We start from the raw sequence: 288,358 nt of genomic DNA, 5'->3' as shown, positions 1-288,358 counted from the left end.
CAATAAAACACACAAAAAATGCCCCCTCTCTCAGGTGGCCAGAAAATGGGTGCTCATTTTAAGTTAAATTTACATGGAAAAGTGATCACCTACTTTCCGAAAAAAGTAATTTCTTTATATCATGAAAACTATTTTTTTTTTTTTTTTTTTTTTTTGCGACGGAAACGGTTTGCAGATTTGTTTTTAGCACACCAAAATCTACAAAAAATATTTTGTTATGTACGAACGTGAGACGTGTGCGGCTGTGCGGACTGCGGAGATTTTGTTATGTACGCACGTGAGGCGAGGCGGAGGCGCCTGTGCGGAGGTACTTTAAAATTTTATAATATCGAAAATTGTCTCCCTCCGCACAGTGGATTGCAAAACAGCGCCTATTTAAAATAATCTTAAATTCATAGAAGTTAATTGCATTTACAAAAATGAAAAGTAAAACATAGAAAAATATTTTTTATGTTGAAATATTTTTGTTTCGAAGTTTTTTTAAATAAAATTAAAAAAAAAAAAAAAAAAAAGAATTCGGCTAATTTTGTTGCAAGGGACGTAATTTTGTGATTGACTACTCACAAAATTACGTCCCTTGAACCAAAATTAGCTGAATTATCTTCCATGTTGAAACAAACACGTGAAATCAAAGAACATTTACGATAATATCACGTAATATTTACACGATTATATTTTAAATTGTACCTATTTACTATGCCTCCCCACGGGACAGAGTTAGACACCAGTGGAGAATTTTAAATTGTAGCAAAGAAACTCGGGAGCGGGGTCGGTCGAAAGTGAAATAACATTAAGTTTTAACATTTAAGATCATTCTTTTTTATTTAATTCTGCATTTTTTTTTTTTTTTTTTTTTTTTTTTTACAAATGTCAAACTTACAAGTGTTTTTTTTTTATTGCGAATATATAAATGTATTATATAAATCTCACCTGTCTGTTTAAATGTATGTATGTATGTATGTATGTATGTATGTCTGCCTAAAACTTTCGACAGAGCCGACAGATTTTCACGAGATCGGTATCATTTTGAAGCTTGAGGTTTCAGATGACAAATATCGAAAAATTGGCTAAAAACATTAATTCCGTCACCCTCAACGGAGTAGTTTTCTACAAGGAGGGTTGTTTTTTGCGTCGTCATTTTTGCAAGTCATTGTATCGGTTGGAATGACTTTACATTTCAAGGTTCCGAACTTCCAGTCACATTATTGAGTAGGTGTAAGACGTCAGGTTTTCTTTCACTTTCTTTTTCGCCTTCGGGTCACGGGTTCGAGCCTACCTGCCTGACACCACTTTTTTTTTTTTTTTTGCTCAGTACACACAGCCGAACACCCGGGCAACGCCGAGCACCCAAGCTAGTCTATTATATAAATCTCACCTGTCTGTTTAAATGTATGTATGTTTATGTCTGCCTAAAACTTTCGACACAGGCGACGGATTTTCACAAGATCAGTATCCTTTTGAAGTCGACCCTTCAGACGACAAATATAAAAAACATTGGCTAAAAACATTAATTCCTTCACCCTCAACGTAGCACTTTTCTATAAGAAGGGGTCGATTTTTTCGCTGTGAGCGCATATCGATAAGACCGTTTGTTTGTTTTGGGGTTTTTTTTTTTTCACCTCTTTTTCCTCTGGCGTGTTATGGGTTCAAGGCTGCTTACTACTCCTAAGTTTTTTTTTTTGCAATCATAACGTTCCTTTTTTGTTTTGTTTTTTTGTTCCTTTTTTGTTTTTAGGTTCCTTTTTTTGTTTTTTTTTTTTGTTCCTTTTTTGTTTTGTTTTTTTGTTCTTTTTTGTTTTTTTGTTCCTTTTTTTTGTTTTTTTTGTTCCTTTTTTGTTTTTTTGTTCCTTTTTTTTGTTTTTTTGTTCCTTTTTTTTGTTTTTTTTGTTCCTTTTTTGTTTTGTTTTTTGTTCCTTTTTTTGTTCCTTTTTTGTTTTTTGTTGCTTTTTTGTTTTGTTTTTTTTGTTCCTTTTTTGTTTTTTGTTCCTTTTTTGTTTTGTTTTTTTTTTTTGTTCCTTTTTTGTTTTTTGTTTTTTTGTTCCTTTTTTGTTTTGTTTTTTTGTTCCTTTTTTGTTTTGTTTTTTTGTTCCTTTTTTGTTCCTTTTTTGTTTTTTTGTTCCTTTTTTGTTTTTTTGTTCCTTTTTTGTTTTTTGTTTTTTTTGTTCCTTTTTTGTTTTGTTTTTTTGTTCCTTTTTTGTTTTGTTTTTTGTTTCTTTTTTGGTTTTTGTTTTTTTGTTCCTTTTTTGTTTTTTGTTTTTTTTGTTCCTTTTTTGTTTTGTTTTTTGTTTCTTTTTTGGTTTTTGGTTTTTTGTTCCTTTTTTGTTTTTTGTTTTTTTGTTCCTTTTTTGTTTTTTGTTTTTTTGTTCCTTTTTTGTTTTGTTTTTTTGTTCCTTTTTTGTTTTGTTTTTTTGTTCCTTTTTTGTTTTGTATTTTTTTTGTTTCTTTTTTGTTTTTTGTTTTTTTGTTCCTTTTTGTTTTGTTTTTTTTGTTCCTTTTTTGTTTTGTTTTTTTTGTTCCTTTTTTGTTTTGTTTTTTTTTGTTCCTTTTTTGTTTTGTTTTTTTTTGTTCCTTTTTTGTTTTGTTTTTTTTGTTCCTTTTTTGTTTTGTTTTTTTTGTTCCTTTTTTGTTTTGTTTTTTTTGTTCCTTTTTTGTTTTGTTTTTTTTGTTCCTTTTTTGTTTTGTTTTTTTTTGTTCCTTTTTTGTTTTTTGTTTTTTTGTTCTTTTTTGTTTTGTTTTTTTTTTTTGTTCCTTTTTTGTTTTGTTTTTTGTTCCTTTTTTGTTTTTTTGTTCCTTTTTTGTTTTTTTGTTCCTTTTTTGTTTTTTTGTTCCTTTTTTGTTTTTTTGTTCCTTTTTTGTTTTTTTGTTCCTTTTTTGTTTTTTGTTTTTTTTGTTCCTTTTTTGTTTTGTTTTTTTGTTCCTTTTTTGTTTTGTTTTTTGTTTCTTTTTTGGTTTTTGTTTTTTTGTTCCTTTTTTGTTTTGTTTTTTGTTTCTTTTTTGGTTTTTGTTTTTTTGTTCCTTTTTTGTTTTTTGTTTTTTTTGTTCCTTTTTTGTTTTGTTTTTTGTTCCTTTTTTGGTTTTTGGTTTTTTGTTCCTTTTTTGTTTTTTGTTTTTTTGTTCCTTTTTTGTTTTTTGTTTTTTTGTTCCTTTTTTGTTTTTTGTTTTTTTGTTCCTTTTTTGTTTTGTTTTTTTGTTCCTTTTTTGTTTTGTTTTTTTTTTGTTCCTTTTTTGTTTTTTGTTTTTTTGTTCCTTTTTTGTTTTGTTTTTTTTTGTTCCTTTTTTGTTTTGTTTTTTTTGTTCCTTTTTTGTTTTGTTTTTTTTGTTCCTTTTTTGTTTTGTTTTTTTTTGTTCCTTTTTTGTTTTGTTTTTTTTGTTCCTTTTTTGTTTTGTTTTTTTTGTTCCTTTTTTGTTTTGTTTTTTTGTTCCTTTTTTGTTTTGTTTTTTTTGTTCCTTTTTTGTTTTTTGTTTTTTTGTTCCTTTTTTGTTTTGTTTTTTTGTTCCTTTTTTGTTTTGTTTTTTTGTTCCTTTTTTGTTTTGTTTTTTGTTCCTTTTTTGTTTTGTTTTTTTGTTCCTTTTTTGTTTTGTTTTTTGTTCCTTTTTTGTTTTTTTGTTCCTTTTTTGTTTTGTTTTTTGTTCCTTTTTTGTTTTGTTTTTTTTTTGTTCCTTTTTTGTTTTGTTTTTTTGTTCCTTTTTTGTTTTTTGTTTTTTTGTTCCTTTTTTGTTTTGTTTTTTTGTTCCTTTTTTGTTTTTTGTTTTTTTGTTCCTTTTTTGTTTTTTGTTTTTTTGTTCCTTTTTTGTTTTTTGTTTTTTTGCTTAATCAACACCCTTACACACCTCCACTTTCTTTTCCGCTGTCCTGTCACGGGTTCAAGCCTGGCTGTTTACTACGACTTTTTTTTTTTTTTTTTTTTCGCTCAACGCCGAGCACCCTGGCTAGTTTTATATCAAAATATTTGGTAAATTTCTAGATGGGTACATTAAGCTATCCTCACCCCTCCTCATAAAATAGAATTGTATTTATTTATTTTTTGCTAAAGCGATTCTGTTGAAAAAACGTATAGATAAATTTTGCATATAGATTTAACATAAAAGAATCATCCATTTTTATGGCATACTAGCAGGGAGATCCGACGTTGCTCCGGATAGAATGATGATCAACGAATGTGCCACACCATACTTTTATTGTCATCGAAACCAAATCGATTGATTGCCTGCTCTAGTATGGTGTACCGGGGAAAGTTTCACATGCCTTCCCAAAGTGACTTAGTTCATAATACATTATAGTATACATTGCACTGTAGAGAACCTAATGTTAATTTATTACAATATTTATTATAATGGCTTGAATTAAAGATTAAAATTCAAAAGTTATCATGTTTCAATTGTGTTTTTGTTTTGTTTTTTATTCAATTTTAACCCAACACAAGGTGTAATGCCACTTTGAAGTAGGGTGCTACTATTGGGGACATAAGCTGAAGGGCGATGAGTAGCAAGATGTCTGTTCACATTACACTTGAACTTCTACATGTCAGTACAGTTGGAAAAGCAGAATCCTGGAAGGGGGTTCCAAAGTCTAGCAGTTCTGGGGAAGACACTATTGGAGTAAAAGGCTTTCTTACATCTAGGGATCTCTACTGTGTAGGGGTGGGATTTAGCTGCTTGTTTGGCTTGTTGGGGATATTTACGTCGAGGGGGTACAAGTGCTTGTAGTTCAGAGAATTCACCATTAAAATACTTGTAGAACAGGCAGATAGATGCAACATTTCGTCGATGGGATAGAGGCTGAAGCCTAGATGACAGTTCAGGACCTATCAGGTTGGCGACTCTTGAATCCTGTCCAGGAGTGAGAGAATTGTAGCAGATGCACCAGCCAAATGTTACAACAATACTCTGTACATGGGCGAATGGTGGCCTTATAGAGGTACAGGATACTTTCAGGCATAAGTAGTTTTCTGGCATGGTAGAGAGAGCCCACCTTCTTTGCAGCAGCCTTGGCAATGCTTTCAATGTATCTATTCCAGTTCATGTTCCCTGTGAACATTAGGCCGAGGAGTTTAAAGGAAGTGCTTTTTCAGGTAATGTGTTCTTGGCCATTGCTATTGGTGGTAGAGAAGGTTTCTTGTAGTTATTGAAGGAAACAAGCTTCGTCTTGGCAGCATTGAATGTGACCATCCATTTTTGTCCCCATTCCACTACAGATTGGTGGTCTTCATCTAGTGTTTCTGCCATTTCCTTAGATATGTGTTCATTTGATTTCCCCTCGTGCCTGTTATAGAGAGTGGTGTCATCGGCAAATATACCCATCTCAGAAACAATTTTATCAGGGAGGTCATTTATGAATATCAGGAATAATAAAGGTCCTAGGATAGACCCCTAAGGTACTCCTGCATTTATATCATGGTTTATATGTATGACCGTCGAGGACAACTTGGATTTTTCTCTTAAGAAGGATTTAATTACTTTATGTATTCTTCCAGTGATACCATATGATCTGATTTTCCTTAGAAGACCATCGTTCCAAACCCTGTCAAAAGCCTTAGATATATCGAGGGCTACCACTCTACACCCCTCTGCTTTGTCTAATGAACGGTATATACATTCAGAGATTACAGTTAGGATATCTGCTGTGGAATATATGCTATATTGATTGTCGGTCAGAAGTTTAGCAGCTGTGAGGTGATAGACTAGAGCTTGATTAATTATGGACTCAAATATTTTGGCGAAAAGCAGGGGAAGGCTAATGAGGCGATAATTTGATAGGTCAGTTCTTTCGCCAGAATTCTTGAAAACTGGTACCACAGAAGCGGTTTTCCAGCAGTCAGGAAAGCAAGATTTGTGAAGGCTTTAGTTGTAAAGTTTGGAGAGAACTGGAGCAACCTCAGCGGAGCAGTTTTTTAATAGCACAGCTGGGATGAGATCGGGACCACATGCTTTTGAGGTGTTTAGGTTTTTTATGATACCATGCACCTAAACAGAAACATTCATTTTACATGTGCCTCTGTCTTATCAAAGAACCTCCTGTTGATTTTATACATCAGGCCCTTTTGCTTGTCCGGGGTTAGGCTTTATAAGGAGTTAATTTTGTTAAAAATTGGACTGTTTCTTTTAATTTTACAACACGATTTTATTTTCCATTTTGCATATGAAAGTGCGATATCATGGTAAGAATTTTTTATCATAAAAAAACGATTAAATTAAGATAGTAGGCAGTTTCGGGAAAAATTAATTTAGATTAAAGTTTACAAAAATATTCCTTCAAATTCTACGGAAAAAACACGAATTGCAGATAATTGAGTAAAAAAAAACAAAAACAAAAAAACATTGTGGACAGCAGACGATATCAAAACCAAACATGTTACATAAAATTAACTGCACAAATGGAGAGTAGACAATGCATTATGGATGCGTTATCAGCAGCTGCTGTAACTCTCGCTTCTCCTAATTTGTCCCTCAGTCCTCATTTTTCAATGAGTGATTTTTTTGACAAAGGGAGAAGAAAAAGCTGTATTCTAGGTTGGCAGTATTTTGCGTGAATAGTCGCTAGAGTTGTCAGAATTTTTCTGTTTCTATGTCTATCCTTGTGGCCATGTCACTAAGGGTGCTGTAGGTAAACGTTTTAACTGGGCTGATGTTATTCGCCACATAGTCAGGGACCTGAATCTTGGATTAACCATTAAGGAAGCTGTCCTATCAGCAGGTGCAAAGTACTGGGGCTGCTGTATTGCCAGTTGGTGAATGGATTGTGGATCATGCAATAGCTTTTGGTGGGACCTCTCAACACCATATTAGTGGATAATCGTTACCTTATGTGCTACAAAAAATATTTCTTCATTCCTTTTTCTCTCTTACTTTCCCCTCTCTGCCCTGCTCTAAGCAAGTCTGTCAATCTATTCCACAAATCCCAAATCACTATCATGCAAAGTTTCCAGAAAAAATACACGATTAAACCCTGATCTCCAATGTAGACCCCCATTACCATGTCTTCTCGAACATCAGGGATCTACGTTCTAACCTTCCAGAGGTTGAAACCCAATTACAGGAGACTAAACCTGACCTATCATTCCTGAGCTAAGCCGGCATTAGACCAACTATTTCCCAAGATGAGTTCATAGTTGAAGGATACTATAAATTAACTTCCAAATCTGACCCCCAAAATCGCTATGGGCATGGAATATGTGCCTACATTAAAGATGGCTTTCCATGTGATAAGGACATCTCTAGAGAAGATCCTAAATTATCCTTATATTTTTCCAGGTTGCATTTGCTCACACTACTGTATTTATATTTGCTCTTTATTGCCCCCACAACAGTGGAGTAATTATCTTTAAAAGCATATCTAAGAAAATTGAGCACATACTGTCTGCTCATCCTTTGGCTAACATTCTCGTCTGTGAAGACTTCAATGTTAAGAATTAACCCACTCAAACAAGACAGATGATGAAGATAGGTTCTATCACGATTTCTCGATTGCTTATGACCTCACTCAGATCGTTCATAAACCACCCATGTGCCCGACAATGATGGCCAGTTTGCAAGTTTCCTAGACCTTTTTCTTACAACTTGCCCCGAACTGTGTTCAGCTTCCGTTCTGCCTCAACTTGAATCTTCCGACCACTCTGTTGTATCAATTAAGATAAAATGAAATGAAAGTCCTCAGACGTACCTCTCCATCGTACAGTATATCGATATTCTATGGTTGACTGGGATAGTTTCTGTACATTTATATCTGATCTAGCTCTGCATTCCATGTTTAAAAAGGATGTGTCCTCTATAGCATCAGACCTGACAAAATGGTTAATTGTAGGTATAGACCGTTTCATACAATCAAAAAAGTTCCAGCAAAAACCTAACAGCCAACCATGGTTCTCTCCAGAATGTGCTGCTGCCATTGCGCACTAAAATCACCTTTCCATTGCTTCCAATGTGATAGATGTACTGAGATAAAAGCCGCTTTCAGGGTTGCCAGCAACTACTGTAAAAGAGTAATAAAGAATGCAAGAGAGTTGTATGCTCAGTCCGTAAAGTCCAAAGTAGCTGAGTAGCAGTTTGGTTCCCATTAGTTTTGGAAAATAGCAAACAGAGTCCTGAACAGAAGGGCTCTATCCCAACCATCATTAAACCTCATCAGTTTGCCCTGTATTTAAGAATTCAGGTGATAAGTCATCTCCCTCTCAGTACAGACCAATAAGTCTCCTGTGTGTCGTGAGTAAGTTGCTGGAATCCACAATAAATAGAGAAGTAGTCAACCACCTCAGCAGAAATAACATTCTTAGCAACACGCAATATGGTTTCCATTCTGCTAGATCTACAGCAGATGTGTTAACGGTTATATCTCATAGGATTAGCGAATCTCTCGACAAAGGCTTCCTTTCTAGGGCAATTGCTCTTGACATATCCAAGGCCTTCGATAAGGTTTGGCATAAAGGCCTACTACACAAAATTTCCAGCTACGGTATCACTGGAAATGTTTTCTCTATCATTAAATCATTTCTCTCTGATAGGCTCATAAGAATGGTGGTTGATGGGCAGAAATCAGAGGCCCACAGTATTAATGCTGGAGTCCCTCAGGGGTCCATACTGGGCCCAACTCTCTTCCTGATCTACATCAATGATCTCCCAAAACACATACTAAAATCTTTCGTTGACATCTATGCTGATGACACAACTATCTATGGCAACACATCAAAGGCTGTAAGTGATGATGTTCTCTGATTCTCTCTCCTCTGATCTTGAGCGCATGGTACAGTGGGGGAAGAGGTGGCTAGTTACCTTTAATGCATCTAAGACCAAGCTCCTATCTCTACATCATAAACGCTCTGATCCCCATCTGGCATCAATTGAAATGGATGGCTCTCGTCTAGGGGAGGCCCCATGTTTTGATAAACTTCTGGGTTTGACCTTTACTCCTGATCTTAAATGGAACACACATCAAGTCTGTGGCCAAGGTCGCTGGGAAAATGGTGGGATCCTTTTACCACTCCAGAAGATATCTCACTAATGATGCAATTCTCTATCTATATAAAAGCCAAGTATGTCCAAGGATGGAGTACTGCTGCCACATCTGGGCAGCAGCTGCTAAAACCAACCTATCCTGCCTTGACAGAATACAAAATAGACTTTGTGGCTTGGTGGGGGATGCCCTTTTCTCTTCCCTGCAACCTCTCCCACACAGAAGAGACATTGCGAGCCTGTCTCTGTTTTATCATTATTTCCATGGCAGGTGCTCGTCTGAGCTCCATTCTCTGGTCCCCCCTCGCCAATATTTTTCAAAAAACACCCGACTAGCTGAAACCACCGTCAATAATTTCCCCCACTCCTTATCTGTGCCTAAATCAAAACGTAGATTCCATGAACAAAGCTTCTTTCTTAGAATTGCATGCCTGTGGAACTGTTTCACTTGCCTGTTTCCCTCCTGACTTCAACCTGGATGTCTTCAAGTCCAACACAAACAAATTCCTGATGAACCGCCCCCTTAAGTAATGACACTTTATCAATTCTCCAATACTATTACTACACTATCCCATTGATTACTGTACACACAATAACCCTTATCCCCGAGTGGCCCTTGGGCCTTGATAAGTGGTGAACTCCATGTAAAAAAAAAAATAAATAAAAAAAATTTGCTATGCAGTAAAAAACAAGCACATCCTTACCATTAACAAATGCTTCGTAACAATAATCATTTTGGATATTATTTTATGTTCTGCATGTATGGTTAATTAAATGTATTTATTTAATATCTATCAAATGATCAAAAAAGTTTAAGAAGCCCTGATGTAAATTATGAATTCCTAAATAAAAAATGGATTGCAAAAACATTTGCTCAAATATATTTTACCAGAAAAAAAAGCATTTTAAAAATAAATGAATTGAAAACGTAAATAAATATCGATATCTTATGAAAATCTGATTATTCGTTGACTTTTCAAAAATGGTTTCAAAAACTGATAATCTATGCAGGTAAAACTGGGTAAAAGTTTATTCTAATGTTGACAAGGCGATTACGTAATCGGTGCCAGAAAAAAATATGAATGCTTAGTTTTACACATTAAAATAATGTCGGCTTATTCGTTAAGAACAGTTTGTAAGCATAAACCTTTTCTACCACTAATAGCAATGGCCAAGAACACACTGCCTGAAAGTACTTCCTTTAAACTCCTCGGCTTAACGTTTACAGGGAACGTGAGCTGGAATAGATACATTGAGAGCATTGCTAAGGCTGATGCGAAGAAGGTGGGCTCTTTCTACTGTGCCAGAAAATTACTTACGCCTGAAAGTAACCTGTACCTCTATAAAGCCACCATTCACCCATGTATGAAGTACTGTTGTCACATTTGGGCTGGTGCATCTGCTACTTGTCTCTCAGTTCTTGACAGTGTTCAAAAGAGAGTCGCCAACCTGATAAGTCCTGGACTGTCATCTAAGCTTCAGCCTTTGTCCCATCAACGAAATGTTGCATTCCTTTACCTGTTCTACAAATGCTTTAATGGTGAATGCTCTGACAAACTGCAAGCACTTGTACATCCTCGACGTGACGACCCCCGACGGACCCGACAAGCAGCTAAGTCCCACCCCTTTACAATAGAGATCCCTAGGTGTAAGAAAGCCTTTTACTCCAATAGTTTCTTCCCCAGAACTGCAGGCCTCTGGAACTCGCTTTTGGGATTCTGCTTTCCCAAGTGTACTGACATGCAGAAGTTCAAGTGTAATGTGAGCAGACATCTTGTCACTCATCTCCCTTCATAAGCCCCTACAACTTATGTCCCCGATAGTAGCCCCTACTTCAAAGTGGCACTTGCCTTGTTTGGGGCGAAGATTGAATAAAAAAAAAAAAAACAATATACTAATTAGATAATAGCATCCAGACTCAAACAATATTTGACTAAACGCTCAAAACATTGGGAGAGTGAAAACGTACGAGAGAATACGCACATAAATGGAGTATATTTGTGAATATTTATTCAGAAAATAATATGAAGATGTAGTTAATGTAATCAAACCATTCACAGTTTGTTATCTTTTATGTTTTTAAATATCATTAGAAAGAAAAGTTTGGGATAGTACGTAGGAATTAAGTTTGATATTAAGTACAAGATTCTATACTTAAGTGGTGATTTGTCCTTCTTCGCTTCATGGAACTCACTTTCCTCCTCACTTCTCAAAACAAGGAAGTTTTACCAGAAACGTGTGACCAAACCACTCTCAAAAAATAACACATCCAAAAAAAAGTAACACATCTAAAATACTAAGCCACTAATTTAGAAAATAAGTCAACAAAATCAGTTTACTCTAGACTTTATTAACTAAACCTGCACGGCCAAACCCCCAAGAACGTATTCTTTACAAACCATCCAATGCTCTTTAGGGTCGAGAGTGGGGGGACAAGAGAAAAAAACTCAATGACTCGCATACCAGCTTCTCTTCATCTTGCACACACATTCCTACACACTAACAAGAACCGAGCGAATAAAAACGAATTGAAAAAAGTTGTTTGTTTTTGTTTTCAGGTTATTTAATGCTGAATCCAGTGATTTTGAAGAAATTCTTTAATAGAATTTGTTTTCTTCAAGTCAGTTACTATTTAACCTGTGAAAAAAATTAATTTTCCCTTAAAATCCAATGACTGCTCAGTCGAGGAAAGGAAGCAATGCGCACCTACCTTAAGTTGCGGAAGAATTGCCCCCTTCCGCAACGTGACAGTCTGTTAACAATTGCTAGCAAGCACACCTTAGGTAATCAAAGAGTAGCTTTCCGGCACCAGCCACAAATGCATCTGAAAAAAAACTTAACCACTGGGCAGAATCTCCCTTTAAATAACCAAAAGGTCATGTGATTAACTATCATGTTACCTGGGAAAAAAAAAAACTTTAAAAAGGCAGAGAAGGCAAGACAACAGATGCAGGTATGGATCCATCTTGATCCTCTCCACTTAAGGATAATTCAAGGGGGAATAGGTTTTTTTAACGAGTGGATACACACCCCCCTCTTTTACCCTTGCTGACCTGACTACCCCATCATCTCCGTAAAACATCTCCAAAAATGATCCAAAGAACCCAAAACGGCCTAGGCTTATGTGGGCTTCTCACCAATACCACATCTCCAACCTTTAATCTGTTTTGGAAGAGCACTCTAGAACGCCCCTGGGGTTTCTCCCGGAGGCTCAACAGGTACTCATTATACCACAGAGTATGGAAACTCTCCAGGCACTGGTCCCGAAACTGCATGGTCCTGAGCAGCCTTTCTCGGCTGGGTGGGAGGTGGGAGGCAAAATCCTCATCGTTCAGATCTAAAAGCAACCCAGAACTCTTATTAGGCCGCAAAACCATGTTAGGAGTTACTGCTGCTAACTCTTTCTTTGTAGATTCTTGATAAGTCAGAGGGCGGTTATTGATAGCTCTTTGGATATCCGATATGATGGTAAGTAAAGAAAAATAATCCATCTCACCTCTACCAACCATCTTGTAAAGACAATTCTTAATTGTCTGGATACTCCTCTCCCAAACACCTCCCACCCAAGGTGAGTAAAGTGGGATGGGGCAGAACTTGATAGAACAGGAGCCAAACTTCTGTTAGTAATCATGGTTTAGCATCAACCTTTTAAACAATCGACCGCCTCCTAAGAAAGTTTTAGCATTATCACTGTAGATGGTAGACGGGATGCCATACAGGTTCGTGAACCACATCAATGCCTGCAAAAAAGCCAACACACTCATGTCAGGTACCACTTCAATGTGTATAGCTCTGACACTGAGACACGTGAAGATCAGTAGATACATTTTCACCTCCTTACCACCTTGCCTAACCCGAAGGTGACCGGTGAAATCCACTCCCGTATGCTTGAAGGGAACTTCCAGTTCAATACGGAATGCGGGCAGGTTAGCTACATTGGATGGCAAGACTTGTCTGGCATTGTACCTTCGGCACAGTGCACACGAAGTAAGGATCGTCTTCACTGCCTGTCTGCATTTTGGCACCCAGTAGCCACAACATCTGAGTTCCGCTAAAGTGGACGCAATCCCTAAGTGCTGGCACCTAGCATGCACATCCATTATGATAAGCTTGGTAATCGGATGACTCTTTACCAACAGAATAGGGTGTTTAACCTCCCTACTAAAGTGGAGAGATCTACCAATTCTGCCACCTGACCTGATTAGACCATCATCAATAAACAAATCAAGGTCCCACACCAACCGAGGGATCTAGCAAAAAATCCAGTTCCTCAGCATATACCTGGCATAAGCAAAACTGCTGCCAGTTTTTCACTGTCAACTTCTAACCGACGCAAGCGATTGATAAATTTAAGGACTAAGGAAGTCACTCTTAAGAGTTTATTAAATGAAGAGAACCTTTCCAGGGGCAGAACAGTAGATGTTTCCTCTCCATGGAGGATCGCAGCATTCCAAGACGCACGAGCTATACCTTGGCTGCGTTTGTTGAGGCACGGCAAGTCTTGAGTAGTCCATGGAGTGGTGCTGCCACTCAACCAACCTGGACAATAGCACCAGAATTGGAAGCAGGTTTTGAACCTTTCCAGCGTCGTTCCCCTTGTGATCAAATCAGCGGGGTTCTCTGCCGTTGGGATGTACCGAAATGAGGGATACAAGCTGAGAGTGGCTTCCAATTCAACGCTCATCTGCTGGATATCCTTTAGCCTATTTCGGGCAAACAGGTTCTTGCTCGCGATGGTTCCCGAGATAAGCCAAGAGAGGACCACTTGAGAATCTGTGGCCACGTGAATCTCAGAGGGAGTGAATCCTCCAAAGTTTCTTAGAATTGTAGGCAGGCACTTTATGGCCAGGAACACAGCCATGAGCTCCAGAGTAGGAAGTGTTTTCTTTTTTAAAGGAGCCACCCTAGCTTTGGCAAATACCAAACTGGATCGACACTTCTGAACCACATATGCTGCGAACCCATAGGCTTCCGGGGAGGCATCACAAAATAGGGAGAGTTCGCCAGGTTCAATCTCACTGAGTGCCTTACGGGGAAAGGAAATGGTCCCCAATCCAGAAAGATCTGAAGAAAGTTTCTTCCATAAGGAAAAAAATTCAGGTGTAACCAGCACATCCCACCCTAATCCTTTCTCCCAAAGCCTGCTTAGCAGAATTCGACCTCGCAATGAAACGGGTAAACACAACGATAAAGGATCATAGACTCTTGCGGTCTCCCCGAGAATTTGTCTTTTAGTAGAAGACTCAGGGTTGCACTTGACCGCAGCCAATCAAAGGGTGTCGGAGAGAGGACAGTACCGATAACCAAGTACCTTTTCCCAACTACTGCCATGAACACTCAGTGTACCATGCTCCTCCATCTTGCTTCGAATTCCTGCATGGTCAGAATTGCAAGACTGTAGTTCAAAGCCTCCTTGATGTAACCGCTCCCGAGAGAGAGTGTATAATCCACACAGCTCCTCTGGACTATGACTAGACATGAGATTATCCACATAAAAGCGATTTTCCATCATAAATCTGCAGTTATCTATAGGAAACTGTGCAGCATGATACCAGAGAACATAATTTAAGATAAAAGGACTGGAAGCAAACCCAAAAATGATTGTGTTGTACCTAAAACAACGTAGTCGTTCTCCATCCTTTAAAAAAAAAAAAAAAAAAACAGACCTGTTTTCATCCGTTTCCAATTTCAGGCGGATCATCAAAAAGGCCTTCTTGGTGTGTGCCAACACATGATTATTGGAGCGGAAAGTGAGTAGCAAATCCAACAGGTCGGTTGTTAAGTTTACTCCCTGGTAAGTAGGAGAGTCCCCAACCTTGAGGCTACAGTTGAATACTGGCCGAATTTTTGTGGTCGCAGTCGGGTCCGATTTCACAACCCGTCTATGCGGAATCCAAATAAATTTATTAAATCTCTGAGGAGGCACAAAAATCTCCCCTATTATACCCTCCCGTTCTTGCTGCTGAAAAACCTGCAGATATTCCTGGTAAAGCTGTTTCCTCTCCAGGTTTCGTGCTACATGTTCTAATATGCGCAAGGTGACAGCATGGTTGGATGGGACACGCGATATAGGGCAACTGGACATAATACTTGCTATCTTGAAACAGAATGGATTGTTGGAAGAGTGCAATCTTCCGCTCATCATAATCTGTTAATCTTCTGTTATTTCTAGCGACTCCAACCCGAACATTTTCTCTAACCCCCTTTGCACGTCACTGTCGGGGAAAAAAACTTAAGTTGCGGAAGAATTGCCCCCTTCCGCGACGTGACAGTCTTAACAATTGCTAGCAAGCACAGCTTAGGTAATCAAAGAGTAGCTTTCTGGCACCAGCCACAAATGCATCGGAAAAAAAAAACTTAACCACTGGGCAGAATCTCCTTTTAAATAACCAAAAGGTCATGTGATTAACTGTCACCTGACCTGGGAAAAAAAAACTTTAAAAAGGCAGAGAAGGCAAGGCAATCTCTTTTGGTTAGTAAGCAAGGTAAGTGCACACTGCTCTCCCTCTCTTGAGCAATCATTAATCCCCCCCCTTTTTTTTGTTAGTAAGCAAGGTAAGTGTACACTGCTCTCCCTCTCTTGAGCAATCATTCATCCCCACCATTTTTTTTGTTAGTAAGCAAGGTAAGTGCACACTGCTCTCCCTCTCTTGAGCAATCATTCATCCCCACACTTTTTTTGCGCACGTTCAACCAGCCATTTTTTTTACGTATGAAATCAATTGAATTTTATGAGTGAAATATTTTTCAATTTTTAAACTTTAAAAATCTATCAAAACTTTTCTATTGGTTCAATTTTTACGATATTTTCAGGGTCAATGTGAAATTTTATGCTCTTTCCAATAAACCGAATATAATATTTTAGACAAGCGTTTTTTTTTTTAATTCACCCCCCCACTTTGAAATGTCTATTAAAGTTTAAATAATTTACGTACCAAAGTTTTATATATCACAAATTGAAGGTAAAAGATCAATAAATAAAATATTCTAATTTAAAACAAAAAAGTGTTCTTTTGGAAATTTACCTACAAAGTCCAAAGTGTAAAACCTTTTTTTATTTTTAAACCACGTTGATTTTTTTTTTTTTTTTTTACATGAAAGCTCATGTTATGCTTATATCGTCAAATAAATACCGGATGCTGACGGCAATTTTTTCTATTTCATTCAATGTTTTCTTTTTTTAGATATTTAAAAAAACCATTCACTCGATAAATAGAAATAAGATATAATAATCATAAACTCGTGTATTTCATTAAGAGAATTAAAAAAAAAAATCTGTCAACTGGATTTTTTTGTTTAACAGAAAAAAGTAAATGTGTGCTTTTTTTCAGCTACGGAGGCCCCAAAATACTAATTTTGGTTAACAGCGCGCAATAAAAAGACATTAATTCTGACGTTTATAAATCACCGTAAGATAATCGCGAAAAAAATCAGATTTCTCTCCCTTTATTTGAACAGTCAATAAATCTGAGTTCGCGTTTTTTTTTTAATCCTTGTTTAAAAAAGTATTTTATTTAAAAAGGACATGGAATATAAGTATACATATGGATAAATTCTTAACAATGAACAATGGAAGCACACATTAAATAGAATTTTTTATAGGTAAGTGATTTTTTTGAATTTATATATATATTTTATAATCGAACGAAGTAAAATTTCGTTGATTTTCTTTAAATCTTTTTTAAAGAAAACCGATTAAAAAAACAAATATTGCATAATTTGCTATTAAACTTGTTATTTTTTTTTTTTAAATTTGGTCTTTGCTCCTTTAATTGAAAAAAAATTTAGGGTTTGAATTACATTTTTCAAGTAGTTATAAGCTTCGAAAGATAGTAAGTTGATTTATTTGAGTTCATATACGGCATTTTTAATGGCCGATTCTGATACACCTACTTATGGACTAGTTTTATAAATCCCTCAGGAATTTCTGTGAAAAATGGAACAGAAAATAACCATTCGCAGTAGTTAGTAACATGGCCCTTTTAACTTCATTCTATTACGTCAGCAGGTCATATGACTTATAACGGTCGTGGATTCATCCAATTTTTTTTTTTTTTTTTTTTTTTACACAGTGATCACCACTTATCAAGGCCCGGAAGCCACTCAGGGATAAGGGTTGTTTTATATAAGTCAAAACAAGACGTTTCAGTACTTACAATGAAGGCATTTCAGATAGTCAGTTTCGGCAGTGACCGAACCAGGCTACCATTTGAAAACCACCTTTTCTTATTGAATAGTGAGAAAAATAAGTTAAACAACTCACTTGAGGGGGTTGGAGATCGGAGGAGGGTCGGGTTCGTTTTGGACCGTGCAAACCTAGTGACGTTTTGATTCGAACTTACGTCTACTGCTGCTTCTGATGATGAAAGGATTGCTGTTACTGGTTATTTCAAGGATTTCTTCTATTGGGGCAGGGTGTTCAGATGACGGATATTTCAACCAAACATTATTTTGTTATCAATACTAGAATTCAGACGCACAGGTTTTGTTTTATAGCGGAGCTGGGGGGGGGGGTCACGATCTTGGAAAATTTCGCAAACGTTATACCAAGCTCAACTCTGATTTATCCACTATCTTTGGTGTCGGAGAATTTTCGACAAAACGTCCAAAACAATTATGCAAAATAAGAACGCGTGGTTTAAATGAGAAAAGTCTGCAACCCCCCCCCCCCGAAATGCAACCGGAAGATCTCACAAATAACTCGACATTTGCAATTAAAAATGGGGGGGGGGGTTCACTTTCCTTTTTCTTTTTTTCTTTGTTTTGACAAGTAAAAACAACCGCGGACATCATTCCATTTTTCGGCAATTTTTTTTAAAGTGAAGTTCGGATTAAAAAATTCACAATTTATTAAAACTCAAATTAATCACGCAGGAGGAAAGGCAACCATTTAAAATAGAACAGAACATTTTCAGAATAGAAAAAATATCTTTAACAAAACAAACAAAAAGGTAAATTTTTACCTGGTTTCCTCCTTAGCAGTTTCCTTTAAAAAGACGGGTTTTAAAAGTTTTCAAGTATGCTGAAAACGAATATAGCATTTAAATCTTCCGCAAATAAGTAGTTTTTCGGATACTAAGCAATGTCATTTCGGTGCTAATGCACTTACTGATCCGCGCTATATTTTAAATCGTATTTCCAAGTTTAATTAAAGTTTTATGAGTTTTTTTTTTATTATTATTCAATTGTAAGGTTAAAGTACAAAATAGGTACAAAACAACCTCCCCTCCCCATGTTAAGAATGGCTTTTTAGATAATGACATTATTTCAGCATGGATCAATAAGTGCATGGCATGAGTACCGTCATTTCTTATGTTATTGTTTACCATCTTAGCACGCGCGTAATTGCATGTGCGCGCTCGTGCATACCAAGATGGTCACCAGCAATAATGTAAGAAATGACATTGCTTAATATCCGGGAAACTACTTATTTGCGAAAATTTTAAATGCGATATTCATTTTCAGCATATAGGTCGTCTTTTTAAAGGAAAATGCTAAGGTGGAAACCAGATAAACATTTACCCCCCACCAAAAAAAAATAGTACTTATGCGGAATACGGACCAAGCTGAAACAATAACATTTAGAAAGCCATTCTTAACATCGAGAAAGAGAGGATTTGCTATTACTATTCTGTGCTTTCACGAACAATTTAATAAACAAAATATAACCCTACAAATTGAATTTAACTTGAAAATCTGATCTATAACTGCACAATCCGTATTCTACATAATTACTCCAACATTAAAATTGGAGTTAATTAGTGCGAGGCTTGAGAAAATAATTTTGCAAGATTATTCGTCTCAAAATCGGGTGTTTTTTTTTGGGGGGGGGGGCGATTTTGACATTAAAAAAAAATCACAAATATATAGTTTGGTTGCTATGCCACCACGGACATAAGCCAACCATAACCGGTTCGGAGACAATAATATAAAAATGCAGAAATTACTTTCTATTCGTCAATTTAAAACTTTCTCAAAAATATTTTTTAATAATCTATTCACCATGAGACTTGGAAATTCAAAGGGATTTTTTTTTCGCGTCATATAAAAAACCAACTAATTGTTGAAACAAAGCCGTAGAATATTTAATTCCGAAACGGTATTGTGCAAATTGTACTTACAGTTCAGGTGAGTTGAATGGTTTTACTGAAGACAAAGACGTCTGTTTGTAAGCTCCATTATTTACAACGCGTTAAATTCGATGAAAGAAAAAGAAAAGTATTAGATCAAATTTAGCGCCTATGTCACGTGATGTCGTACAAGGATTTTGATTGGTTTACAATTGATAGTGCCGAATTAGACTTTGCCAAAATTATGATTTGATTTGATTTGATTTATTTATTTTACTCACATTCACCCCAAACAAGGCATATCGCCACTTGGACGCAAGAGGCTACTATTTGGCACCATGCCTAGGAAAGCTTAACAAGACATTGGTTTATGTTACACTTGAAACTCCTGCATATCAGTATAGTCAGAGAAGCAAGTAGCATGAAGGAAATTCCAAAGGAAAATTTTTGTTTCTCCAATTTATGGAATTCATTATTATCAAAAATAAAGAAAGCCAAATAGAAAATAAAATAAAAACACGTTCTTTTATTCGGATTTAATTTTTATTCTTAGTTGTTTTAATACAATGAATTGATCATTTTTATTACTTAAAAGCCGTAATTAGAGTTTACTTTATTTTGGTTTGGTAAATGAAATCAAAATGACTAAATATTCTATTAAAATATTTAATTAACTAAAACGCACAATGCCGCTAATTTTTATTTTAGAGGCGCGATGCCAAAATATTATTTTACTATTTAGTAGGGGATAATTATTTTAGGGCGAAGCTCTGTGGAGAGAATATATACTCCACTTTTTTCTTTTTCTTTTTTGTTTTTTTTTTTGTTTTGTTTTTTTTTTGTTTTTGTTTTTCGTTTCTTTGGGTTTTTTTTTGGGGGGGGGGAGGTCCTTTCATATAAGAAAAAGTAAGCCTATAGTTTTACGATTTATATTTTTAATGGTCATACTTCATTCTGAATTAAAACATTCAATGGAAAGAAAAGTATGTAAGTTTCATTTTTTTTTTTTTAACGGCTTGAAATTTTTATCGAATCGCGTTTAAAATGTTTCAGGCAGACGATGTTTTTAACCATTTTCAAATGGCTATCCTCGGGCCATTATTTAATTGGTTGAGTTGAGTCACGTGCAAATTTTTAAAATAAACAAACGACCAGATGATAAATCTTAAAGATTATTTCTTCAGATGGGAAAGTAGTGTAGAATTATGGTGAATGAAAATGCGATTCTAATGAACACCAAAAAAAAGCGACTGGCTTGAATATAAAAAAAAAGTAGTTACCTCCCTTTGTTCAAACTAATTATATCGACCACTTCTCCTTTCTGAAAGCCCTATTTTGATTGGCTAGGATGAAGCTCCTTGGCCAATCGACAAACATTTAATATAAGCAGAATTCTGGAAAAACAGATTCGCCCTCTTTTTGAATCAATCGTCGGCCTATAGACAACTATGGAAAATCTCTCCTAAATTTGCCGCCGAATTTTGATTGAACTTTTTCAGGGAGCCGTCCAAGACTTTTGGACGATAAAGAACTTTTTATTGGACTTCTAAAGCCGCAAACACAATTAGTTTTGCAAGAACCTTTTCTTTGTAATATTTTCAATTTAATATACATAATTTTCTCCAATTCTTGTGTGAGTTCAGCAATCTTTATTTCTGTATTTCCCACTTCCTACTTCAACAAGACACCAGCTCCCAGCAATCGCCATATGAATAGCCATTCTTTTTCCGCGCTTCGTTGGGATACGCTCTTCTTTTCATTAACAAAAGCAAGTTAAAGTTTTCACAGGAACGCAAGATTTTTTCAACCAATGAAAATCATTGTAAACACAAAATCTAACAAGCCGATACGAAGCCCCTGTAAAAACAAGGTAAAGGAAATTAAACTCGGCCACATCAAAGGAATTGAGAACATATGCTCACAACCCTCTCTCCGTACCTTTGTTGGGGGGGGGCGATATGGAAAAGAATACTTTAAAACTTGTGTACAAGCTTAATTATCTTACACACGCATTTATATGTGCTAACAAGAGGTCAGAGGAACAAAAACAAGTTAACTATTTACATGCACTAACAGAACCAGGTAGGTCCACAGAGACATGGCGTCACACTAACAATTATCTATAGGCATATACATACTTAGCCCTGGTGTAGGATATTCAGTGAACATTTTCCTACCAAATCACGAGTTAGCATAAACTTTTTCAAGTGTACTTTTTGGATTAAAATCTCAGTTGTAAACTTATTATGCAAATGTGTTATTTAATAACGCTTTCCTTGATGTTTCATTTACAAAACACTGTTCATGTTAAGTTAGCACTTGCTAGTTGGCGACATTCTTCTCCCACAATGTTTCATTTATTTCCATTTTAATTTTGCACACGCAACCATTTAATCAGCTTCATTTTATTTGTTTGCTATAACGTAATTTTTATACACATTTTATATTAATTATCGGCGTGATTCTTGGCAATACCCAAAGATGCTATTATCGTCCAAAATGCCCCCACCAATACCAGGGAATATTCCATATAATCATCAGCAATTTTTACATCTCCGTGGATGAGACGTGACGATGATCTAGTTGTTCACAGTACGGATTGATGACCTGGATGTTTCAAATCTGAATCCAGTTCTTTTCATAAAAATCACTTTCACTTAGGATGTTGGCAACCTTAACGCATTCCTTTCTACAAGTATCCGATGTCTTTCTAGAAAGAATTTTGACTAGATAAATATCGGGGAAACCAATGCCCACTATAGAACTTTCGGATTCACAATGATGATGATGACTTCCGTTTTCATCTTTTATGAGAATTGTGTCTACATTAATTTTATTTTACTTCTTTTCATTGAAACTCGATGATGTCAAGAATAAATGTCAATATAATTTGAAAATATAGTTTGATATGTTTCATTTCACTCTGATGATGATGATCATGATGATAGCCGAATCGTCAACTGTGTTAAAGTATATTTAATTACAAAAATAACAATTATTTTGCTAATTTCTTTGACTTAGACAGTCGTTGGTGAAAATAAAAAAAACACACAGCTGGTTATAAAAATATGTCATCGTTTATTTAAGTTTTTAATGACAGATTGACAAATCTAAAGGTGGCGTGATGGGGTAGCATTGGTGGTGTGCACAAGACTGTGTTACTAGCACCCCTCCCATGTCGTTGTGTCAACTCCCTCTCTCCTCCTCTCCCTCCTCTTCCTCTGTCTCTCTTTTTATTTGGCCTAGATGACAACGACATTCTGACCTGCATTGTTTCACAAAAATGTGGTCACTAGCTGCCCAAAGAGTTTGCGTCCTAAAACATAACCTCGCTTTGACGTCATCTCTTGTGACCGACTTTTTGGTTTGTCATTATTTGATCACAGGAAAATTCAGCACGTGACTCTTGGTCACGTTTTCTGGCACAATTTATTGTTTAACCTCACTCAAGGGGATCTACTTATTTACGATGTGAATTTATTAACTGACTAGCATGGGTGCCCGATGTTGCCCGATTGTTTGGAGGTGTGTGTTGAGAGAAAAAAAAGAAGTGGTAGTAGGAAGGCAGGCTCGAACCCGTACCGCAAAAGAGGAAAAGAATGGGGAAAAAAGTTACGTCTTTGCTGTTACGACCATCGCCAAACTGGAAGTGACGTAGGTTTAAATTAAGGCTAGACAATCGAAAAGAGGGGATGACTTTCGAAAATATCGATGAAAAAAGCGACCCCTCGCTGTAGAAAAGTGCCCAGTTGAGAGTGAATAAATTAATGTTTTTAGCCAATTTTTCGGTATTTGGCGTCTGAAGGGTCATGCTTCAAAACGATACTGATCGTGTGGGTCCTGGATATGGCCTTAAACTATATCCGATGGTGAGGCCCCAGCTTGCAGGCCTTAGGGAGTGTGGAACCACCCTTTAATTGCCATTGCTCCCAGGTCCACTCTGACCCGGAGTGGTAGTACCTGTTAGGGTCCCAACTATGGGTTAAATAGAATACGACTTAAAAAAACAAATACACTATATTAAAAAATCGTTCTTCAAAATCACCAGACTCGGCATTAAATAACCTGAAAAGGGTTGATATGCCGTAAAACAAAACAACCAAACCAACCAAACTGATCTTGTGAAAATTCGTCGCCTCTGTCAAAAGTTTTAGGCAGACATGCAAACATACATACATACACATATATATTGGTAGCTCAAATTTTCGACCCAGCTTGCCCTATCTCTGAATACCCTTTATGTAAAATTTCAAATGTTTAGACCAGAAATTGTCTGAATAATTTGGTAGAAACCGCAGAGGTCAATTTTTTTAACTTTGACCCCTATTATGACCCCTTAACATTTATTATTTTGGGCTCAAATCAAGTTGTTAGATCCATGTCCAAGGAACCTATATCTAAAATTTCAATTTTTTAGACCCAAAATTGGCGGAGGAGTTTGATAGAGTTTTCAAAGGTGAAATCATTGAACTTTGACCCATTAACAGCCAAATTTTTGTCCGAAAATCGATTACAAAGATTTTCGCAAATCTCACTACCCTGTATATCAAATTTCACGTCTGTAGACTAAAAATTGACATGGCAGTAATTATGTAGGGAAATGTACACACACACACACACACACACACTTTTATAGATATATAGATTGAGTTTTTGATAATAATTTAAATTTTCTTAGAAAAGTTCGGAGAATTAAAAAACACGCATGACTGAAAAGGTATTTGTTTAAAGTTTTATTTGAAAGTCTTATGCAGTATAAGAACCGTGCTATTGTTGGAATCGTCTGGATCGTTTATAAAGAACATCGGAAAGTGCTGCAACACAAACTGCCTTAAAGCTAATTTAAAAAATGATAAAGAAAACAGTTGTTTGTTATCATTAGTTATTATTTTAAAAAATGTGTTTGCTATCAGTTGTTTGTTATTCTAAATCAAAAAAATGTATAGCAAACACATTTTTTGTTCAATTCAATACATTTTTTTAAATAATAACTAATGATAACAAACAACTATTTTCTTTATCATCTTTTAAATTAGCTCATAAAACCTACCTTACAATGAATGTTTTTTCTTGATTTAAATTTTAATTTTTTAAAATGTGTCGTAAAAAATGTCCAATTCAAGAATATTGTTTTCATTTTTCAGTTAAATTTTCATTGAATTAGTTTCGTACTGAGAGAAATAATATATTCTTGGCTAGCATTTGCAAGAAAAATATCTTGAAAATGTTCATTGAACACCTTCCAACGTTTTTGTAAATCACACAGACGATTCTGACGATAGTACAATCCTTATACTGAAAAGCGCTTATTTGAAAATTTCAAATATTAACCATCGTTTTGCAAAGAAACCTTATGACAAAAATGGGTTTGATGCATTTCGGCATGGCTGATTCAGTGTAGCCGATTTAGCGTGTGGCCGATTCAGTGGGAAGACAATTTGTCATCAAATTAGTACCTCATCGTGATAATCAAAGCTTTTTTATATTTTAAAAATTAATTCAGTAAATGAAGAGTTTTTTCTTTAAAGAAAATCGAAATAAAAATTGTAAAAAGGAAAAAATTATAATTGATTAAAAAAAGAACTTAAAAAATATTTATTTAAAACACAACACAAAATACTACTAATACATACTTAAATCATTCGTTAACATCTATGCTGATGACACGACCATCTACGGCAACACATCAAAGACTGTAAATGACAAAGTTCTCTCTGATTCTCTCTCCTCTGATCTCGAGCGCGTGGTTCAGTGGGGGAAGACGTGGCTGGTTACCTTTAATGCATCTAAAACCAAACTCCTATCTTTACATTATCAACGCTCTGATCTCCATCTGGCATCAATTGAAATGGATGGCTCTCGTCTAGGAGAAGCCCCATGTTTTGACAAGCTTCTAGGTTTGTCCTTTACTCCTGATCTGAAATGGAACACGTACATCAAGTCTGTTGCCAAGGTCGCTGGAAAGATGGTGGGATCCTTCTACTGCTCCAGAAGATATCTCACTATTGATGCAATTCTCTATCTATATAAAAGCCAAGTATGTCCAAGGATGGAATACTGTTGCCATATCTGGGCAGAAGCTGCTAAAAACAGCCTATCCTGCCGTAGCTTAGTGGGGGATGCCCTTTTCTCTACCCTGCAACCTCTCTCCCACAGAAGAGACGTTGCGAGCCTATCTTTGTTTTGTCGTTATTTCCATGGCAGGTGCTCGTCTGAACTCCAATCTCTGGTCCCCAATCGCCAATCTTTTACGAAAAACACCCGTCTAGCTGAATCCACTGTCAAAAATCTTCCCCACTCTTTATCTGTGCCTAAATCAAAACGTAAATTCCATGAACAAAGCTTCTTTCTTAGAACTGCACGCCTGTGGAACTCTGTTCCGTCTGTCTGCTTCCCACCTGACTACAACCTGGATCTCTTCAAGTCCAACGTAAACAAATTCCTGATGAACCGCCCCTTAAGTAAACACTTCATTACATCTCCACACTAACGTACTGTACTTGCAATAACCCTTATCCCTGAGTGGCTTCCGGGCCTTGATAAGTGGTGACCACTGTGTAAAAAAAAAAACAGACAACAACACTCAGTCGTCAACAACGAGATTATATTTTCATATCGTTTTTCTTAATTTAATAAAAGAACTAAGAATTTTTTAAAGTTTTTAATCCTTAAAAATTAATTAGATTTTCTCACCAAAAAGAGTTTTGCAAAAATATGATTTTTCTTTAAAATAGTTTAAGTGATATGTTATCATATTGTTTTTTTGATTTTTTTTAATTATAAAATCTTTCTAAAAATATGATTTGCATGGTCAATGCCGAATTGTCTCTCCACCGAATCAGTCATACAGTCAAATTGGCTGAGCCGAATCGGCTAAGCCAAAATGGCGACGCCAAATCGGTCACACCGAAAAATCCCATTTCTGAAAAAAAATATTAATGTTTGGTTATATTTGAAAAAGTGAATTCGAATATTAACAAAAAATTATTGAAAATATCGAAAAATATCGAAAAATATCGAAAAAGAATCTTGAAAAGTTTCTGCTTTAGTCAAAAGGACTAATTATTTTGACTATTTGTTTATCTGAGGGATAAATTAAAAAATTAATTGTTCATTTAATTTAAAGTATGCAGTTCAGAAATTCACATTTAATATTTCAAGGTATTAATTATTTCTTTCAAATATTTCAAATATTAATATCGATTATGTTGAGAGGTAACAATTATTTAATTTTCAAAATCAAAAGTGATATTTCAAAATGTATTCCTTCTGAGAGAGAAAAATTAGAAAGGCAGGAAACGTGTTTTTGCTCCAGCCTCCAAATAATTTTGTTTTACTCGAACTTTTTTCAATGAAATTTTGTTGTCTGCTGCTTCGTAATGAAAACATTGATAACCGAACTTTGAAAAAAAAAAAACACACACAAACACACACATACACACACAAACACATACATACATACACACACACAGAGAAAGTAAAAGATGAGGGCTCAAAGTTGAATAAAATAACATTTATTTAACCCATCAGATTTATAAAGAAGACAGAAAAGAAAGAACTTTTTATTTACAGGGTAAAGCTAAACGGTGCTCATCAGAAAAGAAACAAAAGATAGAATGTATCTAGGAGAAGAAAACTCTGCGATCTACTGTATACTCTATACTGTGGCAGTCGTCTGCACCGACAAAGGTTAGCAGTAATATATATATATATATATATATATATATATATATATATATATATATATATATATATATATATATATAGTCATCCACATACAGTACTGTTTCACTGTTTCACAGATCATCAGTGCGGCTAGACAGGCAACTGCCTCAAGCCAGGATCAAAACCCGACCGTCCAAATGGCAGTCAAGGCTTCTCACCATTACGCTATACGGCTGCTGCTGTGAGGATAATGATTAAACGATGTTTTGACATCGTCCACATGCCTCCGCTCAATTTGTTTACACAAAGAGCGTCGCTTAATACACTAATGGCAGTTTGTATATTACTTGCTAATATGCTCAACCCAAGATAGGAAGCATTATAGTCATCCACATACAGTACTGTTTCGGTGTTTCACAGCTCATTATATATATATATATATATATATATATATATATTCTTTTCATAATTTTACATTTTATATATATATATATTCTTTTCATAATTTTACATTTTATACATATATATATATTCTTTTCATAATTTTACATTTTATACATATATATACATATATATATATATATATATATATATATATATTCTTTTCATAATTTTACATTTTATATATATATATATATATTATTCTTTTCATAATTTTACATTATATATATATATATTCTTTCCATAATTTTACGTTTTATATATATATATATATATATATATATTCTTTTCATAATTTTACATTTTATACATATATATATATATATATATATATATATATATATATATATATATATATATAGTAAAAAAATATATATATATTCTTTTCATAATTTTACATTTTATATATATATATATTATTCTTTTCATAATTTTACATTTTATATATATATATTATTCTTTTCATAATTTTATATTTTATATATATATATATATACTAGCGGAGGTACCCGGCGTTGCCCGGGTGTTTGTAGGTGTGTTTGTGGTGTTAAATAAAAAAGAACTCGGGGGGGTGTAGGATCGAACCCGAAGCCCTGAGGCGAAATTTGAAAATAAAATCGGCCAGCCAGAATGAGTTAGTGAAAGATGTTTGAATTTATTTAAGTAAAAACCAAATTGACAGGTGCGCGCCCGGAAGTCGTCGAGCGTTATGACGACAACGACGATGACGACGTAGGTTTGTTTGTTTTACGCGAAGTAAAAAAAGAAAACAACGTTTTAATTAAGCGGGGGAGGGGTAATCAAAACATCGAAAAAAAAACTAACGTAAGGCAAATGAACGATGAAAACAGAAAAACGAACACGTGAAAAATGGCTTAAATAAGCCTGTTTCGATATTAAAATTTTAAAAATCGGTGGGTAGCCGGGTGTTTTTTGGTGTGTGGTCGGGGATGGATAAGCAAAGTAAAAAAAAAACAGAAAAACGAACGTTACATGAAAAATGGCTTAAATAACACTGGTTCAATATTTAAATTTAAAAAATCGAAAAAAAAAAGACATCTCACACCACGATTCAAACCCAAAACCTTTAGATAATGAACCAACGCGCTAATTGACTGACCTAACGCGACGTACATGAAATTTGTTCAGTTTTTCAACTATTTAAAGTAAATCAGGTCATGACAGCATCTGGCGCATGCGTAGAACCGCTCGTCGTCACGAGAAGACCGTTTTTGTTGACCCTCCTGTCGAAAATTGTCGATTTCGGGGTGAAAAAATGAACGTTTTTGGCCAATTTTTCGATATTTTTCGAGCGAAGGATGAGGCTTCGATATGATACCGAGTTTGTGAATTTTCGTCGTATCTGTCGAAAGTTTTTTGCAGACACACAAACATACATACATACATACATTTTCACTTTTATATATATAGACTAGCAGGGGGTACCCGGCGTTACCCGGGTGTTTGGAGGTAAATCAAAACTCCGGGGGGGGGGGGGTAAAATAAAAATAAGTTTTGGTAGGTGAGTATGAGGATCGAACCCGAACCCTTGAGGCAAAGTGTGGAAAAAACATGCGACGTTAACCATTGGGCCACCACGACATACAAATGAAAACACGTTTGAATTTATTTAATTACTTAGATTTGGCAGGTGCACGTTTTAATGACTTAATGAGGTCAACTTTGACTGTGGGGTTTTTTCATTTACTGCGAGAACGCTTTTTTTTATGTGCACGTTTTAATGAGGTCAACTTTGACTGCGGGGTTTTTATTTTTATTTTCCCAAGATGTGTGTTGGGGGGGGGGCAGCTCCCCTTGTCCAATTTGAATAGCAATTGTTTGATATGTTTCCACATTGATCAAAGCTGATTGCTTTTGGATATTTTCGGCGATCGCCACCGGAAAAATACCGCCAGAATAGGTGTCGCTTTTATTATAGGAAAAAATAGGCAATTATAATTTTTTGTGTGAAAATATTAAATAAACAATGCTTAATTCAATGGTAATATCGGTAGTTCGAGAAATTCATTTTTCTTCAGGTTATATCGAATTCATTAATACGGACTTTAGGGGTTTTTTTTGTAATATCCCAGTAAAAATTATTTTATTTTTATTGTTACAAATTACGATGCTTTATTTATATAAAAAAAAAGCAAAAGTAAATTCTTGCGTTTTTTATTTACTACTGAAAATCGTAACTTTAGTGAAGGTATTTTATGTTTAAACAAAATAATACATTTCCACTAATATTTAAATAAAAAATAATTAGTTCATTATATTCCGCGATAATTATTTGATAAATACTAAAAAATTCATTAAAATTAGTTAATTTCCTGATTTTTGGTGATTTTTTAAGTAAAGGGAGGAGTCAAAATGTTTATACATTTTGAGCATCGGCATTCATTTTGTCCGTACATACTAAAAATATTCAAGCATTATTTTTGGAATTAGTTTAAATAAAATAATTTCCGTGATTTCACAATTAACGTTGTGGTCCACTGGTCCAGTGAATTTGTATTTTAAAATAAACAAACAAACAATTCAATTCAACTACAATTCTTTATTTAAAACAAAACAAAAAAAAACTTTCATTTACGTTTTTTTACCAGTTTTTTTTTCTTCACATTTTTTTGACATCGTAACTAATTTTTTTTTTTCTTTTAATAACGCAATAAGTCAAAACTCATCATTTTTATAACGTAAACATTCGATTAACACAAATTCTACTTTGGAATTTTTTGAAACTTGATTATTTGCAGTTTGTTTTCGTTGCAACAGACCGTAAAGACAAAGACAGATTTAACATTGAATTTCTGGGTTTAACTTAATTTTTATATTGGTTAATTAATTTAATTTTTATATTGGTTAATTAATTTAATTTTTATATTTGTAAATTATGGGAAACAAATAATCAAGAGTTCACTTCTATTCTATTAGAAAACCCTTCGAAATGTTCAAATTCATTTTAGTAGTTTACTAGCGGGGGTACCCGGCGTTGCCCGAGTGTTTGTTTCCGGGACGGGGGGGGTTAAAAATGTTATGGTAGGTAAGTAGGAAGGATCAAACCCGGAGTCATGAGTAAAAGTAGGAAAATAAAGTGTGAAAAAAAAAAAAAAACATCTGCAACATTAACAGTTCGGCCACCAAGAAAAGTCCATTCCAGTTGTTTAGGAAAAAAAACAAAAAAAAAACGACTACGGTAGGTCGGCGCGAACGTGAAAATATAATGCGAATTGTCCAGCACGCTAACCACTACGCCACAGAGCACTGCAGCTTAGTTTAGTGATTTTAAATAACTTCAGATGAAAGAACTACGAAGCCAAACCAGTGTTCTCTTCTCAACTGTTCCTTGTGAACGATCCCCAAACGGTGTTAAGTGGTGGCAGGGGGAGGAGGAATTTATTAGAGAGAAAATATTTTACCACTTCCATTGATCTTTACCGATTTTGGCCGTGACTTCTCAGCAGAAAAAGTATAGAAATCTAAGATTATCGAGGAATTTGAGAAATAATAAGCCTATAACACACCTCAGATATTGTTCTGCTGTTTGTGCATATTATATTTGCATGAAATATCTTGATTTTTAATCCTATTAAGGTCAAAATCAGACGAGAAAAAATGAGTTCATTTTATTTATATAGATAGAAGAAGATATATGATACCTCACAAAGTTCACAGTTAATTATAAAAAGATTTAAAATATTCATGACAATTCATATGATTTGGACTCTTCAGATTACTGTTCTCATTTTGAGTGTTGTTTTCACAACATTTTAGTCGATGTAACCTTCGACCTTCTTCATGTGTATCTTATCAAACTCAAGAATGTTTTTGCTGAACTGTGGAATCTGGGCGGAATTTCGAACAGAATTCTTTATTTGCTTCATGGGAGTAGCATGCTCTCATTCCGTCAGCCATGACTGGATAGATGTCGTAAGTAATTTACAGTTGTGTTTTTAAGCCGTACTCATTGAGAATTGAATCTTCAACCTTCAGAAGACTATCACTTTTACAATTGATTTTTCCAAGCATTCTAACCACTGCGCTACAGGAATTTAGAACAGAATCGTCCCATCCCCCTCCTTTATGTTTTGCGTTGTCTCCGTTTTTTAACGGGGCATTTTTTTTTATTTATTAAATATTCAAATATTTATTTTATTTAAATACTAGCAGTTCAGTTTGCCTTTGTCCCTATGTACTGTTCATAACTTGCCTTATGTGTGAATACACTTTATGTAAAATTTCAAATGTTTAGACCAAAAATAGTTTGAGTAATTTGGGAGAAACCACAGAGGTAATTTTTTAAATTTTGACCCCAATTTTGACCCCTTAACATTTATTGTTTTAGTCTCAAATAAAAATAAAAAATTTGACCCATGTCCAAGTTACCTACATCTAAAATTTCAAGTCTTTAGCCCCAAAATTGGAGTTTGGTAGAATCTGAGAAGGTCACCTCTTTCAACTATGACCTTTTTTTGCCCAAAAACTGATTAAAATGCTTGCTGCATGTCTGAATACCCGTTATGTAAAATTTACAATGTTTAGATCAAAAATTAGCTGAGTAGTTAGCTAGAGACCACAAAGATCAAATCTTTTGAACTTTGACCGCTGTACAGCTCAAACCGATTAAAAAGCTTGCCCTATTTCTGAATACACTTTATGTAAAATTTCAAATGTTTAGACCAGAAATTGGCTGAGTAATTTGGTAGAGACCGCAGAGATCAATTTTTTTAAAAACTTTGACGCCTTAGTATTCATTTTTTTGGTCTTAAATCAAATTAAAAAGTTTGACCCATGTTCAAGTAACCTACATTTAAAATTTCAAGTGTTTAGGCCCAAAATTGGCGGAGGACTTTGATAGAGTTTTCAATGGTCAAATTGTTGAACTTTGACCCCTTGACAGAAAAATTTCTGGCCAAAAACTGATTAGAAGATTTTCCCAAATCTCAATACCCCTTATGTCAAATTTCGAGTCTGTAGACTGAAAATTGACAGAGTAGGAAAATGTACACACACAGACAAATACACACAATTTCACTTTTATAGATATATAGATTTTTAGTAATTATGGATTTATTAGATCCAACTGAAATAATAACATTATTATTTATAAAGCCATTCTTAAAATGGGAAGGGGAAGGTGTTTAATAACTATTCTGTACTTTCACCTAACAATTTAATAAACAAAATATATCGTAAAACTTGAATTGAACTTGAAAATACTTTTTTAAAGATAGTGCAGTACAATAAGTGCATAAGCACCTATTTTTTAATATATATATATGTGTGTGTGTGTGTGTGTGTGTGTGTGTGTGTGTGTGTGTGTGTGTGTGTGTGTAAATGAAATGATATCCAATCAAAAAACTGTGGAAATATGTATATATTGGATTGTTACCAGCTTCCTTAGATTACAATACGCGTTGGATCTTTTTACCTGCGAAATACCAAGAGCTTCAGTTACAGGATTTAGCTTGCACTTTCGATTTGAAGTTCAATATCCTTTTTTTGCTGCATCAATATCCAATTTCCATTATTCTATGTAGTTAAAATGATTTTAAAACTTTAAAAACATTTAATTTTCTATGTTTAATACCTTTAGCAAATTAGGTGCAAACCTTTTATAATATTTGCTAATATTTTTCCTGCGAGGAGATGTATAAACATCGGAAACTCATGGGTTAAGGGAATATATTTTATTATACTGTATTCTTTGTCTTGCATACAATAAAATTTAACATTTTCAAATCACAAATTTTAAATTCCTAAATTATGATATATATATATATATATATATATATATATATATATATATATATATATATATATATATATATATATATATATATATATATATATACACTGGTAGCCAAATTGTATCTTGAAATGCTCATATCTTTGGTTCCATGGGACGAAACTACATGAAAATTTACAGGCTTTTGAAGATAATATTATTCCATGTTTAAATTTTTATGAGAATTGGTAAACAACAAAAAAATATTTTCAAACCAATCAAATATGCCCAAATTTACTTACATTTGTATATACAGTGTCTTGCAGGCCAGCTTCAGTTTTACTGCTTCGCTTGTCTTCCTTGTGGAATTGCCAGGCCACTAATAGTATTATTTATATAAGGAACTTTGTGTGTGTGTGTGTGTGTGTGTGTGTGTGTGTGTGTGTGTGTGTGTGTGTGTGTGTGTGTGTTCATTCCCTATAGACTCAGAAACGGCTGGGCCAATGTTTATGAAATTTAATACGAAGGTACTTGATGTGTCCAGGAGTACTCTAATGTAGGTGTTGTATCAGAATGCATCTGATAAGTATCGAAAATCAAAAAAATCCAATTAATGGAGGAAGTCCGGTTTTGATTAAAGTTAACACTTTTATACAACCTAATATCACAAGTGCATTTGAGAAGTTTTATCACCGCTCAAGCAGAAACCTATAAAATCAACTGTAGTCTCTTTTATAAGACAAGGGTGCGTTTGAAATAAACTTTTAGAGCACAACTGAACCATGTTTCATGACTTTTGTACATTTAACTTTAATTCAAGTGATTATGTAAAAATAATTTTCATAAAATCAACAGTTGGTTCTTTGATAAAACAGAGGCGAGTTCGAAATGAATGTTTCTGTTATGGGCACAACTGAATCATAATACTTGACTTTTGCACGTTTAACTTTAATTCAAGCAATTATATAAAACAATATATAAAATCAACAGTAGATTCTCTACAGTGCAATGTAGACTACAATGTATTGTGGACTAAATCCCTGTGGGGAGGCAATTGAAGCTTCCCTCGGTATACTGCAGGAGATGGGGTCCCTAACCAGAGCAGGCAATCAATCGATTTGATTAAAAAATGGGTTATTTCACTGATTTTGATGACATTAAAATATTGAAAGGTGGAACATTTGTTGATCCTCATTCAATCCCAGACAACTACTATATATATATTACATTGACAGTCTGGTTCTCGCCAGATCACCGAAGTTAAGCAACGTTGAGCCTGGCCAGTACTAGATGGGTGACCATTTGAGGAGGCTAGGCACTGTATGTACTGCACCGATTTGTAATAATTTCCAGATTGGTATCTGATAGCGCATTAATTCACTGGGAGAGATGCTCTGCAGTGTTTGTTAAGGCATGCATCTAGGAGAAGGAAAACTCTGATGTATAAAACTGCGGTCTACTGTGTGCTCTGTCTTGTGGCAGTCTTGTGCACTGACAAAGATTAGCAGTAATACCAAGAAGTTTGGTTGGTTCTATACAAAGCCTTCACCACTATAAACAAATCATCTGTGTGGATTTTCGAACAACTTAGTTGTCGTGGCAGAACCTCATACGTCGAAATCGATGGGAGAGTCCATAAATATATATGGAAATTTTCTTATTTGTGTATTTGTTAACATTTTTCTTTTTATATTTCTTACCAAAAAATATGTATGTCAACCTTTATGCTTCGTTTATTTCAAATATTTTTTTGGATTCATTAATGTACAAGCACACATCTTAAAAATGAGTTTGATAGTTATGACAAAGATGTTCTTCAACGAACTTCTGGCTGAAACCCTTTATTAATGTCATTTTCTTCTGTAATTCTATAGGATGTCAACATAGCAGAGGTATGACCATTTTCGTAAGAGTCTTGAAAGAAAAAACTGCGAGTGTATTTTTTTTTTTTTTTTTTTTTTATATATAACTTCTAGCTGATGCTGATCGAGTCGATTTTTTTGTAGGACGAGAAAAGATTATCCCATTTTGAAAATAATACATTTTCTTTTATTTATTAGCGGAGTGGGGGGTTTCATCTGTTTATTAAATCCAAAAGATTATAATCAAAAACTAATCGCTCATATTCTCTTTGTCTCCTCACGACGACAAAGTTAGACACATGTCGGTTTTTAATGTCAGGGAAATCCAGCTCCCAAAAAGGGATACTCTGGGTTGAAACAAAAATTTAAATTGCCTCGATCTAGAAGGATTTCTCATTAACTGATCGAGGACAGAATCGACTTAAATGTAGCATTGGAACAGATACTTCACTTTTTTCCTTGCTAAAAATCTATTGTTGGTTATTGACAATTAAGTGCAAAGGAACAAATCCAGATTAACTGAGAACAAGATTACGAGTTATTCCCCTTGTATTAATGACTATATGAATCGTCTCCCTTTTAAAATATTTCCCTATCGACTAATTAAATTTATTTTTGCCAACAGTTTTATTGTAGGTTTGTGAAGGGGGACTAGCAAGGAAGATAAGATGAAAAAAATCATAATGTGTTGTATGAAAAGGATACAACTGGGAGCTCATTGCAATCTCAACGCATGCTGAAAGGAAAAGGTCGTAGTGAGATTAGCCAAGCTGGTTAAAACAAGAAATAAGTGAGATACAAATAGACTTTGCCTCACTTCTCCCTTAATGTAATTATATTGTGCTTACTTATGTGTAGCTTCCTCTTTATAATAAAGACCTACTTGTGCGTATATATATATATATATATATATATATATATATATATATATATATATATATATATATATATATATATATATATTCAGAATGTGAGAGATTATATAATTATTTCCACAACCAAACAATGTCATAGCACACAAGAGATATGACAGTCAACAAACCGTAAGTCCAAGTTTGTTGGCTGTCATGACTCTTGTGAGCTGTGATACTGTTTGGCTGCGGAAATAATTATATATATATTGAAATTCAAAATGGCGTAATGGAAACATATTAAAGGTATTTGCAGCTTCTCTTCCAATTCTCAGATTTTAATCATGTTAAATCACACTTTATTTCCTTTTGACAGATTGATTGTTGCTATTTCTTCTAATGAGTTATGGGCATAATAGATTCACTGATTGATGTAATAATTAAGCCATTGATTTTGTGCTACAAAACAGATACTGTCAAGAATTGTAAATGTCAACTGAATTAAAGGAATAAATTATAAGATGGTCAACATGATTTTTTTAACATAGTTTTTTGTAATTTATTCACTATGTGTGTGTGTGTGTGTGTGTGTGTGTGTGTGTGTGTGTGTGTGTGTGTGTGTGTGTGTGTGTGTGTGTGTGTGTGTGTGTGTGTGTGTGTTTGCAAAATCAAGATGACAAAATATAAAATAAGAACACTGTATGGTGTGTTTCTTTATGTGTTACAATTGTTTCCATTTGAACAAAATTAAACATATTATTGAAAAATATTCCCAAAATAGCTATTCTTTTGATACATTTTGTACATCTGTCATATACATGTATGAATATACTCATAATCCCTATTTTAAGGGAACAGGCAGTTTGGACTCACCTCATTCATCCTCATTTTATTTTATTTATTTATTTTTTTTATTTCTTCAAACTGAGTAAGTATGCCACTTTTGTATTTCTCATTTTTAAATGATATTTCTACAACTTTTTATTTTTATATTGCATTAATTTTTTAATGTTTTTTCCTATTTTTATATTCAACCAATTTTTAATGTTTTTTCTATTTTATATTCAATCAATTTTTAATGTTTTTCTATTTTATATTCAATCAATTTTTAATGTTTTTCTATTTTATATTCAATCAATTTTTAATGTTTTTCTATTTTATATTCAATCAATTTTTAATGTTTTTCTATTTTATATTCAATCAATTTTTAATGTTTTCCTATTTTATATTCGATCAATTTTTAATGTTTTTCTATTTTATATTCAATCAATTTTTAATGTTTTCCTATTTTATATTCAATCAATTTTTAATGTTTTTCTATTTTATATTCAATCAATTTTTAATGTTTTTCTATTTTATATTCAATCAATTTTTAATGTTTTCCTATTTTATATTCAATCAATTTTAATGTTTTTATATTTTATATTCAATCAATTTTTAATGTTTTTCTATATTATATTCAATCAATTTTAATGTTTTTCTATTTTATATTCAACCAATTTTAAATGTTTTTCTATTTTATATTCAATCAATTTTTAAGGTTTTTCTATTTTATATTCAATCAATTTTTAATGCTTTTCTATTTTAATATTACATTAATTTTTAATGTTTTTCTATTTTAATATTACATTAATTTTTTAATGTTTTTCTATTTTAATATTACATTAATTTTTTAATGTTTTTCTATTTTATATTCAATTAATTTTTAATGTTTTTCTATTTTATACTCAATCAATTTTTAATGTTTTTCTATTTTATATTCAATCAATTTTTAATGTTTTCCTATTTTATATTCAATCAATTTTTAATGTTTTTCTATTTTATACTCAATCAATTTTAATGTTTTTCTATTTTATATTCAATCAATTTTTAATGTTTTTCTATTTCATATTCAATCAATTTTTAATGATTTCTATTTTATATTCAATTAATTTTTAATGTTTTTCTATTTTATACTCAATCAATTTTTAATGTTTTTCTATATTATATTCAATCAATTTTTAATGTTTTTCTATTTTATATTCAATTAATTTTTAATGTTTTTCTATATTATATTCAATCAATTTTTAATGTTTTTCTATTTTATATTCAATCAATTTTTAATGTTTTTCTATATTATATTCAATCAATTTTTAATGTTTTTCTATTTTATATTCAATTAATTTTTAATGTTTTTCTATATTATATTCAATCAATTTTTAATGTTTTTCTATTTTATATTCAATTAATTTTTAATGTTTTTCTATATTTTATTCAATCAATTTTTAATGTTTCTCTATTTTATATTCAATCAATTTTTAATGTTTTTCTATATTATATTCAATTAATTTTTAATGTTTTTCTATTTTATATTCAATCAATTTTTAATGTTTTTCTATATTATATTCAATCAATTTTTAATGTTTTTCTATTTTATATTCAATTAATTTTTAATGTTTTTCTATATTATATTCAATTAATTTTAAATGTTTTTCTATTTTATATTCAATCAATTTTTAATGTTTTTCTATATTATATTCAATCAATTTTTAATGTTTTTCTATTTTATATTCAATTAATTTTTAATGTTTTTCTATATTATATTCAATCAATTTTAAATGTTTTTCTATTTTATATTCAATCAATTTTTAAGGTTTTTCTATTTTATATTCAATCAATTTTTAATGCTTTTCTATTTTAATATTACATTAATTTTTAATGTTTTTCTATTTTAATATTACATTAATTTTTTAATGTTTTTCTATTTTAATATTACATTAATTTTTTAATGTTTTTCTATTTTATATTCAATTAATTTTTAATGTTTTTCTATTTTATACTCAATCAATTTTTAATGTTTTTCTATTTTATATTCAATCAATTTTTAATGTTTTCCTATTTTATATTCAATCAATTTTTAATGTTTTTCTATTTTATACTCAATCAATTTTAATGTTTTTCTATTTTATATTCAATCAATTTTTAATGTTTTTCTATTTCATATTCAATCAATTTTTAATGATTTCTATTTTATATTCAATTAATTTTTAATGTTTTTCTATTTTATACTCAATCAATTTTTAATGTTTTTCTATATTATATTCAATCAATTTTAAATGTTTTTCTATTTTATATTCAATTAATTTTTAATGTTTTTCTATATTATATTCAATCAATTTTTAATGTTTTTCTATTTTATATTCAATCAATTTTTAATGTTTTTCTATATTATATTCAATCAATTTTTAATGTTTTTCTATTTTATATTCAATTAATTTTTAATGTTTTTCTATATTATATTCAATCAATTTTTAATGTTTTTCTATTTTATATTCAATTAATTTTTAATGTTTTTCTATATTTTATTCAATCAATTTTTAATGTTTCTCTATTTTATATTCAATTAATTTTTAATGTTTTTCTATTTTATATTCAATCAATTTTTAATGTTTTTCTATATTATATTCAATCAATTTTTAATGTTTTTCTATTTTATATTCAATTAATTTTTAATGTTTTTCTATATTATATTCAATCAATTTTAAATGTTTTTCTATTTTATATTCAATTAATTTTTAATGTTTTTCTATATTATATTCAATCAATTTTTAATGTTTTTCTATTTTATATTCAATCAATTTTTAATGTTTTTCTATTTTATATTCAATCAATTTTTAATGTTTTTCTATATTATATTCAATCAATTTTTAATGTTTTTCTATTTTATATTCAATTAATTTTTAATGTTTTTCTATATTATATTCAATCAATTTTAAATGTTTTTCTATTTTATATTCAATTAATTTTTAATGTTTTTCTATATTATATTCAATCAATTTTTAATGTTTTTCTATTTTATATTCAATCAATTTTTAATGTTTTTCTATATTATATTCAATCAATTTTAAATGTTTTTCTATTTTATATTCAATTAATTTTTAATGTTTTTCTATATTATATTCAATCAATTTTAAATGTTTTTCTATTTTATATTCAATTAATTTTTAATGTTTTTCTATATTATATTCAATCAATTTTAAATGTTTTTCTATTTTATATTCAATTAATTTTTAATGTTTTTCTATATTATATTCAATCAATTTTTAATGTTTTTCTATTTTATATTTAATTAATTTTTAATGTTTTTCTATTTTATATTCAATTAATTTTTAATGTTTTTCTATTTTATATTCAATCAATTTTTAATGTTTTCCTATTTTATATTCAATTAATTTTTAATGTTTTTCTATTTTATATTCAATCAATTTTTAATGTTTTTCTATTTTATATTCAATCAATTTTTAATGTTTTTCTATTTATATTCAATTAATTTTTAATGTTTTTCTATTTTATATTCAATTAATTTTTAATGTTTTTCTATTTTATATTCAATCAATTTTTAATGTTTTTCTATTTTATATTCAATTAATTTTTTTAATGTTTTTTCTATTTTATATTCAATTAATTTTTTTATGTTTTTTCTATTTTTATATTTAATTAATTTTTTAATGTTTTTCTATTTTTATATTCAATTAATTTTTAATGTTTTTTTCTATTTTTGTATTCAATTAATTTTTTAATGTTTTTTCTATTTTTTAAGAGTAGTGGTCGACAGACAAAAATCAGAAGCCTCCAGTATTAATGCTGGAGTCCCTCAAGGGTCCATCCCGGGCCCAACTTTTTCCTGATCTACATTAATGATCTCCCTTAACACATACTTAAATCATTCATTAACATCTATGCTGATGACACGACCATCTATGGCAACACATCAAAGGCTGTAAATGACAAAGTTCTTTCTGATTCTGTTTCCTCTGATCACGAGCGCGTGGTTCAGTGGGGAAGACGTGACTGGTTACTTTTAATGCATCTAAAACCAAGCTCCTATCTTTACATCATCAACGCTCTGATCCTCATCTGGCATCAATTGAAATGGATGGCTCTCGTCTAGGGAAAGCTCCATGTTTTGATAAGCTTCTGGGTTTGTCCTTTACTCCTGATCTGAAATGGAACATGTACATCAAGTCTGTTGCCGAGGTCGCTGGAAAGATGGTGAGATTCTACTACCGCGCCAGAAAATATCTCATTACTGATGCAATTCTCTATCTATATAAAAACCCAGTACGTCCAAGGATGGAATACTGCTGCCATATCTGGGCAGGAGCTGCTAAAAACAGCCTATCCTGCCTTAACAGAGTACAAAATAGACTTTGTAGCTTAGTGGGGGATGCCTTTTTCTCTACCCTGCAATCTCTCTCCCACAGAAGAGACGTTGTGAGCCTATCTTTGTTTTATCGTTATTTCCATGGCAAGTGATCGTCTGAGCTCCAATCTCTAGTCCTCCCTTGCCAATCTTTTACGAAAAACACTCGTCTATCTGAAACCATTGTCAAAAATTTTCCCCACTCTTTATCTGTGCCTAAATCAAAACGTAAATTCCATGAACAAAGCTTCTTTCTTAGAACTGCACCCCTGTGGAATTCTGTTCCGTCTGCCTGCTTCCCACCTGACTACAACCTGGATGTCTTCAAGTCCAACGTTAACAAATTCCTGATCACCCACCCCCTTAAGTAGACACTTTTATTAAATCCCCACACTAACATACTGTACATGCAATAACCCTTATCCCTGAGCGGCTTCCGGGCCTTGATAAGTGGTGATCACCTTGTGAAAAAAAAAAGGTTGCCAAACTAATCAAGAACTTGATTCCAGTAAAGCAACTGGCCCAAACGGCATTCCAATTATAATGTTTAAAAAGCTCGGACCAGAACTTGCCCCCATACTTACGAAACTGTTTAAGCGTTGCTTTAAGGAGAGGTGTTTTCCAACACCCTGGAAAACCTCATCAGTATGCCCTGTATTTGAGAACTCAGGTGAAAAGTCATCTCCCTCTCAGTACAGACCAATAAGTCGCTTGTGTGTCATGAGTAAGTTACTGGAATCCATATTAAATAAAGAAGTAGTCAACCACCTCAGCAGAAATAACCTCCTTAGTGACATGCAATATGGTTTCCGTTCTGCTAGATCTACAGCTGATGTGCTAACAGTTATATCCCATAGGATTAGTGAATCTCTCGACAAAGGCTCCCTTTCTAGGGCAATTGCTCTTGATATATCAAAGACCTTCGATAAGGTGTGGCATAAGGGCCTACTTCACAAGATTTCCAGCTCCGGTATAACTGGAAATGTTTTCTCAATTATTAAATCATTTCTCTCTGATAGGCTCATAAAAGTAGTGGTTGATGGGCAGCAATCTTTCTAGATAGTTGAATCCTTGATTTTCGAGATCAAATCACAATGTAATAACTGTTCTGCCATTATACTTCACCTTTGCTGTCCTTCAGAATGACTTTAATATTAGGGTTTAAAAGGTTAAGGAATTAGTGTCTTGACGATACCACTATGCAGAAAATTTGTCTGCCTGAGATAAACGTTTACTTTTTGTAAATTCCTTCATATCCCTTTGTTTGCTTTTTATTTAACCCCCCCATCACATGTACATATGTATATATATTTCAATTTTCACCCTAAATAAGGTACAGTGCACCTTTGAAGTAGGGGCTACTATCAGGGACATAATTTGCGGGGGCATTATGAAGGGAGATGAGTAGAAATATGTTTGTTCACATTACACTTGAACTTCTGCATGTCAGTACAGTCGAGAAAGCAGAATCCCGGAAAGGAGTTCCAAAGACTTGCAGTTCTGGGGAAGAAACTATTGGAGTAAAAGGCCTTCTTGCACCTAGGGATCTCTACTGTAAAGGGGTGGGACTTAGTTGCTCGTCGGGGGTAGTTACATGTAGGAGGTACAAGTGTTTGCAGTTCGTCAGAGCATTCACCATTAAAGTATTTATAGAATAGGCAGAGGGATGCAATATCTCATCGATGGGACAGAGGCTGAAGCCTAGATGACAGTTCAGGACCTATCAGGTTGACGACTCTCTTTTGAACCCTGTCCAGGAGCGAGAGACAAGCAGCAGACGCACCAGCCCAGATGTGACAACAATACTCCATACATGGGCGAATGGTGGCCTTATAGAGGTACAGGATACTTTCAGGCATAAGTAATTTTCTTGCATGGGAGAGAGAGTCCACCTTCTTTGCAACAACCTTGGCAATGCTCTCAATGTATCTATTCCAGTTCATGTTCCCTGTAAACGTTAGGCCGAGGAGCTTAAAAGAAGTACTTTCAGGTAATGTGTTCTTGGCCATTGCTATTGGTGGTATAGAAGGTTTCTTGTAGTTATTGAAGGAAACAAGCTTAGTCTTAGCAGTATTGAATGTGACCAACCATTTTTGTCCCCATTCCACTACAGATTGGAGATCATCCTCAAGTGTTTCTGCCATTTCCTTGGATATGTTTTCATCTGTTTTCCCCTCATATCTGTTATAGAGAGTGGTGTCATCGGCAAATATACCCATCTCCAAAACAATTTTATCAGGGAGGTCATTTATGAATATCAGGAATAATAAAGGTCCAAGGATAGACCCTTGAGGTACTCCCGCATTTATGTCATATTGTTTAGATGTACGACCATTGAGAACAACTTGGATTTTTCTCTTACTTAAGAAAGATTTAATTACATTATGAATTCTTCCAGTGATACCATGTGATCTAATTTTCCTTAGAAGACCATCGTGCCATACCCTGTCAAAATATATCAAGGGATACCACTCTACCCTCCCCTGTTTTGTCCAGCAAACGGTATATACGTTCAGAGACTACAGTTAAGATATCTGCAGTTGAACGGTCTTGCCTGAATCCATATTGTTTGTCAGTCAGGAGTTTAGCAGCTGTTAGGTGCTGGACTAGGGTTTGATTAACTAAGGACTCAAATATTTTGCCGAAAAGCAGGAGGAGGCTAATGGGGCAATAATTTAGTGAGTCAGCTCTTTTACCAGAATTCTTGAAGACTGGTACCACAGAAGCGGTTTTCCAGCAGTCGGGAAAACAAGATTTGTTAAGGCATTTATTGTAAAGTTTGGAGAGAACTGGAGCAATCTCGACAGAGCATTTTTTTTAATAGCACAACCGGGATGAGATCTGGTCCACATGCTTTTGAGGTGTCTAGGTTTTTTATAATAGCATGTACCTGAGAAGGGGTGATTTTCAAATCGTCTAGTGTGGCGTCTGTCTGCAAAAGAAAGTCAGGGACGGAGTGGTGTGCCAGGTCCAGTGCGGAGTTTGAGGCAAACTGACTGGCAAGCAGATTAGCCTTGTCGGTTGCCGTGCAAGCAACCTCATGATCGTTTGATAGTGGGGGAATAGTTGACTGCTGATAATTTACTACGCTGTTGTAGATTTTCCAAAAATCTCGCGTTCCTACTTTCTGTGCTTCGATACGTTTTTTGGTGGTTTCAGAGTAATCTGTCTTAGCTGTTGCTATTACTCTCTTACAATTATTTCTAGCTTCCGTGTACTTCTATTTGTTTGAACTGGACTTATGCCGGTTGAATCTGCAGAACACATGCTGCCTTTGAGCAATGGCAGCTGCACAAGCAGAAGTAAACCATTGGGGAGAGTGGGGCTTGCTATAGAATTATATATATATATATATATATATATATATATATATATATATATATATATATATATATATATATATAAAGAATAACAGTATAGTTGCATTCCAAAATCTAGATATTTATTTTTCATGCAAAAAAAAATAGATTGTTGTCGGAAACACACCATGAAAAGAGTCTGTAAGTCTGGGAAGGCTTGTTGTCACTCAGACTTCAGAAAACACTAATGTTATTATATTATTCATCTAAACAAAAATGGCTGACAGCACAAACACACGATGTTGAGTATTCTATGAATTTCTTATTTCTAAAGGGTATATACACGAAAAAAACGATATTGACATAATAATAAGCGTTTGCATAACAAAACGGATCTGTAAAAAATGTACTGAATTTTAACCTGCTCAACAGCTGTTTTACATGAAAAATAAATACTTACATCTTGAAATGTAACTATATTTGGATCTTGGAATGTAGTTATATTGTTATTCTTTTATATATGCTCTGTTGTTAGATTTAAGAAACATTGAGCTTTTAAACAAAAAGGATTGGTATACACAAAGAGTGAAATATAATTGAAAAAACACTTTTACCAAAACAAGTATATATATATATATATGATTTTCATCACTACACTGAGAAAAACTGAAGGATCGGTCGAAAATATGTTCTTGTAAAAAGAAGTTTTTTACATTAGGGTTTGTGTTCCTTGATAGAAGCGTTGATTGTGTTTGCATAAAATAAAATACGTATTAGATACGTTTGAAGCCAAAACAACGCATTATTACAAAATAAACAGATATTTATTTTGTTTGAAATTTATATTGAAATTTATAAATATATTTCAAAGATATACTTCATCTTCAGTATATCTTTCTTTCTTTTTTTTTTTTGCCACGTTGTTGTTGGAGTATAGAATCAGTAGAAGTCCGTTTGTTGTTTTTATGGTAGTCTTTTCAAATGTTGGAACAGTGCATTGGTCACGCAGAATTCAACGCTAACGTTAATTCCGTGCAACCAACGCACTGTTCCAACATTTGATGATATGTCGATGATAGTTAGAAAATTCTCACCAATGTGGTAGATTATGTCCATCGCTAATCTGCCCCAGTTGTTCTTCATGCTGTTTTCCTTTTATTCAGCAAACAGGTGCCGGATCTATTGATCGACATATTTCACAAGTTTTCACAATGGATTTAGCAGTCTCTTTGGACACTTGCGAGTCAACCGACCTGGCAAAATATAAAGTTCGTTTCATGCCTGGATGTCCACTTTGATGATGGATGTCAGCCACTTGGTCCTCATTCAGTCGCCTCACTGTTGTGCAACTCCCAAGCACCAGCTCTCTTCTTTCCTTCCACTTGCATAGTACTCTGGTGAGACCATCTGCATGGTTCTGACAGGATTTCACGAGTTTTACAGTGATGGTCAATCCATATTCTTTCACCAATGATTGCAGGGTTCCTAACCATCGCCTGATGAGCATCTCACCATCTACTTTATGTTCACACATGCTTTTCCAATTAAAGTGTCAGAAATCCACTGGTGTATGTCCATCGAATCAGTAACCAAGTGTAACACTGTCGCTTCCTGTTGAAGGGCCAAATAGACTTCTTTGAGGGTTGCATCGTTCAGCTAGATTGATGTGCTCAGCAGTTGGACATAGCCAACATGCATCCTCGATGATCATTTCATTCGTTTCCACTTCTGCAAACTAATTTCTTTGCTGTCCATACACCAGTCTCCTCCAACGGGATCCACTTCTCATACTTTGCTCAAAGTTTTTGTTTTTGTTTTTTTTTTACACGGTGGTCACCACTTATCAAGGCCTGGAAGCCACTCAGGGATAAGGGTTATTGCAAGTACAGTACGTTAGTGTGGAGATTTAAATGTTTACTTAAGGGGGCGGTTCATTAGGAATTTGTTAACGTTGGACTTGAAGACATCCAAATTGTAGTCAGGTGGGAAGCAGGCAGACGGAACAGAGTTCCACAGGCGTGCAGTTCTAAGAAAGAAGCTTTGTTCATGGAATCCACGCTTTGATTTAGGCACAGATAAAGAGTGGGGGAAATTTTTCACAGTGGATTCAGCTAGACGGGTGTTTTTCGTGAAAGATTGGCGAGGGGGGACCAGAGATTGGAGTTCAGACGAGCACCTGCCATAGAAATAACGATAAAACAAGGATAGGCTTGCAACGTCTCTTCTGTGGAAGAGAGATTGCAGGGTAGAGAAAAAGGCATCCCCCACTAAGCCACAAAGTCTATTTTGTACTCTGTCAAGGCAAGATAGGCTGTTTTTAGCAGCTCCTGCCCAGATATGGAAGCAGTATTCCATCCTTGGACGTACTTGGCTTTTATATAGATAGAGAATTGCATCAGTAGTGAGATATCTTCTGGAGCGGTAGAAGGATCCCACCATCTTTCCAGCGACCTTGGCAACAGACTTGATGTACGTGTTCCATTTCAGATCAGGAGTAAAGAACAAACCCAGAAACTTGTCAAAACACGGGGCTTCTCCCAGACGAGAGCCATCCATTTCAATTGATGCCAGATAGGGATCAGAGCGTTGATGATGTAAAGACAGGAGCTTAGTTTTAGATGCATTAAAGGTAACCAGCCACGTCTTCCCCCACTGAACCACGCGCTCGAGATCAGAGGAGAGAGAGTCAGAGAGAACTTTGTCATTTACAGCCTTTGATGTGTTGCCATAGATGGTCGTGTCATCAGCATAGATGTCAACGAATGATTTAAGTATGTGTTTTGGGAGATCATTGATGTAGATGAGGAAGAGAGTTGGGCCCAGGATTGACTCTTGAGGGAATCCAGCATTAATACTGTAGGCCTCTGATTTTTGTCCATCGACCACTACTCTTATGAGCCTAGCGGAGAGAAATGATTTAATGATTGAGAAAACATTTCCAGTTTCTGCCAATATGTGACAGAGAAACGTGTTTTTGATTCTGTCATCCCAGCCCTTTCTTACCGCAGTTGCTAGGCGCTTGATAAATGCAACTGCCACTCGAAGCCATCTACATACGGGGAAGTGACCAACAAGTTTACCACATAGAAAAAGTACATGCCGACGGGTTAATTGATCACAGATTTCCGGAATTAGACTTCCTCGTTTCCATCAAAAAGTGCTATCTTTTTTTTTGTTTTTACAGACTTGCAATGGATCCTTGGAAACCATATTCTAAATAGTGTTGTTGCATGCGTAACACAGGAACTACACTTTCATTAATGAAAATATCAACATATGCTGATGTGATGCTTTTGATCGCATAGTCTTCAGATACGATAGCACATAATATATGTTTGACATGTTTCGGTAGTCCAAAAATAAATGCACATTCGGGCAACAGTCCCCCAACCAACTGGGCCAGGCATTGCAGCAAAAAAATTTGTCAAATCAAAGTTGTTAGGTGAAGAACTGGCCTGATTGATCTGTTCTGCATTTGCTTTCTGCTCTGTATTAAGTTGCCCGTATATGGCCAGAGCTTCATTACAATGGCAGGACATGCTCGACATTTTTCATAGTACAAAGCTCACACACCAGTTCCACATTTTCAATCCACTCGAAAATGGGCATATCAGCTGCTAAATTCTGGAATCAACGGGACATAAAAAATATTGCCCTCCATCGCCAAAAGGTAACATAAAGCCGAAATATCTTTTAATTTGAAAATTGATTTCAGTGGAGTTTTAAAGTTGTGTTCTGTCCTGCCTACAATATTTGGAGTCAGCTTCAATAACATTGATAATGCACATGTCCGTTCGCATAACGCACTCTCTTTCAGCTTGCTTGTCGTTCCTTTTTCCCCTTCTTTTATACATCTTGCATAAACTAATTTGCATAAAGTTTGTGTTTCTCACACGTGATCGTCAAATACAAAAGCGACATCCCGATTGGAGCTTGTTTTTTTTTTTTTTCTTCTTAAGCGAATGAACACGACACCCACGCTAGTCAGGTAAGCTACAATTTTCCCTACGAAGCATTTTTTAATTAAAAAACTAAGAATAAAATAAATCCTTGTCTTTTGGAAAAGACCAAAAAAACAATAACCTTGCAATCCTTAATAGTTTGTAAAACAACAAACACATATCATAGTCCTTCTTTGCTGATATAGGCAAAATATTTATGAAATAACTTGAACAAATATATCAAACTGGTTAAAGATTAGATAGATATGGTAGATATTATGGCTTTTTAAGGCTTGAAATGTTATACGCTAGATAGTGACGTAAGCCCCGCCCAGATAATTGAATCCTATTTTAGATGCTTTCGGATGATGCAACTTGCAAACAAGAGTGAACTCCCTTGGATTGTATTTTTTTTTTTTTTTTTTTTTACACAGTGATCACCACTTATCAAGGCCCGGAAGCCACTCAGGGATAAGGGTTATTGCAAGTACATCACGTTAGTGAGGAGATTTTATGAAGTGTTTAATTAGGGGGGCGGTTCATTAGGAATTTGTTAACATTAGACTTGAAGACATCCAAGTTGTAGTCTGGAGGGAAGCAGGCAGACGGAACAGAGTTCCACAGGCGTGCAGTTCTAAGAAAGAAGCTTTGCTCATGAAATCCGCGTTTTGATTTAGGCACAGATATAGAGTGGGGGAAATTTTTCACAGTGGATTCAGCTAGACGGGTGTTTTTCGTGAAAGTTTGGCGAGGGGGGACCAGGGATTGGAGTTCAGACGAGCACCTGCCATGAAAATAACGATAAAATAAGGATAGGCTCGCAACGTCTCTTCTGTGGGAGAGGGGTTGCAGGGTAGAGAAAAGGACATCCCCCACTAAACCACGAAGTCTATTTTGTACTCTGTCAAGGCATGATAGGCTGTTTTTGGCAGCTCCTGCCCAGATATGGCAACAGTATTCCATCCTTGGCCGTACTTGGCTTTTATATAGATAGAGAATTGCATCAGTTGTATAATCGTAGATCTATAAAGAATGATCTCCCTTGGATTATGGAATGACGTCTCTTCTTGTTTTGAAATACTTGAGAATTGGAAAAAGAACAGCTTCAGTGCAGAGTTGTACTTTGGCAGTACAAAATTATCATTGATGTGGGTCATTATTTGTTTATATATATATATATATATATATATATATATATATATCCAAGAAAAAAAACAAAAGTTAAGTAAAATTTTTAACTGTTTCGCATGTAATTAAGCAAATATTCTCTACATTTCCAGGCATATTGTAACCGATAATTTTTCTCCACTTAAATAGACGATTTCGCAGTTTACAATCCCATCTCACTTAAATAATAAGACAATGCTACAGTAAAGACAAACTCGGTAAAAAAAAAAAAGAAGAAATTATTCTAATTTATTTAGAGGACATGAAAACTTTATTTAAGTATGATACTTAATATAATCAGCCATCGAAAGGCAAATTTTTTTTTTTTATAGGAAAAAATAAATAAAATAACGATAATAAGATATCAGCTTGTACATTGCCATTTTCTTTATCTGTTCGAACCTATGCTCTTGGTCCATCATTTCATCAAAATATGAAGATGAGGGGCTCCTATGTCTTACACAACAATTTATCAGTCTGTACAATTGTCTATAAACTGATATCATCAAAAATTAGATAAGCTGTTTTAAATTTCCTCTCTTGACAAAATTGCCAACCGAAATACAAACGGATTTTCCTTTACAATAGAGGATAAAACTGAAGCAGTATACTTAATATGTACAATACGTGCGTACTAAACTAAACCACCTTTGCTAACTATATATAATCGCCTATACTGAATCCTCATCAGCTCACAACTTTCTGTGTCCCAGACTCTTAATTTCTCAAATCTTATATCACCAAGACATCCTTCTGAATAGATACAAGAATTCTCTTGAGCAATTCAACATCCAGTGGTCATATATCTAATCCTCATGAAATTCCTTATATCACTTTGAATATTACCTTAAATTTTCATTCTATCCCTAAGCTAAGTAAAACACCTCATAATACTCTATTCAACTACTTTTAAAATTAGATAAACCCAGTTACAATATTAGAAGTGCTTCGTCCCTGACCTAGACTACGGACTTGTACAATAAACCATGAAACTATTGTACCTAAAATTCCTCTCAAAACTGCAAAATACTGCTGCTTGTATACTAAGTACATCCTATAGATACTTTACCTCCAAGATGACTGCCTTGTCTGTTTTGCATGACAAACCTTTTTATTTTTTACTTAAATTCTCTTTCTCCTGATCACTAACCAATCAACTGGTCTATTTCGCGAGTTGCCACTAAACCTAATCCGTTTTCACGTAACTTAGAGGGGTCCTTGCTCTCTGCCCTTGGCCCTAACAGACTCGTAAATCGATACCCATTAACACCTAAAGACTTCTTAGGCATGCTCCCGATTATAACTCCTAACCCATAACTAAGCTTCTAAGTAAATACTTACTAGCCATAGTCCTATACATAGACTTAAAGTAATCTATAATGAACAGCAACCGTTAATATCTCTTTGTTAAGAGATAGTATTGCAATAATTATTACACAAACTAAACCGGTACTCATTGAAATAAAAACTTCCGGATATTAAGAGAAAGGCGAAGTCATTCTCCTTCGTTGTAGTCTAAAGGCAAATTACTCAAATTGTCTAAAATTCCATGCATTCGTATACAATACTACTTATCCATCCATCTATATTTTACTATACTTACAGAATATGCAATAACCTATATCTATCAGGTATAATTGTACTCCATATCAAATGTTCTCTTGTATCTATACTGAGCATATCTTATCTTTCAGTCTTACTAAATATTCGGTTTGGGCACCAAATCAGAATTTCTAATAGCAAGTAAATCATACTCTAACACTTTATCCTAATCCTAAACCTACTAAACCATATCTAACCATACATTCCTAAACCTACTAAACCATATCTAACCATACATTCCTAAACTTACAAAACTATATCTAACCATACATTAACTCGTCCCTCTCAATCCAATGCTGTTGCAAATTTAGCTGCTTCCACTGTATGAATTTTTACCTATACCCTCTCCCAGTAAAAATGAAAATGGAAAGCCTACTAATGTCCTTTTTTAACCATGTTTGAGGAGTGAAAATTTTCTGTAGAAGTTAACCTAAATACCTGATATTTTCAGGAGATATTAACCTAAATAACCAATAAATATTAACTACCCATGCGGGGTCGCAGAAATACCTGAATTAGGACCCATGCGCGGGGAAAACCTCCTCGGAGCTGATGGACCCGTAGATCTTCTCAGGTCATCCGTCTAGGAGAAGGAAAACTCTGAAACTAAACCTAGGGGAGGGAGGCCTCTTCAGTCCTGGACGACAACCTTCCTAGAGCTGGTGACTCAAACAAATCACCGGTTGGCAAATCTAAACTGCTTAAGGAGGAGATAGGCTCTGTCTATCGCCCGGCTTTCATACTCCTTCTTTGCCTATTGGCCAGGCGTAGAGATACTATCACAGGGACTCATCTGAATCACTCAGTGTTTGACCTTGTTTCCTGACTAGGGCAATGAACGCCGCTTTTCCCCGCTCCCGCCATATCCCATCCCCCTAAACTGGACACAGTGGGGTGCTTCAGTGCCATGTATGTCGGTGCAGATGGACTGGGCTGGCTTTGCCTAACGGATTGAGGGTACCGGATTGACAGTTCCTGGCTGCTGTTTCCGACTGATAGTACAGGAGCCCTAACTCTTGGGCAGCGCTTAGAGCGGTTGCTCCATCAACAGTTGTAAAATATCGGAATGTTTGTAGTGCCATGTTGCGCATGGAAAGGGACCCTGAACTCATCCCCGGTGGGCTTTCCGGAGGCCACAATTCTGTGGGTGAGGACAGCTGATGGTCTACTTGTATTGCATGTCTGGTATTCTGCACAACTACTTGTCCAGCACCCCCTCACTCACACACCCTAACTGAAACTTTTAAATAAAATGAAATGACAGCTCAAGCAAAAGTTACGTTTAAACCAGGACCAAACTCAAAGAAAACCAACCTGCCTCCTCCCTTTAGGCTTGCATTTACAAATATCCGCGGGCTTAGAACTAACTTAGATGATGTTGAGTCATTTCTCCTTGTAAACACCCCGGATATCTTAGCATTAAGTGAAACTAACCTTCACTCCTCCATTCCCTCTAACCACTTTAACATGCCTGGTTATCTCCCACTCTACCGTAAGGACTCTGACAGACATATGCATGGACTTGGAGTCTATATTCGTAACACCCTCCCCTGACTAGAGAAATAAAACTAGAATCAGAGGACCAGGCCTTTATGTGCTTCAGACTAAATATGCAACACAATATTAGCTACTTGTATTTTCTCTACCGCTCTCCTTCAAACCAAGACTGTACCCTAATAAACAAAGTCTCAGACAGCATAGACACAGCACTCTCCTTCGACACTAGTACCCAAGTACATGTATTTGGTGACTTTAAGGTCCATCACAAAAATTGGCTTGGATTCTCTACTTACACAGATGCAGCGGGCAGCGCAACTCATAGCTTCTCTGTATCTCACTCCCTATCGCACTCTCCCTCGATACTAGCGCACAAATACATGTATTTTGGTGTCTTCAATGTCCACCACAGTAACTGGCTAGGATTCTCTAATCACACAGACGTAGCTGGTAGCATAACACATAGCTTCTCTATATCCCAATCCCTATCTCAGTTGGTTACATTTCCGACACGTTTCCCAGACCAGCAAGATCAACATGCCTCACTTCTAGATCTCTTTCTGACAACGGTTCCCAATGACTGTACAACAAATGCCCACAGCCCACTCGGGAATGCTGATCACGCTGTGATAATGGTAGAAATCAGTCTAAATTCTCGCCCTAAAACTGAAGACCCACTACTCAAAACAACGAGGTATTACAAAAAGGCTGATTGGGAAGCCATCAGGGAGCTCATCAGAGATGCCCCATGGCAAAATATCTTTACTCTTCCAGCAGAACAATGTGCAAATAAGACCACTGAATGGTTCAAAACTGCAATTGAAGCACATGTTCCCGCACGGAAATTCTATAGCAAGCCCCACTCTCCCCAATGGTTTACTTCTGCTTGTGCAGCTGCCATTTGTCAAAGGCAGCATGCGTTCTGCAGATTCAACCGACATGCCCAGCTCAAATAAACAAAAGTTTATAGAAGCTAGAAATAATTGTAAGAGAGTGATAGAGACAGCTGACAGCTAAGACAGATTACTCTGAAACCACCAGAAAACGCATCGAAGCACAGAAATTAGGAACCCGGGATTTTTGGAAAATCTACAACAGCATAGTAAATAATGGACAGTCAACTATTCCCCCACTATCAAACAGTCATGAGGTTGCTTGCACGGCAACTGACAAGGCTAATCTGCTTGCCAGTCAGTTTGCCTCAAACTCCACACAGAACTCGGTACACCACTCCCTCCCTGATTTTCCTCTGCAAACACACGCCACACTAGACGATTTGAAAATCACCCCTTCTCAGGTGCATGCTATTATAAAAAAACCTAGACACCTCAAAAGCATGTGGACCAGATCTCATCCCGGCTGTGCTATTAAAAAAATGCTCTGCCAAGGTTGCTCCAGTTCTCTCCAAACTTTACAATAAATGCCTTAACGAATCTTGTTTTCCCGACTGCTGGAAAACCGCCTCTGTGGTACCAGTCTTCAAGAATTCTGGTGAAAGAGCTGACCCACTAAATTATCGCCCCATTAGCCTCCTCCCGCTTTTCGCCAAAATATTTGAGTCCTTAGTTAATCAAGCCCTAGTCCAGCACCTAACAGCTGCTAAACTCCTGACTGACAAACAATATGGATTCAGGCAAGCCCGTTCAACAGCAGATATCTTAACTGTAGTTTCTGAACGTATATACCGTTCATTGGACAAAACAGGGGAGGGTAGAGTGGTGGCCCTTGATATATCTCAGGCTTTTGACAGGGTATGGCACGATGGTCTTCTAAGGAAAATTAGATCATATGGAATCACTGGAAGAATTCATAATGTAATTAAATCTTTCTTAAGTAAGAGAAAAATCAAAGTTGTCCTCGACGGTCATATATCCAAACAATATGACATAAATGCGGGAGTACCTCAGGGGTCTATCCTTGGACGTCTATTATTCCTGATATTCATAAACGACCTCCCTGATAAAACTGTTTCGGAGATGGGTATATTTGCCGATGACACCACTCTCTATAACAGATATGAAGGGAAAACAAATGAACACATATCCAAGGAAATGGCAGAAACACTAGAGGATGACCTCCAATCCGTAGTGGAATGGGACAAAAATGGTTGGTCACATTCAATGCTGCTAAGACGAAGCTTGTTTCCTTCAATAACTACAAGAAACCTTCTCTACCACCAATAGCAATGGCCAAGAACACATTGCCTGAAAGTACTTCTTTTAAACTCCTCGGCCTAACGTTTACAGGGAATATGAACTGGAATAGATACATTAAGAGCATTGCCAAGGCTGCTGCAAGGAAGGTTGGCTCCCTCTACCGTGCTAGAAAACTACTTACGCCTGACAGTATCCTATACCTCTATAAGGCAACCATTCGCCCATGTATGGAGTACTGTTGTCACATCTGGGCTGGTGCATCTGCTGCTTGTCTCTCGCTCCTGGACAGGGTTCAAAAGAGAGTCGTCAACCTGATAGGTCTGAACTGTCATCTAGGCTTCAGCCTCTGTCCCATCAACAAGATGTTGCATCTCTCTGCCTGTTCTACAAATACTTTAATAGTGAATGCTCTGACGAACTGCAAACACTTGTACCTCCCCGACGTAACTACCCCCAACAAACCCGACAAGCTACTAAGTCTCATCCCTTTACAATAGAGACCCCTAGGTGCAAGAAAGCCTTTTACTCCAATAGTTTCTTCCCCAGAACTGCGGGTCTTTGGAACTCCCTTCCGGGATTCTGCTTTCCCAACTACAATGATATGCAGACGTTCAAGTGTAATGTTAACAAACATCTTTCTACTCATCTCCCTTCATAATGACCCCACTAATTAAGTCCCTGATAGTAGCCCCCTGCTTCAAAGTGGCACTGTGCCTTGTTTGGGGTGAAAATTGAATAAAAAAAAAAAAGATGGCTCGTTTGCTCATAACTCATTTTTATGACGAATTAATGTAACTTCACAAAAGAAGAGAAATTTATCTATCTATATTTTTTACCACTTTTTAAAAAAAAGTTTTGTTCAGCACACATCTTCAAACATCCGGGCAACGCCGGGCACACATGCTAGTAATATCTATGAAAGTGAAAGTGTCTGTCTGTCTGTGTACATTTTCCTACACAATAACTCCGTCAATTTTCAGTCTACAGACTCGAAATTTGATATACAGATTACTGAGATTTGGGAAAATCTTTGTAATTCATTTTCAGCTAGAAATTTTGCTGTTAAAGGGTAAAAGTTCAACGATTTGACCTTTAAGAACTCTACCAAACTCCTTCGCCAATTTTGGGTATAAACACTTGAAATTTTAGGTATAGGTTCCTTGGACATTGATCTAACTTTATAATTTGATTTGAGCCCAAAACAATAAATGTTAAGGGGTCATAATAGGGGCCAAAGTTTTAAAAAATTTGACCTCTGCAGTCTCTACCAAATTACTAAAGACAATTTCTGGTCTAAACATTTGAAATTTTACATAAAGGGTATTCAGAGATAGGGCAAGCTTTTTAATCAGTTTGGGTCGAAAATTTGAGCTACAAATATATAAATCTATGTATGTATGTTTGCATATCTGCATAAAACTTTCGACAGAGGCGGCGGATTTTCACAAGATCAGCATCGTTTTGAAGCTCGACCCTTCAGACGACAAATACCGAAAAATTGGCTAAAAACATTAATTTCTTTATCCTCAACTAGGCACTTTTCTACAGGAAGGGGTTGCTTTTATCGCCGATATTTTTGAAAATCATTTCCTATTTTTGATTGGCTAGCCTTAATTTAAACATACATCACTTCCGGTTTGGCAGTGGTACTAACAGCAAAGACGTCACGTTTTTTTTCACATTCTTTTCCCCCTTCGCAGTACGGGTTTGAGCCTGCCTTCCTACTACCATTTTTTATTTTTTGCTCAACACACACCTCCAAACACCCGGGCAACACCGGGCACCCATGCTAGTATATATGTACAAAAAAAAAAATCTTTGGAAGGATGAGATGTAGGTAAAATATTTTCCCATGTTTTTCCGTATAAGGAAAATGGACTTCATTGTTAAAGTGTTTTTTATTCAATACGTTTGACAATAGGCTGTTCTTGTGAAAATTTTCAAACGACATAAGGTTTGAATTTGTCCGAATAGTCTTGAAACAATTCTAACTAACGATGAAATACACTATTTGTTGCTATTAACCCATTCTTTGAAGTCTTGATTTTATTAAAACAATATATGAATGCTCAATTATGAAATATGATAATTTTGTAGCTTACAGTTTAAGTCATCTCATTTTGACTTAAAACTTATTGGTATATGAACGATTACCAAATTTTCAATTGTATAAATCCAATAAAGTTCTACTCGAACATGTTTTTTTTTCTCACATACACCCCCCCGCATGTATGCACGCACAACGCACATATATTTACGTTCACGTATATACACTCACATTTATGTGCATACACACACGCTAACGTACACACACATATGCACACATGGGAAACGTCACTTTCCCTGAAAGGAAATCCAGACATGCGCAGTCAGAACACTGACCCTGGTATAAAAGTCAACAACATCATTCAACATCCTCTTTCTTCCCTTTTGCTTTGGTTCATCAACCAGACAAGTTCGCGTCCACAGCCTTTGGCTTGAAGACTTTTCCACGTGGACAACTGCTACCATGGACGTGCGGCTTTACTGAGGTCAACCCCCTCTCTCTTTCTTTTTCTACATGCTGGACTGCCATTTCTCGTTCCTCTACATCATTACTTTTTTTCCATGTGCGTAGTCGTCAACGACTGAATGAACACGTGTTCCACCTAAATCCTTTATTTTCAACAGAAAATAAACGGCATATTTATTTTATTCAGCAATTGAGTTTTGTTTCCTTCTTTCCATTCATTTCATTATTTTCTTTTGTAGCCAGTTAGGATCATTATATCCTGGTTCGCAACAGTTCGGACTACTATAAATGAGACTATATATATATATATATATATATATATATATATATATATATATATATATATATTGTTATCACACATGGCAGTATGACTACGATAACTATCAAGCCAACTAAATAACAAATGTAAACCAAATGCTTTCATCTACACAATTCAACACAATGTGACCGGAGTTGGTACCAAACACTTCCATTGACACAACATGACCCGAAACAATCCCAAACAGCTCCATTGATATTACCCAATACAATCCTGAACAACTTTGTCAATGTGACCTAACACGCTACCAAAGCAATCTCGGCAGTTTCTCATTGAACGACTCTGGCATCTTTTTGTAGCCCGTAGATGAACTCATTTTTCACCATAAGTAGGACCGATTAAGATACAGGCACATAAGTCTTGAATGCTTTCGCACATGCCCATCATACTTAAAATGCTTACAGCATATCATTTAAATAATGGTAAAAATGTTCATTAACAGACCAGTAGATTAGAGTCCCATCGACATTAGAGTTGTACCAAATAATAGAAAAAAATGTGATGTCCTTTTGTTAAACACTCAGCACTATAATGCGAGAATCCATGTAGTTGCTTATGAAAAAGGGAGAGTTCGGGTCACTTTCAACTATGGTCGCCCACTTTACTTTTTACTTAAAAATGCTTATATCTTATATAAAATATTGGTGTTTGTACACTTATTGAACCGTGCTTTTTTAAGATAGTATTTTCAAGTTAAATTAAAGTTTCACAAAACCTTTTTTTAAATTGTTAAGTGAAAGTACAGATTAGTTACAAAACACCCTCCTCTCCCCATGTTAAGAATGACTTTCTAAATAATAACATTATTATTTCAACACGGTTCAATAAGTGCATAAGTACCAAAATATAATATTTTAACGCAAATAGGTCACAAATGGGTAAGTAGCGCCATATAAATTATTTGAGATTAATTTCCGACTTAGGTTTCATTTAAAATAATTTATAACAGCGATGATCAGCAATCAATCCTCATCCTCGAGTTGCTTTTTAGACCTTGATAAGATAATTCGTTAAAAAAAAAAACAAACTAATATTAATGGTGCCTAAAAACACAAGGAACAAATCTGAACTTACACCGTTTGAACGGACTTCCGCTTGTTCTGATTCTGACGAGAGAGAACGCCTCCCTTTTCTTTCGTCTCGTCTTCTTGATCGTCGCAACTTAACCATGAAACTGGTGAAGGCTGTGTGGGACTGGCTTTCCTATTGGTATCTCCGATTTATCCTGGGCATCGGCATTTACATGTTGGAGCCGAGGGAACGATGGGCCCTAAACTCGATTCTTGTCGCCGTCTTCGCCATGGCCGTCTATACGAGTTACATTTTCCTCCCAGGACATTTCCTCACGCTTCTTATATTTACTAAATACATTCTTGGATTCAGCGAAGATTCGGAAACTCCTACAACACCAACTGTTTTCACTCCAACCCCAGGAATGCCTTCTGTGAGCAGTTAAATCACCCGAAACAACAACAACAAAAAGGGAGAACCCCACCCATTCGTCGGGTGACGCCTTTATGGTTTGTGTAAATAAAATAAAACCAACTTGAACTTTCAACCGAACAACAAATTAACATTCAAATCATTTTCCTGCAGATTTTTGGGGAACAAAAAACTTTTCTTTTTTTTTTTTTTTTTTTTTTCCAAACTAAACAAAAATATTTTAATATTTTGACTTTTGTTTGTATTTTTCAATAACTACATTTACATTTTGTATTCTTGTTCAATGTTCAGAAAACAAAATGTTAAAATTCTATTTTAATGAATAAATTCTCGGTGCTTAAGATAAAAGTCGACAGATCGATTAAAAAAAAAATGTTGTCATCAAAAACAATAATTCTTAATTGTCATGTTGAAAATATTAATATATCCCAAAATTACGGAAATTCATCGAAAAATACGGAAAATTGTTTGATTTTTTTTGTTGTTGTTTGTTTTCTACGATCTGCCCCAGTGCAGTACTGCAGTATAACCCTCTCAACCTCCCCATGTTAAGAACGGCTTTCGGAATAAACACCCCACCCTCGAAAGGTGTTCTTAACATGGGGAGGTTGGGGATGTTTACACTATGCTGGGGCAGTGTGAGTGTGGCAGGTTGTGTAAAAAAAAAAAAAAAAAAAAAAAAAAAAAAAAAAAAATTCGAATTATTTATAGTCAAAAGTAATTTTTACGGAAAATTGGGTATTTTGGCACTTTCCCTAAATCTAAACACCTTGAAGATTGCGAATACAGGGGCATACTTATGACGTTTTGTTTTAGCCGATAACGATAGACTTATTATTATTAAAAACACAATAGCAGTTGTTCTACTCGATGAATTTTCGTAATTTTTGGATATATTACTATTTTCGACAGGATAATTAAGTAATGTTGTTTTGGCTTAAAACCACAAAAAAATGGATTTGTTGACTTCATCTTAACAAGCACGAAATTCTCTAAACGAAATCTACAGATTTTTAACCTGTTTTTAGATTCACGATACAAAATATAAGGATTTTAAACTTAAAATGAATTCTGTTTGAATATTTACACGAAAGTTTCATATAAAAAAAAATCCAATTATTATTAACTTACACATTTTTAACTTTTCATTTAAAAATTTTTTTTTTCTTTTTTTTTTATTCCTCGCCACATGTTACGTTGGGGGTGGAAGTCAATCAATGGAAATACATTTGTTGCGTAATACAAAATGATTGGTACTTGTGCGTTTGTTACCGCGCTGAAATAATAATCTTATTATTTATAAACCCATTTTTATAATGGGGAGGGGTGTTTTGTAACTATTCTGCATTTTCACCTAACAATTAAAACAAAAATATCATAAAACTTGAAAATACTATTTGTTAAAAACCAGCACGGTAACATAGATGCATAAGCACCAAATAATTACTTGCTTCCCCACGAGGGCAGAACTAAATACAAGATTTTTTTTTTTTAATTTAATTTGGAGGGGGGGGGGGTCCAGCTCCCAAGAAGGTGCACTTTAGATTAAGGTAAAAATAAGAATTGCCTCAGTGTAGAAGGCTTTCTCCTTCACTGATTGAGGACAGGGCAGATATCATACTTTGATCAGCAGGATTTCATTGTTCCCAAACAATTTTATGGTAAATTTTTATTGATTTTTTCCCCCCTTAACAATCACCTTTAAAATGACGACTTTTATAGATTTTCAGGGATTTTGTGCCAAAAATATACACGCACTTACATTGTACAACAATGGCCACCAGTGATACATAAATGAATTGCATTGCTTTAGATCCGGAAAACTACTTGTTTACGGAAAATTTAAATCTGTTATTCGTTTTCAGCATACTCAAAACCCTTAAGTCATTTTAAAGGTTATTGTTAAGGTGGAAAGTCAGTAAAAATTTACCGAATTTATTTTTTACTTAAAGCCATGTTTAAAGTCCAAAAAATTTTTTAAACAGTATGTACGTGCAAAATGAGTGACCGATTCCCAAAATGTATAAAAATTTTGAGCTCTCCCTTAAAAATTCACCAAAATTCAGGAAATCCACCAATTTTAATGAAATTTTCAACAGTTATTAAATAATGATCACATAATATAATGAAATCATTTTCGTTTTTTAATCTTATAAGAAAAAGTATTTTATGTAAACAAAAAATATTTTTACTAAAGTTATAGTTATGACTAAAGTATTTTTACTAAAGTTATAGTTATGACTAAAGTATTTTTACTAAAGTTATAGTTATGACTAAAGTATTTTTACTAAAGTTATAGTTATGACTAAAGTATTTTTACTAAAGTTATAGTTATGACTAAAGTATTTTTACTAAAGTTATAGTTATGACTAAAGTATTTTTACTAAAGTTATAGTTATGACTAAAGTATTTTTACTAAAGTTATAGTTATGACTAAAGTATTTTTTACTGAAGTTATAGTTATGACTACTAAAAATAATGCATAAATTTATTGCTTTTTTTTTTTTTTTAATGAAAATAAATCATCGTAAATGTTAAAATTTAAAGAACAAAAAATTACAAAATTCATTACAAAAAAGCCTCTAAACTCTCTGTTAATGAAATTAATAAAATTTAAAGAAAAATTAATTTCTTGCATTAAGCATTGTTCATTAAATATTTTCACCCCCAAAATAATATAATTGCAAAAATATTTGATGTGAATTTTAATAACAATTTTCATGAAAATGTAATATTAGAATATTTATCTTGTATGCATGTAAACATAAGTGTAAGTATTTTTTTGATAATCTTGAAAATAAAACCAAATTGAGAATCAGGGTCACTAAAAAAAACAAACTAATTTTAAACATCAGATAATTTCTACTAAAGTATAGATGACTAACATTATTAAAAAAAAAAAACACACACACACACACACACAGACAGGATTTGCATCCAACCAGCCATATTCTATTTAATTATTAATAAGTAACTGTTTCGCTTATTTTTTCAATGAATAAAATGTCAGTATAGTTAGCGAATTTAACTGAATTTTTTTTTTTTTTACATAAAATGCACTTTTACTTTTATTTAAAAAAAAAAAAAAGATTAATTGAAATAAATCAATTCATGTAAAAAAAAAAAAATCAAATAAAATTGATACTGCAGGCATTTTACAAAAGAATATTTCAATGGAGTTGAGAATTTTTAACCAATAACATTGTTGGCTGTTGTTAAACTACCCCGGAATTTAAAACTAATATTAAGTTAAAGATTTATAGATACAAATAAAATCTTACTTGTATACATTGAAAAATGTTCTAATTAAATAAACACTTCCTTTTTATTGACTTTTTGACATTTTACATAGAAATTCGGCACGTCACACGATGGAGCATAGGCCAGTTTCCGTCACTAAACTCGCTTTTTAAGAATAACTAGACTACCCGTGACCCGTTGGGTCAGTATGTTATATTAGCTATGGAATTCATGTATAAGCATGACACTTGTGACATAAAGAAAATAGTTTTTGTGACATCACAGAAACATTTCTATGAAAGTATATTAAAATGAAAAAAGAATATAGATTTCTAGGAGTCGTTCTGTTTATAATTGTTTATTTAGAAAAAAAACAAAACAACTTAGTCATTGAATTATAAGTAGTTTGCCATACTTATAGGTAAATGTGCACTGAACAGATACCATAATACTTAAAGTGAAATTCAAATTTTGATATGTCTTTTAATTTAAACGCAAAAAAAAATGACGCTGAAAACATACACAGTAAAACAATACGTTTTATTGTCGCGTTGATTATGTATTTGTAACGCAAATTAAAAAAAAACATTTTCGAGGTTATGTTGGTAGTGTAGAAGAAAATGTATGAATGTTTTTTAAGAAAGGTGTATTAAAAAATGAAGAATAAATTTTTTAAAAATTTAAGCTGGTGGGTAAATCGCCGTTGTAAAATGCTCTTATGGTTATCAACGGGTTAAAGTAAATTTATTTGTAAGAAAATTGCGTTGAAATAACTTAAACGTAATACGGAAATGAATGATGTAAAAATAAAAGTGCAGAAAGTATTAACAATTGTTTATTTGGATAATTTAAACGCAAAAAAAAACAAAAACAATTTGGATGCTGAAAACGTACACAGTAAAACAATACATTTTTTATTGTTGCGTTGATTATTTGTTTATGTACGCATGCGCAACCGGAAATCGAAAACCGGTTACAAGGTCATTTGAGGTTTATAATTATATAGATAGATTAAGCAATTTTTTATTAAAAACAAAATGTTTTTTTATATATTCAGTATCTTAAAACGTAACTTTATTATATTTGAAATAGTCCCAGAAAACTAATATTTATTTTTTAAGGAATTTTTACAATTAATTTAACTTTCACATTTAGCTGATTATTAGAGTTTTTATATCTACTTTGAAAACATTTTTCATTGTAATTTTCCTTTTACATGTAAAACTACTTTTAATTTTAGAGATTAGCTTTAGGCTTTAATCTAGTTTCCAAACATTCTGTTAGAGTGTAAAAAGAAATTTGCTGGATTCGTGAATGTTTTTGACTTCCATTGGTCATCCTTAGGCAAGTGATAAAAGAATAAATAAATAGTGAGTAGAACGGAAAGAAATGGAAGCTTATCTATGGGGGATGTGTTGTGAGTGGTCAACATCTGGGCGGCTGAATAGTGACCACCATCAAAAGGACAGAATCAGCCAGGGTTAAAAAGATTCAGGGAGGCAGTCGTAGGCAGTTATTCAGAAAAAGTAAGAGTGAGGAGAGGGCAATGAACGTTAAAGGTAGGCAGTCAATTTTCTTGGAGAACTGGAAGGCAGATTGGCTGACGTGCCTCTCCAGGCAGCTTGGGTCCTTTGGGACTCTCAACCAAAGAACTGTGATGGGACATGTTTCGGTTTGCCTAGGCAGAGATCTACAAGTCTGCCATTCAACAACTGTGATATCTAAAAAAAAATAAACATTATTTTTTAATAAATTGGGCTTGTTTTTGTTTTAGAGAAAGAATTCCTTTGATACAGGGCTAATTGGATCAGACAACAATCTTGGACCGGCAGAACAAGAGGGGGACAATCACGGTCAGTGCAGTGAACGCACGAGGATATGTTCATGAAACAGACAATAACAAAACCATTGCCCCTTTCAAATTGACACCCGACACTAAAAAGATCGAAGGTTTCAATGGTAAAAATAAATCTCAAAAGTTTTTTTCTATTGTCATTGTTTCAGTTCCAGTTTTCTCTTATACAAATGAATAATATAAAATTGTTTATTAAAACTGTCCACCATCTGCTCCACCATCACTGCCGATGTTTGTTACCAATGCACAAGATTTTTTGTCTTTTTCTTCTTAGTTTCAAGCGTTTATTTTTGAGAAAGAAAACTTTTTCACTCATTTCTGAGGACGTCTTTTAATATCGACAAAATATAAAATTTGATTCAATTGCATATTTTATCAGCTTTTTTGGAAGTGTTTTCTTTATTTGGAATTTGAATTTGAATCGGTGAAATCTACATCTGTCTCTCTCTCTCTCTCTCTCTCTATATATATATATATATATATACTATTAAGCCGCCCAGCATTGCTTGATATACGCATAAATATTATATTTTTTTATTTATTTTTTTTTTTTTTTTATTACATTTTCACCCCAAACAAGGCAAATTGCCACTTTGGTGTAGGGGGCTACTATCAGGGGCAACAACTACTGGGGTACTATGTAGGGATTTGGGCAGCAAGATGTCGGTTCACGTTACACTTGAACTTCTGCACGTCAGTACTGTTGGGGAAGCAGGGACCTGGAATGGAATTCCAGAGTCTAGCGGTTCTGGGGAAGAAACTATTGGAGTAAAAAGATCTTTTACATCTAGGGATCTAACCGCCTGTCGGGTTTGTCGAGGATGCTCACATCGTGGGGGCACAAGTGATTGCAGTTCATCAGAGCATTCAATACTTGTAGAAAAGGCAGAGGGATGCAAAATTTCGTTGATGGGACAGAGGCTGAAGCTTAGATACCAGTTCAGGGCCTATCAGGTTTGCGACTCTCTTTTGAACCTTGTCAAGGAGCGAGAGACTAGTAGCAGATGCACCAGCCCAGATGTGACAGCAATACTCCATACATGGGCGAATGGTGGCCTTATAGAGGTACAGGATACTTTCGGGTGTTAGTAGTTTTCTAGCACGGTAGAGAGAGCCTACCTTTCTTGCAGCGGCCCTGGCAATGCCTTCAATGTAATTGTTCCAACTCATGTTTCCTGTGAACGTTAGGCCAAGGAGTTTGAAAGATGTACTCTCAGATAAAGAGTCGTTGGCCATTGCTATAGGTGGTAGAGAGGGTATTTTAATTCCTGCAGATTTCTTATTATAGAGCAAATTCGCTGTTGATTATCATCCAATGTATAGTAATGATTTCAAAAGTTATAAAAAAATGTAACTTGGGTACCATCTGCTAAAATCGAAATCAGAACGATTAGCTCTCCATCCTTAGTCGCTATTTATCTCTCCAGCATCGTTATCATCTGAGCGACTGCAAGATTAATTCAAAAAGTTAAAAATTCAGCAACTTTGAGCCATGAATGTTTAATTTTGAGTAACAGCTGGAGTAATGTTTTATACAATTACCCTGCCAAGATATATTACAAAACTAGCAAGGAGACCCGACATTGTCTGGGATTGAATGATGATCAACAAATGTTTCACACTTCTATATTTTTGTCATTAGTCATTCAAATCGATTGCCTGCTCTAGTCAGGGATCCACTGCAGTGCACTGGGAGGAAGCTCACATGCCTCCCTGCACTGACTTAGTCAACAGTCTATATAGACTATACATTGTAATCTATATTACACTATGGAGAATATACAGTTGATTTGATAAAATTATTTTTATATAATGGCTTGAATTAGAGCTTAAAATAGTTAATAAAAATAAATACGCCTGATCATCTTTTTTCCTCTCCTAAATAACAAATACAGATTATTTTTTAGTTGCTAATGAGAGGGTGTTTATCATTCAAAATTAATATGATTTATTAATAAAGATCTTTTCAATCTAAAACAAACCACGCATGCATGGTCCTCCTCTTGTGCTGCATGTGAGATGACGCCACAAAAAATTGTGAAGAAATGATGAATGTGAGAAGTGTGAAGGGCCAACGTTGCCTTCACATTTTCGCCAAGTTTTAGAAAAATCTAATGAATGGAACAAAAGTTATGGAGTAAAAAGTATAATTTTTTTTCAATTTTGGGGCATTTGTGACCCCTTTTAAGCTCCCAGGAATGCCAAATCCCAGTGAAAACGGACAAATGATTCAGTTTCACGCCTTAAGACATGTATATTTGAATTCAGCACCATGGAAAACCACTATATAGATATATATATATCAAGTTTTTGAGTAATTTGAAAAAAGAGCTCCAAAAAGGCGTTTTTTTAGTCCTAAAAGTCCCAGAGGGATGCGAACTAGAATTTTGCCAGGGTCACCAATACTGAATTTATATTAAGAATAATAGCCTCCACATTTTGGCCAAGTTTCAAGAAAATCTAATGGATGGATCAAATGCTATGGGGTAAAAAGTGTCATTTTTTGGCGATTTTGGGGCATTTTTAACCTCTTTTGAGCCTCTGGGGACGTCGAATCTCAGTGTAAATGGATATTGGTGCAGTTTCGGGCCTTAAGACGTATATTTGAGTTGACCACCGAGAAAAACCAGTATATAGTCAGACATATCAAGTTTTTGTTAAGAAATATGAAAAAAGAGCCACAAAAAGAGACGTTTTTTAGCACTGAAAGTTCCTGTGGACGTGAACCAGAATTTTACCAGGGTCACCCATACTGGATTTATATTAAGAACAATGAGCTCCACATGTTGGCCAAGTTTTAAAAAAATCTAATAGATGGATAAAAGTTATGGGGCAAAATGTGTCATTTTTTACCTCTTTTGAGCCCTTGGGGCGCAACGGGAAATTTTGTAAAAAAATTTTTTACTGTGCACATCTATTTAATGAAATACAATTTGTGGCAAAATTTTAGGAAAAACTAAAGGACGGTTATCTGGCAATAGTCTGGACTAACGGATGCCATTGAAAGCATAGGTTCCTCTCTGATAAATTGGGGGACCAATATAAAATGTAAAGTTATGCTGCAGGACTTTTTAGATGAAGATTGAAAGTTTGGATGCTTTGAATTACTATTCTTATCTTGGATGTTTTTCTCACGTTTTCGCTGATGGATAGAAGTGCTAAGTAATAACCGATTCTAAGAGACAGTTTTGTGGAGGTTGAAGGTTCAATCATCAATATGGGTAAAACTAAGAATATAATTACGAATAAGAGCAAGACGTGCCCCTTTGAAGTAAATACCCCCAACTGACCCAACAAGTAGCAAAATCCCACCCCTACACTGTAGAGATCTCTAGATGCCGGAAAGTATTCTACTTAAATCGTTTCTTCTCTCAAACTTCTAGACTTTGGAATTCTTTCCTTACTGTATGAACATGCAGAAGTCCAAGTGTAACAGACATCTCGTTATTTAACTCCTTACAAAGTATCTCTGCAAATTTGGTTCCAAATAGTAGCCCCTTACATCAAAGTGCTGTTGTGCCTTGTTTGGAGTGAAAAAGCAGTAAATAAATGTTTTTCAATTTTAAGGGTTTCATTCAAAATTCCTTATCGATTGCTTAGTTCGACCAAACACTAGAAGGTCGGGGGTTACATCGGCTGAAACATTGTGAGAAAAACATTCAAGATTAGAAGAGTTTGAAAAATCTAAATAAAACTAGAAGCAATAATATTTTTAGAATTTTTGGAAACTAAGTATAAAAAGGTGAGTGAGTGCGATTAATAAGGTGAGACATGGATTCACCATCGGGTTCAGAATACAAGAGCAGATCGATTCAGTCAATTAAATTTTAATAATACAGTGGACGGATTTAGTCATGTGCGAAAAGAAATTTGAAACATTGTCAATATCTGTTTTTATTTTATTATTACATTTACACCCCAAACAAGGCAAATTGCCACTTTAATTGTCAATATTTGTTTAGAACTGTTGTCAATATTTGTTTAGAACTAAGCAGGAAAAGATTGTCAGGTAAAAGACGAATGGGCACAATCCTTCACGTCTGATCGAACGAAAAATAAGGGAAAGTGTATTCCATTTAGTTCAAAATGATAAAGTTTGATTAATATTGAAATGCCTTTCTCTCTTCATGTCTGGGCATGGTTTCAGATAGAGGCTAACAATAAGGTATCCAAACAACATTATCGACATTCTCAGGATCGCAACACGTAACTAACATCCATAGTCACCATCGAAGGATGATGAAACATGACTTTTTTTTTACAGAAAATTGTTTGAGCAAATTAAGAGTGGAAAAACAAATTCTATTCATCTGAAATAAAAGAAAAATTGTTGCAGTTACAAATAAAAGAAATAAATAAAAATCTGAGTCTGCATTTTTTCTTTTTTAACAAAAGTTTTTATTACACTTTTTCTTCCATCTCAACACCACTTGTCCCTCGCCAGCGTCCATCTTGCCCCGTGTACACTTTTCTTCGCCAACATCATGACTGCCATAACCAGACGTTTCTCGCCTGCAACTTTATACGTTCATTTTCTTCAACGCCACACTTTTCTTCTCTCTGACCATGTGGGGCATTTTCTTTCTGTTTTACCTTCCTCTTCTCACGCACACTTCCTAATTTGCATATGTGCATTTTTTGGCTGCTGCTACTAATTTTCGCAAGCCAGCCATCCTTACCTGCTGCTGCTATTTTCCCACAAACGTATATTCACACTATGTTACAAAATAAGCTTATATGAATCACATTTTTTCAATGGGTGATCACATGACTTCATCAAATAACGGTTGACTGTCTTGTCATCATGTGATCTGGAACTCCACATTTTATGAAAACGCAACCCCATCACTGGCAACGCAACTGAAAGTGTTCAATAATTAGTCATATTTTTTGTTTTATATGAACTCTTTTTATATTAATAAACTATGAAGATAAAATAATTACTCAGGTTTTAAGCCGAGTAATAAATTTTGAAAATGTATACTTCAATAATAATATACTAGCAGAGCACCACATGTTGCTTAGTCATAAAGTAGACTTAAATATTTTAATTTTTGAAGCTTTTGTATTTATTACTATAGAGCCAATTCTCTATTGATTATTATATGTAGTAGTGATTTCAAAAGTTTAAAAAAAAAAAATGACTTGGGTACCATCGGCAAGAATTGAAACAAGAACAGTTAGCACTCCAGCTTCAGTCATTTTCACTTAAGCTATCATCAGATGGATAAGAAATAGTTAAAAATGAACCAACTTTAACATATTAATGTACATTTGTGTATTCATACAAGAGCACTTGAAGTTCACTTATGCCTGCAAAGTTCCAATTTTTTTCAATTTTGAACCCTTAATAGTAATTTTTAACAGCTTTTATATATATAAAACAACAGTCCACAAAAAAATGCAATCACCTGACTCGATTTGCGCTGCGACTTTGTGACTCTGAGGAGATGCACTTTGAAAAAAAGAAAATGGAGATAGACAGACACACAGACATAATGAGTTATATATAGTTATAGTCTAAAGAAACTGAGTAAAAAAAAAATTTTTTTAAATAAAAAATGCAATTTAAATTCCTGGAAAAAAAAAATATATATATATATATATGATGAGAATAATGGAAATAGTATTCCGACAAAATAGAGAAATAAAAAGGAACAAACCGAGTTATGTGTTCATCAATGTTTTATCTTTATTTTGTTTTTCATCCAGAGGAAGTCTCGAAATAAAGACAAAACGTTGATGAACACATAACTCGGTTTGTTCCTTTTTATTTCTCCCTCTCTCTCTCTCTCTATATATATATATATATACACATGGGTACCCGGCGATGCCCGGGTTGACATGAAGTTCTATTTGGACCAAACCTGCTATACTGAGGATATTAATCATTTTCATTGTGGGCAACGTCGATAACCCCACAACAATTTCAAAAATAAAAGAACAGATAAAAGCATGTAAATGTAATCGCAAAAAAAAAAAAAGAAGTACGATAGCCTCTCCACCAGATATTTCATCAGAATCGATACAAAGAGAAGCTATTCTCCAGATATTGAGCACTTTTTGTTGCTCGTGCGCTGGATCCCACTCCCGCCAAAAAAAAAAAATAAATGAATCAAAACAACTTTTGTTTCAATAAAAATAGAAGCAAATGCCAGAACGACCAAAAAAAAAAAAAAAAAAAAAATTAGCCGTGTAGGCAGACTCCAATTTGAAACGCAAATAAAGGGAAAAGCTAATTTCCAAACGACTTTTCCACTGTAAAAATAATAACATTTAAAAGCATTAATGTATTTGAAAAGTTTAAGAACAAAAGGGAATTCCTTTTATTGGTTTGTTTTCGTTTTGTTTTTTGTAAAGACACTTTTTTCACTGGCTTTTTTTTTCCGTAAATAAAAGAAATTTTCGACTTGTTTCTTTTTTGGGGAGTGGGGATGTGTTCAATTCCCGGAGCGCTCAAAGATTCTGTATAATCGTTTCAAGAATAATAAAAACAAACGAGATCTTTTCGTTTATTCATAAGTGCTTTATTTATTTATTTATTTTTTGATATTTAAAAATAAAGCAAAACATCTTTCTATCTACACAAAATTATTTTTTCACGCTAGAAACTTATTGCGATTACCAAATTATTTTATGTGGGAAGAGTTTCTTTATTTATCTTTCAAACTTTTGAACATAAAAAAAAAAAAACTCATCAGGGGAAATAACTCTACCGGTTTCTAAAAAAAAAAAAAGAAAGAAATCAATGTCGGAAATAATAGTTCCAAATAAATTAAATATATTATCAATATAATTGTTATTTAAAGCTGGTGAAATAACAATCTTAAATTAATTTTAAACACTTAAAACAACTCTCTCGCTAGAAAGTTAAACTAACGTACAGCTATTTAATAAAATCGATTTTCCTTAATATAATATGCAAATGAGGCGACCTCTTAATTGTATATTTTGAAAGGACCATACTATATATATAAAAATAGATGAAACATTAAAGTAATGGACCTTTTGTATATTAATCAAATTGTGAACAAGCAAACAAACAGACAGGAATACGAATTTATATATATATATATATAAGTTATAAAAATATACATGGCAATTAAGCTCCACAGAATATTCCACATTTCATCCATGCTAGGATTCGTCAGGCTTATGTATATATATAAGTGTTTTTTTTTGTGTATTGATATTCATATTAAAAACCCTTTTTTCTATTAGTATTTATTTGCTTCCCTACGAAAGCAAAATGTGACACAAGGTCGTTTTTAATGTGGGGTTAAACCAACTCCACAAAAAGAAGGCAAAAGGGGCACTCTGGTTGGGACCAAAAATAATAATTGTCCCAGTATAGAGAGTTTCCCCTTCATTGACCAAGACAAAGTATCTTAAGTGTAACGTCGGAACAGATACTACACTTTGTCCTTAGGCTATTAGTATTTATTTGATCTACACTTTGATCTTGGCTATTAGTATTTATTTGCTTCCCCTCCATTGACCGAGACAAATTACCTTAAGTGCAGCATCAGAACAGATACTACACTTCAATCCCGTCTCAAAGGCCAAGAACAATAGAAAAAAAAAGTAAGCCTTTTTTCTATTTATTTAAAAAGAAAATACAACTTTGCTATGTATTGGTTGTGGAATTGCATTCATTAGCAACAAAATCAAGCTAATTTGCACATTCTTTTAACATTCATTTAATTAATTCCCTTCTAGTTTTTTTTGCTTACTTATCGAATGATCATATTCAGTTAACTATTACGTGTAATTATATTCAGTTAACTATTACGTGTAATTATATTCAGTTAACTATTACGTGTAATTATATTCAGTTAACTATTACGTGTAATTATATGCAGTTAACTATTACGTGTAATTATATGCAGTTAACTATTACGTGTAATTATATGCAGTTAACTATTACGTATAATTATATTCAGTTAACTATTACGTGTAATTATATTCAGTTAACTATTACGTGTAATTATATTCAGTTAACTATTACGTGTAATTATATTCAGTTAACTATTACGTGTAATTATATTCAGTTAACTATTACGTGTAATTATATTCAGTTAACTATTACGTGTAATTATATTCAGTTAACTATTACGTTTAATTATATTCAGTTAACTATTACGTGTAATTATATTCAGTTAACTATTACGTGTAATTATATTCAGTTAACTATTACATGTAATTATATTCAGTTAACTATTACGTTTAATTATATTTAGTTAACTATTACGTGTAATTATATTCAGTTAACTATTACGTGTAATTATATTTAGTAAACTATTACGTGTAATTATATTCATGTAGATATTCTACATGATTTATACTTGCGTAATATTTGCATAAAACGGTTATAATAAACACAAACCTTTCTATATATATTTATGTATGTGTATATATATTTGTTTAAAAAAATTTGCCTACCAAACTCCCGTCAGTTTTTGGTCTACAGTCATGAAACTTCATTTATAGCATATTTGAACCCATGCAAAACTTTATATTTGGGTTTTAGCCGGGGGGGGGGGGAATTGGTACACAAGTGAAAATTAAAGAAATGAAATTTGCCATGCATAACGTAGTTGCTATTGCTTCATGTTTTAATTTTTATCCTTGCAGCAGACCTGACTTCAAACATCAGGCATTAATGTCAAAGGAAAAAATAAATCACAAGTTTAACATTTTGGTTTCGATTCTCAATGGTGACGCGGGAATCATTTTTTTTTTTTTTAACTTTTTAAATTATTACTATATATTGGGTCTAATAAAATATAATAAATACGAAATCTATATTAATAAAAATATAATATTTAAGCGTATTTTACAAACAAGCAGCCAAATTAGTCGATTAGCAGTTTTTTGACATGAATAGGACTTTTTTTTCTTTTTTTACATGGGGGTCACCACTTATCAAGGTCCGGAGGCCACTCAGGGATAAGGGTTATTGCGTGTACAGTAATCAATGAGATAGTATTGTAGTAATCATTAGTATTGGAGATTTGATAGAGTTTCTTACTTAAGGGGGCGGTTTGTCAGGAATTTGTTTATGTTGAATTTGAAGACATCTAAGTTGTAGTCAGGTGGGAAACAGGCAAACGGAACAGAGTTCCACAGTCATGCACTTCTGAGAAGCTCTGCTCATGGAATCTATGTTTGGATTTAGGCAGAGATAAAGAGTGGGGAAAATTATTGACAGTAGTTTCAGCCAGACGGGTGTTTCTCGTGAAAGATTAGCCAGGGGGGGACGAGCTCAGATGAACACTTGCCACGGAAATAACGATAAAACAAAGGCAGGCTCGCAATATCTCTTCTGTGGGAGAGAGGTTGCAGGGAAGAGAAAAGGGTATCCCCCACTAAACCACAAAGTCTATTTTGTACTCTGTCAAGACAGGATAGGCTGTTTTTAGCAGCTGCTGCCCAGATGTGGCAGTAGTACTCCATCCTTGGATGTACTTGACTTTTATACAGATAGAGAATTGCATCAATAGTGAGATATCTACTGGAGCAGTAGAAGGATCCTACCATTTTCTCAGCGTCCTTGGCAACAGACCTGATGTACGCGTTCCATTTCAGATCAGGAGTAAAGGTCAAACCCAGAAGCTTGACAAAACATGGAGCCTCTCCAAGATGAAAGCCATCCATTTCAATTGATGCCAGATGGGGATGAGAGCGTTGATGATGTAGATAGAAGCTTGGTTTTGGATACATTAAAAGTGACCAGCAACCTCTTCCCCCACTGTACAGTGCGCTCAAGATCAGAAGAGAGAGAATTAGAGAAAACTTCGTCATTTACGGCCTTTGATATGTTGCCATAGATGGTCGTGTCATCAGCATAGATGTCAATGAATGGTTTAAGTATGTGTTTTGGGAGATCATTGATGTAGATCAGGAAGAGAGTTGGGCCCAGGATGGACCCCTGAGGGACTCCAGCATTAATACCATGGGCCTCTGATTTCTGCCCATCAACCACTACTGTTATGAGCCTATCGGAGAGAAATGATTTAATGATTGAGAAAACATTTCCAGTGATACCGTAGCTGGAAATCTTGTGAAGTAGGCCCTTATGCCATACCTTATCGAAGGCCTTCCATATGTCAAGAGCAATTGCCCTGGAAAGGAAGTCTTTGTCAAGAGATTCACTAATCCTATGAGATATAACTGTTAGCACATCTGCTGTAGATCTTGCAGAGAGGAAACCATATTGCATGTCACTAAGAAGGTTGTTTCTGCTGAGGTGGTTGACTTCTTTATTTAATATGGATTCCAACAATTTACTCATGACACACAGGAGACGGGGACTTATTGGTCTGTACTGAGAGGGAGATGACTTTTCACCTGAATTCTTAAATACAGGGCATGCTGATGAGGTTTTCTAGGGTGTTGGGAAGCACTTCTCCTTAAGGCAACGCTTTTGTAAGTATGGGGGCAAGTTCTGGTTGGAGGTTTTCAGCACTATAACTGGAATGCCGTCAGGGCCAGTTGCTTTACTGGAATCAAGGTTCTTGATTAACTTGGTGATCTCACGCACAGATATTTGTATGTTGCATAGCGTGTTGTCTGTTATAGGAGGAAATACGGAGAGTTGATGGCCTTTGTCACATAGGGTAGAATTAGCTGCAAAGTTCTTGGCAAATAGTCTGGCCTTGTCTGATGTTGACAAGATGACCTCAGGTCTATTGATGATAGTTGGGATAGAACGCACGCTTCTGTTTAAGATCCTGTTTGCTATTTGTCAGAACTGATGGGAACCAAGCTGCTGATCAGCTACTTTGGATTCAACGGACTGAGTATATAGCTCTCTTGCATTTTTTATTACTCTTTTACAGTGGTTGCTGGCAGTCTTGAAAGCAGCTTTAGTCTCAGTACATCTATTACGTTGGTAGCTATGGAAAAAGTGATTTCTGTGCACGATGGCAGCAGCACATTCAGGGGAGAACCATGGCTGGCTGTTAGGTTTTTGTTGGAATTTTTTGGATGGTATGAATCGGTCTATGCCTACAATTAACCATTCGGTCAGGTCTGATACTATAGAGGACACATCTTTTTAAACATGGAATGCAGAGGTAGGTCAGATATAAATGTACGGAAGCTATCCCAGTCAGCCATAGAGTATCGATATACAGTACGGTGGAGAGGTACGTCTTAAAACTTATTACATTTCATTTTTATCTTAACTGCTACAACAGAGTGGTCGGAGGATCCCAGAGGAGATAGAACGGAACATGAACATAGCTCAGGGGAAGTTGTGAGGAAAAGGTCTAGAAGGCTTGCATACTGACCGGTAGTATCGGGCACATGGGTAGGTTCGTGAACAATCTGAGTAAGGTCATAGGCAGTGGCAAAATCATGACAGAACCTTCCCTCGTCATCGGTTTTATTTGAGTGGGTCAGCCATTCCACATTATGGACATTGAAGTCACCGCAAATGTGAATGTTAGCCGAAGGATAAACAGACAGGATGTGGTCAATTTTCTCAGATATGCTCTTAAAGATAGTAACTCCGCTGTTACTTTTTTAAAAATACAAGATATTTAATTCTGTTTCACAAATCAGTTATGACAAACATTAGTCCAATATTCTTTAAGAAAAATTTATAATAAAAATAAAATTATAATTATTTATAAAAAAAAACCTATGAAGATGTATTATAATTAAATGCACTAATTCAAAGCCCAACATTTTTTAATAGTTGCTTATAAGCAATGTTCCAAGAAACTTACGATTGTACATTAATTCTTATCCTGATATCAAGTCATTTTATACACAAAAATCATACTATTTTATATTCATGGCAATCGAGTTTATATTCTTCTGTAGTTGTCGTATGGATGTGAAGCAATTATCGCATAGATATTATCTCAAAATTAAGGAATTCTTTTTTGTGATTTTGACTCTTTAATTCTTTTTGTTATGTCTTCATCGGTTTAGTTCATAATTGTACAGAATGACTACCCCCCTCCCCCGTAACACTCATAAAATAATTAAAATTCACAAACCTTGTATTATTTGGATTATTCGACAAATGTTTTCATCTTGAATGTTAATCTTACGTTTCAGCAGATGTGACCTCTGACCTTCTCTAGGCTAGAACTCACGAATCTTCTTGGAAACATAAAAATGTGAGAAGTCGTTTGAATAATCCAAATTATGAATTTCTCATCTTAAAACTTCACAAGCCTTTGTGCAATCCAACAATATTTGACACAAATAAACTTTAATTTAAGCTTGAATTGTCCTTCAAGTTTCAATCACAAATATCCAACAATCTTTTATCACCATTCAATGATACAAAAGGGCACTTTAGTGATCGGTATATAAATATGAAGTATGATTCTGAATACTCATTTGACTTTAAATTTCTCCAGATTTTTATCTGCAGAGTTATCTTTGAAAACAATATCAAGACAATTTCTGAACCGAAGAGGAGTATCATTATCTAAATGAAGAGTGCCAAGAAATGAATAGTCAAATTTATGATAATTTTGCACATTGTATTCAAATATGTTTAACATTAAATGTGAAACAGACATTTATCAAGTTATCATTTGTTATTTTGTCAAAAGATGTCAGATCATCATTGTACCTGTATTGCGTTATCGCACCTGTATTGCATTGTTGCATCAAAAAAATTTAAATAAAATATTCGTTGCAAGAATTTAAATCATTAATTACAAATATAAGCAATTCGCTCTCAAAACGAAAACATTGATATTTTGGTTATCTACTTCTCTGCTCCTTTTCTTTTAGCTCGTCTGACTCATTTATCTCGTTGTCTTCATCAATTTAATGCTTTGATACCTCATTCTAATACAGCAATTCCTAATTCAGTAGTTTCTTTCCAAAAACCACAAGTTTGCGGAATTCTCTTCCTGCTGACTGTTTTCCTCCTACCTATAACCTTGGTCTTTTCAAGACTACGGTAATAGACATCTCCTGTCTTTGTGATAATCATCTTTTTGTGTTAGCTCTTTACATCAAGTGGCTTCATATCTTGTCCGGAGCGATTTCCATTAAAAAAAAAAAAAAAAAAATTATTCCAACAATTATGATTTTAAATGATTTAATGAACAGAGATGAGAAAAACCAAAATACAAAATACAAATGCTCCATGAACAACAATACTATTAAAACTATGCCCTGATTTTTGTGAGAAAATCAATATCAAAAAACCAAAATGCAATTTTGCATTTGACAAAAAATGAAAATTCTGAGATGTTTTTTGTTAAATCATCATTACACTCAGCATCAATAAAGTTTGTAAGATGATCAATACTTTAGAAAATATCGTGTCTGCTCTAATTTGTGTTGAGCAGAAAGTTTCACTGCCAATCATCAAAAGAAGGGAAAGAAAATGAATCAATGACAACAAAAGTCAATTTTGTTCATGCTGATGATTTCATAAGGCAATTTGTGTTCAATTTTGGGGTTTTTGCAGGGTGGAGAGGGGGCGGGGTGATAACTGGCAAATGGGACATTTTTTTTTCAGGGGTTTTATATTTGGTTGGAAAATATCAAGTCAACTTTTTTTTGGCCATTTCATTTTCATCCTGTTTTCCTCATCGTAATCATCGTGTTGATCTCCCAGATTATCGTGCGAATGTGATCAATGATTTCCTTCAGCTGTCGACTCTTTAACTGGATTTTCTGAAAAGATGAACAGAAAGTAAAAAAACAAATTTAAAGAACCAACCCAACGATTTTTTTTTTTTTTTTTTTTTACCCCAGACAAGACACAGAGCCACTTAGTCGTGAGGGGGCTACTATTTGGGACTAGATTTGCTGGAATACTATTTAGGGAGTTGGGCAGCAAGATGTCTGTTTACATTACACTTGAATTTTTGCGTGTTAGTAGTCAGGAAAGCAGGAGCCCAGGAGGGAATTCAAAAGGCAACAGTCCAAGGGAAAAAGCTATTTTACAGAATCTATGGATCTCTACAGTGTAGGAATAGGATTTTGCTGCTTGGTGGGTTTGTTGAGGATATTGTCATTGAGGGAGTTCAAGTGCTTTAAGTTCGTCAGAGCACTTGCCATTGAAATACTTGTAAAACAGGCACAAGTTAAAAAAAAAAAAAAATTTGAAAAAAATTTTTTTTTTTTTTTTAAAGAACCAACCCAACAATTACTATGCGAACACTACCTAAATAATGCAAACAAAAATAACAATTCCATATTGACAGATTCAGCTGCAACACAAAGGATGCGCTCAAAGCTAGGATCACCAGAGTCTCAGGAGGGGCTACATTTTAAGACCGCCTCAAGATAGTCACCATAGCCAAACGGGAGTTCATTAAGCAAAATTGACAGAACAAATCATGTAAACCGACTGATCCAAGCTTCATGAATAAATCTCAAAAAATGAAAATACTGTGTTACTTTTTTCTATACAATTATTTGCACCCTACTGATGATTCTCGAAAGGATGAAACACTAGTGTCTGCAGGTATTAAGAATACTTATAAATAAATAAATGTAAAAATTTTGCAAATTACAATTTAACATTTATTTTTCAAACAAGAGATACAAAATAAAAAAATGATTATTTCCATATTCCATGGAGTTTTAAAGAATAGCTCTTATGCTGATAGGAAAAACAATTAGCAAAATGATTTTTCTCAAGACTAGCTCTTATAATTTTGCTGATTAGCACATAGTTTGAAAGCTTCAAAATCTGAAAAAATTAATGTTCTGAAAATAATATAAATATATAGAGATAAAAAAAAAAAAAGGATCTTCAGCTTGAGGTTGATGCATGACGGTGTAATTAGTTGGTTGGAAATAATAAGCAATAATGCCATTGGATTTACGGATTTCAATCAAATTTTATGGATTTCAATCAAGTTTTATGGATTCCAATCAAGTTTGCATTAAAATTTATTTTAGGCAAATTTATCTTTAGGTAAAATATCCAATTTGTCCTTAATTTATTTTATTTTATTTCCAGGTTCAATTCAAATCTGCCGAATTATGAAGTGATTATTTTATTCAATAGAAGTTATATGCTGTTCGTCAATTTTCACAAACTTCAGTCAATCACTGCTGCAACCCACCAGTATCACATGTAGGCAAGCAAAGATCTTTAATCAAATTCATTATAAATACTTTATCATAAAGAAGGACAAAAGTAATTCATATGAAACATGTCAATGTGGGCAATCAGTGGTTAATTAAGATTTAAGCTATTTAATTACATCATGGTAATAACATTAAATTAAATCATGGTAATAATATTTAATTACATTATGGTAATACTATATCATTAAATCGTGGTAATAATATTTAATTAAATCATGGTAATAATATTTAATTAAATCATGGTAATAATATTTAATTAAATTGTGGTAATAATATTGATGTAATGGAATAACCTAACATCCCTTCATAGATGAAATGAACTATACCCTCTCACGTGACGGAGAGAGAAGGAAAAAAGACAGGAAGAGAATAAGACAAGATGTCGAGTAACTCTTATGTCACCTGCATTCCCTTGTAAATAAACCCCTTTGTCTTTCACCCATAACCCCGTGTTTCTTGCTGTATTCTTATTTAAAGTAAGGATATAACAAATGGCGACAGGATTCAAACTCACAAAAAGGGAACTTTAAGCCAAAAACATTGGAAAATAAAGAGAAGAAAATACTGCATGGATAAATTAAACTACTGGAAAAAAAAAAAACTAAGAGACACAAAAAGTAAGTTAAGTTTTTTAATTCATTTTGTTATGGTCCTACTGAGAAAAAAAAAGAGAAGTTGATATTTCACGAAGCATTGAAAGGAACAATTTTTGAAAATGTCCATTTCAAATTTCTTTTGTTTCATACGGAGGAAAAAAAACATCGCGGAAAAAAACGTGTAGACTGTGTTTCTGTGTCAATTTTGTGTGTGTTGCAAAAACCTTGTCTACAAAAGAATGTTTTTTTTTGTGGTTAAAAAAAAACAAACTATTCAGTGAATTTATTTAATGCTTTGTGCAGGTACTGTTAACCTTTTGTTTTATTACTGTGTTTAAAAAAATTCTTCAACATGGAACAATTAGCAGAGTTTACAAAAATGATACAATTAGCACAGGCAGCTCAACAAAGCCAGATGGAATTTTTACAAAAAGAACAGTTAAAACAAAATGATGTATTAAAAACTATATTAATTGAAACAAGAAGAAAAAAAGGATTGTCGGTTCACTCCGGAAGGAATTGCAAATTCGCTGACAGAATTTTTATATGAACCAACTAATGCTTAAAGTTTCCAGCATATTATTGCAGATACGAAAATATTTTTTCCAAACGATGTAAGGCCTGGTCGGATGAAGAAAAAATTATTTTACTGTTGCATTTTAATGTTCCCATGAAAATACCAAGTATACCAATTTTATACTCCCAAGGAAACCCAAAGATATTTCTTTTAAAGAGACTATAGAAATTTTATCGAACATTTTCGGGGAACAGGATAGCTTATTTTATACTCGTTATAGGTGTTTAAATATTTTGAAACAAGATGATGAAGACTTTATCACCTATGCTGGGAGAGTAAATGCCCAATGCGAGTTATTTAAGCTGAAAGACCTAAAAGAGGACATGCTTGGTATTTGTGCAAGGTTAACATCCTCGAAGGATAAAGAGATTCATTCAAGGATATTATCCATTATGAACTAAGACATAGAAATAACCTTACATATAATAATATTAAATTACATCATGGAAATAATATTAAATTACATCATGGAAATAATATTAAATTACATCATGGTAATAATATTAAATTACATAATAATAATATTAAATTACATAATAATAATATTAAATTACATAATAATAATAATAATAATATTAAATTACATAATGGTAATAATATTAAATTACATAATGGTAATAATATTAAATTACATAATAATAATAATATTAAATTACATAATAATAATAATATTAAATTACATAATAATAATAATATTAAATTACATAATGGTAATACTATTAAATTACATAATGGTAATAATATTAAATTACATAATAATAATATTAAATTACATAATAATATTAAATTACATAATAATATTAAATTACATAATGATAATAATATTAAATTACATAATAATAATAATATTAGATTACATAATGGTAATAATCGCCTCATGCTCACAGAAAGAGACAGATTTCTTTACCCCTTTATTACCTGGTTGAACGAATTCATTCAGTTGCAAATAAATTAATATAACGGCATAAATAAAGTGGGAATTGATTCAAACACACCTTGTACGTATTAGTTCATTATTTGGGTACCTCAAGATTGCAACTGTCCACTGCTTACATTCAGTATGTTGTCATCTCTCTCAAGAGAGTGATGGATTTCGTTTGTTGTCATAAAAACACTTTTTTCAAGCACGAATAATAATCAAGGTAAGTTTATGAAATGAAAAACTTCTCAGTCAACCATCGAATAATGGTTTAAATTGAATACAATCCGATTTTAAGTAAACATTAAAGTTAGAACTAGGATTAGAGTTAGGATTAGGGTGAGGATTAGAGGCAGGGTTAAGATTTGGGTAAGGATTTCAGTTTCCAAAATGCAAATATGACCCTCCCCTTATTCTTTACTAATTGGAAATAAAATTCTCAGCTTAACTATTGAACTTTAAAATTTTTCCACTTTGAAGACAATCGTGGCATCATTAGTCTTTAAACTAACTAAAATTAACAAATATTTTTAATCATCATAATATATATGGCACAATCACATTTACACATTGGTTCTCGCCAAATCACCAAAGGTTAAGTAATGATGAGCCTGGACAGTAATAGATGGGTGACGATTTGGAAAGGCAAGGTGCTGTATGCACCGTGCCAAGTCGTAGAAATTTCCAGGTTGGTATCTGGAGGCGCCACCTCCGAATCAAGACAGAAAGCAACAGGAAACTGCCGTCTTTACTTGTCCTCCCAAGATTACGATGGCTCCACAATTTGGAGAGTTGTGGTCACCGACGTCGTTAAAACAGCTGCTGCTGCTGCTGCATGCACATCATAATTCAGGTCATAAAGGGTTACACCACTTTCACAAACTCATCTTTAACATTTAACTTGATTGCTTCTTCGACTGTCCCGTTCCTAACATGAGATATATTTCCCATCACATCACTTCATTTTCCGCAAACCCATCTCTGCTTCTGCTTAATAATCTCAAAAACAAAAACCTGTTTTCGTTTGTGCATTTCTAAATTACCTGCTAATATACATTCCAATCAATTTACCCATCTGCAATATAATTACAATACTACCTTTGCTGTAGCCACAGAAATCTACAATATTACATGTTCATTAAATAAAACGTTTTAAGTGCATACAGTTATTACATGCATAACAATTGATTAAGAAAGCAAAACTAATTTCTTCTCACCTCTACAATGTCTCGGTGTTCTTCACAGACAATTTGATACAAGTTGTTCTTTTCCCCATCGCGAAGAGCCTCAATATCATAGTCTTTGCCATTCAATGGGATGACATTCTGCAACAATCAATACAGCATTACAGCATTTTGTTTAATGGAAAAAAGCAAAATGAAAATTTTTCATTAAAAAAAATGTTCCAGCTTGAAAACTCTCAAAAGAATCCGTCTACACTCACCTCCTGCGATAACATGGCTTCTTTAGGGTTCGTGCTCTCCTTTACTTTTTCGGAAATGATGCGCAGTTTACGAAAACTGAGATTTAGCATTCTCATATGATCGTCCAATTTGTTTTTCTTCTCTTGATGCTGCTGGACACTATACGACATTCCATTTGGTAACTAAACAGAAGAGAGATATTAGGTGTGAAAATTTTTAACAAGAAAAACAAATATAAAAAAAATTAGATGTGAAAATTTGTAACAAGAAAAACAATTATGAAAATTTGTACTAGTAAGAAAAATTAAGTGTGAAAATTTGTAATCCTATTATAAATTTTCGTACTGTCTGTCTGTGTGTGTGTGTGTGTGTCTGTCTGTGTGTGTGTGACGCGGTTTGTCTTAGCCTACAAGCAATCCACTCAGGCAAGTTAGGTACCAAAATGAAGCTTATGACCCAGCGGATGTTTTAGTGATATTTATGTCCAGGTTTTGTGCATGGAAATGTAAAAAATAACGATTTACTAAACGTTTTATTTACTGGATACTTTTCTTGTATTCACCGGAATTTATTATCTCCCTTAGTAAGTTCAATTTACTCTGTGTGTGTGTGAGAAAGAGAGAGACGCGGTTCGAAATGAAGCTTATGACCCAGCGGATGTTTTACTGATATTTATATCCATGTTTGGTGTATGGAGATGCAAAAAAAAAAAATTTTTAAAATAACGATTTACTAAACAACGTTTTATTTACTGGATATTTTTTTGGTACAAGGACTTAAGTTTGCCCAGCTGGGCAAACCTGGATTCTTGTAAGAAAAAAAATACCACTACCGTTCTTTCAACTCATACGACATAAAATTGCTTGTGTTTAATTTTCCAACTTTTGTGTTTACAGAGTGACTACTTTCGCCACAACCGCCAATGGTAATAGGCAGACTACAAGAACCGCATTAGCAAAGTATAGAAAATTGAGAGGACAAGGAATAAACTTTGATGCAACAGATTAGATGAATGTGTTTTATGGGATGGCACCACAAGACTTTCAAACACAAAAACATAAATCAATTAAATAATACATTACCGATATGGTTTTTAATACACTGAATATATCTGCTGCTCTCTGCACTGTATCATGGACGATTTCCTGGCCAAGCCGACAAAGGGAGACACTGTTAACTTCTTTTGGTAACTGTTGGCTACCACCAACATTTGAGGAGCCTTGCCCACTGTTCGAACCTAACATACTGGCACCCGATGGTTGCTGGGAGCCCATCATGTTTGACTGTTGTGAACCCTGCTGTGAGTGTCCATGCATCTGCTGCTGTTGTGGGAGTGGTGGTGGAGGTGGAGGTGGCAGAGAGGTTTGATTGCCAGAAGGTGGCTGGTTGGCGTTTGGGTACATACCACCCACCTGACCGCCTCCATATGGATGGTTGCCTGACATTAGCTAAAAAAAAAAAAAATAGTCAAGTAAAAACAATCAAGAATTTTTTTAAAAACATAACTGGAATAAAATTAATTACATATTTTCAAGACATTTTCAGAAAAATAAGGAATTCCTTACATTTCGGTTGATGTGATTTTCGGTCTTAGATCAAGTGTATATTAAATGAAATTGTGCGACCATTTCAAATGGCGACACCTAGAAAAGTGTCATGTGAAACAGGCAAGACTCGCTAATCATCTAACCTTCGTGTACAGATGTAGAGACTTAAAACTCATACCAGCAGGGTTGACATTACAAACAACAGTGGATTCCAGGAAGGCACGTAGAGTCGCGGAAAGGGCAGGGCATGCCCTCGTTCGAGAAAGGATCCAACACACTCGCTGGAATAAACAAAAACTAAGGAACGAAATATCCGACACCTTAACATCGTTCCTTGTCAAAGTGATTCAAGAGGAAGACAGGGTGAGAATCCAATCAGATTTGGATAAATCGTACAGACAAGAATATGAGAAGGTCAAAGGACGCCAAATCAAGAAGCTCACAAAGCTCAAAGACCAGAGGAATGTAACATCAAACCACCGCTCACCTGTGAAAGCGGTCATCAACCTCAGCAGCCGCCAACTGAGTCACTCAGAGGAAGCAGTACTAAATAAAGGTCTCAAAATATATTGTATTGTGGGGAAGGTGAGGATTGTAGAGAAAATAAACAAAAAACAGAACAACTGCAGACATATCAAATCTTAAGGTTGAAAATCCAAATTTTGAATGTATTGAATTTTTAATCTATTGTGTTTTAAAGTGTGAAATTCAGTGAATATATAAATAATTATTATCTTTCAGATGAGCAAAATAAAAAAATCATAGATTTTCATTATTTTTACAAAAAACACTACTTTTAAATCTTTGAAAAATAAATTAATAATTTTCTTTTAGATCCCAATATTGCTAATATACCATTAAATAGGAAATGCTTTGAAGAATCAATACCAAAAAGAAAAGATTAAAAAAAAAAAAACGATAAATAACTGCGCATTTTGCTAAAAATACAATAATTTCTTTCAGCAATTTGTTGTTACGTGATATTAACAACACACAGTTGTCTGTATTTACAAACAGTTGTTATCTTCCCTTTTCCTTTTTGCTGTAACTTGCACTTGACTTAGTTTAAAGCGTAGGGGACTTGCATCTACCACACTTGGTCCTGATGGCAAGACAGGGTCAAGCATGATACTAGATCCAGGAGTTGTCTCCAACACATGCAGCAGCTAGCATTCCCACAATGGTCACCCATTTGGTACTGGCCAGCCTCATCGCTGCTTAACTTTGGGGGTTATGTAGGCTTTATATCACTTATAAAAAGAGAATTAAACCCTTATAAAGTTGATTCTTCACTTAAACGTCAAAACAAACGTTAAAAATACATGGAAATTTACAAAACTAAATGAACTTATTTAGTCCTATAAAGGCTACCGTAGTTTCTTCCAAACTATAATTAAATTTTAGATTTTTTAAATTTTGCCATGCAAAATCCATGTATTGAGATAAAAGATGGAATTATTTGAAATTTAGGTTTTAATATTTTTGCATATTCTTTTAGCAAATCATTCTAATTCTTATTTAGACAGACTAAAAATTAATTGGTTCAAAAACCTTTTAAAAAATATTCAAATGTGTTATCAAGACAAAAATACCAGTGAATGGTGTTTTTTTTTTTTTTTAGAAAATTTTAATTTAAAATTCTATTAAAAATAGAAAAGTTTTATATTATTCCACATTTCATATGATAAAATCCAGGAAAAAAAAGTTGCTCAAGAATAATGGATTTTAATAAATTTTAATTTACTCCCCCCCCCCAAAAAAAACTTGTTTTTTTTTTTGGCCGTACCTACCTAAAGTATTGTTGCCATTATCTGGGCTGGAGCATCTACAACTAGTCTATTACTCTTAGAGAGGGCTAACCTATTTAAGAGTAACCCAACAAGTAGCAATATCCCACCCCTTCAATATTGAGATTCCTAGATTCCGGGAGGCTTGCTACTCTAAATTCTAATATTAAAATGAAACTAGGCGCTTTAGTAAAATAATTTTTTGTTTTATTACAAAATGAAAACAAGGTGAACAATATTTTATTTGAAAAAAAAAAAAAATTCAAATAAAGATTTTTTTTTAACCCGACTGTTGCGATACCTTTTTTGCTCACTTGCTTATTTAAAAAAATACAAGTTGAAAAATTATTTTTTAAAAATTATTACATTTTAAAAAAATGAAGTAAGATTTTTTTCATGTAAGTTCCGAGCCATTCTGTGATCCAGTTGATCCTACTATTCACACAAATCGTGTGGAAGGTAGCTGGAGTTTTTGTAAAGTTAAATTCATTGTTATACGAGAGACAAGTGAACCTCATATCATTAAAATATTTTACAAGCAAAAATCATTGTTTTTTATTATAGGTAAAAAAAAAATCTCATCTCATTTTACTATTGAAAAAACTTGTAAACAAAAAAAAAAAAAACTGCAATAAAATCGGAAAGGATTTTTCCGAGTCTTCACCATCAGCTGAATTTAAGTAATAAATCAGTGCTTTTGTTTTGTTTCAAAAACAGAGTTTAATCTTGTATAATTGTTTTTTCGTTGTGACGGTTAGCAAATTAGGAACAATCATTAGGACTCATCTGGAAAAGCATAAGAATGTGTGTGTGTGTGTGTGTGTGTGTGTGTGATATAACAGTTCTAAAAGTTCAAAATATTAAGTTTTCTCAGTTGTTAATTTATTGCTTTTCAAAATGTAGCAATATTGTTTCGTTCGCGACTAACAGATCAAAATTATGTCTTTGCTGCATTTTTAGTCACTTATTCCTCAGAGGGGATTTAGCAAACGAAAAAAAAAAGGGTTAAAAATTCATACATACAATAAATGAATGTTACTATAGCCAATAAAAGTTACTTTAGTACCTTCCTGCCTGATATTTTTTGTGTTTTAAAGTAGTTTTAAATTTCAAATATTTGTTTTTTTATGAGCGGTTTTGTAAACAATATGGTGGTAGGTTTATTTCCCATGTAGAAGACTAGTAACTAAAATAACTTTTATTTATTGCATATATGAATTTTTATCTTAGGTGTTTGTTGTCTTCTCTCCTAAATCACCATGAAATTATTTTATGAAAGTACAGAATAGCTGGTGCTTATACACTTTTGTTACAGCGTTATTTGTTATTTATTGTATTTCTGGTTTTTTTTTTTTTTTTTCTGGTTTGTTTGTTTTGAAATTCGTCTGCGTCTGTTACTTTGCTCGGCTTAATCCGGTGACTGCCGGTCGAGCCCGAACCATAATTGACAGAAAATCCCGAGGATCCGGGTCAAATTCTGCAAGAGTATCAATAAATAAAATTAACTTTTAAAAAAATTGCGCGGACGGGACGCGTAGGGATAGCAGTGTCAGAAATTTCGTGAAAATAGTGAATAATTCCACCCCATCTTTCCAAGCTTATAACTCCTCGAAAAATGTAATTCAAGCCCTAATTTTTTTTTTTCAATTAAAGGAGTAAGGACCAAGGTTTTATTTAAAAAAAAAAAAAAAACAAAACAATGTAGGGATTATTCAATGGCGCCCCCACTAGCAGTATCAGAATTTTTGTAGGAATTTTTGACACCCCTAACACGAAACTGCGAATACAATATAAAAATCTCGTAATTTCTCTGTTAAAAGTGGGTTATTTATTTTCTTTATGGATTATACTTCCAAAATAAACTATTACAGTTGTTTTAAAAGTAATAAAAATATTTTTATTTTTTTTTTAAAACAGTAATGAATTTTCCGAACTCAATATTTTTCAATTTTTAAACTCAATATTTTTAAATTTTTAAATTTTAAAAATCTATCAAAATTTTTCTATTGATTCTATTTTTACGATATTTTCAGGGTCAATGTGAAATTTTATGTTCTTTCCAATAAACCGAATATAATATTTTAGACAAACGTTTTTTTTAAATTCACGCCCCCCCATTTTCACGCCCCCCCCATTTTGAAATGTCTATTAAAAAGTAAATAATTAATTTATGTTTAATAGGTTTATATATCACAAATTGAAGAGAAAAGGTCAATAAATAATATATTCAAATTTAAAACAAAAAAAAAAAATCAGTTTTTTAGAAATTTACCTGTAAAGTCCGAAGTTTAAAACCTTATTTTATAAGAACACATGTATGGAGTATTGTTGTCACATTTGGGCTGGTGCATCTGCCACTAGTCTCTCACTCCTAGACAAGGCGCCCCCACCCCATTCCAAAAAATTAACGAGACCGTGTTGCCTTGTAAACAACAATATTCAAAATGACGACCAGTGAATTTATAAGGAATACATCGGAAAGTGTAAATCTTAATATAATAAGAACTACTTGCCGGAGACAATTATAAATGTGATATTTGTTCGAAACCGGCCCGAAACCTCTAAAAATCAACTTTTTTATTATAAGTCTTCATTTGGTCTGTCACTCCACAAATACCGTATTTTCAAGTTAAATTCAATTTTTACGATATATTTGTTCATTAAATTGTTCGGTGAAAGTACGGAATAGTTACAAAATACGTTTCTCCCCATGTTAAGATAAATAATAACGTTATGATTTTCAGCGCGGTAACGTGGATGCGTAAGTACCAGTTATTTTATTATTTCTTGACAGATGTCGATTTTTCGGTAATCACCGCTTCGCTCCGTGAGTCGGTTACTCTTCTGGTTTACCATAAATTTAATTCTTATTAAAAAAATATTAGCAAACATTATCAAAAGTGAGATGGAGTTTTTTTGTTTGTTTGTTTTTTTTATTATTTATTTATTATTTTTTTTTTTTTTAGTTTTATTGATGTTAACAAAACTGGTTTCCATAAAAATCATTTTTTTATAAGGAAATACAAAATGATCATTAAATGAAGACTTAATTAAATTTTAACCATATTTTTTTTAATTGAAATGAATTTTGACAATAATAAACTCAAACCTGAACATGTGTTTGCAACTGAGCGAGAGGAAATGCCGGTATATGTGAATTCATGATAAAAATTCTTATTCGCAAAAGTAATATATTAGAGATTTAGACATAAAACATCAATAAAAAAAACATTACTTACAAATTTGTATTTTAAACAAAAGAAAACGTTGGAAATTCGATAAATGCTTGATTTACTGCAATAAACAAGTTAATCGACTAAATTAGTCTTTCTTTCTTTAACAATGGGCAGATAACTCATAACATTTTATTTATAATGGCATCTGCGTAAATTGCTTTTTAATTTGCGCCATTGCTCTTCGAGGAAACTTGGTTTAATATGAACTTTATTTCGATAAAGATAATATTTCATATAATAACTTCTCTTTACATTTTTGTGTTAGCATATATATAAAAAGTTTTATGAAACATGAGATTTTTTTTTCCGGTCTTAAGCGTCTTAGACCACTTCAGAAAATTTGTAGGAAATTAAAAATCAATATGCCAGACGAACATAATGAACAACCTCCGTATTTTTACATCAAGATGCGATTTGGATGAATACTAACAAGTAGATGTCTTTAATTCTTACCATTTTTTTTCTCCACTTGGTTGAGATTCACTCTCTTTTTGCTTTTTTTTTACATGGAGGTCACCACTTATCAAGGCCAGGAAGCCACTCGGGAATAAGGGTTATTGCGTGTCACTGTACAGTGATCAATGGGATAGTATTGTAGTAGTCGTTAGTATTGGAGATTTGATAAAGTGTCTTACTTAAGGGGGCAGTTTGTTTATGTTGGACTTGAAGACATCCAAATTGTAGTCAGGTGGGAAACAGGCAATTGGAACAGAGTTCCACGGTCGCGCACTTCTAAGAAAGAAGCTCTGCTCATGGAATCTATGCTTGGATTTAGGCACAGATAAAGAGTGGGGAAATTATTGACAGTAGTTTCAGCCAGACGGGTGTTTTTCGTGAAAGATTGGTGCGAGGGGTCCAGAGATTGGAGCTCAGACGAGCACTTGCCATGAAAAACAAGACAGGCTCGCAATGTCTTTTCTGTGGGAGAGAGGCTGCAGGGAAGAGAAAAGGGCATCCCCCACTAAGCCACAAAGTCTATTCTGTACTTTGTCAAGGACGGATAAGCTATTTTTAGCAGCTCCAGCCCAGATGTGGCAGCAAAACTCCATCCTATTTTTTTTTTTATTATTACATTTTCACCCCAAACAAGGCACATTGCCACTTTGTTGTAGGGGGCTACTATCAGGAACATAAGCATCAGGGGTACTGTGTAGGGAGTTGGGCAGCAAGATGTCGGTTCACGTTGCACTTGAACTTCTGCATGTCAGTACAGTTGGGGAAGCATGGATCCGGAATGCAATTTCAAAGTCTAGCTGTTCTGGGGAAGAAACTACTGGAGTAGAAGGCTCTCTTATATCTAGGGATCTCTACTGTGAAGGGGTGGGATTTAGCAGCTTGTCGGGTGTATTCACATCGAGGGGGCACAAGTGCTTGCAGTTCGTCAGAGCATTCACCATTAAAGTACTTGTAGAACAGGTAGAGGGATGCAACATTTCGTCAATGGAACAGGGGCTGAAGTTTAGATGACAGTTCAGGACCTATCAGATTGGCGACTCTCTTTTAAACCTTGTCTAGGAGTGAGAGACTAGTGGCAGATGCACCAGCCCAAATGTGACAACAATACTCCATACATGGGTGAACGGTGGCCTTATAGAGGTACAGGATACTTTCGGACGTTAGTATCTTTCTAGCACGGTAGAGAGAACCTACCTTCTTCGCAACGGTCCTGGCGATACTCTCAATGTAATTGTTCCAACTAATGTTTCCTGTGAGCGTTAGGCCAAGGAGTTTAAAAGATGTACTTTCAGATAAAGAGTCATTGGCCATTGCTATTGGTGGTAGAGAAGGTTTCTTGTAATTATTGAAGGAAACGAGTTGTCTTGGCAGCACTGAATGTGACCATCCATTTATGTCCCCATTCCACTACAGATTGGAGGTCATCCTCTACTGTTTCTGCCATTTCTTTAGATATGTGTTCATTTGTTTTCCTGTTGTGTCTGTTATAGAGCGTGGTGTCATCAGCATATATACCCATCTCACAGGCAATTTTGTCAGGGAGGTCATTTATTTTTTTTATTTTTTTATTTTTTTTAACATAGAGGTCATCACTTATCAAGGCCCGGAGGCCACTCAGGGATAATGGTTATTGCGTGTACAGTAATCAATGAGATAGTATTGTAGTAATCATTAGTATTGGAGATTTGAGTGTCTTACTTAAGGGGACAGTTTGTCAGGAATTTGTTTATGTTGAATTTGAAGACATCCAAGTTGTAGTTAGGTGGGAAACAGGCAAACGGAACAGAGTTCCACAGTCGTGCACTTCTGAGAAGGAAGCTCTGCTCATGGAATCTATGTTTGGATTTAGGCACAGATAAAGAGTGGGGAAAATTATTGACAGTAGTTTCAGCCAGACAGGTGTTTTTCGTGAAAGATTGGCGAGGGGGGACGAGAGATTGGAGCTCAGATGAGAACTTGCCATGGAAATAACAATAAAACAAAGACAGGCTCGCAACGTCACTTCTGTGGGAGAGAGGTTGCAGGGAAGAGAAAAGGACATCCCCCACTAAGCTATGAAGTCTATTTTGTACTCTGTAAAGGCAGAATAGGCTGTTTTTAGCAGCTCCTGCCCAGATGTGGCAGCAGTACTCCATCCTCCATATGAATATTAGGAATAACAGCGGTCAAAGGATAGACCCCTAAGGCACTCCTGCATTTATATCATATTGTTTAGATGCACGACTGTCGAGGACAACCTGGATTTTTCTCTTATCTAAGAAGGATTTAATTATGTTAAGTATTCTTCCAGTGATATCATATGATCTGATTTTCCTGAGAAAACCTTCATGCCATACCCTGTCAAAAGCCTTAGATATATCTAGAGCTACTGCTCTACCCTCCTTCGCTTTGTCCAGTGAATGGTATATATATTCTGACATTACAGTTAGGATGTCTGCTGTGGAACGGGCTTGCCTAAATCCATATTATTGGTCAGTCAGAAGTTTAGCATCTGTAAGGTGGTGGACTAGAGCTTGGTTAATTATGGTCTCAAATAGTTTGGCGAAAAGTGGGAGGAGGCTAATGGGGCGATAATTTACTGACCACTTTTTAAATAGCACAGCCGGGATGAGATCAGGTCCACATGCTTTTGCAGTGTCAAGCTTTCTTATGATAGCATGCATCTGAGAAGGGATGATTTTCAGATCGTCTAGTGTGGCGTCTGTCTGCAAAGGAAAGTCAGGGAGGGAGTGGTTGGCAGGGTCCAATGTGGAGTTGGAGGCAAACCGACTGGCAAGCATGTTAGCCTTCTCAGTTGCAGGGCAAACAACCTCATGATTGTTGGATAGTAGGGGAATTGTTGATTGCCCATTATTTACTATACTGTTGTAGATTTTTCAGAAGTTGCGGGTTACTAATTTTTGTGCTTCAATGCATCTTTTGGTGATTCCAGTAAGTTCTCTCTTAGCTGCCGCTATTTCTTTCTTACATTTACTTCTGTCTTCTATATACTTCTGTTTGTTTGAACTGGACTTATGCCAGTTAAATTTGTGGTACGCATGCTGCCTTTGCGCTATGGCAGCTGCACAAATAGAAGTAAACCATTGGGAAGAGTGAGGCTTGCTATAAACTTTGTGTATGAGAACATGTGCTTCAATTGCCGTTTTGAACCATTCAGTGGCCTCATTTGTGCAATGTTCAGCAGGAAGTGAAAAGATATTTTGCCATGAGGCGTCCCTGATGAGATCCCTGATAGCTTCCCAGTCAGCCATTTTATAATATCTCATTGTTTTGAGCAATGGCTCTTCAGTTTTGATTCTAAAGTTTAGGGCAATTTCAACCATTACCACTGTATGATCGGCATTCCCAAGTGGGCTGTGGGCATTAGTTATACAATCATCGGGGACTACAGAAGCTATGTGCTGTGCTACCAGCTGCGTCTGTGTGAGTAGAGAATCCAAGCCAGTTGTTGTGGTGGATATTGAAGTCACCAAACACATGCACTTGTGCGCTAGTGTCGAGGGAAAGTGCTGTATCTATGCTGTCAGAGACTTTATTAGGGTAGAGTCTTGGGTCGAGGGAGAACGGTAGAGAAAATAAAAGTAGCTAATGTTATGTTGCATGTTAAGTCTAAAGCACATAAAGGCTTGATCGTCTGATTCTAGTTTAGTTTCTCTAGTCAAGGGGAGAGTGTTTCGAATGTAGACTTCAAGCCCGTGCATATGTCTGTCAGAGTCCTTACGGCAGAGTGAGAGATATCAAGGAATGTTAAAGTAGTTAGAGGGGATGGAGGAGTGTAGGTTAGTCTCACTTAGTGCTACGATATCCGGGGTGTTTGTTAGGAGAAATGCTTCAACATCATTTAAATTAGTTCTAAGCCCATAGATGTTTATAAATGCAAGCCTCAAAGGAGAAGGCAGGTTGGTTTTGTTTGAGTTTAGGCCTGGTTTTAGCGTAATTTTTCATTGTACTCTAATCATTTTTTTTTAAGCATTTCAGTTTAGGTAAGGGGTGCTGAACAAGTGGTTATGCAGAATACCAGACATGCAACACAAGCAGACCATCAGTTGTCCTTCCATATACTAAGATTGTGGCCTTGGGATAGCGCACCGGGGATGAGTGCAGGGTCCCTTTCCATGTGCGACATGGCACTACAAATAACCCAATATTATACAACTGTTGATGGAGCAGCTGCTCTAAGCTCTACCAAAGAGTTAGGGCCTCTGTACTACAAGTCGGGAACAGCAGCCAGGAACTGTCTATCCGGTACCCTCAACCCATCAGATGATGGTCAGCCCAATCTATTTGCGCTGACATTATGGTATTCAAGCACTCCCAAGTGCCCAGTTTAAGGAATGGGATGTGTCGGGAGTGGGGAAAACGGCGTTCATTGCCCTAGTCAGGAAACAAGATCGACCACTGAGTATTTCTGTCAACTCCCTGTGATTCGACCTCTACGCCTGGCTAATAGGCAAAGAAGAAGTATGGAAGCCAGGCGATAGACAGTGCCTATCTACTTCTAAAGCAGTTTAGGTTTGCAGACCGGTAATTTGTTTGAGTCACCAGCTCTAGGAAGGTTGTCATCCAAGACTGGAGAGGCCTTCCTCCCCTCAGGTTTAGCTTCAGAGTTTTCCTACTCCTAGACGGATGACCTGGAAAGATCTACGGCTCCTTTAGAACCGAGAGGGTTTTTCCCGTGCCTGGGTCCTAATCCAGGTATTTCTGCAACTCCACGTTGGTAGTTAATGTTACTGGGTTAGTTTATAAAAGTTATATATCTACTGAAAAATTATACTCCTCAAAGTGATTATGGGACCTTGCTATTTTATTGTTTGTTACTGGAGGAGGGGGTGAGTAAAAGTTCATGCAGTGGAAGCAGCTAAATTTGCAATGTGGTTTAATGATCTTTCCTTTAGCTTTATAAAAAAAACAAACGTACTTGGCTTTTATACAGATAGAGAATTGCATCAGTAGTGAGATATCTTCTGGAGCGGTAGAAGGATCCTAACATTTTCCCAGCGTCCTTGGCAATATACCTGATGTATGTGTTCCATTTCAGATCAGGAGTAAATGTCAAACAAGCTTGTCAAAACATGGAGCCTCCCCAAAATGAGAGCCATCCATTTAAATTGATACCAGATGGGGATCAGAGCGTTGATGGTGTAAAGATAGAAGCTTGATTTTGGATGCATTAAAAGTAACCAGCCACCTCTTCCCCCATTGTACCATGCACTCAAGATCAGAGGAGAGAGAATCAGAGAGAACTTTGTCATTTACAGCCTTTGATGTGCTGCCATAGATGGCTGTATCATCAGCATAGATGTATGTGTTTTGGGAGATCATTGATGTAGATCAGAAAGAGAGTTGGGCCCAGGATGGACCCCTGAGGGACTCCAGCATTAATACTGTGGGCCTCTGATTTCTGCCTATCAACCACTATTCTAATGAACCTATCAGAGAGAAATAATTCAATAATTGAGAAAACATTTCCAGTTATACTGTAGATAGATATCTTGTGAAGTAGGCTCTTATGCCATACTTTATCAAAGGCCTTTTATATATCAAGAGCAATTGCCCTAGAAAGGAAGCCTTTATTAAGAGATTCACTAATCCTATGAGATATAACCGGTAGCACATCTGCTGTAGATCTAGCAGAACGGAAACCATATTGCATGTCACTAAGAAGGTTATTTCTGCTGAGGTGGTTGACTACTTCTCTATTTAATATGGATTCCAGCAGCTTACTCATGACACACAGGAAACTTATTGGTCTGTACTGAGAGGGAGATGACTTATCACCTGAATTCTTAAATATAGGGCATACTGATGAGATTTTCCAGGCTGTTGGAAAGCACTTCTCCTTAAGGCAACGCTTTAACAGTTTTGTAAGTATGGAGGCAAGTTCTGGTTGGAGCTTTTTCAACACTATAATCGGAATGCCATCAGGGCCAGTTGCTTTAGTTGAATCAAGGTTCTTGATTAGCTTAGCGACATCACATACAGATATTTGTATGTTGCATAGCATGTTGTCTGTTATAGGAGAAAATATGGGGAGTTGATGGCCTTCGTCGCATAGAGTAGAATTAGCTGCAAAGTTCTTGGCAAATAGTCTGGCCTTGTCTGATGCTGATGAGATGATCTCAGGTCCGTTGATGATGGTTGGGATAGAACACACGGTTCTGTTCAAGATCCTGTTTGCTATTTGTCAAAACTGATGGGAACCAAGCCGCTACTCAGCTACTTTGGATTTGACAGACTGAGCATATAGCTCTCTTGCATTTTTATTCCTCTTTTACAGTGGTGGCTGGCGGTCCTGAAAGCAGCTTTAGTTTCTGTACATCTATTACATCGGTAGCTATGGAAAAAGTGATTTCTGTGTGTAATGGCAGCAGCACATACTGGCGGAGCACCATGGCTGGCTGTTAGATTTTTGTTGGAATTTTTTGGATTGTATGAATCGGTCTATGCCTACAATTAACCATTTGGTCAGGTCTGATACTATAGAGGACACATCTTTTTAAACATGAAATGCAGAGGTAGATCAGATATGAATGTACGGAGGCTATCCCAGTCAGCCACAGAGTACCGATATACAGTACAGTGGAGAGGTACGTCTGAAGACTTATCACATTTCATTTTTATCTTCAAAAGCAAACCGAATGTTTCAATCTCCAAAACTAATAATCTCATGTGAAATTCAACAAGCTTATTAGACTAGCTTGGTGAACAAAAATTTAGAGTTCTTCTATGGACAAATGCAATGCAACACATCTGCCTCGACTCTTGAAATCAACAACGCCCATCCTAGAAGACCAGAAGGTGCCATATTAAAATTCCTTTAAGACTGCAGCTCTATCTACAGTGAACACAATCCCTAAAAGATAAACTTGTTGCCGAATGTTGGTGGCAATCAACCCTACAATTAAAAGACGACACAGGCAAGAAAAAGATGAAAATACGACAATGGCAAAAAAGAGATGACAAATGCAGCAGGTACCGCCATGAACGAATACAAATCCATTCACGTTTATTTTCCAAAAAGAAACTGAATGGTGGTAAGAGGTCTTAGGCTGAGGGATGGAGTTCAGCTGGTGTTTGAACTGTTACAGCTATGTAGTAGTCTCCAGTGGCTACAAAACATATGCACTGACTTGGGATGCTGGGCTGCTTGAAATCAAGCAAATCGATGGCGAGTGAGTGGGTTTGGCCGTTGTTGGGGTAGTCTGTGTGGACATGACTACTCCTGAGTTGGGTTGAGCAGCTGACAGGCCAACCTCGCCATGCGGCAATTTAACCGTGACTGATCGTTTGTTGAAAAAATCGTGGTATTTTTACTCATCCAGCAGACGTAATTGTAGACATTGTGGCTTGTAACGCTGGTCGTCGTTTTCAGTTTTGATTTGTGTTTTTTTTTTGTGTTTTTAAAGTACTGTAGGGAGTCATCTGTTTGAGGTTTATATTCATGTGTCATATCAAATTAAAGCTGGGAATGTTGTGAATATTATTCTAGCAGGAATTGTACTATTCAGAGTTCTACGGGATAAGTATTCACGTGAAAGTACTTATCGAAGGGTCGTCAGCTGTGGTTTTTACATTTTGAATTGGGATCCTTTTTTGGTGAGTGGTTTATTTTGGTTGAAGCTGCGACAAACTCACACGCACACACAACAAAACTTTGAAATTAACTTTCTGGCGCTTTTGTCTACTTCTTATTCCAGAAATTTAAAACTTCACAAAAAACTTTGGTCTTTCAAAGTATATTTTATATTTCTGTAAAATTGTTGATATAAATATATTTTGTTAATTATTTATGTTTTCCTGCTTAAATTCCAAAATTATTGTTGTTAAGTTAGCACTTGCTAACTGGTGACCCATTCATAACATTCATGCTTTTATTCATCTTTTTATTTGCTATATTAATTGTTAGTGCTGTTTTCGGCACTTTCCAAAGACGTGCTATCACCAAAATACATTACCTGCAGCCAGGAGTGACACGGCAAATTTGAAACTTATAGAAACCAATCTTTGTATCAACTCTTATTATATTTTGTAACAAAAGGGTCTTCAAAACAAATTGAAAACAAAGCCATTTTATAAACAACGACGATATGTATTTATTTAAGTGAAATTCTTATAAAAATGAGACAAACTTTTATGTAGTAATACAAGAGTGCTCCAAAAGGAAGGCCTCCTATTTTTTAACACAAATAACTAAAACATTGAAGAGCTACAAAGACAGGAGTGATACCATTAAAACGAGCGACGTTTTGTGATCCTGAATTTATTTTTCTACATAGTCACCACCATTCTCAATGCACTTTTGTCAACGATGAACAATGCCTCAATCATAAAAGTTCAGAGCGCACTTTGTCACTCATATCTCTGTTGCTACTCTGAAATCGATGAACCCATCTCCTAACTGTACTGAATTCAACTGCATCAGCTTTGTAAACGTTCAACAGGCGCCAATAAATGTTGATTGATTCAATTTTTTTTTTTTGTATGGAGGAATCCAATGACACATCTCTGCTTCTGACAGTCACCCATAACAGGGGTTGCTTTTAATCTCACACTGTCCATATCTGCAATATAAAGATGAAACTTTCAGGTCATGAATGTGGAAGGTCAATCATCATAACAATACAATTTGCAATTCGCTTTTGATCCATTTGTGTGGAATAAAAAATAGGAGACACTACTTTTGGAATGTTTTTTTTTTGTGATATATAATGAATACTATCACATTAAAGGATAAGCAAAATCTTTTTTTTTTAACAACAATGAAAAGATTTATTCAATTACCTACACCGTTTGGTGTAGGTGGAAGAAAGTTAGACAGTTTCTAAGCGTGGAAACGAAGGGATAGAAAGAACTTTAGACTCTCCAAAGTCTGCCAGCAGTTATTTTCAGGTGAACATATAGTCAACGCTTGAGCATCCTGTGGACAAAAACATGAGAAAGAAAGATGTCTTCCTCGTTGCTTTCTGCTAAACAACCATGATTTCCAAAGGTGCTGATGTATATCTTCAGAGGACAGATGAAATGAATGCACTCTACAAGCTGATCGGTCAGTGTGTAACCAAATCACCGAGCAGGGATATATCTCCATATGAGAAAATAAGTTTTTATTTATGACTACCACAACTGACACATTGTTGAAGGTTAAGATAGTGCCATACTGAAGAAAAAGCAAAGTTCAACTATTTTTTTTACTGTTGTATACCTCCAAGTGTATACCTTCAAATGAAGATAGCTTTGCTGAGTGTCTAGGTGACAGAGGCAGAAGAGAGAACGTCTATATTAATTAGTATTGGGAAGCTCTCTGAGGAATGCTGTTTAAAATCTAAGGGATATAGAAGTAGTTGTCTGGTAGAAATTAATGTACTCTAGAGGCTGATTGATACTAATGTGACCAAATCACCTTGCAGGGGTTGTTCTCCGCAAGGTGACAATATTATTGGATCGAAAAAAGAGGACAGTGAATTCAATGAGTTGGTAATTAACTTAAGAATCATAGGAGTCGCCACGCATGCGCAGAAATGAATGTTGCTTTTAAACGTGGCCAAGGGCCAGTTAAGCTTTCTGCTTTTTATCGTGGTATTTATTTGCTTTCCCACAAAAGCAGATTAGACATGAGGTCGTTTATAATGTGGGGAAAAACCAGCTCCCTCCTCACCAAAAAGGAGGCACTCTGGCATTATCCAAATAAATAGTAATTGTCTCAGTATGAAGGGTTTCCTCTATATTCACCAAGGACCAATTACAGAACAGATACTATTTGGGCGAAGGCCTGGAAGTTGGAATTCGTTCGATTAGTTTCACTTTATTTATACGAAAAAAAAAACAAACAAACACTTGAAACGAGGGAATTTTTTAAAACTCGATCAAAAAAAACATAGAGATGATGTCTGTTTGCGAATCTGAGATATTACAATTATACAAAATATAAGAAAACTTCTCCTGGAATCTAACCGACGTGAAAATCCTGATGAAAAAAGTCTTTTGTGCACATACACAAACGCACGCGCCCATTTTGCTTTTTATATATAAGACTAGCGGAGGTGCCCGGCGTTGTCCAGGTGTTTGAAGGAGTGTGTTGAACAAAAAAAAAAGTGGTAATAGGCAGGCTCAAACCAATACTGTGAAGGAGGAAAAGAAAGTGAAAAATAGAAATGTGACGTGTTAGCTGTTGCACCCATCGCCAAACCGGAAGTGATGTAGATTTACATTAAGGCTAGACAATAGAAAAGAGGGGATGACTTTTGAAAATATCAGCAAAAAGTGCCCTTTCCCTGTAGAAAAGTGCCCAGTTGAGAGTGAAGAAATTAATGTTTTTGGCCAATTTTTCGATATTTGTCATCCCACGGATTGAGCTTCAAAATTATACCAATCTCACGAAAATCCATTGCCTCTGTCAAAAGTTTTTGTGAGACATACAAACAGAAAGGTGAGATTTATATTATAGAAGACTAGCGGGGGTACCCGGCGTTGCCCGGGTGTTTGGAGGTGTGTGTGGTGCTAAATAAAAAAGAAACCGGGGCGGGGGGGTAAAAGTTGGTAGGATTGAACCCGAAGCCCTGAGGCGAAGTTTGAAAATAAAATCGGCCAGCCAGAATGAGTTACTGAAAGATGTTTGAATTTATTTAAGTAAGAACCAACTTGACAGCTGCGTGTACGGAAGTCGGCGAGCGTTACGACAATGACAACGACGTAAGCATTGTTATAAGCGAACTAAAAAAAGAAAACAACGTTAAAACTTAAGTGGGGGGTAATCAAAACATCGAAAAAAAAACACAAAAAAACTAACGTAAGGCAAACGAACGATGTTAAATGTAAATATCGAAAAAAGAAAAAAAAAAACAGAAAAACGAACACGTGAAAAATGGCTTAAATAAGCCTGTTTCGATACTAAAATTTAAAAAATCTGTGGATACCCGGGTGTTTTTGGGTGTGTAGTTGGAGTAAAGCGAAATAAAAAAAAAAGCAGAAAAATGAACGTTACGTGAAAAATGGCTTAAATAACACTAGTTCAATATTTAAATTTAAAAAATCGAAAAAAAAAGAAGACATCTCACACCACGATTTGAACCCAAAACGTTTAGATAACGAACCAACATGCTAACTAACTGAGCTAATGCGACGTACATGAAATTTAGTCAGTTCTTCATGTAGTTAAAGTAAATCAGGTCATGACGTCATCTGACGCATGTGTAGAACCGGTCGTCGTCATGAGAGGACCGTTTTTGTTGACCTCCCCCCTGTCGAAAATTGTCGATTTCGGGGTGAAAAAATTAACGTTTTTGGCTAATTTTTCGATATTTTTCGAGCGAAGGATGGGGCTTCAATATGATACCGAGTTTGTGAATTTTCGTTGTGTCTGTCGAAAGTTTTTAGCAGACACACAAACATACACACATACACACATACACACATACATACATACATACATACATTTTCGCTTTTATATATATAGACTAGCGAGGGGTACCCGGCATTGCCCAGGTGTTTTTCAGGGTATGTGAAAAAAACCCGAAAATGTGAAAAAAAAAACAGGTACCCGTGAAAAAAAAAACGAAGCCTTCACGACGCGCAGTTGGAAAATAGTAAAGTGTTAAAAAAAAAAACAGGTGCGCGTTTTTGATTGACGTGACGTCGATAGGTATTCAGCAGTAAGCATTTTGTGCGGGACAGTTTTGAATGAGGTGAATAAATCGGTTTGTTTGTTTTTAAAAACCCGCTCCCTGTTTATTAGGAGGAGCGAAATGAAAGCTACAGTCTGATATGACGAAGTCGACATTGAACAAACGTTACTTAGCTCTCTTGAGACAACTGGCTAGAGTCGAGTTTCGCTTTTTTTTATACCGAAAACCGAATGTAACGCGTGCCGATGCGGGAAATGTTGAATAATTAACGTTTGAAAGTCAATAAAATTAAATAGACAGGCGAGCTCCGTGGGTAACTCTGAGATATTACAATTTATAGATGACTAGCAGGGCTACCCGGCGTTGCTCGGGACCGTATAAACAATGAAAAAACAAAAGCAGATATTGAACATATGTTTTATTCTTTGGGGAGAGGAATCTTTCATCTCAAGTTTTAGCGTTACAAACAAACATTTGTCTTTTATATATATAGATAATGACAGGTTTTTTGGGGGCCCCCCTCAAAGATAACTGATCAGTTGACCAACTTCTAGTGGTCCGTTTGACGTGAAATTTCGATATTTGTCATCCAGGTGATGGGGCTTCGATATGATACCAAATTTGTCAAGTTTGGTTCCGTCTTTCAAAAGTTTTAGCGTTACAAACAAACATACATACATACACACAGACGTTTGGCTTTTATATATATAGAAGAAGATATAAAAAGTTTTAAGAAGTTGTGAACCGAGCGAGCGCTTCTCTGAAAGAAGCCTTTTGTGGACATCGAGGAAAAGCGTACATACATACATACATACATACATACATACATACATACATACATACGTACGTACATTTTTGCTTTTATATATATAGATGATATCTTGTTTTTTTGTTGTTTTTTTTCTCTTTTTGTATCTTATTAATTTTTTAGAAAATCCATCATCCAAGACTGAAGGGTCCTTTTTTGTTATTGTTTCTTTTCTGTTTTCATAAGTTGAATATCCATGTCCTTGGTATTTCGCAGATATGTGCTGATGTTGTCATTCACATGCAGGACAACTGCTGCTTAGGTGTGTGATAATCCAAGTGAATGACAATACCAGCACATGTCTGTGCTGTCAAAAAATGGATCATCATAAGTTTCTCGGTGGATTTGCTCTGTCTGAACTTCTTATATTATTCAACTGGAAACTCTATCTTTTGGCTTTCATCACAAATCGCCAGAGTATCAAGAACTGTGTGATCTGAATTGATCAGTTCGATCATCTCCCAAAGTTTTTCTTTCTGATATTCTCTGAGCACCCTTGGGACAAACTTTGCGTAAATCTTCCCCATCTTCAGTTCCTTGTGAATAATTGTGCATATAGTTCCAACACTGGCATCAAACTGGGCATTTGTTGTCTCTATAGATACATGACAGTCGTTATACCCGAAGTTATTTATTTAATCCACTCTGGTTTTCTGACTTCCTTCATCATTTCTCACAGCCTTCATCATCTCTCACAGCCTTCCTGCCTTCCTTGAATTTTTTACGTCACTCAAAAATTGATGCTTGATTCATGCAAAAGCAGTCTTAAGCATTCCATATGTTTCTGTGGCACTTTTTTGCAAGTTTAAAACAGAATTTTATTGCATATCGTTCTTTTAAAGTGTCCTTACGTTCAGATGACATTTTTTAAATTCACCAGCTGTGATAGTCGAGCTTTAATAAGGTGTATTCCAATTCGCGTTGTAGTTGTTCATTTGAACCTGAAATTATAAAAAAATGTCATCTCATAAGATTTATAGCAATAACATACTGGACACACACACACACACATTCACACACACACACACACATGTGTATGTGTTAGGTATGTGTATATGTTTATGTATTTCTATGTATAGAATTCACTCAAATTAATCTACCTATTATCATGAGTTTAGAAACAGCTTCTAGACGTAAGAGTGAACAATGTTGGCTATATTTAGTTTAATTTAATTTATGCAAAGATGCCTCTTTGCATAAATTAAATTAAACTAAGGATGCAATCTCTTCAGGAAAATTCAGATACCTGATTTGTGTGCAGTGTAAAATACGAACAGTAGGTATTAGACAGCAATTAATAAATATTCTCAAAATGTCAGCATCTTTTTGGATTTCTTAAAACAATATTTAAGTTGTTTAATACGGAACAACCTTCAATTTGAAAATTCTAATATTTCAGACTTACATTAGATTTGATTAATAGTCATTTGAGACAAAGCAAGTTTTCTGGAATTTTAATTTTTTCTTAAGATCCCTTAAGCTTAAGCTTTGAATTTGAAACATTTTCTAAAATCTAATAATAGATTTTGATCAAAATTAGAATAAGGATTCTAAAGATAAGGTTTAGTAGCAGTAGTATATGCCTTGATTTTAATCTTTGTAGTGGGAGGGGAGCATAAAAGTTGCTCAAAACTATTCTATTCTGAGAACTAATTTTACCAGGTATTCTTCTAGTATATATATATATATATATATATATATATATATATATATATATATATATATATAATCAGAGAGAACTTTGTCATTTACAGTCTTTGATGTGTTGCCACTGATGGTTGTGTCATCAGCATAGATGTCAACAAATGATTTAAGTATGTGTTTTGGGAGATCATTGATGTAGATCAGGAAGAGAGTTGGGCCCAGGATGGACCCCTGGGGAACTTCAGCATTAATACTGTGGGCCTCTGATTTCTGCCCATCAAACACTACTCTTATGAGCCTATCAGAGACAAATGATTTAATTATTGAGAAAACATTTCCAGTTATACTGTAGCTGGAAATCTTGTGAAATAGGTCCTTTGTTTTAGATGCATAAAAAGTAACCAGCCACCTCTTTCCCCATTATACTACATGCTCAAGATCAGAGGAGAGAGAATCAGAGAGAACTTGGTCATTTACGGCCTTTGATGTGTTGCCATAGATTGTAGTGTCGTCAGCATAAATGTCTTGATGAATCTTGATGAAATGGTAGTTTACACAAGATTCTTTTTCTCAACCCTTCATGTGTTTCTCCTAATTTTAAAAAATCTTTTCACTTTTGATTCTCATCCCTCTCTTTCCTATTCTTTTTCTTGCTTTTCTTTCTAGTTTCCAAAGTGAAAACAAAGACATGATCGCAAGTAGTAGCCACATATGTCTCGTTTGAGGTAAAAAAGAGAAAAATGAATTTGCATGTAGATATCGTTGGATTTCTAATATTTTGCTAGAACTATTTTCTAACAATTGTTGATCGATTTTCCTATTCGTCTATTACAATCTTGTTAAAGGATACTTCAGCGGACATGGTAGCAAAAATTATCCTCAAAGAGTGGATAGCCACATATGGTGCACCTGTAGTCATCATGACAGATAGAAGCGTACAGTTCGTCAAAGCTGTTCACCAAATTTAACCTCATTTTAGACACCAAGTACATAAAAACATACAAACAACTGCATATCATCCCTGCTCCAATGACCTGGTAAAGTGATTCCACAAACATTTGAAAGCATCTCTTTCAACGAAACCCAACATAACCAACTCTCACAATGAAACTGAACACAAACAACTAGATTGATTATTTATCTTTGATATCAATTACAAACGTCATCAAATAGAATTTAGCTTGTACACTGGCTTATGTAGTTCCTGAGACAATATTATTTTTTTCCCAAACAATATTTTGACAACAATGTACACCCTAAAATTATATTTATACAAGACTTAAAACCAAGAATGTCAAAATTATGTTTCACTCCTATACAACAAGCATTGACATAAATTCACCCTTTATGATAGTCTGTAATAACTTGGATTCATGGGAGTACTGTTCTCATTTTGAGTGTCATTTTCACAACGTTTTAGTCGGTGTAATCTCCAACCTTCTTCAGGTGTATCTTGTTGAACTCGGGAACATTTCTGTCAAACTCGGGAATTTGGAAGGAATTTTGAACAGAACCCTTTATTTACTTCACGGAGGTAGCATGCTCTTGTTCCATCAGTCATGACTGGATAGAGGTCCTAAGTAATTCACAATTGTATTTTTCAGTCGCCCACACTGAGAATTGAACTTTCAACCTTCAGCAGAATATCACTTTTACAATTAATTTTTCCAAGTACTCTAACCACTGTGCCACAGATCTACAAAGGTCCACAAGTTCAACTAGATTCACTTGAAGAAGGTCAGAGGTTGAAAATGGCACTTAAGATGAGAACAGTATTTTGATGAATACAAATAATACAAATAAATGATCCTCATCTTTTTGACAGCAGAAAAATTTTTCACTGTCACAAAAGAATGGCAAAAATGACAGTTTCGATCGGCAGACTAAAAACTGTTTCAATACAAAAATCACGGCTAAGTCAACAGGCATATGACACCTGCACTAATGTTGAAACTGCAGTGGTATTTAATACTCAAAATATATTGTAGAGAAGATCCTAAATTAACCTATATGTGCTTTCAAGTTGCACTTACTCAAACTACTGCATTTATATTTGCTCTCTATCGCCCTCACAACAGCAGAGTTACTATCTTTAAAAGCATATCTGAGAAAATTGACCACATCCTGTTTGCTCTTCCTTCAGCTAACATTCACGTCTGTGGAGACTTCAATCTTCATAATGTGGAATGGTTAATCCATTCAAACAAGACCGATGATGAGGTTGAAGTTCTGTCACAAGTTCTCCATTGCTTATGACCTCACTCAGATTGTTCATGAACCAACTCGTGTGCCCGGCACTGACGTTCAGTATGCAAGTCTCCTAGACCTTTTTCTCATAACTTATCCTGAACTATGTTCATCTTCTGTTCTGTCTCCACTGGGATCTTCTGACCACTCTGTTGTATCAGTTAAGATAAAAACAAAATGTAATAAGTCCTCAGATGTACCTCTCCATCGTACCGTATATCGATACTCTATGGCTGACTGGAATAGCATTTATACATTTATATCAAATCTACCTCTGCATTTCATGTTTAAAAAGGAATATGTCCTCTATAGTATCAGACCTGACGAAATGGTTAATTGTAGGTATAGACCGTTTCATACCCTCACAAAATCCCAGCAAAAACCTAACAGCCAACCGTAGTTCTCTTCAGAATTTGCTGCTGCCATTACACACAGAAATCACTTTTTCCATTGCTTCCAACAAGGTACAGTAGATGTGCTGGGATAAAAGCCGCTTTCAACTAGAACGAGCTCCTATACTTACAAAGCTGTTTAAGCGTTGTCTTAAGGAGAATGGCTGACTAACACCCTGGAAAACCTCATCAGTTTGCCCTGCATTTAAGAATTCAGGTGATCGGTCATCTCCCTCAGTACAGGCCAATAAATCTCCTGTGCGTCATGATTAAGTTGCTGGAATTTGTGTTAAATAGAGAAGTAGTCAACCATCTCAGCAAAAATAACCTTAATGAAATGCAATATGGTTTCCTTTCTGATAGATCTACAGCAGATGTGCTAACGGTTATATCTCATAGGATTAGCGAATCTCTCGATGGAGGCTTCCTTTCTAGGGTAATTGCTGTTGACATATCAAAGGGTATGGCATAAAGGTCTACTTCATAAGATCTCCAGCTACGGTATAGCTGGAATTGTCTTCTCAATAATTACATCACTTCTCTCTGATTGGTTTATAAGAGTAGTGGTTGATGGGCAGAAATCAGAAGCTAATAATATTAATGTTGGAGTTCTTCAGGGATCCATCCTGGGTCCAACTCTCTTCCTGATCTACATCAATGATCTTCCAAATTACATCCTTAGATCATTCGTAGGTATTTATGCTGACGACACTATCATCTATGGCAGCACATCAAAGACTGTAAACGACCAAGTTCTCTGATTTTCTCTCCTCTGATCTTGATGACGTGGCAGAATGGGGAAAGAGGTAGCTGGTTACTTCTAATGCATCTAAAACCAATCTTCTATCTTTACATCATCAATGCTCTTATCTCCATCTGGCATCAATTGAAATGAATGGCTCTCATCTTGGGGAGGCTTCATGTTTTGACAAACTTCTGGGATCGACTATTACTCCTAATCTGAAATGGAATAGAACATATACATCAAATCTGTTGCCAAGGTTGCTTGAAAAATAGTGGAATCCTTCTATCGATCCAGTAGATATCTCACTATTGATGCAATTCTCTACCTATATAAGAGTCAGATACATCCAAGAATGAAGTACTGTTGCCACATCTGGACAGGGGCTGCTAGGATACTTATCCTGCCTTGACAGAGTTCAAAAATGACTTTGTAGTATAGTAGGCGATGCCCTTTTCTGTTCCCTGTAACCTCTTTCTCACAGAAAAGACGTTGTGACCCTGTCTCTGCTTTATTGTTATTTTCATGGCAAGTGATCGACTGAGCTCCAATCTATGCCCCCTCCCTCACCAAACTTTCACAAGAAACACTCGTCTAACTATAAACACTTAAACACTATCAATAATTTCACCCACTCTTTATCTGTCCCTAAATCTAAACATAGATGCTATGAACAAAGCTTCTTTCTGAGAACTGCACGCCTGTAGAACTCTCTTCCGTTTGCCTGCTTTCCAGATGACTGCAATATGGTCGTCTTCAAGTCCAATGAATACAAGTTCTTGATAAGCCTTTCCCCTTAAGTAATCCAATTTACCAAATTTCCATTACTACGATATTGTCCAATTGACTACTGTACACTCTTTAATCCTTATCCTCGAGTGGCCCCTGGGCTTTGATAAGTGGTGACTCTTATGTAAAAAAAAGGAAACGCACCTCATTAGAACAAAATACAAAAACACAAACTACATCTGGTAGGAAAGTTACATTCCCACACAACTTAAAACGTAGATTTATAAGTAAAAACACCAAAATACATTTAAAAATTACCTTTTCTCAATCTGGTGAGAAGATGGATTTGTAGCATTATTTACCCTTCTTCAACACATTTACACAAACACAATAGATGGCAATAACATTTATGATACAGCAACACTCACAACAAGACGTGTGTGCTTCATACAAAGTACTCCATTCGGTATGTAAGACTTTCTTCATTTTCATTGGTATGTGCTTGTTTTTGAATGTATATAAATGTATATAATAGAGAACAGGCACTGCAACACTCTAAAGTATTTATAAAATTATACGTAATAAAAGCTTGTAGGTTTTCTTTTTAATTAAAAATTAATTTTGGTACTCTTGCATAATTTGACCCGGATTCTTGGGAATTCCCGTCAAGCATCGATCGGGCGAGACCACCACCACCGAGAGAGTAGGCCAGTGAACATGACAGTGTGACGTCATTTCCTGATCAACTTGTAGGTAGAGAAAGTTTCCGGTGTTCAACCACGTGGTCACACTAACAGGCATAAAAAATATGGCTGTGTTACTGAACGTCCATGTATGTTCTAAAGAGAAAGAACAATTCTCCATTTGGATAATTGTTTTAATTGCACATTGGGATAATTTTAATCTAACAAAATATAGTAAATGAACTCGTTTTTGAACTTTTATTTCTATCGGAGAAAGTCGAATATTTCATTTTTTTTTTGTTTTTTTTACTGCAAAACAAACGATTTTTATATAATATTTTTCAGTCCGTTCTAAGTTTTTGTTTTTTATAACATTTTAACTGTAAATAATTTATATGACTGAAACGGGAAATGAAATTGAAAATTTTTATTCTCTCCCGAGATATAAAAACAACACAAATTAATTAAAAATTCAATAACTAATAAGTTTTAATTAGTTTTGATATGAACTAAAAATAAAGAGTACATTAAATAAAAATAAATATTTTCTTGTTTTATCTTATAAATAGATGTTGAAATATTATTTAGAAAGCTATTTTTAATTGGGGGGGGGGTCTTTCTAACTATTTTGCACTTTCACCTAACAATTTAAGGAAAAAAAGGGGGCGGGTTACTGTACTTTACTGTACGAATTTATAGATGCGAAAAAGTTGTCAAAAAACAAATATATACCAAATAAATGTTATCAAAGGCAAGATAAATTACTTTTTTTATCTAACTGGATAAGTTTTCAATGTTTTTATTTAATGTAAAATGTTTATTCGGTTCGAAAATCATAGTGTTTATCAATATATTTGAAATAGATAAATGGCAGCGATCTCGCTGTTGAATACGTTAAGTTTGGGAAAATAAGTTCAAACTAAAAGACTATACAAAATACTGTTAAAAACTCACTCAATATATGTTACATGACATAGGCTGACATATATTATGTTTCTAATATTATTTTGTAATACAAACCCTTAAATTTTATGGTTTCTTTTTTTTGGGGGGGTACTATACACAGATTCTAAAAAACTATACAAAATAATAAACATGTTACATTAAATAAAAACACTAAAAACATATCCAGTTAGGTAGAAAAGTAACTTATCTTGCTTTTAATAACATTTATTTGTTATATATTTGTTTTTTGACAACTTTTTCAAATCTATATGTACAGTAATACAAATCCGAAATTTAATTTAACTTGGAAATACTATTTAAAATACACACGTGTACACTGCACAAGCATCTTTATTATCATAATAATAATAATAATAATAATAATAATAATAATAATAATAAACTGGTGTAGATGACATCGACAGGTGCCACACCAACTAGTTGTGAAGGATCAGGGAGGATGGAAAGACCGAGGTGGGAGAGTACTAACCAAATCTCCACTGGAAGTGTGCAGTTCAAATCTGGTACCTTTGGGAGACATTTTGTTACCCAAACCCCAAGAAACACCAATGGTCGATGCATACGAGAAATAAGTGACAACGGCTGTTGCGATAACATGCAATCATCTGCACAATTGGTCAAAAGGTGGAGAACACTGGAAATCTGTGGAGGCTTGTCACTTGGTCTCCAGGGAACACCACAGGTTACTGCCAGTGAGCGATCACTGATGATGGCCTGTGAGGCAACTCCTAATGAGTGAAGAAGAAGAAGAAGAAGAAATAATAATAATAATAATAATAATAATAATAATAATGATGATGATGATGATGATGATGTCCCTTACCAAATTCACCACCACCTTGATTTAATATCGTAGATGTTTATATTTTCTTAGTTTTTAACCAATGTTCACATTATGGTATGATTGTCTTTTAGTAGTTATGTGAACTTCATTTCCGTATTCACGTATTCTGCACTGATATGAAGATGAAGACTATAGCGGAGTATAGGATTCCTAACCATGTAACTGATGAAAATACGCTACACATTTTGATGAAAAACATGGGGGGAAAAATGGACATAGAAGAACAGAAAACCAAAACTTTAAATATAATTTCTGTATTAAAAATAATAGTTATTTAAATATTTCAACATATAATCTTGTGGGAAAAATCCAGCTTCCCAATAAGGGGCACTCTGGATAGGAACAAAAATAATCTCAGTCATGAAAGATTTCTCCTCCACCAACCAAAGACAGAAAAGATAAAGTGTAGCATCAAAACAGATACTACACTGTGATCTTGTTCCGAAGGCCAAAAAATATTTATTTACTGTTTCTTTAATTGTTTGTTCCCTAAATTCATAATTCAGTTTTGTCAGTATTAAATTGTATATTGCTTTAAAATTACTTAATTTTACATAGATAATATTTATATTTTATATTGAATAAAGTCTAGTTTCAGTATTAATCGAACTGTGCTCCTTTTTCTTTTAAAAAATGTTTTATTACTCTTTTTCAAATGGTCCTCATATAGTACTGACAGTCTGACAAATCTTACCTACATTGCCTGCAGGCATTTTTCTGTTAACAGGCCTTATATATCTCGGTAGTCGTGGCGAGACCAGCAATCATCACTTGAAGCCGAGCGTTGTAAGAGACTCAGACTAATTTAAAAACAAACAAACCAGAATAAAAAAATACAAATGCAAATAATCAAAAATAACAAAAACCTTTAAACGACTGAAAATAATTTTATTTATTTTATTTTATTTATTATTTTTTTGCAAAATATTTATCAACAAAATGGTTTTTCTTTTTTTCTTCAAGAAAATAAAACAGTTTTACTTTTTTTTTAATCGTAAATTGTTAGTACAAGTTTTTTTTTCTGGACTTTTTGTTCAGTCAAGTTTTTTGAGGGGTGGAGGGAGGTTTCCACAGAAATTTTTTGTATATTTTTTTTAAAGAAAATATGTAAAAATATCTTTATGAATAGTGTAAATTGTTAGATGAAAGTACAGGAAAAAATTTAGTTTTTTTTTCGAGAAAGCTTAATATTTGTATGGTTATACACACCAAAAAAAATGCATTAATTTCTGTTCAAACAACAACAAATAAATAAATAAAAACCCAATTACGTGCACAAACAAAAAAGATAAATTTCAGAGGCGTAAAGATTTTTAAAAATACGCCCACGCAAATTCTGCGGGGAACAAAACTTAAAATGTGTTTTATTCAGGGGACGTAGTTAAAAGCATACCATGTGACAAAAGAGTGCACTTTTCGGTCAATCAATGCTCAGAGAAAGATTTAATTTTCAAAACCTTTTTTCTCACATTCGCCTGGGAGCCGATCGACAAATACTTAAACGAATTCACTCACTGCATTTCCTCACTCTTCGCTCACTTCTCTATTCACGTCAACAACTCCATTGCTACATATTTTTCCACCAGCATGACAAAACACGATTATCCACACGCATGCACACAAACAGCAAATGGTAAATGGTTACTTTAACTACAACGGAACACCGACCAATAAAATTGTTTTTGCTTAGGTTTTCGGGGTCGCTGACAACGAATCTGATATTCAAACCCGTCGCAAATTTACCATTTGCATGGTATTAACCCTTGAGCCCTCGCACTATTTTGTGCCAACTCACCGCCATCGTTTATATTATTCTTACATCATGCGTTTGCACATGAACGCGCGTAGTAAAGTGACTTGTCACATCGCGGAAGAATTTTTTAGCAGACATTTAAAATAACAAGAAAGTTTTCAAAAACAAAATGTGGTTCATTTTTCTGTGTTACGTAGTTTTTGATGCTTTTTTAATTGATCTAAAAAAAATTAAGTTTTCACGAGCGGTCTACAAAAGCATTTTTATTTTTGTTTTTTTTTATTTTTTTGGGGAGGAGGGAGGTTTATTCAATTATAAAACTTGTACAACATTTAACAGGTGCTTCTGCAGTTTAATTTACCGTTTTTCCGTAAGTAACGCACTGACAAAAACCGAGCAGAAGAACTGTTTAATTTTTTACAAAAATTCTGTTTACATTGGGGGGTAGGGCGGTGGAGGGGCAGGGCGGATGGGTGGTGTCGCTGTGTATGTCAGCGCGTTACTTACGGAAAAACGGTAAATTAAACTGCAGAAGCACCTGTTAAATGTTGTACAAGTTTTATAATTGAATAACCCCCCCCTCACAAAAAAAATAAAAATGTTTTTGTAAATCGCTCGTGAAAACTTTATTTTTTTTAGATCAATTAAAAAGCATCAAAAACGTAACACAGAAAAATGAACCACATTTTGTTTTTGAAAACTTTCTTGTTATTTCAGATGTGTGCTAAAAAATTCTTCCGCGGTGTGACAAGTCACTTTGACTTTACTACGCGCGTCCATGCACGAATGCATCATGTAAGAATAGCATAAACGATGGCGGTGAGTTGGCACAAAATAGTGCGAGGGTTCAGGGGTTAATACCATGCAAATGGTAAATTTGCGACGGGTTTGAATATCAGATTCGTTTTCAGCGACCCCAAAAACCTACAAAAAACAAATTTTATTGGTCGGTGTTCTGTTGTAGTTAAAGTAATCATTTACCCAGCAAATAATGCAGATATTCAGCCGCACACAAGGACATTTGCCTTCTTTATTCTCCTAGCACACACAAAAATTAAGCCTGTTTTCTCACTGAGAAAACAAAGGACACTCCCTGTTTTTTCTTGTTAAAACAAGGAACAGTCTCAATAACTTTCACATTTGCAAGCACTGTCTATCCAAACACACCATCTGGACACTAAAAAATTATTCGTTTGTTACTTGTTATTTTTGTGTAAATAAAAACCGTTTATTTTACATGTTTTATTTTTATTTTATTTTATTTGTGGTAGAAAAAGGGAGACTGGAGACTGGTCATAGTACCACTACAGTGTCCAACGTTTACAAAACAAAAGTTTTTTTAATACAACATCTTTAGTCAAAAATAAAAAAAAACAAAAAAAAACAACAAAACAAAAAATAAATCTGTATCAAAGGTAAATGTACTATTTTGTTTGTTAATCAATGGAATGAAACAAACTTGTGTCAAGACAAAATGTCTCCTTTTGGTTATGTTTATTCTGGAGAGCCTCAAATATAATTGATTGTAATATTTCAATATTTTTGTAAAAACATGATTCTTGTCCAGAATTTTCCCTATATTATAAAACGATTTTAATTTTATTTATTAACTAATGGCGGTGCCCGGGTGTTTGGAGGTGTGTGTGTAAGGAGGGGGTAAAGTAAAGAATAAGCGAAGTAATAACCCTGTTTAAATATTAAAAAAAAACGATGTTAAACTTCTTCAAAAAATCGGAAAAACCAAAATGAAAAAAAAACAGCGAACAAATGTAAAAGTTCTGTAAAAAAGAAATCGGAAAAACAAGAAGCAAAAATAAGGGAAATAAATGATGAATGTGTTCGGAAAAACAAAAACCAAAAAACACAGCGAAAAGCGAAAAAAAAAAAAAATGGCATAAATAACCCTTCGATTCAGTTAAGTCCATGGTGCGTTCCACCCAGAAAAAGGCATAGAACAAAAAGGAACGTGAAAATTCCATTCCAGTTTTTTAAGCAGCTACAAAACGGAATAAAGCAAAAAGAAAATGGCATAAATAATCCTTCGATTCGGTTAAGTCCATGCTGTGTTTCACCCAGTAGAAAGCATAGAACGGAAAGGAATGTTAAAATTCCATTCCAGTTTTTTTTAAGTAACTACGAAGTAAAGAAAACCCAAATCTGTGTTCCTTCATAACTGTCCCTTGTGAATGATCCTGGAAATGGTGTAAGTGGTGACAGGGGAAGGAGGAATTAATTAGAGAGAAAAGATTTTACTACTTCCATTGATTTTAACCAATTGTGGCAGTTAAGTCTCAGCAGCAAAAATATAGGAATCTAAGATTATCGAGGAAGTGGAGAGGTAATATACCCATAACACACCTCAGATATTGTGCTGCAGTTTGTGCATATTATATTTGCATAAAATGTCTTGATTTTTAATTCTATTAAGGTCAAAATCATAGGGGTAAAAATGAGTTCATTTTTATATATATATATATATATATATATATATATATATATATATATATTATTTTGTATTCCTGCACGTCACCAATTGAAAACGAATAAAGAAAAGTTATAAGCTTTTATACTTTTCGCATTCTTTTTTATACATTTCCATTCATATATATATATATATATATATATATATATATATATATATATATATATATATATATATATATATATATATATATAATAATATAGGGGAAAAAAAACATCAAAATTTATGAGCATCAGAAGAGTGACTGTCTCACCCATCATTTAAAGAAAAAAGAAACATGAAAAATGATTTTCTTTATAAAAATAAAACTACATGATCAATTTACGTGATTTTTGGGATATACTATTTTCGTTTTATCACTAACACATACATCATACATATTTCTTCGTTTTTGTTTTTTTAATATAGGGCAATTCTGGACAAGAACAAAAAAACAAACTTTTAAAAATGATTAATAATTTAAATTTTTTTTTATTGGTACAGCTTTTAGGCAGACAAAACTGATTAGGTTAGGGTTATGTTAGAGTTAGGTTAGGGTTAGTTTAGGACTAGGATTAGTTTAGGACTAGGGTTAGTTTAGGACTAGGGTTAGTTTAGGGTTAACATTTAAAAAATACTGATCGGTTTTTGTTTGGTTCAAAAAGTCTACAAAACATTTAAATGCAAAAAAAAATAATTTTCATAATTTGGTTAAGAAGTAATATTTTTGTTATATTCTGTAGTGAGTTTTGTGTGGTAATCTCTGTTATATAAAAGCCATTTTGTGTGTGTGTATGTGTGTGTGTGTGTGTGTGTGTGTGTGTGAGTTCCTTCCTCATAGGTTACGAAACAGCTAACAGACATTTGAAATAACAAGAATTTTTTTAGTAGACATTTGAAATAACAAGACAAATTTCACACAAATATAATTTATATGTCTGGCAGTGTTCTTAGATATGTTTTTAATAGGAATTCACCTTATAAGTATCAGAAATCGAAAAAATCCAATCTTAAAAATTGGTTTTCTCTCTTATAGATAAAAAAGAATAAATTTTATAGGGGAATATTTTACGTTACACCGGTAAGAAAGATAATAATATTTCAGCCAATGATTTCTTCTTAAAAAACGGATTTATTATAATCTGGTGATATAGCTTAGTAGTAGAGCATTCGACTTCAGATCGAATGATCCCCTGTTCAAACCCGGGTGTACCTCACCATTTTATTTTAATTTTTTCTTATTAATGAGTTCAATTTATGATAAAAGAAGAGATGCCATTTAAAATCTCTGCAAATCATTTCTTCGCTTGCATATATTAAAACTAAGCTTTAATCAGAAGTGACTTTTCTAGGGTATTCATCGTCAAGCCCAAATATCAGCTGACATGATATTGTAAACAAACATAGATGGAATTTGATGATATTATCATTATGATTATTATTTATTTATTTTTTCAATTAGTCCACTGGGCAAATTATTCCTCGTAATATTCAATAGAGGATTGATTCTGTAATAACACATATGCAATCTGCAAAAATTGACCGGGCAACACTGGGCTGTCAACTAGCTTATATATATGTATCTATAATATAAAGCTGAACGTCTGTGTGTGTGTGTGTGTGTGTGTGTGTGTGTGTGTGTGTGTGTGTGTGTGTGTGTGTGTGTGTGTGTGTGTGTCTGGTCACGAATAAGCTCCTATATGGTTGACTATTTTAAAAAACTGATTACATATAATGATAGAAGATGTATCGAGGATCAGGAATGGGTATGTTTGATCTGGCAGAACGGTGGTTCATTAAAATTGTGGTATCTGCATACGCGCCTGGTCCCCAAAGTATGGAAATAAACAATGATAAAAAAAAACGTTTACAAGGGTTTTTGATATAGATGTACATAAGAATACTTTGATAAGTATGTTTCAACTTAAATAGGGATGGTATAATAAAATTATGGGGTCTACATTCGCGCTTGTACTCCATGGAAATATGGCATAAACTTTAACAAAAACTTTTCATATCTATTTGCGTAAGTATACTTTGATAATTATGTTTCAGTTTGAAGAAACATGGTATAATAAAATTATTGGGTGTTCGTTCGCGCCTACCCTCCATAGAATGTAAATATGTTACAAAGTTTAACAAGGTTTTTTAAAAGGGGTGAGGGTCCACAATAACACCTTAACTTTAATCTTAATTCATATTGGCTTTTATTTATTTTTTTGTAGTTGAATCATATTGTGTCGAATAAATTCACCTCATAAATTCACGTTCCTATTAAAGTGAAAGCCAAAAAAAAAAAGGTCGGCACTTTAGACAATTCTCGACACAAATCTTGCATAACTCTGTTTTTTCCCTTCTCCACTTGCACGTGGCACTCTTTTGAAAATAGGTGAATAGATAAATAATAAAAGATAAGAACGTTACTTGTTATTGTGTCAAAAGAAGGAAAAATCCTGCTCACATGATTATGTGTCTTTTTAAAAACATTTACATAACCTTTTTATTTTTATTTATATATCTGTTTAAGCTTTTTTTAGTCAGTGTACTAGAAGGAATTCAGTTGATTACAACCCTTTCTGCGTGTTCTTTTCATTACAATAGTACAACCCTGAATCCGACGGCACAATACTACACCGTTCAATACTGAAAAACTGAAACAAAGCTGTTCTGCTTGAAAAGGGCGCCATTTTCTTCTTATTCATATTTATATCGATTCTTTGCTTTAAAAAACTAAAGTAATTAAGTGTTTACTTTTTTAATATCCCATTTTGCTGTTCTGGATTATTTTACTAAAGTAAGTAAAGCTTAATTATTTTTCAAAATAGTTTTTGTTTCTTTGTTTTTTGATATTTCGTCGATATTATTTAGTAAGCGTGTTTAGCAGAAAAGCCAACAAACGACTACCCGAAAAAAATAAATGTACAAGAAATAAATGTTACCATAGTCAATAAAAGTTCAGTTCATGTTTTTTTTTTTTTTGAAATAGTTTTTAATGCTCTTTACTTGAAATAATGTCAGTGAACCGAAATTAAAACGAAATTTAAGGCAATAATTACTTAAATGAATTTTTATATAAACTACACATGATATAATCGAATATTCCTCAAGCACAAAATAATGGAAAACATTAAAATATATTTATAAATATTCCTTACGTTGACAGAACTCTCTTAAATTGTTAACACAGAATGCTCAGGTGCCCTGCCTTCAAATTGAAAACAGGGCTCTTCATTTCAAAATCGCTGCCATTTTTATGTTTTTTTAAACGGGTTCTTGAATTAAAAAAAAAAATATTTTTTTTACAAACTACTTAAAAATACAAACCAATGAACTTTCCCACCATAAAAGTAACTTTTATTGACTATGGTAACATTTATTTCTTGTATATTTATATTATTATATATATAACATTTTCTCTTTGTAAGGAAACATCATTTTGTTAGTCACTCTTGGCTACGAATGGAAACAAAGTTGATATAAAAAATATATTTTCGCGAAAATTATCTTTAGTTTCATCATATTTTGCTTAGGTTAAAATTTTTGAGTATCAAAACCTATCTCTTTACGACCCCCTCCTTTTCATAACCTATTATATATACTTTCATCAATCACAGTCCATTTTCTGTAGGCTGTTTTTGAACCCAGTCAACGACGGGTACTTCTGCTAGTATATATATATATGGTCCTTGCTAATGAAGCCAGGGATGTCTTCTGTTGCCGGGTTCAAATCTATCGACTGGTGTTAATCATGACACCCTGCCCTGATGATTCCCAAAAGAATGAAACACTAGTGTCTGTAGGTAGATAATAATTATTATAGTAAATAGTTATGTCAGTCTCTTTATCGTTGAGAATTTTTAGTTGAATTAGTTGGTCAATTTAGCTCTTATGCGCAGATCATCATATAATGATTAGATCACTCTGACAGACGTTGAAAAGCATTTAAAAAATAAATGTTTGAATTTCAACAGCATTTCTCATGGTTAAAGGTAGCTGAACGGATTAGGTCCTTGCTAATGAAGCCAGACTATGCAAAACTATGAATTTGAATGATTTTTATTATTATTATTTATTACGAATAATTAAATTTTGTAAAAAAACAAAACAGTTTGTTTTCAAGAAAAAATAATCGGTACTCTTACAGAATTTGATTCGGATCCTTGTGATTTTCCGTCAATTATGGCTTGGGCTTGACTGGCAATCACTGGATTAAGCCGAGCATTATTCAAATGTTGAAACGCTAAATCAACATTTATTTTGTATAAACATGTACTTTTTAAAATTATTTTTTGGGTGATGAGGAGTATTTTTTCTATTTTTTTTTTTTTAACATTTGTTGACAAAAATAATTTGTAAATTTTCTTGAAAAAACTTTTTTTGTACCTTCACCTAACAATTTACGGTTTTCATAAAAATCATTCATCTTTTTTTTATATAAAAAAAAAAAAATCTCTATTTACAAAACAACAATAAAAAAAAAACATTTACTGCCAATTTTCTTAAAAAAAAAGTAAATTTTTATGAATAAAACCTGTACTTCCACCTAACAATTTCCGGTTAAAAAACATGCATCTTTTCTTGAAAAAAAATCCCAACTTTTCTTGATAAAAGATTGAAAAAAAAAAATAAATAAATAAATAAATAACAGCAATAATAATAATAATAATAATAATAATAGTAGTAGTAGTAGTAGTAGTAGTAGTAGTAGTAAATAAACAATACAAAATGTAACGTTTCTTGAGAAAAATAAATATATATTCGGTAAATTTACAGTAGGTTTTTGTTGTTTTATTTATTGTATTTCTATTTTTTCCGGTTTGTTATGGAAAATCTCGAGGATCTGAGTCAAATTTTGCAAGATTACCGACAAAAAAAAAAAAAAAAACTACACACTTTCCAATAATGACTGTTCAAAACTATTTAGAAATTATAATTATTTTCTCATATTACAAAAAAAAAAAGAAAAAAAAGTTCGTTCTGTTTCTTTTTCAAAGTCATACATTTCTTTATAATGACATCTTTCATTTATTTCAGAATTTTATTTTCTTAGAAGTTGTTAATTATAAAAATTGGTTTGAAAAAAAATTATTCATTTTGATGTAATGAAATTTTCATTCAATTCAGAAACAATACAAAAAAGAATTCGTGTTGTAATTTTTAGAAATTCATAAGATAAGATAATTAATCTTATAAAACCTAAAAAAAAAAAAGGTTTAAGTAAATAAATGTTCAGATAATATTTTATGTTATTGTAATAATCTTATTATTTTGTGTTTGCCTTTTTCCCCAAAATTAGGAGAAATTGTCTCCCCCTGTTCTGAGTGGAAGTCTTCAAGGATGAAAACAACAACAAAAAAATGTTCTCGAAAACTAAAAATGCAAATCTTTACTTTTTATATTTATTATTTCAACCTACAAACTAATGTTGTATTGATTAAAGTTTCATGAATTTTTCAGTTAAATATACAAACAAAAACAAGAAATTTAAAAACAGAATATTTCGCCGATTGATTTAAGATGTCGGTCAACCACTCTCTAATGTTGATCGTTTTAATACGAAACTTCCGGTGTAATTAACTTCATGGCGTTGCAGTTGCACGGGTAGAAAACACATGTTTTAGAACATGTTTATAATGTTGATTTAATTGTTTCTTCGTTTTATTATTAATTTAAATAAATATTGATTAAATGATGTAGATTTAATAAAGTTACGTATAGACGAGAAACACACAAGAATTAGAAATATATAATTCAGTAAAATTTAAAAATAATACAAATATTTATTCACGCTAGTTGATTTCTCAACCCCTCCGCTGACTCAGTGCGTTGTCTTTTCTCTCCAAGAAAACTTTTTTTTTTTTTTAAAGAAAGTTACAGAAATTATTAAAACATTTTATCATTAACAGTTTTTTCTCCTATTTATTATTTGTTGCCATAAATGTGTTCGATTGAAAAAGTTGGATAATTTGTTTAGGATTTCAGCGTCCCCATTTTTTTTTTTTTTTTTTTGCGAAAAGACGTAATTCTATCCGATTATTCGATTTATAGTTTTACATTAATTTAATAGCAATTATTATTTTTAAAGAAAGCGAACTTTGGAGATCCAAATCATTTAATGGATATAATTTACTATTAAAATCGTTTCAAAAAAAAACATTTGATCAATTTACGTGATTTTTTTTTTTTCAAATCTAACATTTTCGTTCCGTTACTAGTACGCGCACGATAAACTTCTTTTTCTGTATCGTTCTTTATTTTTAAAATTAAATTCAATTCTTGATAACGACCATTTTTTTTTAAATCAAAGTTTAAAATTGAATTCACCGTTTGGGAAAGGATCCTGTTTTTTATCTCCCATAACTGACTGCTAAACATAGCGAAACAAAACACTAAATCTCTTAAAAAGATAAAGAAAAGATATTGAATTAAACCTTAATAAGCTATTAATACATCTTAAACTGTAATTTGCAAATAACAAATCGAATAACCGTCTTTCGAAAGACGAAGAGAGGAAAAGTTGTAGTGCGTGCTGCCGACATGACAGCCAGCTGAGCCACGCCCCCTTTCTCCCTTCATTATGCAGAGATTCGCGTTGTACCACGTGACTGAAACGAACATGTCGACCATGTTGGACTGACCAGTTCCCCCCAAAATCCGTGGCGAACAAACCATGTACGTACGTTTTTACCGGTTTCTGTGCGATTTTATGCTCGCTTCTCCTCCAAAACTATACGTTCCCATGCAGATGAGTGTTAAACTAGCTTAAAATACGAGTATAACGCCTGCTTTTTGTTTGGGGTGAATACGTATTGGCCCAGGTAGGATTCGAACCGTCGTCAACCATTTCTCATCATGGCTGAACAAATAAAACAACCCCGGGTCGCTAAAAAAATGACTCCTTCTTATCAGAATCTTTTTTTTTTTTTCCGCATTCGTTTAGTTTCATTTAATTGTAATTACCTTATCTTAATTCTGCAGTTATCTTCGATTATTTAATGAGTTATGTTTTAGTGTTTTTTTTAGATGAGGATTGATTAGTTGCTCTGGTGGTCTACTATTTTCATCTTGTTGTTATCCGCAACGTTTCAGCCGATGTAGCTTCCAGCCTTCTTCCGATGCATATTTTCGAACATGGGAACCTTCAAATCGAACTTGGGAATCTTTACGTCAAACTCGTCCAGGTTCTCAACTTCGAAAATATTCACCTGAAGGAGTTTTATGCGAGTTATTATTATTATTATTATTCATTCATGTCCAACCAACACGACGGAGCACTCGTCTTTCTTTTCTTCGTTTTTCATTGATAAAAAAGTTTGTAGTATTTTTCCGCTTTTATTTAATTTTCTTTGTAGTTTTTACGAGAACAGATGTTGCCGTTCAATTGTACAATAGTGGCACCGGTGATTTTATTTATAAAGAAAACAAAACTAATACTTGATTCTGCTTATAAACTTTCAGTCTAATCGGCATTTTAAAGGTTTTAAAATCATTTTCGAACCAAATAACCTCGATTATTACATTATAAATATTTATAATATAAACAATTCGAAAGTGATTTTGATGCCATGATCGATTAAAACAATAATTTATGGACTTAATATTTGGCTCAATAGTTAATGTATTTTCAAAGAAAAACAAACCTAAAAATAAAAACCATTATTCTTCAATGAGTGAATAATCGATTAATTTGTAAACTATTTATTATAATAGCTATGTCTGTGAGTGTAATATTATTGATTTTTTTTTTTAAATTTCTGCCATTAAATCTATTTATTACCGGCTTGGGACCTCGATTGTACGCCAATTCCGTCAGGTCGCCGGTGTCTACTGTCTAGCAATAGCATATTCACCATGTTTTTTGTTTGTTTTCGTATAATTTATTTTTAATGATGAAATAAAATATAAACGTAGACAATTTACACACATAAATTTGGACGTTGACACACATTAATACTGATAAAAATTAAAAAAGAAAAAAGTATTGCATATTTTTAATGTTTACCGCTTGTTGAGGTAAATGTTAGTGATCACTTTTAAAGTACGGATGTACAATTGTGTAATAAAATTGATATTCCATATTTAGTTTTGAGAAATCGTTATATAGTTGCATACATTGAATACGAGTATTTGATAATCTATGGTATAGTTTTGGTCATTCTGTCTAGGGATGTAATTTAAAATAAAGCCTTATACCCAGATCAAAGAACTTTTTTTGACTAAAATTTTATGAGAAATGTGTGCCTATGCAGACCGTGCTATCTTAAAAAAAAATTCTATTTTCAAGTTTAATTCATTTTTTACGGTATTTTTTGCTTATTGAATTAGATGAAAGTAAAGAATAGTTAAACCACATTTCCCATGTTAAGAATGGGTTTCTAAAAAGTTATTTCAGCACGGTGTCTTCTCCGTATACATATAAAATTCGAGAAATGCAATAAATATTTAAAAAAAAAAAAAATGTAAAAGATATTTTTTAAATTCGCGGTGTATTCGTTCATCCATAAAAAGCAAAAACATTTTAATTTATTACTCTAAAAGATATAGAAGAAAAAAAAAGGGTGCTTCTACACTATTGGGACGAGATTTTGTAGTTGGTAAACAGTTTTCAAATAAAAAAGAAACAATGATTTCGGCTGATTTTTTTTTTTTTTGTCAATTCTAATAATTTACAATGGTAGCTTCCAAATTATGCAGTCGGAATTACCGAAATATTACTGAATTATTAAAAAAAAATTATTTTTAATAATTACTTTAATCGTGATAGGTGAAAAATTGCAGCCATCTTGTTTAAATCAAAACGGAAAATTACCTTATTTTTGAATTCTCCCGTGTCTTACGATCGTTTTCATCAATTCTTTTTTTTTTCTTTACTAAATAATTTTCTACCTTATCGATTTTCATAATTTTTGGATATTATCATCTTAAAAATACGAGAAATACGTAGATACCATTGTTTTCATATGAAATTCAGTTTTACAATTTACGAAATTTCGTCCCAATAGTGGAGAAGCGCCAAAAATGTTTTAATGTAATATGGGATTATATGGTTACCAAATGTCTTTATTCATTGCCGGACAACGCCAGGAGTGTTAATTTGTAAAAATAAACAAAAATAAATAAATGAAAGGTCAGTGGTTGGTGAAGATCAGGCGACTGGAAGTCCGCAGCAAACGGTGTCAGGTAGAAATGTGCGCATTGATATAAAAATGTTCCGCTACTAAACTAGACTTCCTGTTTTAGTTACAAATAATCAAATTGGCGTAAAAACAATCGTAAAAGTTTTGTAAATATTTTATTTAAAAAATATCTTTTACAAAAACAATGTTTTTGTTTACTTTTTGCATAAAATATTTTTTTTTTCACCGTTTTAAATTTGTTAAAATATTATGAATTATGTATGTATTTTTTTTTTTTTTTAGAAAAATAGAATAAAATGTCTTGTTGTATTAAAATATATTATTGGGGAGGGAGAGTTTTTTTAATGACCTAATCCATGTTAAGATCGGCTTTCGGAATAAACACCCCAACCTCGAAAGCCGTGGGAATGTTTATACTACGCTTGGTTAAGTCGACTTCTAACAAACAGTAGATGCGGAGCGCCGAGCGGTGCATTTTTGTACAAATGCGAATTTTTCATCTGACACCGTTTACTACGAACTTCGAGTCGCCTGTTTCGAATTCACCGAGTATTTTCTTCAGGTGTGAAATTTAAGCTGTATTGGAAAGGGTGTTACTGTTCACTGAATATTGCACTTAAATGCTTCCATACTTTTCATTGTTGAAAATCTATAATTATCTCCCTTTTTAAAGAAGGATTTTTTTTCGCATCGATAAAAATTTTTTGTTTAAAATTTAATAAAGTTTTTGTTTTTATTTAGAATTCAACCTGGCAGACCTGTACGAGAGTGTCTACCCCCTAAAATGTGTGTTTTTCACTCTTTTTTTTTTTTTTTTTTAAAGATTTTGGGTTTGTATTACTGTACACATAGATTCGAAAAAGTTGTCAAAAAACAAATATATAACAAATAAATATTATCAAAGGCAAGATAAGTTACTTTTCTACCAAACTGGATACATTTTTTTGTTTTTATTCAATGTAACATGTTTATTCAGCTCGAAAAACATGCAGTGTTTACCGATGTATTGGAAAATTCAAAATGGCGCCCGACACTCTCTTTAACATGGTAAGTTTTGGAAAAGGTGTTATAAATAATAAACTAGACAAAATACTATTAAAAAAAAACACCGAATATATGTCAAGTTATGTCACGGTAACATATAATGAGCGAATTTCTAACAGTATTTTGTCTAATTTATTATTTATAACATCTTTTCCTGAACTTACCGTATTAAAGAGAGTGTCGGGCGCCATTTTGAATTTTCCAATACATCGGTAAACACTGTATGTTTTTCGAGCTGAATAAATATGTTACATTGAATAAAAACACGAAAAATATATCCAGTTTGGTAGAAAAGTAACTTATCTTACCTTTGATAACATTTATTTGTTATATATTTGTTTTTTGACAACTTTTTCGAATCTATGTGTACAGTAATACAAACCCCACAGGGATCACTACTTATCAAGGCCCGGAAGCCACTCAGGGATAAGGGTTATTTATTTGTTATATATTTGTTTTTTGACAGCTTTTTCGAATCTATGTGTACAGTAATACAAACCCAAGATTTTTTTTCTTCCGACTATTATCGTAGAAAAATATAGCAGAAAAAATTTTGAAAAAAAAAAAAAAAAAAAAATTAATGAATTTTAAGAAGGGGGTTAACTTTCTCGTTATAACGTTCTAATCATGTGACATGTCGATAAAGAAATGGACAGTAAGTCGGGTAGCAATGAAGGAGAACGTTATAACGAGAAAGTGAACCCCTTCTTTAAATTCATTAATTTAAAAAAAAATTTTTTTCAAAATTTTTTCTGCTATTATGATATTTAAGTCTGTAATTTATGATAATCGTTGGAAAAAAGTTATAAAAAAAAGAAAAAAAAAAAAGGTGAAAACACGCATTTTAGGAGGTAGGTACTCTCATACAGGTCCGCCTTCAACCTAATTAAAAAAAACAAAAATACGGAAAAGTATTTATGTATGTATCCATTACAGAACGAAAATATATGAAAAAAATCGCACAAATTGATCAAGTAATTTTATTTTTATAGAGAAAATCTTTGTTAAACGATGTAAAGTGAATAATGTGAAATAGGTAGCATTACAGGGCTGAACTCACAAGTTTGAATTATGGACTTGTCAGCCCTTTCAAAATAGCTATGCGACAGTCTCTCTTTGCTTATGTATAAAGCTTGATTTTCTTAGTTAAAAAAAATCTACTTGATCAATTTATGTACTTTTTTGAATATGACATTTTCGTTCCGTTACATTATAAAAATTATTTTTGTATTTTAATTAGGATGAATTCTGGACTTGCACCGAATACTCAATCATTATTTAAAAAAAAATTAAACAATGTTAATTGCTCTGTTTTTCCTCAATATGATATTTCAGAGAAATAAATTTTGGGTATTTTTTTGAATTTTTGACATTTTAGCGATTAGAAAAGTAACATATCTTGCCTTTTGGTAACATTTATTTTGTGAAGAATTAATTTCACAGAGGTAAGACTTTTGAAGACACAAAATTTGCAAAGCTAAAACTCCTACCTTGGAGGATCTCTCGATTCAATCACTGTTACGGAAATGATGCGTCGTGACATACTTTATGATGTTCTGTCCATTGCTTGCAAAGATGACTGTGATCATGTAATTGTTCTGTGGGTTCGAAGATGGCTTGTTAGACCAATTCGAGCTCTGAAGTATTTCCACATGTTGGGCACCTGTGGGATAATTCTGTATCAGAGATGTTGACTGCTCTGTCTTTTCTAATATCATGTTTTCTCTTGTGTTTTTCATTGTGTGCGGATTCAGCAATTGTGAGTTGTGGCATACCAGTTGGTATGAGTTGGAATACAAACTGAACTGCTTGAGGGAGATCTTCAGATTGCCTTTGAACCGTTTCCACTGTTATCCTGTGGTTATTTTTCCTTTAGACAGTTCACCGTAAAGGAGCTGTTTTGGGAGCCTTTAATCAAACATGTAGGGCATATATGAACGAACCTGGCACTGCTGTAACATGATGTGCACTAACAGAAGAATTGACTAGACTAGAACGTCTTTGTCTGCTATCTTGTCTTGTCACTTGATTTTTAACAATCTATGGAAATGGTTCAGTTTCTTTGCATGTCGGGCATGTGCAGTCCAAATTTCACAATCGTACATGAGAATGGTAAGAATCACATCTCAGTATACTTGCTGTTTAGTCTGCAGTCGAATTCGTCTATGCTCTCACACAATGGTTCTGAGATCTCCAAAGGCAGCACTAGCTTTGGCTATCCTGCAATCAACTTCATAGTCTATATCTACTGCCCTTGACAAAATACTGCCCAAGTAAGTGAACCACAGCTTTTAGGTTTGTTTCATGAATTTAGATCTGAGACTCAAACCTTTTTCCAGGAACAGGCTGGTAAATTACTTTGGTCTTCTTTAGATTAGTAGTCAGACCAAAATTGTTGCATGTCTTAGAAAAATAGTCAACAATATATTGTATATTTTATTTATTTGTGAACTATTATCCTCATCTTTTATAGTTGTTGTTTAACGACATTTCCGCCAACTATTCCTCTGGTATTTCTATTCCTCTTTGTTAACCGCAATGGAATAAGAATGCTGAATCTTCAACTGTATCTTCAGTAATTACTGCCTTCCATAGTTGTTGTCATCTCACTACGGTTTGGCTAATTAATCCTCTGGCTGGCTTTGGGTAGGATTGAAACCGCTATCTTCAGACAATGCTCACCTAGAACTGTAGATTCAATGTTTCTATCCACTGTGCCACGGGTCCCGAAGGGTCATCACGGTTGGATATTTGGGTTTTATAAATGCAAATTTTTTATCTGTTCTTCCATTGTAGAGTCCGTACTGAATGCAAATAAATAAATGCAAATAAATAAAATATACAAATTACTCATATTAAAAAGAATTCCAATGATTAAAAAAATATATTGCATGTTTAGCTCTGTGTTGGCTTGAGGACACAGTCATAAGTAAACAAAAGGTATAATGGTTGTTTTAATCCTGGTGGCATACTTCGTAGTTTGTTAGAGGTCTTCCAAGTAATCTTCCTTGAGTGAGGAAATTTCAAGAATTTAGTCGAATAATGATTATACATATTGCCACAATGTTGAAATGTTCAATATAGTTCATGGTAGAAATTAAGCTGAATCAGTACTTCTTTAGATTCCCCAACTGAAGATTGATTTAAGCTCCCCACAAAGGGGATTCAACAATAAAAGCATGCGTTTCCATGAATGATATCAGTGGGGAAAAGTCGGGAAATTTCCCTTTGATTAGAAACATAACATAAAACTAGAAACTGATTTGTCGTCTTTTAAAAAATTGAAACAAAGCATCATGCGTGTGAAAAAAAAAAGTTTCCATTCAAAGGAAACTCTCAACAGACAACACTAGAAGTGCTTCAGCAGGCGAATTTGAACACACTCATCATAAAGAAGCAAAAAAAAGTAACAAGTATTCATTACTTTCTTTTGTTTGCAAGATGTCTTTCTATCTGTCAATTCTAGAAATTGGATTTGAACCTCCTTAAAAAATTTCTTTTAATGTTTTAACTAAGTAATGCTACAAGAACAAAGAATACATGTTTTATAGAAAAAATGTTAAACTTTTCAATCAAGAATAAGTGTTTTATATTTTAACTCAAGGTTATATAAGAATCAAAGAATTAATTATTATTTTTTAGTCTCAAGATATATCTTTCTTTTACCCTTAATGAGACTAAATTGTTTACATGTGCTTTACATATTAACATCAACTGGAGAAGAGCCTTTAGCCTTACAATCCAATCTCCACAAATCTCTTCTTCAGAGACTCCTACGCAGCCAAGCTGGTACCATCTGTTGCATTCATCACGACATATTGGAAGAACTGTCATTTTTAACAGAACAAATATGATAGAAATAAGGTCCCCCCCCTTCTTCAAATTCAGTCTCTGTATGATCTGCAGAAGAAACTTCCCTAATTTCTAATGGATATAAATGCTTTAGGGAATGGATTTGTTTACAAGCATCCCTTAATATACAACTCGAACAAACTTGTCTATCTTTCTCACGAATGAGACAAAGAACTTTACCAAAAATCTAGAATGACCTGGTCTGGTTTGGCGACTTAACCAAAACAATATCACCAATTGATATTTTCTCAGTACAATAACTTATACTCCTTACTTTTTCTTTCAAGGAAAGGAAATAATCATGTTGCCAAACTTTGCAGAATTTCTCCATAAAGTTCTATCTTAATTGAAGAGAGTCCAACAATCCGATTCTACTTGGAGAACCAGGACAGAAGAAATTGAAACTGATGTTTTGTTGAACTTGATTTTTTGCTTACTCTAAAAAATGGAACTGTTTTGTTAGTTTTTGTTAATGTTGAACGCCTTAAACTTTAGCAGAACGTAATATTTAACTTTTTTCTTCCAAAATTTGATGAAAAAAGAAAAGGGTTTATTTATTTATATTTTTTTATTCGGTGTGGTAAGAAAATAAGTGATAGTGTATGTTGAGATAACTTCAGTTGCCGATTTTTCCTTTCTAAAAAAAATAAGTTTGTTCTTCCAACATTTGCTTCCTGGTTAAACAAAATGCCTGTTGACTTCATTTCCTTCCTTTTCCTCTCTTTCACTTCTCACACCGTTTTTATCCCTACTCCCCGAATCATGTGATTTGGGTTTGGTATAAAAGCTCAGTGAATCTTCATGGCGCGTCTCTTTCAGATCCCACTTGAAGGTAAGTTATCGTTGTCATTTTTACGTACAGCCACACGAAGCACAAATACGTGGGCGCTTGTTTCTTTGATGACTATCACAGTGTTAATGCTGTTAATGCATGAAAAATGGAAATATTGTTAATTTATTGGAATCCTTTGATACGAGTAATTTGTTTAGTTGCAGATTGTTACCTCATCTTCATAGTTGTTGTCGTCATCTCACCACGTTTTGGCCAACTAATCCTCTTGTCTGGTTTGCGTAGGATTGAAACTGCTATCTTCAGGCAATACTGACCTGAAACTGTAAAGACTCAATGCCTCTATCCACTACAACAACAGACAAGAGGATTAGTTCGCCAGAACATGGCGAGATGACAACAACAATTATGGAGGGCAGTAATTACCGAGAATACAGTTAAGAGGCTCTGCATTCCTATCCCGCAGCAGTTAATCACCTGAAGAAGGGCAGAGAATTAGTTGGCCGAAACGTGGTGAGACAACAACAACTATGAAGATGAGGATAACAGTTCACAAATAAATAAATATTGTTTGTTATTGTGAAAAGTTGCAAAGAAATATAAAAAAAACATACATTGTGGCTTGATAAAGAAATTTCATGTTCAAAAATAGCATATTGTGTTTACAAGAAGAGTTTAAGGCTGGAACATTTTTTGCACATAATTAACATTTTTTGTACATAATTAACATTTTTTGCACATAATTAACATTTTTTGCATATAATTAACATTTTTTGTACATAATTAACATTTTTTGTACATAATTAACATTTTTTGTACATAATTAACATTTTTTGCACATAATTAACATTTTTTGCATATAATTAACATTTTTTGCACATAATTAACATTTTTTGTACATAATTAACATTTTTTGCACATAATTAACATTTTTTGCATATAATTAACATTTTTTGTACATAATTAACATTTTTTGTACATAATTAAAATTGGACGAAACATTGGAAATAAGAAAGGAAGAAATTAGAAAATGAAGAAGGCACCATTGATAATAACAGAATCAACAGTGTGAGTGTTTTCATCAATCTAAACTGTAATTTCTACTATTATATAAAAGGAACTTTGTGCGTGAGTTTGTTCCCTATGAACTCCTAAACAGCTGGGCTCATTTTTATAAAATTTCGCACAAATGTAGTTTTATGTGCCTAGCAGTGTTCTTAAATAAGTTTTGTATTGGACTGTCTTCAATAAGTATCCATAATTAATAATCAAAATAATCTGATGAAAGAAGGAACAGGGGATTTTGACTAAAGGTAACACCTTATACAACCTAACAAGTGCATTTGAGAAGTTTTATTACCACACAAGCAGAAAGGCCTGGCACAACTGAACCATGATATTTGGCATTTGCATTTTAAACTTTAATTCAAGCCATTATACATAAAATATAATTTTATAAAATCAATGGTAGGTTCTCTACAGTGCAATGTGAACTAAATTACTGCAGGGCAGCATGTGAAGCTTCCTCCTGGTGCAACACAGTGAGTCCCCAACTAGAGCAGGCAATTAATCGATTTGTTTGAAAAATGGTTGATTTCACCAATTTCGATGACAATAAAATATTGGAAGATGAAGCATTTGTTGATCCTCATATAATCCCGGGCAACATTGGGTCTTCCTGCTAGTTTGTGAATAAGAATAGGTCTAATCTTTCTATTTATCCATAGTGACGATCCGTGTAATCTGTATGTAATTTAATATTTGCAGAATCAGTGGAAACATTCTTGACAAATGTTGAGAATGAATAAAAAATGGTTATTTATATTTACTATATCGTGTTTTATGGTTGTTTAATTCTTTCTTACTGCGAGAACTTAAGATACCTGGATTGGAAAATGAAATTGAGAAGTTAGTGCCTCCGAGGAGGGGCACTCTGACCTGCAAAAAGTGTCTGGGTAGCCCCGTCAACATTCCCCAGTGAGGACGCTTCAGATGATTAGCAATAAACTAATCCCTTCTCAAAGAGAGAAGACAAAGCGTAGAACTGCACAGAACTAAGCTCCAAAAGCAAAAGCAACAAGGATCCGATCATCACAGGAATGGTCTATGGAGGCCTAGGAGTCGTCGATTAATCATGAAAGAAGGCTGAACAATAACGGTGTCTGATTAGTATATCGCCTATTGAAAAACTATGGTGATGTCTTTGAATTATGGGAGAGTAGATAACTATGAGAGTGACAAAGCTTGCTATTCAATCTACTGGAAAACTGGAAGTTTAAAAGCAATAAATATTATTTCATTATTACTAATAGCAGCAGAAGATTTTCATTTTAAACAAAATCAAATAAAAAAATAATTACAAGAATCGTTTTTGGCATTGGAAAATAGGCACAAATTTTTCTGATTTCAATACCCCTAAAAGTCCCGATTTTTCTGAATCCTAATTCCAATTAATCATCTCAACACTAATATATATATATATATATATATACATACATACAAAGTAATAGAAAGTCCATTGTAAGCACTATTGATTTGGAATACAAAATTTAAAATTGTAACAGTTTAAAGCCACACAAGTGCAGAATTGCTTTTGATAAATAAACATTTATTTATTAAAATTAACTTTGATATTTCGATTCATAACAGAATCTTCATCAGGATAATGTTTTTTTTTTACGTGCCTAGGTGATGGTAAGGCTTGGTATGTCTTCCTTCAAATGGTGGTGAAGTATAAGGTTTAATATAAATGTCCGATGCAGTAAAAGGCACCGATCGATTGCGTATGTGTTAAGTTCACTGTTGATATGGAATATAAAAGTAAAAAAATTAACAAGTGCAGAATTTCTTCATATATTAAACGTTATACTTCACCAACATCTGAAGGAAGATGTGGCAAGCCTCACCATCGCCATGGCACGTAAAAAAAAAATACCCAGTATTTTCCTATTGAAGATTTTATGAATCGAAATATCAAATTTAATTTTAATAAATATTTTTATTTATTAAAAGAGAGTTTGCACCTGTTTGGCTTTAAACTGTAAAATTTTTGCTCAACGAAGAAATTGCAATAATATTAAAATACTATTTATTCCTCTTCATCTAATTGTGCTGTTTGCTTATTTTTCTCTAGGAGTGGGACTGGTCGATCTCGCCGTAAGGTTCCTGGAGTGAGCCCTTATGCTAGCCGACACCCAGAAGGTTATTCCATAAATTATGAAGAAGTTGAATCTCTTGAGGATGAGGACTGTGATGTGTCTCCCAAAAAGACGAAAGCTCGAAGTCGGAAGAAAAAGTCCCGCGGAAGAGTTGCTAACCCAAACAATCTGATTGATGGTGATGCAGATAACAGCATCCACAAAGATGCTGGTGGCGCTAATACCTCATCAGATGAAGGAGAAACGCCTCGCAATTTGCGGATGCAGCTTCTACAGTCTCGAATGACAGCAGGTTCAAAACAGAAGGAACCCAAAAAGGCAAACCACCGTGCAAGGAAATGTGTTGATAATGTAAAAAGTCGTACAAAAGGCAAGAAGTTAAAACGAAAAGACGAATACGACTTTTGCCATGAAGATGGAGATAGTCTAGACTCTGATGCGGCGTCAGAAAATAACCAAAACCGCCATTTTAACAACGATCAAACAAATTCCAAGACTAGTCCCATTACTTTGAAACTGTCCAAACTTGATTCCAAAAAATGGTCACGCAAAACTGACTCCAAGAGCTCATTTTCCAAAAGGAAAAATAAGAGCGGACAGCCGGTTTCTGATGTTGATGAGTCTGAGGTGGTTTCAATGTCTTCAGAAAAGCGTTGGACGACGGAAAACCCTGGCCAATCTTTTGGGAGCCCATCATGTAAATCCGACGTTTCGTCTGATGATACAATCGAAAACAACCCTGTGCCTAATGTAGAATTGGCGCCACGAGATTCTAGCAGATTCTCCGATGAAGATTATAGCAGATTCTCCGATGAAGAAGACACCAAAAGTTGTGATAAGCCTGTCCATAGTAGGAAGGTGAAAGGTAAGTATGATTCGGACCAAAAGTGGGAAGTTCAGCCCTCTGATGGAGCAGCTGTAAAACTCACCTGTAAAAAGACTGACACAAGTGGCACGTCTGTTGACAAAGAAAGCCCCTCTGTATATAATCCCTCCAAATCTCTTGGCACAAGTGGTACCGATCCGAAAAACTATGATGCTGCCTCAAGTGGAGAAAGCACGGAAATTGAGGAGTACAATGATATTAGGGTTATCCGTGCGGACAGCAGCCCTCTACATCAACCGACACCCGCTGTTAAAAATGAAGAGGAATTCTTCCAAGGCGGTAATCGGAAAACTGATAAGGGTGGAGATTTAGAAACTGGGGGAGTTCCGAAGAGCTCCTCAACTCCAAATGTTGAAAAATTGGCTCGTCGAGGTGGAGATGACCGACCAGCCTCTCAGAGAATTAGTGCCACTGTGGAACTGTCATCTCGAAAGACTGAAGAGTCGAACCAATCTCCGTCTTCCTCTGTGCAGAAACGTAAACCCGGTCGACCAAGGAAGCTACAACAAATCATACACTCTTCAACCCCCGATAATGATAATGAGGGTGATGGTGATGCTGGGGAATTCAGCATCCCAGCTCCAAAAGATGTGGCTGACGTGGATGGAGCCTTATCAAAGAGATCCCGGAAGAAGCCGTCAATGTTTCACAATTATGAAGTGGCCACACCCCGTCGTAAGCAAAAATCCCCACGCAGGATTATCTTACCTGTTGAACAAAGCAGCATGTATGATGCAGAGATGGATGCAAATTACGATGAGACTGAGGTGTCACCCCATGTGGACAATGGCAGGGATGCTACTTTGGAAAAGACGCAGAAGAAGAAACAAGAAGAGGTACGTAATTGTGTTTTTAATTCTATCAAGATTACACCAAAAGAAGGACACAATTATCGATTCTGAAAAAAAAAATTGAATAAGTCAAGCTTATTACTTTTCTGTTGCAATTTTTGAAACAAGTTTTTTTGGAGGGGAGGGAACAAGGGTGTAACCAATATTATAGGATTTTTCTGGTGATTATATTTTGATCGAGTTAAATTCAAGATTTCCTTTCAGAATATTCAAAAAGCTGTGACACTCAACTTCAAACGAATGTTTAGAAATACTTATAAATACAACTCACAGTTCTACAAAACTTTTAGAAATTTTTTAATTTAAAAATTTTTTTTATTGCAATTTCACCCCAAACAATGCACATTGCCACTTTGCAGTAGGGGGCTACTATCAGGGACATAAGCTACAGGGGTACTATGTGGGGAGTTGGGCAGCAAGATGTCGGTTCACGTTACACTTGAACTTCTGCATGTCAGTACAGTTGGGGAAGCAGGAACTTGGAAGGGAATTCCAAAGTCCAGTGGTTCTGGGGAAGAAGCTACTGGAGTAGAAGGCTCTCTTACATCTAGGGATCTCAACTGTGAAGAGGTGGGATTTTGCTGCTTGCCGGGTTTGTCGGGGATACTTACGTCGAGGGGGCACAAGTGCTTGCAGTTCGTCAGAGCATTCACCGTTAAAATATTTGTAGAACAGGCAGAGGGATGCTACATTACATTGATGGGACAGAGGCTGAAGCTTAGATGATAGTTCAGGACCTATCAGATTGGCGACTCTCTTTTGAACCTTGTCTAGGAGTGAGAGACTAGTGGCAGATGCACCAGCCCAAATATGACAACAATACTCCATACATGGGCGAATGGTGGCCTTATAGAGGTATAGGATACTTTCGGGCGTTAGTAGCTTTCTAGCACGGTAGAGAGAACCTACCTTTTTCGCAGCGTTTCTGGCAATGCTCTCAATGTAATTTTTCCAACTCATGTTTCCTGTAAATGTTAGGCCAAGGAGTTTAAAGGATATGCTTTCAGATAAAGGGTCTGGCCATTGCTATTGGTGGTACAGAAGGTTTCTTGTAATTATTGAAGGAAACAAGTTTAGTCTTAGCAGCATTGAATGTGACCATCCATTTTTGTCCCCATTCCACTACAGATCGGAGGTCATCCTCTAGTGTTTTTGCCATTTCTCTAGATATGTGTTCATTTGTTTTCCTGTCGTGCCGGTTATAGAGAGTGGTGTCATCAGCATATATATCTCACAGACAATTTTGTCAGGGAGGTCATTTATGAATATTCGAAATAATAGAGGTCCAAGGATAGACCCCTGAGGCACTCCCGCATTTATATAATATTGTTTGGATGTACGACCATCGATGACAATCTGGATTTTTCTCTTATCTAAGAAGGATTTAATTATGTTAAAGATTCTTCCAGTGATACCATATGATCTGATTTTCCTGAGAAGACCTTCGTGCCATACCCTGTCAAAAGCCTTAGATATTTTTAGAGCTACCGCTCAACTCTCTCCTACTTTGTCAAGTGAATGGTATATACGCTCAGAGATTACAGTTCGGATGTCTGCCGTGGAACAGGCTTGCCTAAATCTGTATTGTTGGTCGATCAGAAGTTTAGCATCTGTAAGGTGATGGACTAGAGCTTGGTTAGTAATGGGCTCAAATATTTTGGTGAAAAGTGGAAGGAGGCTAATGGGGCGATAATTTACTGGGTCAATTCTTTCACCAGAATTCTTGAAAACTGGTACTACAGAAGCAGTTTTCCAGCAGGCAGGAAAGCAAGATTCCTTAAGGCATTTGTTGTAAAGTTTGGAGAGAACTGACGCTACTTCGGTGGAGCACTTTTTTAATAGCACAACCGGGATGAGATCAGGTCTACATGCTTTTGAAATGTCAAGATTTTTTATGATGGCATGCACATGAGATGGGGTAATTTCCAGATCGTCTAGTGTGGCGTCTGTCCGCAAAGGAAAGTCAGAGAGGGGGTGGTTTGCAGGGTCCAGTGTGAAGTTGGAGGCGAACTGACTGGCAAGCATGTTAGCCTTCTCAGTTGCTGAGCAAACAACCTCATGATTGTTGGATAGTGGGGGAATTGTTGATTGCCCATTATTTACTACATTGTTGTAGATTTTTCAAAAGTCACGGGTTCCTAATTTCTGTGCTTCGATGCGTTTTTTGGTGGTTTCAGTAAATTCTCTCTTAGCTGTCGCTATTTCTTACAGTTATTTCTGGCTTCTATATACTTCTGTCTGTTTGAACTGGACTTATGTCGGTTAAATCTGTGATACGCATGCTGCCTTTGTGCGATGGCAGCTGCACAAGTAGAAGTAAACCATTGGGGAGAGTGGGGCTTGCTATAAAACTTCCACATGGGAACATGTGCTTCAATTGCTGTTTTGAACCACTCAGTGGTCTCATGTGCGCACTGTTCAGCAGGAAGTGAGAAGATATTTCGCCATGGGACGTCTCTGATGAGATCCCTGATGGCTTCCCAGTTAGCTTTTTTATAATATCTCGTTTTGAGCAATGGCTCTTCCATTTTGGCTCTAGAGTTTAGTGCGATTTCAACTATTATTACTGCATGATCAGCATTTCCAAGTGGGCTGTGGGCATTCGTAACGCAATCATCGGGGACTGTGGTCAGAAACAGATTTAACAGTGATGCGTGTTGTTCTTGCTGGTCAGGGAAAAGGGAAATACTTATAAAAACAACTCACAATTCTACAAAATGTTTAGAAATCTTTATAAATACAACTCACAGTTCTACAAAATGTTTAGAAATACTTATAAATATAATAATACACACAGACGAAAAAACGCTTTGGATAATCACAGATTTCAAGGTAGTTCTACTAAAATAGCCATATTTTTTAAACCAAAGCACTTCAAGTCTTCAAATTACTACTGTTTTGTTTGGAAATGAATATACTTTCAAATGAATTAATAAATATGAATGTACATTATATATTTTAAGAGTTTTAAGCAAATAAAGTGATAAAAATGTGAACATCATAAAATGGCGTTTTCGGTAAGGCTTTGTAATGACCCCTCCCCCCCCCTGTTTTCTAAAGGTCCGTACCGTGATTGTATGAAGAATTTCGTCATGAAATTTGGGAACCAATCAGAAGAGGTGTTAATCTTAATACTGTCAAGTGTCCGAAATATTTTTGACCATTTCTTTTTTTGTCGTGTTAAAAATAAGACTTTAATATGACGAGTATCGAACATTTTGAAAAAAAAATTCTTCAGACACCCAGTAGTAAGTAAATCAATCTTTTTACTATCTTTATCAATTAAAAGTATTATTTTATGTTGAGTAGGACCGCGGTAATTGATAATTTAAAAGGACCTACCCGAAAAAAAAATTGTTTCTATTTCTCGAATTTGGTCAAATGAAGTTAGTATTACTAGAAGCAGCAGCAGCAGCAGCAGCTCCAGCCTGTAGAATCAGCGATAGCACAGTGTAAACAACACGCGTTCTTTAATTTTTATTCCAGAACGAATTAAGAAAAACATGAAAATATGAATATAAATGTTCTTATGTTTAATTAGAGCTATTTTGTTATCAGAATAACATTAGTTTAGAACTATTCGGTTTTCAGAATGTATAATAACAACAATCCCAACCAATTCGGCATTATGAATCTGTTGCAATTTCTCACATTTCTCGTCAAATTTAAAAACATGGTTAAAAAAACAAAATAAACTTTTGTAGATATATAGCTTGCATGCACTTTTATTCTTTAAATTAGTTTTGAACAGTGAATTAAAACAATGTTTTACTGCGAACAGCCACAAATGTTTTTTTTTCAAAATCAAAATAAGTATCAAAATCTCGTTTATACATAGATTCGAAAAAGTTGTCAAAAAACAAATATATAACAAATAAATGTTATCAAAGGCAAGATAAGTTACTTTTCTACCTAACTGGATAATTTTCTAGTGTTTTTATTTAATGTAACATGTTTATTCAGCTCGAAAAACGTACAGTGTTTACCGATGTATTGGAAAATTAAAAATGGCGCCCGGCCCGACTCTCTTTGACACGGTAAGTTTGAGAAAAGGAGTTAAAAATAAAAAAAACTATACAAAATACTGTTAAAAACTCACCGAATATGTCAGCCTATGTCACGGTAACATATATTGAGCGAGTTTCTAGCAGTATTTTGTCTACTTTTTTATTTTTAACTCTTTTCCCCAAACTTACCGTTTCAAGAGAGTCGGGCGCCATTTTAAATTTTCCAAAACATCGGTAAACACTGTTTTCAAGCTGAATAAACATGTTACATTAAATAAAAACACAAAAAAATTATCCAGTTAGGTAGAAAAGTAACTTGCTTTTGATAACATTTATTTGTTATATATTTGTTTTTTTTGACAACTTTTTTGAATCTATGTGTATAGTAATACAAACCCTCAAAATCTATATTCTTGAAATTTTAAAAGCAGTTAGAAAACACATCAAACTACAATTAGGAAGATTTTTATTTCGTTATTTTTTTTTCTACTTAAGCAAAAGATATTTTTACAACCTAATCCAAATTATGTGTGGCAAGTCTCCTCCTAAAACACTCTTTAACCCTAACAATAACACTAAGTTCGAGTGGCAAGCCCCCCCCCCCAACAAAATACCTCTGTAAGCGACATACAAGCATCTAAAACAAACAAACAAAAAATAGATCCTTCCTTAAAGAAAAATACACATAAAAATAAATTGGTTAACTGTCCTAAAATGCTAGAATGGCCAGGAAATGGTGAATTATTTTACATTAAATTTTTGTGAAACTCCCCCCTCTAATATTGTTTTTGTTAGCTTTGTCTCTGTCAAGTTTTCAGTATGTTCACACATAATTTTCCTTAGCCCTACAATTAATTCAAAGTCCGAATGGCAACCCTCCCCATATTCTCATTGCATAGAAACCCTCTTAAAACTACACATAATCATCTTTAAAAAAAAAAAAAAAGCATGCATATTTTCCCATAGAAAAAAAAAAAACAGTTAACTGCCCTAAAATGCTAGAATGACCTGTAATAGGAAATTATTTTACATTCAATTCTAAAATAATTTGTTTATCTTTCATTAAAGTTTTTCATGGCATTTTATACATAATTTCCTAAAAAGGTAGAATCACATTTTTGAGGGGTGGTCAGAAGGAGTTGGGTGGGGTTAAACAGAAGGTGTTAATCTACAATAAAACCAAATAAATATTGCAATATATTCATTTTTAAATGGTCTTATGTTTAGATTTAAGTTTTTTGTACATAAAGCACATTACAATTCAACTTTGAGTTCTCCAACTTCTTTTCTGTTTATGGATACATGGCATTTTTAAGGAATTGCTGCATATTTATGCACATTTACTGCAGATTATTTGGAAACCATAAACTTTGGGAGATTTTCAGTTGCATATTCTGATTCCTTGTACAAAAATACACTTATATGGTAAATTTCATTTCTTAGTCTTGTGTTTTAACAAAGATATGACATTTTTACTGAAAAAGTAGTGTAAAAAATGTGACGAAATGCATATGGTCTTAAAGAGGGAAAAATATCCAAACGTGTGAGGCACAAAAATAGCCATAACTTCCTTAATTTTAATCAGATTTTAAAAATTTAAAAAGATTCTTTCTTAGCTCATCAAGCTCTTTCTATGCATACCAATATTGAAATATTTCAAGCTATTTCAATTTTTTCATGTGTATTGCTAATAAATACAACTTGCAGTTCTACAAAATTTTTAGAAATACTTATAAATACAACTTACAGTTCTACAAAATGTTTAGAAATACTTATAAATCCAACTTACAGTTCTACAAAATTCAAAAAAAAAAATCATTTATTGAAGTCGAATATTTTTACAAATTTTTTTTACAAATTCTTGGGATTATTTGGATTATTTTTCTATCTTGGTTGTTATTTTACAATATTTCGTCCAATATAACTTCTGAACTTTTTAAAATGCATTTTTTCAAGCTTGGAAATCTTTTTTCATATTAGGAGTACGAAATGTGCAATCGGCAAAAAAGTGGCTTTTAATATTTTAAATTCAATTATCTCTCTTTTCACCACCAATGATCGGATTCTTGTTTCGTCCTGGTCAAAATGAATGGCTCTTTGTTTGGATAAGTTCCAGACCTGAGATGGAAGATTTACGTCAAATCTGTTGCTAAGGTCGCTAGATAAATTGTTGGCTCATTCTACTGCATCAGAAAATACTTGATTCCCAATGCAATCTATAGAAAAGTCGGATACGTATAATGATGGAATACTGCTGCCACGTCTGAGGAGGTGCCACTCAGAATACTCTTTCTTACTTTTACAGAACATAAAATCGACTTGACAATCTAGTGGCAGATCATCTTCCCTATAACTCGTGCTTCACTCTACCCTAAAGTTAATTCCATATGTGCTAGCTTAAGTTCAAATCTTTTGGCTCCCCCCCCCAAAAAAAAAAACGTGAAAGCAAGAACTTATTTAACTTATATCACGATTGCAAAAAAATTTATTTTCTTTTTGTATACTTAAAACCAAATGAAAATCCTATGAGTAGTTTCTCTCCAAGAACTTCCGATCCGTGGAACACAATACCACAGGACTGCTTTCTTGCTTAATACAATATGATCCCTTTTAAGTTCAATGTCAGTAAATATGCAAGTTATTTTTTTTTTAAGTAATCAAACTCTGCTCATTGCACCTTTTTGAATCCTTTCATAGTATTGTTCATCATCAACTGCTAATCTTATTAACATTTATCCTTGCATGGCTTTTGGTCTTTGTAAGTGGTTACTGATTATTCAAAAACAGAAATGTTAAACTCTGGAATGTATATGGAATTTACAAACTGAATCCTTTATTTGTTCTCATACCATTAGACATGACAAAGGTCTAAGGTTACATCGGCTGAAACGTGAAAATAAGCAAGATGAAAATGATAATCTGAAAAATTCAAACTAATACAAATAATCATTCCTTATCTCAAAAAATCTGAAATAGAAATTACTTTTGTTTCTAAATTTTTGAGATGAACATTGATAATTTGGATTATTTGGAGTCTTCAGAATACTGTCCTCATCTTGAATATTATTCTCACAACGTTTCGGCTGATGTAACCTCCGATTATCTTCCGGTGTATCTTGTTGAACTCAGAACTCTTTCTGTTGAAATCAAGAATCTGTACAGAATGTAAAACGGAACCCATTATTTAATCATTCCATCAGCCATGGTCAAATATTAAGTCTTAATTCACAATTGTATTCTTAATATCACCTACACTGAGGATTGAACCTTCAACCTCCAGAAGAGTGTCACTTAGAACATAATTTAAGCTGTTACGCCACGTTTTCTTGCAGACAATTCTAGTATAAATTTTGGGAACTTTAAACCTATTTTTGTTTTTAAATGTACAATCTTATTATTATCACCATACATTAGTATTTAGTGCTGCAGATTATTATATATATATATATATATATATATATATATATATAAGATCTTTGACTTACTTGGAGTTTCATCAAATACTTTTGTATGCAAAATCCAATCTCGCATTTTGCTAATTCCTGCCCTCTGATGAGAAGGAAAGTATTTCTTCGAAACTCCGCGGATTAAGGACTATCCACTTATCAAGTGTTTCCTTTTCAGATTAAATATGCTTTTAACTCTTTTTCAAAGTGTTTAACATGTTTTATTAACTGTTTGCTCATATATATATATATATGACATAATCAAGTTGGCACACCAGTTTTCGTTAGATCACCGAAGTTAAGCAACATTGAGTCTGGTCAGTACCAAATGGGTGACCAATTTGGAAGTTACAGGCACTGTATATAGGATGTCAACCCTTCTCTGCAAGAGTTACAAAAACCTAACGTCATCATCCCCCCCCCCCTAACGGAGATATACATGTGACTGGGGACCATTTGTGAATTTTATACTCCCATGAAATTTCCTTCTTTGGAGGAAGCCAGTAGTTAAACCCGTATAGGGTTAGTACCATTTATTTTTTTATGTGTGTGTGTGTGTGTGTGTGTGTGTGTATTAGTGACCATATCTATTATTTAGCATTGTGAGAATAGAAATTCCTTGTATTTGTTAAAGACAAACAAATAAATCTGGGACATACAAAATTAATTCCCCAAAATAATGTTTTTGTGAGAAATTATTTATTTTTGAAGAAGAAAATGAATGTAATAATTTTTATATATTTTTTCACAAAAACGTTGGATTCATTTTTTTTCTAACCCTAACCCTAACCCTAACCCTAACCTAACTTTATTGTTTTTGGAATGATTATTTGCTGACTATTTTGTGATTTCACCTTTTTTTTTCTCTTGGAAATTCTTGGCAATTGTCAATTTGTGATTTAACTTGTTTGCTTTTCTTGTCTACTGATTGGCTATGCATAATCTTACAGTTGTATAGAAGTCACTGTGTGTGTGTGTGTGTGTGTATGTGTGTGTGCATGTGAGAGTTCCTTCCTCATAGGTTCCAAAATGGCTGAGCCTATCTATGCAAATTTAATTATATGTCTGACAGTATTTGTACAGAAATTCATCTGATAAGTATTGAAAGTATTTTTAAGATCATCAAGCCCAAATATCAATTGACATGATATTGTAAACAAACACAGACAGAATTTGATGAATAACATTATCATTATTTTTTTATATTTTTTGTGAATTAGTCCACCGTGCAAATTATCTCTCATAACGCATAATAATCAGTAGAGGATCAATTCTATAATAATACATACACAATCTGCATAAATTAAAATATCATGTTTAAGCATATTTTACGACTGGGTAACGCTGGGTGTCCAGCTAGTTATATATAAAGGAATTTCATGCATAATGTATATAGAGTTATTAATATTTCTTTCTTTTCAATTCTTAAACATTTATAGTTTCTGTTAATACCTCTTTACTTGTTCATAATGGTATTGTATCTTATCCTAATTTCTTTCAAGTTCATAGTTACATAACATCAACTCTTCTGGATCTTACTACAATAACATATGTGTATGCTTGTTACAGTAACATATCGTGCATGTAATATGTGCACTTTTGTTTAGTGGTGGGACGATTAATCGGAATCGTTAATCGTAAGGATTGTGTATTTTGGGGGGAATCGGAATCGCATCGTTAAAAAATACCTTAGATTTACGATTCTTTTATTACGATTCTCTTATATTTTTAAGTTGAAATGTTTGTTTAAAGTGAGATTAATGCTGTCAAAAATTTATGATAAAAACGTCATAGAACTTTTCATAACATATTTAATATGATGTATAAGAATTTTATTAACTACTTTAAAGGTAATCTTTATTTATCTTAATGAGTTTTCTTATTCCATCATATACATAGGTGTTGTCTGTCTGTTTTGAAACTTCAAGGCCCATGATTAGTTATGTTTGCACTGTTGCGAAATTTTAGGGGCCGCAAGGTAACATTGTTTTCATTTGTGAGTGAAGTTTATTTATGTATAAAACAACCTATCTACATCAAGTCCATGAAAATGTTGATGAATACCTAACCCTTAGAGAAAAAAGATTTTCTAGTGCTCTCATTGCGAGTAAATCATGTTAAAAATCAGTGGTTTTTCAAAATGTAACAAAAGGTGACAAAAAAAAAGTGGGGGGGGAGGGGCTCATCTTTTGGCAATTTCTTTTTTTTACTGACACTCTTCCATTAGTAAATGAATGAAAAATCTCATTAGTAAATGAAAAATGTCTTGTCAACCTTTTATATTTTTTAAAAATAAAACAATTAAAGTCAAATTATTTAAACAATAAAAGGTTTAATAGAACAATGTGGAAAGTGAATTTAATATTTTTTTCCTTTTAGAAATTTACATTTCATTAAAATATTCTGCAAATGAAGCAATTAAACATTTCTTTTGCAATTTTTTTGCGCAACAAAAACAAAAAACGGATGTGAAAAATTTATTTAAAAAAAAGGTTAACTTTTTTTTTTAATCCTTTGAACCCTAATTTAGCAAACTAACTAGTCACTTAGAGCCATTCAACTAAAGGACTGTAGAGGCTTGGTCGACATTCACCGATGCCTAGTATCACAGTTGTGATGTGAGCATAGGTAAATGTTTCTCAACCCCTAACAAAAAATAAAAATAGAAAGGTTGTCAGAAACAACATTAAGGCGGAGGTGATTTTGAAAATTCAATAAATGACTTTTATTTAACAATAGAAATAAACAATTACCAAACATTTACTTTTTTATATAGAAATAAAGAGTTAAATTAAGACATTAAATAAGAATAATCATTAAAGGACGATAAGTATATAATTATATAATAAAAATAAATATAGAAAATAACATAATGGTAAATGTTACCTTATGCTACAACAGAACACCTACCACTCTAATTTGTTTTTTTAAGGGTATTCTAGGTTGCTGACAACGAATCTGATAATAAAACCCACTGCAAATTTACCGTTTGCATGGTATGAACCCCTAGATCGTGGGACTATTTTGGGTGGGGTGTCTTATCATATCGCGTAGGAATTGCATCCCTCTGCCTGTTCTACAAGTATTTTAATGGTGAATGCTCTGGCGAACTGCAGACACTTGTGCCCCCACGACGTAGACAACCTTGACAAACCCGACAGGCAGCTAAATCCCACCCTCCACACAGTAGAGATCCCTAGATGTAAAAGATCTTTCTACTCCAGTAGTTTCTTCCCCAAAACTGCTAAACTCTGGAATTCCATTCCAAGTCCCTGCTTCCCCAACTGTACTGACATGGAGAAGTTCAAGTGTAACATGAACCGACATCTTGCTGCCCAAATCCCAACATAGTGCCCCAGTAGTTGTTTCCCCTGATAGTAGCCCCCTACACCAAAGTGGCAATGTGCCTTGTTTGGGGTGAAAATGTAATAATAATTTAAAAAAAAAAAAAAAAAAGAATCTTTAAGCAGTCATTTCAAATCAAGTTTTAAAAAAAATGTGATTTATTTTTTTTTCTTATGTAGTTTTAATGCTTTTTAATTGATCTAAAAAAAAAAAAGTTTTCACGAGCGGTTTACAAAAACATAACCACCAAACATATTTTGATGTTTTTCGTTAATTTTTGTGGGTGGGGGTATTCAATTATAGGACTTTTGTAGTTTAACAGGTGCTTCTGCAATTTAATTAACCGTTTTTCCCATAAGTAATGCGCCAACATTTACCATTTCATAAAAATTCTGTTTACATTGAGGAGGGGCACCACCACCGCCCCCCTCCCCAATGTAAACAATTTTTATGAAATGGTAAATGTTGGCGCGTTACTACCCCCCCCCCCCCAAAAAAAAGAATGAAAAACATAAAAATGTGTTTGGTGCTTATGTTTTTGCAAACCGTTTGTGAAAACTTTATTTTTTGATCAATTAAAAAAGCATTAAAAACTATGTAAGACAATAAAAAATGAACTACATTTTTTATTTTTAACTTTTTTTTATTTTTTACTTTTTTTTTTTTTAACTTTCTTATTAGAAAGATTGATGTGATAAGACACTTCACTACGCCCGTTCGCACACGAACATATCATGTGAGAAAAACACTACCGAAAGCGGTGAAATGGCACAAAATAGCCCTAAGGTCTAGGGGTTCATACCATGCAAATGGTAAATTTGCAGCGGGTTTTATTATCAGATTCGTTGTCAGCAACCTAGAATACTCTTAAAAATACAAATTAGAGTGATCAGTGTTCTGCTGTAACGTATGGTAATAACGTATTCTAATATTTACCAAATCCATTTATTTAGATATAAAAAATAACATTATTGTTAAAAATATTTTTAAAAAAATAACATTATTGTTAAAAATATTTTTTAAAAGTCAAATAAATAAATAGGAATAATTTAAGACGATTGAATATAAAAGGCTAAAAATTTAATCAAAGATTTAGTTATTTTTAAATTTCATTTAGAAATAAGAATATTCTAGAAAGTGGAATAAAAATCAGTTAGTTAGCTGCAAAAAAAAAATGCTAAATTTTAAAGAATTATTGAAGATAAAGAGAAAATAAAACAAAAACTGAATATCAAAAGATAAAACATGTTATTCCCCCTGAAATTTGATGTTATTGTATTTTTGTTGAATTAATCATGACTTTTCTTTATATTTTTAATATATAAAATAACTCCTGAAATTGATTGTTATTAATTTCATGGTTAAAATATTTGTTTTGACTTTTATCTTCAACTAGCGAGGGGTACCCGGTGTTGCCCGGGTGTTTGGAGGTGTGTATGGTTTTGGGTAAATCAAAACTGGGGGGGGGGTTAAAATAAAAAAAAATGTTTTGGTAGGTAAATATGAGGATCGAACCCGAACCGTTGAGGCAAAGTTGTAAATTAAAGTGTGAAAAAAAAAGAGTGCGACGGTTTTAACTATTGGGCCACCGCGAGATGCTAACGGAAACACGTTTGAATTTATTTAACTTTACTTAGATTTTGCAGGTGCACGTTTTAATGACTTAATGAGGTCAAGTTTGACTGCGGGATAGCATTTAGTGCGGAACGCTTTTTTTTTTTTTTCCAAGATGTTGGGGGTAGGGGGAAGCAGCTTCCCTTGTCCAAATTGAATAGCAATTGTCTTCTGATATAAGGAAATAATTCCACATTGATCAAAGCTGATTGCTTTTGGACATTTCTGGCGATCGAGACCGGAAAAATACCTAGACAATTAATGTCGCTTTTATTATAGGAAAAGGCCTAACGCACATGCGGCGAGCGAAAAATGTTGAATATTTATCTTTCCGAAGTCGAGCAAATTAAATAGACAGGCGAGCTCCGTTTTTAACTCTGAGATATTACGATTTATATGTGATATAAAAAGTTTTAAGAAGTTTTTTTTTTTTTTTTTTTTACAAGGGTGTCACCACTTATCAAGGCCCAGAGGCCACTTGAGGATAAGGGTTAATAGGTATACATTAGTCATTGTGATTTTAGCATAGTAAACAGTGGGAATTTTGTAACTTGGATTACTTAGGGGGACAATTCAATTAGAACTTGTTCACATTGGACTTTTTCTTTTTTTTTTTTTTCATAGGTATCAACTCATTATCAAGGCCAAGAGGCCACTCAAGGATAAGGGTTAAAGAGTGTACAGTAGAAATTGGACAATATAATAATCATTAGTAATGAAAATTTGTTAAATTTGATAACTTATATGGAACGGCTCATCAAGAACTTATTTATGTTAGACTTGAAGACAACCATATTGTAGTCAGCCGGAAAGCAGGAAAACGGAAGACAATTCCACAGGCGTGCAGTTCTAATAAAAAAGCTTTGTTCATGGAATCTACGTTTAGGTTTAGGCACAGATAAAGAGTGGGGGGAATTATTGATAGTGTTTACAGCTAGACGAGTGTTTCTTGTGAAAGTTTTGCGAGGGGGGACCATAGATTGAAGCTCAGTCGAACACTTTCCATGAAAATAACGATACATCAGAGACAAACTCGCAACATCTCTTCTGTGAGATAGAGGTTGCAAGGAAGAGAAAAGGACATCTCCTACGAGGCTACGAAGTCTATTTTGAACTCTATCAAGGCAGGACAAGTCCTTTTTAGCAGCTCCTGCCCAGATGTGGCAACAGTATTCCATCCTTGGACATACCTGGCTCTTATATAGATAGAGAATTGCATCAGCAGTGAGATATCTACTGGATCGATAGAAAGATCCCACCATTTTTCCAGCGGCCTTGGCAACAGACCTGATGTACGTGTTCCATTTAAGATCAGGAGTAATGTTCAAGCCCAGAAGCTTGTCAAAACTTGAGGCCTCCTGAAGACGAGAGCCATTCATTTCAATTGATGCCAGATGTGGATCAGAATGTTGATGATGTAAAGAGAGAAGCTTGGTTTTAGATGCATTAAAAGTAACCAGTCACTCCTTTCCCCATTGTACTACATGCTCAAGATCAGAGGAGAGAGAATTGGAGAGAACTTGGTCGTTTACTGTCTTAGATGTGGTACCATAAATGGTAGTGTCGTCAGCATAAATGTCTACAAATGATGTAAGGATGTGATTTGGAAGATCATTAATGTAGATCAGGAAAAGAGTTGGACCCAGGATGGACCCCTGAAGGACACCGGCATTAATACTGTGGGCTTCTGATTTTTGCCCCTCAACTACTACTCTTATGAACCTATCAGAAAGAAATGATTTAATAATTGAGAAGACATTTCCAGTTATACCATAGCTAGAGATCTTATGAAGTAAACCTTTATGCCATACCCTATCAAAGGCTTTAGATATGTCAAGAGCAATTGCCCTAGAAAAGTTGCCTCCATCGAGAGATTTGCTAATCCTATGAGATATAACTGTAAGCACATCTGCTGTAGATCTAGCAGAACGGAAACCATATTGAGTGTCACTAAGAAGGTTATTTTTGTTGAGATGGTTGATTACTTCTGTATTTAACACAGATTCCAGCAACTTACTCATGACGCACAGGAGACTTATTGGCCTGTACTGAGAGGGGGATGAGCGATCACCTGAATTCTTAAATACAGGGCATACAGATGAAATTTTCCAGGGAGATGGGAAACTATTCTCCTTAAGACAACGTTTAAATAGTTTTTTAAGTATGGGCGCTAGTTGTGAACCGACTGACCGCTTCTCTGAAAAAAAGCCTTTTGTAGACATACAGAAAAAGCGAACACACATACAAACATACATTTTCGCTTTTATATTTATAGATGAAAGAAATTTTACGGAAAAATCAAATCATTTTCAAAATTCCCTTAATTGTATTTCCACTTTTTCGCTGTACCAAATCTTTTCGCTACACAAAAACTTTCAATTATATAATGGTATATTTCAAAACAACAATTTCACAAGAATTTTCAATCGTTAATCAACGTTTTCCTGAAATCGGAATCGGAAAAAATTTAGGAATCGTCCAAACACTACTTTTGTTACAATAATATTTTGCGCATTTTTCTCTCATAATCATGTGTCCTCAAGTTGCTTGTGTGAGATCACTGTTTCTCTCATGATCATGTGTCCTCAAGTTGCTTGCGTGAGATCACTGTTTCTCTCATGATCATGTGTCCTCAAGTTGCTTGCGTGAGATCACTGTTTCTCTCATGATCATGTGTCCTCAAGTTGCTTGGGTGAGATCACTGTTTCTCTCATGATCATGTGTCCTCAAGTTGCTTGCGTGAGATCACTGTTTCTCTCATGATCATGTGTCCTCAAGTTGCTTGCGTGAGATCACTGTTTCTCTCATGATCATGTGTCCTCAAGTTGCTTGCGTGTAGATCACTGTTTCTCTCATGATCATGTGTCCTCAAGTTGCTTGCGTGAGATCACTGTTTCTCTCATGATCATGTGTCCTCAAGTTGCTTGCGTGAGATCACTGTTTCTCTCATGATCATGTGTCCTCAAGTTGCTTGCGTGAGATCACTGTTTCTCTCATGATCATGTGTCCTCAAGTTGCTTGCGTGAGATCACTGTTTCTCTCATGATCATGTGTCCTCAAGTTGCTTGCGTGAGATCACTGTTTCTCTCATGATCATGTGTCCTCAAGTTGCTTGCGTGAGATCACTGTTTCTCTCATGATCATGTGTCCTCAAGTTGCTTGCGTGAGATCACTGTTTCTCTCATGATCATGTGTCCTCAAGTTGCTTGCGTGAGATCACTGTTTCTCTCATGATCATGTGTCCTCAAGTTGCTTGCATGAGATCACTGTTTCTCTCATGATCATGTGTCCTCAAGTTGCTTGCGTCAGATCACTGTTTCTCATGATCATGTGTCCTCAAGTTGCTTGCGTCAGATCACTGTTTCTCATGATCATGTGTCCTCAAGTTGCTTGCGTCAGATCACTGTTTCTCGCTCTCTGTGCTTTTTTTAGATAAACAAATTAATTTCTGCATTTTCGAGTTAAACACATCACCAATTCCTCGCTAGTTTCTCATCTTAAAGGAATGGGTGCCTTGGATTCTTGCTACATTTCAACCTTCATGTACTCTTCCCCGCTTCCAGTAAGCCACAGCATCTGTCATCATCGCTTGCATGAGGCAAACGGTGTGATCTCGTTTCATCGTTACCTCAGAACAAACTTTCTCTCTTCCTTTCTCTGAATGTAAATCTCATCACCAATCTCGCCAACTCTCGTTCTCATGAGTTGAACCCAACACAGGTATTTGTGGCCATTTTTGTCACTCAGTTGCACTCAAATAACTTTCAATTAAAAAACAATAAACCCCATTACTCAAATCTATCTCTAATGTACTAGCTAAAACTGTCAATCTGTCTACGTTGGGCTGCATTATACTAACAATACACATGAAAAAATTGGAATGGCTTAAAATATCTCAATAATGACATACATCGAAAGAGCTTAATGAGCTAAGAAAGAATCTTTACAAAAATTTTTAAATCCGATTAAAATTAAGGAAGTTATGACTACTTTTGTGCTTCACACGTTTAAATAAGACCGTTTAGTTTAGTCACATTTTTTACACTACTTTTTCAGTAAAAATATTATATCTTTGTCGAAACACAAGATTAAGCAATGAAATTTACCACATAAGTTTATTTTTGTGCAAGGAATTAGAATATGACACTAAAAATCTCCAGAAATTAATGGTTTCCAAATAATCTGCAGTAAATGCACATAAATGTTGCAATTCCTTAAAAATGCCATGTATCCATTAAAAGAAAAGAAGTTAGAGAACTCACAAATTGATTGTAATGCATTTTATATACAAGAAACTGAAATCTGAATCTAGGACTGTTTAAAAATGAATATATTGTAATATTTCTTTGGTATCAATGTAGATTAACACCTTCCATTAATCTTTTCCGTACCTCTTGACTATTTCTTCAAAATATGTGATTTTACCTTTTTAGGCAATTATGTGCGAACACTCTGGAAAACTTTAATAAAGGATAAATAAAAATTATTTTAGAATTTAATGAAAATGTTTCCCTATTTTGGGCCAATGTAGCATTTTAAGGCAGTTAACCATTTTCTTTTTCTACAAAAGATAAATCCTGTACATTTTTTTTAAAGACGATTATATGTGGTTTCAAAAGGGTCTTTGTGCAATCATGCAAGGATGGGGATACTTGCCACTCTGACTTTAGGTTAATAGTAGGACTAAGGGAAATTATATGTGAACATTCTGGAGACTCGGCAGAAATAAAACAGAACAATTTTAGAATTTAGAGTGGAGTTTAGTTTCATATAACTTCAATGTAAAATAATTGCCCATTTTGATGCCATTAGGACAGTTAACCAATTTATTTTTATGGGAGATAAATCGTGTACATTTTTCTTTAAGGAAGGATGTTTTTTTAATTAGTTTTTAGATGCTTATATGTAGCTTACAGAGAAATTTTATTTGGTGAGGAGCTTGCCACTTGGACTTAGCATTATTGTTAAGGCTAAAGAAGGTTTTAGGAGGAGGCTTCGCACATTGCATTTGCCACTCATATTAATGGTTAGTGGTTCATAATTATTGGCTTTTGAAAATGTTATGGCTTAGATTTTGAACATGAAATTACTTTTAAATGAGCAAACTTATGTAAATGAGGGTGTGAAACTTTACAAGAATTACGACAAACAGACAAAAGTAAAGTTTATTTAAAACAAGTGACGTTTGTAAAAGTATCAAGTATTTTTTATCCACCTATTAAAATATTAAACTTTTTTTTGCTAAAGCTTATAAATCGTTCACAAATTTTGGATGAATTTGATTTTTTTCTTTTTAATTAAATTTCTTTTTTTTTTTTCTACCAAGTGACTCGTTATTTTGTTTTTAAACTTTCCAGTTTAAGACGTTTTTATTATTTATTATATTGATATTTTGCATTTTTTTTTAATAATGTGGTAAATTAGTGTCCATTCAATAATAATCCGCTGAAAACATTTTAAAAAAAAAGATGAAAAAAATGGGTGAGTAGGTACCGCTTGTACACGTGAACCAAAAAAAAAAAAATCATATTTCACATTTTTGGTTGTTCAAAGCAAAATATCGTTTAATTTGCTGTTAAAAACTAATGCAATGGATAAAAGTGCATACAATATATTTAGAAATATTTATTTCTTTGCGCTGTTGGATTAAGTAGTCTTTTACTAGATGCAATTACTCTGGTGATAGAGACCCTCCAAGCTTTTCATTCTCCTCATTTCTTTTGCCACTGGCCTCCATAAATTGTATTTATCTTCAAAGGATGCCATCCATTCCCTCACTTAAATCTGCTTTTTTCTTGTCTTTCCACTGAAACCTCACTCCACTCCTTTTTTTTTTTTTTTTTTTACTAAATAAACCGGAAAACAGTGAGTGGTCTACAATTAACGAGTGTTGTGTGGTCCTTACATCTTTTTTTTTTTTTTTTTTCAGTATACTCACACTCCAACACATACTTCTTTTTTTCACAAAATTATCCGTATTTCCTGGTAGGCTATGCACATTAGTCACGTATGCCTAGGGTAGTGTCAAGAATAGGTTGAGAAGTGAGACTTGCTCAGATCCTCATGATTTGTGAGCTGGTTTAAGAAAGTGACTGTGCCTGATAAAGTATATGCAATATGAAAACTAGTTGCATTTGTATAGCTCAGGAAACCAAACTAATCTGTGTGGTGAGCATATGTGTCTGAGAATCCATGTATTTAAGTGCTCAGATCTAATTTAAAAACTTATTATTTCTTAGCACTTATATCCATTGTGCCACGGGCCTTTATAACAGGGTTTTAGAGGTTGAAAGTTCAATCCTCGATACAAGCAATACTAAAGAATACAATTACAAATTACTTAAAACTTCTACTGGGTCATGATGGATTGCAAGCTATCTCCTTTGATTAAACAAAGTGTTTTGTCAAAATTCTGTACAGTTTCTGAGTTCAACAAGATGGAGGTTTTATCATCTAAAAAATAAGAGCAGAAATCCAGATAATCTAAATAATACAGAGAGGGAAAAAAGAAAAGTTTAAAAAGGCTGATTTTACATTTTTTAAAATTCTTTTATTTTCTTACCAAAGATGCCGAGTAACATCGGGTTGTGCTGTTATATATAAAATTTGTTCATCTGAATATTTTTATTTTTTTCTCTGGTAGAATTGTATCATTGTATAGTGCTGCTATATTCTATATGTTTTATTAAACAGATGTATGTATAGGTGTGTGTCTGTGTGAAAATATTTAACCAATAAACTTTTAAACTACTGGTCACATAACACTGAAATTAACAGGAAATAATAATCATACACCAATGATGGTTTATAACGAGTAAACTCGTACATCAGGTCTGTTGCCAAGCATGCTGGGAAAATGGTGGGATCCTTCTACCGCTCCAGAAAATATCTCACTACTGATGCAATTCTCTATCTGTATAAAAGCCAAGTATGTCCAAGGATGGAGTACTGCTGTCATATCTTGGCAGGAGCTGCTAAAAACAGCCTATCCTGCCTTGACAGAGTACAAAAGAGAATTCGTAGCTTAATGGGTGATGCCCTTTTCTCTTCCCTGCAGCCTCTCTCCAACAGAAGAGACGTTGCGAGCATGTCCTTGTTTTATCGTTATTTCCATGGCAAGTGCTCGTCTGAGCTCCAATCTCTCGTCCCCGCCTCGCCAATCTTTCACGAGAAACACCCGTCTGACTGAAACTACTGTCAATAATTTTCCCCACTCTTTATCTGTACCTAAATCCAAACGTAGATTCCATGAGCAGAGCTTCTTTCTCAGAAATGCACGATTGTGTAACTCTCTTCCGGTTGCCGTTTTTCCCACCTGACTACAACTTGGATGTCTTCAAGTTCAACATAAACAAATTCCTGACAAACCGCCCCCTTAAGTAAGACACTCTATCAAATCTCCAATACTACCTCTCTCCCACAGAAGAGACGTTGCGTGCCTATCCTTGTTTTATCGTTATTTCCATGGCAGGTGCTCATCTGAACCCCAATCTCTGGTCCCCCCCTCGCCAATCTTTCACGAAAAACACCCGTCTAGCTGAATCCACTGTGAAAAATTTCCCCCACTCTATATCTGTGCCTAAATCAAAACGCGGATTCCATGAACAAAGCTTCTTTCTTAGAACTGCATGACTGTGGAACTCTGTTCCGTCTGCCTGCTTCCCACCGGACTACAACTTGGATGTGTTCAAGTCCAATGTTAACAAATTCCTAATGAACCGCCCCCTTAAGTAAACACTTCATCAAGTCTCCACACTAACGTAATGTACTTGCAATAACCCTTATCCCTGAGTGGCTTCCGGGCCTTGATAAGTGGTAACCACTGTGTAAAAAAAAAAATTTCAACTTGCCAACATATTTCTGTTACTTTTGCGCATGCGCAAATTCATTCATAGCTTGAAGTGGTTTAAACCTTTCTTATCTAAGTGTGAAAAGCTCAAACAGTAGAGAATGTAGCTGGAGTACTAACTGTTTTGTTTCGATTCTAGCTGATGGCACCCAAGTCCTTTTTTTTTTAAGTATGTCCAAGGATGAAGTACTGCTGTCATATCTGGGCAGGAGCTGCTAAAAACAGCCTATCCTGCCTTGACAGAGTACAAAAGAGAATTCGTAGCTTAGTGGGTGATGCCCTTTTCTCTTCCCTTCAGCCTCTCTCCCATAGAAGAGACGTTGCCAGTCTATCCTTGTTTTATCGTTATTTCCATGGCAAGTGCTCGTCTGAGCTCCAATCTCTCGTCCCCCCTTGCCAATCTTTCACGAGAAACACCCGTCTGACTGAAACTACTGTCAATAATTTTCCCCACTCTTTATCTGTACCTAAATCCAAACGTAGATTCCATGAGCAGAGCTTCTTTCTCAGAAATGCACGATTGTGTAACTCTCTTCCATTTGCCGTTTTTCCCACCTGACTACAACTTGGATGTCTTCAAGTTCAACATAAACAAATTCCTGACAAACCGCCCCCTTAAGTAAGACACTCTATCAAATCTCCAATACTAATGATGATTACTGCGATACTATCTCATTGATTACTGTACACGCAATAACCGTTATCCCTGAGTGGCCTCTGGGCCTTGGTAAGTGGTGACCTCCATGTAAAAATAAACAAAAAAAAAGCACTTTGTTTGGATGGATGAATAGTACAGAAATATGTCAGCAAGTAGAAATGCAAGGTGTTCCTAAATCAAAACGTGGATTCCATGAACAAAGCTTCTTTCTTAGAACTGCATGCCTGTGGAACTCTGTTCCGTCTTCCTGCTTCCCACCTGACTACAACTTAGATGTCTTCAAGTCCAACGTTAACAAATTCTTAATGAACCGCCCCCTTAAGTAAACACTTCATCAAGTCTCCACACTAACGTAATGTACTTGCAATAACCCTTATCCCTGAGTGGCTTCCGGGCCTTGATAAGTGGTGACCACTGTGTAAAAAAAAAAAAAAAAAAAAATTTCAACTTGCCAACATATTTCTGTTACTTTTGCACATGCACAAATTCATTCATAGCTTGAAGTGGTTTAAACCTTTCTTATCTAAGTGTGAAAAGCTCAAACAGTAGAGAATGTAGCTGGAGTACTAACTGTTTTGTTTCGATTCTAGCTGATGGCACCCAAGTCTTTTTTTTTTTTTAAACTTTTGAAATCAGTACTATATATTTTGTATAATATAATTATCGATAGAGAATTGTCTCTGCAATAAGAACTATGAAATGAATTAAAATGTAATTAAATGTAATTTATGATTGGGCAAGACCGGGTGACCCTCCCTTCCCCAATTATTAATAAAATTTATTAATCTGAATGCATTATTATTTTTATTTTTGTCCAGTTAAGTGTACCCTGTCCAAGATGTGATGTCATGTTAGGAAGTCAGACATCAGTGAAAAATCACTTGATGAGTGTCCATCAAGTATTGGTAAGTATTGCTAATGAACTTATTATATAAAAGAGATTGTATTTTTTTATTTTGCAAGGAGGTGTTACTGTCCTCTCACATAAAATGCGTTGTATTCCTGGATTATTTTGACCTTAAAGGAGAGAAGAAAATTTACGTTGGATTTACGTCTGGCAGCTTTGTTACTCTTACTTCCCTTATTTTGTTTTTTAGTTTTCACATTCTGTTAGCGATGTTTCTGACAAAGGGGGAAGAATGGCTGTTTTCTGAGTTGGAATCTTTCTTCTAACACTTTTCGTTGGCATTTTTTTTTAAGTAGTATTTTTAGCTCTTTACATCAAGTAGCTTTCTATCTTGTCTGGAGCGATTTCCATAAAAAAAAATCATCGCACATTTTTGTACTGGCCAGGCTTGACTTTAATAATCTAATGAAAATTTTAATTTTACTATCGTTTAAATTTTGTACATGTTTTTTTAAATTTTTTTTTTTTTCAAAAGATATTTCAATTTTCTTTTCAGTGGACAAAAGAATGTCCGGATGGAAGCTCAGACAACAAAGCCCTTAAATTTATAATGAAAAAAATGGGAAAGTTGAATTGTCCGAAATGTGGCAAAGAAGTGAGGAATTTCCAGTATTACAATTTTCACATTGAATGGTGCGGAAGAGAAGTAAGTGATTTTTTTTACAAAATTTGTTATGAAAATTTGTTTGTTTTGACTTTACAGTAACTTTTAAAGCATACTTCATCTGAATCTTGGTATTTCTGCAATTAAGGATGCCTTTTTCACCACTAACGCTCTGATTCCCACAGCCCTAATTGAAATGAATGACTCATTTCAAGAAAGCACCCTGCTTCGACAAGCTTCAGGGACTGACCTGAACTGGAAGATTAATATCAAATTTGTTACTAAGATGGCTGGAAAGTGGTGAGATTGTTCTACCGCTCCAGAAGGAATCTCACTGTCAGCGTAATCCGCTACCTGTATAATAAGAACCAAATGTGTTTTAAAATGTTAGCACATCTGAGAAAGAGCTGTTTGGAACACCCTCTCCTGCCTTGACAGGGTTCAAAACTGACATGCATGGACGAATGGTGGCCTTATAGAGGTACAGGATAATTTCAGGTGTAAGTAACATTCTAGCACGGTAGAGAGAGACCACCTTCTTCACAGCAGCCTTGGCAATGCTTTCAATGTATCTGTTCCAACTCATGTTCCCTGTGAGAGTTAAGCCAAGAAGTTTGAATGAAGTACTTTCAGGTAATGTATCTTTAGCTGTAGCTATTCGTGATTTAATTATTAAAGGAAATGAGCTTAATCTTAGCAGCATTGAACATTACCATCCATTTTTGACCCGATTCCACTACAAACTGGAGATCTTCCTCAAGGGTTTCCGCCATTGCCTTGGATATTTTCATTTTCCTCTTGTGGCTGTTATAGAGTGTAGTGTCGTCAGCAAATATAGCCATCTCAGATACTTTGAACCATTCAGTGGTCTCATTTGCACACTGTTCCGCAGGAAGAGAAAAGATATTTCCCTATGGGGCATCTCTGATGTGATCTCTAATGGCTTCCCAGTCAGCCTTATTCTAGTACCTTGTTGTTTTGAGCAATGGCTCTTCAACTTGGGGACGAGAGTTTAGAGTGGCGTCTATCATTATCGCAGCATGGTTAGCATTCCCAAGTGGGCAATGGACATTTGTAACACAATCCTCAGGAAATGTCAGAAATAGATCCAGAAGTGAGGCTTGCTCGTCCTGACAATCTAGGAGACGGGTCAGGAATGTTACTGCTTGTGGCAATGGCAACTTTTACACCTGACAAAGGTCGAAGATTATACTGACCGAAATATTGTGCAGATAATACTGAAGATGGGAATAATACAACCATACATCACCTCAAACATTCAGACCTGTTATAGTAAATCTATTATTTTCCTGGTTATTTTTTTTTCACAGGAAGAATTTGGTGAATGTCCCATTTGCAACAGGAACCAACGTCTTATGTATATGGCCAGCCACATCAATTTGCATAAAAGGAAGGAACGGATGGAACAGGAGCGGCAAAAATCGCTTCAGGGCCAATCAGCTTCACAGCAGTTGCAGAGAAAGAGAAAAGCAGCACAAAAGTAAGTGAAATAATTTTTAGCATATCGTCGTCGTCATCGAGCAGTCAGAGGAGGGGGGAGAATCTCGGGTGATGCTGATTGTTGTTGGACATCATTCATGGTAACAATTTTCTTGGCATATGCTTCTTTATATCATTCTATTAGGAATTGTTTTTTGGAAGGATATCAAGTACTTACGGGAGGAACCACATGAAGGTTGCCAACATCCCTAAATGTTTTAAACAAATCAAAAATTAAATATAAACAATTAAAATAATAGTTTTTGGCATTGGAAAATAGGTACATTTTTTTTTTACGATTATGATACTCCCAAAAGTTCCGATTTTTATGATTCCCAATGCCGATTAACTGTCCCAACATTATCAGTATTACTAGGTCCAACATTATCAGTATTACTAGGTCCAACATTATCAGTATTACTAGGTCCAACATTATCAGTATTACTATGTCCAACATTATCAGTATTAATAGGTCCAAGATTATCAGTATTACTAGGTCCAACATTATCAGTATTACTAGGTCCAACATTATCAGTATTACTAGGTCCAACATTATCAGTATTACTAGGTCCAACATTATCAGTATTACTAGGTCCAACATTATCAGTATTAATAGGTCCAACATTATCAGTATTAATAGGTCCAACATTATCAGTATTAATAGGTCCAACATTATCAGTATTAATAGGTCAAACATTATCAGTATTACTAGGTCCAACATTATCAGTATTAATAGGTCCAACATTATCAGTATTACTAGGTCCAACATTATCAGTATTAATAGGTCCAACATTATCAGTATTAATAGGTCCAACATTATCAGTATTAATAGGTCCAACATTATCAGTATTACTAGGTCCAACATTATCAGTATTACTAGGTCCAACATTATCAGTATTAATAGGTCCAACATTATCAGTATTACTAGGTCCAACATTATCAGTATTAATAGGTCCAACATTATCAGTATTAATAGGTCCAACATTATCAGTATTAATAGGTCCAACATTATCAGTATTAATAGGTCCAACATTATCAGTATTAATAGGTCCAACATTATCAGTATTAATAGGTCCAACATTATCAGTATTACTAGGTCCAACATTATCAATATTAATAGGTCCAACATTATCAGTATTAATAGGTCCAACATTATCAGTATTAATAGGTCCAACATTATCAGTATTACTAGGTCCAACATTATCAGTATTACTAGGTCCAACATTATCAGTATTACTAGGTCCAACATTATCAGTATTAATAGGTCCAACATTATCAGTATTAATAGGTCCAACATTATCAGTATTAATAGGTCCAACATTATCAGTATTAATAGGTCCAACATTATCAGTATTAATAGGTCCAACATTATCAGTATTAATAGGTCCAAGATTATCAGTATTACTAGGTCCAACATTATCAGTATTACTAGGTCCAACATTATCAGTATTACTAGGTCCAACATTATCAGTATTAATAGGTCCAACATTATCAGTATTAATAGGTCCAACATTATCAGTATTAATAGGTCCAACATTATCAGTATTAATAGGTCCAACATTATCAGTATTACTAGGTCCAACATTATCAGTATTAATAGGTCCAACATTATCAGTATTAATAGGTCCAACATTATCAGTATTAATAGGTCCAATATTTAAGTTACTCATAGTGGAGGCTTAAACAAAAAACACTTTTGAACACAGCAAATTCATTTCTGGAGCTAAAAAAAAAAAAAAAAAAAAAAAACCAAATTTCCCATTAAAAAGTAATGAAATAAAAATTCCCATTAAAAAGCATAGATTATTTTTGTTCTTGAGCATCATTCACCCATTTTGAATGAATCAAATAATTATTGTTGGCAGTTTTTCCTCTGATATCTTTCTAGTTAGAATTCTTTCTAGAAAAATAATCAGGTACTTACAGAAGGCAGGAGGTTAAACAAATTTGGTCAGAAAGCATGACCAAGGATCGCGTGTGGAAGCTTGGTGTAGTCAGGGACGTCAAACAAAAAATATCGGTCACAAGTCTAGGAGAGCCCGGGAGATGACGTGAAAGCGAGTGACCACATTCTTATGAAACAATGCGATTCTTGGCCATATAAAAAGAGAGACATACAGTGAGAAGAGAGAAAGACAACACAACAAACAAGTGGGGATAATAACACAGTCTTCTACACACCACCCACCATAATTTGCTTTTTGTGTTCTGTTTGCCATATCAAAGCGACAACATTTATTGTTTTTGTCCAAAAAAGGTAAAACTAAGATTTAAAAAATGGATACATGTTTATGAAATTATTAGTAAAAAAAATTATTTTCAATGTTTTCAAATTCAAACATTTTGTCTTTTTGATACGTCGTTCCTTTAGAGCAATGGGTTCACTTCATGAAATGACTCAAGAATTGTTCAGCTCTGATGATATGGGCGATCCGAAACAGTCCAAGAGAGCTAGGAACATGCAGTCTGCAGATTATTTGGGAAGCACCGGAAAAGTTAGGGATGATGACGATGAAAATTTTAATTATGAAGAATATGAAGAAATCTATAGACGTAAGTAATAACGTTGTCGATTTTCAAAATTAATATTTTTATAAGCATTCTTTTTTTTTTTTTTTTTGTAATTCTCCCCCCCCCCCAAGCAAGGCACATTACATAAGGAACTATTCTGAATAAGGAACCATGCCTGCAGAGACACTTGAAGTAAGAAGTCAAACAAGAAACAACATTTTTGCATGGTAGTACACTCGAGAATAGTAACTGGGGAGTAAATTCTGAAATCTATCAGTTTGAGGGAAGAAACTATCAGAATAGAAGGCTCTCTAGCATCTAGGGACCTCTACAATGAAGGGGTGGGATATTGCTGCTTATCGGATTAGTCAGGGATATTTACATAGAGGAAGCACCAATGCTACAAGTTCGTTGGAGCAGATTCCATTAAAACACTTGTAGATCATGCGCAGAAATGTGACGATGGAATGGAGATTGTAGTTTGGTTGACAGTGTGCAACCTGTTAGATTGGAGACTCTTCTTTCGACCCTATCCAATAGAAAGAGAGTAGAAATGGATGTACTGGTCCATATGTAACATGATATATTGTTACATATGGGCTGGTATCTTCATAGAGATCTAGAATACTGTCAGGTGTGTGGATTTATCTAGTGCAGTAGAGGTAACCCACCTTCTTTGCAGCAGTCTTGGCAATGTCTTCTAGTCTTCTATGTATTTTTTCTAATTTGTGAATGTTAGATCAAGGAGTTTGAATGAACTCTCAGCTAAAGTGTTATTATCCATGGCAATTAGTGGTTGGATAGTTACTTTGCTATCATTAAAGGAACGCAGCTTAGTCTTAGTAGCATTAAATTTTGCCATCCATTTACGCCTCCATTCCACCACATTTCAAATCAAACTTTTCAAAAATAAAAAAATCTCCAAACAACAAATATTCATATATCATGTTTTGCATTTCTTTTTTCATTTGTTAATTTATTTATATATATCACCTTATCACCTTATTAAATGGGAGGGTTTTTTTTTTTTTGAACTGATTTTATTTTTTAATTCAGAAAAAAAAAAATCCTGCTTGTTTTTTTTTTTTGTGAATTCATAAGAAAACTGATTTTCTTTTTCTTTTTTTTTTTTAAATAAGAAATTTTGCGAAACATTATTTTTTTCATCATTTTATCTTTTTCTATCTTGGTTGTTGGCCAAATATTTTTTGTGTACTTTTTTAATACAATTCAATATTTAATTTTTTTGAAAACATTAACTTTAGTGATAAGACTAAAATATTTAATTGATTTGATTAAAATACATTTTAGATTATCATAACTTGTTTGGTAATAATTAAACTACATTGATATGTTTTGGAAATTTATTTTTAAAATAAAAAAATTTAGAGTAAACATAGACAAATTTAAAATGCACAAAAAAAAAAAACAAACAAAAATATGAATGTATAAATTTCTAAGAATAAAAATTCTTTTTTTTTAAATATTTAAGAAAGCAATTGCATATTGTATGTTCCAGTTTGTTTTCTCTTTTGTATCATCTGCTATGCATGTCTAATTTCAGCTGCTACAAGCCATAGCGAAACACATATATCTACTCCGAGGGCGGGTGGTGCATCAATGTGGCCGAGTAAAGATGAAGATTTATTTGAAACATGTTTACAATTTCACACAAAACAGGAAGTACTTTGTCCAGCATTTGATGAATTCATACCAACCAGGGATATGTTCTTTCATTTAACAATGGAGTAAGTTTTCAGTTTTACTTTTCTTGTTTTCAAAAAATATAAACTGTACCAGAATTTATAACATTATTTTAGTTTGAATTAAAAAAAAACATTTTTAATAATGGATAAGTCTGACTTCTAAACAAGGGAACAGTGACAGTAAATAAAAGACAAAGAAGAATCATAATAATAAACGTATCAGATGAAAAAAATGCCCTGTATTACTTTTCCAGCCTCCGTGAGAAAATATGTTGCTCAATGTCTCAACTGGTATCACCAGGTTTCTCGCTGTTAGTCATTCAAAACACGCTAAAGTCTTTCGCACATTGACTTCAATGGCCAAAGCCTCATATTAGATTGCTTAAAACATGGAAGGAGCTCTTAACGACAACTGTTTCCTGGTGAGCAGCACAAGCAAAATTGCTTCAAATGTGAAAAGTTGGAAGTCATTTATGAACCGTTTATTAAGAAGCACAAAACAAGAAGATAAAAACTAATAATAATAGATTATTAATTTAATAATAATTTATTATTATTAAATTAATAATAATTATTATTATTAAATTAATATTTTATTATTATTAAATTAATATTTTATTATTATTAAATTAATAATTTATTATTATAAAATTAATAATCTATTATTATTAAATTAATAATCTATAGGCTTAAATCACAAACACATGGAAGAAAGAAAACTCCAAATAGAAGACAGGTAAATGATATTTTTACCTTTAAGCTAAAATAGGAATTATCTCCCTTGCGTTTGGAACTTGTTAGATTATTGTTTAAAATTGTTTCTATTGTAATAATCTTTCTTGTCAGAATAATTATTTTCAGAGAGCAACTAAAGTGAATTATACTTTTTTAGCATAAAGAATAAACAGTAACATTTAATGCTGCCAAATGATAACTCAGCTTAACAGTCATAGTTTGAATGTAATGTGAACAAACATCTTGCTACTCAGCTCTACATAGTGCCCCTGTAGATTTGATCCCAAATAGTAGCTCCTTACATCTAAGTGGCACTGTGTTTTGTTTCGGGTGAAATAACAGTTAAAAAAAAAGAAAAGATGCAAGGATGAAACAGGAGAATTTGATTAATTATGTCTTTTTTTTTTATTAAAAAAGAAAGTGTGTAATATGTGCATGTATTTTTTGTAAACGTAAAAAGTACATTCATGGTGATTTTAATTTGACTTTATTTTACCATTTATCTATTACGCCATGGTTTCTTACAGCTGAATAAAATTGGAGGTTACATTGACCGAAAAGTTGTGAGAATAACACTAAAAATAAGAACAGGAGTCCGAATCATCCAAATAATTAATCCATATCTCAAATTCAATTCACATTCAATGCTGCTAAGACTAAGCTTGTTTCCTTCAATAACTACAAGAAATCTTCACTACCACCAATAGCAATGGCCAAGAACACATTACCTGAAAGTACTTCCTTTAAACTCCTCGGCCTAACATTTACAGGGAACATGAACTGGAATAGATACATTGAGAGCATTGCCAAGGCTGCTGCAAAGAAGGTGGGCTCTCTCTACCGTGCTAGAAAGCTACTTATGCCTGAAAGTATCCTGTACCTCTATAAGGCCACCATTTGCCCATGTATGGAGTACTGTTGTCACATTTGGGCTGGTGCATCTGCTGCTTATCTCTCGCTCCTTGACAGTGTTCAAAAGAGAGTCACCAACCTGACCGGTCCTGAACTGTTATCTAAGCTTCAGCCTCTGTCCCATTGACGAAATGTTGCATCCCTCTGCCTAAGCACTTGTACCTCCTCGACATGACTACCCCTGACAAACCCGACAAGCAGTTAAATCCCACCCCTTCACAGTAGAGATCCCTAGGTGTAAGAAAGCATTCTACTTCAATAGTTTCTTCCCCAGAACTGCTAGACTTTGGAACTCCCTTCCGGGATTCTGCTTTTCCATCTATACTGATATGCAGGAGTTCAAGAGTAATGTGAACGGACATCTTGCTACTCATCTCCATTTCATAATACCCCTGCCACTTATGTCCCCGATAGTAGCCCCCTACTTCAAAGGTGCACTGTACCTTGTTTGGAGTGAAAATTGAATAAAAAAAATTTTGAAACATTTTTTTAAATTTTCCAACCTTTTTATAAAATTCTAATGCATCTATAACGCACGACAACTTATAAAAGTGGGTGCACACTTGTACAGTTTTTATGCACTCCCGCACCTCCTCGCTCTAAATGTTTTTTGTTTTATGTAATTCTTTATTCTGCATAATTTTCTGAGAATATTATTTTATGATTTTTATTTTTTTATTAGGGAAACTGATTCCTATCTCCCCATAATTCGCAAGAGTATAGATTTTACTGTGGATTTATTGGGCAAGCAAGAACATTTGTCGCTCGGATTGTTTGGCTCTGCAGTTTGTGGCGGTAAGAATTTTTATTTGGTTTTAATAGTTTAAAATGGATCCAGTTTTAATTATTCTTATCCACTTTTGACTTTGTTGCTAGCTTAAAATTTTTATTTTAATCATCTCTATCAATTGACTGTTTTTCTACCTCATTCTAATATGCCTTCCTATTTCAGTAGCCAGGACTTATACGCATCTCCTGTTTTATGCAGTGCTTATCTTTCACTATTGTTAGTTCCTTACATCAAGTGGCTTCACACTTTGTCTGGAGTGATTTTCATTAAAAGAAATTAAAAACAAAAAAACAAAACATTACAATCAATTTTTGTAGTATTTTTGCTTTTTTATTTTTATCTAGAAAAAGGTGGAATTCCACTTAAATCCCATGGTTCTCAGATATTTTGGTCAAAATCTGATTTTTTTTATATGAAAAACTGCTAGAAGCATGTTTTCTTTTTTCTTTTGTCATTATTTGGATTTTATTTCTGTTTATTTTCCTCTCTTGCATCTCTTTTCACATTTTTTTTCTGTCTTTGTCTTCTCTCCATCTTGTCTTGCTTTCCTTTTCACTTCGATGACAGTTCTCTCTGAAAATATTAATTTTGCCTTGAAACAATTCATGATTTTTTTTCATGTCACATGAGCACACCATGTCTTTTGCTTTTTTTTATTTTGCAATTGGAAATCACCACTTATCAATGCCTGAAGGCCACTCGAGGATATGTGTTAATGAATGTAAGGTGGTAGTGTAGTAATCGTTAATGGTGGAAATTGGGTAGATTTGTGGCGACAGCTCAACAAGAACTTGTTTACATTAGATTTGAAAGCTACCATGTTGTATTCAACTGGGAAGCAGGACAGTGGAACACTGTTCCCCTCTCCTGCAGTTCTTGGTGCTTGTATAGTATTAGGTACAAGTATAAACTCTCTGATATACTTATCATGCAAATAAATATCCTCACCAAAAATTAGGAAAAATTATTGAATTTTATCTAAAAATAAATTAATTTCCACATTTTGCCAATCCGCCATTCATTATTATTTGGTAAAATGACAGACTGAATTATCTCCCCCTGCTTTATAGGATTTCCACTTTTATCAATGATGGATTGACAAAATTATAATAAAACTGATTTTTATTTTTAATTAAAATTCTACTCGATAATTTCTACTAATTTTTTATGTAGATACCTAATTAATTTTTTATGTAGATACCTAATTAATTTTTTATGTAGATACCTAATTAATTTTTTATGTAGATACCTAATTAATTTTTTATGTAGATACCTAATTAATTTTTTATGTAGATACCTAATTAATTTTTTATGTAGATACCTAATTAATTTTTTATGTAGATACCTAATTAATTTTTTATGTAGATACCTAATTAATTTTTTATGTAGATACCTAATTAATTTTTTATGTAGATACCTAATTAATTTTTTATGTAGATACCTAATTAATTTTTTATGTAGATACCTAATTAATTTTTTATGTAGATACCTAATTAATTTTTTATGTAGATACCTAATTAATTTTTTATGTAGATACCTAATTAATTTTTTATGTAGATACCTAATTAATTTTTTATGTAGATACCTAATTAATTTTTTATGTAGATACCTAATTAATTTTTTATGTAGATACCTAATTAATTTTTTATGTAGATACCTAATTAATTTTTTATGTAGATACCTAATTAATTTTTTATGTAGATACCTAATTAATTTTTTCTGTAGATACCTAATTAATTTTTTATGTAGATACCTAATTAATTTTTTATGTAGATACCTAATTAATTTTTTATGTAGATACCTAATTAATTTTTTATGTAGATACCTAATTAATTTTTTATGTAGATACCTAATTAATTTTTTATGTAGATACCTAATTAATTTTTTCTGTAGATACCTAATTAATTTTTTCTGTAGATACCTAATTAATTTTTTATGTAGATACCTAATTAATTTTTTATGTAGATACCTAATTAATTTTTTATGTAGATACCTAATTAATTTTTTATGTAGATACCTAATTAATTTTTTATGTAGATACCTAATTAATTTTTTATGTAGATACCTAATTAATTTTTTATGTAGATACCTAATTAATTTTTTATGTAGATACCTAATTAATTTTTTCTGTAGATACCTAATTAATTTTTTATGTAGATACCTAATTAATTTTTTATGTAGATACCTAATTAATTTTTTATGTAGATACCTAATTAATTTTTTCTGTAGATACCTAATTAATTTTTTCTGTAGATACCTAATTAATTTTTTATGTAGATACCTAATTAATTTTTTATGTAGATACCTAATTAATTTTTTATGTAGATACCTAATTAATTTTTTATGTAGATACCTAATTAATTTTTTATGTAGATACCTAATTAATTTTTTATGTAGATACCTAATTAATTTTTTATGTAGATACCTAATTAATTTTTTATGTAGATACCTAATTAATTTTTTATGTAGATACCTAATTAATTTTTTATGTAGATACCTAATTAATTTTTTATGTAGATACCTAATTAATTTTTTATGTAGATACCTAATTAATTTTTTATGTAGATACCTAATTAATTTTTTATGTAGATACCTAATTAATTTTTTATGTAGATACCTAATTAATTTTTTATGTAGATACCTAATTAATTTTTTATGTAGATACCTAATTAATTTTTTCAGGAACATTACGAAAAAAAGCCCCTAAAATCTGTGTCAATGAATTTGATATAACTAAAAAAAAAATTAATTTCTCGAATTACTAATCTATTTATCTATAAAATTGAAAGTGTCTGTGTGTGTGTCTGTGTACATTTCCCTATGCAATAACTCTGTCAATTTTCAGTCTACAGACTCGAAATTTAATATACAGGGTATTGAGATTTGGGAAAATCTTTGTAATCGGTTTTCGGCCAGAAATTTGGCTGTTAAGGGGTCAAAGTTCAACAATTTGACCTTTGAGAACTCTACCAAACTCCTCCACCAATTTTGAGTCTAAACACTTAAAATTTTAGATATAGGTTCCTAGGACATAGATCTAACTTAACTTGATTTGTGCCCAAAACAATAAATGTTAAGGTGTCATAAGAGGGGTCAAAGTTAAAACAATTGACCGCTTTTTTTTGCTCAACATACACCTCCAAACACCCGGGCAACGCCGGCTGAAATGCTAGTATTATTATTAAATTAAGCATTGTTTATTTAATATTTTCATACAAATTGCAAAAAATATTTTTACTTTTTTAATTTAGATTACATGTTTTGTGTAATTTTTATATGCAAAATTCTAATATTTTCCTTGAAAAAATGCGAAACTTTCAGCATAACATAATTTTATTTAATCTTAAAAAAATTAAAAATTTTGTGTTTAATTTAAAAGCAGGAACACAGAAAAATAATTAAATTAAAAAAATAGTAATTTTTTTATTTTTATTTTTTTTTACACAGTGATCACCGCTTATCAAGGCCCGGAAGCCACTCAGGGATAAGGGTTATTGCAAGTACATTACGTTAGTGTGGAGATTTGATGAAGTGTTTAATTAAGGGGGCGGTTCATTAGGAATTTGTTAACATTGGACTTGAAGACATCCAAGTTGTAGTCCGGAGGGAAGCAGGCAGACAGAACAGAGTTACACAGACGTGCAGTTCTAAGAAAGAAGCTTTGTTCATGGAATCCGCGTTTTGATTTAGGCACAGATATAGAGTGGGGGAAATTTTTCACAGTGGATTCAGCTAGACGGGTGTTTTTCGTGAAAGATTGGCGAGGGGGGACCAGAGATTGGAGTTCAGACGAGCACCTGCCATGGAAATAATGATAAAACAAGGATAGGCTCGCAACGTCTCTTCTGTGGGAGAGAAGTTGCAGGGTAGAGAAAAGGGCATCCCCCACTAAGCCACAAAGTCTATTTTGTACTCTGTCAAGGCAGGATAGGCTGTTTTTAGCAGCTCCTGCCCAGATATGGCAACAGTATTCCATCCTTGGATGTACTTAGCTTTTATATAGATAGAGAATTGCATCAGTAGTGAGATATCTTCTGGAGCGGTAGAAGGATCCCACCATCTTTCCAGCGACCTTGACAACAGACTTGATGTACGTGTTCCATTTCAGATCAGGAGTAAAGGTCAAGGCCAGAAGCTTGTCAAAACACGGGGCCTCACCCAGACGAGAGCTATCCATCACAATTGATGCCAGCTGGGGATCAGAGCGTTGATGATGTAAGGATAGGAGTTTGGTTTTGGATGCATTAAAGGTAACCAGCCACATCTTCCCCCATTGAACCACGCTCTCGAGATCAGAGGAGAGAGAATCAGAGAGAACTTTGTAATTTACAGCCTTTGATGTGTTGCCGTAGATGGTCGTGTCATCAGCATAGATGTCAACGAATGATTTAAGTATGTGTTTAGGGAGATCATTGATGTAGATCAGGAAGAGAGTTGGGCCCAGGATTGACCCCTGAGGGACTCCAGCATTTATATTGCAGGCCTCCGAATTTTGTCCATCTACCACTACTCTTATGAGCCTATCGGAGAGAAATGATTTAATGATTGAGAAAACATTTCCAGTTATACCGTAGCTGGAAATCTTGTGAAGTAGACCCTTATGCCATACGTTGTCGAAGGCCTTTGATATGTCAAAAGCAATTGCCCTAGAAAGGAAGCCTTTGTCAAGAGATTCACTAATCCTGTGAGATATAACCGTCAGCACATCTGCGGTAGATCTTGCAGAGCAGAAACCATATTGCATGTCACTAAGAAGGTTATTCCTGCTGAGGTGGTTTCCTATTTCTCTATTTAATATGGATTCCAGCAACTTACTCATTACACACAGGAGACTTATTGGTCTGTACTGAGAGGGAGATGACTTATCACCTGAATTCTTAAATACAGGGCAAACTGATGAGGTCTTCCAGGGAGTCGGAAAGCACTTCTCCTTAAGGCAGCGCTTAAATAGTTTCGTAAGTATGGGAGCGAGTTCTGGTTGAAGCTTTTTTAACACTATAATTGGGATGCCATCAGGGCCAGTTGCTTTACTGGAATCTAGGTTCTTTATTAGCTTGGCGACCTCATGCACGGATATTTGTATGTTACCTAGCTTGTTCTGTGTTATAGGAGGAAATATGGGGAGTTGATGGCCTTCGTCGCATAGGGTAGAATTAGCTGCAAAGTTCTTTGCAAATAGTTTGGCCTTGTCTGACGCGGACGAGATGACCTCTGGTCCATTGATAATGATTGGGATAGAACGCACACTTCTGTTCAGGATCCTATTTGTTATTTGCCAAAACTGGTGGGAACCAAGCCGTTGATCAGCTACCTTGGAATTAACAGACTGGGCATATAGCTCTCTTGCATTTTTTATTACTCTTACTTATTATACAAACGTTCACGGCAGGAATGTACAGATGCATAGCTAGGGGGGAAAAAAAGAAAACCAGCAGTCCCTACTTCCCTGAGGTCATTTTCAGACAGCCTTTTGACTTTTTGACATTTTGGGCTTTCATAGAACTACGTTTAAATGACTTCATTTTTGCTTGTGAGAAGCTAGAATCTCTCGCTTTGGGGCTTAAGCTATTTTTTTTTTTTTTGTATAAACGAGATGTATTTTCTATTTAGTTCAATATCTTAGGGCTTTACTTTACTAATTATATTTGAAATAGACCCAGAAAACTAATATTTATCTTTCTAAGGCTTTTTACAATGAATTTATTTAACTTCAAAATTTAGTTGAATTTGTGAGCTTCCGAATGTTGCCATGAAAACATTTTTCATTATAACTTTTTTTTTTCACGTGTACAAATATTTTTTTCCTTTTGAAAATTAACTTTAGGTTTTAATCTTTCAAATACAATCAAAAAGTAGTCGGAAACCTACAAAACAATTATTATAAACGGACTTTCAAAACTATGTTCCCCCTATCTTTTTTCGTCATTATTGCCCGTACCTACTGTATTTGTTTTATCTAAACCTATCTAAGGGAAGTAATTGCAACGTTTTAATAACAGAATTATCCCCCTTTTTTAAGTTAAATCTAACTTCTCTCTTTCATTCTACATTTACGATATACATTATATATATATATATATATATATATATATATATATATATATATATATATATATATATATATATAATGTATATATAATTTTATTTCTTTTAATCCTTACATAATTTTTGTTTTTGTTTTCCTTTGAATTTCAGATAGTCTAAACTTTTTCACCGGTGGTCCAGTGTGGTGTGCTGTCTGGTGCCCGATTCCCACAACGGAGGGCGTTAATGCTGATCAGTACATGGCCGTTTATTCCCATAAGCATATGGATGAGACAAATGTTGTAAAAAAGGCTTTCACCAAAACGACGGTCATTCAGATTTGGAACTGTGGACCCCTTAATTCATTTTCCGAGTACGTGTTTTTTATTTTGTTTCTGAATTTTTAAAAATCTTTCATAATTCATATTATTTGTAATATTCGGATTACTATTCTCATCTTGAATATTATTTTCACAACGTTTCAGTCGATGTAACCGATGACCTTCTGCAGATGTATCTTGTTGAACTTAAGAATCTTTCCGTTAAAATTTAGGAATCTACACAGAATTTTGAACAGGATTTCATTTACTTTCATTGTTTGCTTTCGTTTCATCAACCATGACTGGGTAGAAATCCTAAGTAATTTGTGGTTGTATTTTTTGTGTCGCCCACACTCGGAATTGAACCTTCTACCTCCAGAAGAGTATAATGTAAATTGAATTTGACCAAGTATTTTATTGATGACAGTTCCATCTGTCAGACAAAGTTTTTTTGGAGTATGATTTCTTGCTCGTCCCCAAATTTGTTTTTAAACAATAAAATCTAGATACAATATTTAGAGCCTCCCGTTTTGAAGTCCATAATTAACAGATTATCATTTAAATTTTAAACTGACAAAATTTTATTCACATGGTTGTGTTTTTTTTTTTAATTAATTTACTTTAACTGGGAATGGGGTATCCTAACGGATATCTCATACATTCTACCAAGAGATCTTTTTCGTCCCTTTAAGTACAATTGTTTGTATCTCTCTTGCACTTCACTGGTTATATTTGCCAGGTAGTTTCTGAAATTCTTTTTTCAGTTGTTGGAATGATGGAGATCTTCCTAAAATTCCAGTTTCTTTTCACATCAAACACACAAGACATTGGTATTTTGTTATCTTTTCCCTCTCAGCTCTGTTTAATCCAGAATCATTATGGGACACTAACTTCTACTAAGGTTTCTTCTTTCTCCTTCTTGTTCCTATGGTTAAACTAACAATTTCTTGGGTAAATTCAACAAAGTTTTCATAGATGACATTTGTTGTTGCGATTTAATTGGCATTTTGGTAAAATTTTCAACGTTTTTCATAAAATTCTGAGAAAATTCTGGCAATAGCATGGTTTTTATTCTGCATAAAAACCGACTTCATTATATGAAATTATTAAATGATTGATCCTTATGTAAGTTTTTATTTAATTTCAGGAAATTATTTCTTCCACATATTGCCTTTGGCATTGTACATGATTTTGGGTGTGTCTTCAGTATGGCTTGGTGTCCTTTTGGTGCATGGCAATCCAGTTCAGAGCCAGTCTACCAGGTAAGACGAAAATAACAAAGCTCATGTAATAAAATAACACTTTTGAAATTTGAGATGCGAGTAAAAAATTTTAAGGAAGCCAAAAAACGATATATTTCTTTTCTCTAAACCATTTATTTACATTAAAAAAAAATGAATGAGCAAGCTTTCAACTATATCAGGCCCTACTAAAGCATTTTTTTATGTTAATCATTTTTTCCCTCAGAGAATTTAAAATCACTCAAGTTCATTTTCATTTTTTCAATATTTGACTTTCTCATTTGTTTTCTTGTAAAAATTAGTTTTTTTTTATTAATTTGTCTGCATTTTGCTTCCAGTTTTGTTTGATTGCAACACTTATAATCTGTTTCAAACTTAATCTTTTCTGATAAATTTCCCAAACAAATTTGTGTGTTATACTTAATGTAATAAAGAAGCAAGCACACATGTGTGTGCCTTGTGTGGCTGTAGGACTTACCTTAAGTGGGACCTGAGAGAGAGATTAAAGATGGCAGCTGTGGCTTTATGATGTGTGGTCTTGTGGAATCGCACAAGATCACACTGCCCCCTGCACACATATGCAAATGAAATGCAACCAGTTTTTTGTTTTTTTTAATAAAAAGCCTGTTGGCAGAGGTGAGAGGGAGAGATGCATGCTGGAAGTTGAAAGAGAAAATTGTGAGGAGGAAATACAGTGACAAATTCTGTCTGTAAACTATTGTTCTTTTTTAAAACACCATCCCATTTAACTGTAAGCTATTTTGGCATAATGGGAGACAAGTTCAACCTAAAATTAATACTAGAATTCAATGGTTCAACCCTGCTACTTGACTGGATGGGAAAGGTGACACTGTATTGCCTGTTGTCTGGCGTGAAGAACATTGAACACATGATTCTATGTTTGTCTGGCGGAGCTTTTGCTGTGCATCAACAGCTTAGTCCTGAGGAAAAACAGGATTATGAGAAGATACAGGCAGCACTACACAAGGCGTTTGCTATCGACCCTGCCACTGCTTGGGAACAATTTGATGCAAGAACTTTACGTCCAAGAGAAACTGTCAACATGTATCTGGCTGAGCTGATGAAGTTGACAGTGTTGTTCGGTGGGCTGTCTGAGCGGGCCTTGGCATGCAAATATTTGGCAGGGCTTCCAATCGGAGCAAAGCAACTCTTGTGAGCTAGCTCAAGCATAACTTTGTTCCGTAATGATTTGGTAAACCGTCGGGTTAGGTAGACCAGGCCAGGATCGTAATGAAGAATACCTACGAGATGAGAGGACCGGTAGTCACTGCTGCACAGTCCACACTGATGATAGACCATCTCAGGGGCCCGGCCCGCGTGGAGAATGCGTGTGTTATAGGTGCAATGGCCAGGGCCACATTGTAAGGAACTGCTGGCGGCAACTGACAGCTGTTCGTAATGAGACTGGTCATATGGCCTGGGATTGCGCGGTAAATGAGGTCGAAGATGAGGTGCCAGTATCGACCTCTTCCCCAAGCAGAAATTAGACAAGGTGCTTCCGACCACTCAGGTATATATCAATGAGACATTGTTCTCAACACTCTTCGATTCTAGCTGTTCCTGCACCATAGTGTGCGTAGACCTCTGCTGTACTTGAAAGAAGAAGAATGTCAGGGTGACCACCGTCAGTAGAGAGACATGGACATTTGCGGAGTGGGCGCTGTAAACATTTGCACAAGAACTGGAAATTTGGCTAACGTCAAGGTGCTGGTAGAGCTTGAAAAACCGCTGAGCTTTGACCTGCTTCTAGGCTATGATTCCATCAGAGCCCTAGGTGGTGTTCACATAACGCAAACGGGGACGGTACGATTTCAGGAGAAGGCTCCAGTGTGTGCTGCACTGAGAATTGATCAGCCAGATTTTAGTGTCGTATTTGACCAGCAGCAGAAGACTTGAACTGCCTCATGGAAGTGGTCGGAAAACCAGGAACCAGCCAAACTGCAGAATGGAGTAGCCGAGTACCATGTGCCCGATCAAATGAGGTCTGCATACAAAGAGGAACTCCTCGAATGGATTAAGGATTACTGGTTAATTCCCTATTCCTATGAGAAACTTGAACCTCCCAAAGGCCTGATACCGCTGATGACGGTTGCTCAGCACAACAAAGCAAAGGTGAGACCAGTGATGGACTACTGCGAACTGAACGCACATGTTTATGTGTTCGTGGCAGATGCTGATGTTTGTGCCAGTAAGCTACGAGAGTTGCACCAGCAGGATTCCAATGAGATTTATATTATAGATTTGGTTACCTCCCTGGAACTTTCCTTATAAAATCTCTATATTTGAACCAATTATCTGAGCAGAAACTTTCTCGTCTCGTTTATCGTAACAAATTATTCTCTTTAGAATCAGTATGGAACAACAAATGTGCTGACAGCAATTGTATGTGGAATTTGAGATTCCAAATTAGTTCCATGATAAAAATACCCCACCCCCCGATATTTTGTATCAAAGTTACACTAATTACTCATTGTTAATAACAAAAACTTTTGATAGAAAAAGTAATTTTTATTTAAATTATGAACATTTAAAAATCACCTGTTGTTGTGGATCTGATTTGTAGGAGAACCAACAAAACTTCTGAGATGTCCGACATTATTTGTCACTACTCGGCCGAATACTGTCTGCAACTGAAACTAACCAGCAATATGCTAAAACAAACTACTGAAGACAAAGTTTTTTTTAACATAAAACTGTTTTCATAAACTCCAAAGGACACTTTTGCATTACACGGACGGCGCCGTCGTCAGGGGGTGATAACTCCAATTTTTTTTTTGTCAAATAACACAGCAAATAAATAACAAAAAAGATTTTTTTTCCGAACAAAAAATATTTGAAAACCAAAACATTTATTTTCATAAAAATTTATCAAAATATAATTGTAAAAACATTTATTGTATAAAAATTTATCAAAATATAATTGTAAAAACATTTATTTAAAAGTCTGCGTAAGAAAATATAATTTTAATAAAACAATTTTGGAATTAAAGCAACATTGGATTTTGTTTACCGGTAACATTTTTTGAATTAAATTCAATTGGATTTTTTTCCGAAAAATTTAAATGTAACATTTTTTTAATTAAATTAAATTGGATTTTTTCCCGAATAATTTAAATGTAACATTTTTTGAATTAAATTAAATTGGATTTTTTCCCGAAAAATTTAAATGTAACATTTTTTTTAATTAAATTAAATTGGATTTTTTTATGGATAATTTAAATGAAACATTTTTCGAATTAAAGCAACATTGGATTTTTGTTTTGTGTTTTCCAAAACATTTTTTCAATTGTCACTGTAACAAAATATAATTTTAAATTTTTTTGTGGCCCCCTGCTATTTGACTGAGAAGCCTGCCTGGTGACAGTTTAGTGAAACACATAAAAAAAATGGTACCGTCCGTATAATATGGAAGTGCCCTCCAAAGTTCTTTAAAGTCAGATTTTTAAAAATTCATTCTAGAGTCAGATTTTTTTTCAGTTCTTCATCTTTGAGATTAAGAGCCAAAAGTTTTTGCAAGATTTTTAAGTCCATAACTCTACACCACTCCACGTAAAAATAAAAAAATCTTTATGATGTATGCACCTGTGACAGAAAGAAAATATTGTACAAATAAATTGATCAAGTACTTTTATTTTAAAAAAGAAAATCAAATTGTATATTAAACGATTGACAATAGCTTAATACCAGTTTTGCAAGACAAGGGGGATAACTCCCAACAATCAAAATTTTTACTAGATTTTAGAAAGCCGATATTAACATGGAAGAGGGCATTGGAAAAACTAAAGTTCATTTAAAAATAATATACTTTCTATTACGGGTACGTACATCATAAAGATTTTTTTATTTTTGATTTTCATGGGGTGGGGATGGAAGCTATAGATGAAGATTAATAATTTTTATTTTTTGTTACAGGAGGAAGGTCTACATCGGCTTGGCCTCTTAGCAGCTGCTTGCTCTGATGGAAGTGTCCGCATATTCAGGTTAGGGCTAACATTTATTTTTTGAAACAAAAAAATCTAATTCTGGTTGTTTTCCTTCAGTTGTAATGATTACTCGTAGTTGACCGTTTTCAATTAAATTTACATATCAAAGTGATCCCCTATTCTAAAGTCTAATTTTTTTTTTTCAAGTTGTTTACATGTAACCACCTCAAATAAAAGGATGCTCAGCTACAATTTTACAAAAAGTTTTAAAAAAAATTTTTTTTTTTATTTCCATCAGGGATATGAGTTCTTTACATTTTGTGAAATTCTGCTGTTTGGTCCTTGTACTGAATTTCTCTTTATTAAAAAACAAAAATAAAGAAAATCTGTATAATGTATGAACTTGTGACAAAGTGAAAATATCATATTCCAAAAATCATATAATTTGATCAAGTAGTTTTATTTTTAAATAAGAAAATCATATTTTATGAGTAACCAAAAGGCTGCAGTCTTGTTGGCTAGGGAGATAACTCAACACTAATTCAAACTTGCAAAATTTATATTGTAATGCCTATGAATTCTCAATTATTGCTTAAATATGATTTTCTTTATAAAAATAAAACTACTTGATCAATTTACGTGATTTTTGGAATATATTTTTGTTACGTCACGGGTACGTACATCATACAGATTTTTCTTTTTTTGCCTTTTAATGTAGAGAGAATTCTAGACAAGAACCCTTTACTTTTTTATAATTCAGAAAAAATGGAATTCCACTTTTTATTTTTTTTGCATTTAATTGAAAAGGCTCAATTACTACAGCATTACATCCTTACTTTTCTCTTCTCCATTTTCTTTCTTTCTCTTTTTCCTATTTTATCATTTTTCCTCTCTCTCTCACATTTTCTTTTGCCTTACTTCGCCTACCCCCCCCCTCCAAAAATATTAGTTTTGCCTTCAATTATTTCAATGAGTAGGAGTGGTAGCAGACTTTTATTTCATTAATGAATGTCTTCCTGCCTCCTGTAAAACATATCACTTGATATTTTCAATATAAAAAAGTGTTGCAGATAAACACCCTTTGTTTAGTCATGCCCCCCCCCTAAAAAAAATGAGATTAAACAGGGCTCTACATTGCGAGTGAAACAGTCGCATTTGTGAGTGATTTTTCAAAGTGGCGACTAGAAATGATGAAATGCTTATCTTTTGACGATTGTATTTCTTTCACTGACAATTTTGCAAAGCTCACTACCGAGTGAAAAATATCTTTTCAACTTTTTTTTTTAATAAAACAAGCAAATTACTTAAACAATAAAAGATTTAACGAAACAATATATTTTTTTTAACGAAGGCTGTTTAAAAAACATCTGAAGAAATTTAAATGTTTATACGTTCAAGTATCAACATAAAATTTGTTGTATATTTAGAATTACACTTATTAAAAAAAATACAAAAAAATCTTTATGATGTACATACTCATCACGGAACGAAGATGTCATATTCTAAAAATCATGTGGGTTATGCTAATAACTTTTTTATTTGGCTATTAAACCAAAATATTTAGTTGTCAAAGGTCAACTAAAGATAAATTTGTTGGTAGAGCCCTGTTATACTTTTAATATCTTGAGCCTCCGTCGGGTTAGGAAATTGGTGATAGAAAGTGGGGTGGATGTAATCGTACACAGGTCGAGAATTTTATCTCAATTTCAGATTTTTTGGCATTGGCCTCTCGGATTTCTATTAAAACTATTGGGATATTTTTAATTATTTGGAACTCTGTTCTCACGTTTCAACTGAGGTAAGTCTCAACCTTCTTCAGGTATGTATTGTTGAACTCAGCAATCAGCACAGAATTTCGAACGGAACCTTTTATTTAATCCATGGGAGTAGCATGCTCTCATTTCATCAACCATAACTGGGTAGAAATCTTAAATAATTTGCATTTGTTTTCTTTGTAATGTATGCACTGACGATTGAATCTTCAATATCCAGAAGGGTGTCACTTTACTGGAATTTACTTAGTACTTTATCTCTTATGCCACAGGTCCTTGTAGAAAAAAAAAAAATTTCCGAGTTTGGAGAAGGTCAGAATTTCCATCGACCAAAACGTGTGAATAACATTCAACACCCGACTTGGCCTTCGGGACAAGATCAAAGTGTAGTATCTATTCTTCAGATGCTGCACTTCAATTTCTTGTTCTCTGTCGATGGAGGAGAAATCCTTCACGACTGAGGCAATTTTTATTTTTGTTCCTTTTCTCCCCGTTAAAAAACGACCCTGGTGTCTAACTCTGTCCCGTGGAGAGGCATTGTAAATAGGAACATTCAACACCCGACTAGCTGAAACCAATTTCAATAATTTTCCCCACTCCTTATCTGTGCCTAAATCAAAACGTAGATTCCATGAACAAAGCTTCTTTCTTAGAACTGCACGCCTGTAGAACTCTGTTCCGCTCGCCTGTTTCCCTCCCGACTTCAACCTGGATATCTTCAAGTCCAACACAAACAAATTCCTGATGAACCGTCCCCTTAAGTAATGACACCTTACCAATTCTCCAATACTATTGCTACACTATCCCATTGATTACTGTACACACAATAACCCTTATCCCCGAGTGGCCATTGGGCCTTGATAAGTGGTGAACTTCATGTAAAAAAATAAAAGATGAAAACAGTAATGTGAATAATACAAAGAATATAAAAAATCTTCATTTCAAAAATTTCGAAACGTGTTAGGATGCCGTTTTATTTTGTGCCATTTTTTTTTCATTTTCTTTTTCATCTGAATGTTTTCATTTTTTCTCTTTCAGTGTACCATATGCTTCTGATTTACTTGGTAAACACCAATTTATTGGTACCTACCAATTTTATAGAGTTAAGCCGTCCATAAGTTTGATTCCCTTGCCTGACCAATCAGGTAAGAAAATTCCTTGTCATCTGATTTTTTAAATTTTTTTATCTTTCAAACTGATTATTTGGATTTCAATTCTTTATCGCAATGTTTTCCAATAAGAAAAAAAAATATTAAAAAACAAAACCGTTAAAAGTTATATCGAGTTGGAAAGGAAAGGTGTCATCCATTAAAAGCTGATTTCACTAAACCTGATTCATAACAAGTTTTCCTGCTAATAAATTAACACCATGAGATGAGGAAATACACAGGAGCAGCCATGTTTCTATACGCAGCCGTATACATCAAGGATGATTTTCTCTTCTTCATCCAGTTTAGGTATTTGAGGTGCTACGAATGTTCCAGACTTTGAAGTAAGCAGCATCAGATGACGTGTTACGCCTGTGATCTACAATCGAGTCGTATATAGATATGGCATAATCATGCTGACACACCGGTTCCGATTAGATAACTAAAATTAAGCATTGATCAGTATTAAAATGGGTGACCATTTGGGAATACTAGGTTCTTCATGTATTCTAACACGTTTCGAAAGTTTTGACAAGCTTCTTGGCTTGACCATTACTCCTGATCTTAAATGGAACACGTATATCAAATCTGTTGCCAAGGCTGCTGGAAAAATGGTGGGATCTTTCTATCGATCCAGTAGATATCTCACTGCTGATGCTATTCTCTACCTATATAAGAGCCAGGTTCGTCCAAGGATGGAATACTGTTGCCACATCTGGGCAGGAGCTGCTAGAAAGGACTTGTCCTGCCTTGATAGAGTTCAAAATAGACTTCGTAGCCTCGTAGGAGATGTCCTTTTCTCCTCCTTGCAACCTCTATCTCACAGAAGAGATGTTGCGAGTTTGTCTCTGATGTATCGTTATTTTCATGGAAAGTGTTCAACTGAGCTTCAATCTATGGTCCCCCCTCGCCAAACTTTCACAAGAAACACTCGTCTAGCTGTAAACACTATCAATAATTTCCCCCACTCTTTATCTGTGCCTAAACCTAAACGTAGATTCCATGAACAAAGCTTCTTTCTTAGAACTGCACGCCTGTGGAATTGTCTTCCGTTTTCCTGCTTTCCGGCTGACTACAATATGGTTGTGTTCAAGTCTAAAGTAAATAAGTTCTTGATGAGCCGTTCCATATAAGTTATTAAATTTACCAAATTTTCATTACTAATGATTACTATATTGACCAATTTCTACTGTACACTCTTTAACCCTTATCCTTGAGTGGCCTCTGGGCCTTGATAATGTGGTGATGCCTTTGTAAAAAAAAAAAAAAAAAAAAAAAAATTCTCTGCTTATCTCAGTATTGTTTCCAGTTGTCCGACACTTTTTGTTGCAACTGGAATCACATGCTGCCAATTTAGAAGAAGTGTGGTTGGGGATTGCGCAACTTTTTTCTCATAATTCCGCATGTGTCATCCATCATCGCCCAAGATTATCAGATTGTTCTTGTTGTTCCGACAGACATCCATGCAGTCCAGTTCATAGGTTAAGTATCAGATATGTCCTAAAATTAAGTATTATTGCCATATATATGGGAAGGAGCTGGTGTGAGCATCCTATCCTGCTTTGACAACGTTCAAAACTGGCTTGGAAACCTAGTAAGTGATGTCCTTTTTGTCTTTCCTGTAAACTCTTTTCTACAGAAGAGACATTGCAAGCCTATCTCTGGTCTATTATTATTTTCATGGCAAGTGATCATCTGAGCTTCAATATATGCCCCCCCCCCTTGTCAAATTTCACAAAATACACTTGTCAAGCTGCAAACACAATTTCCTCCACTGACTGATCTCTGTAATTTTTAAATATGGGGCAGACTGATGAAGTCATTCCAAGTTGTTTATGTTAAATTGGCTGTTTCTTTTTGATTTCTGCTTTCTATTTAGCAGAGGTCTTGCAGGTATGTACCAAGGAAAAGTTGATTAATACTTACGTAATTCCAGTGTAATTTTAAAACTCTACATAAAATAAATAGTCTTTAAAAAAAATAATAATAGTCTTTATTTTAAAAATGTATTTTAAAGTTTACGTAAAAAATAGTCTTAACTTTTGAATGTTTTTTTTTTACATATTAAAAAAAAAATACTTTTAAATTAAAAAAAAATAATTTTGATGTAAACTTAAAAAAACATTTCAATGTGAAAGCCTAAAAACTGTTTTTATTAGAAGATATTAAAAATCATATGAAAGTAAAGACTATTTTTAATGTAAAGTTTTAAAATATATTTTTTATTATATGAAACCAAATTTCCAATAAAAAACTTAGAAACATATTTATTAATTATAAGATGGTTTTATTAACTATAAAACCATTTAAAAAAAGAAGCATTTTGAAGTAAAGACTTTTTTTCTATGCAGAGTTAAAAAATTCAACTGTAATTACAATTGGGATGTGAATATCTGTTTATCCAACCAGATCTTCACTCAACATATATAATTTATTCTATTAAAAGATGACCTCGTTTCGATTTTAACAAATTTTATGTAATCTTCATTCTCAATCTTAGAATTTGATTAACCATTTTTTTTATAATTGTTTTTTTATGATTGTTTATTTATTTTTTACATTTGAAACTTGTTTGTATTATTCCAGGAAGTGCAGGCAGTTGTTGCTTATGTGTTGATTGGCAACATGGAGAAGACCGCAGATTCATTGTGGCTGGATATGCTGATGGTAAATATTTTTTTATGTATGATCCCAAACGAGGCATATTGCGATTGAAGCATAGGGGATACTGTGATAGGAGTCAGATTTATTGAGGATAACCTGGGTGGGAACAAGCAGCAATATGTTTGTTCACGTTGAATTTAAATTTGTTGGCACTGTTAGAGGAACAGGAAGTGAATCCAAGATAAGCCATTCGATGGAAGAAGTTATTAAGAGTAGAAAATTTTCTGGCAACGAGACACCTTTATAGTGAAGAGGTGGGATTTTGCTACTAATTGGGTGGGGGTGGGGAGGTACAAGTGCAATAAGTTCATCAAAACACATTCTATAAAGTGCTTGAAAAACTGAGATGCAACACTGCTGCGATACGTGTTGGACAGTGTGGGACTTATATTTTTGCATCTTGTCCAAAAGAGAGTCGTGGTGCTGGATACTCGATGCACAAACTAAAACATCTTGAAATATGCTTTTTTTCTATTATTAATTTTTCCTAAAAAGACCTGTTAAAATTCAATAGATAATTAAGAAGTCAATATGTTTGAATTTTTATTATTTTGTACACTTATGGTTAATATTGGGGTTCAGGCACACTCGGCAGGCAAAAATAAGGATTCAAGTTAAAAGAAAACTCCTGGGCAACACCAGACAGTTACAGCGAGTGAATAACAAAAGACGACCTGATTGTTGACCACTGATGCAAAGGCATCATTCATGAACACACGTGAATTACTCTGTGAGTGTGTGAATGTCTTGCTGTTTTTTAGATAATAGTGAAAAACCAGATGTGATGATTTTTGTTGAAATATGGAAATGGTAGATCGTACAGATTAATAATATGTGTTTGGTAAATAAAGAAAAATATATTTGCATACTTTAAAAACATGCAAACATTTCTCTTTCTCTTTTCTCTCTCTCAACTGATATGACAAACTCTTTCTCATAGATGCATACATGTGAATTACTCTGTTTTCTTGCTTCTCTGCTTAAACGCTACTCATGTCCCTTTCTCTTGTACTCTCTGTGAATGCATACCTGTTATTAGCTGTGATGGTTTTTTGTTGATATAATGAACCAGCAAACAGTACATATTTATATATATATATATATATATATATATATATATGGTGATCTCTTGTACATCGATATCCTCCTTCCCCAATATATAACCATCTGTGTTTGGCATGAGTAAAAACTGTCAATTATGTATCCAATGTAATCCATTAGTCAGTTGTATCGTTTAACTGTGTAAACTGGGGAAGGGGTGGGGGGAGGCTTGCAGTGGTTTCCAAGTATAGAAAGAAAACATTAAAGAAAGTGCAGAAAACACATTTTGTGGATGTCAGTTTGACTCTGGGTGTGTGTGTGACACCATCACAGAAAACGACCCTCAGAATGTTTAAGATTCACATCTGCATAGTAATCTGTTGAGTCCGTGTTTGTCAGTTGCTTTCAGCTCATTTTGATCTGCCCTGAGCCATAACTTGCATTTAACTGTCAAACTTGCAACTATTCCACTGTAACTGTCGTCAGCTGTCACAAACCCAAGACTATGCAAATCGTCCCTAACTCTCGTGAAACTCGTCGTCATAAACCAACTCTAAAATATGACTGATCCATTGTTCTCATCACCGCCACATCCGGATCAATAATCCCACTCAAGCTTTCTTTTATGTAACTCTGTAAATAACTTCTATCCTTTGTTTTGTTGGTAAACATCCTCTTTTTTGTTATATTGTTTCTTCGTTTTTTACACTTCCCAACAAATGGGAGAGGGGGGGGGACACACTAATAATATCACACCTGAATTTTTTTCTGTCATTTCCTTTACAGGTGCCACTCGACTTTGGGACTTGAAAACGCAGTCACCCTTGTTAAGAACAAGTATAAGCATGGATATGTCTGATGTGTTTCTCTACCCGATCCGTTGTTTCAAAAGTCACTTGAGTGAAGTACGAGCCGTGTGCTGGTCACAGACTGTCCATGATACATTTGCGACTTGTGGAGCCGACCGTGATGTGAAATTCTGGAAAAGTTCCGATACTAGCTTCCCATTCTGCTGCGAGAAATTCTGCCAATGTATGAATGCCAGATGGGTGCAGCCATGGAACGGTGTTGTTGTTGCTCAAGACGATGCGTTCTGGTATGTAAACATGATTCAGTAATGAAAAACTTTGAAATCAAATATCTCGATAATGCCGTACATAGATATTTTTCCCTTTTAAGACTATGAATTTTGTCACATTTTTAATATAAATGTTATGTGTAAAAACTAAATATCAAGTAATGAAATTTGTTATATAAGCTTATTGCTTGGTCGTGCAATGCACTTCAACACGACATTTTTATTTATGCAGATTTCATATGTATTATTATAGAATCAATCCTCTATTGATTATTATATATTACGAGGAATTTATTTGCCCGGTGGACTAATTCTTTTTTTTTTTACACACCTTCACCCCAAACAAGGCATATCGCTACTTGGATGTAAGGAGCTACTAATTGAGACCATGCCTAAGAAAGATTAAGATTGGTTAACATTACATTTAAACTTCTGCATATCAGTACAGTTAGGGAAGCAGGTAGCAAGAAGGGAATTCCAAAGTCTAGCTGTTTGAGAGAAGAAGCTATTAAAGTAGAAAGCTTTTTGGCATTTAGGGACCTCAACAGTAAAGGGGTGTAATTTTGCTGCTAAATGAGTTTGTCGGGGATATGTACGTCAATGAGACACAAGTGCAATGAGTTCATCAGAGCGCATTCCATTAAAATACTTGTAAAAAAGACACATTAGCTCGTTTCATGTATAGTGAACACGCGGACACAATGCACAACACTTTCAGTTTTGAGACGCATTCAATTATTGCCCTTGTCGAATGTTTTAGTTGGTAGATGGCGATATCAGTTTCTCTCTTTTTCCTTCCTCGAGTAGTATGCGACTAGGATATGTGCGCTCCAAGTGTGTTTTACAAATGATTCTGTTATGAGATGAATTTTCATTTACTATCCAGCTTTATTGAGGTAAGCCCAAACATTGCAAATCATGAACAAACTCTACAATCATGAATTATCTCGGTAACAACTTTAAACCTTAACCTTAGATCCACTTGATTGACAAATGTCAACTATGCGCACATACGGTCTTATACATTTTTCACAAAAGCTATTGGCTGTAAAAAAAATCTATAAATATTTTTTCTTGTTTTAAATAAAGTTTACGGTTGTGTATATATATATATATATATATATATATATATATATATATATATATATATATAAATCGGTACATATTTTATTAATTTATGTCGGCAAACGCGCAAGCCTTTGAAACTGCTTGGCCTAACGTTCACAGGATACATGAGTTGGAACAATTACATTGAAAGCGTTGCCAGGGCCGCTGCGAAGAAGGTAGGCTCTCTCTACCGTGCTAGAAAACTACTAACACCCGAAAGTATCCTGTACTTCTATAATGCCACCATTCACCCATGTATGGAGTATTGCTGTCACATCTGGGCTGGTGCATCTGTTACTAGTCTCTCGCTCCTAGACAAGGTTCAAAAGAGAGTCGCAAATCTGATAGGCACTGAACTGGCATCTAAGCTTCAGCCTCTGTCCCATTGACGTAATGTTGCATCCCTCTGCCTGTTCTACAAGTATTTTAATGGTGAATGCTCTGGCGAACTGCAGACACTTGTGTCCCCACGATGTAGACACCCTCGACAAACGCGACAGGCAGCTAAATCCCACCCCCACACAGTAGAGATCCCTAGATGTAAAAGATCTTTCTACTCCAGTAGTTTCTTCCCCAGAACCGCTAGACTCTGGAATTCCATTCCAGGCCACTGCTTCCCCAACTGTACTGACATGCAGAAGTTCAAGTGCAACATGAACCGACATCTTGCTGCCCAAATCCCAACATAGTACCCCAGTAGTTGTTGCCCTTGATAGTAGCCCCCTACACCAAAGTGGCAATGTGCCTTGTTTGGGGTGAAAATGTAATAATAATAAAAAAAAAAGTCTACCGCAACGAATTGTGTAAAAATATGTATAAAAGCATAATATTAAGTAATAAAATTTTCCATGTATTTTTGTGTAAGGAATCAGAATATGGCACTAAAAATCTTCAGAAATCAATAGTTTCTAAGTAATTCGCATTAAATGCACATAAATGTATTTATTTAAAAACAAAAATGAAGTTTGACAATTCAAAGTGGAATTGTAATGCAGTTTATGTAGAAACTGAAATCTAATATTAAGATTACCTTAAAATTAATACATTACAAGATTTTCCAAATATTTTGTATAAATTATAGATTCTGCAAAATTCTATTTCTATTGCAAAATTTGCTACTTTTACAGAATAGTGGATTTTAAAACAAACATATTTCAGGTGAAAACATTACGTACTTACATGGCATGTCAAAAATAGTATAAGTTCCAAAAATTATGAAAAATGAGTCAATAGATGTGCTCGATCCAGTTTTTACAAAAAATCATCCACAATAATGATCTGACATTTTGTATTTTGGAATGGTGGATTGTCAAATTGATCAATTGCAATTACCTCCCCTGGATTTTTGCGAACTTTTTTACATTAAAACACAATAAACTCAATAGTTTTAGTTTTACTTGTACTTAGTTTTCTACCGGATCATTTTCTGTCATTTTTGGAATTTATACTTATTTTGACATGTAAGTATATTTTCATGTGAAATGCATTTGTTTGGAAATCACTATTCTGCACAAACACCCAAGATTTCTAAAAAAAAAAAAAATTTTAAAATGATTTAACTCTCGATGCTCTTTCCATTTCATAAGCACATCACACAGTTTTAATTCTAACGATTTGTTGAAAAAAAAAATAGAACAAAACCTTTCTTCCACCATTCACTCATAAGAGCCATTGTCAAGATACACCTGGAGAAGGTCAGAGGTTATAATTGGCCAAAACATTGTGCAAATAACACCCGAGATGAGAACAGTAGTTTGAAAAATCTAAAAAATATGACTTATCTCTCGTTTAAAACGTATCTTTCAGTCAGGATTAGTAAGAGTCCCAAAAATCATTTCCACATCTGCTTAATAATATAGTAATAATAGTAATAATAATAGTAATGATAATAATAATAATAATAATCGTAATAATAATAATAGTAATAGTAATAATAATAATAGTAATAATAATAGTAATAATAATAATAGTAATAATAATAATAATAATAATAGTAATAATAATAATAATAGTAATAATAATAGTAATAATAATAGTAATAATAGTAATAATAGTAATAATAATAGTAATAATAATAATAATAGTAATAATAATAATAATAATGATAATAATAATAATAGTAATAATAATAATAATAATAGTAATAATAATAATAATCGTAATAATAATAATAATCGTAATAATAATAATAATAATAATAATGATCGTAATATTTGTGTAGTGATTGCACTTATCTCTCCCTTATTTAGATTGGTTTCTGTAAAGCCAGTATTGAGTTAAGCAGTGTTGAGCTCAGCTGGTACTAAATGGTTAACCATTTGGGAAAATCGGTGCCTTGTAGGCCTCCATTGGTCAAGGTTAACCATGATCACATCCCAGTTTTCTGCTTCATAGGAGCATCAACATTTTTTACTGTAGAGGTCGATGCTGAAGTGACAATCTCTGTTAAAGAAATTGCATGTTCTCTCTCTGCTAGCTGCTTCTTTGATTTTTACAAGCTCGCCTCTTTGTGCTGACGTGTCATTTTTTCCTACCTTTATTTGATGAGTTTGGCCAGGGTTCCTTTCAATTTGAGTCGATTAGTTGCCAACGCTGTTGATGTCCACAGCTTCCATATCACACTTCATTGAAGTATCGCAGCTGTGGCATTTAGTGGGTCTCCTTCCAGTGACTAGCTCCCCATACAAGAGATTTTTGGAGATGCTGTGCACATGGTCTAGCCAACATAGTTTACACACTATGAGATTATAAACATGCTGGACAGACCTGCTCAAGACAAAATCTCAATTGTTTTGTAATAAAAATGTCTTTGAATTCCAATTAATCTACAAATTATGGATGATTTTGACATAAAATGACCCAATGATGATTGACATGCCATAAAACCATAGCACAACCATAATGCTGTGAATATACAAAATTAAAGGGAGGTAATTCATTCAAGACTTCTTTGCATCTCATGCAAGAACCATGTCATCAACAATGAAGTTACATATCAAGTGTGTCACTATCGGGGGGAAAAAGAGGAAACTCAGATGGTATGGGCACATAACATGCTCAGAAAAGATGCAAGAAACAGTCTAAGGAAAAAGAAAACAGTGCAGGCAGAAATGGACTGACAGTACCTTTGATTGGATAGGGAAAAGCTTTGATGTTATCCAGATAGTTGCCCACAACCTCACCAAAAGGAAGCTGGCCTACTGTTCATCCACCATGTAGCACTCCTGCAAGGATCAGTAATAATAACAGTAATTCATTCAGATTTGACGCAGTATTATTTGTATTAATATAATTTATTTGTGTTGTGTAAATCACGAGCAGAAGACAACTAATTTTTTTCAAGATCAATGAAAAAGTTTTTTTCAAGATCAATGAAAAAAATTTTTTTCAAGATCAATGAAAAAATTTTTTTCAAGATCAATGAAAAAAATTTTTTTCAAGATCAATGAAAAAAATTTTTTTCAAGATCAATGAAAAAAATTTTTTTCAAGATCAATGAAAAAAATTTTTTTCAAGATCAATGAAAAAAATTTTTTTCAAGATCAATGAAAAAAATTTTTTTCAAGATCAATGAAAAAAATTTTTTCAAGATCAATGAAAAAAATTTTTTCAAGCAAATGATCAGCCAAAATATGTATAACAATAGAATACAATTTTTGCAATTTTTCTTTTCTATTAAATTGATATTATGTGCTGCTTCATCATAAAGTTTAATAATAACAAGTGAAGCATGCGTGGTCCCCCGTGTGTGCACAGCGAACGACGCATAAAAAATGACTAAGTTCAGCATTCCCCCCCCCACTCCCCCATTTAGCTTCAGAAGTCCCCAGGGGATGTCAAATCCTGGTGAAAATGTACAACCCGTGTAGTTTTAGGCCATAACATATGTAAATTTGAGTTCTGCATCATGCAAAAAAAAGAAATGACTAAGTCCATCATTTGCCCCCCCCCCTCATTTAGCCCCCAAAACCCCCAAGGTTTTATCATATTTAAATTTGAGTTCAGCACCATGACAAAACTGCTAAATAGACATACACAGAAAATTTTGGACAAATATGGTAAAAAAGTCCCAAAAACGGAATGTTTTTATTAGCCCTAAAAGAACCCCTGACACACACCCAAGAGTTATCGCGAAGTATAGACAAACAAAATTATATAGAAATCAGCTAGTTACAACTTTTCAGAAAGTTTTATAAAAATCCAATGCATCAATTATTTTTTTAATAAGCACAAAAGTGTCAATCTTAGCCATTTTAAATCAAAAGGCACCCATAGGGAGGCAACCAGAGTTTTCTTGGAAAATCTGTTGTTACTTTTTTACTCATATCATGTTTAATGTTTGTGCAAAATTTCAAAAAATTCCAAGCCGTAGTTATTGAGAAAAGTGCGGACGAACAGACAAGGGTGAATTTACAACCCCCCCCCCCCCTCATTTTCTCGGGGAACCAAAAAATAAATGTTCATGTTACTCACTGTGTTGCCTAATTTTTTAGTCCATTAATAATAGTCATGTTTGCTTTCAGCTTCGACCACTGTTGCGCTTACTACCAAGATGCTGGTTATTGTATGCCAGATTTATATGGACGGCGTTCTGTTATGTGGCATAATGCTTGCATTTGGGTGAGTTTTCCTTTTTTTTTACCATCTTCGCAAGTACATTTAACTGTTCATAAAATTCACTCCAACATTGGATTATCATCATCTTTAAAGGAAAAAATTATTGTTTTCAAATAGAAAATCATTTTTGGCTTTAAAATTCTTAGCATATCCTTGTATGTTAAATTTAGAAAGCTTTGGAAGCTATTTATATTTAATAATTTTCTAGAGATTAAAACCAATTAATTGGAATTTTTTATAACAAATTTGGTTTAATTAATAATTTAACGATATCATAAAAAAACATCCTCATAAATATTAAATAGACTGAATCATAGAATTACTTGACGTCTTTTTTGCAGGATGTGACACATTCAAGCTGGTTAAATGTCGCTGTCACGTGTGATAGCACGGGGACACTAATGTTGTTCAAATGTATGAACTTATGGAGAGGAAACAAGTCAAAGAAATTAATGTATCGAAGACATGTAAGTATTTTTTTTAACTCAATATCAAACAAATCTTCATATTAAACAATTTTTTAGTTTGAAAAAATATTGAAAATGCAAATATTCTTAAGATTCTTCTGTTAAAATAAAATTATTTTCATCTTTTTTTTCCTTATGCTTTTCTCGTAATATGGTTTCATCAACTGTAATTGATTTAGAAAAAAATTTTGAACCAAAGGGAATTCCCCGTTGGGGATGTTATTTTAGGATTTCAGTGGATAAATTGGCACCACAAATTGACACATACGAGATCCAGGGCCACAAAAACAGCATCGACTGAAAGGTCAAGTTGGATTTTCTCTGCACTAGCGTTTGTATTAAATTGTGTTTCACATTTCAAAGCTGTTTGATCAATGTTGATGTTCCTCGAGACTTAATCCTAGGTCCAACACTGTTTCTTTTTACTATATAAACAACCTTCCATAAAATATTATTCAGAAATGCTCTGACGAACTGCAGACACTTGTGCCCCCATGACGTAGACACCCTCGACAAACCCGACAGGCAGCTAAATCCCACCCCCACACAGTAGAGATTGCTAGATGCAAAAGATCTTTCTACTCCAGTAGTTTCTTCCCCAGAACCGCTAGACTCTGGAATTCCATTCCAAGTTCCTGCTTCCCCAACTGTACTGACATGCAGAAGTTCAAGTGCAACGTGAACTGACATCTTGCTGCCCAAATCCCAACATAGCGCCCCAGTAGTTGCTGCCCCTGATAGTAGCTCCCTACACCAAAGTGGCAATGCGCCTTGTTTGGGGTGAAAAAGTAATAAAAAAAAAAAGAAAAAAAAAAAAAAAAGAAAATTAACATTTATGCTGATGACACCACCCTCTATTTTGGTGTTGCTTTTCAACCATCTTTCTCGGATCAGATAAAATATGCAGTTGATCTTTGAATTGATCTGGATTCAATTATGGATTGGGATAAGAAATGGTTTTTTTAATCCTGTTACTAACAAACCTTATGTCTTTCAAAAATGTGTCACTTTTCTTTCTGCGATTCTCATGGATGGCTCTGCTCTCGAGGAAAAATTAACTGAAACTTTCTTATCAAAACTTTCTTAAAGTTCATATATTAAATCCATTGCTCTTTCTGCTTCTTGTAAATCAGTTCTCTCTATCGCTCTAAATACTTTATCATACCTGAGTCTATTTCCTATCTCGACATGATGAAGCCTCTTCTTTATTCACTCTTATCCACATCAAATAAGGCATATTGCCAGTTGGACGTAAGGGCTACTATTTGGGATCATATCTACAGGGACAATTTTTAGAAGTTGAGCAGCAAAATGTCTGTTCATATTACACTTGAACTTCTGTATGTCAGTACAGTCAGGCAAACGAGAAACTGAATGAGAATTTCAGTTTTGCAGTTCAAGGAAAGAAACTGCCATCTAGGTACCTCAACAGGGAAGAGGTGAAATTTTGCTGTTTATCAGTTTAGTCGGTATTTACATTAAATGGCCACAAATGCTATGAATTTGTTGGAGCACATTCCATTAAATACTTGTTAAATATAGGAATGCAATATTATGATGGCACAGAGAATGGAATTTGACTCATTATTAGGTTGGAGACTTTGACTCATTATTAGGTTGGAGACTTTTTTGGATTGTGTCTAAGAGCGATAGACAAGCGGCAGATGAACCAGCACAGATTTGACAACAATACTCCATGCATGGTATGCAAATGGTGGCTTTGTAGAAATATAGAATACTATTAGGTGTGAGTAATTTTCTAGCACGGTAGAGAGAGCCCATCTGCAACATTGGTAATGGCTTCAATGTATTTGCTCCAATTCATGTTGCCTGTGAATATTAATGTTAAGCCATTAATATCACTCTTTCCCTCTAAACTCAACAGATCAGCATCATTTTTTGTCCTTCTTCTTTGTACACATCTATTTGACATGCAGACCATGAATGCTTTCGACTATAGACCAGGCTTTCCCAAAGTGGGCTCTACGAGTGAGGCTGAAGGGCTCTGGAAGCCGTTTATTAAAGAATACCAAATGCTTTATATAGAAAAAAATTAAATGGCTGTAAACATTTAATTATTGATCTTTTTTACTGGAAAGAAATATGATACATAACTACAGAAAATGTAAAGAGTTTCAGGATGGTTCATGAAAAATTAAAAAAATAAACAAAAAATGCAACAAAAAAAATGGTCGCAAACATGAAAATATAATAAAATCATGGACAGGAACAACTAATGAACAAGTATGAGTTAAAATTTGAAATTAATATTTTTCATATTTATTTTAGAAATTGTCTTGTTAGTGCTCTGAGAAAAACCTTTGCCCTGCTCAAGGGCTCCATGATGTCCTGAAGGTTGGGAAACCCTGCTCTAGACAAGCAATAAACCAAAGAACATAACCTTGTAGGTAGTTTTTCTCGCTGAGTGAAATATTTGATATGCAAGTAAATGCGGTCTGATGATGTATGGAAATGAGGTTGTGAATGTGCGTTGTGTAGAGGCAATTGATATCACAACGATACTGTGGATGTGTATTGTGAGTGTGAAAAACTCACTTAGATCTGATGACCTCAGAGGAAGATTAAATCTGGACAATATAGGGGATGTTTGTAGAACAGGAGACTTTGCTGGTATGGTCACATTGAAGGAATGGATGATAATTGTTGAATTAGATATAGAACAGTTGAAGTAGCAGGTTCAGTTCACAGAAAATCAAGAAAAACATGTGAGGAAGTGATAAGGATGAACTTAAGAGAAAGAAGGATAAAGACCTGGGCAGAGATAAATTAGTTTCAAAATTAACTTCTAAAAGAAGTCCAACACATGTAAAACACCCATTAAACATGATAATGATGATCTTCTTTGTTCATCAACTGCAAACAACCAATTATCTAAGGGATATAACTTTATTGCTTCCTCATAAAACTCATCAGTGTCACCGGGGGGGGGGGGGGTCTTATTACCATTTTTCTGAAGTGAGGGGGGAGGGGGGGTGTAACTTAAGACAGACTTGCAATAATGTGATCGAGTATACCAGATTGAAAAATGAACATCTGATGCATTCATTGTTCCGATTTCCTCTTTTGCATTCTGTCGCAGTTACTTTACGAGACGGATGTTATTCCTGTCAAAATCAAAGAAGAGGCGGAAGATGATCAAACAGAAGATCCTGCCTTACTCAATCCCAGAACTTATGATGAAATTGTTGTGAGATGCAAATTGAAATATAAAGATAAAAAAATGGTTGGTATTTTATTTTTTGTTTTTCTTCTTTTTTATTTATTTTATTTACATTTTTGCCTAATTTTTTTGTCTTCTAGAAAATAAAACATACACGCACGCACATATATATACAGAAATATGTGTGTATGTATATATATATATATATATATATATATGTGTGTGTGTATATGTATATATATATATATATATACATATATATATACATATACACAAATATGTGTGTGTATGAATATATATATATATACACACACATATATATATACACACAAATATGTGCATATATATATATATATATATATATATATACACACACACACACACACACATATATATATATATGAATGATGATTGCTGCATCTTTCCAGATGATTGCCGTCACATTGAGTTCTCCCAATCTTGTCGTCCATGCCATCTCAGATGACTCTGCACTCCCGCCGCAGATTTGCACATCTTGAAGCAGATGTGACATACAAATTGAACAATTTCCATCGAGTTGACTTCCTCTGGAGGTTGAAGAGTATTCCTGTGAACAATCACATGTCGTCTCAAACCAGCAGTAGACTTGCAAACTTTGCTGCATGCTAAACAGATTGTTTGGTTCGGACTAACAGATGCAAAGTTGACCTGAACAGGAGTTTCGTGCGAATTAAGGTGGTTGATGAAGCCAGCTTTTGACAAAAGCACTCGTTCACAAGTGTCACATTTCCAGCTCTGTGTGTCATGGTTAAGACCATCAATTAAACCTTTGCGAAGCTCTCACTTCAGATTGCTGTGTGCCAGCTTTCTTTTCTCTAGAGCATCACAAATTTCACGTACAAGCTTTCGCCACTTCGGCCTTTGCAGAGTAAGTTCTTCCCATGTGTCGATGTCGATTTGTAAGACTTTTAAATTATTCTTTGTAGAGTTCCTGAACCTCTTCCTAGCTTGTGTTGAGGGCACCTACCATTTTCCAGCTCCCGTAAAAAATTTGTTTATATATATACACACATATGTTCTTCACGGATAAAAAATACAGGATAGTGAATAATTTCCTTATTCCATGAAGCTTAAAAAGTTGTGATATTTTTTTCTTTTGAGGAAAATAGTTTGCATAAGAATTTTTATAAACTTGCTATAATGTTGTGCAAAAAGTTGAAAGTTGTGAAGTTTGAAAAAAAAGTAAAGCTAAAGTAATGTAAAAAAGGATATAAAAATTGATGTCAATTTACAATTTAGTCAAACAATAATAAGATCCATTCAATGAATTTGGTTGAAAATTGATGAAATTTGTAAATCCATAGTGCTGATATTGATACATCCATAAACTTGGTGTAAAAATATTCGAATCGGGTGGATTTATAGCTCTGGGGAAAATTAGATTGAAAATTCTACTGCAAAACTGGGACAAAAAGTGTGAATAATTATAAAGTTTGTGGGATTTGTTAATTTTTATAAAGTTTATGTGCATTTGTTAATTTTTATAAAGTTTATGTGGGATTTGTTAATTTTTATAAAGTTTTTGTAGATTTGTTAATTTTTATAAAGTTTATGTGCATTTGTTAATTTTTATAAAGTTTTTGTGGGATTTGTTAATTTTTATAAAGTTTTTGTAGATTTGTTAATTTTTATAAAGTTTATGTGGGATTTGTTAATTTTTATAATGTTTATGTGGGATTTGTTAATTTTTATAAAGTTTTTGTGGATTTGTTAATTTTTATAAAGTTTTTGTAGATTTGTTAATTTTTATAAAGTTTTTGTGGGATTTGTTAATTTTTATAAAGTTTTTGTAGATTTGTTAATTTTTATAAAGTTTTTGTAGATTTGTTAATTTTTATAAAGTTTTTGTAGATTTGTTAATTTTTATAAAGTTTTTGTGGGATTTGTTAATTTTTATAAAGTTTTTGTGGATTTGTTAATTTTTATAAAGTTTTTGTGGGATTTGTTAATTTTTATAAAGTTTTTGTAGATTTGTTAATTTTTATAAAGTTTATGTGGGATTTGTTAATTTTTATAAAGTTTTTGTGGATTTGTTAATTTTTATAAAGTTTTTGTGGGATTTGTTAATTTTTATAAAGTTTATGTGGGATTTGTTAATTTTTATAAAGTTTATGTGGGATTTGTTAATTTTTATAAAGTTTTTGTGGATTTGTTAATTTTTATAAAGTTTTTGTGGATTTGTTAATTTTTATAAAGTTTTTGTGGATTTGTTAATTTTTATAAAGTTTTTGTGGATTTGTTAATTTTTATAAAGTTTTTGTGGGATTTGTTAATTTTTATAAAGTTTTTATGGGATTTGTTAATTTTTATAAAGTTTTTGTAGATTTGTTAATTTTTATAAAGTTTTTGTAGATTTGTTAATTTTTATAAAGTTTTTGTAGATTTGTTAATTTTTATAAAGTTTATGTGGGATTTGTTAATTTTTGTAAAGTTTTTGTAGATTTGTTAATTTTTATAAAGTTTTTGTAGATTTGTTAATTTTTATAAAGTTTTTGTGGGATTTGTTAATTTTTATAAAGTTTTTGTAGATTTGTTAATTTTTATAAAGTTTATGTGGGATTTGTTAATTTTTATAAAGTTTATGTGGGATTTGTTAATTTTTATAAAGTTTATGTGGGATTTGTTAATTTTTATAAAGTTTTTGTGGGATTTGTTAATTTTTATAAAGTTTTTGTGGGATTTGTTAATTTTTATAAAGTTTTTGTGGGATTTGTTAATTTTTATAAAGTTTATGTGGATTTGTTAATTTTTATAAAGTTTTTGTAGATTTGTTAATTTTTATAAAGTTTATGTGCATTTGTTAATTTTTATAAAGTTTATGTGCATTTGTTAATTTTCATAAAGTTTATGTGGATTTGTTAATTTTTATAAAGTTTATGTGGATTTGTTAATTTTTATAAAGTTTTTGTAGATTTGTTAATTTTTATAAAGTTTTTGTAGATTTGTTAATTTTTATAAAGTTTTTGTAGATTTGTTAATTTTTATAAAGTTTATGTGGGATTTGTTAATTTTTATAAAGTTTTTGTAGATTTGTTAATTTTTATAAAGTTTTTGTAGATTTGTTAATTTTTATAAAGTTTTTGTGGGATTTGTTAATTTTTATAAAGTTTTTGTAGATTTGTTAATTTTTATAAAGTTTATGTGGGATTTGTTAATTTTTATAAAGTTTATGTGGGATTTGTTAATTTTTATAAAGTTTATGTGGGATTTGTTAATTTTTATAAAGTTTTTGTGGGATTTGTTAATTTTTATAAAGTTTTTGTGGGATTTGTTAATTTTTATAAAGTTTATGTGGATTTGTTAATTTTTATAAAGTTTTTGTAGATTTGTTAATTTTTATAAAGTTTATGTGCATTTGTTAATTTTTATAAAGTTTATGTGCATTTGTTAATTTTCATAAAGTTTATGTGGATTTGTTAATTTTTATTAAGTTTATGTGGATTTGTTAATTTTTATAAAGTTTTTGTAGATTTGTTAATTTTTATAAAGTTTTTGTAGATTTGTTAATTTTTATAAAGTTTTTGTAGATTTGTTAATTTTTATAAAGTTTATGTGGGATTTGTTAATTTTTATAAAGTTTTTGTAGATTTGTTAATTTTTATAAAGTTTTTGTAGATTTGTTAATTTTTATAAAGTTTTTGTGGGATTTGTTAATTTTTATAAAGTTTTTGTAGATTTGTTAATTTTTATAAAGTTTATGTGGGATTTGTTAATTTTTATAAAGTTTATGTGGGATTTGTTAATTTTTATAAAGTTTATGTGGGATTTGTTAATTTTTATAAAGTTTTTGTGGGATTTGTTAATTTTTATAAAGTTTTTGTGGGATTTGTTAATTTTTATAAAGTTTATGTGGGATTTGTTAATTTTTATAAAGTTTATGTGCATTTGTTAATTTTTATAAAGTTTTTGTAGATTTGTTAATTTTTATAAAGTTTATGTGGGATTTGTTAATTTTTATAAAGTTTATGTGGGATTTGTTAATTTTTATAAAGTTTTTGTGGATTTGTTAATTTTTATAAAGTTTTTGTGGGATTTGTTAATTTTTATAAAGTTTATGTGGGATTTGTTAATTTTTATAAAGTTTATGTGGGATTTGTTAATTTTTATAAAGTTTATGTGGGATTTGTTAATTTTTATAAAGTTTTTGTGGATTTGTTAATTTTTATAAAGTTTTTGTAGATTTGTTAATTTTTATAAAGTTTTTGTGGGATTTGTTAATTTTTATAAAGTTTTTGTAGATTTGTTAATTTTTATAAAGTTTTTGTAGATTTGTTAATTTTTATAAAGTTTTTGTAGATTTGTTAATTTTTATAAAGTTTTTGTGGGATTTGTTAATTTTTATAAAGTTTTTGTGGATTTGTAAATTTTTATAAAGTTTTTGTGGGATTTGTTAATTTTTATAAAGTTTTTGTAGATTTGTTAATTTTTATAAAGTTTATGTGGGATTTGTTAATTTTTATAAAGTTTTTTGTGGATTTGTTAATTTTTATAAAGTTTTTGTGGGATTTGTTAATTTTTATAAAGTTTATGTGGGATTTGTTAATTTTTATAAAGTTTATGTGGGATTTGTTAATTTTTATAAAGTTTTTGTGGATTTGTTAATTTTTATAAAGTTTTTGTGGATTTGTTAATTTTTATAAAGTTTTTGTGGATTTGTTAATTTTTATAAAGTTTTTGTGGATTTGTTAATTTTTATAAAGTTTTTGTGGGATTTGTTAATTTTTATAAAGTTTTTGTGGGATTTGTTAATTTTTATAAAGTTTTTGTAGATTTGTTAATTTTTATAAAGTTTTTGTAGATTTGTTAATTTTTATAAAGTTTATGTGCATTTGTTAATTTTTATAAAGTTTTTGTAGATTTGTTAATTTTTATAAAGTTTTTGTAGATTTGTTAATTTTTATAAAGTTTTTGTGGGATTTGTTAATTTTTATAAAGTTTTTGTGGGATTTGTTAATTTTTATAAAGTTTTTGTAGATTTGTTAATTTTTATAAAGTTTTTGTAGATTTGTTAATTTTTATAAAGTTTTTGTAGATTTGTTAATTTTTATAAAGTTTTTGTAGATTTGTTAATTTTTATAAAGTTTATGTGGGATTTGTTAATTTTTATAAAGTTTTTGTAGATTTGTTAATTTTTATAAAGTTTTTGTAGATTTGTTAATTTTTATAAAGTTTTTGTGGGATTTGTTAATTTTTATAAAGTTTTTGTAGATTTGTTAATTTTTATAAAGTTTATGTGGGATTTGTTAATTTTTATAAAGTTTATGTGGGATTTGTTAATTTTTATAAAGTTTATGTGGGATTTGTTAATTTTTATAAAGTTTTTGTGGGATTTGTTAATTTTTATAAAGTTTTTGTGGGATTTGTTAATTTTTATAAAGTTTTTGTGGGATTTGTTAATTTTTATAAAGTTTATGTGGATTTGTTAATTTTTATAAAGTTTTTGTAGATTTGTTAATTTTTATAAAGTTTATGTGCATTTGTTAATTTTTATAAAGTTTATGTGCATTTGTTAATTTTCATAAAGTTTATGTGGATTTGTTAATTTTTATAAAGTTTATGTGGATTTGTTAATTTTTATAAAGTTTTTGTAGATTTGTTAATTTTTATAAAGTTTTTGTAGATTTGTTAATTTTTATAAAGTTTTTGTAGATTTGTTAATTTTTATAAAGTTTATGTGGGATTTGTTAATTTTTATAAAGTTTTTGTAGATTTGTTAATTTTTATAAAGTTTTTGTAGATTTGTTAATTTTTATAAAGTTTTTGTGGGATTTGTTAATTTTTATAAAGTTTTTGTAGATTTGTTAATTTTTATAAAGTTTATGTGGGATTTGTTAATTTTTATAAAGTTTATGTGGGATTTGTTAATTTTTATAAAGTTTATGTGGGATTTGTTAATTTTTATAAAGTTTTTGTGGGATTTGTTAATTTTTATAAAGTTTTTGTGGGATTTGTTAATTTTTATAAAGTTTTTGTGGATTTGTTAATTTTTATTAAGTTTATGTGCATTTGTTAATTTTTATAAAGTTTTTGTAGATTTGTTAATTTTTATAAAGTTTATGTGGGATTTGTTAATTTTTATAAAGTTTATGTGGGATTTGTTAATTTTTATAAAGTTTTTGTGGGATTTGTTAATTTTTATAAAGTTTTTGTGGATTTGTTAATTTTTATAAAGTTTTTGTGGATTTGTTAATTTTTATAAAGTTTATGTGCATTTGTTAATTTTTATAAAGTTTTTGTAGATTTGTTAATTTTTATAAAGTTTATGTGGGATTTGTTAATTTTTATAAAGTTTATGTGGATTTGTTAATTTTTATTAAGTTTTTGTGGATTTGTTAATTTTTATAAAGTTTTTGTGGATTTGTTAATTTTTATAAAGTTTATGTGCATTTGTTAATTTTTATAAAGTTTTTGTAGATTTGTTAATTTTTATAAAGTTTATGTGGGATTTGTTAATTTTTATAAAGTTTATGTGGGATTTGTTAATTTTTATAAAGTTTTTGTGGGATTTGTTAATTTTTATAAAGTTTTTGTGGGATTTGTTAATTTTTATAAAGTTTTTGTGGATTTGTTAATTTTTATAAAGTTTATGTGCATTTGTTAATTTTTATAAAGTTTTTGTGGGATTTGTTAATTTTTATAAAGTTTATGTGGATTTGTTAATTTTTATAAAGTTTTTGTAGATTTGTTAATTTTTATAAAGTTTATGTGCATTTGTTAATTTTTATAAAGTTTATGTGCATTTGTTAATTTTCATAAAGTTTATGTGGATTTGTTAATTTTTATAAAGTTTATGTGGATTTGTTAATTTTTATAAAGTTTTTTTAGATTTGTTAGTTTTTATATAGTTCATGTGGATTTGTTAATTTTTATAAAGTTTGTGTGAATTCTGCAATTTTTATAAATTTTATGTGGATTTGTAAATTTTTTTAAAGTTTAGGAGTGAAATGTTCAATTTAGCATTTATATCAAGTGGGAGTTATTTTATGTGTAATTTATAGTAATTTAAATTTTATGTGTAATTTTTAGTAATTTAAATATACTTTTCTATCTTGTATTCCTTATTTATGAACAATAAATTTCATAATTTATAATTTGCATAATATTATTCCACTCATATATTGATGCTCTATTTTAAATATTGAACATTTTTGTTGAAGATAGAATTAATCTGTAAATATGAAGATTTCCATTTTAAATTCTGAATTTCTGTTTTGTTGAAATAAAATTTAACAATTTTAATAAAAAATAACAAATCAATGTGTTCTCACTTGATGTTCTTTCCAACATTCAGAAAGATTTTCAATATCTTAACTGAAAAGGCTTAAAACACAAGAAGTGGAAAATGTTGAACGGTTGTGATTAAACTGTGTTTGATGTGTCCGTGCGAAATGGTCATTTTTCTGAATTTGAATTTTATTCTTATGAGAAAAAAAAACAGAAATTAATATGAAAAAGAAAATAAAAACGATTACAAAATAGAATTATAAAAAAAAAAATTCCTGTCTTCTCTCTTACTTTCCCTTTCTATCCTGCTCTAACCAAGTCTGTCGACCTGTTCCACAAATCCCAAATCCTCAACATGAAATATCTTCAGAAAATTAAAGGATACTCTAATTTAACATCTACATCTGACCCCCAACATTGCCATGAGCATGCAATATGCACCTACATTAAAGATGGATTTCCATGTGGTAGGGATATCTCCAGTGAACACCCTAATTTACCTTATATGTGCTTCTGGGTTGCACTTGCTTGCACCACTGCATTTATATTTGCCCTCTATCGCTCCCACAACAGCGGAGTTACTATCTTTAAGAGTATATCTGAGAAAATTGACCACATCCTGTCTGCTCATCCTTCAGCTAACATTCACATTTGTGGTGACTTCAATGTTCATAATGTGGAATGGCTGACCCACTCGAACAAGACAGATGATGAGGGGAGGTTCTGTAATGATTTCGCCATTGCCTATGACCTCACTCATATTGTTCACAAACCCACCCATGTGCCCGATACAACTTCCCCTGAGCTATGTTCATGTTCCGTTCTGTCTCCTCTGGGATCTGCCGACCACTTGGTTGTATCAGTTAAGATAAAAATGAAATGTAATAAGTATTCAGAAGTAACTCTCCACCGTACTGTATACCGATACTCTATGGCTGACTGGGATAGCTTCCGTAATTCATATCTGATTTACCTCTGCACTCCATGTTTAAAAAGGAAGTGTCCTCTATAGTATCAGACCTGACTGAATGGTTAATTGTAGGCATAGACCAATTCATACCATCCAAAAAATTCCAACAAAACCCTAACAGCCAGCATCACTGTAAAAGAGTAATAAAAAATGCTAGAGAGCTATATGCTCAGTCTGTTAAATCCAAAGTAGCTGAACAGCGACTTGGTTCCCACCAGTTTTGGCAAATAGCAAACAGGATCCTGAACAGAAGTGTGCGTTTTATCCCAACCATCATCAATGGACCTGAGGTCATCTCGTCAGCATCAGACAAGGCCAAACTATTTGCCAAGAACTTTGCAGCTAATTCTACCCTATGCGACGAAGGCCATCAACTTCCCGTATTTCCTCCTATAACAGACAACATGCTATGCAACATACAAATATCTATGCGTGAGGTCGCCAAGCTAATCAAGAACCTTGATTCCAGTTATAGTGCTGAAAAATCTTCAACCAGAACTTGCCCCCATACTTACAAAACTGTTTAAGCGTTGCCTTAAGGATAATTGCTTCCCAACACAATGGAAAACCTCATCAGTATGCCCTGTATTTAAGAATTCAGGTGATAAGTCATCTCCCTCTCAGTACAGACCAATAAGTCTCCTATGTGTCATGAGTAAGTTGCTAGAATCCATATTAAATAGAGAAGTAGTCAACCACCTCAGTAGAAATAACCTTCTTAGTGACATGCAATATGGTTTCCGTTCTGCCAGATCTACAGCAGATGTGCTAACGGTTATATCTCATAGGATTAGTGAATCTCTTGACAAAGGCTTCCTTTCTAGGGTAATAGCTCTTGACATATCAAAGGCCTTCGATAAGGTATGGCATAAAGGCCTACTTCACAAGATTTTCAGCTACGGTATAACTGGAAATGTTTTCTCGATCATTAAATCATTTCTCTCTGATAGGCTTATAAGAGTAGTGGTTGATGGGCAGAAATCAGAGGCCCACAGTATTAATGCTGGAGTCCCTCAGGGGTTCACCTTAGGCCCAACTCTCTTCCTGATCTAGATCAATGATCTCCCTAAACACATACTTAAATCATTCGTTGACATTTATGCTGATGACACAACCATCTATGGCAACACATAAAATGACAAAGTTCTCTCTGATTCTCTCTCCTCTGATCTTGAGCGCGTGGTACAGTGGGGAAAGAGGTGGCTAGTTACTTTTAATACATCTAAAACCAAGCTCTTATCTTTACATCATCAACGCTCTGATCCCCATCTAGCATCAATTGAAATGGATAGCTCTCATCTAGAGGAAGCTCCATGTTTTGATAAGCTTCTGGGCTTGACCTTTACTCCTGACCTGAAATGGAATGCGTACATCAAGTCAGTTGCCAAGATCACTGGAAAAATGGTGGAATCCTTCTACCGCTCCAGAAGATATCTCATTGCTGATGCAATTCTCTATCTATATAAAAGCCAAGTACGTCCAAGGATGGAGTACTGCTGCCATATCCCACCCCCACACAGTAGAGATCCCTAGATGTAAAAGATCTTTCTACTCCAGTAGTTTCTTCCCCAGAACCGCTAGACTCTGGAATTCCATTCCAGGATCCTGCTTCCCTAAATGTACTGACATGCAGAAGTTCAAGTGCAACGTGAACCGACATCTTGCTGCCCAAGTCCCTACATAGTGCCCCAGTAGTTGCTGAACCTGATAGTAGCCCCCTACACCAAAGTGGCAATGTGCCTTGTTTGGGGTGAAAATGTAATTAAAAAAAAAAAAAAAAAAAAAATATATGGACAGGAGCTGCTAAAAACAGCCTATCCTGCCTTGACAAAGTACAAATTAAACTTTGTGGCTTTGTGGGGGATGCCCTTTTCTCTTCCCTGCAAAAATTTATCTGTGCCAAAACGAAAACGTACATTCCATGAACAAAGCTTCTTTCTTAGAAGTGCCCGCCTGTGGAACTCTCTTCCATTTGCCTGTTTCCCACCTGACTACAACCTGGATGTCTTCAAGTCCAACATAAACAAATTCCTGATGAACCGCCCCCTTAAGTAAGACACTTTATAAAATCTCCAATACTAACGATTACTACGATACTATCCCATTGATTACTGTAGACGCAATAACCCCTTATCCCCAATTGGCTTCCAGGCCTTGATAAGTGGTGACTTCCTTGTAAAAAAAAAAAAAAATAGATTCCAAATTAAAATATAAAAACCATTGGGAACTCTGTTGTCAACGCTATGTATTCATATATATATATATATATATATATATATATATATATATATATATATATATATATATATATGCAGACGTATTTCATAATAATTTTGCATATTTGATGTTATATAAGTCAGGGTGTAAGGAGAACTAAAACTTGTCCAAATGTCATATTCTTTATTTTTTAGTTACATTTTTTTGTAAAGAAGTCGATTTTACATTCAAAATCATTTTGCATGACATAATAATCTAAATTTATTTTTATCATTTATTTTCTCTTAAAAGTTAAGTTTGAAGCAGCATTTTTAGGTACATCGATTTTTTAACTTCATCTTTTGATCAATTTAAATAAACGTCAAAGTTATTAAATTAGTGATGTGATTTTTTTAGCCATACTTCCATCTATCTCTACCAGAGAATATTTCCATCGATAACACTTGAGTTTTAAATAATGATGCAATTCTCTATCTATATAAAAGCCAAGTACATCCAAGGATGGAGTACTGCTGCCACATCTGGGCAGGAGCTGCTAAAAACAGCCTATCCTGCCTTGACAGAGTACAAAATAGACTTTGTGGTCTAGTGGGGGATGCCCTTTTCTCTACCCTGCAACCTCTCTCCCACAGAAGAGACGTTGCGAGCCTGTCTTTGTTTTGTCGTTATTTCCATGGCAAGTGCTCGTCTGAACTCCAATCCCTCGTCCCCCCTCGCCAATCTTTCATGAGAAACACCCGTCTGGCTGAAACTACTGTCAATAATTTTCTCCACTCTCTATCTGTGCCTAAATCTAAATGTAGATTCCATGAGAAAAGCTTCTTTCTTTGAACTGCATGCCAGTGGAACTCTCTGTTGCTTGCCTGTTTCCCACCTGACTACAACTTGGATGTCTTTAAGTCCAACATAAACAAACTCCTGACAAACCGCCCCCTTAAGTAAGACACTCTATCAAAACCCCCAATAGTAATGATTACTACAATACTATCTCATTGATTACTGTACACGCAATAACCCTTATCCCTGAGTGGCCTTCGGGCTTTGATAAGTGGTGACCCCCATGTTAAAAAAAAAAAGAAAAAAAAAGACTTTTGTTGGTTTGTTGCGTTTAAAATTGAAATAACATTTTCTTCAGTCTGTCATGTTTAAATTGAAAATATTTTTATGTAAATTTCTGTAGGATGTGATTAAAGCCGATGCCAAATTTGGATCGGGTAAAAATCTTCCCCGTGAAAAGGTTGGATCCTATCCGATGCCTGCTTTATATAAGGTCAGTATACATGGCACGTTTTAATTTTGCATAAACTTCTTCATATATATACTTAAATTTTTAACTTTACATCTTGAAATAATTATTGGATGTTTATTTATTTTTATTTATTTTTATTCATTTTTATTTATTTTTACTGATAATGGAATATGAGTTTGTTTTAAAGATTTCATTTTTCTATATACACATATATAGATACACATATATAGATACACATATATTGATACACATATATAGATACACATATATAGATACACATATATTGATACACATATATAGATACACATATAAAGATACACATATATTGATACACATATATAGATACACATATATTGATACACATATATTGATACACATGTAAAGATACACGTATATTGATACACATATAAAGATACACATATATTGATACACATATATAGATACACATATAAAGATACACATATATAGATACACATATATAGATACACATATATAGATACGCATATATAGATACACATATATAGATACGCATATATAGATACACATATATTGATACACATATAAAGATACACATATAAAGATACACATATAAAGATACACATATATAGATACACATATAAAGATACACATATATAGATACACATATAAAGATACACATATATTGATACACATATATAGATACACATATATAGATACACATATATAGATACACATATATTGATACACATATATAGATACACATATATAGATACACATATATAGATACACATATAAAGATACACATATATAGATACACATATATAGATACACATATAAAGATACACATATATAGATACACATATATTGATACACATATATAGATACACATATATAGATACACTATATTGATACACATATATTGATACACATATATTGATACACATAGATACACATAAAGATACACATATAAAGATACACATATATAGATACACATATATAGATACACATATAAAGATACACATATATAGATACACATATAGATACACATATATTGATACACATATATTGATACACATATATAGATACACATATATAGATACACATATATAGATACACATATAGATACACATATATAGATACATATATATTGATACACATATATAGATACACACATATAGATACACATATAAAGATACACATATATTGATAAACATATAAAGATACACATATAGATACACATATAAAGATACACATAGAAAGATACACATAGAAAGATACACATATATAGATACACATATAAAGATACACATATAAAGATACACATATAAAGATACACATATAAAGATACACATAGAAAGATACACATATATAGATACACATATAAAGATACACATATATAGATACACATATATAGATACACATATATAGATACACATACAATTATTCCCCCACTAACAAACAATCATGAGGTTGCTTGCACGGCAACTGACAAGGCTAATCTGCTTGCCAGTCGGTTTGCCTCAAACTCCACACTGAACTCGGTACACCACTCACTCCCTGATTTTCTCTGCGAACAGACGCCACACTTGACGATTTGAAAATCACCCCTTCTCAGGTACATGCTATTATAAAAAACCTAGACACCTCTAAAGCATGTGGACCAGATCTCATCCCGGCTGTGCTATTAAAAAAATGCTCTGCCGAGGTTGCTCCAGTTCTGTCCAAACTTTACAATAAATGCCTTAACGAATCTTGTTTTCCCGACTGCTGGAAAACCGCCTCTATGGTACCAGTCTTCAAGAATTCTGGTGAAAGAACTGACCCACTAAATTATCGCCCCATTAGCCTCCTCCCGCTTTTCGCCAAAATATTTGAGTCCTTAGTTAATCAAGTCCTAGTCCAGCACCTAACAGCTGCTAAACTCCTGACTGACAAACAATATGGATTCAGGCAAGCTCGTTCAACAGCAGATATCTTAACTGTAGTTTCTGAATGTATATACCGTTCATTGGATAAAACAGGGGAGGGTAGAGCGGTGGCCCTTGATATATCTAAGGCTTTTGACAGGGTATGGCATGATGGTCTTCTAAGGAAAATTAGATCATATGGAATCACTGGAAGAATTCATAACGTAATTAAATCCTTCTTAAGTAATAGAAAAATAAAAGTTGTCCTCGACGGACGTACATCCAAACAATATGATATAAATGCGGGAGTGCCTCAGGGGTCTATCCTTGGACCTCTATTGTTCCTGATATTCATAAACGACCTCCCTGATAATATTGTTTCGGAGATGGGTATATTTGCCGATGACACCACTCTCTATAACAGATATGAGGGGAAAACAAATGAACACATATCCAAGAAAATGGCAGAAACACTAGAGGATGACCTCCAATCCGTAGTGGAATGGGGACAAAAATGGTTGGTCTCATTCAATGCTGCTAAGACTAAGCTTGTTTCCTTCAATAACTACAAGAAACCTTCTCTACCACCAATAGCAATGGCCAAGAACACATTGCCTGAAAGTACTTCTTTTAAACTCCTCGGCCTAACGTTTACAGGGAATATGAACTGAAATAGATACATTGAGAGCATTGCCAAGGCTGCTGCAAGGAAGGTTGGCTCCCTCTACCGTGCTAGAAAACTACTTACGCCTGCCAGTATCCTATACCTCTATAAGGCAACCATTCGCCCATGTATGGAGTACTGTTGTCACATCTGGGCTGGTGCATCTGCTGCTTGTCTCTCGCTCCTGGACAGGGTTCAAAAAAGAGTCGCCAACCTGATAGGTCCTGAACTGTCATCTAGGCTTCAACCTCTGTCCCATCGACGAGATGTTGCATCCCTCTGCCTGTTCTACAAATACTTTAATGGTGAATGCTCTGACGAACTGCAAACACTTGTACCTCCCCGACGTAACTACCCCCGACAAACCCGACAAGCTACTAAGTCTCATCCCTTTACAGTGGAGATCCCTAGGTGCAAGAAAGCCTTTTACTCCAATAGTTTCTTCCCCAGAACTGCGGGTCTTTGGAACTCCCTTCCGGGATTCTGCTTTCCCAACTGCAATGATATGCAGAAGTTCAAGTGTAATGTTAACAAACATCTTTCTACTCTTCTCCCTTCATAATGACCCCGCTAATTAATTCCCTAATAGTAGCCCCCTGCTTCAAAGTGGCACTGTGCCTTGTTTGGGGTGAAAATTGAATAAAAAAAAAAAAAATATATATATATATGAAGATACACATATATAGATACTCACAGATGTTTTGTTTAGTGAAGGCTTTGTGCAGAACCAACCACACTTTTTTTCGTACAACTGCTAATCTTTATTGGTTCAATGGATGCCACAAAACGGAGAAGCCAGTCGACCTCAGGTTTTACATCAGTTTGTCTTCTTCAAGATACCTGTCTTAACGAAGATTGAGGCTGCAGCTCTCGGTTTTAAAAGCACACCCAGATACCAACCTGGAAATTTTTACATCCCAGCGCAGTACATACAGTGCCTAGCATTCCTAAATAGTCACTCATTTGGTACCTGCCAGGCTCATCGTTACTTAACTTCCATGATCTGGCAAGAACCGGTGTTAATGTGATTATGCCATGTATGTGTGTATATATATATATATATATACTAGTAAAAGTACCCGTCGTTGACTGGGTTCAAAAGCAGCCTACAGAAAATGGACTCTGATTTATGAAAGTATGATAGGTTATGAAAAGGAAGGGTTGTAAAGAGATAGCTTCGAATTTGGGGGTATCAAAACCAAAGCAAAATATGATAAAAGTAAAAATAAAATAGATAAACCCCATAATTTATGATACCATACCTGTTCACACTGAAACACTTATCACAATATTCTGTGGATCTATATTAAAAACCTTGTTAAATTTTGTGACATATTTCCATTCTATGGAGGTCATGCGCAAACAAACACCCCATAATTTTATTATACCATATTTCTTCAAACTGAAACATAATTATCAAAGTATACTTACGCAGATAGATATGAAAATCTTTATTAAAGTTTGTGTCTATGGAGGCCAGGCGCGAACGCAAACTCCACAATTTTATTTTTCAGAAAATATAATTTTCCAAATAAAAAATTGTTTTAAGAAGGAATACAACTTTGAAGTAATTTCCTTAATCCATGGATTTTCAATATAGGCTCATTTCCTCAGAGGAAAGTCATTAGCAAAATATTTGTTCTGGATTGATAAAATTTGGTATTTAGTAAAACATGCACTTAAAATGTATTAATGAGTAAAATCTTTTAAGGGACATAGAAAAGGAAAAAAGAATTGAAACCATGAAAGGATATGAGGTTCAGGTATCCGATTAGAGTGGTAGCCCTGGAATAGAAAAGAATGATGTGTTTTGGTTCCAGATTGGTTGAAGATTGCCATATTGAAGGTAAAAATCAATTATGTTCAATCAAGCATCCAGAGTGAAAGGCAATGTTTCTTTTGCAAACATGGAATTTTTTATGCATTAAGTCCCATTTTTTGGTAATGCAAAGTCCGTAGAAAGACGTTCTCTTTTTATAGAGTAAAATCCATCTGGTCAAAATGAAAATACCCATGATAAATTCAAGGTAAATTGGAATTTAAACAAGTGAAAGTTGTTATATTTCTAAGAGTGGAAATAAAAAAATAGAGGCTTTTAAGCAAACAGTAAGCCCGTTTATTTGCTTTGCTAATTTTTCCAGTCTCATTAAATGAAAAAAATTATATATTATTTATAGGTATGCTCAGTATAAATGCTTAAAGAAAGAGATAGTCAAAGCGGAAGTTATTTTTAGGGGAATGTGTGAGTTGGGGGAAATAGCAAATGAAAAAGAAATTTTCTTAATGGCTTTTGCCAGACCGTGGATTGACATGTAACGTATAAGAAATGGATCAAAGGGAGAGAGAAAAGTAAGTCTTTATCAGAGGAGACAACAGAATACGTGAAGTTAACGGAATAAGTGGAAGAAGGGAGATTATCTGAATATTATTAAAATTGAGTGACCTGTAAATTTAGAAAATTTAAATGATTTCAATTTCGGTTGGTTTAAAGTTAAATAAAAAAATAAAAACTTTTTTATTTAATAGAGAAATATATTATAGAAGGCAGTATAGTGAAGTAAAATTACTAGCTAAATTAAATAATCCAAAATATGTTTACAATTGCTATACATCACACAGCAAATATGACTAAATAAAGTAATTGTAATAAATATAAAATAAATAAATAAAATGCTTTAAATTGCACACAGCAAATATGACTAAACAAATTAATTGTAATATATATAAAATAAATAAATAAAATGCTTTAAATTGCACACAGCAAATATGACTAAATAAATTAATATAGTCTATGAAATGGAGTAGGTTGAAAAATGTCATGTCTAGTATATAAATTATGAAAGAAAAATATAAAAGAATTATCAATTATAATGATCTAGAATAAACATAGTATTAGAGTGCCTGAATCAATCATATTAAATATAATTAATATAATATAAATAAGAATTTTTAAGAAAATTTTAAATAGAAATGTTTAAAGGAATATCTGTCTTATTATTGGTCTTATTAAATTCAGTTAATATTTGGATTTAATCAAGAGGTCCTGGATGAATTGTATGGGATTTCATTTCTACAGACAAGGAGATTGCAAAAAGGTTAAGAAAATGAGTTGTGGCTGAGCAAATCAAGTTCTTATTTCTATTTAGATTGTGAAAAGTAGTTAAGGGGCGCGATGGAATATGAAAATTATGGTTAGAATAGTAGAATTGCGAGGGAGTCAAGATAATAATATATGTAGATGAATATAAGTGTTTAAAGAATATTAAATGGGGTTTTCTAAAAGAAAAACTCAGGAGCTAAAAGTTGACATGCAATATGAAAACATGTAGTTGATGAGATAGAAAGGCAGAATAATTTACAAAAGAGAAACAACCATTTAAGTCGATTGAAGGATTCCTAATGATAGATTATAATAGATTAAGATAAGATTGAGTATTTTGAATGAAATGATATTATGTAGTGGAAACTATTTTTTATTTTCTAATGTGAAATTATCTTTGTTATTTCAAACTGGCTGTATTTAAATTTTCTCTTATGTTTGCATTGTGAAACCAATTCGTTTTTAGTATTTATTGTAAGTCTAAGCAAAGTAATTACTTTGATGGCTTCCGAGATACAACGATTACAGCTTTTAGATCCTGGCGTGTAAAATTTTGCTTGTTTATTATATCCCATTTAATAGAATAAGGAATCTTTTTAAGTGTTAGGTTTTTATTAAGGTAGTTAAAATGCCTTTTTTTATTCTGTGTATTTTCATTTTTGAAGGAATGTAAGTTGCGCCTATATATGTGTAAGTTTTTATATCGGATTTCAATTTAGTTCCATTATTTAAATGTCCATTTAGGTTAATATTGGGGTTGGTATTTAATGTATGGTAGTTTTAAATTGAATAACTTTTAGTGGAAGAGTCAGATGTATGCTGGTCAGTTGGTTGCGAGTTAATTTTGAGAATATTATTACAGGAATTGTTTTGTGGGTTGTCGTTATTTAAGGTTGCCGTATGGTTTTCTAAGATTGGAATAATTTGATTAGAATCATTGGTTATTATATTATTTGGATAGGTTTCATTCATCGGTAGTTGTGTCACCATGCAAGAATATACAATGTCCTTATGTATGCAATCATTATTAAGAGGACAAAGCTCTTTATTTTGGCAATTACAATTATATGGGGCAAATGTAGGTAAGGGGTCTAAACTTTTTTATTTTCATATGATATGATTGTTTGTGCTAAATTCTGCATAGTTGAGTACAATATTTTTATAGAGTTTAGTTTAATAATGTACTGTACTTATGTGGGTATTTAAAAAAAGTTTTCGACTATTTTGAAAAATTCTTTAGGTATGTTTGTTTTTATGTTCAAGTTAAAAGGTGGATTGAACCATATGGACTTCTTACATCTTAGTCGTCTATTTTTCTTATCTTGTTTGTGACTGGAATTAATATTAATATTTGTATCTTTTGGAATAGGCTTATTTCTGTTCAGAATAGATTTTATTACTTACAACTGGCCAATGCCAGGTGGCCTGCTAGTATATATCTCTATATAAATAAAATGAACTCATTTTTTCCCGTCGGATTTTGACCGTAATAGGATTAAAATTCAAGATATTTCATGCAAATATAATATGCACAAACGGCAGAACAGTATCTGAGGTGTGTTATAGGCTTATTATTTCTCAAATCCTCGATAATCTTAGATTTCTATACTTTTTCTGCTGAGAAGTCACGGCCAAAATCGGTTAAGATCAATGGAAGTGGTAAAATATTTTCTCTCTAATAAATTCCTCCTCCCCCTGCCACCACTTAACACCGTTTGAGGATCGTTCACAAGGAACAGTTGAGAAGAGAACACCGGTTTGGCTTCGTAGTTCTTTCATGTGAAGTTATTTAAAATCACTAAACTAAGCTGCAGTGCTCTGTGGCGTAGTGGTTAGCGTGCTGGACAATTCACATTATATTTTCACGTTCGCGCCGACCTACCGTAGTCGTTTTTTTTTTTTTTTGTTTTTTTTTTTCCTAAACAACTGGAATGGACTTTTCTTGGTGGCCGAACTGTTAACGTTGCAGATGTTTTTTTTTTGTTTTTTTTCACACTTTATTTTCCTACTTTTACTCATGACTCCGGGTTTGATCCTTCCTACTTACCTACCATAACATTTTTTAAAACTCCCCCCCCCCCGTCCTGGAAACAAACACTCGGGCAACGCCGGGTACCCCCGCTAGTATATATATAAAATGAAAACTCTTGACTGACCAGCAACTGAATTTATTATTTGTGTTAATGGACGTTTTTATTCCTTATTCTTACTAATATAAGTTTTTAAAAAAATTATTTTTAAATGTATTTGTTTCATTTTGTTCTAAAAGAATACAATTTTTATTTTTCCACAGGTGAATTTCAACCCAAACTTGGCCAGTTGTTCATGGCTCCTCTCTGCAGGTCAAGCCGGCCTAGTGAGATTACACAACCTTTCGGGGCTATTTAGCGCCAACCAGCGACGTGTATGGACGTCACACATAAACAGGTGAAATCCTGACATAACACAAACGTCTTGAATTGCTACCAGTTGGATCAAGCAATTGAATCCTGACAACAGTTTCCCTCCTCTCCCCTCCCTCACTACCTCCTCCTCATATTAAAAAAAAAACTAATCATCAGCAGCAGCATCATCATCAACAGCAACATAAGATACATTAACTTTGAACCATTATTTCCAGACTTGTTATTTTTTGTTTATAACTTATCTGCCTGCATTGCACATTTTCATCGCTTTTTTTTTCAATAAAAAGAAACAACCAAACTGATGGGAAGATGACAAAAAAAAAACTTATAAATATAGTTGCATTAATTGCTATATTTATATTGGCAAAGAGTGCTCAGTATCGGTGATAGAGCCTATGCAGACTGTCGACATAGTTAATAGTGTTCCTCGACTTACCCTCTTCAGATCATGTAACTCCTGCTTGGTTTATATGTTTATCAGCATCACAAATAAAACTAAAAAATAAATCAGCACCTTTTCAACAGATTCTCTTCATCTTTGATTTTAAAACAACATCTCTCCTCCTTCTCCTCCTCCTCTTTCTAAAAACAAAAAAAAAAAGCATCCTCATAATAGTTTTATTTGCTACTTGATTTCATAATCATACAAACATGTTGAAGTAGGATAATGTTAGGGTGTTGACTCCAACCATAATGATCTCTTAGAATTTCAATAGCTGTTTCCTTTTTTTTTTTTTTTAAGTTACGGATATCATCATGCATTTCAGTGTAACATGGTCACAATTTTGATATTTGGCTGTTCCATGAATGTTATTTTTTATCCTTTATGAAACTGGTCCTAACCCTAAACCAACTATCAAACTAACATTTTGCGTTCTTGTTAACTAATACAGCCACAGATAAAATGGCTGACACATTAAATAGTGCATTTTAGTAAAATTTAAAAATTAAAACGGTTTGTAATTTCAGAGATGTGAGTTTTCTGCTTCTTTTTTTTTAATTCAGAAAATGTAAATTTCAGTTGAAATTGCTAAATCCTCTCATAGATACAAGCTCTTTGCAATTTTGGTTGAAATTCAAATTTGTTTTTAAATAAGAAAAATTTCTAGGGCCTTATCTTCTTATTTTTTATTTTGACTGGATTTTATTTTTTTCCATCGCTTTCTTTCATTTTTTTTGTTTCTTCTTACCTGCTTTCCTCTCTTTTTCTTTTTGCCTTACCTTCCTTTTCCCTCATATGATAGTTCTCTCTGAAAACTGAAAATGTTCATTTATCCATGAAGGGTAAATTCACATGATTAATGATTTGGAGTAAATGACTTTTGTTTCTTCAAAGAATGATGCCTGTTCCTTTCTCCCCACATGCAAACTCAGTGTCTTTTAATTTTGACATCCTTCGTTGAAACTGATTAGAGTTGTTTCAGAAAAGTTTTTTTTTTCTATCACACACACACAAGGGGCCGTAGACTCCTAACTTGGGAAATACATGTCGGTTTCAACTATTTTTCTTCCTTAGTTACTTACATCTCTCTCTTAATTTATATTTTTCTTTTGACTGTTAATATTTATATTTCAGCAACATTGAATGAAAATTACTTGTTCTGAGATTTTGTATTTGAATTATTCAGACTGCTGTTCTCATCTTGTTTTTCTCACAATATCTCCACTGATGTAACCTTCGACCTTCTTCAGGTGCCTCTTGTCAAACTCTGGAGTCTTTATTGAATTTCAAAGAGAACCTTTTATTCGACCCACATCATGTTGCTTTATCGTCCACGACCAAGTAGAAATCTTAAGTCATAATTGTATTCTTCGTACATCACTCATAATGAAGATGGAACATTCTTTAACACCCAGAAAACGGCAACTTAGAACTGATTATTATTTAGGACTTATATATGTTGCACCTTGAATCCTTGTATCAAATTCTTTACTAGGTTTGCTTAGAAGGTCAACAAGAATATTTTTATGGCTGCTAAAATTCAGTACATCTTTCCAAGTTTGACGAGATGCACCTAAAAAAGTTTGAAAGTTACAACCAAAACTGAGTGAGAATACCATTCAAGATTAAAACATTAGTTTGAATAATAAATATTATCAATCATTTTCAAAATCTCAAAACATAAATATGAATAAATGATTCTGAGAGTTTTTGAAAAAAAAAAAATTCCAAAAAATTTAAAATAAGTCAATTTTTTTTAAATTTTAAAGCATTAATTTTTCATTAAAATTATTTTAACTTTTGAAAAATATATCTTTTTTTTTCTTTTGAAGCAAAGAGTATTCGATACAAAAAAAAGTTACAATGTTGAAGTCGTCATAACTACAAACAAACTCACTGATTTCTATTTTTGAATGAAAGCAAATGATTTAAAACAAAAACCAAAAAAATGACTTAAAATCATCAGAAAAAAAAATCTTCAGTTTTGCAATAGAGCCATTTTAGTTTTGTTTAAAAAAAAAAATCAAAAACATCTTCACGTTACCAGCAATTAAGTATTTTAGAACACCAAAAATGAATTCTTAAAAAAATATGCATTCATTGTAAGACATCCATTGTCATAACATTTTGGAAATAAATACAAGAATACTTAAAAGAAACAAAAAGTTAGACCAGTTATAAATCTGTGTCTGAGTTTCATAATAAAAATCAAGTTACAGATGGACACTGCCACTCGAACATAAAATAAAGTAAAACACTTAAAAACATGGGATGGAGTGGAGGAATAACTGTTTTCATTTGTGATAATAATTTGAGTTTTGTTTACCAAATGCTGCAAAACTTGACCAATCATCTTTCATAGAAAAAGAGATAAAATTAAACTTAAAATTTGTGATTTCTTTGCAAAATAATCAGATGTATTTGCATTATTTCTCTTAAAACTTTTATCTTAATAAACCTTGATATTTCTCTGAGAGTGGCACACTTTGCTTGAAGCATTATATGTAATATAGGTAGTTTGTCAGAAGGTTCTAACAATGCGGGGACATAACAAGAAAGAAAACTTAGTCACAGGATGATTTTTTTGGAAATTCACAATATTTTAGCAAGTGTTTCCATTTTATTGTCTCTGACGAAAATTCAAATCCAATAAAATTTTCTGAAAACAAATCGCTTATGAAGTTTTCTTTTTTACAAACGGATGGTGTATTCTTGCATTCTTAGAACTTTCTAATAAACTACTTGATTTTTCTATGATGTTTTGATTACATGATGTTCTCTGCATATTTAAATCAAATTTTGGTCATTATTTCCACACATTATGTACGTATTAAGTACAACCAATGAACTGGGTTTTTTATTAGAACGATATGATTGATAATGTGAAACCTGATATGAAAATTCTTTAAAATTGTTGTTTCTAAATAAATAAAAAAATTATTTTAATAATCAACGTTTTTTTCCCCCCAGTTCATGGAATCCATGTCGACATCAAGTTATGCGTATATCACGTCAGGCATGTGTGCATATTACGGTAAATCAGAAGAATAGGTGACTCAAAGTCTGCAGCAACCGGTGTCAGATAAAACGTTTGGATTTATATAAAAATGTTCTGCTTACTAAAATAGGTTTCCTGTTTTAGTTAAAAAAATAATAATGAAATTAACCTAAAAGAAAATATGTAAAAGTTTTGTGCACAGTTTTATTTTTTAAAAGTATTTGACAAAAATAAGTAATTCTTGATTATTTATTATTTGCATAAAGTAATAAAATGTTATTGTTTTACTTGTTTGAATTAGTTTTTAGCAAAAAATATTTTACTTTATGAATTATTTATTGATTTTTTTTAATAGAATAGAATGGTTTTATTTTGTACATTTTTTTTATTTTTTTAAAATATCTTTTAGGCACTTCTGCACTATTGGGACGAGATTTTGTAGTTGATAAATGGAGTTTTCAGATAAAAAGCAATGGTTTCAACTGATTATTTTTTCTATTCTAATAAGTTATAATGGTAGCTTCCAAATTATGTAGTCGGAATTAACTGAATATTACTGAATTATTTAAAAAACAACTTTAATCGTTGTAGCAGGTGAAAAATTGTCAACTTGTTTAAATGAAAACGGAAAATTTCCTCCCTTTTGTATTCTCCTGTGTTTTACGATCGTTTTCATCAAATTCTATTTTTTATTTTCTTTAATAAATAATTTTCTACCTTATCAATTTTCGTAATTTTTAAATATAATCATCTTAAAAATACAAGGAATATGTATATACCATTGTTTTCATGTGAAATTCAATTTTGATTTCCGAAATTTCGTCCCAATAGTATAGAAGTGCCATGATTTACAAGAAAAAGAACTATTTTTTCTTTTCATTATTTTGTTGTTATTTCATTGTTTTAAATCATAAAAATTTATTACTTTATGAAATATTTGATTTCAAAATACAATAAAATGTTTTTTTGTATTAATAAAATATATTATTAAAAATACATAAGAAAACTATAACAAGCAAAATATGTGTAAAAAGTCCAATTTTGTAATCATTTTTATATGAATGCGACATTTTTTATTTAATATCGTTTTTTGCTGCAGAATTTGAGTCACCTGTTTTTTAGATTCACCAATTACATGTGTTAATTATTAAGAAATAAAAACGCTATGAAAATAATCAGTAATAAATGTAGCACAAATAATTAATAATCGTATTTGAATACGGAAAAACATAACTGCAATTTAAGTCGAAGAATGCTGGAGAACAATCTCAGCCAAAATGTTGATGAGGGCAACAATCCAAAGCAAAAATCAATTGAAATAAAAATAATTATTTTCATTGAAAAAATCCAACAAAATTTTTTATTTTTTACTTTGTGTAGTAAACAATTAAAACGCAAACTTTGGGTTGTGCTCGACTATGGTTGACTACTTTAATTATTTATCGATGCAAACGTACATTTAAAAAAATTATTAAGCATATCTATTAGGTCCAGAATTCCCCCTATTAAAAAGCAAAAATAAAGAAAAATCTGTATGATGTACATACCCATGATGAAATGAAAATATCATATTCCAAAAATCATATAAGTTAATGAAGTAGTTTTATTTTTTAATAAGAAAATCAAATTTTATAAGTATCCAAAGACTGTCTTGTCATTTTGCAAAATATTTTAAGAAAAAAAAGGGAGATAATTTAATAATTCATGATTGATTTCTGTTCTAATGTGAATTGCCATTAATCGCTTAAAAATACTTTTTATAAAAATAAAACTATTTGATCACTTTACCTGATTTTTTGGAATATGAGATTTTCGTTTTGTCACAGTTCTGTATATCATACAGATTCTTTATTTTTGTTTTTTAATATCAAGAAATTTTAGGCGTTTGTTAATTAAAAGTTCATTTTGTTGCTGATACAAATTTATGATTAAATAATGTAATAAAACAAATGTAGTTATCACAAACCAAGCAATCAGAATTATCGGAACATTATTTGAGATTTGTGAGTAACCGTAGATCTGATGAGTGAACTGGTATAATGAGTTGTTCCTGAGGGCAAGTCCTGATACTTGTATAAGGTTTGTGGAAGAGAATCCCCAATAAAGTGCTCGATTATAAAGAAAATAAACGAAGAGCATAATGTTTTATTGTGTTTGTGTTTATTTGGAGACAAATATAAGCCAGGTCTAAAGAGTGTGATATTGGCAACCAGATGTTGACCCCCTTTGTTTGGATTTGAAACTGACAGTACCAATGGTTTTCTGATCTTCAGTAACACATATAATAAATAATAACACATGATAAATAAATATAGAGGGTATAATTATATTGGGTATTTTCACATAATAAATATTTCAATTAAACAACTTGTAAAAAAAAACAATCTTCCCTTCTTTTATTTTGTGAGGGGGATGTTTGAAAAACAAATTTTGTATAAAAACAAAAATAAGAATATTTTATTTGATCTGCGTGCAAGGAAATCGTAACACAACAATTCCTCGGTTCTTTAGGATATGAATTCAACTCCCCCTCATCCTCTGCTTTTTTATTTAATTGTATGCAAAGAAATCCTTTTTTATCAATGTTTGGCTCTAAATAATCCATTTCTACCTCATTTCACCACTAACTACTAATAAGCTGTTGTCTTTGACTACCGTACACTCATTAACCCTTATCCTCGAGTGGCTTTCGGGCCTTAAAAAGTGGTGACTTCCATGTAAAAAAAAAAAAGAATTTTTATTAATATGTTAGGAGTGTTCCCTGGGCACATGAAAGCTAAAGATGGTGCAGTTGGGGATTTTAACGATCCTTGCGCACTATAGATTCCTTAAGCAGATTAAGATTTTGCTCACTATAGATTCCTTAAGCAGTGCTTGTTCAGAAGGGGTAATGCTTGGTGGTTAGGCAACCTTACTTCACAATAGACTCATCAAGCTGTGCTGATAAATAAATTCTGAATTAAACATTGAATAAAATCTAAATTTGAAAAATTCCGACTCAACCCCCACCCTAACTTTAACAAAACCAGGACCAATTTACCCTGAAAGAATATTTTTGTTTTCTAAATTTTAGATATTTTACATTCAAGATAATGTCAATTACAAAAATATAAACTTTGTGGAACTTTGGTTATTAGTTTTGAACATTTACTTAGATATACAAACATACAAACAACTATCCTTTATAAAATAGATTATTTTTCTATTTTCATAATAGTTGGGGTGTATGTGATTGACGTCTTATTTGGCTGAGCTGAATTAAAATTCGATTAGGTCTATTGTATTTTATTATGCATTATCAAAAGGTATGAATCCACAATCACCTCACCCCTCCAGCTATGCCTTGTATAAAAACTTGATATGTCATAAAATAAACTATAAGGGTTATTATACTCACCGGTCATCGTCTGCCAAAGTTTGTAAAAAAAGAAAATTTTTAAGGCTTTCTTTTATCAGAAAGGTGGAGGAGGGAAGCGTTTTTATTTCATCATCTCAAATATCCTTCCTTGGAATTCATAAGTTGATGGATTTTTTGTAATTTTATTTCTAAGACTATGTTGATCAATATCGATTATATTGTCTCTTTTTGACTTACATGCGATGAACACAAACTTTTATAGACCCTGCTGCTGCTGCTGCTGCTGCTAGCCCCATGGAAATAAGAAATCTCATTATCATTAATTCTGAAACATATGCATTCAAACTACCCCCCCCCCCACCAGTCTCCACCCATACTTCCCGCCATTTTTATAAATACTATTGGGACACTTGTATCTATAGATACCTAGTTTTTTTTTTTGTTTTTATTAATTTTCTTATTATTATACAACTATTGTTTTTCAAGTCGATGACTTTTTCTGTCGAATTTTGTACATAAACTAGTAAAACTGTTGCTTTGTAATAACATTACCATTTGTCTGGAAATGAAGTCTAAAATACAGACAAAAATTGTTTCTTTCTCTCATCAATAAAATCCAATCAATTTGTAAAAATTTCGGTTGCTGATTTTTTAAAGAAAACATTTTTGTTTTTAAATCTTTTAATATAACTTTTTAAATCTTTTAATTTAACTTTAGGAGGAAAGTTATGTCGGTTGCCTCTTTTCATTGATCAGGATGATCCTGTTTTCCAGATATGTCCTCTCTATGTTTTCCAGATATTTCTTCTCCATGTTTTCCTTTCTGATAAAAAAAGGCGACGCCAGCCACCTCATGTTAAAACATGCATCCGAGCATTTTTCTATGAGGATGTGTCTGTCTGTCATACTAAAGATTTAAATAGCATTTTCAGCAATATAAGCATATCCATTGACTGAGCATGTATTAAAAATATCACCAACAATACTAATGACGCCTGTTCGTACTATCAATAGTAAAAACAATCCTTTTTTCTTCTCTCTACTGACAATACAAGGCAATCTCTCTTGTATTGTTATGTCGCCGATGTGTGTGCGTGCATATATACACTTGTGCCCGATATTATTCATACCCCTCGGATCTTTGAGATTTCTATAAGAATATTGCTCAAACCAGAAGATAGACAATATTAAAGGGATTTCAAACAATAAATCAAGCATAAGCATTTAATTTAAACTCAACAAATAAATAAATTATGCAAGTCTGAAGCATTATACTAAGAAAAACAATAATGGCACTAGTTCAAAATTATTCATACCTCTCTTACTAATAGTCAATAGCATGCCCTTTATTCTTAATAACTGCCTGTAACCGTTTTGGATATTTATCAACAAGGTTTTTACAATCATCAACACTGATTTTTGACCATTCTTCAATGCAGTAGTTCTCTTAATCCCTCAAATTTCTAGGTTTCCGCTTTTTAACCTCAGTTTTCAATATGTGGCAGAGGTTTTCGATAGGGTTCAGGTCAGGACTCTGGCTAGGCCATTCCAAAACATTAATGTGATTATCCTCAAACCATTTCTTGACTATTTTGGCGGTATGTTTTGGATCATTATCCTGTTGAAGGACCCATTTTGGTCCTAAATGGAGCTTCTCCGCATCCTGTCTAATGTTTTTCTGGAGTATCTCCAAATATTGCTCCTTCTTCATGGTTCCATCTATCTTGACCTAACTACCTGGACCACTAGCCGAAAAGGATCCCCAAAACATTAGGCTACCACCACCATGTTTCACCGTGGGTATGGTGTTCTTTGGGTTGTAAGCTTCTCCTTTCTTCCTCCAAACGTAAGAAGCATCCATATGGCCAAACAATTCAATTTTTGTTTCGTCAATCCACAAAATACTTGAGAAAACGGACTCTGGAGAATTCACATGGGTCCTAGCAAACTTTAGACGTGCTGCAAGGCGTTTTCCGGTGTGCAATGGAGTCCTTCTTGGTCTTCTTCCTTTCAGACCATTTTCATGCAAAGTCCTTTGCAATGTTTGCCTTGATATTTTTATGCCAGAAGACTCCAGATTTTCTAAAATGTCCTTAGTAGTGGTGGTTGGATTTGCATTAACACTTCTTACAATATTCCTGGTGGCTCTAGCAGACAGTTTCCTTTTCCTTCCTCTACCAATCAAGTTGTTTGTTGTGTGGTGGCTCTGGAATTTTTTGATGATGCTCTGTACTGTTGCTGTAGGGACCTCAAATTTCTTGGAAATTGACTTGTAACCTAAACCATCCTTATGTGAATTCACAATTTTAGTCCTAAGATCATTACTAAGCTCTTTTTTCTTCCCCATTCTAATAATTTTTATTCTTTTTTTGGTTTTCAGTTGATATCATTTTAATTTCTGAAAAATGCAAAAAACGAAATGAAATTAATCAAAGGTTGTATAAAAGCATTCAAAATAAGAATCAAACAGGAAACAAACAGTCAGAAACTCGATTAATACTGAAAAAATAAGGGGGTATGATTATTTTTGAACATTGCAGATTTTATAAATAGCTGTATATTTCTTTTATTACAAGTATCCCGAGATTTTAAGATGACGAAAATGATCAGAAGAGGTTTATTAAGAATATGTATCAATATGGACGTAAACAATAAATTCTTACAAAGTTACACCTAATAAACTCAATTTTCAAGAGGGGGTATGAATAATATCGGGCACAAGTGTATATATATATATATATATATATATATATATATATACATATATATAATTTGCAGAATGTGAGAGATTATACAATTATTTCCACAGCCAAGCAGCGTATATCGTCTAGTGGCATAAATAAGTGTCTTTGATATAAGAGATGTGTTTATAAAGAATATAATGAAATATTGTATCTTGCATGTATATAAAATGTTCATTGTGTGTGCAGATGCTTCTTTACAAATACATGTAGTTAACAAATGTTGCACATTAACTTTCATAAACAACTTTTTACAATCAAACGATAACAATATGTCTGCTTGTCTCAAACCAAAGGAATCACATACCTTCTTATTTGTTCAAACCCCGAAAAGAATGCCATAACAATGAGTTATATTTACATGGGTTTCATTCATCTTATGGATTCATTTGTTGGAGTTTGGCACGCAGAGTCTCTTTTTACATGTTCACTTTTTTAACCCTGTCCGCTTCCAACAATTGTCTCCACATCTGATCACTAATGCATTTCTTGCCAACTCTTCAGTTTGATCTTTGCTAACTATCATGTTAGCAAAACAGACCAAATCACGTGTCATTCATGGAAACAACCTTGTTTACTTAAACTAACCAAATTCCAAACTATGTTAAAATCCTTAAACCGACTTTATTTATTTAATTTCTGCTTAAATTCCTGACTAAACATTCAAAGCTGTAAATACACATTTTCTTATAACGATAATCGACCAGGTTATCTGGCGTTGTCCAATCAATATCTAACAGCAATAGCAATAGCAAAACAAAAAAAAACGCATGTGAAATGCACACAAAATGCATGCGGCGTCCAAAACAAGACTTTTAAACAAAAAAATCTGTTTCCTTTTATTTTGCCATTTTGGACTCAACATTATTTCGCATGATTACCCTGCCTCCTAATCACAAGGTTCTAGGTTCAAGCCCATGTGCAGCCACTATTACCTTTCCGTGAACGTATGCTAATTGTGGCCACTTATCCCTTAGTCTCTCTGCACTGTCACTCCATATATCTAAGCAATCACTTAAGCTTCCCTTCTAGAACTGCCTGCCTGTGGAACTCTATCCTGCTTTCCATCTGACTACAATATAGTCGTCTTCAAGTCCAATGTAAACAAGTTTTTGTCAAGCCATCCCTTTAAATAATCAAATTATATCCAATTTCCACCATTGATGATTACTATGCTATAATCCTGCTGACGACTAAAATATGAAGAAGGTCGGAGGTTACATCGACCAAAACGTTATGAAAATAACATTCAAGATGAGAACAATAGTTTGAATAATTTAAAAAATACGAATAATCAATCGTAATCTCAAAAATTAAAAAACATAAAGATTTTCATATTTGAAAAAAAAAAGTTTTCAAATTGATTTGTGAAGTTAATGGTTCTTGAAGGCAAAACAATAACGAATTCTCAAACTCACCATAGAATTATTGATTAGTTGGTGAAGATGCACCTGGAGAAGGTTAGAAGTCGTATCAAAGTGTGAAAAACAATCAAGATGAGAATATTTGTTTGAATCATCCAAATGTATTTCTTGTTAAGAAAAATAATCTGATTCACAAATGGTTGACTGTTGAATATTCGTTGATAGTAACAAAACCAATGAAGCAACAATATATTGATGATGATGATCATCATCATCATGTTAAGTTTAATGTCTCTTTTACTTGCTGGCAGGTGTTGGATGGCTTCCAAATACATTTAAAAAAATTGAAATATAGCCGCAGAAAATAGTGAATGAAAGAAGTTTATTTTGTGTATATCTGCACAGAACAGGCAAAGTATATTGTTATGCAATAAATGACGTTCTCACCTGTTGCTAATTTATTTTAGCACACACCTTTAGTGCAAAACACTTTTGTATTTCTTTCATCTATCCACAGAAAATTTATTTTCCTTAGGAACATAAAAAAAAAGTCTTATTTTTCCTTCTTTCATATCCCCCTCACTCCCACACTCTTTCCATAAGTTGCTTAACGATTTTGAACTGAGTAATAATACCATGAAATGGATTTGCTTTACCTAAGGGAGGTAATAAAATCAATTTACGTTTTATTACGCAGTTGTCTTTCTTGGTACCGTTTGATTTCAACATTTCAATTACAGATTCTCATCTACCCGTCATAAATTAAATTAAACAGTTTTTTAGAAATAGAAAGCAGCGAATCAATATTTTTCGCAAAAACTAAACGATGTTAATATTTTATTATTTTTAAGTACTTGCATATTATTTCTTATTTAAATTACATTTAAAAATATATAATCTTTAAAAGATTGAATGAATATTAAAGATTGAGAATTTTTTCATTTAAATAATTTATCAGAATTTCTTTTTCATTATTTTAAGTTTTTACATATTATTACATTAACGTTCTTTTCTGAAGAACTCGTAGCAGCCCCCCCCCGTCAATGTACATATTCCCAACTAACCCGACAAGCAGCAAAGTCCCACCCTTACACTGTAGAGGTCAATAGATGTCAGAAAGCATTCTACTCTAAATGTTTTTTCCCTCAAACTTCTAGACTTTGAAATTTCCTCCCTGTTTCCTGATTCCCTTACTGTACTAATATGTAGAAGTTTAAATGTAACGTGAGCAGTTCTTGTGGTGTGTCAGTGAACCACTCTCATGTTTATAAACAAGAACTCATCCTTGGTTGAAAGATGACACTCCTGTGTTGACCATGTGTGTTAAAAATAGCAACAACATTTTTTCACCAACAAAGGAAAAACATAAAACCTCACTTTCCATAACTAAACAAAAATAACAGACTTTAATTTTGGATAGAAAATAAAATATATACAGGCAATAAACATAATATAAAAATATCTTTTTGCTTGTAAGAAACCCAGCCAAAAATTAATTATAGTCATGCATTTTTTTATCAAGCCAATTGACTGCAGCATGAACTACTCTCCATGAAACAAGCAGCTTTCACAGCAACTCATCATCTCAGTCTGAGAGTTAGGAGCACTCCCATCCCGACTTGACTCATCGCCATGGGAACCAGGGACAGCAACAGCAGCGCCCGAACAGCCCTTTTTAGGGCGACTCAACACACTACTAACACGAATGACAAACTGCCTGCATGCGATACACATTCTACTCCTTCCTCCTGGAACCTCACAGCCTGCCACTCCAGTTTGTGCAGCCTCCAGCGACTTCAATGGCCCCAATTCACTCTTGCACCTCCTTTGACTCCTTCAGCTTCCAGTGGCCTCAGCTCATTCCTGCAGCTTCTAATGACTCTAGTTTACTCCAGCAGCTACTCTAGCGCTTCCAGCTCATCCCTTGCAACTTCCAGCATCTTGGGCTTACTCCTACAGTGGCCCTTTTGTAGCTCCAGCACTGCCAGTCAACTAGTTCCTATATGATGTCTGGCTACCAGTTCCAGCATCAAACCCTGTCTATTCAACGTGGATCAACCTGAGCCATGTCATCCTACCTCATAGTGAGACATCCATTCTCACTCTGGTTGATCCTGATATCCATTGCTGTACATTTTATCTCTCACTTGGTAAACAATAAAACACGATATCATAGTGTCACCCCCTTCAGCCGGTCGGTTGAGACGATCGTCGACCTCAGAACTCTTCCACTCCAATTACGACAGCCTGAAAACGACCCGACTCTGACGGTTTGCAGTTCACTATTTTCGTCCTTCCAGTGACCACTGCCGGTGATAATTCTTAGCCGTTTTAATGTTGCTGATATGGGGTAGTGACAGAATTATCAATTGATCGTCTAAATTTATACTCTGGACCTGTCGTTGTGTACTCACTTACCGGCGAACATCGCCGATAAGAGAGCCGTGGATTTTAGTGTGGTGAAAAAGGAAATTAAAATGATTCCACACACGAATAAACAATTAATCTGGGTTTATTCACAATAATAATGGTCTAATAATATTTCAGAGTTTGAAGGAAGTTGGCTGTAGCTATTTTAAAACGGTAGCTTGTGACTCGAGTTCAGATAAGTTTTTCGGCCATTGGAGATACGGGTTTTAAGTCAAAAGCCCTCTCTGCCCGACTTTCACACCATCTGAATTCGCCAAAATCGAATTCTCTCTTCTCCTTCTCTTCTCCCCCTCCTCTCTTCTCCTTCTTTTTTCCTCTTCTCTCCTCCTCTCTTCTTCTTTTTTCCTCTTCTCTCCTCCTCTCTTCTCCTTCTGTTCTTTTCTCTGTGTTCGAGGAATATATATATATCCATCAATGCCCTTTAAACATCACGAGTTTGTATTTGTTTGCAACAAGAAAACTTGCCTGTCATCAGCTTTCAAACCTTGTTTTCCAAAATAAACAACCGCCTGTCTTTTCATCTCGAATTCTGTGTTTCAAAATAAACAGCCAGCTCACTCCAAACTCTGACCGTTACAACAATAAGTATCTCTTGACATACTTTTTCCTTTGTCTGTTCTAACCAAACAGTCATTTGATCGTCCTGTTTTTTCGTTCTTTTGGCTCTTTCTCTATAACGGCATATCAACCCCATAACTTGGTTACATACCTCCCCAACTTAAAAGAAACAATATTGGACTCAATATTTTTTCTAACCCACTTCTTTTTTCTGGGCCTTAATACCATGGCTCTTTGTGGTTTTACAATTTATAATAGTTCATCAATTGGATTCGTTCTTAAAGAAAAAAAACTATATCATTCATGCACATGCAAAAAGTTCTCTTTTAGAGTTTAGCGTTTTTCAAATCTGCTTTCAGTTCATACGATTGTCCATAAACCTCATTAATTTTTTTTTTTTTTTTATATATACATATACACATTTCAATGCATGCAACTATTTAGTCAATAGTCCATTTTTCCTCGGATTTCATTCCATGGCTCTTTCTTGGTTATCTGGCTTCTTCACATATGTATCTCCAACGTTGGTAGGGTATTAGATGCGGGGTTCACTGGTAGTCTTGATTCTGTACCAGATTGATCAGGTCTGGTGTTTTTATCAGAAACCACAGTATCGTCCCTCACTTCATGCTCATCCCTATTCATTTGAAACAACGAATGGACTTTTCCTTTTAAGCGCTCTAATTGAGGGTTACTCTCGTCCTTATCTATTTTATTAGCATCCTTTCCAGCCCTTAGGAGGCTATTGATGTAGCTAACTCTCCTTTTCCCATACACTAGAAAAGCTATTATCATTATCACGACCAAGATGATTATTGTAGGATTTAACCATTTACTTACTTTTTCCCATCGCCATTTTTCTGGTTCATTACCATCCTTCACTGCTCGTAACTCATCTAATAACTCGCTCATATCGATCTTTCCGTCCAGTTTCAAAAGAGGTGGAATTTCGCGAGCTTTTATCTTCGAAAATTCCTTAGTGATAGGTGTCCATACCTTTGACCAATTTACACACGGTATTCTAGTTAATGACAGAAAGTCATTTCTGAGTTCAAACTTCTCTTTAAATCTGTAAGACAGCAAGATCTCTAGAGTTGGGCCAAACGCTGCGCAACTCATAGGTAGATCTATAATGGTCATAGGTGGATGAACAAGTATTTCCCTTGTTGCCGTCCCTTACAGACTTTCGACAACTGCCGTTCACTAGTTGAGGCAACCGCCCAAACACCATCAGATAGATGTATAGCTTGGGGGGTTAGTATATCAATCGACACCTCTGCTCCATAATATTTATCGATCCCTTCCTCATTACCTTGGAATAATTGAACTACGCATAACTTGTGTCCGTTAGTTGCATAGATGGGACTTTCTACTGCACAAACTCTTAGTGCATTCATGCTACACGCTAGGTGACAACACTATGAATTTGGTTCGGGCTGGGTTAAAAGCTATTCCTTCGGTTTCAACTTTGTACCTTGCTACTGCTCTCCTCTCAGTGACATTAGTAGGAAACGGTATCGGTAAATTAATTACGTTAAATACTTCGAAGTCGCTATTTCTATCCAATAAAGGTAACTCAACCATTACGTAAATCTTATCATTTTGTAACATCGTAGCACAACTCAAGGTTTTATAATATTCCCATAGACTCTTCTTTGGATCTACTGGTAAGCGTAAAGTATGTGGCAAATCTGCCTGAAGCATCCCAAGTATTGTTTTTAAGTCTTTGGGGGGTATGATGCTTGGTGACATGTGCGCTAATGAAAGTAAATCTAATTGTGTCCTAACATGTTCCATTGCCACTGTCAATAACTGAATTGATGAGTCGAGTTGGTTTGTCATCGTCATCAGTTCCAGTATTTGCTTAGTTACAACCTCTACCATACTTATTCTTCTAGCCATAAAAGTCAAACTTTCGTTTAGGCTGACGACTGTATGGGATAGCCAGTTTATTCTTTGTCTATGTTCTGTCAGTTCGTATCTAGTAACGTTCACTATTGATAAGCTTTCCTCTATGACGTGCTTTATCTTCTGTTGATTTTCCTCTAAACAGCTTATATGCCTTTCTAATACTTCTGTATCACTCTCCGATACGGTCCCGAATAATACGTGTAGTGCTTTACCTACGAAAGGAAGTACAGATCTCTTTCTAACTCGTTTTTGGGTCCCATCTGCTGCTAGCAATCCAATATCCCTAAAATATCCTCCAATGTATCGGAGTCTTTGTTTCATCTTATCTAACCGTCCTCCTAGTGATACAAATAACGCTGTATTAGAATTTATCCCAAGTTTTGATTGATTTTTTTGCATCTGCAGCTTTAAGTGCGCTGCTAAGTTAACTTCGTCTTCTAGTTCCATTTGAACCTTCCGATACGCTCTCAGATCAATGACGAACGTCAGGATCCACTTAGAATGAGTAATCGTTACCTCGCTGGTCTTCTTAAATACCGTACTGTGTGTGTGGCGCAACGCTACTGTCAATCCAACCATCACCGCCATCATCATTATTAGACGCCGCATCCTACAAATACACATAGTAATGTTCCTTTATTATTTGTTCCATTTTATTTTTAGTCACTCAATTCCAGTTCCATAAATAACTTAACGAAAGAATCAGTTTCATCCTCTTCGTCTTCCTTATCCTCTTCATCGCTATTTGTAACTTTCCCCGTTTTAGAGATAACATTGATAGGTCGTCTTACACTGCTTCGCAAAAGTCTAGGTCCCCTAACATCGCCTATTACCTCTGGGGGCTGTGTCGACGGAATCGCATTGCTCTCTGATTCTTCAGCCCTATTCTCATTACCAGCCTCTCTATCTCTCAGTACTGATAGCGGAATATCATCTTCAGATTCCCAACCTTCCGAATCTGGAGGCGTAGTTGTTATCTCTGGTAGCGAGTCGGTATTCTCTACCTCAAATTCTAACTCTAACTCCTGTTCATCCGCTACCTCATCAGCCCACCTATCCGTATCTTCCCAATCTCCTTCCGGATCTATCAGGGTGGCTTTCCTTACAGGTCTATCTGTCTGTATATTAGGCATTTTCCACTCCCTAATATTGGCTTCGCTATCCTTTATAGCTCCATCTCACCCCAGCTCGTCACCGCTGTTCTAGGTGGAATCTTTAAATCTTCACGAGACACAAGATCCACTTGAGTGAGCCTTGTGCTACCTAACATAATCTCTTCCTCCTCAAGGATTAACTTTGGAGGGTCGAATTTTAATACAGCTTTCCTCTCTCTCAGCCAGTCTCCTCCCAGTATTACGTTGTGGGTCATTTTTGGTGCTACATACAATGTGTGGGATGTCTCAGTCTCGCCCACCTTTATCTTTACTTCCAGCATCCAATCTAATCTAAATCTACCCCCATCTGCCTGAAACGCGTTCACTTTAGTCGACATAAATCGGTCGGCGGGGAGTCTTAGTCTTTGCAACTCTAAAGAACTAATGACTGAGACTTCCGATCTGGTGTCTATCAACGCTCTGAACGTTCTGCCCTCTATTTCAATGTTGCAGGTGAGTTCGTCATCTTCGGACCATATTTGACATAACCTAATCCCATCTCTATCCTTATTCGAAGGATTCTTAACCTTACTTTTCCTCTTTCTACAACTGTCCCAAAAATGCCCGCTCTTCCCAAACCCCTGGCATGTCTCCTTCTTCCTTAGTGGACAGCTAGTTGCTGTGTGCCCTCTTTCCTTACACTCGTCACACCGTACGAACTCTTTCGCCTTGCAACTTTGAATTAAGTGTTCTTCACTGCCGCACTTAAAACACTTAGGCCTCAGCATGCAGGCCCTCTTTGGATGTCCCGGGCGGCCACAGTTGAAACAGTGCACCCCGTCTCTGCACTGGTAACTATAGTGCCCCTCTTTTCCGCGATTGTAGCATTTTAATTTTAAAGCCCCATCTATGCTTTTCCGGGCATTCTTATCTCTCCTAGGGGTCACCCGCCCTTTCGCTATTGGGGCAACCCTAACTAGTTTAAAGATTTCCTTGTTGGAATCTTCTTAGGGGACGTGAGTTTTAATTTGGGTCCGGGTGGATTCTTTCTATCCCTATTCCTACATTCATGTGCCCTGTGCCCTTCTTTCTGGCAAACAAAGCACACTAAACCCCTCTTAAAGTTGGGATGGGGTATGTGTCTCCCCTCTCCCCTTAAGTCCCAGTATTCTGGATTCGAGGCTTCTTCTTCCCCACTCTGGTGAAGCTCAGGGCACTTTGCTCGGATGTGTCCTCGTCGACCGCATCCGTAGCAGACCTTCAACCAGGCTGTCTGGTTCTCCTCTAATTTTCCTAATCTCAGGAGGAGGGCTTCAGCTCTTCGAGCCTGTGCAAAGGCCTCCTCCAACGTGTTAGGCTGTGCCCTTGCCACGTCCTCACGCAACAGGGAATTGCTCAAAGCGTCCGTGAAGAACTCTGCCAGCTGGGCCTGGGTAGCCGGATCATTTCTCCGATCTTGATCTGGGTAAGCTACCTTAGCGAGAACGCTCATGCGTCCCTCTAGGTGAGCGATGGATTCGCCACCCCTCTGCCTCACACCTACCAGCACTCGAGCTGCCTCCGTTCGGCTCGAGTGACTGCCGAAGTGCCGCTGGATGTCATTTTCAAACATCTTCCAGTTGGTTTGGGATTTGTATTTATCCAAATACTCTCCAATCCATTCTGAAGCAGCATCCTCGGTATAGTCGTATGCCAGTGAAATCATATCGGCATCCGACAGGTTATAGATGCGCCCTTTCTTCTCTATTGCTTTGAGCCAGGGTCCCAATTCCACAGCCAAACCTGTGAACAGTGGGACTCTGAATCCCGTTACGTTAAGTTTTGGGGTTAGCCGTCCCCCTTCTTCAATCCTACACCCTAACTCCTCTACAGACCTACCGTTTTCATTGGTCATGGTAGTAGTCCTAGCGGATTACATATTAAATAACAATAGACAAAACAAAAAAAAATATAAGCGCTCTTTGAAAAAGCCCACAAGAAGTCCAAAAACGAATACCGACAAGCAAAAGAAAGTGATAAGAACGAAAATAAGGTGGTTTCCTACCTGATCGCTGAGATGTTGTTGGTTCTGCGCTGCTTTTGTTGACTCGCTTGTTGGGAGGTCCCACCTGTTGTAAACAGTAAACCTCCTGTTTCTTTTTGTTTGGTTTTGAATCCGTCTGCCTGGTTAGCTAACACACCTTCTTCCTGATTTCGATAATCCTGGTCACGGCACCAAATGTCACCCCTTCAGCCGGTCGGTTGAGACGATCGTTGACCTCAGAACTCTTCCACTCCAATTACGGCAGCCTGAAAACGACCCGACTCTGGCGGTTTGCAGTTCACTATTTTCGTCCTTCCAGTGACCACTGCCGGTGATAATTCTTAGCCGTTTTAATGTTGCTGATATGGGGTAGTGACAGAATTATCAATTGATCGTCTAAATTTATACTCTGGACCTGTCGTTGTGTACTCACTTACCGGCGAACATTGCCGATAAGAGAGCCGTGGATTTTAGTGTGGTGAAAAAGGAAATTAAAATGATTCCACACACGAATAAACAATTAATCTGGGTTTATTCACAATAATAATGGTCTAATAATATTTCAGAGTTTGAAGGAAGTTGGCTGTAGCTATTTTAAAACGGTAGCTTGTGACTCGAGTTCAGATAAGTTTTTCGGCCATTGGAGATACGTGTTTTAAGTCAAAAGCCCTCTCTGCCCGACTTTCACACCATCTGAATTCGCCAAAATCGAATTCTCTCTTCTCCTTCTCTTCTCCCCCTCCTCTCTTCTCCTTCTTTTTTCCTCTCCTCTCCTCCTCTCTTCTTCTTCTTTTTTCCTCTTCTCTCCTCCTCTCTTCTCCTTCTGTTCTTTTCTCTGTGTTCGAGGAATATATACATATCCATCAATGCCCTTTAAACATCACGAGTTTGTATTTGTTTGCAACAAGAAAACTTGCCTGTCATCAGCTTTCAAACCTTGTTTTCCAAAATAAACAACCGCCTGTCTTTTCATCTCGAATTCTGTGTTTCAAAATAAACAGCCAGCTCACTCCAAACTCTGACCGTTACAACAATAAGTATCTCTTGACATACTTTTTCCTTTGTCTGTTCTAACCAAAGAGTCATTTGATCGTCCTATATTTTCGTTCTTTTGGCTCTTTCTCTATAACGGCATATCAACCCCATAACTTGGTTACAATAGCATCTTTAACTGAATAGCTGCATTTGCCATCCTTCTTTGCTATTCTTGTTACCTCTTTGTCTTTATTAGTTGTACGGTCGATTAGCACCTTCACACCTTCTACCTCTCCACAACTAGTGGTGACCCCGATATGACATTTAGACACAGGAAAAACAGCTGGGAGAGAAGGTGACAGAAAAAGTCAACATGATCCTTGAATAGCTAGCAAAGAAACGACATTCTACCCAGATTTGACCAACCACGACTATCGAACATATCAACAAACTCAGATCAGAACCAATATTGAGTTCTTGACTTCATACTGGATGTAAAAAGTCAAGCTTAGCAAACATCAACAACACTTTTCAAGTTCTACCAAATCTCCAACAACAGATGCAGCAATGAAACCTTCATGAACATCAAACAACATAAAAATCTTTCTTAGTAAACAATAAAATATGATATTCTATCGTCTTTAACTGAACATTTGTGTTTGTCATCCTTCTTTGCTATTGTTGTTACATTTTTGACTTGTGTCCACTTTATTAGTTGTATGAATCGAGAAGTAATCAACCATCTCAGCAAAAATAACCTTCTTAGTGACACGCAATATGGTTTCCATTCTGCTAGATCTACAGCAGATGTGCTATGGAGGCTACCTTTCTAGGGAAATTGCTCTTGACATATCAAAGGCCTTTGATAGAGTATGGCATAAAGGTTTACTTCACAAGATCTCCAGCTACGGTAAAGCTGGAAATGTCTTCTCAATTATTCTCTCTGATAGGTTCATAAGAATAGTGGTTGATGGGCAGAAATCAGAAGCTCACAGTATTAATGCTGGAGTCCCTCAGAGATCCATTCTGGGCCCAACTCTCTTCCTGATCTACATTAATGATCTTCCAAATCATATCCTTACATCATTCATAGACATTTATGTTGATGACACAACTATCTATGGTAGCACATCTAAGACCGTAAAAAAAAAAAAAATGACCGAGTTCTCTTTGATTCTCTCTCCTCTGATCTTGAGCAAGTGGTACAATGGGGAAAGAGGTGGCTTATTACTTTTAATGCATCTAAAACCAAGCTTTTATCTTTACATCATCAACGCTCTGGTCCCCATCTGGCATCAATTGAAATGAATGGCTCTCGTCTTGGGGAGGCCTCATGTTTTGACAGGCTTCTGGGATTGACCTTTACTCCTGATCTTAAATGGAACACATACATTAAATTCGTTGCCAAATCTGCTGGAAAAAAGGTGGGAAGATAGGGAATTGCATCAGCAGTGAGATATCTACTAGATCAATAGAAATCCAGTAGATATCTCACTGCTGATGCAATTCTCTATCTATATAAGAGCCAGGTACGTCCAAGGATGGAGTACTGTTGCCACATTTGGGCAGGAGCTGCTCGAAAGGACTTATTCTGCCTTGATAGAGTTCAAAATAAACTTTATAGCTTCGTAGGAGATGTCCTTTTCTCTTCCCTGCAACCTCTTTCTCACAGAAGAGATGTTGCGAGTTTGTCTCTGCTTTATCGTTATTTTCATGGCAAGTACTCCGCTGAGCTCCAATCTATGGTCCCCCCCTCACCAAACTTTCACAAGAAACACCCGTCTAGCAAAAAACACTATCAATAATTTCCCCCACTCTTTATCTGTGCCTAAACCTAAATGTAGATTCCATGTACAAAGCTGTTTTCTTAGAACTGCACGCCTATGGAATTGTCTTCCATTTTCCTGCTTTCCAGTTGACTACAATATAGTTGCCTTCAAGTCTAACGTAAACAAGTTTTTGATGAGTCGTTCCATATAAGTTAACAAATTTACCGAATTTCTATTACTAACAATTACTATATTGTTCAATTTCTACTATACACTCTTTAACCCTTATCCTCGAGTGATCGCTTGGCCTTGATAAGTGGTGATGTCTATGTAAAAGAAAAAAAATGATCGATTGGCACTTTCACACCTTTCAATCCTCTGCGACACAGTCATATTGCTTATCAACTCCCTACATAGTGTCTCTGTAGACATGGTCCCAAATAGTATTCCCTTATGTCAAAGTGGCAGTAAGTGTTGCTTGGTGTGAATAAGATTTTTAAAAATACGAATATTTATCATGTCATCATCGATACGAACCGCGGAAAATTAAGTTTTAAATAAAAACAAAACAAAAGAATCGTTTTTGATATTGGAAAATAGGCACATATTTTTCCGATTCCCGATTCCAAAAAGTTCCAACTTTTTTAATTCCCAATTCCGATTTAACTGTCCCAAGACAATTCTATTGTTTTGTGTTTGGCAATGTTATTCATATGACGTCAGAATCTGTGTTAAACTAAATTTATTTCATTAAAGACAGGCACAATTGGAGTAGGAAAACTGCTCTTGGCCCCTGATACCAACCCCAACCCTAACCCTAACCCAGTTAAAGCCAACAATGCAGGACGCCATTATATTAAAAGATCCTGAGGAGAATCTTCAGTTTTTAGTTCTCAACATATTATGACATTTCCTCATTCAAGTAGATTATTTAGCTGAGAAGGGCAACGGGTCAGAGATTAAAGAATTGTGAAAACAAAATTAGTTTTTTATAAAAGAGTTTTAAGAATCTGTGAGTGGGGACAACTTATGAATTGTCTTGGAGTTTCCGGGTCTTGATGGTTGCTGGGCAATGGGTTTGTTTTCGAAGGAACTAACCACCACTTAATTGTGACCCCACTCTCCCTTGAGAAAGTCAAAGAAAAATATTTATGATCAGAAGGAGATACGGGCAGGATATTCACATGAACTCTTTTATTATAGGGGCCAAGTGCAATGATATAAAATGATTCAGAATTTATTTTTTTAATTTTTTTTTATTCAGCAGTTGCTTTTTCGAAGATATATTTTGGTTGAAAAGTTTCTTGGTAAAATAATTGGAACTCATGTTGTAAATGTCTCCGTTAATATAGTTTGTTGTTAGTCTTGAGACTTTTAATCATGTTATTACAGTGTAAGACAAAAAAAAAAATTAACATCTTACAAGGAATACTTGTTATGGAGTCAATACAAAATCGCAAACCAGAAATGTAAAAAAAAAAATAAATAAATAAAAAAGCAGAGAAGCCAATAATAATAATAAAAAATGATTGTACGTACAACTGAATTTATTTACTTACATAACTAATTGAAAAAATAATAGCACAAATGAATTTATTTTAATTTTTATTGGATTTATTTCTTTTCATTTCAGGTTTGCGTTTTTGTATTGACTCCATAAAAAGTTGTTCTCGTAAGATGTGTTAATTTTTCTCATCCCGTCTTACACCGTAACCACGTGATTAAAATCTACCACATGAGTTCCAAATAATTTTTGATATCACGTTTCTAACATTTTTGAATACGAGGTCAAGTAATAAAAAAACAGTGGTGTTCTTAAAAACCATCTACTTGCTCATGTTGTCGAGCATTATTCAGCTCATATGAATCAAATGATTCTGTTGTTCGTTTCCGTAATATTTTTCTAGAAACACATGAGCTATTCACAGGTAAAAAACAATGATTCACAGGTAAAAAAAACAATGATTCATAGGTAAAAAACAATGATTCACAGGTAAAAAAAACAATGATTCACAGGTAAAAAAACAATGATTCACAGGTAAAAAAACAATGATTCATAGGTAAAAAAAACAATGATTCATAGGTAAAAAAAACAATGATTCACAGGTAAAAAAACAATGATTCATAGGTAAAAAAAACAATGATTCATAGGTAAAAAAACAATGATTCACAGGTAAAAAAACAATGATTCATAGGTAAAAAAACAATGATTCACAGGTAAAAAAAACAATGATTCACAGGTAAAAAAACAATGATTCATAGGTAAAAAAAACAATGATTCATAGGTAAAAAAACAATGATTCACAGGTAAAAAAACAATGATTCATAGGTAAAAAAAACAATGATTCATAGGTAAAAAAAACAATGATTCACAGGTAAAAAAACAATGATTCATAGGAAAAGAAAACAATGATTCACAGGTAAAAAAAACAATGATTCACAGGTAAAAAAACAATGATTCATAGGTAAAAAAAACAATGATTCACAGGTAAAAAAACAATGATTCATAGGTAAAAAAAACAATGATTCATAGGTAAAAAAAACAATGATTCACAGGTAAAAAAACAATGATTCATAGGTAAAAAAAACAATGATTCACAGGTAAAAAAACAATGATTCATAGGTAAAAAAAACAATGATTCATAGGTAAAAAAACAATGATTCACAGGTAAAAAAACAATGATTCACAGGTAAAAAAACAATGATTCACAGGTAAAAAAACAATGATTCATAGGTAAAAAAAACAATGATTCATAGGTAAAAAAAACAATGATTCACAGGTAAAAAAAACAATGATTCACAGGTAAAAAAACAATGATTCATAGGTAAAAAAAACAATGATTCACAGGTAAAAAAACAATGATTCACAGGTAAAAAAACAATGATTCATAGGTAAAAAAAACAATGATTCATAGGTAAAAAAAACAATGATTCACAGGTAAAAAAACAATGATTCACAGGTAAAAAAAACAATGATTCATAGGTAAAAAAAACAATGATTCATAGGTAAAAAAAACAATGATTCACAGGTAAAAAAACAATGATTCATAGGTAAAAAAAACAATGATTCATAGGTAAAAAAACAATGATTCACAGGTAAAAAAACAATGATTCATAGGTAAAAAAAACAATGATTCATAGGTAAAAAAACAATGATTCACAGGTAAAAAAACAATGATTCATAGGTAAAAAAACAATGATTCACAGGTAAAAAAAACAATGATTCACAGGTAAAAAAACAATGATTCATAGGTAAAAAAAACAATGATTCATAGGTAAAAAAACAATGATTCATAGGTAAAAAAACAATGATTCATAGGTAAAAAAAACAATGATTCACAGGTAAAAAAACAATGATTCATAGGTAAAAAAAAAATGATTCACAGGTAAAAAAACAATGATTCATAGGTAAAAAAAAACAATGATTCATAGGTAAAAAAAACAATGATTCATAGGTAAAAAAAACAATGATTCACAGGTAAAAAAACAATGATTCATAGGTAAAAAAAACAATGATTCACAGGTAAAAAAAACAATGATTCACAGGTAAAAAAACAATGATTCATAGGTAAAAAAAACAATGATTCATAGGTAAAAAAAAACAATGATTCACAGGTAAAAAAACAATGATTCATAGGTAAAAAAAAACAATGATTCATAGGTAAAAAAAACAATGATTCATAGGTAAAAAAAACAATGATTCACAGGTAAAAAAACAATGATTCATAGGTAAAAAAAACAATGATTCACAGGTAAAAAAAACAATGATTCACAGGTAAAAAAACAATGATTCATAGGTAAAAAAAACAATGATTCATAGGTAAAAAAAAACAATGATTCACAGGTAAAAAAACAATGATTCATAGGTAAAAAAAACAATGATTCACAGGTAAAAAAAAAAATTATTCATAGGTAAAAAACCCAATGATTCACAGGTAAAAAAACAATGATTCATAGGTAAAAAAAAAAATTATTCATGGGTAAAAAACCCAATGATTCATAGGTAAAAAACAATGATTCACAGGTAAAAAACAATGATTCACAGGTAAAAAAAACAATGATTCATAGGTAAAAAACCCAATGATTCACAGGTAAAAAAACAATGATTCACAGGTAAAAAAAAAAATTATTCATAGGTAAAAAACCCAATGATTCATAGGTAAAAAACAATGATTCACAGGTAAAAAACAATGATTCACAGGTAAAAAAACAATGATTCATAGGTAAAAAAAAACAATGTTTGGTTCATTTTAACGCGCATCTAAAATCAAACTATTATCTTTCACCATAAACGCTCTGATCCTCATTTGGCCCCAACTGATATGAATGGTTCTCGTCTAAAAGAGGCTCCCTATTTTGACAAACTTCTGGGTTTAACATTAGATTAGTTGCCAACGTCGCTGGAATAATGGTTGCATCATTCTATTGCTCCAGAAGGTATCTCACTCCCAACACAATCCTCTATCTGTAGAAGAACTAAATACATCCTAAAATGGAGTACTGTTGCCACATCTGGACGGGAGCTGTTAAGAATACCCTTTTTTTTTTATTGCATTTTCACCCCAAACAGAACATTGACACTTTGCTGTAGGGGCTACTATCAGGGACATAACCATCAGGGGTACTGTGTAGGAAGTTGGGCAGCAAGATGTCGGTTCACGTTGCACTTGAACTTCTGCATGTCAGTACAGTCGGGGAAGCAGGGACCCAGAAGGGAATTCCAAAGTCTAGTGGTTCTTGGGAAGAAACTACTGGAGTAGAAGGCTCTCTTGCATCTAGGGATATCTACTGTGAAGGGTTGGGATTTAGTTGCTTGTCGGGTTTGTCGGGGATATTTAGGTAAAGGGATCACAAGTGTGTGCAGTTCGTCAGAGCATTCACCGTTAAAGTATTTGTAGAACAGGCAGAGGGATGCAACATTTCGTCGATGTGACAGAGGCTGAAGTTTAGCTGACAGTTCAGGACCTATCAGATTGGCGACTTTCTTTTGAACCTTGTCTAAGAGCGAGAGACTAGTGACAGATGCACCAGCCCAAATATGACAACAATACTCCATACATGTGCGAATGGTGGCCTTATAGAGGTACAGGATACTTTCAGGCGTTAATAGCTTTCTAGCATGGTAGAGAGAACCTACCTTCTTCGCAGCTGTCCTGGCAATGTTCTCAATGTAATTGTTCCAACTCATGTTTCCTGTGAACGTTAGGCTGAGGAGTTTAAAAGATGTTCTTTCAGATAAAGAGTCTTGGGCCATTGCTATAGGTGGTAGAGAAGGTTTGTTGTAATTATTGCAGGAAACAAGTTTATTCTTGGCAGCATTGAATGTGACCATCCATTTTTGTCCCCATTCCACTACAGATTCGAGGTCATCCTCTAGTGTTTCTGCCATTTCTTTAGATATGTGTTCATTTGTTTTCCTATCATGTCTGTTATAGAGCGTGGTGTCGTCAGCATACATACCCATTTCACAGACAATTTTATCAGGGAGGTCATTTATGAATATTAGGAATAACAGAGGTCCAAGGATAGACCCCTGAGGCACTCCCACATTTATATCATATTGTTTAGATGTACGCCCGTCAAGGACAACCTGGATTTTTCTCTTATCTAAGAAGAATTTAATTATGTCATGTATTCTTCCAGTGATGCCGTATGATCTGATTTTCTTGAGAAGACCCTCATGCCATACTCTGTCAAAAGCCTTAGATATATCTAGAGCTACCACTCTTCCCTCCTCCGCTTTGTCTAGTGAATGGTATATATACGTTCTGAGATTACATTTAGGATGTCTGCTGTGGAACGGGCTTGCCTAAATCCATATTGTTGGTCAGTCAGAAGTTTAGCATCTGTAATCTGTGACTAGAGCTTGGTTAATTATGATCTCAAATATTTTGGCGAAACATGGGAGGATGCTAATGGGGCGATAATTTACTGGGTCAGTTCTTTCACCAGAATTCTTGAAAACTGGCACTACAAAAGCAGTTTTCCAGCAGACAGGAAAGCAAGCTTCATTAAGGCATTTGTTGTAAAAGTTTGGAGAAAACTGGAGCTATTTTGGCGGCGCACGTTTTTAATAGCACAGCTGGGATGAGATCAGGTCCACATGCTTTTGCAGTGTCAAGTTTTCTTATGATAGCATGCACCTGAGCAGGGTGATTTTCAGATCGTCTAGTGTGGCGTCTGTCTGCAAAGGAAAGTCAGGCAGGGGGTGGTGAGCAGAGTCCAATGTGGCAGCTGCACAAATAGAAGTAAACCATTGAGGAGAGTGAGGTTTGCTATAGAATTTGCGTGTAGGAACATGTGCTTCAATTGCCATTTTGAACCTTTCAGTGGTCTCATTTGCGCAATGTTCAGCAGGAAGTGAAAATATATTTTTGATGAGGTCCCTGATGGCTTCCCAGTCAGCCTTTTTATAATATCTCGTTGTTTTGAGCACTGGCTCTTCAGTTTTGGCTCTAGAGTTTAGGGCGATTTCAACCATTACCACTGCATGATTGGCATTCCCAAGAGGGCTGTGGGCATTCGTTACACAGTCATTGGGAACTGTGGTCAGAAACAGATCTTGAAGTGATGCATGTTGTTCTTGGTAGTCAGGGAAACGGGTTGGAAACGTAACCATTTGTGATAGGGAATGAAATATAGAGAAGTTACGTGTTGTCGTACCAGCTGCATCTGTGTAAGTAGAAAATCCAAGCCAGTTGCTGTGGTGGACATTGAAGTCACCAAATGCATGCACTTGTGCGCTAGTGTCGAGGGAAAGTGCTGTATCTATGCTGTCAGAGACTTTGTTTATTAGGGTACAGTCCGGGGTCGAGGGAGAGCGGTAGACAAAGTTCAAAACCTTTGAAACCTTTTTTCTTTCCTGTAACCTCGTTCCCACATGTTGCGAGTATGTCTCTATCGTTATTTTCATGGTAAGTGCTCGTCTGAGCTTCAATCTATGGTCCTCCCTTGCCAAAATTTCATGAAAAAACACTCGTTTAGCCACAACAACCATCAACAGTTTCCTCCACTTTTTGTTCCTAAATCTAAATCTAAACGCAAATTCTATGAACAAAACTTGTTTCCTAGAACTTTCCGCCTATGGAATTCTGTTCCACTGACCTGCTCTCCTGCTGACTACAATATGGTTGTCTTCAAGACCAATGTAAACAAATTATTGTTGAGCCAACCCCCTAAATAAACCCTTTCTACCACTATTAATACGTTATTGTCTCAGTGACTACCATACACTCATAAACCCTTATTCTCGAGTGGCTTTCGAACCTTGATAAATGGTGACTCCCATAAAAAACACGTGAAGGTTACCATCAAATCTGTTGTCGTACATCAAATCTGTTGCCAAGGTCACTGGAAAGATGGTGGGATCCTTCTACTGCTCCAGTAGATATCTCACTGCTGATGCAATTCTTAATCTATATAAAAGCCAAGTACGTCCAAGGATGGAATACTGCTGCCATATATGGGCAGGAGCTGCTAAAAACAGCCTATCATGCCTTGACAGAGTACAAAATAGACTTCATAACCTAGTAGGGATGCCCTTTTCTCTTCCCTGCAACCTCTCTCCCATAGAAAGGACGTTGCGAGCCTGTCGTTGTTTTATCTTTATTTCCATGGCAAGTGCTCGTCTGAGCTCCAATGTCTGGTCCCCCCCTCGTCAATCTTTCACGAAAAACACCCGTCTAGCTGAAACCACTGTCAATAATTTTCCCCACTCTTTATCTGTTCCTAAATCAAAACGTAGATTCCATGAACAAAGCTTCTTTCTTAGAAGTGCACGCCTGTGGAACTCTCTTCCATTTGCCTGTTTTCCACCTAACTACAACTTGTGTGTCTTCAAGTCCAACCTAAGCAAGTTCATGATAAACCGCCCCCTTTAGTAAGACACTTTATCAGATCTCCAATACTAACGATTACTATGATATTATCCCATTGATTACCGTACACGCTATAACCCTTATCCCCGAGTGGCCTCTGGACCTTGATAAGTGGTGACTTCCTTGCAAAAAAAAAAACCATTCCTAAGTTAAAGTGTGGAACTAATTCGGTTCAAACTTCCAGGTTGTCAGTTTGTGTCGTTAACCACTTACCATCGTCACATTCCTGATAATGCTGTATTTCTTAACATTTTTGTAAAACGGTAAATAATTCTTTGAATCAAAATGTAGTAAAAAATACTAGGATTGAAATGTCAACCAAAAGAACTTTTTCAGCTGCTCAAATGAATAAAAATATATATATATATAGTAACGAACGGTGTCTCGGTGGGAAACAGGTCTATAAAACATTCCTCAGAAAAGAGCACTTTTAAAACAGGAGTAAAAGGGGCAGGTGCTTGAGCATCCCTAGCACACACACACCCTCTGCACGTACCTGGAACCAGAAATAAAAAATGAGGATTAAATGTCTAAATATTTTTTAAATACACTGAGATTTGTTTTATTTTTATCTTTATTTTATGAAATGAAGAAAATTTATTTTTGAAAAATAAATTCCATTTCTCCATGTTCTAATATATTTCAGTAATTTATGGATCTATGATTGCTCCTAGTGGTTCTAGAGGAATCAAATGGAAAAATCAGTGGTGTCTTTAGATGCTGTGAAAAATTGAATTTTAATTAAAATGTTTTTGAATTAAACTGATAACATTTCGATTTTTGTAACACACACACACACACACACACACACACACACACACACACACACACACACACACACATCCTATGGCTACAAAACAATTGTAACACATGAAGAAATATAATGTTCTCATTTTATATTTTATTGTCTTGATTTTTGCAAAAATATTATACGCATGCTCAAATATGAAAATCGATAATCATGAAGCTTAATTGAGTCAATTAATATTAACTTTGATTTTATTGGTATACTAGCCTGTGTACCCGGCGTTGCCCGGGTGTTAGTAGGTGTGTGTTGAGCAAAGAAACAAAAAAAAGTTGTAGCAGGCAGACAGGCAGGCTTGAATCCGTGACGCGAAGACGGAAAAGAAAGTGGATGTGTGTGTAAGGGTGTTGGTCGAGCAAAAAAAAAAAGGAAAATTGCGAGCACAAAAATTTTTTTTAAAAAGTCGTAGTAGGCAAGCAAGTTCAAACCTGTACCGCGAAGGAGGAAAAGAAAGTGAAAAAAAAAAGTGATGCGTTAGCTGTTGCACCCATCCGGAAGTGACGTAGGTTTAAATTAAGGCTAGACAATCGAAAAGAGGCGATGTTTCGAAAACATTCAGCGAAAAAAGCGACCCCTTCCTATAGAAAAGTGCCCAGTTGAGGGTGAAGAAGTTTATGTTTTGGCCAATTTTTTTATATTTATCGTCTGAAAGGTTGAGCTTCTGTCGTAAGTTTTTACATACAAACATACAAACATACATACATTTAAACAGACAGGTGAGATTTATATTATAGATGAACATTACCGAATTTATCTGTATATATATATATATTTATATATATGAACAGACTCCTTCAGTCTTTGACAGACTATGAATACCCATGAAGGGGTGCCTGTTAAATACCAGCGGCAAGTGAAGTGTATGTACATAACGACTGGAAACAAATGCCGAGATACAGCGCCTAGAATTCCCAAATGGTCAGCCATCTGGTACTAACCAAGCTCAACATTGCTTAACTTTGGTGATCTAATGAAAATCAGTGTGTCAACGCGATTATGCTATATATATATATATATATGAATTCAGGTATGAGATGTTCAAAAGTAGGGACAAATGAATACAATGAGGTTGTTAGATAGTGCTCGATAACAAGAGCAAAATGAGACTTCGACGGCGAATGGTTCAGGGTCACCTGATGAAGTCTCATTGACTGAAACAGATGGCTGTTTGTAGCGACCGAATGTAACTGTTTACCTTCAAATTAATAATATATATATATACATATATATATATATATATAAAATTATTTACTATAATAATTATTAAATACTTACAGACACTAGTGTTTCATCCTTTCAGGAATCTTCAGTGGAGGATGTCACGATTAATACCAGTTGATAGATTCGAACGGCGACATAAATCATATCTGGCTTCATTAGTGAGAACCATATCTATTCGGCTACCGTTAACCACGTGAAATAACGTTGGAATTCAAACATTTTATTTTTAAATCTTTTTAAGTCAGTCAGAGTGATCTAATCTTTGTATGATGATAAAAAAGGATTGATTTCAGTGTGATGGGGTACGGTAAAGGCTATGATCTTGCTCAAGGGTACCTGTGGCAGTTTAGTGCTGAGTCGTGAACAAATTCTATTTAACTGATAAATAGATAGATCCTTGATAAGTACTACCAATGAACTTGAACATAATAGCAAGTAAGCCACAATTCCAGACGTCCTAAAGTTCCTAAATTGGATCCACTCCACTGAGTGCACTTTACGCGTACCAAGAAGCCGTCAATAATCTCTGAATGCCGTTAGCCCCCAAAAAGAGTTCACACAGAAATTGTCATTTCAAGCATTTTTAGTTGAAGTATTTTTTATCGAAAGAATCTTTGAAAATATTAAACAAATAATATCATACACACTCTTTGAAAATATTAAACAAATAATCTCATACACACTCTTCGAAAATATTAAACAAATAATATCATACACACTCTTTGAAAATATTAAACAAATAATATCATACACACTCTTTGAAAATATTAAACAAATAATATCATACACACTCTAACCGTCGATACTGAAAAGGAAAAGAAAATCCGTAAACAATGCCGAGTTCTGCTTTCAGCAAGTTAAAGTTTGACACTGAAATTGTTTTCCATTAAAAAAAAATTCCGTTTTCACAAAGTTTTCCATTTCATTTGGTCTTTTCCTTTCTGAAAAAGAGATTCTATTCTCGAAATAACAAAGACTTCTACCAACCCGGTTATCTCAAACAGCAAGTCTATTTTATTGTTTTGTGTTTATGATTGATTTGTAAAATAAATGGAGATATGAAGATATAAAAACAAGCTCTACAAGACCCTTTTTTGTTTGTCCATATGTCATATTATTTTAACACCCGGTTCCCTACGTTGCTATAGCCTTCTTACACTATTCCTCATTAGTTTTAGCAGCAATAGTTCAAACAAACTATCTTCCACGTTATATATATATATATATATATATATATATATATATAATTCCATTTTCTGAGCACACAAATGCACAGATGTATACATGAGTGCGTTACTCATTCCCCCTCATGAACCCTATATACTATAGAACCCATCTCTGAAGATATACGGGATTAAGTTTATTATTATTTTATTTTTTATTTTTTTATTACATTTTCACCCCAAACAAGGCACATTGCCACTTTGGTGTAGGGGGCTACTATCAGAGGAAACATCTACTGGGGTACTATGTAGGGATTAGGGCAGCGAGATGTTGATTTACGTTTCACTTGAACTTATGCATGTCAGTACAGTTGGGGAAGCAGTGACCTGGAATGGAATTCCAAAGTCTAGCAGTTCTGGGGAAGAAACTACTGGAGTAGAAAGATCTTTTACATCTAGGGATCTCTACAGTGTGGGGGTGGGATTTTGCAGCTTGTCGGGTCTGTCGAGGGTGTTCACGTCGTGAGGGCACAAGTGCTTGCAGTTCGCCAGAGCATTCACCATTATAATACTTGTAGAACAGGCAGAGGGATGCAACGTTTCGACGATGGGACAGAGGCTGAAGTTTAGATGCCAGTTTAGGGCCTATCAGATTTGCGACTCTCTTTTGAACCCTGTCAAGGAGCGAGAGACTAGTAGCCGATGCACCAGCCCAAATATGACAGCAATACTCCATACATGGGCGAATAGTGGCCTTATAGAGGTACAGGATACTTTCGGGTGTTAGAAGTTTTCTAGCACGGTAGAGAGAGCCCACCTTCCTTGCAGCAGCCCTGGCAATGCCCTCGATGTAATTGTTCCAACTCATATTTCCTGTGAACGTTAGGCCAAGGAGCTTGAGAGACGTACTCTCAGATAAAGAGTCGTTGGCCATTGCTATAGGTGGTAGAGAAGGTTTCTTGTAATTATTGAATGAAACCAGTTTTGTCTTGGTGGCATTGAACGTTACCATCCATTTTTGTCCCCATTCCACTACTGATTGGAGGTCATCCTCTAGTGTTTCTGCCATTACTTTAGATATATGTTCATTTGTTTTCCTGTCGTGCCTGCTATAGAGTGTGGTGTCATCAGCATATATACCCATCTCAGAGGCAATTTTGTCAGGGAGGTCATTTATGAATATCAGGAACAGCAGAGGTCCAAGGATAGATCCCTGGGGCACTCCCGCATTTATATCATATTGTTTAGATGTACGACCGTCGAGGACAACCTGGATTTTTCTCTTATCTAAGAAGGATTTAATTATGTTAAGTATTCTACCAGTGATACCGTAAGATCTAATCTTCCTGAGGAGACCCTCATGCCATACCCTGTCAAAAGCCTTAGATATATCTAGAGCTACCACTCTGCCCTCTCCCGCTTTGTCCAGTGAATGGTATATGCGTTCAGAGATTACAGTGAGGATGTCTGCCGTGGAACGGGCTTGTCTAAATCCATATTGATGGTCGGTCAGAAGTTTAGCATCTGTAAGGTGCTGGACTAGAGCATGGTTAATTAAGGTCTCAAATATTTTGGCAAAAAGTGGGAGGAGGCTAATAGGGCGATAATTTAATGGGTCAGTTCTTTCGCCAGAATTCTTGAATACTGGTACTACAGAAGCAGTTTTCCAATAGCTCGGAAAGCAAGATTCATTAAGGCATTTGTTGTAGAGTTTGGAGAGAACTGGATCTACTTCGGCTGAGCACTTTTTTAATAGCACAGCTGGGATGAGGTCGGGTATTATTATTATTATTATTATTATTATTATTATCATTATCCAGCTTCGTGCTATTACTTGAGGTAAAATCACTTGGAGAAAGTGCACCATTCCTCATAAAAGCTAATATGAGTTAGCCATAGAAAGAAGTTTTGTTCATGGAATCCACATTTAGGTTTGGGCACAGATAAAGAATGGAGGAAATTATTGATAGTGGTTTCAGCTACATGAGTGTTTTATGTGAAAGTTTGGCAAGGGAGAACCATAGATTGGAGCTCAGACGAGCACTTGCCATGAAGATCTCTGTTCACATTACATTTAAACTTGTGCATGTTTGTACAGTCAAGAAAGTAATAGTGAGGAAGTGAATACGAAATGTGATTTTGAATATTTGCGCAAGTTTAATTATCCTCATGCCAGGTTGTTCTGAGGATAGTGTCTAGTAGGCATTCAAGTTCTCTCCCGTCCTATTGTGAAGATAAAAATCAAGATTAAAATGATATTAAACCTTATGCTGCACAACTTCCCACCTAAGATGCCCCCATTACGTCTCAATGGTAATATGCATTATTTGGAATGATGAAAAATAATCCAATAGACATGCTCAAACTTGTATCTATTGACGTGATTGTAAAGTTATTTGGAGAACAAATAAAATAAAAAGAAAAAAAGGTCATATATAGGTCACTATTACACAGCGTTTCTACATGAATTATGTATAGTTTTGGCAAAATTCCACTCAGTAAAAATACAGTAAATCGATTAATATAGAAGAAATATATCATAAGACCCCCCACCCTTCACCTATATTTTGCTCTTGTGTCATGTATTATAGGGGACTGGGAGGGAGAGATAAATACACTGAATGAATTCAGTCAGAAGAAGAATGAGTGAGTGCGAGACACAGATGGCCTTTGGAGCCTCTGTCATCGTATTATTACTAGGTCTCAACAGGATAGCACATGCTCAACTTGTATAGCCGACCTGGTTGAGGCAGGATTGCACTATCTCTCTTAGAACACGGATGTACCATCAGTGTTCAGCTTGAGAAAAGAAATAGGATGCACACATCCAAAGCAATAGCAAAAACCCTAGAAAATAACCTCCAGTCCATAGTAGAATAGGACCATAAACGAATGGTAACATTTAATGCTACAAAGCCTAAGCTTCTTTCCTTTAACAATTACAAAAAGTTTTATCAACCACCGATAAACATTACAAATAGCACAGTACCTGAGAGCTCATCTTTCAATATCCTCAGTTTAACATACATAGAAAACATGAATTGGAACAAATACATTGAGGATATTGTCAAGGCTGCTGCAAAGAATGTACCTCTATCGTGCTAGAAAATTACTCACACCAAAGAGTATCTTATATCTTCGTAAGAGTATCTTATAAGAGTATCTTTATAAGAGTATCTTATATCTTTATAAGACCCATACATGGAGTATTGTTGCCACATCTATCATTAGTCTATTTCTCTTAAACAGAGACCCCCAAAAAGTCTTAAATCTAATGTTCTGCACTATCGGCCAAGCTCCAACCTCTGCCTCATCACTACAATGTTGCATCTCTGTGCCTATTTTACAAGTATTTTAATGGAATGTGCTGATGAACTCATAGCACTTGTGCCTCATCGACATATGAATAACCTGACGAGCAGCAAAATCCCACTCCTTCACTGCTGAGGTCCCTAGATGCCAAAAAGCTTTCTACTCTAATACCTTCTTCCTTTGCAAGACTATGGAATTCTATCAGTGTTACTTACTTTCTTGGCTGGACCAACATGCACAAGTTTAAAAGTAATGTGAACAGAGATCTTCATGGCAAGTGCTCGTCTGAGCTCCAATCTATGGTTCTCATTTGCCAAACTTTCACGTAAACACTCATTTAGCTGAAACCACTATCAATAATTTCCCCCACTCTTTATCTGTGCCTAGACCTAAATGTAGATTCCATGAACAAAGCTTCTTTCTTAGAACTGCATACCTGTGGAACTCTCTTCCATTTGCCTGCTTTTCAGCTGACTACAATTTGGTCATCTTCAAATCTAACGTAAACAAATTCTTGATAAGCCATCCCCTTAAGTAATCCAATTTACCAAATTTCCACTACTAGCGATTACTATGATATTGTCCCATTGACTAACGTACACTCATTAATCCTTATCCTCGAGTGACCTCCAGGCCTTAAGTAGTGACTTCTTTGTAAAAAACAATAAAAAAATGATCTCACCGCTTAATTTCCGACAATTCCCTGTTAGACACGATCCTAAATAGTAGTAATATGTCTTGTTTGGGGTCAAATAGAATGAAAAAAATGACGTAGTTTTCACTGTTGATGTCACTGAAGACTTTGTCTGGATGACTCTGAGTGTATCTTTGGATGAAACAGTGAAACACTCGTTCTTATCTTAGAAGAACTTTAGCATGCCTAGCAAGCTTATAATCTTGAAGTAGCTTATTTTTAAGATTCTTACATCAAGTGGCTTCATGTCTTGTCTGGATCGATTTCCATAAAAAAAAAATTGAATACATGCATATTCAAGGCAGTAACTTAGAAAATGACCTCCACTGTATAGTTAAATGGGGCCAACAATGGACAGGTACATTTAATGCTAACCTAACAAAGTTCCTTTTCTTTAAAAATTATGAGAAACTTTTCCAAACGCTGATCATCATGGCTTATAAAACCTTTCCTCAGAGTTCAGCATTTAAACTCCTTAGTGTAATATTCAAAGCCAACATTAATTGGTACAAATACATAGAAGATACTGCCAAGTATGCTGCAAAGAAAGTCACCTCTCTCTGCTCTACTATAAAGCTGACAATTCGCTCATGCACGGACTACTGCTGCCACATCTGGACTGGTGTTACAACTCTCTTCCTCTCGGACCGGGAACACAAAAGAATCTCTAATTATTTAATCCCGGATCTTCCTACCATTCCATCGCACTTTTGCAGACGATTTTTCCACGTTGAAAGATTAATTTTCTTCTCATCACAGCATCGCATCAATTTGGCGTTACAAGAGGCCCTTCTTCTTTTTTGCTTCGCCAAAAGCAGAGATTTGCGATACTTTTAAGATTCCTTCTTGTCTAAAATAAACCTACAAACATCAAAGGGTTTTCGTTTACCTTTCTTACAACTCATCTCTTAAACATACTGTGCAATCCAACCCAAAATCGGAACCAGACTTTTCCACTTTTAGCTTGAAGAAATAATCATATCTATCTCCCCCACTCTCCCTCTCTCTCTCTCTCTCTCTCTCTCTCTCTCTCTCTCTCTCTACTCACCTTCACCCCTAACAAGGCATATCGCCAGTTCATGAAGGGTTGACTCCTCGGATTTAATGCAGCCAGCAAAGTGAAGACAAAAATCTTCATGGAAAAAAATGTCTTACACTGAAAGTCTCAGAAAAAAAATGATTTTATTTATTTAATAAAAAATTATATAACATCATTGGGTTAAACTTAATTGTATAAATTAATGTTTTCTTCAAATATGTTTTTTTCTCCATTTTTTTCAACACATGCGCCCTCATGCTATCATTTAACCTTTAACCTTTAATGCTCAAATTATTTTGAGAAACTTAAAAAAAACCTTTTGCAATGTATTATTCGTTCGCAGCCATAATAGCCTAAATGTGTACACTTTCACAGGTATGTAAGTAACGTACGAACGCGTGCACACTCACGGCTGCCCAATAACTGACTGAAACGTGTGTGACCAGTTGTGTAACGTGCATCCAGGAGATAAGCGCCCGCGTGTTTGCGTGTTGTGTGGGTACGTGGGAGAGACGGATGAGGGGAAAAAGACTTACCTCGAGACCAGCTCAGCGTTACCGACCAAAAATAGAAAAGAAAGACCAAGATGGCGACCGCCGTCTTTTGTAAAGTATGATGTCTCGCAAAGTCACACAAATTCTCGGAATATGCAAATTTAGCCGGCCTAGAACGATGATAAAAGCGGGTGAGGGGAAAGACGTGGGGAGTGACGATTGAGTTGGCTGGGGAATCGTGTGGCTGTTGCTTCTTGTGCCGTGTTGAGGATATCTTACCGTGTTAAAGAGAGAGTCGGGCGCCATCTTGAATTTTTCCTTACACTTTTTCTTTACAAGTTGTGTTGTATCAAACGATGTCATAACACGTATTAGACACGTTCTATACAGCATCAGCGCCCTCTGCAACGTGTTCAATAGCAATAAACAGTCCTTCTATGTGTAAAAGGGTCAAATCAGTTTCATTACTTGTTCATGTATCATATAACTTTCATTATATTTCGCTATTTCCGGTTAGACCAGATTGAGCACTAACATGAGCATTTTCATGACAGTTTTCTAAACTTTACTACTTCCGTGTTGGCTCAGGACAAATTGCTAGCAAGTGTTTTGTATGTGATACTATCACTAGAAGATTGCTCTCCAGTGCTAATAGGCTATCCAGTTTGGTTTATCAACACTTTTCTAAATTTATCGCCTTCACCCCAGCTAAGGAACTCTTTCTACCTTCTACAACCCACCAGAACGTTAGATGAGGGATAACAGGTGCTACACCTTGCCCAAGAGTGACCTGGAACCAAGCAACATAGGAACGCTTATCTTATGTTTTAGACATAACTGTTTACCTTGATGATCGCATCCTATTTTTTAAAGGTAAAATGTCATATTGTTTTATTTGTGGTTTCGCAACAGCAGCTGTTTGACACAAGACAACCAGATTTGAGCATTTTTGTCAATGCATTTATCATCTAACATAATAAGATGTTCCTTTCACTAATTCATACGCTGTGCAATTAGTGTTCAACAATGTAGAAAATGTTCGCGTATTGTTATATAAAATCCTAACCTGTCCATTTCTATAACTATTAGGTCATTAAGAATGTACGTTGACACACCGGTTCCTGTCAGATCACTAAAGTTAAGCAATGTTGAGTCTGGTCAGTACTAAAATGGGTGACCATTTGGGAATTCCAGGTGTTGTATGTGCTCTCCGCTTATCTCGGCATTGTTTTCAGTCAGTCTTGAGCTGCTCCTTGCCACTTGATCCAAGCAGTGCTGATTCAAGAGAGGCGTGGTTGGGGATTGCACAGCCCTTGCCTCACAATTGCTTGCACAGCTAACTTTATAGGGGATATCCATTGTCCCTTGAGACTGAACGGAAGCATTGCATCGTATCGCATTAAGAATGAAATGTGCAATTTAACGTTAACATTTTATTTCACAACATCACGAATAAAAAGCAAAAAGGTTTAATGAAAATATGCATCCAAGGCATCTATACAACTTTGCCATCTTACTTCTGTGTATCCCTCCGCTTACGGCCAAATCACCTCCTGGCCATGCTGGGGGGGGGGGTGTTAACAACAATTACAACCGGAGCACTAAGATATAGTGCAACACTAGGATCCAAGGCATCTATACAATTCTTACCGCTTAATTATTGATGCCAGTAAAAAAGAATTGTGGAGAATTAACGGAAAAAAAAAATCTGAAGGATATTTTTGCCTATTCTTTAGATGCAAATGTTTTTCCTTGTCAAAAGTTGTTTAATATTTGCAAAAAAATGGTAATCAGTTGGTACTACATCATGTGAAGAAGGTGGATGAGAGAGTATTTCTAAATCCTATTGATGTATTTTGAATAATGTTCTTTGTTCAACATGAGGTAGAGCATTGTCTTGCTAAATAATTGGTTGATTATTATTCAATAACCTCGGTCGTTGATTATTATTCAATAACCTCGGTTGTTGATTATTATTCAATAACCTTCTTTTTTTTTTTTTTTTTTTTACATGGGTGTCACCACTTATCAAGGCCCAGAGGCCACTCGAGGATAAGGGTTAATAGGTATACATTAGTCATTGTGATTTTAGCATAGTAAACAGTGGGAATTTTGTAACTTGGATTACTTAGGGGGACGATTCAATTAGAACTTGTTCACATTGGACTTTTTCTTTTTTTTTTTTTTTCATAGGTATCAACACATTATCAAGGCCAAGAGGCCACTCAAGGATAAGGGTTAAAGAGTGTACAGTAGAAATTGGACAATATAATAAAAATTAGTAATGAAAGTTTGGTAAATTTGATAACTTATATGGAATGGCTCATCAAGAACTTATTTACGTTAGACTTGAAGACAACCATATTGTAGTCAGCCGGAAAGCAGGAACACGGAAGACAATTCCACAGGCGTGCAGTTCTAATAAAAAAGCTTTGTTCATGGAATCTACGTTTAGGTTTAGGCACAGATAAAGAGTGGGGGGAATTATTGATAGTGTTTACAGCTAGACGAGTGTTTCTTGTGAAAGTTTTGCGAGAGGGGACCATAGATTGAAGCTCAGTCGAACACTTGCCATGAAAATAACGATACATCAGAGACAAACTCGCAACATCTCTTCTGTGAGATAGAGGTTGCAAGGAAGAGAAAAGGACATCTCCTACGAGGCTACGAAGTCTATTTTGAACTCTATCAAGGCAGGACAAGTCCTTTCTAGCAGCTCCTGCCCAGATGTGGCAACAGTATTCCATCCTTGGACGTACCTGGCTCTTATATAGATAGAGAATTGCATCAGCAGTGAGATATCTACTGGATCGATAGAAAGATCCCACCATTTTTCCAGCGGCCTTGGCAACAGATTTGATGTACGTGTTCCATTTAAGATCAGGAGTAATGGTCAAGCCAAGAAGTTTGTCAAAACTTGAGGCCTCCTGAAGACGAGAGCCATTCATTTCAATTGATGCCAGATGGGGATCAGAATGTTGATGATGTAAAGAGAGAAGCTTGGTTTTAGATGCATTAAAAGTAACCAGCCACTCCTTTCCCCATTGTACTACATGCTCAAGATCAGAGGAGAGAGAATTGGAGAGAACTTGGTCGTTTACTGTCTTAGATGTGCTACCATAAATGGTAGTGTCGTCAGCATAAATGTCTACAAATGATGTAAGGATGTGATTTGGAAGATCATTAATGTAGATCAGGAAAAGAGTTGGGCCCAGGATGGACCCCTGAGGGACACCGGCATTAATACTGTGGGCTTCTGATTTTTGCCCCTCAACTACTACTCTTATGAACCTATCAGAAAGAAATGATTTAATAATTGAGAAGACATTTCCAGCTATACCATAGCTAGAGATCTTATGAAGTAAACCTTTATGCCATACCCTATCAAAGGCCTTAGATATGTCAAGAGCAATTGCCCTAGAAAGGTTGCCTCCGTCGAGAGATTTGCTAATCCTATGAGATATAACTGTAAGCACATCTGCTGTAGATCTAGCAGAACGGAAACCATATTGAGTGTCACTAAGAAGGTTATTTTTGTTGAGATGGTTAATTACTATTGTATTTAACACAGATTCCAGCAACTTGCTCATGACGCACAGGAGACTTATTGGCCTGTACTGAGAGGGGGATGAGCGATCACCTGAATTCTTAAATACAGGGCATACTGATGAAATTTTCCAGGGAGATGGGAAACTATTCTCCTTAATACAACGTTTAAATAGTTTTGTAAGTATGGGCGCAAGTTCAGGTCGAAGTTTTTTGAGTACTATAATTGGAATACCGTCAGGGCCAGTTGCTTTACTGGAATCAAGGTTTTTGATTAGCTTGGCAACATCACGTACAGATATACGTATATCACATAGTGTGTTTTCAGATACAGAGGAAATATTGGGGGTTGGCGGCCTTGATCGCAAAAGGTAGAATTAGCTGCAAAGTTCTTGACAAAGAGTTTGGCTTTATCTGATGCTGACGAGATTACCTCAGGTCCATTGATGATAGTTGGGATGGAGCACACGCTTCTGTTCAGAATTCTGTTTGCTATTTGCCAAAACTGGTGGGAACCAAGCCGCTGCTCAGCTACTTTGGACTTAACAGATTGAGCATACAACCATCTTGCGCTCTTTATTACTTTCTTACAATGGTTGCTGGCAGTCCTGAAAGCGGCTTTAGTTTCCATACATCTATTACGTTGGAAACAGTGGAAAAAGTGATTTCTGTGCGCAATGGCAGCAGCACATTCTGGAGAGAACCATGGCTGGCTGTTAGGTTTTTGCTGAAACTTTTTCGAGGGTATGAAACGGTCAATACCTACAATTAACCATTCCGTCAGGTCTAATACTATAGAGGACACATCCTTTTTAAATATGGAATGCAGAGGTAGATCAGTTATAAATGTACGGAAGCTATCCCAGTCAGCCTTAGTGTATCGATATACTGTACGATGGAGAGGTACGTCTGGGGACTTATTACATTTCATTTTTATCTTAATTGATACAACAGAGTGGTCGGAAGATCCAAGAGGCGACAGAACAGAAACTGAACATAATTCAAGGCAAGTTGTGAGAAAAAGGTCTAGTAGGCTCGCATACTGGCCGTCATTGTCGGGCACACGGATGGGTTCCTGAACAATCTGAGTGAGGTCATAGGCAATGGAGAAATCATGACAGAACCTCCCCTCATCATCGGTCTTGTTTGAGTGGGTCAACCATTCGACGTTGTGAACATTGAAGTCTCCACATACGTGAATGTTAGCTGAAGGATAAGCAGATAGGACTTGGTCAATTTTCTCAGATATGCTTTTAAAGATAGTAACTCCGCTGTTGTGGGGGCGATAGAGAGTAAATAAAAATGCCGTAGTGTGAGCTAAAGCAACCCGGAAGCACATATAGGGTAAGTTAGGATCTTCCCTGGAGATGTCCCTACCACATGGAAAGCTATCTTTAATATAGGCACATATTCCATGCCCATGGCGATCTTGGGGGTCAGATTTAGAAGTTAAGTTAGAGTATCCTTTAATTGCGAACTCTTCTAGGGAAATAGCCTGTCCAATGCCAGTTTCACTTAAAAATAAAAGGTCTGGTTTAGTCTCCTGTAATTGGGTTTCAACCTCTGGAAGGTTAGAACGTAGACCCCTGATGTTGGAGAAGGAGACATGGTAGTAGGGGTCTACGTTGGAAGTTGGAGAACCGGGTTTAATCGTGTATTTTTTCTTGAAACTTGTCATGATGAAATTTTGAAATTTGTGGACTAGGTCGTCAGATTTACTTAGAGCAGGACAGAGAGGGGAAACTAAGAGAGAAAAAGAAATGAAGAATTTTTTTTTTTTATTTGTAGCTAATGATAAGGTAAAGCTGTAACAATTACCCACTAGTATGGCATCGAGAGGCCCCACCAGAAGCTACTGCATGGTCCAGAATCCATTCACCAAATGGCAATACAGCAGCCCCAGTACTTTGCACCTGCTGATAGGACAGCCTCCTTAGTAGTTAATCCAAGGTTCGGGTCCCTGACTATCAGGCGGATAACGTCAGCCCAGACAAAACGTTTACCTCCAGCACCCTTACTAGTGACATGGCTACAAGGATAGACATAGAAACAGAAAATTTCCGCCATCTCTGCCAACTGTTCGCACAAAATACTGCCAACCTAGAAAACAGCTTTTTCTTCTCCCTTTGTCAGAAAAATCACTCATTAAAAATGAGGACTGAGGGACAAATAAGAAGAAGCGAGAGTAACAGGAGCTGCCGATAACGCATCCACAATGCGTTTTCTACTCTCCATTAAAAAAAAAATTATTAAGTATTGTACTTAATAAAAGTCCAACAGACGTGTTTAAGGGAAAGTATGGTGATAGATTCCCCTCTCACGAACTAAAGATGAGTACAATTCGTAATCTATTTTTGCAATCAACTCGGTAGATAAATAAACATTTATGTACGAGAAAAAAAAACAAAACAAAAAAAAACTAGCATTTAATAAAACAGAAATACACAAATTAAATACTGAAATAAAATGGAGTTATTGATATTTTAATCTAAAATAAAAAGTATGATTAAAATTGAAATCACTTATCTCAACAAAAACACTTCCGTCTCCAAATTGCAAACTGTAGTGAAAGAAATTGAGTTAGCAGCGTTCAAAACATTTTTTTTTTTAAATTAACCGCTAAAAGAAAAGCGTGATTTTATTCTGAACTTAAGCTAGTCACGTTTTAAGAAGCTTACGATATAAAAGAAAGGCGGATGTGGGGGGGTTCTTCCGAAAGTAAGTTGGTGACGTTATAAGTAATTTCGAGATAAGATGGAAGCCGGTATTGGACGAGAAAAAAAGCTAGCATTTAATAAAACAGAAATACACAAATTAAATACTGAAATAAAATGGAGTTATTAATATTTTAATCTAAAATAAAAAGTATGATTAAAATTGAAATCACTTATCTCAACAAAAACACTTCCGTCTCCAAATTGCAAACTGTAGTGAAAGAAATTGAGTTAGCAGCGTTCAAAACATTTTTTTTTAAAATTAATCGTTAAAAGAAAAGCGTGATTTTATTCTGAACTTAAGCTAGTCACGTTTTAAGAAGCTTACGATATAAAAGAAAGGCGGATGTGGGGGGGGGGTCTTCCGAAAGTAAGTTGGTGACGTTATAAGTAATTTCGAGATAAGATGGAAGCCGATATTGGACGAGAAAAAAAGCTAGCATTTAATAAAACAGAAATACACAAATTAAATACTGAAATAAAATGGAGTTATTAATATTTTAATCTAAAATAAAAAGTATGATTAAAATTGAAATCACTTATCTCAACAAAAACACTTCCGTCTCCAAATTGCAAACTGTAGTGAAAGTTGACCCACTTCTAGTGGTCTGTTTGACATGAAATTTCGATATTTGTCATCCGGGTGATGGCTCGGTTGTTGATTAGTATTCAATAACCTCGGTTGTTGATTATTATTCAATAACCTCGGTTGTTGATTATTATTCAATAACCTCGGTTGTTGATTATTATTTAACAACCTCGGTTGTTGATTATTATTCAATAACCTCGGTTGTTGATTATTATTTAATAACCTCGGTTGTTGATTATTATTTAATAACCTCGGTTGTTGATTATTATTTAATAACCTCGGTTGTTGATTATTATTCAATAACCTCGGTTGTTGATGTGTTTCTTTGTCACTTTATCGCATAGTATCAAGTTTTCATATTGAATCCTAAAAATGATAATGACTGACGTGACCATTAAATTACAAGCTTTTGTGTCTTAGCATATATTTTCAAGTGTGTTTTGATTTATACATCTGTATGTATGTGGAAATACGCATGTGTGGTGAGTGTGGTGTGTCTATGTGTATGTGTGTATGTGTGTGTGTGTGTGTGTGTGTCTGTCAAATAAATTTGTTCTATAAATCTTCAATCTTCCTGTTTGTTTGTTTTTTACCATTTCAAATGTTTTTGTCTCGTGAAATATTGGAGTAAATATGGCTGAAGTATGTCGTTAAGCTTTCGTTGTGGTCAGCACAATCCATCAGAAAATTATTGGATGTTTTATGAATAATTGAGAAGTAAGAGATGAGAAAGAGAGTAAGCAAGCGTGTGTGTGTGTGTGTGTGTGTGAGAGAGAGAGAGAGAGAGAGAGAGAGAAGAAGAAGAAGAAGAAGAAGAAGAAGATGATGATGATGAGGATGATGATGATGATGACACTAATCGAAAGGAAACAGTAAAGCAAATTTTTAAAAAGTTAAAAGAATTAGAAATGTCATTAATTGAAAAAGTTTTAAAAATGCAATAATTAAAAGAAAAGCTAAAATAAATCCAAATAAAAAAAATAAGGAAAAATCACAAAATACATAAAAATAAAAAAAATATGAAATATAAAAAAATCCAAAAGAAAAAAGTTTAAGAGAAAGTGAACATGTTATTGGAGTATAAAATCCTGCCCTAGGATAATCACACGCACTTTGCTATAACCTTTTCTTCTTCTTCTTCTTCTTCTTCTTCTTCTTCTTCTTCTTCTTCTTCTTCTTCTTCTTCTTCTTCTTCTTCTTCTTCTTCTCTCTCTCTCTCTCTCTCTCTCTCTCTCTCTCTCCTTCTTAGATAAGAGAAAAATCCAGGTTGTCCTCGACGGTCGTACATCTAAACAATATGATATAAATGCGGGAGTACCCCAAGGGTCTATCCTTGGACATCTATTATTCCTAATATTCATAAATTACCTCCCCGAGAAAATTGCCTGTGAGATGGGTATATATGCTGATGACACCACACTCTATAACAGGACGACAGGAAAACAAATGAACACATATCTAAAGAAATGGCAGAAACACTAGAGGATGACCTCCAATCTGTAGTGGAATGGGGACAAAAATGGATGATCACATTCAATGCTGCCAAGACTAAACTAGTTTCATTCAATAATTACAAGAAACCTTATCTATCACCAATAGCAATGGCCAAGGACTCTTTATCTGAGAGTACATCTTTCAAACTCCTTGGTCTAACGTTCACAGGAAACATGAGTTGGAACAATTACATTGAAGGCATTGCCAGAGCCGCTGCGAAGAAGGTAGGCTCTCTCTACCGTGCTAGAAAACTACTAAGACCTGAAAGTATCCTGTACCTCTATAAGGCCACCATTCGCCCATGTATGGAGTATTGCTGTCACATTTGGGCTGGTGCATCTGCTATTAGTCTCTCGCTCCTAAACAAGACTCAAAAGAGAATCGCAAACCTGATAGGCCCTGAACTGGCATCTAAGCTTCAGCCTCTGTCACATCGACGAAATTTTGCATCCCTTTGCCTGTTCTACAAGTATTTAAATGGTGAATGCTCTGACGAACTGCACGCACTTGTGCCCCCACGATGTAAACACCATCGACAAACCCGACAGGCAGCTAAATCCCACCCCCACAAAGTAGAGATCCCTAGATGTAAAAGATTTTTCTACTCCAGTAGTTTCTTCCCCAGAACCGCTAGACTCTGGAATTCCATTCCTGGTCCCTGCTTCCTTGACTCTACTGACGTGCAGAAGTTCAAGTGTAACGTGAACCGACATCTTGCTGCCCAAATCCCCACATAGTACCCCAGTAGTTGTTGCCCCTGATAGTAGCCCCCTACACCAAAGTGGCAATGTGCCTTGTTTGGGGTGAAAATGTAATAAAAAAAATATATATGCATGTATACTAGACGTTAAAAACGGGAAAAGTTATTAGTTGAATGAGAATGAGTGCAAATTGATGGTCGAATATGTTTAAATTTGTGCTCATTAAATACAAATAATAATCTCTATTTATAACTTTCCATCGAATGTATACCATAATCCTTAGTTCGCTGGATAAGGTAGAGTAGGGGAGGGCAGTAGCCCTAGATATTTCTTAGGCTGGTGACAGGATATGGCACGATGGTCTTCTCATGAAAATTAGATCATATGGTATTACTGGACGAATACTTAATATCATTAAATTCTTCTTAAATAAGAAAAGAATCCAGGCTGTCCTCGATGGCCATACATCTAAACAATATGATATAAATGTGGGAGTAGCTCAAGGGTCGATGTTGGTTTCTTTATTATTCCTGATATTTATAAATGACCTCCTTGATAAAATTGTTTCTGAGATGGGTGTATTTGCTGATGACACCACGCTTTATAACAGGCACGAGGGTAAAACGAATGAACGCATATCCAAGGCAATGGCGGAAACTCTAGAGGAAGATCTCCAGTCTGTAGTGGAATGGGGTCTGTAATGGGTGGTAACGTTCAATGCTGCCAAGACTAAGCTTGTTTCTTTTATTAATTACAAGAAACCTTCTCAACCACCAATAGCTCCGGCTAACGATAAATTACCTGAAATTACTTCGTTTAAATTCCTCGGCTTAACGTTCACAGAGAACATGAACTGGAACAGATAGATTGAGGACATTGCCAAGGCTGCTGCAAGGAAGGTAGGCTCTCTCTAACATGCTAGAAAGTTACTTACACCTAAAAGTATCCTGCTTCCTTGATTCTACTGACATGCAGAAGTTCAAGTGTAATGTAAACAGACATTTTGCTACACAACTCCCTACATAATATCCCTGCAAATTATGTGCCAAATAGTAGCCCCTGCATCAAAGTGGCACTGTGCCTTGTCTGGGATTAAAATGCAATAAAAGAATAAATAAAAACTTAATTACTGGAGTGTTACGAAATGAAATTGTCTTCAATTGGTCTTGGTGGTCATTGGTGTTTTTAGGTCGTTACTTGCATTTTGTTGTTGTTGGTCACTATCTATCATGGTCAGTGTCGAGCCCCATTGGACTGCTCTGATATAAAATGGGCTTTCAATATTTGCACATTGTTATTCATTGTAACGAACTGTCGGGCACTATTGGTCACTGGCGGTTATGTGAGTGGGAGAACTGGCAGACAAATCTAGTTGCGGACACCATCATCCATGGGTGGTTATTGCTCTTTTAAGTTGTTGAGTGTCATTTTATGACACCAGCGGGCACCACTGTTTCGAGTCGATTACTGCTGTTTTTAAACGGTAAGTACTGTTTTGATATGGTTACTTCATGGTATTGGCATTTGCCAATGGTCACTGGTGAGCACTGGTTACATTAGTAACTGTCGCTCACTGGCCGTAACTGTCAAAAAAATTCCCGGAGTTGTTGGGGAGAAAGAGAAGAGAAGAGAAGATAATTAGTGAGTAAATATCATGCTATCAGCAGTAAATATGACTTATTTTGAATTATTATAAGAATCTATGATAACGAAGGAAAGCGATTGATAATATGTGCGAAACTTACATTACTTACTGTTTACTAGTAACCATATTGAATTTATACGTGGCGTCTGTGTTTGCTAAGTTATGTTTTTTTCTAGGTTGGAATAATCATGTCGATTTTATTATATCTAGATATAGAGATAGAAATATGTTCTGACTTGATATTTCACATTCTTATCAATAAGACAATAACAGACAATATAGTCTAAAAATGACTTTTTATTTACATTTTTTTTTCTTACCCCTCAAGGATCAGCAGTGGGCCGATATACATGTGGATCAATATTTTAACACTTTTTCATGTCTCGTCAGGACTTCTATTGAATTTCTAATGAATTTCAATGCAATAAATATTGGTTTTAGTTCAGGTTAACTACATACCAGAACTTAAAAGGAACTTTGTGTGTGTGTGTGTGTGTGTGTGTGTGTGTGTGTGTGTGTGTGTGTGTGTGTGTGCGTGTTCCTCATGGACTCCTAAACGGCTGGGCTGACTTTGAAAATTTCATATAAATGTATTGCATATGCTTGGCAGCGTTCTTAGGTTTTGTATCATAATGTCTTCGATAACTATGATAATCGGAGAAATCCAATGAGAGAAGGAACAGGCGATTTTGACAAAAGTTAACGTCTAATATAGTGCAACATCACAAGTGCATTTGAGAACTTTTATCACCGTACAAGCAGAAAGGCCCAGCATATAAAATCAACAATAGGTTCTTTGATATGTCCGGAGTGCATTAGAAATGAATGTTTCTACTTTAAGTACAATTAAACCATAATATTTTATTTTTACATTTTAAACTTTAATTCAAGTCATTATCACCGCACAAGTAGAAAGACCAGACATATAAAATCAACAGTAGATTCTTTGATATGACAGGGGCGGGTTCAAAATGAATGTTTCTGTTTAGAGCACAGCTGAAACATGATGCTTGACTTTTGCATCTTAAACTTTAATTTAAGCCATTATATAAAAATCCATTTATAAAATCAACAGTAGGTTTTCTACAGTGCAATGTAAACTACAATGTATTGTGGACTAAATCAATAGATTTGATTGAAAAATTAGCGATTTCGATGACAATAAAATATATAAGGGTGAAACATTTGTTAATCCTCATTTAATGCTGGGCAACATCAAGTCTCTCTGCTAGTATATATATATATATATATATATATATATATATATATATATATATATATATATATATTTAAGGTATATATCCCTTATTTCAAATTTTATCAGAGTCTAAATCAAACATAATAAACAAAAAATATAGTAGTAGACATATCCATTCCTTTGGCCATTTGGATGCAACCAACCAGTGTGTGTGTGTGTGTGTGTGTGTGTGTGTGTGTGTGTGTGTATATATATATATATATATATATATATATATATATATATATATATACACACTGGTTGGTTGCATCCAAATGGCCAAAGGAATGGATATGTCTACTACTATATTTTTTGTTTATTATGTTTGATTTAGACTCTGATAAAATTTGAAATAAGGGATATATACCTTAAATATATATATTTTTATATAAAATTAGAATATATATATATATATATATATATATATATATATATATATATATATATATATATATATAATGTATGTGTGTGTGTGTGTAACTGTGTGTTTATGTGTCTATGACTGTGTGTATCCAGTGTCATACTGTAACACTATAGTACAGAAATAACTGCATAAAACTCCTAAACCCATTACTTTGCCTTTCTCTTCGACGTTATTCATTTCACTTACATTTTGGTTTTCTTCTTTGAATATTTTATGACAAAACGAAACTTGGGTCTTTTGGAAAGATTTACTTTGACAAGAATAGCAACATTAACTTTCCGAAATGGAGGCTTTTTGAAAGATTGGAAATAACTTTCCACTAAGTCATCTCAAGAACTTACTGAAAGGAAGATCCGTTTCAAATATCAAAACAATCATCTGATGCTGATATTTTTTTTGTTCGGTGAAAACTGATGTGTACCAAAAAAAAAAAAGAAAAAAATATGAATCTTTTATTGGTTGGAGCACAAAAGTGTTAATTAAATCTAGTCCAAATTTATCCCTTCTTTAACGGATCAGTTTGCATTGATGCGAGTCAAAAGATTAAAATTTTAACAAAATTTCTTAGCCATTTATTAAAAAAAAATGGGGAAATATTGTAGTTCGATTAAAACATTATGTATAGTGTGTAAGGAGTTATGTTTTAAGGACATGACAATGCAGTTTGGTAAAAGTTGGATGAATTTTCAAGGCAAACCTCATCTTCAGAAAAATGATTTTTTTTTGTTTTTTGTATTTACTATCAAAAATGTCTTGTGTATGTGAATTTGTTTTGATGCATGTTTCAAATATCAAAACAATCACTTGATGCTGATATTTTTAGATTTTTAGTTAATAAAAACGATGAATCTTTTATTGGTGGGAGCATAAAAATATTAATTAAATCTGGTCCAAATTTCTCCCCTTTTTAACAGATCTGTATGTTACAAGATGAAAAGTTTGACAAAATTTTCATCTTGTAACTCACAGGTAAAATCGAAAGATGGATTTTTTTAAAAAATATGTCGTTTTAAACAAAACCAATATCACATACTTAAATATTATACCGAAGATAGTAATATATCCAAAAATTATGAAAAATCAGTGAGTATAAAGTTATTTATAATTAAAAGTAATTTTTACTGAAAATTGGAGAAAACCAAACTTTTCTCAGACGTTACAATGTAGGCAGTAGGAAGCTATACACAGGGGACATAACTCCAAAACAAATATTTTAGATTAGTGTCATGGCTGCTGTTATAAAGGAAAATAACCGAAAAGCAAAGAGTTATCTCCCCTGGATTGGAAAGAGAAGACTTTTCAAGATAGTTGACACAGGATTTCACATAATCTGTTGCTCTAACGTTTTACTATTTTTCTGTTTAAAAAAATAAATATTTTGGTGCCAAAACGATGTCTTCTTGTAATTCCCACATTTAACAACCAGTTATATTCCGTGACGACATAACAGCTGCAATATTTGTCTATAGCGATAGACTTGTGGAGGACAGGATGGCTTGTTTATGTAATTGGGATCCCATCCTCTGTGTTGTTAAATGAAATGAATGGCAGGTGATTGAGACGCAAAAGGTCATCAAGTGAAAACGAAACATACCAAAATATGATAGTGAAAGAATGTAGATTCATTTACATAAATATACATGCGAGGAAATGAATATAGAAGGAATAAGAGTTCGTTGTCTAGAAAAAGGAATGAAGTAATGTTACTTGCGATTTATGAGAGGCTGATGATAGGTCAGGAGGGCTGGTTGGGTGGCCATTCCAACCTGAGCGGCTCTTTGTTACATGTTGACTGGTTGAGGGAGACAGAAATATAAGAAAAAGGAAGTGACGTGGCTGTGTCACTCTCTGGTTACCAGAGTTAAAAGGCGATAATGCAGTTAGCCTGAGAATTTCAGTTCCGACAGACTTTTTTTTTTACTAAAAGCACAATAGCAGTTATTTTACTCAATGAATTTTGTAATTCTTGGATATATTACTATTTTTGATATGACAATTAAGTACGTAATATTGTTTTTACTAAAAACGATATATTTAAAAAAAATCGATTTGTCGAATATATCTTAACAAGCAACAAATTATTTAAAAAAAAAAGCTGGGGAGAATATTGTAGTTTGATTGAAACATTGTGTATAGTGTGTAAGGAGTTACCGTTGAAGGATATGACAATACAGTTTGGTAAAAGTTGGATGCGAGACAAACTAAACAGAATAAATGACAATATTGAAAGATTGTAATAATTTTTATTAATTATTTATTTAACAACTTAATTGTATCAGTGATATTATGTTCTTTAAATTTGCAAAGTAAACCTCAGAACGAAAAAGAAAATATCTGCTACCACTGTGTTTTTGTCAGAAGCCGGAAGTTATAGGATTTTTTTTTTTTTTTTTTTTGCATTAGGCTCGCAGAGAATAATAAATTATTTTTAAACTGAGCTGGTATTTTTGTTTGATATTAAATTATGTGCATTTATTTGTAAATATATATCCGTCCTGTCACACCAAAGTTTGATCGATTAAGGGAGAACGCAAATCTAATTCTATAATGAAACATTTACTTGTCCTTTCTTTGCCGATTTATACGTTATTTTTAAAGTATCAGTTGTGGACGTTTTTTTTTTCTTATTTATTTTCGTGGGGGACGATTTTACTATTTCAGTTTCATTTTTAAACGCTAACGTCTTTAATGTTTTTGATATCCGGCGTTATTTTTAAGTTCTAACTCCTACCTCTTAATCAAGAAAGTAAGAAAATTAAAGAAAGAAAAGTTTGTGCTTATGTGGTATTTTTTTCTTTAGAAAATGACAATATTGAAAGATTTCAATAATTTTCGATTAATTAATTATTTATTTACCAACGTAATCTGTTAAACCAGGATAATATCGGTGGTATTATGTTCTTTGGATTTTCAAGGTAAACTTCATCCCAGTTCCTCATAAATTTTCCTTTGCAAACAGAATCCACACTTAATGTTTTTTTTTACCAGTTTTCTACTATATAATTAGGTTTCTAAGAGTTTTCTTGTTCTTCTCAGGTATTCTTTTATTATCTTCCTTTTCATTACTATTGATTTGGTGAAGTGGTGACCACCATGTAAAAAAGAAAAAGAAAAAAAGAACACCCAGATATTTATAGCTGTCATGTTTATTAATCACCCTTATATCTTCTTTGTTGGGTTGTTCCATGCTCGCCATTGTCTCGACTGTCCCCTTATCATTTATATTAGTGAATATATTCTGAATTCCATTCGTTTATTTTTAATGAGAACTTTAGTTATGTTTATTAGCTTTCCAGTTTGTGTTTCTGCTCAAATAGCTGCAAAGTATATATATATATATATATATATATATATATATATATATATATATATATATATATATATATGTATTTATATATATATATATACATATATATATATATATGAACAAATGATTAATAAAACATGTTAAAAGACATCTTGAAAAAGAGTTAAAAACATATTTAATTTTAAAAAAGGAAGCACAAGATAATTGGATAGTCCTTAATCCGCGGAGGTTCGAAGAAATGCTCTGCTTCTCATAAGAGGGCAGGAATTAGCAAAATGCAGGATCGGATTTTGCATATAAAATTATTTAATGAAGCTACAAGTAAGTCACAGATCTTACTTGGTAAAAAAAAAGGGTGAGGTAAGGGGAATAGGAGGTAAAAGAAAAATGATAAAAAGATTTCACATGAATGGATAGTCCGGTGAAGGGTAAAAAATCCAAGAATGGTAAAATCCAAAACGGTCGAATTTAAAATTTCCAATCCAATGGGTAAATTCCAAATGGTTCAAAATAATCCAAAAGGCAGAGTTCCTTGGAAAAAAGCGCAAATGGAATGAATTCCAAATCATTAAAAGAAAAAGCACTGGAGAGAATATTTAAAACACGTCTGTCAAGGCTGGAGGAATCAAGTATATATATATATATATATATATATATATATATATATATATATAGGTTGTTTATTTTTCTGTGTCTGGCATTACACTTTCTGCCAGCATGGCTACGATAAACGGGAATGGTGATAGAGACTCTACCTGGAAAATTCTTCGTTGTATTCTTATTTCAACTGTTAATTCCAATCTTAATGTTTCCACTTCTTTCTTTTCATAAGATCGATAATTCTTTTTGTTATTATTATTATTTAATCACTAGAAGTATAGGAGTAGTCACGCAGGCCATCATCAAAGATTTCTCTTTGAGAACAACTTGTGATGTTTTCTGGAGTCTGAGTGACAACAAGTCTCCCCAGATTTCCAGTAATCATTTTTTTTTTCTTTTTACACAGTGGTCACCACTTATCAAGGCCCGGAAGCCACTCAGGGATAAGGGTTTATCTCGGGTAAAAAAGGATAATCTCGACCTCTTTCGATACTCTTTCCAAAAGAATTTGTGTTATCGCAATAGCTGCTTACCATTGATTTTTTGTGGGCAGCGACCATTGGTTTTCACTGAGATTTGGTTGGCAAAAAGCCTTTCCAAGATCCCAGTCCTCTTTGTACTCAACCAGCGTACGTCTGATTAGTGCCGTCTTTGTTTGCTCTTTCCATCCTCCTTGACACTCCTCATTAATTTGCTGTGGTGCCAGTTTATGGTGACACATACAAAAAGTGTGTGTGTGTGGGGGGGGCTGTATCTTATAATTCCATGTGATGTTCCTTTGCATTCTACATCTATAACCGTTTCTAAATGTCCAGTTTGCGTCTGTAGTTCATGTGTGTTAGTCTCCCCATTCAAGGGTTTTTCTTAATATTTCTGCAGTTTTCATTTTCCTTATTCATCGTATCTTCTCAGCCATCCTTCTGATTCCAATCTCTTCCATTTTTTTGCAAAGTTTTTCAGTTTTGTTCCTTGCTCTCCTACTATTAGTGGTGTCATTAATATTATTATTATTATTATTATTATCATCATTATTATCATTGTTATCATTATTATTATTATTATTATTATTATTATTATTATTATTATTATCATTATTATTATTATTATTATTATTGGCTAACAAGGAGCTTCCACACAGGTCATAAAGGATCTCTCCTTGAAAACAGCCTGTGGTGTTCTCTGGAAGCTGAGTGACAACAAGTCTCCCCACTTTTCCAGTGCTTTCCACCTCTTCTAATAACAGTTGCAAATGAATTTGCATTATCGAAACAATCACCCAACATCGATATCCTGCTAGCAGCGGCTATTGGACTCCACTGGAATTTGAGTGGCAATAAGCCTTCCCAAGGTCCCAGTTCTCTTTGCACTTGTCCAGTGGAGGTCTAGTCAGTGCTCTCTCCTCGGTCTTTCCATCATCCTTGATCCTTCTCGGCTATTTGGTATCATTCTTTTTTTTGGGGGGGAGGTGATTGGGTAATGTGGAGGGGATGGGGGAGGGATAGAGAACTTATAGATAAGTATTTTCTATGTTCTTCGTTTCATGTAATGCTTCTTCACGTTTTTCTCCTGCAGCAGTTCGTCTGATCTGCGCGTGTGGTTCATGTGTGTTAGTCCCCGCAATCTAATATTTCAGTTGTTTTTATTACTGTTATCTGTTGTATCTTTCCAGTCATTCCTCTGATTCCAATTTCTCCCATTATTTTTTCAAAGTTTTTCGGAATTGTTCCTAGTGCTCCTACTATTATAGGTACTATCTTGATTTTTTTTTATCATCTATATCCCTTTCAATTCTCTGGCTATCTCTGTGTATTTGTTCCGTTTCTCCTTTTCTTTGATATTTATTCCTCTGGTCAGCTGGAACAGCAAAATCTACGATTTGGCACAACTTTTCTTTCTTGTTAATTATTACAACGTCCGGTCTTCTTGCTTGGATGGTTTTATCCATTTGTATGTCCATGTCCCATCGGATTTTGTGATTCTCATTTTTAGTTACTGTTGCTGGCTTATGTTTGTACCATTTGTCTGCACGTTCGAGATGCAGTTGTTTGCACAATTCCCGGTGTACTGCTCTTCCCACTTCGTCATGCCTGTTCTTGTATTCATTTTGGTCTAGTTTGCTACATTCACTTACTATATGATTTATCGTTTCGTCTTTTTGTCCACAGGGTTTGCATTTGCTGTTTTCTTGTGTTTTGTCGATCTTTGCTTTGATGTGATTGATTCTTATTGAGTTATCTTGTGCTGCGGTTATTAGGGATTCAGTTTCTCGACTTATGTGTCCTTTTCTCATCCATGTCCAAGTGTTTTCATTATTCTCATGTTTTGTCATCCTTACGAATCTTTTGTGTAGTTGTTTGTCTTCCCATTTTTCTTTTCTTGTCTTATCCTGGGCCCAACTCTCTTCCTCATCTACATCAATGATCTCCCAAAACACATACTTAAATCGTTCGTTGACATCTATGCTGATGACACGACTATCTATAGCAACACATCAAAGGCCGTAAATGACAAAGTTCTCTCTAATTCTCTCTCCTCTGATCTTGAGCGCGTGGTACAGTGGGGAAGAGGTGGCTGGTCACTTTTAATGCATCCAAAACCAAGCTTCTATCTTTACATCATCAACGCTCTGATCCACATCTGGTATCAATTGAAATGGATGACTCTCGTCTTGGGGAGGCTCCATGTTTTGACAAGCTTCTGGGTTGGACCTTTACTTCTGATCTGAAATGGAACACATAAATCAAATCTGTTGCCAGGGACGCTGGGAAAATGGTGGGATCCTTCTACCGCTCCAGAAAATATCTCACTACTGATGCAATACTTTATCTGTATAAAAGCCAAGTACCTCCAAGGATGGAGTACTGCTGCCACATCTGGGCAGGAGCTGTTAAAAACAGCCTATCCTGCCTTGACAGAGTACAAAATAGACTTTGTAGTTTAGCGGGGGATGCCCTTTTCTCTTCCCTGCAACCTCTCTCCCATAGAAGAGACGTTGCGAGCCTGTCTTTGTTTTATTGTTATTTCCATGGCAGGTGCTCGTCTGAGCTCCAATCCCTCATCCCCCCCTCACCAATCTTTCACAAGATGTTGACTGTCTGGCTGAAACTACTGTCAATAATTTTCCCCACACTTTAACTGTGCCTAAATCAAAACGTAGATTCCATGAGCAAAGTTTCTTTCTCAGAACTGCACGATTATGGAACTCTCTTCCGCTTGCCTGTTTCCCACCTGACTACCTAACTTGGATGTCTTCAAGTCCAACATAAACAAACTCCTGACAAACCGCCCCCTTAAGTAAGACACTCTATCAAAACCCCCAATACTAATGATTACTACAATACTATCTCATTGATTACTGTACACGCAATAACCCTTATCCCTGAGTGGCCTTCGGGCCTGGATAAGTGGTGACCCGCATGTAAAACAAACAAAAAAAAATATATATATATATCCTTTGTCTCTCTGTTTTCTGTTTTTTTTTTTTCAGTGTGTCTCGAATTATCCTTTCAGTGTTTTGTCCACCCTATGAACGGTCCAGAATATCTTACTAATGATACTGCCCATGTATTTATACCTTTTATTAGGTTTCTGCTATATAATTGCGTTTCCAGGAGTTTTCTCGTTCTTCTGAGTTATTCCTTTCCAATTCTGTTGCTTTGATGTTGACTGCTTCCAGAACTCCCAGGTATTTATAGTCGTCTTGTTCCCCTAGTGCCCTCATCTCCGTGTAGTTGAGTTGTTTCATGCCTTCTGTAGTCTCCAGTTTTCCCTTTCTTATAACAAGTAGTGCACATTTTTCATACCAAACTCCATTTGGATATCCTGCCTGAAGATCCTGGTAGTGTTGATTAGTGTCTCTAGTTCATTTTTGTTCCTTACAAAAAGTTTCAGATCGTCCAGATGGTTCATTTTTTCCTCCATGTTAGAGAACTTGTATCCAGCTTGACACTCTCTCAGTATATTGTTCAGGGACATCATGGCTATGATGAATAGCAATGGTGATAGTGAATCTCCTTAGAAGATGCCTCTTTGTATGTTAATTTCTGTTATGTGTTGTCCATCAGCTGTCAGTTCCAATCTCCACGTTTTCATTGTATTTTCAATTATGTTGATGATCCTGCTTGGTATTTTATACAATTTTTAAGCATTCTATTATCCATGTTTGGGGGATCGTGTCATATACTATTTTGTAATCAATCTACCCCATGGCGAGATTCTTTCTTATTCATTTTACCTATTATTATTATTATTATTATTATTACTACTACTACTACTACTACTACTATTATTATTATTATTGTTATTGTTGCTGTTGCTGTTGCTGTTGTTGTTATTATTATTATTATTATTATTATTATTATTATTATTATTATTATTGTTGTTGTTATTATTTCACTATTAGTTCTCACACAGGTCATTATCAGTTATTGCTCTCGACTGGTGGTGTTCCCTGGAGTCTGGGTAACAACAAGTCTCCTCAGATTTCCAGTACTCTCTATCTTTTTCAATAACATTTACAAATGAATTTGTGTTCTCGCAACAGTTGCTTGCCATTGATCTCTTGCTGGCAATGACCATTAGTTATCATTAGAATGTGAGTGGCAGTTTTTCTATACTATTATTATTATTATTATTATCATTATTATTATTATTATTATTATTATTATTATTATTAGTAGTAGTAGTAGTAGTAGTAGTAGTAGTAGTGGTGGTGGTAGAGGAAAAAGTTCGGGAGGGGATCTTTGACCTTGGTGGGGAACTCTCCTAGAGATGATATCTTGATAAAACTATCGGTGGTGGTGTAACCTAAAATTCACTAACCCCATTTCAATGTCAAATGAAAATATTGAAAATAACGACATGAATGAGACTAAAACATCTTGTGATTGTCTCACGTCAGGTAGGTGTTGCACTGGTCAACAGGGTGGGTCCTGTCATCATCATACAACTTTTGAAATTCTGAGGATGTGGCTGAATATAGGGGAAGTGAGAATTGGACGGATGAGGAAAGAAGAGTACTGTGGGAATGCTTTGTAATAAGTGGAAGTGCCAAATCTGGTGGATATATCCGAAAAGTGAAGGAAGAATGGGAATTGAGAGGAGGAGGAGCTAGAAGTGTCGCGAGTTTTGTATCCCAGTTAAAACAAATAAAAAATAAACACCTACTTTCAGTGATTGCAAGAGAAGAGATTGAATGGATGGTTAGGAATGAAATGAAATGAACAACGAAAGTAAAATTGATGAAAATAACTCTGATGAAAGAACTGAGAGAGTGGAAGTGCAGAAGGGAAATGTAAGCGATGATGGGAGGCGGACAACTGAGGAGGTATGGACTCCTTTGGTTAGAGAAGTGACGAGAAGGAGGTTGAAGGATCTAAGGCAGATGAGATCATTGACTGAGACAATAGAACCAGTGAAAGGAGCAGATGTATGGAGAAGTGGTGATGAAGTTCGAACTTTGACTTCTGTAGAAAAAGAAGTACTTCAGAAGTTAAGAGAGGTTCTTCTTAGAGACGATATCAAAGAGATTCCAAGTATGAAGAGTAGTGATAGGCGGAAGGTGAAAAGCGAGGTAAAAATAATTCAAAGAGTAATTCACAACATCATAAGAAAGAACTTAACAGGCTTCTGTATGCAGCGTCATATGTTATTGTGAATCGTCTTGGCTTAATACAGAAGAAAAAGAGAGAAATGAAGGATAGAAGGCCACACTGGCAGAGGCGGCTTGAGGAAGGTATTAAACGGTGGTGAGAAAGACATTGGTAGAATCAAAGAAATAAGAAAAGGAGTTAAACTAGGACAGAAAACCAAGGACGAGCTTGAAAAGAGATATCGATTGCTGGAAAAGGGGACGATAACCGTTCTAACAATGTTGAAAGAGAAGGTCCACACTGGTGGTATGAAAATCGGAACTTTGTTGGAAAAGGTGCTGCATTTCGGCAGAACAACCTTTTCCGAAACAATCAGTCTCAGCTGTATAAAGAATTAAATGGTACTACACAGGCGGGAAATAACAACACTCCAAATGCAAAAGATGCAAGGAAGTTCTGGAGTGGGATTTCGTCCATCGAAGGGCGATATAATGAGAAGGCTAGCTGGTTGGGAGAGGTCAGAGAAAGGCTATCAGAAATGCAGCAGATGAAGAACGTTTAGATAACCATCGATGACATTAAAGCTGGCATACGAAGGATGACAAACTGGAAGGCACCTGGTCCAGATGGCGTGATCGGCTTCTGGTTTAAACAGTTCCCATGCCTTTATCCACCTATAGCTGCTGCTCTGCAAAGGGTTGTAGAGTCGGGAAATGCCTCTGATTGGCTTGTGAAGGAAAGAACAACACTGATTAGGAAAGATCCTGCAAAAGGAACAGATGCCAATAATTATAGACCAATTACATGTCTAAGAAAATTTATGAACATCTAGAGAGTAATGGTGTTTTTCCTGACGAACAGAAGGAATGCCGGAAAGGCTCAAGAGGCACTAAAGAGCAACTACTGATTGATAAAGCAATAATGCAGGATGCGAAGAAGAAGAGAAATCTGAGCGTAGCATGGATCGATTACAGAAAGGCTTATGACATGATTCCTCATTCATGGATACGTGAAATACTATTGATGATGAAAGTTGCTGAGAATGTGGTAGGGCTTTTGGAGACAAGTATGCCTCAATGGAAAACGGTGCTGATAGCAAACAGAGAGGAGATGGGGCAGGTTGGCATTAAACATGGGATATTTCAAGGAGATTCGTTATCGCCACTTCTTTTTGTAATGATAATGATGCCATTGAGCATCCTCTTGAAGAGAGAAAAACTGGGGTATAACTTTGGATCTGCTGACAGACGCCTCAACCATCTACTGTTTATGGATGATTGGAAAATATGCGGTAGAAATGAAAAGGAAATGGAGAGTGGTAGAACTTGTAGGGACATACTCAGGAGACATTGGGATGGAGTTTGGGATTAGTAAATGCACGGTGCTGGTGATGAAAAGAGGAGTAAAGGTTCATTCGAATGGAATAGTGCTGCCAAATGGAGAAATCATGAAAGAAATAGAAGATACAGGATATAACTATTTGGGAGTGCTAGAGGGTGTATGCATCATGAACAGAGAAATAAAAGAAAAAGTCAAGAAAGAGTATCTTAGAAGAGTGAAAATAATTGCAAAGTTGAAACTGTATTGAGGAAATCTAATGAAAGCAGTAAATGCATGGGCAGTCAGTGTTTTGAGATACAGTGCGAGAATTTTAGAATGGTCTGACAAGGATTTGCATGCCATGGATATCAAAACAAGAAAATTTTTAGCAATGTTTGGTATATTTCACATTCGAAGTAGTGTAGCAAGGCTGTATCAAAAGAGGAAAGATGGTGGGAGAGGATTGAAAAGTGTAAAAGATTGTGCTGGAACCGAGGAGATGTCGTTGAAAGAGCATATGGTTAGAAGTGGGGAGTGGATGCTTAAGGTTGTGGCCAATGAAGTGGAGGTATGTGAGACCAAGGCTGATTATATGAAACGTATAGATAGAGAAAGGGCAGAGGAACTGGCTAGAAAGAAAATGCACGGAAGGCACTTCCAGGATATAACAGAAGTGGCTGACGAAAGATCATGGCAATGGCTTAGAGCTGGGTATCTGGTTAAGAGTACTGAAGCTTTTGTTTTTGCAGCACAAGAGTAAGCATTAGGAACACGATTGTTCAAAAAAGTGGTTCTAGGAGAGGAAATTGCTGCCGAATGCCGGATTTGTGATAAGACCTCAGAGTCAATTGCGCCCCTTGCAGCAGGGTGTAGTGGACTGGCCCAGAGAGAGTACCGCAAAAGACACGATCCCATGTATTGGGAGGTGTGTAAGAGGGTTGGGGTGAAGTGTGCTGGAAAATGATTTGAGGAGGTGCCTGATAAAGTGAGAACAAGTGAGGATGGCAAGGTAGAGGTATGGTGCGACAAAAGTGTCATAACGACCAAGCAATTGGAACATAATCGTCCGGATTTGGTCGTCATTGACAAGGTTTCAAAAAACTGGCAGATTGTAGACTTCTCAGTACCCTGGGATAGGAATGCGAGAGAGAAGGAAAATGAGAAGTGGAGCAATTATGCTCCATTGGCCTTGAAGATAAGGCGTATACATGGGGTTAAAACACAAATAATCCGGGTTGTAGTTGGTACACTAGGAGTAGTATCAAGTCGTCTGGAAGGACAATTGAAAAAATTACAAATCCCCGATGTCTTAGGTGGCCTTCAAACCTCTGCAATTATAGGTACCACCAACATCCTTAGGAAAACCCTTGATTTTTGAAGCTCCTGGTTTGAGGCCGGGATTAAGGGAAATCCTCTGGAAATGAATCCAAACCCTTTCCAGAGAGACGTTCATAAACGAAATCAGAATTATTATTATTATTATTATTATTATTATTATTATTATTATTATTAAATATTAATATTATTATCCTTATTATCCTAATTATTATTATTATTATTATTATCATTATTATTATTATTATTATTATTAGTAGTAGTAGTAGTAGTATCATTATTATCCTTATTATAATTAATATTGTTATTATTATTATTATCATCCTTATTATCCTTTTTATTATTATTATTATTATTATTATTATTATTATTATTATTATTATTATTATTATTATTATCATCATCATCATTATTATTATTATCCTTATTATTATTATTTTTTGATTATTATTATTATTATTATTATTAACATCATTATCATGATTATGATCATTATCATTATTATTATCATTATCATCCATATTATCTTTATTATTATTAATATTATTATCATTATTATTATTATTATTATTAATGTTATAAATATTATTAGTATCATCATAATTATTATTATTATTATCATTATTATTATTATTATTATTATTATTATGATTATTATCATTAATATTATTATTATTATTATCATTATTATTATTATTATTATTATTGTTATTATTATTATCATTATTATTATTATTGTTATTATTATTATTATTATCATCATTATTATTATTATTAATCTTATTATCATTATTATTATTATCATTATTATTATCATTATTATTATTATTATTATCATTATTATTATCATTATTATCATTATTATTAATATTATTACTATTATTATTATTATTACTATCATTATTATTATGTTTATTATTATTATCATTATTATTATTATTATTATTATCATTGTTATTATTATTATCCTTATTATCCTTATTATCATTATTATTATTATTATTATTATTATTATTATTATTGTTATCCTTATTAACCATATTATTATTATTATTATTATTATTATTATTATTATTATTATTATTACCATTATTATTATCCTTATTATAATTATTACTATTATTATTATTATTATTATTATTATTATTATTATTATTATTTTTATCCTTATTAACCATATTATTATTATTATTATTATTATTATTATTATTATTATCATTATTATTATTATTATCCTTATTATCATTTTTATTATTATTATTACCATTATTATTATCCTTATTATTATTATTATTATTATTATTATTATTATTATTATTATTATCATTGTTATTATTATTACCATTATTATTATCCTTATTATCATTATTATTATTATTATTACCATTATTATTATCCTTATTATCATTATTATTATTATTATTATTATTATTGTTATCCTTATTATTTTCTTTATTATCATTATTATTATTATCATTATTATTATTATTATTGTTATCCTTATAACCATATTATTATTATTATTATTGTTATTATTATTATTATTATTATTATTATTATTATTATTATTATTATTATTATCCTTATTATTATTATCATTATTATTATTATTATTATTATTATTATAAATAATTATTATTGTTATCCTTATAACCATATTATTATTATTATCATTATTATCATTATCATCATTATTATTATCCTTATTATCATCATTATTATTATTATTATTATTATTATTATTATTATTATTATTATTATTACTATTATTATTATTATTGTTATCCTTATAACCATATTATTATTATCATTATTATAATAATAATAATTATTATTATTATTTCTGTGGCCACATTTTATATCTGGCTTTTGTTATTAGTAATTTTATACTGATAGGCAGATCATAACAAATGACCATCGTTCATTCGCATCTGATTTTCTCAGTATTCCAGCACTTTCATCCACAAGATTCTGGCGTTTCCTAACAAGATTCTGTCCTTTAAATACTCCAACATTGCAATGGATTTCAATTTCCTAAATTCACTTGTCAAATCCTTTTGTTACACTTCCCCAGGCTCCCATCACAATAAGTACAACTTTTATCTTCAACTTCCATCTTTTTATCTACTTTTTGACCTCCTCTTTTTTCCTTCCACATTTACATTGGCTGGCACTGTTATATCAATGATAGCTTGTGTTCCTTTTTTCCAATAAGATTTAATCTAGTCTCCTTGCTCCAATCATATTTTCACATTGTATCATTTGCCTGGATGTTCAAGATTCAATTGTCTGCATAATCTCCAATGTACTGCCTTCACTACTTGATCGTGTCTTTTTTTATATTCTTTTGGGGCGAGTTTGCTGCATTCGGTCATTCACGGAATCTGTATTCATTGTTGTCTTGTGTCTTGTTGATTCTTGCTTGGATTTGCTTTGTCCTAATTGCGTTATTTTGTGCGGCTGTTAGTAGGGATTCAGTTTTTCTGTTTAGGTTTCCTTTTTGAAGCCATGTTCAAGTGTTTTCGTTAGTCTCATCTTTCGTTATTATTATTATTATTATTATTATTATTATTATTATTATTATTATTATTATTATTGTTGTTGTTGTTGTTGTTGTTGTTAATATTATTGTTTTTTGTTGTTCGTTTTCTTATAATTATTGTCATTGTTATTATTATCATTATTATTGTTTTTATTACTATTATTATTGTTGTTATTATTATTATTATTATTACTGTTATTATTATTGTCATTATTGTTATTATTATTATAGTTATTCTTATTTGTTGACAATAGATATTGAAATAGCCGAAGACACAAATTGGAATAAAAAAATTGCAAAAATCAAATGTAAATTCCTTTATTCTATTGTTTCGACAAAATGAGTGTCAAGAAATCAAAATGAAATATTAATGCAAAAAAATACTGAATTCTTCTTTGTTGGTCATACAAAAAAGCATATTTAACTGAAGGTTTGCTACCTAGCCATTCTTTGCTACACAGTTGATGTGGAGATACGTTAAGATATGTCTAGAGAGTTAAGAAAGGGAGATAACCGGAAAGGAGAAGAAGAAGAATTTTGTCGGGAGATAAATAACAGCGTGTTGAAAACAAGAACAAGAAAAATGTCAGTGAAATGAAGCTATTTGCCATTTTGATGGTACAAAAAGGGGAGTCGGCAGATTGGGATCAGTAGTTTAGATGATGTCTTGGGAGCAGGGGGGGGCGGAGTTTGCGAAGTTGAGATTGATGAGTCTGGAGGGGGTGAAGTTAGGGGTGGGTGGGACGAGTGTTCTTCAGGTCTGGGACAAAATTATGAGAATTGAGAAGACTAGAAGAGAATAGGGAATTGGAAGAGTCTGTAAAGGGAACAGAAGAAGAAGAAGAAGAAGAAGAAGAAGAAGAAGAAGAAGAAGAAGAATGGTGAAATAAGTAGAAAGAAATAAGAACTGAAAAGGGTTTAAGATAAAAATGAACAAATTATAAAGAAAAAGAAAAGGGGGCAGGCAAATGAATATGGATATCCAGACAAACAGACAGACAGTTACAAAAATGAATATAGATAAAAAGACAAACATAAATATTTTGTAGTTGGCCTACATTTGTTCCATCAAACATATTTTGTTACATGCGAAAGACGTTTTTTGTCTGATGATTTTTCTAACATTTGACGAACTTATTTGTCAGACTGTAAACTGCATATACAGCATATCAAGCTATCTTATAATGTTTTAAACGTGGACCCAAATAGCATTTGCATAAATTATGTGTTTCTGTTTATCATCAGGTAATTATAGATTTTTTTAACTATGTAGGAAAACATAAAATTGCTGACTATATAGAAAAATATAGCAAGCATTAAATATGAGTTGATCGCTGTCATTTGCAAATAAGTAGTTAAAATGAATCTTTCTTACAATAAAGAGAATATCCTTAGCAGCAACATTTAATGTCGATAGGAAAGATGGCGGTCATGTTAATTTACAGTTTCTGCTAATAACAAAGATGGCTTCTGTTTGAAAAATATTTCGAGCAGAATAAAGTATAGTTTCAAAATATTAAATTTTGAACTAAATAATTTCCTCAACAATTGTACAGTTTCATTAAATTTTAGCTTACAGATTTTTTATGTAAAATATAATTTACAAATTTCGCATGTTCTGCTGTGTCCAATTTCCTTAACAATAACCGAATCTTTTTGGAATCAGTCCAGTTTTAAAAGTTTGAATTATATATGTCTTCATACCGTCTGAAGTACGACGTAAAAGTAATCATCATTGTCCAGTGCGTAGTTGAAAGCCTACGTGATATTCCTGACTGTATTTTGAAAAGAACCTGCTTTGTACAATTGTGTCAGCCATTTGATAATTTAAATAATTCCTGCTGTTGTTTTGAAATCTGATTAAACAGATAAATCTTTTTGTGTAAGCTGCTCTTTTTGCAATTCTAAATTTTCCGTTTCAATCTTTATTGTAACTTCAATTGTTTTGTTCCAAATTTAATTCAGTAGAATGCCTTTATGCCTACAAACGAAACGGAGCATCTTCCTGTCTTTAAAAAGTTATAAAAGTATGCTTCGACACTGGAAATACTATCTTTCCTTATATATATATATATATATATATATATATATATATATATATATATATATATATATATATATATATATATATATATATATATATATATATATATATGACAGCCCCTTTAAGAAATTCGTTTCTTATCGTTGAGCACTTTCAGTTGAATTAAAGTCGGTCAATTTAACTCTTATGCATAGATCATCGTATAACGATTAGGTCACTGTCTGACTGACGTAAATGAACATTTAAAATTAAAGTGTTTAAATTCAACGTTATTTCACGCGGTTAATGGTAGCCGAATGGATTAGGACTCCGCTAATCGAGCAAGAGATGTCTCGTGTTGCGAGGTTCAAATAGTTCGACTGGTATTAATCGTGACACCCTGCACTGAAGATTCCCGAAAGGATAAAACACTAGTATCTGTAGGTATTTAATTATTATAGTAAAAAATGATTATATATGTGTGTGTGTTCATAACTTCGTATTTTCTTTTTACCCAAAGCAAACCCCCAGTGAAAGAAAAATAATAATTTCGTACACAATTTATTTACTTTGTTTGTGATTAATAAAAAAACTCGACAGGCCGTTTTATTTTTAATTTTGCTTTTTTTCTGTCACGGTTAAAAAACTTGTTTAAATTCAATATACTTTAAATTTATTGTTTTATACCAGAAAAGTTTTTATTTTTCAATCCAACAATGAAGTTTTAGACAAAAACCAGTTTTTTCATTGCCAATGTGTGTGGAACTTAAGTCTGGTTTATTTGCGTGTTTTAAATCAATTCGGATTTATTGACGTCAAAATTCATGCGACATACGTTTGAAAGAAAAAGTATTGGATTGAATTCGTAGCTTGTCTCCTAAATTGTAGAATATAGATTTCGAATCCCTGCTTCCAGTGTGTGTGACACAGGTTTGAGTAATGTTTGAATAAATCTTGAATATAAGTGTTGTGAGATGTAGTTTGTGAATCCTTGTTGTATGAGTGTTGTGAGATGTAGTTTGTGAATCCTTGTTGTATGAGTGTTGTGAGATGTAGTTTGTGAATCCTTGTTGTATGAGTGTTGTGAGATGTAGTTTGTGAATCCTTGTTGTATGAGTGTTGTGAGATGTAGTTTGTGAATCCTTGTTGTATGAGTGTTGTGAGATGTAGTTTGTGAATCCTTGTTGTATGAGTGTTGTGAGATGTAGTTTGTGAATCCTTGTTGTATGAGTGTTGTGAGATGTAGTTTGTGAATCCTTGTTGTATGAGTGTTGTGAGATGTAGTTTGTGAATCCTTGTTGTATGAGTGTTGTGAGATGTAGTTTGTGAATCCTTGTTGTATGAGTGTTGTGAGATGTAGTTTGTGAATCCTTGTTGTATGAGTGTTGTGAGATGTAGTTTGTGAATCCTTGTTGTATGAGTGTTGTGAGATGTAGTTTGTGAATCCTTGTTGTATGAGTGTTGTGAGATGTAGTTTTTGAATCCTTCGGTAATAATGGAGATAAACACAATGATATAGTTAAGAAAATAGTGTATTAACAAAAAATGTTATAAAAATACACGTCATGATTTGAGGGTCATAACTTCCACGACTCGCTACCTCATAACATATTAAGTAGCTACCCTCCCACACACATATAATTAAAGATTAAACGTTAAGAGTGAAAAATTGATTTTAATAAATATTCCTATTTATTAAAATAAAATTGAAATTTTTAATATCGAGTGCGTTTCAAACAGTGGATTTGCTATTATGCGTTCGACCAACGTTAACATGCAATCCGACATTTAGACATCATTCAGTCTCAATTTTCAACCCCCAACAATTTTATTTTATTAAATAAAAATATTTATTAAAATCAATTTTGCACTCGTCTGGTCTTTCAACAGTTAAATCTTATATTCTTAATATCGAGTGCTTTTTAAAAAAGAAATTTTTATTATTACATTTTTACCCCAAACAAGGCACGTTGCCACTTTGATGTAGGGGGCTACTATCAGGGCCATAAGATGCAGAGGTACTATGTAGGGAGTTTGGCAGAAAGATGTTTGTTCACATTACACTTGAACTTCTGCATGTCAGTACAGTTGGGGAAGCAAGAAACCGGAAGAGAATTCCAAAGTCCTGCCGTTCTGGGGAAGAAGCTATTAGAGTAGAAGGCTTTCTTACATCTAGGGATCTCAACTGTGTAGAGGTGGGACTTTGCTGCTTGTCAGGTTTGTCGAGGGTATTTTCAACGATGGGGTACAAGGGCTTGTAATTCGTCAGAGCATCCACCATTGAAATACTTATAAAACAGGCAGAGGAATGCAACATTTCATCGGTGGGACAGGGACTGAAGCTTTCTAAACAGTGGATTTTCTTTTTTTTTTTCTATTTTGTATAAACTTTTTGTATATATGTATATACATATACATACATATATATATATATATACATATATATATACATATATATATACATATATATATATATGTATACGTACATATACCTATGTACATATATATATATATACATACATATATACATATATATACATATACGTATATATATATATACATATATATATATGTATATGTACATATACCTATGTACATATATATATGCATACATGTATACATATATATACATATACACACATATATACATATACATACACATACACACACACACACAGATATATATATATATATAATTATGTTATCAAAGAGTAAAACTTTAACAAAACAAAACTTATCAAAATAAGAAAAGTTCAACACTATTAATAGGAGCAAAGAATAATATTAAATGAAGGTAAGAAATATATATAACTTCATTATATCACCAGAACAATGAGGTAAAGTTAAGGGGAAATTAAGAACAAAACTCTTTAGATCATGATATTTCGAAGCTAAACGCTTCTCATCAGAATAAGAGAATGGCCAGAATTATGCAAAATGCAAATATCGAAAAAACAAAAACAAAAGAAGCTTAATGACATTTTAATATGAAATGAGAATAAAGAAATAGGATTAAATGGTAAATACTAATTAAAAGCAGGTACACCACATAAGTGTAAATCGGAAAGGTAGTAAGTATTTAGGTAATAAAAACTAAATTATATATATCTATAATATAAAGCTGAATGTCTGAATGTGTGTGTGTGTGTGTGTGTGTGTGTGTGTGTGTGTGTGTGTGTGTGTGTGTGTCTGGTCACGAATAGGCTCTTATATGGTTGACTATTTTAAAAAACTGATTACATATAATGATAGAAGATGTATCGAGACACAGGAATAGGTATGTTTGATCTGGCAAAATGATGATTCATTAAAATTGTGGGGTCTGCGTGCGTGCCTGGTCCACAAAGCATGGAAATAAAAAATTTTAAAATTAAAAAAATCGTTTACAAGTCTTTTTGATATAGATATACATAAGAATACTTTGATAAGTATGTTTTAACTTAAATAGGGAAGGTATATTAAAGTTGTAGGGCCAGCGTTTGCGCCTGGCCTCCATAGAATGAAATAGGCACAAACTTTAATAAAGACTTTTCATATCTATCTGCGTAAGTATACTTTGATAATTATGTTTCAGTTTGAAGAAATATGGTATAATAAAATTATGAGGTGTTCGTTCGCACCTGACCTCCATAGAATGGAAATATGTCACAAAGTTTAGCAAGGTTTTTTAATATAGATCCACAGAATATTGTGATAAGTGTTTTAGTGTGAATAGGTATGGTATAATAAATTATGGAGTTTATCTATTTTATTTTTACTTTCGTCATATTTTGCCTTGGTTTTGATACTCCCATATTCAACCCAAATTTACAACCCTTCCTTTTCATAACATATCATACTTTCATAAATCAGAGTCCATTTTCTGTAGGTTGTTTTTGAACCCAGTCAACGACGGGTACTTTTACTAGTATATATATATATATATATATATATATATATATATATATATATATATATATATATATATATATATATATATATATATACTAGCAGACTGCCGGCGTTGCCCACTGAATCTACCTTCATTTTTAGCCTCATACATGACGGCAGACGTGATTATTATCTATAATATAAAGCTGAACGCGCTCGCGCGTGTGTGTGCGTGCGTGTGTGTGTGTGTCTGGTCACGAATAGGCTCCTATATGGTTGACTATTTAAAAAAAAACTGATTACATATAATGATAGAAAATGTATCGAGACACAGGAATAGGTATGTTTGATCTGGCAAAATGATGATTCATTAAAATTGTGGGGTCTGCGTGCGTCTGGTCCACAAAGCATGGAAATAAAAAATTTTAAAATTAAAAAAAATCGTTTACAAGTGTTATTGATATAGATGTACATAAGAATACTTTGATAAGTATGTTTTAACTTAAATAGGGAAGGTATAATAAAATTGTAGGGCCAGCGTTTGCGCCTGGCCTCCATAGAATGAAATAGGCACAAACTTTAATAAAGACTTTTCATATCTATCTGCGTAAGTATACTTTGATAATTATGTTTCAGTTTGAAGAAATATGGTATAATAAAATTATGGGGTGTTCGTTCGTGCCTGACCTCCTTAGAATGGAAATATGTCACATAGTTTAACAAGGTTTTTTAATATAGATCCACAGAATATTGTGATAAGTGTTTCAGTGTGAACAAGTATGGTATAATAAATTATAGGGTTTATCTATTTTATTTTTACTTTCATCATATTTTGCTTTGGTTTTCATACCCCCAAATTCGAAGCTCTCTCTTTACAACCCTTCCTTTTCATAACCTATCATACTTTCAACGACAGGTACTTTTGCTAGTAATATATATATATATATATATATATATATATATATATATATATATATATATATATATATATATATATATATAGTGCAAAATTTTGTTGAAAATTTTTTTTTTTTTTTTTTTTTTTACACAGTGATCACCACTTATCAAGGCCCGGAAGCCACTCAGGGATAAGGGTTATTGCAAGTACATTACGTTAGTGTGGAGATTTGATGAAGTGTTTACTTAAGGAGGCGGTTCATTAGGAATTTGTTAACATTGGACTTGAACACATCCAAGTTGTAGTCCGGTGGGAAGCAGGCAGACGGAACAGAGTTCCACAGGCGTGCAGTTCTAAGAAAGAAACTTTGTTCATGGAATCCACGTTTTGATTTAGGCACAGATAAAGAGTGGGGGAAATTTTTCACAGTTTATTCGGCTAGACGGGTGTTTTTCGTGAAAGATTGGCGAGGGGGGACCAGAGATTGGAGTTCAGACGAGCACCTGCCATGGAAATAACGATAAAACAAGGATAGGCTCGCAACGTCTCTTCTGTGGGAGAGAGGTTGCAGGGTAGAGAAAAGGGCATCCCCCACTGAGCCACGAAGTCTATTTTGTACTCTGTCAAGGCAGGATAGGCTGTTTTTTGCAGCTCCTGCCCAGATATGGCAACAGTACTCCATCCTTGGACGTACTTGGCTTTTATATAGATAGAGAATTGCATCAGTAGTGAGATATCTTCTGGAGCGGTAGAAGGATCCCACCAGCGACCTTGGCAACAGACTTGATGTACGTGTTCCATTTCAGATCAGGAGTAAAGGTCAAACCCAGAAGCTTGTCAAAACACGGGGCCTTACCCAGACGAGAGCCATCCATCACAATTGATGCCAGATGGGGATCAGAGCGTTGATGATGTAAGGATAGGAGTTTGGTTTTGGATGCATTAAAGGTAACCAGCCACATCTTCGCCCACTGAACCACGCGCTCGAGATCAGAGGAGAGAGAATCAGAGAGAACTTTGTCATTTACAGTCTTTGATGTGTTGCTGTAGATGGTCGTGTCATCAGCATAGATGTCAACGAATAATTTAAGTATGTGTTTAGGGAGGTCATTGATGTAGATCAGGAAGAGAGTTGGGCCCAGGATTGACCCCTGAGGGACTCCAGCATTTATATTGCAGGCCTCCGATTTTTGTCCATCTACCACTACTCTTATGAGCCTATCAGAGAGAAATGATTTAATGACTGAGAAAACATTTCCGATTATACCGTAGCTGGAAATCTTGTGAAGTAGACCCTTATGCCATACCTTGTCCAAGGCCTTTGATATGTCAAGAGCAATTGCCCTAGAAAGGAAGCCTTTGTCAAGAGATTCACTAATCCTGTGAGATATAACCGTCAACACATCTGCAGTAGATCTTGCAGAGCGGAAACCATATTATGTGTCACTAAGAAGATTATTCCTGCTGAGGTGGTTGACTATTTCTCTATTTAATATGGATTCCAGCAACTTACTCATAACACACAGGAGACTTATTGGTCTGTACTGAGAGGGAGATGACTTATCACCTGAATTCTTAAATACAGGGCAAACTGATGAGGTCTTCCAGGGAGTCGGAAAGCACTTCTCCTTAAGGCAGCGCTTAAACAGTTTCGTAAGTATGGGAGCAAGTTCTGGTTGAAGCTTTTTTAACACTATAATTGGGATGCCATCAGGGCCAGTTGCTTTACTGGAGTCTAGGTTCTTGATTAGCTTGGGCACCTCATGCACGGATATTTGTATGTTACCTAGCTTGTTCTGTGTTATAGGAGGAAATATGGGGAGTTGATGGCCTTCTTCAAAGACTCACGTTTTCTTTGAACACCAAAAGATGGAGGAAGTGAGGAAGCATGGCCTTGGAAACCTTTTTACCCGAATACGATGTCCAGAATGTTAAAAATATACCTTTTGTTGTAAAAATCTAATGGATAAACATCTTAAGAAGTTGGTGGGGACTGGATATTCTTATAGAAACATAAATCGTAAAATTGCCAACTCATCAATGAAACAGCTGTAATGGAAAAAATCCAGGAAATAAACGAAGGTTATAAAAAAGAAAACGCGAGTCTTTGAATTTTCAACAAAATTTTGCACTATATATGCTCTGTCCCTATTAAATAGACACATTGAACTTAACTCAAAATTAACGGTGAATGGTTTTAAAATAACAATCTAGACCCGTTAAACGAAAACGGTAGGCATTGAAAGTAACAACATTTCAAAAACAAATTGTAAAAAAAAATTATATATATATATATATATATATATATATATATATATATATATATAGAGAGAGAGAGAGAGAGAGAGAGAGAGAGAGAAAGTCTTGGAAGTTTTTCAACCTTTAAAAGTATAAGAAAAAAACTTATTCCGAAATCCTTCGTGAGAAAATTGCAGTATTTGTAAGTTAATCACTTTCAATCGCAGTATTAGTTCGCTTCCATAAATTAACATCCTAATATTATTTTAGTGATCATCAGTTGTTTACCATGAACAACTGCTTCGTGGTTTTAAAAACAAAACCGTATTTTATATCATGGCAGTCCAGTAGTGTTAATCAATAGTTCATTTAATTGTCTAAATATTTTATTTTGATCACCACCTTGTTTAATTCTCCTTCTTATAAAAACAGAAATTGTGAAAATATAAAATCTATGAATTTTGATGTAAACGAGTTATTCTTAGAAATCATGCAGATTACGGTTTTACAAATTCTAAAATTGGATGTGAAATACTTTTTATCTCATTAGAAGAATTGGATTTTTGTATCCAATGTGTTTACCTGATATTAGTTGGGTGTGGCAAGATGTCTGTTCACGTTACATTTAAAGTGAAGTCAGGGACACAAGAAACAGGAAAAGAATTCTAATGCCTAGCAGTCTGATAGAATGAACTATTAGAGTAACAAGTTTTTCAGCATCTGAGAACCTCAACAGTAAAGCGCTGGAATTTGGTTGAACGCTACTATTTTGCTGATCTGTTTTACATAAAATCAACGTTATTTCATGTCCGAAATACAATTTTTGTAAACGGTCCATTGTATACTGCTAATTGTACACAAGTTGTTTTTAATCATAGTTGGCTATGATTAAAAACAACTTGTGTACAATTAGCAGTATACAATGGACCGTTTACAAAAATTGTATTTCGGACATGAAATAACGTTGATTTTATGTAAAACAGATCAGCAAAATAGTAGCGTTCAACCAAATTCCAGCGCTTTACTGTTGAGGTTCTCAGATGCTGAAAAACTTGTTA

General features: G+C 33.9%; 5 protein-coding genes across 5 annotated transcripts; 2 read left to right on the top strand and 3 right to left on the bottom strand.

The window, feature by feature from the left end:
- Nucleotides 1-12,011: 12,011 nt before the first annotated feature.
- LOC145280181 (uncharacterized) lies at nucleotides 12,012-12,455 on the bottom strand. Its single transcript, XM_080131944.1, has one exon. The coding sequence runs from the start codon at nucleotides 12,453-12,455 to the stop codon at nucleotides 12,012-12,014; it is 444 nt and encodes a 147-aa protein (XP_079988070.1).
- Nucleotides 12,456-12,566: 111 nt separating this feature from the next.
- Nucleotides 12,567-13,046, bottom strand: LOC145280180 (uncharacterized). The gene has a single exon (XM_080131942.1). The coding sequence runs from the start codon at nucleotides 13,044-13,046 to the stop codon at nucleotides 12,567-12,569; it is 480 nt and encodes a 159-aa protein (XP_079988068.1).
- Nucleotides 13,047-58,321: 45,275 nt separating this feature from the next.
- Nucleotides 58,322-58,882, top strand: LOC145279592 (serine palmitoyltransferase small subunit A-like). Its single transcript, XM_080130757.1, has one exon. The coding sequence runs from the start codon at nucleotides 58,410-58,412 to the stop codon at nucleotides 58,695-58,697; it is 288 nt and encodes a 95-aa protein (XP_079986883.1). The 5' UTR covers nucleotides 58,322-58,409; the 3' UTR covers nucleotides 58,698-58,882.
- Nucleotides 58,883-76,837: 17,955 nt separating this feature from the next.
- LOC145279591 (mediator of RNA polymerase II transcription subunit 30-like) lies at nucleotides 76,838-89,078 on the bottom strand. Its single transcript, XM_080130756.1, has 5 exons — nucleotides 88,956-89,078; nucleotides 83,465-83,830; nucleotides 82,403-82,564; nucleotides 82,176-82,283; nucleotides 76,838-77,438 (listed from the first exon to the last, which is right to left on the bottom strand). The coding sequence occupies exons 2-5, from the start codon at nucleotides 83,825-83,827 to the stop codon at nucleotides 77,337-77,339; spliced, it is 735 nt and encodes a 244-aa protein (XP_079986882.1). The 5' UTR covers nucleotides 83,828-83,830; nucleotides 88,956-89,078; the 3' UTR covers nucleotides 76,838-77,336.
- A 31,526-nt stretch (nucleotides 89,079-120,604) lies between these two features.
- LOC145279590 (uncharacterized) lies at nucleotides 120,605-213,480 on the top strand. The gene is made up of 19 exons (XM_080130755.1): nucleotides 120,605-120,970; nucleotides 132,255-134,001; nucleotides 155,754-155,840; nucleotides 156,339-156,488; nucleotides 157,778-157,947; nucleotides 160,318-160,499; nucleotides 162,022-162,205; nucleotides 164,493-164,605; nucleotides 170,796-170,997; nucleotides 172,092-172,206; nucleotides 176,119-176,186; nucleotides 178,940-179,046; nucleotides 181,636-181,716; nucleotides 183,541-183,850; nucleotides 189,463-189,559; nucleotides 189,898-190,023; nucleotides 193,124-193,267; nucleotides 204,835-204,924; nucleotides 212,847-213,480. Coding segments are annotated over exons 1-19 (4,113 nt in total). The 5' UTR covers nucleotides 120,605-120,968; the 3' UTR covers nucleotides 212,985-213,480.
- Nucleotides 213,481-288,358: the final 74,878 nt, after the last annotated feature.

This window comes from Euprymna scolopes, chromosome 7, assembly GCF_053919585.1.
Source record: "Euprymna scolopes isolate OS-2025 chromosome 7, ASM5391958v1, whole genome shotgun sequence".
Taxonomy (NCBI): domain Eukaryota; kingdom Metazoa; phylum Mollusca; class Cephalopoda; order Sepiida; family Sepiolidae; genus Euprymna; species Euprymna scolopes.
The sequence above is the reverse complement of the archived record's forward strand: the minus strand, read 5'-3'. Positions and strand labels throughout refer to the sequence as shown.

Coding starts and splice junctions, on each gene's coding strand:
- LOC145280181 (XM_080131944.1), bottom strand. CDS start 12,455: ATGGTTGGTAGAGGTGAGATGGATTATTTTTCTTTACTTACCATCATA.
- LOC145279592 (XM_080130757.1), top strand. CDS start 58,410: ATGAAACTGGTGAAGGCTGTGTGGGACTGGCTTTCCTATTGGTATCTC.
- LOC145279590 (XM_080130755.1), top strand. Junction 162,206..164,492: donor TTCTTTCATTTAACAATGGA/GTAAGTTTTCAG, acceptor TTTTTTTATTAG/GGAAACTGATTCCTATCTCC. Junction 170,998..172,091: donor CCCCTTAATTCATTTTCCGA/GTACGTGTTTTT, acceptor ATTTAATTTCAG/GAAATTATTTCTTCCACATA.
- LOC145280180 (XM_080131942.1), bottom strand. CDS start 13,046: ATGGATGTGCATGCTAGGTGCCAGCACTTAGGGATTGCGTCCACTTTA.
- LOC145279591 (XM_080130756.1), bottom strand. CDS start 83,827: ATGTCAGGCAACCATCCATATGGAGGCGGTCAGGTGGGTGGTATGTAC. Junction 82,565..83,464: donor GTGTATTAAAAACCATATCG/GTAATGTATTAT, acceptor TCTTCTGTTTAG/TTACCAAATGGAATGTCGTA. Junction 77,439..82,175: donor AACACCGAGACATTGTAGAG/GTGAGAAGAAAT, acceptor TCATCTTTTCAG/AAAATCCAGTTAAAGAGTCG.